The sequence below is a fragment of the Lynx rufus genome, unplaced genomic scaffold, assembly GCF_022079265.1.
Source record: "Lynx rufus isolate CCGP_SWC_20201006 ecotype Redwood Valley unplaced genomic scaffold, mLynRuf1.p SCAF_4, whole genome shotgun sequence".
Classification (NCBI taxonomy): domain Eukaryota; kingdom Metazoa; phylum Chordata; class Mammalia; order Carnivora; family Felidae; genus Lynx; species Lynx rufus.
The window spans coordinates 156,542,144-156,830,501 of NW_025814856.1; the positions used below are offsets into that span (position 1 = coordinate 156,542,144).

The following is a 288,358-nucleotide window of genomic DNA, read 5'->3' on the forward strand; positions in this document are numbered from 1 at the left end:
CCGGGGCCCTTCTTACTAAGGCAGTGTTTGGTGGTCACTCAGCCCTTGGTGGACACCTCTGACCCACCCCTGAGTCACCAAACTCCCAGTCTCCATTTTCTCCTCTGTAAAACTGAAACAGAGCTGCCTACCCTCTATGGTTTTTGTGTGGATGAAATGAAATAGTATACAGGAAAAGCAATCTAGCAGAGGAAAAGTATCGCATAGATGTTTATCTCTTCTACTTGCCACTTAATTCAACTTTTACACCACTCTGCCTTTCTAAAAATACACCTTGTGGGGCATCCGGGTGGCTCAGTTGGTTGAGTGTCCGGTTTGGGACTCAGGTGAGCTCAAGCCCCACATTGGGCTCTGTGCTGTCAGCATAGAGCCCGCTTCAGATCCTCTGTCCCCCTCTCTCTTTGCCCCTCCCCCACTCGTGCTTTCTCAAAAATAAACATTTAAAAACATAGATAAAATAAAAACATGCCTCCTGCTACGTCACTGCTCTGGTGAAAACATTCTGTGGCTCCATGTCTGTTGGCAGCACCAGCCGGGAGTTGAACGTTGACCACAGTCTTGCCTCAGACTCCATTTCAGCCACATATCCTGGGCTTCCTCCAGACCACTTGCCGTTGCCCACCTCCAAGCCACCTTGCTAGGCCTGCCGATGGCCTCCACTTCCTCGAGGCTCAGTGTGCACTCAGCATCTTCTAGAAACTTTTTTTTTAATATGAAATTTATTGTCAAATTGGTTTCCATACAACACCCAGTGCTCATGCCAACAGGTGCCCTCCTCAGTACCCCTCACCCACCCTCCCCTCCCTCCCACCCCCCATCAACCCTCAGTTCTCAGTTTTTAAGAGTCTCCTATGTTTTGGCTCCCTCCCTCTCTAACCTTTTTCTTTTTTTCCCTTCCCCTCCCCACGGTCTTCTGTTAAGTTTCTCAGGATCCACATAGGAGTGAAAACATATGGAATCTGTCTTTCTCTGTATGACTTATTTCACTAAGCATAACACTCTCCAGTTCCATCTACGTTGCTACAAAAGGCCACATTTCATTCTTTCTCATTGCCACGTAGTATTCCATTGTGTATATAAACCACAATTTCTTTATCCATTCATCAGTTGATGGACACTTAGGCTCTTTCCATAATTTGGCTATTGTTGAAAGTGCTGCTATAAACATTGGGGTACAAGTGCCCCTATGCATCAGCACTCCTGTATCCCTTGGGTAAATTCCTAGCAGTGCTATTGCTGGGTCATAGGGTAAAACTTTCTGAATCAGCTTCACTAAAACCAGACTCTGCCTCTGAACTCAGACATCACTTTGTACCATTTTGATGGCACTCACCTCATTATGAGTATCCTGGGAGCCGAAATCTAGATAATTTCCTGTCTCCCCTCTGGGTCAAAGTCTCCATGGTAGCAGGGGGCCGCTTCCTTATTGGCTCTCCTGTTGTCATTTTGCTCTTATTTCATTTAAAAGAGAGCATGCGTGCAAGTGGGGGTGGGGCAGAGAGAGAATCTTTAGCAAGCTCAGCCCAATCTCACGACCTTGAGATCATGACCTGAGTCAAAATCGAGAGTCAGATGTTCAGCCAACAGAGCCACCCAGACACCCCAGCTCTTCCTTATTTTAAACCTTAGGGGCACTTGGCTGGTTCAGTCCGTTGAACATCCAACTCCTGATTTCAGTTCATGTCATGATCCCAGGGTCATGGGATCGAGTCCCACATCAGGCTTCACACTGAGCATGGAGTCTGCTTAAGATTCTGTCTCTCCCTCTGTTCCTATTCCCTGTTTATGCGGTCTCTCTCTCTAAAGTAAAACAAAACAAAACAAAACAAAAACACCTTAATATGTTTTCTCCAAACTTTGACTTTTCGGACTTGGGTCCTTTCTGCTAAAGTAACGTAAGTTAAAGTCAGGACCATCTTCCTCCAAAGGTCCTTCAAATATTTGAAGACAGCTCTATTGCACTTCTTAATTATTTGCTTTACAAACTAAATTCAACTCACTAAACATTAATTGAGTGCCTACTGAATGCTAGTCATGTGGTACTACCCAGGACATACATACAAAAACATGGATGGCTCCTGTCCTTAATGGCCACCCAGGCCGTGGTGGAGGCAGATGACCAGTGCCATAGCAGAGGGCCGGTGGGTGCACAGAGAAAGAGGATTTTTCTGTGCTGAACACTCAGGAGCAGCCTCAAGGGGAGGTAGTGATTGAGGCCGAAGGAAGAATCAAGTCAACTTGCCCTTAACTGTTGTCCTCAAAGGGCTTTCATGCCATCGATCACCTGAGCCTGCACAGAGACTAAGAGTTGGCCACTTTCCAGAAGCAGTATGCCAAGTTTTTATCCCTTCTCGTTTAGGATTTCACATGTCATTAATACATTTCCGTTTTTTATATATCTCTGTGTGACTAAACTCGGTCGTGAATGAAGCAAAAAGAAAAAAATCCCTTTATCTAAAAATGCTTAAGCTGCTTTATGTGAAGGTAAAATATAAGTCTAGTATGATATTTGATCCCCTAATTTTGGCCGTGGCTAGAGAGGAATGCCAATAGCTGTGTCCTTCCCACTTCCCCCGCTAACAAAACCTAGGAGCTTCTTAAAGATTCGGCCACTTTTCCAGGCTACACTTCATTTAATGAAACTACCCCTTCGGGCTCAGCTCTTAACATTTTCAGACAAGTTCCATTGCAGTCACGTTTCCCAGAACCCTCTGGGTCATAGCTGCTTCTGGTCCCTAAGTTAGTATGGCCAAGGGGAGGTTGGACAGTGTTCTTTCCTTTGATCTCAGCATTCCCATCAGGGTCCATAAAGTAGGAAGCTTCTCTCTTCAGGAGGACAAGCTACCTTTCAAAGCTCTCTTCAAGTCCCAAGAGAAGAGGGGACTGACTTCTCTGGTGTGGTTGGGTCAAGAGGCTGAGCTTGTGGGACCTTAGCACCACCTGGGTCCTCTGCCCCTGCTTGCTCCTCCATATGGGCAGAATTCCTGGGTTGAGGCCCCAGGCCCAGGCTGGCATCAGGAGGCTCACCAGTGTGAGTCAACACTTCTAGGTGAGTGTATCTGCTTTGTAAACCTCCATGTTCCTCTAGGAAAATCATCCTAAAATGTCAGCCTGAGGGAAGGTACAGGTGCACTTGAATGTGGCCACGGTTGCCATGCTAGCCTTATAAAGCCGACATGTTTTTGCCCTGTCAATCTCCTTCCTGTGACTCTTTCCTCACTAGAGTATGGATTCATCAAGCAAAGATGAGTAATTATCACTCTCCAAATCTCCAAGAGAAAAGAGGAAAAAGAGGTGCCCAGGCTGAGACCCGTTCATGAGCCAGGAGATGCTGGTGGGAGGGAAGACCCCTTTGACGGGCTGGGATCCACACTGAGCTCCTGCAGGTCCTGTTCTGGCCACCAGCTTCCTCTGTCCACTGGGTTTAGTTTCTGGCCAACTGGGAAGTTACAAAGAGTCTTACTGAAAGAAAGTTAATGCTGTGATCTTGATTCGTTGCCTTTCTCGAGCTGCCCACCCTACACCTCATAGAAAACTTCTGTTCCTCCACAGAAGCTCACCCCTCTAAGTGGCCCAGATAAGGAGCAAAGCCATGTTATGACAGGTTATGATAGGTTTTCCAAGTTCTCTGAAGAATTCAGCAACAAGAGTTTATTACCTGAGCCGTGAGTCTGTGTGGTACCCAGAACCTCCTTGGGGCTGCACTTAGTCATGACAGGGGCTCCTCTCCCAATCTCATCATCTAGTCAATAAGTCTGATTGAATGAATCACCACCGAGTAGAGAGCCCTACTGGGGAAGAAGCTTCTGTGCTTACAGTCCAGCTCCAGAGACAATCCACATGCACGAGAAATGAGAGACAACATAACAAGCGTCAGAAGCGTGGATTTGAAAGTACTGGCTCCCGTACTTGCTGTGTGACCTTACACAATCTACTTAACTTCTCTATGCCTCACTTCCCTTATCCAAACCTCATAAAGTTGCGTTGAGGATTAAAAGAGCTAACATTAAACGCATTTGAAACAATGCCTGCCACATTATAAATATTACATATCAGTGTTTGATCCATGTGAAACTATATATGTGTTCAGTGACCCAGCGATGAGGTGACATCATCTCAAAGAAAGGCCGGGGCCAGCTGACAAATGTGCCAGGCATATGGAAACATAAACCACACCATGTGGCAGGCTCGCCTGATCTTCTGACTCCCACCCTAAGCCTCTTCCTCTCCTAATTAACATGGCATTGGCTTGGATCAGATAGGGCAGAAGCCTGAGAGATTTCTTTCAGGAGCCAATTTCTTCCAGGCACTTAAACAGCTGGGTCCCAATCCTTCCACATTTGCAATCATGGCAATTTAGAGCAGAGCCTCATATGCACATCGATGTCGAGTAATGACATCTAATGGTCTCATCCACCAGCCCTTCTGTGCATGTCAGGAGGTGAGAAGCAGTAACTTCTCTCCAAGTGGCTCACATGTGACAAAATAACCGATAACCGGTCCTAGAGCAGTTCAGAGAGAAGGGTACCTTCTTACCCCAATACCAAGAGTCAGGGAATCACTTAACTGGAAGGACTGTAGAGATCTGGTTCCATCCTCTGTATTGTGTGGTTGAGGGATCGTGGCCCAGAGAGGTGAAGTGATTTGCCCACTTCATGTGCAGAGAGGAGACCAGAACTCAGATGTTCTGATTCTTGGTGGAGTTCTCTTTCCACCTTGCATAACCCCCTGTTGGCTGCAGTTCTCCTACTGGGAAGCTGGTGCAGGCTGCCTTGGTGGACCTCTGGGCCAGGAGAGCCTTAGACCACCAAGACAGGAGTTCGTAGGTAATGATACATCTACTTGTGCCGGCTTTATGCTGGCCCTGGGGGGTGATGTGGCTTTTTCTGCAAATGCCTCATGTACTACTTTGGAAGACCAATGAGTAGAGCAACCAGGAATCAGAGATGATCTTCAGGAGGTTTTGAATTCCTTCAAGCATTGTCCCGAGCAAGAAACTCAGGACAAGATTGCCCTCCATCCTAGAGGTTCTCCAAGTTTGCTCTGTGGACCATTGTCATTCATCAGAAAGAGTTGGCCTAGAAAGAGAAGGAAAGAAAAGAGAAGCAGCGGCAGGAAGATGGCATGCGCTAAGTGGCTTTACTCTTGGAAGCTCACTGTTCACAGCTTGAGAATGTTCCTTTCTGCACAGCTGTAGATGCCACTCTCAGTTTAGTCAGGAAGCCAGTTGGATCCCACCAACTCTCAGCTCTGAACCAAGACCCAGATGGATAGGAAGCTCCAAAGATTCACATTGAGAAAGATGTGATGTTGCACTCTTGATTCATTGTCTTCCTAGGACTTTTCTCACCCGTAGATATGTGCCTGCCATATAGAAAGCTCATAGCTCTCCACGGACCACCCACCTCAGATCTTCCCAACTTTTTGCTCCATGAAGCATGAAATATCCAAGGGCAGGTGGGCAAAATATAGATAGATGTATAATTCACATCTATATGCGCATGTCTGTAATCACAACCTCAAGAGGAGTAGAAGATACAACACCCAAGATTTGGCTTATATCAGGTGCTTATGTCTGAATGAATCATGGCTTTCCCATGAGAACAAATGGTGGTGGATTTTAACAGAAGGAAGAAAGGAAATTGTCATGCAGACTAAAAATAATAAAAATATAGCTCTCACAGTCCACTATATAGTAGATGTTTAATGAATAAGTGTGGGATAACTGTAGATGCCACCTCTGTGTTCCAGAGGAACCAGATCAGAAGCTTTGTGGCACCTGTAAAAGGTCCCTGACTCCTGTTAAATAGTGATCCCAACACTGCTATCAGGGTTGCTCCCTTTTACCCATCCTGGTTGAGCCACAGGCTTACAAGCTGCTTTGCAAACCCACCAAGGTTGTCACGTGACCTCTGCTGGCTGCCGTAACCTCTCTGAGCCCCCTCTGAAGATGGTCCTTCTCAGAAATGTATTCTGAGATCTTCCAAATGCCATGTTTCTGGTTTAACCAAGTCCATAGAATGAAGAGTCCTGAGTGAGCTCTTCTTCTGGTTTCTGTCAAGGGCCGTTTATTCCTGGTGTAGTATTTACCCTGGAGCAGGGCTGGGGGGAAATGGAGTGGGTGATGGAGATTGAAACAGCAGTCACATTTTTTTTCTCGTCCTCCAGGACGATTTTTCTTCACCCTTACTTAAAGCCTTCCATTTCTAATATTATACCTTACATATAGAAAGCAATTTTAACTTCTGTAAGCCTTTTCACATTTATTATTATCGCTTTTCAAAATAATCCTGCAGAGAGTGTATTATTCCAATGCTGAATTTCTGTGAATACAAAAACGCTTCCTGAAACCCAAGGTGCCCACTGAAACAGGGGTAGGTGAGCACATGCGTGGGTGCACAAACCCCTCAGCCATCGCAGAACGGTGTGGGAGGATGAAGGGTGGGAGGACCGGGCATGGTGTCGCCTTCCTTCCCCTCTAGGTTTCAAAGCCCATATTTTCACTGGAAAGCCCTATAGCCTGGAAGTCCATTTCTCCCAGTGACATGGAGTTTCATGCTTGGTGCTGTGTGTAATGCAAGAGACATCACTACCCACCACTTCTGGAGAAAATGACAATCTAGCTGAACACAAACTAGAACGAAGAACAAGAGGGGGGACCCTATAATTGTCAGGTTGCCTGTTCCAGACCAGAAAAAATGTGAATAATCTTAATGCTAGGCATGTTCAGGGAAGGCTTCTTGGGAGACGGGACTTGGCTTGGACCATCAGGGGTGGCTATGTGGACTCTGGGTAGACCGGGAGAACAGCGGAAATGTCTGTGTCTCCAGTCAAGGTCAATGGACAGAGGTTCTTTGATCTCAGTAAATTCCCACCACAAAAAGCATGTGGACATCCACCAACGGCCTCTTCCATTTGTTCAGCCCTTTAGATATTTGCCCAAGTTTGCAAAGGCTCCGTCCTTGGCGTAGAGGCCGCAAGAGCCACTGCTCTTAAGATCAAATCTAAATCTACACCCAAAAGAATAAATGGATTGGTGGGTATTGAGTGAGAGTAAGCACAGATAACATAGGTGAGGAAGACGAGGTGGGGGCAAAAAACCAGAAGATGCCCAGCACCTGTTGTTTTATAGGGCTATGTTGAGATGCCTGTTTTAGCTACAGGGTGGCTATAAAGTCTGGAAACGTAGATGATCTTATTTTATTATGGATTGTAATGATATGGTAATAAGCCACGTATTATGTATTCACCTGTTGCATTAGATTGCTAGGGCCACCAAGATAAAATTCCACAGACTGGGGGGGCTTAAACAAGAGAAATTTATCTTCCCACAGTCCTGGAGGCTGAAAGTCCAAGATCAGGGCATCAGTGGTGTTGTCTCCTCTGAGGCCTCTTTCTCGCACATGGCCACCCTCTTGCTTGCCCCTTCACGTGGCCTTCCCCCTGTGCACACAGCTGGCTGGTGTCTCTTTGTATGTCCTAATCTTTTCTTGTAAGGACACTAGTCAGTTGGCATTAGGGGCCACCCTAACAGCCTCATTTTACCTTTATTAGCTCTTTAACAGCCCTGTCTCAGATATAGTCACATCCTGAGGCACAGGGGTCAGGTCTTTAATGTACAAAGTTTGCAAGGACACAATTCGGTCCGTGACACCAGCGCTTCCGGATTTGGAGGCCACCCTGTGGATATACAAAAACCAAAGCATAAGACTCCAGGTTCTATGTTAGGAACCTGGAAGCATTGTCTTTAGAACCGATGCCAACCTGTATGCACGGGCCAGTCCCTTTCAGTGCTTGAGCTGGGGATGTTGCATTACTGTGGCATGATTATGCCCAGAGAACAGCCTTGTAGCACGTAGGCACGACCCCAGGAACACACACGGTGCTTGCCCGGGAGGGTGGGGGTGTGGCGGCACGCCTGCAGTGTCTATGGCCTGGAGCGTTTGCAGAGCTTCCAGAATGATGGATGGTTGTGTCCGAACTCAGGGCGCCATGCCTCACAGTGTGTTCTCGGGGGCCTGTCACCACTCCATGCCTCATCCCAACGAACCCCTAAGGCACCCTGGATGGAAAACCCCACGTGACCTGCCTGTTGGCTGCTGCTGATGCTATGGTGTATAATTCAACCGTAATTTATATTCCGTGCAGGTCTGAGCAAAGCTATAAAGAGCTCTTGAGAGCTCAATGCTGCCGAGGCATTTAATCTCCGCAAAGGAAGGGTTTAGTGGACACCAGCTTCCTAGGGTGCATTCGCTGCTGCTGGAGGAGGAGGGATCCTTTTTCTGTTTGCTGATTTTGCTTCTTTATGGTTTTAAAGATCAGAGAGGGGCTCACGGGGGAGTGTCTGAGGGAGGACTTGGGCTGCTCCCCAGATGTCCCTGACCTGCACGCCCATGAGGGCACCTCTGCAGTCACCACTTTGCAGCAAGCTAGTGGGCTCAGGTCAGACCAGGGGCTCTTTGGCCACGAAGCAACACGGGAACGTGGGAGGGCTGGGGATACACAGACGTCATTCCTCATTCCCAGGAGCAGAAAATGTCACACAGATGGATCTCCTGCCCCAGAAAGCTGCAGAAATTATGTCCAGTGAAGTTTTGGGTACCACTTGGCCCCATAAGGAATAGACATTTGGGAAGGTGCCTGTGCACCGAATATGTAACTGCCCTGGATTCCTGGGAGAACCTTCTCGAGGCCCTCAGTTTCCTGGCTCGTGGCCTCTTGAATTAATAAGAGCTTTGCTGCTGCCTAATCTGAGGCCTCAGTTTTGATGCTATTTCTACACAGGTCCATTGCTGTGGCATTACTACCGTGACATCTCTGACGGTCCCTACAGGGAGGCAGAGACACACGTCCTCCCCTCCCTGCCCGTGTGTGCTAACACAGCAGCCGCCACACAGGGAGGCCCAGGTCACACCCTACACACCTGCAATCCGTGCTCCAGGGTGTGCTGAGCAGGAAGCTTCCACCAGAACTCTGAAGAGCTGCTTAAAAATAATTGAACTTTAAGGTGGTGCTGGGATGGGACCATTATTGGGCTGCTGATTAAGTGTTCCTGGGCAACATTTCAGGGTGGCAGACTTAGCTGCCAGCCCCCAACCCCAAACAATGCAATCCCAGCATGGTGTTTCTTAACATTAGCAACACATTCCAGGCATCGGAGTCTCCGTCCTTGCGCTGGGTGAAGGCATTATGTCTAATTGAATTGACAAGCAAGGATTACTTTGTGTCATTGCTGCAGTATCACTGATTGGCACCCGAGTGGGGAGGACTGTGAGGGAGCCTGTAGGAAGGGTGACTGATGTGTCCCACTGAGCCCAGGACTTTCTGGTTTGAGAATAAAAATCCCACGTTCCAGGGACACACCCCCGTCCCCGCCGACTCCCAGGCAAACTAGGATGGGTGGTCACCCTACTAGGGAAGCAAGGCTTCCAAAGAATAAAGAAGTCAGGAGCTTACGGGAACTTGGGCTGGAAACCTGTAGCCAGGGAATACCTTGACCATCCATACTGTGTCCCTGGGGTTGGGGACACATAATGACATAGTACAGGGTGTCACATAATATCACATAATCCTATGAATCAGTCGTGTCCTGGTGGTAGCTGAAGTTGGAGAAAAGGGTGAATTTGCCAGAAGGAGGGACTTGGCAGAAGAGGGGAGCTGGGAACCTTGAGTGTACAAAGACTAGAGGAGGAGAAGTCCCTCTGAGGGACAGACAGGTGGCACGGAGCTGGGATCAAGAGGCAGCTCGGAGACCCAGGGAAGAGACGTCAAGCAAGGGGAAGTTGTCCAACAGAGAAACTGAAGCTCAGGGTTGGGGGGCGGGGTGCAGGGAGACTGGAATCTAATATCTGGCAATGCAGGGAGTGCTAATTAGAGATGGCAGCCATGTGGAGGAGGTGGATGGGGAAGCTGTGTTTGGTGTTGGCAGGCCGGGCGGAAGCCGTCTCCTCCCTCGCCCCCACTCGAGTCTCAGCTGCGCCTGGAGCCAAGGGGACTGGGGACGGGGCGGGCAGCAGGCCCTGTCCTCGGCCTGCCGGGGGCTGACAGGACACAGGCAGGTGCGACCAGGGCGGGGCCGGGGGTTACAAGGTGGTCGTGAGTCCTGAAGGGGCTTCAGGTGGGAACGGTCATCAAGAGAAACAGGTGGTGTGTTTGTACAATCAGAAGGAAACATGATGTTTACGTAGTTCCTCCCACCTGTTGGCCCTCCTTTCCAGGTGGGGTTTGCAAATAGGGACACGAGAGGGGACTGGAGAGTGTTCCCTCCACGCCAGGGGGTCTTCAAGTGCGGGCTCTCAGGGTTCCAGGGGGTGGTGGCTTCTCTTCTAGCTGGACTTCCTGAACTCCGGGTCCTTGCGAATGAGGGTCCTGGCACAGAGAGGGGTAATTAGAGTTCGTTTCTCTTCCAACCAGCTGGCGAGTCGGGGCTGGCTGCCTGGAGGGCGGGGCTGAGTAGGAGTTGGAGGCCCCTTCCAGGGCCAGCAGCGATGAGAGCGGAGACCTATTAGCTTCTGCCGCCAAAGGCATAGACTTGCAACTACGGGGGCAGCCATCGGACTTTGCTGTCCAAAGCTTAGTCCCTGTAATGACATACCTTGAGGCCCCCTTGTGAATGGATAAGCCCAGTGCTTTTCAGAAATGCTGAAATCACTGGACTCCTTTCTTCAAATGGAATTTCACATGGACTCACATCAAAGCAGGGCTATTCTGGCCAAAGAGAGGACAGGGGGCTGGATCCTCTTCTACTCCCTCTCCCTCTCCTGAGAACCTCCATGGGGCACAGCTGGAAAACCACTGGGGAGGCACAATTTTAGAAGGAGGCCAGGGAGGATCTCTCTGAGGGGATGACATTTGAGATCTGAGAAGAGCTAGAAAAAGGGCATCCCAGATGAGAGAACAGCAAGTGCAAAGTCCCTGGGGTGGGTAGACGGTTAGCTAGTTTGAGACACAGAATGCTCTTTTCTGTGGCTAGAGTGTGGGGGTCAAGGTGAGAAATGAGGCCAGATGGGGAGGCAGGGTCTACTGAGATAAGGTTCTATGGTCAGGGTAAGGAGTTGGGTTTGTATTCTGAGTGTGATAGGAAGCTATTGGAGGGTTTTAAGCAGGGGAGAGAATTATGATTTGATTACATTTTTAAAATATCACTGGCTGCTCTACGGGGGCAAGAACAGAAGGCAAGATAGCAGTGACTTGTTACGGCCGCTCACGTGAGAAATGATGAAGGCTGGACAAGGCTAGAGCAGTGAGCATTTGGGAAGTGAGAAGCTCTGTGACAGGGGCACACAGGCTTGCCTTGTCATCTCTGCATAGAGACCCGGGGCAAGGAGGGCACTGAGGGCAAAGGAGGGACACTCTCCAGACCAGGTGAGGCCCCCCACTTCTGTGTACTGCCTGCAGGAATTCTGTTCTTTGCCTGGGAAACCTTCCCTGGCCCAGCTTGATTGTCTCTGTCAGAGATTGACCCTAACCACCCACTACTGGGTATTCCTCCTCTTCCTAAAGACGGCTGGATGTGGGGGGGGGGACCTCACAGTCATCTGCTCTGCTCCCCATCTTCCTGCTGGAAGCGGGGGCAGGTAGAGGCCCAGAGCTGGCTCTAAACTGCAGCCTCTGGGTCCGGTTCTGTGGTCACAGCATCCTCAATTCTATCGCCGACTAGATGAGAAGCTTGTTTAAAAAATCTCTTTTAGTTTAGATTTAAAGATTCTTAAGAACAGGGATCATATCTTATTCTCCTTTTTATCATCTAGCATAAACACAGTTCAACAAATACTTGCTGATGAGCTGTGTTGCATCACAGAGCCCACAGCCACAGGGATGTCCCCCTCCCGCTCCCACACCAGGCCTGCCGTCACCGAGACGTGACAATCATATGGGCACTGTCCCTGCCTCCCTGGCCTGCTTTCCACCTGATGTTTCTTACAGCCGGGTCTGGAGCACACAGCAGAGCCTGGCTCCAGAGGGAAGAGCTTGGGGCAAAGTTCTTTTCATTTAACTGCTCCGTTCTGACTGCAGTTAGTCTAGGAATCTGACTGGAATTAGGCCCAAACCACGGGCGGTGGGGGGGGGGGGTTACTAAGAAGATGTGACGCTGCATTATTTCTTGGGTCCTCGCCTATCTCTCAATAAGTGCTCATGAGGAACAAAATGACACGTTCAAGAGACCTAGCCCCAGAGGCTCCAGTCTACTGCTGTGGGGGACGGGAGGACCTCACACTGTACTTCGGGTAAATGAGGGGAGGCCGTCCTATCCACTGCCATCCATGGTTTCCAGCAGGAGCCTTCAGAATCTGTCTTCACTCTGCAGAGAACCCCAGAGAGCTGTGGGGATGGCGGGGGTGGGGTGGGGTCTGCACCCTACACTCACCAGTTAGTCGCCAGTTTACAGGTCTGAGAGTTTAGTTCATCATCTGAGAAAACTGGGACAGTTAGGGTGCTCGGCCACCTTTGTCCCCATCTCCTCTGCTCTCTGGGACTCAAGGGACTCAGTGGGTGTTTGTCAAAGTCTGTTGTTAGGCTGAGGAACAAGGGCAGCACATCATTCATTCAGTCCATTGATGGAGGACCTGCCATATACATGTGAATATCCATTCGTAATTACTAATGCGCATTTTCAGATTTGAATTTACAAGTCCAGAGATATGTAAAAACGATAAGTCCTTGATTGTAACAGAAAACGGTAGCCTTATGTGGAAACAGAACCTGTTTCCAGTCTTCTCTCTTTTTCACACACAGTTTCCTAACAAGTCGCTTAGATGTTTGGCTCAAAGGGCCCTCTTTCGTGAGTCTCCTAGAAGTTTTCTCCTGTCAAAGGCAATATGGACAAGCACTAATAGAAATTTCAAAAGGTTCCAAAGTCACAGAAGAGCGGATAGGAAGTTAAGGCTAGAAGATCCCCTATTAACTCCATTAACGTAACCCAACAAGATGTATGCTATCCACAGGCTGGGCCATTTCCAATTGGTAATTAGCTCCACACAGACCTAAGCTCTTTACTCTCAACGTATCAACCACATCCTTTGTGTCCTGTCCACTGTACTTGCAGAATATACCATTAAAACAGCGCGTATCAACATTTTTCAGCTACTGGCAACTCAGGAAGATCAAAACTACTCGAGGTCAACCTTCTCCCCCAGAACAAATCACTGGATTTAATCGGGAGGATAGTGTACCTTTTGATGATAAGGAGTGTCTCCATTTTTTTACAGCATCTTGTAGATTTATATAAAATCAGTGGGTGACCTCCTCACACACAGAGCTTCAGTTTATAAGATGATTCAATCCACATCTCTAGCTCAGAACTTTCTATCACGCTCCAGATCCATGGTTCCAAGTGCCTCGCCATCTCAACGGCAGCTCAGATTTGAACTGAGCATGCATGCATGCACGTGCGCGCGCGCACACACACACACACACACACACACTTTTCCTGTCCTTAATCTAAGTTTTAGCAAATTGTATCCGTGCACACTCAGGTTCGCAAGCCAGGCAGTAAAAGAAGCCTTCTTTTTTTTTTTTTTTTTTTTTTTTTAAATTTTTTTTTTCAACGTTTATTTATTTTTGGGACAGAGAGAGACAGAGCATGAACGGGGGAGGGGCAGAGAGAGGGAGACACAGAATCGGAAACAGGCTCCAGGCTCTGAGCCATCAGCCCAGAGCCTGACGCGGGGCTCGAACTCACGGACCGCGAGATCGTGACCTGGCTGAAGTCGGACGCTTAACCGACTGCGCCACCCAGGCGCCCCAAAGAAGCCTTCTTGAGGCACAGAAGGCCAGCTCTGGTTTGTTGGCATTTGGAATATTTGAAACTGGTGTCACACGCAGCTTTTCTTTAGTTCTTGCATTTCCAGGTTGTCACCCTCTCGTTGGCCCTGCCCCATAGGCTGCCCCCTTCCTTCTGGACCACCTTTCCTCTTCCCCTCACCTGGCTCTGTCTCAAGGTTACACAAAGGCCCTCTGCCCTAACCCAAGGGTCCCACCAGCCTGGTCATCGGAAGTCACCTGATGAACCAAAAGTTTCCCATCCTCTTCCCCAAGACATGCCGACTCAGCAGGACCGAGGTGAGACCTAGTCCGTGTAGATATTATCATAGAATTCCATCTGAGCCCCAGTGCACAGCAGGAGAGACTGGGTTGCTTTGTCAACTCCCTGAAGTTTGGGACCCCTCCTCTACCAGGTAATGATGCTGCCACACGTGTTTGTACATAGTGGCTGTCACTACACATGCACACGTGTGCACAATCCCATACACACACTGTGCACAAATGCATGCACGTGCATGCACATATACATACACAGAAACACTGCACAGGCACATATGCACGCATTTTATTTCTGGGGCTCTTGAGCCCAGGTCCCCCCTGACACATCACTTTACGTGGCCTCTAGAAGGAGTGTTCACTGAACAGGTATTCACTGCGCCCTCCTCCCTCCACGCCAGCCCCCATCTCCCTTCTTCCAGGTCCTTGTAGCAGGCTCCTTCGCGGTCTTTGGGAATGCAGATCGGAGCCACCAAAGTGCCTCAACACCTTCTTTCACTCGGCCTAATGTTCAGACCTCTCTGCCCAAAAAGCAGTGTTCACCGCGGATCTGAGGCTCACTTTGGCCCCTCCAACTGCCACGTCTCAGCTCCACCCTTCGCCACGTGCACATCTTTGTATTTAAATCTTTGTTCCCAGGTGGGATTCCTTTCTTAATCTAGAAGGAAGTCACTAGGTCAAATGTATGAATATTTTGAGGATCACTTTCCTGTAAGGAAACACCAGCTTACATCTCCCCCAGAGTCTATGGGATGGTCCATTTTGCTGCTTCCTCACTAGGTTTGGAAATAATCATTAAAAAACAAGACGAAAACCCAAACGCCACCGATTCGATTATCTTCTGTTACTATGTCTTTATTTTCCAAGTCTCTGATTATTGGCACAATTGGGCATTTTTCACATTTATTGCCTGTTTGTCTTTTTTTCTCTGTTCTCTGAATGTTGGACTATTAAGTTTCGTCTTTCTCTACTAAAACCTTTTTCTAACTCAGTGGTCCCAAAGTGTAGTCACTGGACCGGCAGCATCAGCATCACCCAAGAGCTTGTTAAAAGTCTAAATTCTCAGGTGCTACCCAGACCTACTCACCAGAAGCTCTGGGGTAGGGCCCAGCAGTCTGCTTTAATAAGCCACCCAAGACTCCAAACTGCCCTATCCCAGACTGAGTGATAGAGAATTCATCTTGAACCCACGTGCACAACAGGAGGGACCCACCTTGTACGGCACCCATCTAAGCATGAAGGATAAGACCACAGACTCAGGAACTAGCCTGCCTGAGCTTATAGCCCAGCTCCACCAGTTACTAGCTGTGTGATTTTAGACAGATGGCTTAACCTCTCTGAGCCTCGATTTCTTCCATCAAATAGGGACAGAGACAAAATAAGGATAATAATGTGACCTGCATAGATTTATTTAGAGAATTAAAGTTTCCATACGTGTTTAAGCACTCAACACAGTTCCTAGCACACACACTTAATAAATGTTAGGTACAGCGACTGTCGCTATGACTGCTGAAATTATCATAAGCTCATGGGCCTGAGGCCTGGAAGAAAAAAGTTGGATCTTAAGGAAACTTGGCCATCAGGAAGCAAGAGGTCTCATAATAAATATAAATATAATGCCCCTCCTCTTGCCCCCGCCCCCTAAAAAATATGCTTCTCCCTTTTCTTTCTTCTACTGACCCAACCCAGCCTTCTCAAACTTCACAGGCCATTGCCGTCATATCAGTTGCTGACAGAAGAAATGTGAGACGCAGCCAATATCGAGAAAACCTTTTTTTTTTAAGTTTATTTATTTTGAGAGTGAGAAAGAGAGAGAATGGGGGAGGGCCCGGGGGAGAGAATCCCAAGCAGGCTCTGCACTGGCAGCTCAGAGCCTGACGCAGGGACTGAACTCACAAACCATGACCTGAGCCGAAACCAAGAGTCAGACGCTTAACCATTTAACCACCCGAGCCCCCCAGGTGCTCCAAGAAAAGCTCTTGAACTCATTTTGGGTTTGCCACATATCTCCAATGGTTAAAAATTTTTTAATTTTGATAACATTTTTATAACATTTTCTCTCTTATAGCAGCCTTCTCATTGAAGGTTAGTAGGAGTAATTTTTTATTTTTTAAATTTTTTTAAACATTTATATATTTTTGAGACAGAGAGAGACAGAGCATGAACGGGGGAGGGTCAGAGAGAGGGAGACACAGAATCTGAAACAGGCTCCAGGCTCTGAGCTGTCAGCACAGAGCCCGACGTGGGGCTCGAACTCACAGACCGTGAGATCATGACCTGAGCTAAAGTCAGCCGCTTAACTGACTGAGCCACCCAGGCACCCCAGGAGTAATTTTTTAAAAAGAGGAGTTCCCATCATTAAGTCTGTCAAATACTCATAAGACTCATAGATGCATGAGCTTATGCTACTGTGGGTTATACATCTTCGTGGTGAGAAGTCACGTACAGAGTTTCCCAGAGGTTTTGACTCTGCTGCCCCTTTGTAAAGGAATATCTCAGAGGGCCGGTGTTCCAACTTTGGGAGATGCTGTCTTACAGGAAAAGGAAAAGGGCTCCCAGGATTGGGGTGACTTGTTGGTGAATGGGTTAAAGGAAAACCCAATGTCGTATAGGAATGTTTTATATAGGAAAGAATAGACGTTGTTTTTCTCTGTAAATAAGTAGCAGGTGGGAGGGTGGGGTGTGTTTTCTGTGTCTCCCAAGAAAGACGGTGAATTTTCAATGCTTTAGAAAAATGAGTTGAATACTCTTTTGCCTCACCATACCCCACATGAGACTCTACTGCGAAGCTTATTTAGTATTTTCCCACAGGCAAGACTTCCCAAGTCGTTCCAAGACCGGGCAATTATTGCAGAGTGAGGAAGCCATGATCTCTTGACACTTTTCTCCTCTCCGTGAATATTTCCAGCTACGGATCTTGGTGGCTTATATCTGCGTCTTTTCACCTTGCCTACTCAAGAAAATTGAAAAATGCTGTCAACCTCACTTCTCTCTTTCTCTCTCCCTCTCTCTCCCCTTTCCCTCTTCCCTTTCCCTCTCCCTCACCCCACCCCACCCCATGTTCCTTGCCTTGCCCTCCAGGAACTTTCTGCATCATATCACTGTGCACCTGTGTGGCTGGAATCAACTTTGAGCTGTCACGCTACCCACGCTACCTGTATGGACTCCCCGACGACATCAGCCATGGATACGGATGGTCCATGTTCTGTGCATGGGGGGGCCTGGGCCTCACACTAATCTCGGGATTCTTCTGTACCTTGGCCCCTTCTGTCCAACCTGTCCCGAGGACCAACTGCCCTAAATCCAGACCCGAGAATGGGACAGTGTGCTAAAAAAACAAACCCATACATATATATATATATATAAATATATATATAATATACATATATAAAACAAAACTAACTCAAGATGATGCCAGTGCCAAGGTAGAGTTGAGTTGGCTCAGGCACCCGCATCTCGTCGGACTTTGTGTTGCCTCATCACTGAGATGGGGAAAGTGTCCCCGTCACGTGGCTCTTCCATCATTTCTTAACTTTTGGCTCCACGGTTTTTTGAAGACAGAGCAAACATCACCACTTGTGATAGCGTCCTGATCCCATCACTCACGAGGATGGGGTGGTGGGCTGGGAAGGGACAGTGCCAGTGGTCTGAAGCGGCACGGATGTAGAGAAGGAGGTACCATCCATTGGGCCAGCCGTGAGGACACCACCCCAACGCCGATCGTGTTGCAGAGAAACAAAGCCCTTAGTTCATAGAATGTAACCACATCTTTGACGTCATTTGCAGATCACTTCTCCTGATCGTTCTGTTCTGATTCCCTTCCTGGCCCACCAGCAACACACAAGAAGTGGAAGAGAAAACAGACTGAGAAGGAAGTTTTCTCTTTGTTGCCAAACTTTTGGACAAAGTTACAGAGGTGGGAAGGGGGAGAGAACAACGTGCTGAGGGGCAAGATCCACGTCAATAAAAGGACACTTCAGTGGATGCTCAGAAAACCCAGTCTTACCTTCCAGCTGCCTTACATCCAGTTAAACAAGAGGCCGCCCTACCCCCGACCCCACCTGCACTCCCTGGGCAGATTGGAGCCTTGGAGTAATGCTGTGATGTGTGCGTGCGTGTGCGTGCGTGTGTGTGTGTGTGTGTGTGTGTGTGTGTGAGAGAGAGACTACTTTTGGTGGTTTCCTTTTTTCCTTTTCACCTTTTAAAATGGAAAGACTTCATTATGACTGTTGTCTCTATCGTTTGTGGTGGTTTCATGGGCCAGGGCGGAGTCCCGAGACCTAGGAGGAATAATGAGGGGCAGGCCAGTGTGGGTGCCCATTCTGTAGTTTCAGATCCCTGGAGTGTGTACGTGTGGTGGGTGTTTTCTGAGTGTGGGGTTTTATTGTTTGTGTTGCATTTTTCTATTATTTGTAGTGCAGCTGAAATTCCCAGAGGGCAGAACTGAGAACAAAATCACTGGGCAGAGGGCCCGGTGGTCCTTCACATCACAGTTCTGGGATGCCACGGGATTTAGTCTTCTAAATCTGGAAGTTCAAGACAAAGCTGGGCACAAAGCCGTGAGAGAAGAGGGGGAACATGGTTCAGGAGGGAGAAGGAACATTGCCTCTGTTGCTGTTGTACAAGTACGTACCAAACCAGATCTTCACTCCCCATCATGGAAGCTGTCCTTTGTCACTGGACATCCACCCCTCTCCTGGGGGCGACCTCTGTACAGATGAAAGAAAATGGGTCACGTGCAGAGAGAGCATCTCCATGCTCCGTGGGCTCAAGTTTGTATGATATCGTGTAAATTAATGGCGAACTCCGGACTCTTTCCATCTTCTTCCTTTCCCTCTTGGTATTCAAGGCCATGCATCCCCAAATAGCCATCTTAGTGGCTAGCCCCCAAACAGAGGTGGCATAAATCCAGCCCGACGTCTCAGGCTCGTTCGAGCACACTGGCCCTGCAGGTGTCGGCGAACTACCATGTCAGCCAGAGTCGTGGGAGCTGTAGGGACAAGAGTCTGCCGGGAAGAGTGGGCAGGAGCAGCTGACAGTCACCTCAGTGACCCTGCTGGGGCTGAGCAGCCCCAGGGAGGCAAGGAGTGAATCCCCGAGCTGTACAGCCATGGGTCAACCATGTAGCTGAGAATTCAGTTGCTTCATAAATAGATATGCTTTGGGCGCTTTGCCAACAGCTCAACAGCCTTCTTTCCCACCCATGTACCTGTTTCATCAACCTGTCTCCTGATCTGTCTTCCTACCAGTCCCCACTTCTCATCTACTAACCACCTCTCCCTCTTCCACCCGCCAGGCTACGAGTCCTGCCTGTCCCCTCATCTGCTCTTTTTGACTGTGTGTGTGTGATTCACATCCAGTTAAGACATCCCATGTGCATGAATGGGCCTGAATGTGGGTCTCTGTATACGTGTAGCTCCCTGGTGCATTTTCTGTGTGTTTTTGTCAGTATGTAACTGGACACGGTTGTGGGTGTGCTACTCAAGGCTTCCTTCCCAGCGACACTGGTCAGCTTCTGCAAAAGGTCTCATGTGTGCGTGCCCCTTGTATGGGTGTGCTGAGAGATGAGAGGTAAGGTGTGGAGCAGGAAATGCCATTCTCTTCCAATTGGGCTTCAAAGGATTTTTTTTTTTAAATAAAGGATTAATTCTATGAGAAGAGAAATCATTTTTGGGAAACCCTAACTTTTCTATTGTATACAGAATTAAAAATTTCTTTTTCTTGGAAAGCTAGATTTCCCCCTTAAAGGAAAGGCATGCTAGGGCTTGAGGGAAAAGTGAGAAGCATCCCAGATTGAGAGGCTTCGTGTCTTCCTTCTAAGCATCTTGAGTGGGCTCTGCTGAGCAGGGAGAGGCAGGTGTCCACGAGCGTCTGTTTGGAGCAGAGGGCCTGTCTGTGACCAGCTATTTCCCAGGTGCAGGAAAATGGAGAAAGAAATTCTACAAGGGGCCACTTGCTATCAGTCATTTAAACTTTTCTTGAGTAACTGTGTTTGAGGACACTGCCTCGCTGACCTGTGACTATTTATACCTTCTTTTTTTTTTTAATCCCATGCTTGCCATAAATGGATCATCCACTCTTTCCAGCTACTAATCTTTGTGATCGACCCTTAATACAGCTTATTGTGTCCCTTTGAAGCCTTCCTGAAATGTTAAGAGACTCCTAAGAAAGAAGTAAACCATCTGGGCTTAACTTGCCATCAGTAGAACAGAAGCTTTGAGCTACTTCTTTGGTAGCGGGGCCAGATAGGAGCAGATACACTCTGAGGTCTGATCCTGCTTGGGGCCAATAAAGCCCCATACAGATGGCAAATCCTTGCCCAGGGGTGGGGGACCGGGGAGGCGGAGGCCGGGGAGGGGCTCAATCCCTCCAGTGTAGGGATCCAAGTTGAGACCCGCCGTCCCCACGCTATTAGTGAGGCTCTGGTGTGGCTGAAGAAGAAGGGAAGGGGGGTGGGGGAAGGAAAAGAGAGCCTCTGCTAAGTCCAAATCAAAGTAGAACCCAACCTACTGATGGGATTTAGGGTCGGCAGCTTCATAAAAGTCCCAGCCCCGACCCCAGGTGAAGTTCAGATTCCTTACCGGTGTGCATGCAAGGTCTATGACCATGTATGTGTTTTGAGCTCCATGTGAATTAGCCTTAAGCATGGGGCTTTCAGCTTTCATTTCCTTCCTTACCCTATGAGATTGGGGATTCAGACAAGTGAGGTGTCTGCCTGGAAAGAGGTCCTATTTCTTTCTCTCCCCATTTTGGGAGCTTTGGTTTCTTTATGTTTCATTTTCCTCTTTGCTCCCTTCCTCTTTCCTTCTGCATCAACTTAAAATAGTCAATCAATTAAAATAGTTAAGGAATTTGTCTCTGGAGAGGCTCATACTCTCCAAGCAAACCCCTTCCTCATTTGTTGTGGCTGTGGGCTTCAGAAGGAGGTCCGTGGCTTCCCGGCATTGAAATATAAAACATTTTTAAATGTGCCTATTCCAGCTTCAATCCTCCTGAAACCCTCTGCCTTTCAACAATTTACATCCTTTCAGCTTCATGGATCACAAAGTCAAGAAGACTCAGCATCACCCAGCCAAGACAAAGCCTTCCTTGTTCACATGTCCGTATGCCGCCCTCGGAGCCCATTCTGGCATATTCTCTTGTTGGGGTGTGTGGTTCCACCTAACAGTGCTTGCCTTTCCTTTGGTCAGGGAAGGCGATATCCTGAAATTCTTGAGTGTAGGCCCTACCTCTTAACAGTCCTCCACAGTCATGATAAGAGGTGTGAAATGAACCACGTGTGGTTGTTCTGATTCAACGGGGGATGTGCTGCTTAGGTCCCTAAAGCTGCCTACCTGAGTCAGACTCAAAGTAATGAAATCAAGCCCATCACCCAGAGGCATGGACTCTGTCTTCTCCTGGCTTATTCTGAGAGTGTTAATTGTTTTTTAAGTATCTGAGGGGAAGGAGCGGGAAGAAAATACACTCCGGTCATCTTTGGTGTGGTTTGTGTGGGTTATTTGGTTGATTCTTGCAACTAAAGGGAAGCTGCTTTTCTGAAAGTGTTCCTCCTCCCCCAGGCGCCAACCATCCCAGTGGACAAATCCAGCCCTTTCCAGGGCAATATGATGAATCAAGAGGTGATTTCATCATATTTAGAAGTCATTGGTGCATACCAGCCAGGTTGGCTTCTGTGCTATCTTCTAGCTGGTATCTGGCAGAGTAAGGGGGCAGGTTTTTAAACAAGTCCCCTTGAGCTGATGGACATAAAAGATTCTGGTGTCTCAAAGCAGTCAACTTGGCGGGCTGCGTTTGGACTCTTTCCGTTGGTGCTTCCATGGTGCAAAATGTTTCTTAAACATTATTGTTAGTTCTCAGACTACTTTATTATTGGCTATTGGATTATTTTTTCTGAATAATAGAAAATCGTAGAGAATTAGAAAAATAAAGTACCAAAAAAGACGAAAGGATTGTTTATAATTTCATCACTCAGAGGCATCATGATGTCCCCAGTACCTACACGGTGAGTAGTTGTCTTGGGTTGGCACTTGGGGCTAGGAGTGTAGTCTAAGGCTGCAGAACCACACTGGTCTGCGTGGAGTTAACCCGGTGATCATAGCAGGAGAAGAGCAGGGCTCTGAGCCCCTAAAGATGGCAAAGGGACTTTTGTAAAAGGTCAGTGCCAGAGCTTAGGGATGGGTGGAACAGAGGGAAAAGATTCCTACGTTCTTTCCTTTTTTCTTTTTCTCTTCTTCTTCTTCTTCTTCTTCTTCTTCTTCTTCTTCTTCTTTTTAAGTGCTATCTCAATCTAATTGTAGGTGTAAGAGCACGGAAGCCAGAGTAACTCACTAATTAAGCTACACTTCTCTAACACAGTTACTGTAAAGTTTCTTTCAGCTCTGCCCTCCAATGATTTGTGACTCTGGGCACTGTGTCTTCTCCATACTTGAACTTCCTCATCCACAAAATGAGGATAGTGATAACACTTTACCTCATGGTATATTAAGGGCAGCAAAGAAATTGCCAAGTGATTTGCAGACATGATGTATCATATAAGTTATGTGCTGTTCAAATGATCCTGGAGCAGCAGAACCCTGACTACACGGAGTTCTTCAACGTATGTGGTGCTTGGGCCTTGTTGCTGAAAGGACAATCGCAAGTGGGAGGTCATCTTGGCCACCAAACAGGACCGTCCCTATCCAGCTTCAGCACGTGGGATTCTCCTCTTCTATCATTCGGGTCCCTCACAGAGGTTGGCTCCTTAACTTACCCATTCTCAGGCTTCCTTCCTTTTGTCCAAAGCCAGTTTTGCAAAAGGCACTCTTAATCCCTCTCGATTATTCCCAGAGGTGATGGAATGAGCAAACCATGTGGAGCAAAGAGCATATAACCATTAACCAAGGCACAGGGTCAATGCTTTTCTTTCTTTCTTTTTTTTCTTTCCTGCAAACATCATTTGTAGCCATGCATGCACTGGTGGTGGGAGCAGATCAGGTTCTGAAATGTTTTAATGGTCGTTTAAGATGGGAACAAGTTTCAGAGAACTGGAATCTTCTTTCTCTTGTCAGTTGGTGAAGCAGATGGCTTCATCAAAAGCATATGGGTTTTCATGGGATTGAGAATGGATGGCGCATTCACTGGGAGATGTTCTGGGTGCAATCCTGTTTGGGAAGGACTGAATCCTAGATTCTAAACAAGACTGCACTTCCAAAAGGGTTTGCACGCTTTCTGCTTTGCAGGGGAACTGGCTTCGGTGCTGTAGGGAAGCCTTCTCTAAGGGAAGTCCACAACCTTGCTCACTATAGGGGTAGAGCCCAACCAGAAATAGGGGGACTACCCAACCATAGGGGGTGTTTGTTCACTATTGAGAGGCAGAAAACCATAAGCATGGGGGCTGGCCTCACTTTGACGGATGCCAGCTTCAGCAATGACGGCCCTGCCTTTCATTTCCAAGGACTGGGTGTTGGAACTCTGTGTCCGTCTCTCCTGTCTCCCATTACTCCCTCTGGCCAAGCCTTTCCCTTCTTTCCCTGGTTACCTGGAGACCCTTTCGAGCTTGAATGTATCGGTGTGCCTGTGTTGTTGTGGATGTAATGATGCCTTTCACTCACTCATTCTCAGATTCCTTTCCCACTTCCGTCCGTGGTTGTGACTGTTTTAGATCCAAGACTTTCTGTAAAAATGTACAAATAAAAGTGGAAACTGAAAATAAGGGGGAGGGAATTGAGATGAAACAAATGCGTTGACGTAGCCCTCAGTTTTTGGAGGACTTTATGTAGAGACTGCCCCAAAATCCTGACTCTGGGTGGGATTTGAAGGGAGGAAAGCCGTTGGCACAGAAGGTTTTGTTTTGTTTTGTTTCGTTTTCTGGTTGTTTCTCTGACAGTCACTAGTGTCTGCTTGGGACCCTCTGTTCTAAAAGCTTTTTGCCTTTAAAGTAAAATCTGTTTTCCAGAAAGTAGAAAACAAGTTATCAAAGTCTAAAGGGTGAAGGTCATCGTGAAGGTCAACACAAAGACCTGATCCTGGGTTTGCCTTCATAGCTTTGTCACTGGCTCACCTGGGGCCTCGGGCAAGTCTCGTTACCTCACTGTCTCTGTGTCCTCTCAAGCAAACCGGGAGCAGAGGCTCCTGGGGCACCGGGTCTCCTTGGCCATGCCATCGCTATTCTCAGAGGCTTCGAGCCCACGTGGGTGTCTGCTTCCTGTGTGAAGGCACATTTGGAGAGTTTTCCTCCCCCCTGCTCTCGCCCCCCTCACTCCTCCGAAAGTGACCTCAAGCTAACAGCTAGTGTGTGCTCCAGTCCAAAGCCTTCGATCTACCTTTTTGTTCTCAGATGCCTTTTCCCACCCCACTTTGCCTATCTCATTTGACTGTCCTTACTGACAGAGTTTTGGTAGGAGAAGGACATCAGAGGAGATGGTGACTGAAATGGCTTTGCAATCTCTGACTCACTATACAAACATGGCTTGTGATGTCAGAAGCGGAGAGGCTGTCTATGGGATGCCGCCAGCGTGAAGAAAGTACCGGTGGGAGGGTGGGGTAAGGGCAGTGGGCGGCAGATGGGAGTTGGCCGTGCAGGGAAGATAAAACTTTTGGAAGGGAAAACGGCAGAATCACCAGAGCATCCTCAGCATGGCAGCGGAGAAGGATCCCCCAAAGGCAGGGCACCCTGAAGTAAGGGGAAGTAGGAAAGAAGGGCGGGAGTGGGTGATACTATAGCACAAGGGACTGCCTCCCCTAAGACTGAGAAGATGAGGTGCCCTGGGGGGAGGGGGTTCCACCATGCTTACCCTAACCCTCCATCCATGGCTCCTTCTGTCCAAACCCTCCTCCTTTCTGACCGTCCATAGTGGTCATCACTCTGGCACCGGCTTCAGGAAGGCCATTTAGACCAGTGCTGTCCAACCAGCGTAAGCCACGTATGCAATTTTAAATATCCTACTAGCCGCCCCCTTCTTAAAAGTCCAAACAAACAGGTGAAGTTAATTTTAACACATTTCAACCCAATATATCAAAAATATTATTTTAATGTGGAATCAATATCAAAAAGTTACTGAAATACTTTGCCACCTTTGTTTTTTAATGAAGTCTTTGAAATCCAATGTGAATTTTATTCTTAGAACACGTCTCAGTTTGGACCAGCCACATGTCCAGTGCTCGACAGCCACGTGAGGCAAATGGCTCCCGTATAGGACAGCAAAGATTTAGACTCTTTGTTAAGAGACCGAATAGGACCCCCTCCCCCATGAGTCACTCGGGTCTCCCGGCGGACAGAAGCCAGAAGTTGGCGTTGGCCCCGAGTAGAGAGCACAGCAGTGATGGCCAAGCTGCCCTCCTGGCCCCTGAAATTCTACTTCACCTGCTTAGTTGGAGGAGAGGACTATTGCCTGTCAAATACATGCCACGTCTCCACAGGGTGTCAGTGCTGCCCCTGGACACGGTGCCGGTGACCCGTCAACGTTCTCCTGTCAGAGCAGGTCACTTTCTTCAGCTATAGGACCATCCACTTATCCCTCGTCCACAGGCCCTTTATCTTACAGAGGAGAGGGGGCCAGACAGGCCTCCCTGTCTCGGTCAAGAATAATGGTCTCCACACCATTTTGTCATCGAGTCCAGTCACCTGCTCATAACATCTCACTAATATCTGGCGCTGTGTTTTGTTTTGTTTTGTTTTCCCCCAATCCCTTCATTTCTTTACATTTGTATCTTAAAGTCAGACGCTAAAAGGGGATATGTTAGAGCAGTGACCATAGAGAGGCAAGACCGGCTTTTCTAGGAGGTGACAGGTTCTGTCCTTTGCCCTGGGACTCAGTCCACCATCGCCTCCCTGTCCTTCCTGACTAGAGACCTTCCTTAGAGGTGAAGAAACCTCTTTTGTTTGGGGTGGAGGTGGTTGGGGAGGAAGACAAGTTGCCAGATCTCAGCACAGAGAACAGAATCAAATGCACGCCAGCAACCCCTGGGCATTCTCAAAGCATTTCAAAGAGCCAGTATGACACGATTTAACTCATTTAAAATATAACATTCTGAGCCCTTTGATACCAAGTGAAAGAAAATGAGCTGATTTGGTGAGTATGTTTTATATATGGTCATTAGACGGGGACCATAGCCGACAAAACTCTCAAACGAATCTTGGAGGGTTTATGGTCCCAGATTATTGCTTGGTCAATATAAATTTACATAAATTTACCTTTCATTTGCATAGTGCTTTCTGATTGGTTAGACAAGGAGCAGTATGTACTGCAGGATTCCAACATCGCCTCTGCCCTCGGAGGTAGCCATTCCTGCGGTTATTGGTGCTAAAATAAGAATAAATATTATGTTAATTTGTTCTGATACGATGTGAATAACTGTGTTGTTTAATCTTAACAAGAATGCGACATCTTATCAGATCTATTGTACTGTCCGGTCCTTCTCATAATTAACTAATTAACTACAGGAAAGGTGATCCAAACCAGATCTTGAAACCATTGTGCTCTCCGGAGAGGTGAACTTAACAGGGAAGTGGGAGGGGGGGGATGAAAAGGGAAATTGCCAGGTTCCTGTGACTTTGCAAGGACTGAGGAAGCAGAGAGCATTTGGGGACCTCGCGGACACTGACTGCATCTTGCAATTTTCTTTTTCAAATTGGCAGAAATCTCGTATTTCCATCGATTGAAGAAAAAAAGTGTCTGGTAATTAATTAAATGACTTGTTCATGGAAAAAAAATAAAAATAAATAACCTGTCAGTTGTGGAATGTAAACTGATTAAACAATTAAATAAAGAAGATCATGTTGTGTGTTTTAAGTAATTGTGTCTGCTGGGGGAGGGGAGGAAGACGTCGCAGTATTTGGTGGAGAGCCATGTTTCATCCCTCAGGTTTCGGATAGAAAAAAAATTAGGACAACTCTTCTATAGATAACAGACAGAAGACTAATCCTGGAGGAAATAGATAATAAACATTTCAAGCATGTGCAAGCCAAATGTCCCTGCTTTTACAGTTGGGTGAGAGCGGGGAAATGGAGAGCAACTCAGAAGAGAACAAGAAGGAATCAATGGTTCTTTTTTCCCTATTGCTAGCATTGAGTAACTTTTTGGAAAAAAAAAAAAAAGCTTTATGAGATGCTACAATTAGTGGTTACATTCTAACCCCTAAGCCTACTTCCTGGCTCTCAGTGAGGAGAGAAATTTCTCATTCAGTCTCTATTACCTCTGTCCCTCCCATAGAATCACAGTTGCCAGCCACCCATACCTTTTAAAAGTTTCTGGGGCGCCTGGGTGGCGCAGTCGGTTAAGCGTCCGACTTCAGCCAGGTCACGATCTCGCGGTCCGTGAGTTCGAGCCCCGCGTCGGGCTCTGGGCTGATGGCTCAGAGCCTGGAGCCTGTTTCCGATTCTGTGTCTCCCTCTCTGTCTGCCCCTCCCCCGTTCATGCTCTGTCTCTCTCTGTCCCAAAAATAAAAATAAACGTTGAACAAAAAATTTAAAAAAAAAAAATAAAAGTTTCTGGCTCAGATGGGACAGCCCGGATAGGACAGCTACGAAAGAAAGACGGTGGGAGGCACATGCTTGTTAAAGGGCATTATGTGTCCGTCAACATCGCCAGTGTTAAGCAAAGGAAACTGGCTCCATCTGGTGCAAGTGGAAAAGGAATTTCCTGAGAAGCTTGGGTTGCTGGAAGCCCATGGCACAGGCAGGAGGAAGCCACGAGATAGCCAGAATCACACCCCAGGCAAATCCGGACCCTCGCCCATGCTGCTGTTGGACTCTGGAGACCAGACAGTCCTGCCTTTACCACCACCTTCACCAGGATGAATTCCCAGGTCTCTCCTCCTTTCAGGCGGTAGCCCCAGAGTCCAAATCCCAGGCAAGCGCACCATCCGAGGGGTCAGGAAAACAAGCCTAGAGCCTCTTATTTCTCTCTGTGGTGGCGAGCTCTGCCTCCCACCAAGATCTGACAATTCCCCAAACATACGAGGAGGCATAGAACGCTGGGAAGACAAAAAGGGGGAAATGCCCATTAGAGGAGGGCTCCCTGAATGAGAGGTATAATGCTCCATCTTTGTGGTGCATCTGAGCAGTGGCCAAGGGCGTATGTGTATAATCTTCACGATAGCGATTAGCAGCACGGCTGACAGCTCTGTAGAAAGAGGGGCACGATGCTGGCCGTCGTACAGAAGACCTGCATAGATTGGATCTGAAAAAAAGAACACTAATATTAAGGCAGTGGAATTTTAAAAGGAGAAAAAGACCAAGAATCACCACCATCGTCTTGGAGGTAATGAAACGAAGCCGTAAAACGTTTCAAAAGTAGGTAGAGGTCAAAGGTAAGTGCCTTGCAGAATGGGTAGGGGAAGGGCTCTAAGTAGAGAAAATCTCGGAAGAAATGGGAGACTAGAATCCCAAGGGGCCCCTCCCCTCCTTGGTAGTCATGTCCCTTGGGAGAGAGAGAATGGAAACCCCACTGGGATTAAGAAGTGAGGAAAGCCTTTCAGTCCTTGTGCCTTCAAGGGAAAGCGGGTGGACTTAAAGAGCTTCTGCCGCACCCAAGATGGAGTGGAGTTGGGGAGGATGACGCTGCCTCCAGGGCCTGTGGATGTGTGGATGTGTGTTGCAGCGTTCTGACCTGAGGGCTGGGTGAGGGCACCAGCAGGTCTCAGGCGTGATGCCCGGATGCCCCGCCGACAGCCTGGGGTAGGCCACGAAGAGATAAACAGCCTGGCTCTCCTTTTTCCAATGAAGCACAACTTTGATTTCAGTGTCTGATGAATTATGCAGTCCCCTGGGTGTGTGAGAAGCACACCTACTCCCTCTCGCCCCAGCACCTGTGCCTCCGGGCACACAGGCCCCCACAGGGAGAGCTGTTACGTAATTGGAGAAAGGCAGCTCCGGGAACTGTGACCAAGTCCGCCAAATATCCAGGGTGGTCCACGTAGGGATACCGTCCTCCAGGAAGCCTTCCTTTCCTGAATGTCCAGCTCGCCTAGTGCCCTCCCCCGAACCCCCACGGCGCCATGCCGTGTCTCTCTCATGGCACCTAGCACTTCAGGATGGAATTGGTGTTTTCTCCAATCTCCTCAGGAACTGGGTTGTCTTGAAGAGCAGGGATCCTGACTTAATTCGCCTTCGTATCCCGGTGACTAGTAGTGCCTCGTATGAGGTAAATGCTCAGTAAATACTGACTGACCTGAACCACACTAAAGTCTTCCCCCATCCGCTCACTCAAGTTGGCCCTCAATACTGGTGTCCAATTCTTCTGTAAGTAAGTGTTCTTGGGGGTCCCCACGTCCACCCTCAGATTCAACGATTCGCTAGATGGGCTCTCAGAAAAGCTGCTACACTCAGCGTTATTGTCTATAACACTGAAAGGAAACAAAAAGGGAAAAGGCTCATGGGGCAGAGTTCAGGAGAGAGTGGACACAAGCTCCAGTTGTCCTCTCCCAGGGGGTTTATACAGATGGCACTTAATTCTCCCAGCAATGCTGTGTGACAGAAGAATTGCCAACCAGGGAGCTCACCCAAGCCTTCGTGTTCAGGGAGCTGGGGGAGGTCGGCCATGTAGGCTCAAGCATTCATACAGCTGGCCTCACGTGAGCAGCTTCCGACCCCTCCTGAAGTCAAGCTGACACCCCACGGACAAAGCCTCCGCCGTAAATCACAATGGTAGCATAGACTTCCCAGCACGGCCCAAGGTAAACCAGGTAAGGCAAGACACAGTCATCAAGCTGGATATTCCTTCTTTGGAAAGCGCGGGGTTTGGGCAACCCAGACCTGCTGTGTCAGCCCTTTATCGTACGTACGCTAAGCTGTGTGATACGTTCCATCGAGCAGAACACGGTTCCTCTCCATGTGAACACAGCTCCTCTCCACGTCTTCTAGATCCCTTCCCTTGCCCCTTGACCATCTACAGACAAGCCCGGTCCTGCCCTTGGCGGGTCACTTACTGAAGCTCTTTGGCCTTGGTCCCCTTCCCATCCAGCCTCTGCAGACAGCTCTATGCACCCTTCACAAGGGGCTGGGGTGAGGGGCAGGGGAGGTTAACACAGGAGCTCAAGTCTTTGAGCCGATCTGAATTCAAGTGCTTCTACATACAAGTTGTGTCATTGCCCCCCTTAGCCTGTGTCCCCGTAGGTACGTAACTGAGCCCTGCAACACCTACCTCCCATACCACTCCACAAAGTGAGGGACCCGTAGGAGATGCCTGGCCCAGACGGTCACTCAGTGCCTTTCGGTCACCCCGTACGCCTGCACTTTGCCCTCTCATTCTTAAGCAGGCCCCACATCTTCCCTTTCTAGGAAGGCTTTCTAAACGGAGATTTGTGTGATGTGAGAGTCCCACAGGAGTCACCACCCCACAATCCCACAGAGGGCGAACATTGATCCTTTAGGTGCAAACTCACACTTACCGAATTCAACCACTGTTTAGTCCATACAACTCCTACGTAGGCACACGGCTAGTGCAATAAAATCATCCTTTGAAATATTTTATCTCAGGGGAGGAGGAAAATCTGGTATTAGAAAGGCTCTTTTCCTTTGCGGAGGCCTCTTCCTTTTCTAGGACCGACAGAAACGCTCTACAACCTTGTCACTCTACCGGCATCGCCCGAGATCTTGCTAGACATGCCGAATCTTCAGTCTAACTCCACATCCTCGGAATCAGAATCTGCAGTTTAACATGACCTCCAGGTGATTCGGACACACTGGTCTGGAGCATTCAGCGAACCTCGCTACGTGATGGGAAAGTTGTTTTCAACATTTCTGTTAATATCTTTTATCTAGGATAGAGATCACAGGAGGATTTCAAAGGACAACGAAAAAAAAAATTAGTCCCAGGGTGAGGTTTCAAGCCACATCGGAGCAGGTATTATGTCTTTTAACCTACATCCCAAGAAAGATCCTTCCTTCTGGACTTCACCCTGCTTTGGGGGGTAAGCACTGGGGGAACGGGGCCAAGTAATTAGGTTTTGTGTGTCCCCATGAGCAGGTGTCGGGCTACCCTGACACCATAGCAGCTATGTCCGAGCAGGTGTGTATCACACCACGTGGTTTTCGGCCACCATGGAGGGCAGGCTTGGGGTGGCCCGAAGGGGAGGCGTTTGTGTGCCCTTGCCTCATCCTAAGAAAGCCCGGGCTGTGAAACCAAATAGATCTGAAGAACGGGGATTAGAAGCCCATTGCCCTGATGTCCCTTCTTTCGTGCTCTTTGTGAACTAGATGGCACAAAGTCCTCCCTGCCTTCAACTTTGGTAGCACCTGCCAGTGATATAGCCTCAGGCAGGATATTTAGCATCAGTTTTCCCCTCAACAGATGAGGGTGGTACCAATACCTACCTTGTACCTTTTTGTGTGAGGGTAAAATGGGTTAATACTTGCCATGTGCTTAAAACGGTGCTTGACACACAGCAGGTACTATGTATGTGCTTATTACTAAACAGTTCAAATTTTAAGTAGCCTGGCGAAGTCGCCCTGGCTAATGAGACCTGAGCAGAAGGTGGGACTGTGGGGCTACACGTGAGGACAGAGCCATGGGGAAGAGGGTAATGGAGAGTTTTCTGCAGAACGTCGCTGTGAAGCTGATGGGGCCTCCTGATGTGTGGAGGAGGTGGGGAGGCCCATCTCCATGAGCAGCCGTTGGCGTCACTGGCTGGGGCCTGACCCTTCCTGTGCCAGGCTGCAGCCCCTAGAGCCGTGGGATCCCCAGTTCTACCTCCTGGCCAGTGGCTAGGACCGCAATGACCCCTCTCGGTTTTCTCTGTGCCCTGCCTCAGGAACCCCTCCCCTCAAGGTGAGTTTTCGGTGTATGTCTTCAGAGCCCTTCTTATCATGGAGGTTTGGAACAAGGGTGTTATTATTATTATTTTTTTAATTGTTCCTTCTCGCTAAACAAATACATGTTCTTCTGACTACCAACACGTTTGCCACTCCAGGCCTGTGAGACCCATTTGTAAGGCACGGAAGGAAGAGACAGTGTAATGTATGTGCCTCTCTTGGAACCAGCCAATGGTTGTATGCTCCACTTGTCTGATGTTTTGTTGTTTGGCTTTTGGGTTTTTTTTGGAGAGAGAGACTGCGCAAGCAGGAGAGGGACAGAGAGAGAAGGAGACACAGAATCTGAAGCAGGCTCTAGGCTCTGAGCCATCGGCACAGAGCCTGACACGGGACTTGAACCCGTGAACTGTGAGATCATGACCTGAGCTGAAGTCGGACGCTTAATTGAAGGAGCCACCCAGGCATCCCCTCATATGCTCCACTCGTTAAGAATTTACTTTTGGGGCACCTAGGTGGGTCAGTTGGTTCAATGTTTGACTCTTGATTTCTGTTCAGGTCATGATCTCATGGTCATGTGATCGAGCCCCACGTCGGGCTCTGGACTGACCTTGGAGCCCGCTTAAGGTTCTCCCCTTTCTTTCTGCCCCTCCCCTGGTTTCTCTTTCTCAAAATAAATGGGGAGGGGGAGAATTTACTTTCTGCCGGACACTTTCTTGTGTTCTCTCATTTAATCTTTAATTCTATTAGATTGGTACAATTTCCCCCACTCCACAGCTGACCGGAGTGGCCCGTCTATGCCTGGTTGAGCCCTGAGATCCCACTCCCCTGGTGTTCCGTGTGGAGCAAAGACAGCAACTGTCCTTCCCGGGGTCCAGGGTCCCCACCTGTGGGGTGTGAGGAACCCGAATGATAATGCCCATCCTGGCCCTCAGCTTCTCCCTGGGCAGGGACGGGTGCAGAAGGGTTGAAGGATAAGCTACAGTTGGGGACAGAGCTCCTGCGTCTTGACATCAGTCTTATCTGTGTTCTCTGAGTCTACCTCGAACGAGGGGTTTTACCTTGGCAGGGAAGGGGTGGTTCTCCTTAGCTTCTCCTCCCTTATTTCCCTACACTATTCCTTAAATTTTGGCAATGTGCCATATAAGACAGAAGAACTAATTTCCCCCGGGGCCTCTGATCTACGGGAAAAACAAAAACAAGCAAGAAACAAAGCGAAACAAAAACCACAAGCAAAAACAAACAAAAATACTGCTACTTACAAGGTAAAGCAATTCATAAATACGGTAAATAAAAATGAAAAATCACTTCAGAAGCACAGCAGATCCGTTCTGAAAGAGGCGGTAACCATTGTCCTCAAATTCGAAAGTGCGTCAGGATCACTGGGGAGCGGTAGACTGTTTTTCACGTGCAAATTTCGTGTCAGGCACTGTCCTGGGTCACGATGATTGAGCAGTGAATGAAACAGACGGAAAGGGTTGCCCTCACGGAGCCCGCTCATGGTATAGCGTGGGCAGGGGGGAGACAGATGGTATGATATAGTAAATATAGTGATATAGATGATGAACTAGGTAAATGTCAATATGGTAAGTTCTTTGGGGAAAAATCAGGGAAGGGGGATGGAGGTGATGGGGGTGTGCCTTTAATGAAGCCACCTGCCTTGCAGGGACATACGTGCACCGTTGTCCTTGTGTCAGATTTCAGAAACATACAGTAGAGGGAGGAACGATGTGGGGGGGGGTGGGGGGCAACAGAATCTGTGCCAAGTTGAAGCCACGCGGCTTTATTCCATCACGCTGTGACCATTCCCACAACCATGGGACCCAAGTAAGACCTTTCACCCGCTGTGATATTGACGACTCACTCTTCATGCTTCATCTCCCCGGAAGCCCAACCTCTTAGGAGCTGGACCTACCTTTGGCTCTGTTTTTGCTTGTGTTTGCTTTTCCTATAGATCAGAGGCCCGGGGAAAATTAGTTCTTCATCCGTCTCCTCCTACCCACACTATACTGAGAATAGACCACCGAGATGGGCGTTCAAAAGTATTTTTTTTAAATGTTTATTTATTTTTGAGACAGAGAGACACAGAGCATGAATGGGGGAGGGGCAGAGAGAGAGGGAGACACAGAATTGGAAGCAGGCTCCAGGCTCTGAGCCATCAGCCCAGAGCCTGACGCGGGGCTCGAACTCATGAACCGTGAGATCGTGACCTGAGCCGAAGTCGGACACTCAACCGACTGAGCCACCCAGGCGCCCCTCAAAAGTATTTTTAAATGGAGTCAGCACACCTGACACTGAGGATCCCAGGCCAACAAAGGTCTTCACTATCCATCCCAGACCACACGGCCCTCCGCCGAAGACAGTGCGATTCCAATTCCAGTATTGTGTCCTCGGAGATCACAAATCATTTTCGTGGCTTAAAACCACATGGGGACATCAAGACCTGTCTAAAATTTTATACGTAGTCATCAGTCGCCTTCTCAGCATCTCGTTCACAAGGAGGGTCCTCTCTATTTGAGACGAAACAAGAAACATTTCAAAAGACGTAAAAATATAAGGGTTCAATGAGGACACAGAGCTCTCTCTGTTCTGTGTATCCCTTCCCTCCAAAGGAATCACTGCAGTTGGTTTTCTTAATCTTTCCAACAGTCTCCAAATTCCTTGGGTGTTTACCATGATAATTGGTGGTTTTAATAACCTGATAAGTGTTCTAAAATTGTAGGCCTGAAAAGATAATTATCTCTGAGGTTCATAGACTAGAACAGGAATGTGTTGGGAACAACAACAAAAAAAAAAAAAAAAAAAAACAACAAAAAACCCAGCTTTGATCATCTATATCTACAAGGTGAGTGGAAGAATCCCCAAAAGGTATTGCTTTAGAATATAAATGATGTCTATGCAAAGTAGTTCTCATTAATTCTGCACCAAATGGTCATAAAAACAAAATGGCCTTCAGAAAGTACTCTAGTTATCCAAGCTTAAGAATTTGGTTTCTAGCCCCTAGAGGTCTGCCTTTTAATATAACTTTTAAATGTTGAAGGAATGAGCTTCATATAGGACTAAGCAAAAATAAAATCTATCCTTAGCTAGTTTGAAGGCCAAGTGTGGATTCATCTTGTTGAATATTGCATATCCTGGCATCTGCATTTTCTTCTAGAATAACGCAGTTCCTCTGATACTGAAGGATATTCTGAAACTAAAATACACAATGGCTTTTTGCCATCTTAGAGGAAAAAATGTGATATGCCATCTTAGCCACACTAAAACTTTAATTAAAAGAACCAAATGATTCTTACCTTAAAAAAATAGTTTCATTGGGGAAAATAAGGAAAATGCATACACACACACACACACACACACACACACACACACACAAAGGAATGGGAGGAGAGGAGGGAAGGGGGAGGAAGGAGGAGGAGGAGGAGACAAGAAGCAGGAGGGGATCTGCTGAGTTCCACAACCCAAAGAAGATAATCACCAGTAACATATTGACATACTTTCTTTCTAGCTGTTATTTTTTAAGATCACAGCAAATATGCTGGTTATGCAGCACAAATGATATTCCAGCTTATAAAAATCAGAAACATGCTCTTCCTTGCACTAAAGCTCCGACCTTCAGTCCTTCATCGTATCAACTTCCTCCTGCAACATCACAGTGCTTTGGCTTGAAATGAGGCCAGACTCCAAGCACCCGCGCCAGACTCGATCTGGAAGTCGACCTCAGTTTTCAGTCCTTCATATTTGCCTTCAAGTGCATGACAGTGAAGCTTCGCTTTAAATTTTGCCTCCTTTTATCCCCTAATAATCAGCACAGATGTTCTGCCAATCGCTAGGCTGCTTGTTCTTCTTCTCCATAATTTAACGGATTTTCTTACTAGAACTATCAGAACTTAAAATGTTGCTTTGCCCGTTGTTAGCCTTTTGAAGGATTATATACAGGATATTCTATCTTGCCCTGTTATGTCCCTCATTTCTCCTCCCTTCTTCCCTCCAATACCTCTCTCTCTCTCTCTCTCTCTCTCTCTCTCCCTCCCCTTCCTTCTCGCTCTCTCCACGCACACACACCACTGAGCCCTACCAGTAGACCAGAAGTAAGTCTGAATACGTAGCTAGGAGATGGGAAAAAGCAGCTGAGAAGAACAACTAGGGTGTAGGAGGTTGAATGTGGATTCAGGGTTTCTGCATATTTTTGTACAAAATAAACCCTAACGCAAATAGCACCCTCTAGATTTGTGCAGTGTACAACCTGGACAACATTTACAGTGGCCCTGTGTGTGGTACAATACCAAGGCTTCAGATCTTGGCCTAAATGACAGAAAGGCCTTCTTCCCTTGGCTCCTAATCAAAAAAGTCCTTTCTTCTTAGTCTTGCTCCTGCCACATCTGCTAAGTTGTAGCATCTGCGCCCCCATGCTCATTGCAGCACCGTTCGCGGTAGCCAAGACACGGAAACAACCCAAGTGTCCAAAGATGGATGAGTGGATGAAAAAATATGAAGGAATATTATTCTGTCTTATAAAGAAGGAAATCCTGCCATTTGCAATCACAGGGATGAACCTGAAGGACATGATGCTGTACTGGACCATCACTGCATGATTCCACTCTTGTGATGTTTCTGAAGGATCAGACCCCTAGAAGCAGAGAACACGGGGGTGGCTGCAGGGGCTGGAGGGTGGAGGAAATGGAGCTGCTATCCAATGGCTACAAAGTTGCAGTCCTACAAGATGGGTAAGTGGGCAAAACCTGTTATACCATAAAGTGCCTGTAGTTAACAGTGTGAAATTGTACACTCCAAAACCCATTTGTTAAGAGAGTAGATCTCACGTTAAGTGTTCTTACACACACACACACACACACACACACACACACACACACACGAACGACACAATGAAATTCTGGGAGGTACTGATGTGCCCGCTCCCTTTGTTGTGGTAAAGGTATGACGGGGAGTTTGCCTGTGTCCAAACCCATGAAATCGTGAGTTAAATGTGTGCCGTTCTCCATCAGTTATAGTTCAATAAAATTGTTAAGAACGTTACAGGAAGCTTGGGGAGGTGTGGATAAGAACTCAACTCTTCTGCCTAAGAATATTCCAGAATGGAAAGTTTAAAGAATCAAAGCAAGTAATAAAAGCAATGATGAATGAATTAAGAGACTAAATATACAAACAGGGGTGCCTGGGTGCCTCAGTCAGTTAAGCATCTGACTCTTGGTTTTGGCTCAGGTCACCATGTCGCAGTTGGTGAGTTCGAGCCCCGCATCGGGCTCTGTGCTGAGAGCCTGGAGCCTGCTTGGTATTCTCTCTCTCTCTCTCTCTCTCTCTCTCCCTCTCTCCCCCTCTCTCCCTCTCTCCCTCTCTCCCTGTCCCTCCCCCACTCCCACTTTCACGAGCTTCCTCTCTCTCTCTCTCTCTCTCAAAATAAATAAACTTAAAAAAAAAAAACCCAAGGAAACCAAAAGTAAGCCCTTTCCTGTTAGTTTTGCACTCAAGCCCTTGCTCTGTGCCCAGTCCTTGTTGGGTTGGCACCACTGTTGTTCTAATTTCCAGTGATTTTGTGTGTCTGCCCACTTGGACTTTGGCATCCCCACTGCAGGCTCCAAGGGAGCAGAGACTGGTCTGTCTGAACTGCACGCGGCAGGCCCGTGAGTCCAAAGCCAGCAGCCACCGGGCAGGACCCAGGTGGGCACAGACCGCTGAAGGCGGGTTTCCATAATAGGACTTCCAGAAAGAAGGGAGGGACGGAGGGAATCGAACAGGGGAGCAAATGCATTCTGCTCCCCCCCCTGCCTTTGTTCCATTTTCGTGATTTCTGGAAACAATGAACAAACGAACCGCCTGTTATTCCAGCTTTTCTGCTAACCACCCCCTCTTCCTTTTCCCTCTGTCCCCCATTCGTCTGTGTCCTGTCACCAGTGGGAGGAGGTCATTCAAACCAGGACCTCCCACCTGGGCTTAGAAAATGGTCTCTCTTTGCCCACGTCTGTCTCGGATCTGTCTTCCCCTTCCCCCTTCGCATCCTCACACACAGTCTTGTGATCTTAGAGACGCGTTCAAGGGGGAAAGTGTTGTATGCGCTGCCGTGGGAGACGATGGGTGTGGGGGGAAGGGACAGGGAGTCTATGGAAATTGCCAAGTGACAGTTTTGCCTGCTATCTGGTTGCCAAGGTAATTGTGAATCTTCATCTTTGCTGCTCTGACCAGTCATGGCCAGTGAGGACGGGGGTTCTGTGCCCACCCACAGCATCTGGCTGAGTTCTCAGGGTCGGACCCGTGAAGACCCCCACCCCTGCTCCCTCCCTCTCTCTCTCTCTCTCTCTCCCGTCCCCTGACATGTCAGGAAGCAGCTGACTGTCACCGTTGCTCTTTGAACAGAGGGGCGGCTTGTTAGAGTCTTCTGTATATTTGGGGGGAGAAAGTATCACATCTGCATGTGTGAGCACTTGCGTTCAGATAAAGGTCAGGGATTGTGCCCTGCAGATGTTCAAACAGCAGAAATCCAGTCTGTTCAGGGGCGCCTGGGCGGCTCAGTCATGATCTCGTGGTTCGTGGGTTCGAGCCCCCTGTCGGGTTCTGCACTGACAGCCTGCTTGGGACTCTCTCTCCCTCTCTCTCTGCCCCTCCCCTGCTTGTGCGCTCCCCCCCCCCTTTCTCTCTCTCTCTCTCAAAATAAATAAACTTAACAAAACTCAGTCTCTTCAAACCCTGAGCACTCTTGTCTTCAAAAGAAAGAAAAAGTGGGGCACCTGGGTGACTCAGTCGGTTAAGCATCTGACTTCGGCTCAGGTTATGATCTTGCGGTTTGTGGGTTCGAGCCCCACGTCGAGCTCTGTGCTGACATCTCAGAGCCTGCAGCCTGCTTCCGATTCTGTGTGTGTGTGTGTGTGTGTGTGTGTGTGTGTGTGTGTCTGCCTCTCCCCTGCTCACATTCTGTCTCTCTCAAAAATGAATAAACATTTTAAAGAGAGAGAGAGAGAGTGAAGGTGCCTACCCCTCATGGTTTCCTAGCTGTTTTTCTGCTAAAGGATCCCATTCGTTGAGAAGATAGAGACGCACACCTCTTCTGCCACCTCTCCCGGGAAGGCGTTCTCCATTCTGTCTTCGCCAACCACCCCGAGAAACGAAGATTCTTCTTTTGTTCATTTTCCCCTCCCTCCCTTTACACTCCTAGCTCACCGCCTGCCGTGCTCCCACCTACACACAGAACAAGGAAAAGGTATTTGCAATGGTCTTTTTTTTAAAAAAGTCTTTCAAGAGTTTTTGGCAGTGTTTTCAATTTCCTGCCAATATGTCTTTATTTGGCTATTTCCGCTTCCTTCTCCTTGTCTTCTAGATTTTCTAGGGAATACGTGTTTTTTTTTCTTTAGAAGAGAAATCTGCTGCTACTAGAAATTCAATGGGGAAAACCGTAAGCATGATTTAGGATCATCTGGAGATCCTCATTTGTCTAATAACAATTTTATGGCACTTTATAATTTATGCATGCATACATTATCTCATGTGACAACGGAGCCACCAATGGCATTGCCTGACTTCCAGAATCATTGACAAGTCTTTCTTCTTTCTTCCTTTCCCCCAGCCCTCTTTCCAGTCTCCTAACTAACATGAGGATATGCTAACAGAGTATCTGTGGGTTTTAAACAAATACTATATTAAGACGATGTGTTTTAAAATGAAAGCAGCTCATAGTATATCTACTACAAAGTATATCTACTTCATTTTGAAAAGCAGTTATCTGCCAAGAGGAGAAGATAAGGGTCCCTTGACCCTAACATCTCTCTTTCACAGGGAGAAGGGTAGACAGATTTTGTAACTTGTATTGACTTTCGGAGACATTTATTGATCTGGTCACCATTATATAGAAGTTAGAACTTGACTTTACTTTCAGCTAGTAGCTGAAAGTGGGTTTTTTCCTGATCTTTTCCTTTCTTCATTAGCATCATCTGAGAGTGTTTAGATTCATGGGTCTTTTCCAATGCCCATATTCAAAAAAAAAAAAAAAATGAGGCAAAGGGGACTCGGGAATTAACGAGAGTCCCTCAAAGAGAGAGGGGCAAACCTGGGACTCAAACTCAGTTCTCCTGGCCCTGAACATTGCTTTTCTAGCATTTAAAAAAATCATGTTTAAATCATTTTAGGAGACAATTGGAACAAATTTGAACACTGGCCGGATTATTTGTGTATGTTCAAAAATCACTGTGAACTATCTTAGGTGTGTTCATGGTAATGTGACTGTGTCTTTCTAAAAAGACCTGAAATTTGTAGGCAGACCTTGAAACAGTTATGGCTGAAATGACAAGATGTCTGGAATCTGCTACAAAACAATACAGGAGGTGAGGAATTAGCAGGGGTGCAGATAAACAAGATAGATCATGAGTGGATCATTGAAGCTAGGTTCTGGGTATATAGGGATTCCTCACACTGTTTTTTTCTATTTTTATATATGTCTGCCATTTCCCATAATAAAAAAATTTAAGTAAATAATAAAAATTGAAAACATGTTTAAACCAGGTACTACCTTCCCAGACAAATCACAGAGCGGAAGATCCTGACTTCGGGGTTTGCATCCAGTGTCTGCTGGGAACCAACCCATCAAATCTCAAAATAATTTGCAGGACAGACATCAGGATTGAGAGAGCAGCTAAATATTCAGCCACAAATGGGTCATTGGTGAGGGAAGCCAAGAATCCCCTGGAAAGGCAGGGAGCATGTCACTGAGTTGCCAAAAATAAGCCCAGCTTCTGACAGATGTCCCCTTTGAGAAAAGCACAACTGTGCTCTCCTTGTCTGTGGAGTCAGCACCAAGGACCCCCCAAAATAGCACCAACAATGCTCTGTTGGAGAGCCAAAGAATAACAAAAGACGTTTTTAGTTCCTTCCTCCACATGCCGGTCGGACCCTCCTTCACAGAGCCTTCTCAGAAAGAAGCGTTCTTGGGCACCATTAGTGGGTGGGTAAATCAGTGGAGGCTCTTTAGAGACCAACTTAACAGTGTCAAAATTTTGGAGACACAGCAATTCTGTTTCTTGTAATTTTCCTGCAGCTGCATTCATGTACAGATATTTACATGAGGACATCCACTGCAACATTGTTCGCTACAGCAAAAACCGTAAACAAGTTCACATTCTTTCTTGGGTAATGGCAAGAGTGAATATGGCCATATTCATGCATGGTGTTCCATGCAGCCATTAAAACCACCAAGGTCAATCTGAGTGCTGCTACAGAGAGATGTGCAAGATAATGCACTGAGTAAAAACACTAGACATGTGCTTTGGTCCTGTAGGAGACCAGCTGTTTCTGGAAGGTGTGTAGGATTATCTTTGGATGCAGTTGAGGCTCACCCTGGGCTGAGGGAGGGGAGCTGACAGAGATGATGTTCCATCCCAGGTCTGCCTCATTGCAAAGCTTGTGCCTCCAAATTTTTTTTTTAATTTTTTTAAATGTTTATTTATTTTTGAGACAAAGAGAGACAGAGCATGAACGGGGGAGGGGCAGAGAGAGAGGGAGACACAGAATCGGAAGCAGGCTCCAGGCTCTGAGCCATCAGCCCAGAGCCCGACGCGGGGCTCAAACTCACGAACCGTGAGATCGTGACCTGAGCTGAAGTCGGACGCTCAACCGACTGAGCCACCCAGGCGCCCCATTGTGCCTCCAAATTTTAATGGCCTCTTCGTGTCGACACAGTTGGTCTTCTGAAATTCTGGTGGCAGATGCTTGAAGATTCAGCTACTCTTCTGCTATGCTCCCCACTTTGTTGGCCCCTTGTGCCCCAGAGCTCTCGCTAAAGGAGTCCCTAAGTTCTGGGACCAGAAAGAGCAAGCAGAGTTCACGCTCCTCCGGAGAAATGAGGACCATCTGGCTACCGCCAGCCACTAGGGACTTGGCTTCCTGAATTCTCACTCTGCAGGAGGGATGCAGTGTCCTCTTACTGTTTCCCCCCCAGGGATTTCTTTGGAGGCAAGATAGAAAAAGCCTGCCCCAGGACTTGTCCACTTACAGTCTTTGGTCTGCGAGAACCTGTGCATGACCCCTACAAGGCTCTTTATGCTTTGGTGTCTTTTTTCTTTTCCGTCTTTCTTTTTTTCAGGAGAGATTAAATGAAGCTTAAAACCTCCGTAGAAGAAGGTCAAAGAAGACATGACAGAGAAGAACTGTTTTAAAGTCATTACCGCCTTTCTTCAAAATATGGAATTACTGCGTCCGACTTGTCTAAAATCAGAAGGATCCTCAGTTTTTACCTTCTGGAAGTCAGCCTTGGGTCTCTGAGGTTGATCTGTCTCTACCATCAGACTCAACGTACAATTATGTAAGCCATTCAAGAGCCATTCAAGAATGGAGGTAAGGTGGTAGTGGTGTGGACTCCTACAGCGATCTACTAAAGACAGAATGAGAAAATCTTTCACGTACAGGCTGAAAACAAGTTCAGACATCATGTGGAGAACCAGTGCTGCTGTGGTCAGTGTGGGGGTCCAGCCATGAGCCCGAGTCTGCCCAGCTGCTTTGCTCTTGAAGCCCCTGTAACCAGCATGTGCAGGTGGTAACTTAGTAAGAGCCCTGCACAGGTAGAGAAGCCATCCTTAATTGATAAGAATTGATTATGCAGGGCTTTCAAGTCTTTGCAGAAAGAGACCTCAGGCAGGGGATCTTAACCTTGACTGGGAAGAGAGGAGAGAGACGTGATATCGAAAATTCTGTGCTGAGAGGACAGCAGGGTGAAGGGAAATTTCCAGCTGGAATTCCTCCTCTGTGTCCCCCACCCCCCATCATTCTTCCTGGCTGCTCAAGCAATCAGACAATGGGTGGAATCAGTGAAAAGGTTCCCTTCAGCAATCCAGATTCTTTAATTTTACTCTAAGTAATGATTTCCTGTCACTTTGTTCCCCGCTCCGGGCTCTTGCGTTTCAAAGTGTGGCAAACTGGGCATCATTTTCGATAGAGAGCTGACTAATGTAGATCGTAGCCTAATGATTGCTTCCTGGACTTTGCATGCCATCCTTCTATAAATACAGCCTGGTATCATTTTGGCTTTTCAGCAATGGCACTCCCTTGCTGCACCCCTCCCGCTGTGGTCAGCCATGACCTCTGTCGTCTCTTTGTGTTGCACCTGTGCCTAATCTGTCCCCCCCATCCCCCAGCCCTGTTTTTCCATTACTGGCTTCTCTGTCTCTAAATTTACCACCTTCCATATTCCCGCTCATAGACAATACAACATGAGATTAGCAGAAGCCAGAACTCTTCAAACTATGTTCTCTTTCACTATGGTCTAGGAAGAAAGAAACATCTTCAAGTTGGAAAGAGTAGAAGTAAATAAAGGGTGGTGGAGAAACTACCACCATGTACAAAAGGGGCAGCACCTGTTGCGGTGAAGGGGCCCACACTACAAAGCCCTGGGATCAGGGGCCGGCTCCATTTTTCAATAACCGCATGACCTTGGACAAGCCATTGAACCCCTTTGAACTTCAGTTTCCCTTCCTATAAAAGGATGCACTTTGACTCCTTCATCTCTAAGCTACCTTTTAAAGACTCAAACTTCAATACTCTCCCGTAAAATAAGCTTGTTACTGGGCCCCTTTTTGAACATATAAGGCTTTTTGGAGTTCAAGAGTCAGGTGGAAAAGACAAAGCCTGGCTTCATGCTCTAAATCTTAGGATATTTTGTTGATCTCATTATGTCTGACACATTATGGAAACAAAAGCATGGGTGTATCCCACCTACTTCCAAAGCTTACATTCTGAAAGAAAAAAAGAAAGAAAAAAAAAAAGGAGTGAGAGGAAAGCTTCTCCCATCAGGACATTTTAGTTATCTCTCAGTTCTGGCACTTTCTACTCATGAGAGCAACCAGAGGTATTATTAGGGAAAAGTGAGCCTGCCCTGTGGCTTTCATCTCAAATTCTAACATAGCTGACTGGACGGTCTTCTTCTCAGTTCTTGGCATCTTTTGACAATCAGCTTGGCCTCTTGGTACTACAGGTATCATTCAGGCCCTTCATACGTTCAGCATCAAAAGATCAGAAGAATACTAACATGTGTAGATTCTTCATATCCACAAGGGAGAAGATTTAAAACACCCTGGGATGAAGATTCTCAGCAGGTAGCTGTGTTTAATAGTGGTAGATGTTCAGGGTCACAAAGGCCTATTCCATTGCCTCATCCTACAGAATTTGGTAAAAATCAGAACAAACAATAATTGATGTGAGTGCAGACCCTTGCCACTTAAGAGTCAAGAATAGCTTTCTTGTGCTTATGAAGACCACTCTCCACAAATATTGTTTAAAGTTCAAACAACTTTGTCTTGGGATGTGTCAAGAAGTTGTACTATGATCTGACAGTCACAGTGGGTAATTTTTGAGGAATCATGAAAGAGATAAATAAGATTGGATAAACCATCATATGGGATCCCAACCATGGAAAATCAGCTCAATGTCAATGCCAGGCTATAATCAGTAAGTTAGATTTATTTAAAGGGGGAGAAGCCTGTGAAGTTTAGAAGAGTGCCAGGGGCATCAGGTCTAGCATCCGCATGCTGAGAAGTTGTACCATACAAGCTGTGTGTGTGTGTGTGTGTGTGTGTGTGTGTGTGTGTGTGTGTTTCTTTAATGGGTAACTTGGCTGGCAAATTTCAGGGGCTATTGTAGATGAAGTGTGTGTGTACTTCAGAAAATCTTTTTGAAATGTCATCCATAAGAGCTTTGTGGGTAGGATGGAGAAATAAGGGATGCAGAATTTTCCAGTGTATTTTCAGTGTGTGGTTGATTACCTGTAAGTTTTTTTAAATATATTTTTAGAGAGATAGGGATAGAGACCATGCAAGCAGGGGAGGGGAAGAGAGAGAGGAAGAGAGAGAGAGAGAGAGAGAGAGAATCCCAAGCAGGCTCCGAGCTGCCAACACAGCCCGATGTGGGGCTCAAACTCATGAAACTGTGAGATCATGACCAGAGCTGAAACCAAGAGTCAAACGCTTAACCAACTGAGCCACTCAGGTGCCCCTGATTACCCATAAGTTTTATGAATGGCTCTGGGTCGACATGGAGTGGTGGGTAGTTACTACTGGAGCTTCTTAGTCTCAATTCTTCTAACATCGTTGTTGGGAAGAACAAAAAAGATATGCGTGTCAAATTTGCCAGTGACCTGAAGCCAGGAAGGATTGCTAATGTAGTCATTGACAGCATCAAATTCAAAGTGATTTTGATAGGATTTAACCTTGAGCTGAAATGAAAAATACAAAGTCCTACATTTTGGGTTCAAGATCAGTTGCACACACGCAGAATGGAGGCGATGAAGCTTGGCAGATATCCACATGAAAACATCTTAGTATTTCAGTTGGCCACAAGCTTAGTGTGATGTAGGGTTAAAACTAAGCCAATGCAGTTTTCAGATTCTTTTACCAGAAGTAAAATGTCCAGGCACGAAGGATTTTTTCACCCTACATTTTATGTTGGTCAAAGATCTGGTGAACCATGTTAAATATTTGACCTTTGCAGTTTTTTTTTTTGTTTTTTTTTTTAAATTTTTTTTTAACGTTTTATTTATTTTTGAGACAGAGAGACACAGAGCATGAACGGGGGAGGGGCAGAGAGAGAGGGAGACACAGAATTAGAAGCAGGCTCCAGGCTCTGAGCCATCAGCCCAGAGCCCGACGCGGGGCTCGAACTCACAGACCTCGAGATCGTGACCTGAGCCGAAGTCGGCCACCCAACCGACCACCCAGGCGCCCCTGACCTTTGCAGTTTTAAGAGAGTCACTGAATTAGGCTGTGCATAGACGAGAGTGTCTTGGATGAGAATAACCACAACACATGAAAAAAAATGGGATTTCTTTTTATTACTATTTAGCCAAAATTTATTGATCATTAATTATGTGCCAGGCACAATAATAATCCTCAGAAATCCTCGTAAACAGACACACACAGTGTGGTCCTATTGTCAAGGTGCTGACAATCTCGAAGAGAATCAAAGGCATATGAAGGAAACACTACAGAGTGGTGAGCATCGGAGGGGCACATGTGAGTAATTCTGGTTAAAAGGATCAGGAAGAGGATCACAAAAGCTCAGAGGAAGTGAACTTTGAGAACCATAACTTTTTGAAGCTGTGTTGTTGTTGTTGTTGTTTTGTTGTTTCTAATGCTTATAAAGCAAGGAGATGGCTTCTCCTCAAGGGTCACTTTGGCTCCAAGACTCTTTGATGTGACACAGCCCCCTCTTAGATCTGAGGATTGGGCCCTGTGCTACAAGGCCCACATAGCTAGCTGCAGTCTTAGAGTTAGAATTCTATGGCCATGAAGTCCTGCTGAATTTTATCCAATTGTCTTTTCCTGTGGGCCAATTTTTTCCTAATTGCTAAACCTTATTTTGCATGATTTTCTGGTAGAATTCAGCTGGCCTGCCAAATTTAGTATTGCCTTACAATTCGACAGGCACACACTCAATTCCTTTGTCCAGATCACAAAGCCTATGACCAGAATAGATCCACCCTCAACCCAGAGCAGGTGGCTTTACCACTAGGTATGTCCCAGGCCACTCTCCAAGGATTCTTGCCAAGGACATGATGGATGTGAAAAGACCTCAGGCTCGTGAGTGAAGGAAAAATAGGCTGGGCCGGAAATTCTATGACACTGAGAAAAGGTGGCCTTGAAAATAAATAATCATACTGATCTCAGTGAGGTAAGTGTATATGGCTTTGACCCTGTTAAAAATAGAGGAAGGAAGGACACCTGGGTGGCTCAGTTGTTGAATGTCTGACTCTTGATTTTGGGTCAGGTCATGATCTCATGGTTGTGGGATCCAGCCCTGTGTCAGCCTCCCCCCCTTCCCCCCGCCCCCCCAGCATGAAGCCTGTTTGGGATTCCCTCTCTCCCTCTCTCTCTGACCCTCCCCCACTCCCTCTGTGTGTGTGTGTGTGTGTGTGTGTGTGTGTGTGTGTGTGTGTTTCTAACAAAGGAGAGGAGGGGAGGGGAGGGGAGGGGAGGGAAGAGGAGAGGAGAGGACAGGACAGGAGAGGACAGGAGAGGAGAAAAGATAGCTTCTATAGTGTGTTATCTTGAAAATACCTGTGCCCTGCTGTTTGCATGGTGGGAGGGTCCCCAGAAGTTATTGACTGGGGCTTCAGAATCAAAATTTGCATCTAGAAACTTCTTTTTCATTGGATCTATCTTTCTATGCTGAGATGATAACTCTCCATAGTGGATCGTCCCCCACAGCTCTTTCCTTCTGTCTTCATTTGCTCTGGCTTCATTAGAATCCCTGTGGTCCAAAGAGCTCCTAATTCCACTTGGAATTTCGTAGAATCCGGATGATTCTTTCCACATTCTATAGTCTTCTCTTTATCTACATCATGTCTTGTTTTGCTATTGATATAAACCAGGTCATTAATACTCTTTACCATGGTTAATTTTATGCATCAGCGTGATTTGGCCACCCAGATATTTGGTCAAACATCCAGTCTGGAGATTGTTGTGAAGGTATTTTTTCTCCTGAGTAAAGCAGATTATCCTCCATCATGGGTGAGCCTCATCCAATCAGTTAAAGACCTAAATAGAAAGCAGAGTGAGGTCCCCAGAAGGAAGATGGAATTCTGCCTTAGACTGCCTTGGAATTGAGCTGCAAGGTTAACATTTCCGTGGGTCTCCAGCCTGCAGGTCTATCCTGCAGATTTTGGACTTGCCAGCCTCCACAAACTTGTGAGTGAATTCCTTACAATCTCTCCCGCTCTCACTAGCTCTCTCTTTCTCTCTCAGAAGGATAGAGATACACCTTATTGGTTCTGGTTCTCTATAGAACCCTCATACACTCTTTAAACTGGAGGATGAGTAGTTCAAGCCTGCACTCAGTTTTTCCTTAGCCCCCAGAAATAATCTCAGCCCCTGCTTGACAGGAAAATCATGTTCCAGACATGAACTTCCTCACTTTCCACTCTTACAACATGCAAGCAATTACCTGGGCTTGCACGTGCCCTTACCTCTTACCCTCAAACTAAGAAAAGATGATCCTTCTCCTATTGTGAGTTAGTCCCTATTGTGAGTTGATCTGAATGAACCCTTCTCTTCTTCCCCCAAACCAGAACCTAGCTCCATCTATCACCACCTCTCTCCAGCACCCACAGACTTGCATCCATCTCCTTCCCAAGGACCTAAAAGTGGGTTCAGATTATTTCCCATATTTTACAAAAGGAAGCAAAACAACATCTCCTTGAACCCCAAGTGGCACCTTATCTCTTTCCTTCCCTTCACAGCCAAGTGATTCCTCCCCCTCACTCTCTAGCTGCTGTATTCTGACCCCTGCCTCCCACTGTGCCATGAAATCCACTCCACCAAAGACATGGTGGCCCCTGGCTGCCAAGTTCAGAGAGCCTTTCGGTCCTGACTTGGGCCTCTCTGAAGCTGCTGACACTGACCACTCCCCTTCCTGGGCCTCCCCACCCCCATATCCCATGACTTCATTCCCAAAGTGAAGGAGTCAAACCACTGGTGGCAGAAGCGGTAATTTTAGATGCTGTAAGACCACAACCAGGGTTGGGGACACTGTGTAAAATCTTTCCCTTTGGATTTCAGCCCTGCCTCAGCACAAAATAAAATGTGAGTTGCATAGTGAGAAAATAAATTCTCTCTTAATCCTCTTTCATTTCTTCTGACTGAAGCAAAGAAAAGGTCTCTGTTCGGAATTAGTGTGTCTTTAACACTTTTTTAAGGCTTGCTCATTTTCCTTTTCTAAAATTAAAAAAGAGCAGTCTCAGACCTGGAGCCTTCTCTGGCCAACAGTCACCAACTAGAATGTAGAAATAGGGTTTTCTTGATTTCCTTTTGTAGTTATTTTTAGGAGTACTAACTTAAAAAAAAAAGGAGTACTATCTTTTGGTGGCAAGGGATATTACTTTATCATTTATTATATAAATGATATATATATCATTTAAATATATATCATTTATAATATTATATTATGCGTTTTCTTTCAAATAATCTCATAAAAAATTAATCAAAGTTGAGGTGAATTGAGAAAAAGCCTGAGAAAACCAATAGTCCAGGTGAGAAAGGACTAGGATATACAAATGCCTGGGGTCTGGGAAACGTTGCTTTCCATGCCGGTGTTTCTCAGGACTCTGACGTAGGCTCTCATCTCCTCCTTTGTGATTTCTCATCTAGTCACATAGATTGGATATAATGTTGACTCCATTATCTCTGTCTGTAGCTGTCTCCTGAGCTGTTAATGCAGATTTAACCATCTATGGGATATCCTCACTAGATAGCTCACAGCCCTGCAAGATTCATCATTTTCTAAACTATACAAGCCACCATCATCCTTTCCTTCCCATATTTACTACCCCCAAAGAATGGCACCAGTTTGTTATCTAAGCTGGAAAACTGGGAGTCATCCTTAGACCCTCCTTCTCCCTCGTCACTGCTCAGCCACTGGGGTGAGTGATGGAATCTTCTTTTATTATTCAACCTGAGTGGGCTCCCTCCTTTCCCTCCTCTCTGCCTGAAATCAGATTCATCATCTGTTGGAAGGGTCTAATTGGCCTCCCTGCCTCCAATGTCATGCCCATCATGGGCAGTGCCACAAGGCCTTGGATCTGATGGTACCATTCTCGTCCCGAGCCTCAGGTTGCTGTTTTCAGCCACATAAGGAAACAAATAGGCCATATGAGGGCTATGTCTTAACCTGAGGTCCACAAATGGGTCATAGGGGTATCTTGAGCCCACTGAAATTGATTGCAAACCTTTGTGCATATGGCTATAAATGCATTTTTCTAGGACAAGAGACCATGACATCATCAGCTCCTCAGAGGGGTCTTTAAGTCTAAGAGGAGAACCTCTTCTTGCCAAATTGAACCATCATGAGGATTAACAAATAGATGGAGTGAGACTGGATGGCATTTAAGAGTCTCTCCTCCAGGGGCACCTGGGTGGCTCAGTCAGTTAAGCGTCTGGCCTTGGTTTAAGCTTAGGTCATGATCTTGTGGCTAGTGAGTTCAAGCCCCGCATTAGTGTCTCTGCTGACAGTGTGGAGCCTGCTTGGGATTCTGTCTGTCTCTCTCTCTCTTTCTGCCCATCCCCTGGTCATTCTCTCTCTCTCTCTCTCTCTCTTTCTCTCTCTCTCTTTCTCTCTCTCTCTCAGAAGTAAGTTTAAAAACATTTTAAAAAAAGATTCTCTCCTCCAGCTTCAACCGGTCTTTCCCTGGGAACCTCCCCACCATCAGTACCCCTTACCCCATAAACACTTATCTTCTGAAGCCCTCAGCTTCTACCAAACTGTTTAGATAATAACATTAGCTGTTTTGGGTACCTCCATCTTAAATGTGCAAAGAAGATCACTTGGATAGATAGATGCCTCCCTAAAGGAAAAATGCAGAACTAGGATGCCAGAGACAACTTGCAAGTAATATTCTTCAAAACTCCAGGTAGGTAGGGTACTTGTGGCTTTGGTGGGGGAGGGGGAGGAACACGTGTGCCTCTCCCTCAATGGTACAGAGGAGGAATTATGGGAAGTTCTGGAGATCATTATTATAACAAAAATAAGTGCCATTTACTGAGTTCACTGTTGCCAAGTGCTGCGCAAAGCCCTTCTATGACGTAAGTAGTAGTGTTGTCCTTTACCAGATGAAGACGCTGAGGCTTGAGTAATTAAGTATCTTACCCACAGTCGCAAGGCAGGAAAGACGCAGGGCTAGAATTCAAATACAGATCTGTTTGGCCCTGACCATGCTGTTATGCTCACAAGAGCACGATTGATTTTTCAAAGTTTCTTATATCTGCTACGTAAACCGTAAAACAAACGTCACAGTTCACCTTGTGCTGTGGTATGAAAATTCCAAATATCTCATCAAGCTAGAAAATAAAACTCTACACTTCTTTTTATGTTATTTTTTAAGTGTTTTACTTCTGATTATTTATTTATTTATTTTCTGAGAAACAGAAGAGTGCAAGCAGGGGAGGGGCAGAGAGAGGGAGAATCCCAAGCAAGCTCTTCGCTGTTTGCATAGAGCCCAACGTGGGGCTTGAACTCATGAAACTGGGAGATCATGACCTGAACCGAAATCAAGAGTCAGACGCTTAACCAACTAAGCCACCTTGAAGCTCTACACTTCTATATTCAAAAACTCTGTACTCCATCCGCCCCCCCCATCCTCAAACATTTCATTCAGACTATGTTTATGGGTGTTTTGAGGGTAGCAGGTGGAGAGATCAAGTTGCTTGCTCAATTAATGATTAGATGATGGCACAGGGACAAACTCTGAATCACAGGCTTTCATGCAAAGGTTTCTGCAGCGGCCTCCTTAGCCCTCAGGAATAGCATACAGGAATGTAGGAGGAGGTCGGCCATGCAGGCCTGCACGAGGCAGTCCGGACCCAGTTGACCTCTCCCTCACATCCCCCTGGGGTTGCAGGGACCTTTGGGTTCAGAGAAAATGCTGGGTTTGTTGTCCACAAAACAGCAGCCCTAATGCCCAAAGGTTGCCAAGATTTTCAGGGAGAACCCCCAAGCATCACAAAGGTCAGGCTAAACCTGGGGAAGCTCTGGGGTGAAAGGTTAAGATATCGGGACACAGGCATTCTGGAAAGACAACGTGAGGAAAACAGCCAGAGCTAGGGCGACAGAAGTGGTAATGATCACCCATCATTTGTTGAGCACTTACTACATGACTGGTACCGATCCAAGGGATTTAGATTTAATCATCACAACCATGGAAGACACCAAATTCATTCTGTTTCCTCCTGGACACACGGACCCCATTTCCCAGCCTGCCTTGCAGTCGGAGTAGCCGCGTGATTAGGTCTGGGTACCGTGGAATGTGCCTCACTTCCGGGTCTGGTCCATAAGTCTCGTGTCTCCCATTCGGCCCATTCCCCTAATCCTATCTCTCCACCTAGCCGCTAGCAGAATCATAAAGTAGAGGGGACACGGACCCTTAGATGTCCACGTGGAAGGCTGCCCATTGATCCCCGCATTGACCATTACATGTGTGAAGTAAACCTTCATTATGTTAAGCCATTCAGATTTGAGGGCTTATCTGTTTTAGCAGTGGAGTCCCCAAGCCCATGAGCCACAAGCCCATGAGTAGGGCTATTACTCTCATCACTTGCAAATGAGAATCTTCCAGCAGAAAACGCTCCCGAGGCCACAACTAGTAAGTGCCAGTGTCAGGATTCAAACCCAAGCCGTTCGCCCCCAGAGCCCATGCTGCCAGCTACTGGTTCTTTCCTATAACGGGTTATGGGAATTAAATGAGATCATGCATGTACAGGGCTAGCACAGTGACGCTAAATAAACGTTGGTGGGGGCGGGGGGGAGGAATAGCTAATGTGATTAGAAGACAAAGCCGACAGGCTGGAATGATGGGCCAAAGCCAGGAAGAAATTTAATAGAGAAAAACAAAGGGCAGATTCTTAGAGGAAAAGGACCCAAAGGTCATTGACTGGAGCTTCTGATTAAATCCTTGACTAGATGGATTCCCTCCCTCCCGATTTTTGCTATTCTAGTCACACCTGTTTCTATCTGATTATCTCCAGGCGTGTGAAGAAATTACTGTATCTGTTTTAAAATCTTGTTAAATTCCAATTAGGTGGACAGGGCGGGCTTAGATTTTTTTAAACCCCAAGCTTTGAAAGCAAATGTCTCCGAAGCAGACTGGTATGTAATCCCAAGCGTGTGATCTTTGCTCGGGAAAGCGTTTCGTGAGTAAACGTCAGCGCTGTTCGGTATTGATCAGAACAGTCGTTCTGAACGGGGTACCACTGTGAGCCCACAGGTGAGCTGGCCATTCCGTTCATTCCGTCGCCTGAAGAAACAGGCTCACTCAAGGGGCAAGTACGTATTCTTCTAGTCAACCAGAAGGCAGGTAATTAGGACTAATTTACTAGTTTTCCACCAGAGGAATGTTAGCGGGTTGGATACCTGGCAATGTTGCTAAAACCTCAGGCCGTACCAAACCTTCAAGCTTTAAAAGACTCGGAGTAAACTATTTCCATCCCGTCCAGGAGAAAGCAAAGGGGAAGACTGAGTGAGTCGCCCTGTGATCACTACTAATTTTTTTTTTAAATTTTTTTTTCAACGTTTATTTATTTTTGGGACAGAGAGAGACAGAGCATGAACGGGGGAGGGGCAGAGAGAGAGGGAGACACAGAATCAGAAACAGGCTCCAGGCTCTGAGCCATCAGCCCAGAGCCTGACGCGGGGCTCGAACTCACGGACCGCGAGATCGTGACCTGGCTGAAGTCGGACGCTTAACCGACTGCGCCACCCAGGCGCCCCAAGATCACTACTAATTAAGACAATCTTTCGTTTAAAAAAATTTTTTTCTGTAAGTTTATTTCTTTATTTTGAGAGAGAGTGAGCACAAGTCTGGGAGGAGCAGAGAGGAGAGACAGAATCCAAGCTGGCCCGATGCAGGGCTCGAACTCACAAACCATGAGATCAAGATGACCATGATGAGACTGAGTCTGAGGCTTAACTGACTGTGCCACCCAGGTGCCCTGATACAATCTCTCTTCAACTGAGATAGGGATCAGAGCCCCTAGGAATGCTTCCTCTGGTGTTGCCCCAGGCCTCCTAAACTGCGGTCTCTGAGGACGCAGCCTGGGAACCTGCTTAGCAAGGTCCTAAGATAGTTCTTATGCACATGTGAGCCTCTGGCTTAGAAAGAAAATACCCCTAAAGAAAATTCACCATTTAGGGGCACCTGGGTGGCTCAGTCGACTAGGCTTCTGACTTTGGCTCAGGTCATGATCTCATGATTGGTGAAGTTGAGCCCAGCGTCCGGCTCGGAGCCTGGAGCCTGCTTCAGATTCTGTGTCTCCCTCTCTCTCTCTGCCCCTCCCCCGCTCATGTTCTGTCTCTCTTTCTCTCTCTCAAAAATAAAATAAACATTAAAAAAATTTTTTTAAAGAAAATTCACCATTTGAAGCAATAACTTATGTTCTGCTAACACGCTGATCTGGGTTTTTTTTTTTTTTAATGTTTTTAGTTTTTGAGAGAAAGAGCGTAAGCGGGGCAGGGGTGGGAGGAGGGGGACAGAGGATCCAAAGCGGGCTCTGCACTGACAGGCTGACAGCAGTGAGCCCGATGTGGGGCTCACACTCAGCAGCCGCAAGATCATGACCTGAGCTAAAGTCAGACTCAGCCGACCGAGCCACCCGGGCGCCCCATGCCGATCTGGTTTTATTAAAGTTTTCTATTTTTTATACAAAAAGTATAACTGAGCAGAAAAGAGCGTGTTGTTCAATACTCTATAGAAAGCCTCGTGGTTTGGATTATGAACACATGGCCAAGTCACCTTCCCACCACCCTGCTTCACTGGATGGCGGAGTGCCTAACAGAAAATTTACTTGGGAGGAAACAAGGATTCCACAACGGCTGATGGGTGTGTGAGCCCACCCTCTAGTCCTAAGACACACCGCAGTGGGAATGACCAAGTCAAAATACAAAGTCCACATTCCTCCCCATCGCTTTTACTGCGGGTCAATTAATGTCTTGCTATATACTTACCTGCTCAGCTGCCATCACCTGTGTGCACGAATATGTGTGCTCATTATATTGAACGAGAGGGACTCCTTCCTCGTGTGCCCCTTTGCTCTGTGGCCTAGTTTTTGCCTTGGGGGAAATTGTGGGCCGGTCTTAAGATTTTCCTGGTCCTTGCAATCACAAGAACTGATTTCTTTTCATAGTCAATATGTCCAGTCCATATAATAAGGCACTCCACCTTGAGCTCGGTTCCTCCTCCAGCTCTCCTGCCTGCAGTACAGGACCGGGGCAGGATGGCGGAAGGCTGCTGCTCTCTTTTCTCCACTCTCTCTGCCCCATTAGCCAGCTGCTGTTTCCGGCCCTGGTGAGGGTGGGGAAAGGGATTAGGGAAAAGGTATAGTCTCTGGCCTTGGTAGAATTTCAAAGCTGATTACCTCACTCCAGGCTTTCTACTGTGGTTCCTCTTGAGATTCCCCAACAGAACCTCCCGGTGCCCTTCCAATGAGCCAGGCGATGGCTCCTCCCAAAAGCCACTGAAGCCTCCAACGCTCGGGCTCTCATCTTCAGGAGCCCACCCTTCTGCTCGGTCAGTCTATCCTCCCAGGCAGTGCTCCTGGGCCAGGTCCCTTTGAAGATGGCTCCAGGCCATCTCCTTCTAGCATGTCACATACTTCTTCCACCAGGAAACATCAGTGCTCTATAGTTATTCGTGCAAGTGCACAGTGCTTCCGGGGTAGTTCTCTCTCACCCTCTCCCCTCTCTTTGTCTCCCTCTCCCCCTCTCCCTGTCTTCCTTTCCTTCTCTCCCTCTCTCCCCCTCCTCCCCCCTCTTCCTTCCCCTCCTCCTCTCCCCTTCCCCCTCCCCCTCCTCCTCTCCCCTTCCCCTCTTCTGCCATCTCAAGCCTTTTGCTTTTACATTCTTCAGCCATGTATTATATACTAGTTCCCAATATACTAGCCCCAGAAACACACCAGGCTGCCTGGGCAGTCCCTAGCAACCCCTGCTGACTTGAGAGGAGGACAAAGCATCAACATTCTCTCCAAAGGAATGGTCTCCTCCTTGGTTCTCCAAGGCCTTCTCTTTCATAGGATGGACTAACTCTGGAAACACTCGTTTTCTTAATCTCGTAAGGTGTCCTACGTGTGAACTAACACCCACTAGGACTTGTGGGATATGACATCTATTATATTGCTCTCTACCTTTGGGGATTCAGTGCAAACAAGTAGACCTCAGGAAAGACAGGATTAAACATTCTGTTATGTGTGTATAAGTATAGACGTGTCTGTGTGTGCCACGTGGGCACAGGATAGAAGGGAAACTGATCAAGATGTTTTCTTGAGGAGACAGCATGAATGAGAATGGAATGAAGGCGTGTGGCAAATATAAAGGGATGAAAATGTCCATGCTATTTTCTGGCATTTGTGTGGGACTCAAATCGGTGGGTGGAAAAGCAGAGAATCTTTGAAAATAGAGAACGCAAACGGGAGAAAACCGCTGAGGGAGTGGTAGAGGGGATAGAGAATTTCACAAAAACAAGTGGACAAAGAATTCCAAGAAATTAAATGAGCACTTTAGAGAAAGCCAGTAGAGAAGGGAAGCTTGCGCCCCGCGGCAGCCTCTGTGGTCCTGGTGATCAGCCTGGCTTGGGGCCATTCTCCAGATGACCTGCCCAGTACATTACAGATGCTTGGGCACACTGTCTCTTATCGCTGGTATGATCCATCTCTGTCAGTCTTCCCCATCTCTGCTGGAAACCACTGGACTAGGTGATCTCAAAGGTCCAGTACAGCTCTGAGAGTCCAGAAGCTGCTTTATGATTCAAAGACATCCCAGTTATGGACCCTAGCTCCACAACCTTCTCTCACAATGGCTGTATCCCGAGTAGAATCTGAGATTGCACTTGGAAATGGAGCAGTGTCCCCTGTAAAGCAAAAAGGCTTTAACTTCTTATGAATGGTTATCTGTAAGGCAGAACCCAGCTCCCAGATCCTGGGAACCTGGCTAAAGGGACCAAAGACGGAACGATAACTGGGGGTGCCTGGAAAGGGCATTCAACCCCCAAGGAGATAGTTGAGTGAAAGGAACATACCACGGTTCAGGTGTAACTGAAGCGATAACGTGGTTTCCCTATGTGGCTCCTAGTGCCAAATGTATTACTTTAAAAGTGCACTATGGACATCAGCTGTTCCTTTCCATTACTTTAAACAGCTGTAAAGTAAATTAAGCATTTTAACTGACTGGCTTGGGTGGAGTTTGGCGGCGAGGAGGCTTGATGGTAAGAGAAGAAAGTTCCCCAAGGTGCCTGGAGAAAAGAGCCTTCATCTGGGACGGCCTTGGGGATAACCTATTACTAAATGCCCCGTAGACTTAGGAACTTCCGGAAGTTTCAGGTGTGGCCCAGACTGATGAAAAAAACAAGGGAGAAGACACACAAAAGATCCAACAAAAGAAAGACAAAGTAAAATCGAGGCAGACCTGATGGAGTGGAAGAGTGAAAGGTCGCCGGAGGTTGGAGGCCCTTAGGGTGCCCCGCTGTGGGAAGCTGCCCCGAAGGGAGTGACCTTCAGTACCGGTCGCGCCCCACCTGCGCCTGGACTTGATTCCTCAACCCTCGAGCGCTTCCCCTAAGCGGCTCTACCTCTTCCGCACATGCTCCGTCTGCTAACAGCCAGCGATCTGAAAAATGCTGCCAAGCACACGACGGAGGCTAACGTTCAGAGCAGAAAGCCAGAAAGAGGGTTTGATCCTTTGTGGCCGATTCCTTGGCCATCGCTGCTCCTTGGGAGCTCTCTCCCGAGCACCCAAATTACTGCCCCCACCCCCGCCAGCTCCACCCCACCTCGCACTTCTTGGCCTCCTGTTCCCAGACCGGGATTCCCCAGCGCCGCGGAACAAAATCCAGGACAAAGTCCAGGAGGCAGCCAGCGCTGCGGGAGGACAGCGGCAGGTGCGGCCAGGTGTGCCCAGGTAGGTCCAGTCGCTGCCTGCGGGGCGTGGGAGCAGCTCTCATGGGAACGAGGCACACCAGCCTCGCTCCCGTCCTCTTTTGGTGGGCCAGTGTATTTATTCCCAACCGAGACTGAAAAGTGGGAGCTTAGAGTGTCTTCAGGGGCTAAAAACCTCACGTGCCCAGCACAAAGGGGCTTGCTTGATCTTTCCTGCACGGGCAGTTTGCCCGGCCCTCGCAGGAGTCTCTGCTCCCCCTCCTTCCCAGCCTGTCCAGCCTCCCCACCCCTGCTCTGCCCGCTCCCGGCTGGTGGACCAGGCCGTTCGGCTCCCCCAGTGGGGGGCGCTCGGGCACCAGGGCGCCCAATGAGCTGCACGCGTCTGAGTAGTAACAGCTCCGCGCCTTTCCCAGGCTGCGCCCCGAGTCTCCTAAAAGCACGCTGGCACCTTGGCACCTTTCTACGCAGCCAGCTCTCCTCCCCATCCCACCCCACCCCCTCACCTTAGTTTCACCTCTCCCAAGCTCTCGCCCTTTGGCTGTTTTGCTGTCCCACCCCTTTCTCTCCTGTGTGACTTTCACCTTTGGCGCCTCTTCTTTTCTGTCATTCACAGGCTTTTCTGTCATTTATCTTCCCTGCATAGCCTTCCCCTCTCTTTCTTTTCTTTGTGCTTTCTTGAATCACTCCCTCTGCTACCTCCCTAGCCACGCGGGTAGCACGTGACAGCAATGAAACCTAGCTCAACTGGGGAATTAGGATGAGATGCTAGAAATAAGGAAATTTAGGACACACTTCATTGGCATATTAAACAGAGCACAGGTAATGTACTTGGTCCTTCCCTGATGACTCCGGTAGGCAGTGTTCCAGATGAGATGTGGTTGGAGGAACTTCGTGGGTTGACTGCACTTTGGGGTCAGCATGGTTTGGTCCTCAACTTTGCAGATTCAGGAACTTGATCTTTTTGGTTCCCTGGGAGCTATCACTCATTGCAAAGTAGATTCACCCATACCAGTGGCAAGAGAATAAGGACAAAACCAGAGTGGCAATGTATTAATTTACTGGAAGGGATAAGCCTTTTGTGTCAGGGACGGGCTAGATGCTCGCCAATCCTGCAACTTCTCCGTGGACACGTAGGGAGACTGTATGACTCAGCCTCACCTGCCCATAGATGGAACCATGTGATTTAATGCTAGCTAACAGAATGTCGGCAGAAGTGACATATGCCACTTCCAGACCTGGCCGTAAAATGTCCCAAGTGCTGGAAGTGAAGGACTCTGCAACAGGAGACATACAATGAAGGATCCTGGATCTTTGAGTCACCACCAGGAGAGATGCCTGACCAAAAATGGACTGTGATGTGGGCAAGAAGTAAACTTGTATTATGTTAAAACATTGAGCTTTAAAGATTGTTTATTTCCTAAGACAGCATGAGTGTATCTTTCCAGGGAAAAATAACTTGTTTCCACTGTTCTGAACGCTCTCTTCCCATACGAAGATGCTCGTACAGGTACTTGTACGTGAGAAACCTTGTCCTCAGAGACTTGTTGGGTTAGCTGGAAGTGGACCAAAGCCATGAGAGGTATTTATTTAAGCTGTGGTACGTCTTAGGGCTAGCATTTCTGTTGTAGCTTAGGAGATACTGGAAAGGAACTAATGGAAGTAAGGGGGAGGGAGGCATTAAAATGGTCATTCTCCAAGCATAGGCTACTTACTTCCTAGTCACCTGTTCATCTTTTGTTTAGGGGTAGAGAAAGGAGTATGAGAACGGAGAAAAAATAATGGTACAAATTCAGAAGTGTAGGTGAGGATGGAAGGGCCCAGACAAAAAAAAAAAAAAAAAACTGGGGGTGGGGAGGGGCTAAGGGAGAAAGAATCCCAGGCAGGTTCCATGCCTACCACGGAGCCCAATGTGGGGCTCAATCATATGACCCTGGGGCCATGACCTGAGCCAAAATCAAGAGTTGGACACTTAACCAACTGAGCCCCCTTCATGCAGTTTCATGCCAAGAATGAGAAGACTCTGGGCTGGCCAGGAGGGAATTAATTGGCCCACGCTGTGGGTCAGGTAGGCATGGGTTAAGTTCCAAGTGCACATCTTGCCTAATCCACATCTTCGCTCGGATATCTTCCACTTGGAGGCATTCCAAACATAGCAGGGCCAAAGTTCTTCCCCAAGCCCACCCCATCTCTATCAGAGTCTGTTCTCTTTTCCCCATTTCTCAGGCCAGAAGCCGTAGTCTTAACTCTCCTCTTTCTCTCATGCTCCACTATTTTTTTTTTCAACGTTTATTTATTTTTGGGACAGAGAGAGACAGAGCATGAATGGGGGAGGGGCAGAGAGAGAGGGAGACACAGAATCAGAAACAGGCTCCAGGCTCCGAGCCATCAGCCCAGAGCCCGACGCGGGGCTCGAACTCACGGACCGCGAGATCGTGACCTGGCTGAAGTCGGACGCTTAACCGACTGCGCCACCCAGGCGCCCTCATGCTCCACTATTAATCCGTTAGCAGATTCTGTGTGCTTCACCTTCGACATCCACGGAGAGATCGGCGACCTCTTACCATCAGGCTGTTACCACCCTGTATCCAACTGTCACCACATCTTGCCTACATTATTGCAAAGGCCTTCTAACTGGTCTCCTTGCATCCACCCTTGCTCCCCTCATGTTTGTTTTTCCTACATTCGTCAGGTTTTTCTTTAAAAATGGAAAGGAAAGCAGATAATGTTGCTTGAACTCTCCAAATGCTTGCCATCTTGATGAAAATAAAATTTAAAGTTCTTATCGTGGTCTACCAGGCCTATGCGATCTGGGCCCCCACCTCCTCTCTGATCTCATCATGCCGTTCCCTCTAGCAGATACTGCCAGTGCCCTGCCCACATCCCCAGGGTGGCCCAGAGGTTACTGCAGACACCGTCTTATGCTCCAGTGGCCTTCTTACATCTGCCTGGAGGTACCGTATGGCCTCAGGAGCAGGTTCCAAAAGCCACCTTCGTCAGTGAGACAGGAATTGGATACATACCCAGCTTGCTGACTGCTCACTGGGGTAGTTCTGAAGCATATTCCTTACAGTCCCAGAGGTCCCTAGCAGGGGTGAATCTCAGTAGCCCACAGTGGTAACCCACTCATTCATGTCCTGTTTATTGGCTTGCCTTTCTTCCCTCATTCACTTCCCCATTCTCTCTTAGTGCTTCATCAGATCACCTCCAGAATAAACCACTTGACCCATATTTTTGTCTCAGGGAGTTTGCAGACTAAGGCACCTCTCAGCCTATTCCGGGCATGCCAGCTTCCTGTTTGTACAACACAGCAAACACCCCACCACCTCAGAGCCTTAATGTCTTCCGTTCCCTCTGCCTGAAATACTCTTCCTCTTCTGTCCTTCAGGTCTCTATTCAAATATAATCTTCATCTGTTTATAATGTAGGAACCCTGACCCCCATGAGTTGGTCTCTGTCCCCTCTCTCTGCCTTATTTCTCTTCTTTATTTCTTTATCACCGAAGGCAAACAGACCCATTGCCTATTGATGTGTTCATTGACTGTCTCACTCAGGCCACAGATAATCTTCATGAGAAGAGGGACTTAGTCTGTTTTGTTCTGTTCTTTTCCCTGAAAACGAGGAAGAGAGTTACTTTCACAAGTATCTGTGCTTTCTGACTTTTGTTTTAAGAAGTATTTTAGATCCTAATTATAGCACCGTTCACGATTTTTTTTAATTTAGAAAGTTCAATTTTTTTTCCCCAAAAAATAGCAGACTTGAACAGATTGACGCTAATGAATAAGCATGACAGAAAATGTACAAGTCACTCCCCAACCTGTTCTGTTGGGTTTGAGGAGTCCACCTGAGCTCTTTTCGTCATGATCTCTTGCCTTCCTTGGCGGCCTGTTCCTGTGGGGGTGATCTGGGTCTCGCCTCCATTTCACGCCATCCTCCGGCCCCCATTTAAGCGTCACCTCTCAGAGAATCTGTCCCTGACTCCCGTCTAAAGTCAGAAGCCCCTGCCCGGTGATTCTCTTTCATGGCGTGGTGTCATTTTCCTTTGTGGCACTTTTCATTACCTGTTGTCACATCATATTTATTTCTTGCCATTCTCTCGCTTGCTGCCTTCCTCGAGTGTAAGCTCTCTGAGGGCAGGGCCCATGTCCGCTCTGTCCCAGCTGGATGCAGAGTGCCTGGTACACAGTAGCCCTTCCTGAAAGATTCAATGGATGCAGCAATGAAAGAGCACGTGGAGGAAGGAAGAGCAGAACCGAGGAGCTGGGCAGTGACCGGCTCAAGGTGGGATAACCGGTCAAATGCAGGACCCACGACTCCCGACTCCCGCTCTGAGCCCTCCCCCAAACCCTCCCTCTCCTCTCCTTTCACCAAAGCTGTTAGTCACCTCACTGACAGGCAGGGTCATCTAAGAAAGTAGAAAGAGGAAAAGAAAAATGAGGCACGGGAGGGTAGAGTGGAGAATCTAGGCTCTTTTAACAGCCACTATTCCTTATTTCTTGCTAAAGTATTGGCACCTTTAAAAGCTTTGGCTGTCCTCCCCAACCTCCCCACTCAATCACAAACCACAGTGCCGAGAGAAAATAAAGGGGGGAAAATCAATGTGTTAAATCTTCACTGGGCTCAGTAGCAACTCCCCCTGTGCTTTCCTCTGCTGCCCATACAGCTAAACATTCTGTGCCTCTCTCTGCACGTGACTCCAAGTTCAAGTGGGGGTGAGGTGGGGAACTTGCACGTTAAAAATGTTTAAAAATCGTGTCTGAGTGGTAGATGGTTGAGTTGAGACTGGAATCATATTTTGAAAATATTAAAAATGACTTATTTTTGTTTCTCCTTTAAACCTTATTACTTTCAGATTTATTTCTGACCCCAAGTCTGAAAGTGTTTACTGCCCCGGGGAGGGAGAAGGTGGGAAGAAATAAGGGGCAACTGATACCTTTGGGCATTAAATCTCTCTTAATCAAGAGCTTGGACTTGGAAGCTAGCACTGCAGAAAGACAATGGGGATTTCTAAATTCTCAAACTCCTCCTCTGATATATGGAGAGCCGTGCCTAGTTGGTAGATGGGTAGGTTTTGGAAAAGGAAGGTCCACATCAGAAAGAAGACCTATCCAGTGGATGCTTAAAAGGAGGGTATGGAGGGCCAGAAGAGATTGAGCTAGGACCTGAGGTCATATAGGTTCTTGTCACCCCTTCTTAGGGACAGGACCCTGATGTGTGTGTGTGCATGCATATGCGCTTTTGTGCGTGTATATATATGTGTGTAGGTGGAGGACGGGGAGAGAAACAGTAGAGAAACAGGTAGTTATGGGGGAACCTGAGAATATTAAAGTGAAGGGCTTTAGTCACCAGGGCCTGTGGCACAGGTGCCTGGGCACATCTTAGAGGACACTGTCAGTTCCCAGCTGAAATCCCATCTATGCAAGATGACAAAAGAGCAGTTGCCATGCATTGGCTGAGAAGGTAGCCAGATGAAGGGGTCAGAGGCAGTACTCTGGCCCCCCATGGCCAGACCAGGAAAAGCACAGCATCTGGGGTTCTCACCTGGCTGAGAATAAGGAAGGGAGAGTGCTGGGGGCACACAGAGCTGGGGGTTGGCGGAGGACATGGCCATGGCAGGACATTAGACTAGGCAAATGGCTGTCACTGGACTCTTTCTAAGCCCCCTTTGCAGATTCCTCTTTATCTCTAAACTCTGGCATTCTTTCTGTTCTCAACTCCCTCAGTGATACTGTCCAATGTCATGGCTTTAAGCATTTTTGTACACTACAGACCTCAACTATGTGTGTCCAGTCCTAGCTCTTCCTTGAGCCATTGGTAAGTCCCGCTGGTGCTACTATTCTGCTCTCCAGCACCCTCAACCCTCCTCACCAGGGGTTTTGCAGGCACCCCCTAACTCACCCACCTTACCCACTCTTGCTTCCCGTCTGCTCTGCACATGACAGCCGCGGGTGCAGCTCTAAACATGTAAGCTGCTTCCCTGTTCCAGATCCTCCGAAGTCTTCTCATCTCATTCAGGGTAAAAGCAAAACTCTTTACCACTGTCCACCAGATGCACCACGATCGGGCTGCCTGTGCATTTAGTCCAGCCATCCAGGATGCCCTACACTTCTCCAACACATGATGCCCACCCTTGCCTTCCCAGAATTGGTCCCTCGCTGTCTCCAGGACTCTGCTTCTAAAGTCATCTTATTAATAAGGCCTTCCCTTTATGGGATAACAACTGCCCCGCCTGCACGATTTCCTTTCGCCTGCCTCCGACCCTCCATATCCCTATCTTCCTGACACAGCACATATTATGTCCATTTATTATCTGCCACATATCCGGCAGAATGTAAGATCCAGAAGGCCAGTGGGCAAAAAGCTTTCTTTTGTTCATTGCTGTATATCCAGCACCTGGAACACCGCCTGGAACATAGTAGGTGCTTGATCAATATTTTTTGAGTGAAATGACTCAACTGAAGGTTCCAGTTTCCTGCCCCCCCCCCAATTTGTTACTATAAGGCTCTGAATACTGGCTACCTTCCCACACACCATCCTTTAAGGGAACTGGGTTTGAAGGACATCTGAACAACTGAGCTTTATACCACAAAGAGGCTAGGTGATATATTTTAAAAGGTCACTTAAAGCAAAGTAGTTTGTGAAATACACACTGATAATGTTTTAGTTTTGTTTCTCTTCATAGTTACCCATTGGGATGAGGGACTGATAACATAGAGCAGATCAGTTACAGGAAAGGGAAAATCACATCTGAGTGAACTGTAGAAACAAGCTTCCTTCTGCACATATATGCATCTCTGTGGCTCCTGATGTGAGTTCAGGGGTGCATGTGACCAACCTGCTGTTGTGTGTGATGCTACAGAGGGTGCATGAGGCAAAATACCCATCTTAGAAAGCTAGCCAGCTTGGTCTGGCTGTGGTACATATGATGTGGTTAGAGACATCCTCATGAAAGCATGTGACTGGGTTCAATGACATATACCCACAACATCTTTGAACAAGTTGGCCTGGAGGAGGTTTCATGCCCCCTTGGAGATGGGTTGTAGGGGGTGCAGCTGGGAAGACGTGGCAGCCAATGGCAGATCTCAGTTACTTGACCGAATGGGCCAGACTTGGAGCAGGTGAGGAGAGGTGTGACTTCCCAGAACTCACTTGTTTCCCTCACTTGGGAGGCGTTCCTCAAGACAACTGTTCCAAGAAAGTCTTCAGTATCCATCATAGGGGTTGAATCGGGAACCACTGGTTGCTGTAATAGAAGGAGAAGAAGAGTTCATTTGAAGTGTCCCGGGAAAGGAATCCATGCCCTGGCATGCATATCTGGGTCATGTAGGAATCTTAGCCAACAGAAACTTTATCGCTGCTACCAATGTTTGTGACAGGATGTCTAGACATGGCTGTTGTGACACGTGGTGGCTGTCTTCTGTCTGCTTTTGTCACTAAGGTATTGTTGCTCTTTGACCAACAAATGTGGTTTGCACACTAAACCTGTCCCTTACACCCCATGGTGGGCACTGCCTTCAAGGAGCTGACTTTCCACTCAGCACTGCACTTGCTCTCACGAGGGGGTGTGAACTGTACAAGCCTGGCCTCTCCCACAGATCTCTGCTAAGGGGGAATATTACCGCGTGGTTCCTTATTGGGGATCCATAGCCGACTAACCAATTATCCCCAACACTTAGTGATTTAAAACAGCAAACATCTATTATGTCATGATTCTTGCTGGTCAGCGCTCTGGGAGTGGTTTAGCTGATGCCTCTGGCACAATGGCCCCTGAAGGCTGCAGTCTTACCTGAAAGCTCAGAGGGCCACTTGGAAACTCACTGGTGTAGCCATTCCTAGGCACCATAGATCACATGCTTCTAAGCTCCACCATATGGACTTTTCCACAGGGCTGCCCCATGACAGATGAGAACAATAGATAAAAAATATTTAATAAGGAGTGGAACCATTTTCTTAAACCTTTTTATCGACACAGATGTGAACAGCGTGCAAATCTTACCTGTATAGCTCAAGGAATTTTCATAAAATGAACACACTCATGTAATCACCCAGATCAAGAATGAGAACATGACCTAGAAGCATCCAGAAGTGTCCAGAAGCATCCAGAAGGCCCAGTCCTTCACTGTCATTACCTTTCCTCTTCTTTCTTAAATCTAATCACTACCTTGACTTCTAGCACGGTTTGCCTATTGTTGGTTTTTTTCTTTTCCAGCTTTATTGAGGTATAATTGGCAAGTTTGCCTGTTTTTAAACTGCATAAATGGAATCCTGCCATATGCTTTATTTTGTGTCTGGCTTCTTGATTAACATTATGTGAGGTCCATTTAAGCTGTAGCATGAAGTTGTGACTCATTTATTTCATTGCTGTAAAGGATTCTGTTTTATGAACATACCGCAATATACAATATATAACAATCCATTCTACTGTGGATGTACATTTGGGGTATTTCCAGCTTTTGGCCAATAAAGACAACATCCTTATATGTGTCTTTTGATGTACACATGCATGCATGGCTGTTGGCCTTTATGGTAGGCAGAATAATAGTCCCCCAAAGATGTCTACATCTGGATCCCCAGAACCTATGAATATGTTACATTTCATGGCAAAGGGGAAGTAAGGTGGCAAATGAAAGTAAATTTGCTAATCAGCTTGAGACAGGAAGATGATAATCCTCGAAGACCTGGCTGGGCCCAGTGTAATCACAACAGTCCTTAAATGGGGAAGTGGGGGCAGAAGGGAAGGTCAGAGTGATACATGTGAGAATTCACCCACTGTTGCTGGATTTGGGACCGTCCACCAAGGACTATGGGCAGCCTCCAGATGCTGACATGATCAAGGATTCTTCCCTAGAGTCTCCAGAAAGAACACAGCCTTGCTGAAACCTTGATTTTAGCCCAGGGGAGCCTTTTCAAACTTCTGAACTGCAGAACTATAAGATAAGCTATTTTTAAAAAAGTATTTAAAGGGTTTTTTTTGCACTTCAAAGGGAATAGGTTGACGACCATTCCCTCAACCACAGCCTTGGAAACAAGAGGCATTGAATACTATGATTCTCATCTGATCTCTTGCTCCTACAGATTAATTAGCATTGGGGAGGGGAAAATCCCTCCCAGTTGCTGAGAAACAAGCCCCGCCTCTCTGGTGCAGGTCACTGCTACCTAGTGGCTCTCACCTCTACGACATCATACATCTGTCAGACAGTTAGCAAGCAGCGTATGCCTCCCACTTGCACATCAACTAAAATTCACCAGGAATTCTCTTCTGCTCCACCATGGGTTAGCTAACTGCAATGACACATTGTGAGCAGAGCAAATGCAACCCACAGACAGGCAGCGACACTGAATGCAAAAGACAGAAGCCGACCGTAATATCATGGCCACTCCCCCATTACTATTATTTTCTGTGGTTTCAAATCACGTGATGGCATTTTTTTTTCATGTGATGGAATTTTTAGATCTCATTCGATTGAAAGAGAAAAAAAAAAACACCACTGCTAGGATTTGCTAAGTATCTCCTCGTTGGGGGGAGAAGGTGAGAACTTCTGACCTGATGGACTTCATGAGAACGTGTGGCCCCAAGAGAAATTAGGAAGGGGTTGGCCCCTGATGCTGGGAGAGTTTAGTCATGTGCTCAGCCTATCTCCTGCTGAGTGTCTCTCAAGCAACAGACAGTCCCTTGCGGGCTCTGGAATATTGGTGCAGACCCGGCAGAGGGAGGTGGGAGAGGGTCATTGCTTTTTATTATTAAAATCGTAATAATATGGGATTAGCCCATATATTGGCTAATAATAATGTTGTATGGGAATAGCCCTGTGCTTAACTCACTGAAACTATGCTGTGTGTAATCACTGTTTCAGGTAACATCTTCTTTCATTAGGATATAAGTGTCTGTAAACTTACATGTAGAAGCATATGGAAATTGCCGTATGCTTAACTCATTGAAATGATACTATGTATGACCCATCTTTCCAGTAAAATCTTGTTTCATTCAAAAAGTACTTAAAGGCTTTACTTTTTAAAAATAACACAACATAAGAATTCATAGTAATAGGGAGAGCAACAAAGACCACTCCTTCCCCTAGGGAATGGAAAGAGACACTTAGCAAAGACGCTCAGTATCTGGAAACTTGCCCCCGATCCTTCAGAGAGATGTCACATGCGATCCACAGGAAAATGTCTTTCGGAATATCATTTTCTGAAGTTCCCCTTTGAGACCCATTCTTTACGGCCTTTGTCATAGCCAAGGGCAGATATGGGTGTAATAGGTAATTTTTGATGTACTTATTCACTCAGGAGATTTTCTATGACAGTGAAATTTTCTTTGAAGTTCTTAAGATGATAAACTTGTTGTTTCAAGCCCCTAAGTTCACGGTAATTTGTCACGGCAGCAATAGAAAATTAATACAATGAAAATTAATACAATATAGTATATTCCCATACTACCTATAGGAATATACGTAGACACTGGGTATGTCTATGTTCACCTTTTATAGGTATTTCCAAGAGTTTTCTAGTGTGGTTGGACCAGTTATACCTCTACCCGGTATGCAGGAGGGTTCCCCTTGCTCTACGTCATCATCATCGCCTGGCATCATCAGTCTGTTTAATTATAGCCATTCTGTCATGGTATCTCATTTGTATTTCAACATGCGTGTCTTTGATTCTTAAGGGGGTCGAGTAACTTTTCATATGATTATGGGCCATTTGATCTCCTCTTTTGTAAAGTGCCTGATCAACTCTCTAGCCAAGTGGTTCCTTTTTGCTGCTGCGGTAAAGGAGGAATGGAATTTAGAACATAACTTTCTAGTTCTATTCGTAAAACCATCCTGCATTCTCAAGTCACAAAATTGAGATTTTTCTTTAATGTTCTATAAGACTTTTTTCTTTTCCTATTCTTCTTTAAAATTAAGAAAGAGAAGCAGATTCTAGCCTGTGTATCACAGTATGACTATTTTAGTGAGCGCACCACACACACACACACACACACACACACACATGTGCACAGAGTTACAAACATGTATGGGTATGGGGCAGTGCAAAGCAATACTCAACAACTATGAAAGTCCCTAGTAACTATTTTTAAAAACAGTAGTCATAAATACCAACAGACTATTAGGATGTTATTTATAGGCTGATAATCTTGCATGAGGCTATTTCATTCAGAGGCTTTGTGATGAGTGTATTAGGCCTGGGTATTGAATGTTAAGATCAAAATACGCTTTTCTTTAGCTGATATAACTTCCAAAATAAATCATTCATACAATCGGTGACTCATACAATCCATTCCAGCATGCTCTGCTACTTGTTAGGAGATTTTTATTTAATTTAAGCATTTTTATTATTGTGGATTTTTATTGTGCACTGTTCAGTTCTGAGTCTTGGGCAATTGTTATAATAAGGTTACTAGTCGAAGACTGCAGATAAAGAACAGCGATTCAATAATTAAAAGGCAACCAAGAGTGCAATCTGTCAAACAGAAAAAAAAAAATCAGATCCGAAAGTGCATGAAGATGAGCTGAAAGCCAAAACTATTAATGCAAAATATGATTATTTCCAGTGGCGAACCAATATGTGTTGTGGCTCAGTGTTACCAAGGGGATTTTGTAAAATAATCAAACCAGCAGTGTTAGCAGGACGATCCTGGTTTTCATCTTCCCCCAAGTCTTAGATTACCTCCTCTCAGAAATCCCTTTCTAACACTTTCAGGTTTTATTAGACCAGATTCTCCTTCTTTGTCTTCCTATTTATTCCTTCCCTTCCCTACTACCACTCCTACCTTCCCCATGGCTTTCCGTGCTCAGGAAAAGTAAGGTTTCTGAGGGTAAGGATCCAGCTGTTTTCTTTTTTGCATATCTTTCTAAATATCTTTTGGAGTTACCCATTCACCTCTGCTTCCATCACCCTAGTTCAAGCCACAGTGTCCTACTTTGCCTCCTGTGGACTCCTGGTCTCTCCACATCCAGCCTTGCTCCACCCCTTTCCACCCCACCCCACCCTGCAGTCTCCACACAGCAGCCAGAGGAATCTTGTTGCCACACAAATATGTTCCTGTCACTCCCGTAATTAAAATGGATTGCCATGACTCCATACTCCTTGACATGGCCTGAAAGGCCCTATCTGGTCAGGCTCTGAGCTGCCTCACCAGCCTCTTCCAGAACCTCTCTCCCTCTTCTTCTCTCTGTACTGCCTTCCAAATCCAAAACCACACTGTGTTCCTTTCCACCTCAGGGCCTTTGCACATGCTACTTCCTTCTGCGTGTGGAAGGCTTTTTCCTGACCTTTAACACCTTCTTCCTGACCTCGACCTAAATATCACTTCTTTGGATCAGCCCTCCCCATTGTCCCAGAGTAGGTCAGGTCACGTTATTATTTGTTCCCAGCAACATTTATTTATCCTTCCTAGTATTTACCAATTGTGAGTTTTTAATTGCAGAATTCATTTATCCCTTTAACTTTACTGAGTGCCTACTATATGCCTGTATTGGATTGTTAGGGCTGTTGTAACAAAATATCATACACTGGGTGGCTTAAGCAACAGAAATTATCTTCTCACAGTTCTGGAGGCTGGAAGTCGGAATTAAGGTGCTGGCAGGTTTGGTTTCTCCTGAGGCCTCTCTCCTGGGTTTGTAGATTACCACCTTCTCTCTCTGCCCCTCCATAGGTCTTCCCTCTTTTGTTTTTCTAATTTATTGCTCAAACGTCTAAATGATTACTTAGCTGAAAACAGATGCCTCTCTTGGAAATTTTTACTCCCCTCCCCCCAACCATGTCAAGGAATTCTGGAGGAGGTTTGCACAGTCTCAAGAGAAGTCAGTCTGATCTCCACACCCAAGAGAGCAAATTAGTCTCCTCTTTTACTGCTATTAATTCTCATTACCACAAGGTGTCGCTGTCAAAGGCTCTCTCTGTGCAGTTGGACAGCTGGTGCTGATTTGCTCTGGGACAATGATGCCCCCTAGAAGGCTCCCCTTTCATCCCAAGCTGCTGTGGCTCTTTAAGGGTAAAAATCCCACGTTCTCAGTGCTATATTCTGTAAAAATGTCCCCAGATTCTTGTCGCTCATCTCTGCTTTCATTCTTGTTCCACGGAGTATCCTGAAAGTGGAGAGGAAGCAAAGATTTCAAAAGACACTGGAGGAAATAATTGGTAGGAAAAAAAGTTAAAGTTGCTGTTTTACACGTGAAATCCTTGTACTACATTGTATCGAATAGCCACAGACCGAAATCTTGAACTGTAATTTACAGTGTATATCTCTATTGAGTTTGACTCCAAAACCCTGGGAGAAAGAAAGGAAAGTCACTGGAGAGTACAGAGGACCTGGTATCATTTTCCTTGCTTGTAAGTACTTAGAATAGAGAGAAAAGTGCTCTGGATCTGCAGCAGGAAGACATGGGGTCAAGTCCTTGCCTTGCTGTTTAATTAGCTTCATGAACTTGAGAAGTCACTTGATTTCCTTGCCCTCCATGTCCATATATCTGCAAACGTGGTACATGACCAATCCTTTACATCTTACAGTGCTCTTGTGAGAATCAAGTGGATTGATCTGAAAATTACAAAGTGTCATATAAATATGAGGTCTTTCCAAACAGACTTAAAAAATTAATAGACTATTTTGGGGGTGCAGTTTTAGGTTTACAGCGAAATTGCATAGAAAGTGCAAGACGTTCCCATAAACCCTTACTCCCTCTGCAGTTCCCCCTCCTGATAACTTCTTGAATCAATTAGTTACAATTGATATGCCAATATTGATGTATAACTATTAACTAAAGTCTCTGGTTGACATTAGAGTTTATTCTTTGTATTGTACATTATATGGGCTTCGACAAACGTGTTATGACATGTATCCACTGTTAGAGGATCATACAGAATGGTTCCACTGCCCTAAAAATCCCCTTTGCTGTATGTGTTGATCTCGTCCTCCCTCTCCCCCAACCCCTGACAATCATTGATCTTTTTATAGTCTCCATCACTTTGTCTTTTCCAGATGTCGTATGGTTGGAATCATATAGTGTGTATCCTTTTCAGATTGGCTTGTTTCCCTTAGTAATATGCATATAAAATTCTTCCATGTATTTTCATCGATAGCGGGATAACTCATTTCTTTTTATTGCTGAATACTATTCCATTATAAATGAATTCCCGATAGACTTTTTAAAAAAGGTTTTATTTTTTAGAGCAGTTTTATTAAGTTTGCAACAAAATTGAGAGAAGGTAGAGATTTCCAATATACTCTCTGTCCTGACACATGCAGAGCGTTCCCCACTATCGATACCACTCACCAGGATGGTACATTTGTTACGATTGATAAACCTGTATTGATACACTGTAATCACTCAATGTCCGTAGTTTACATTAGGGTTCACTCTTGGTGTGGGTTTGGACAAATGTATGATGGTATATTGCCATCATTCTGCTATCATACAGAGTATTTTCACTTCCCCAGATTTTTTACTTAAAAAAAAAAAACAACCCAAGACTACATTGTAATAGAGTTAAAGTAAATATCAATAGCTCCATTAATGAGAAAAAGAATGTGCTAAGGTCAGCTTGACATGCAGATTGTCGGGCAGAGAGGCTACACTGCCTTCATACAGGTAAGTGTGCTGGAGGAGGAAGGTGTTATGGGCTGGTTGTAAATGCAAGAACCACGATACTTCCTCCTCTGCTCCCTCCTGGGAACACAGCTCAGCTGCCAGCAACTTGGCCCCCTCAGTGCACGGCCTGAGCAGTCACTCTGAGGCACCATACCTGGGTTTGGTGCTGTTGGCCGACTAAGAAAAAAAATTCTAATGTTCTGGATCTCTCAAACCACATTACTCCCGGCTGTATGCCTGATATGTAAGAGCGTGCAATAAATGTTTTAATGAATGAATGAATGAATGAATCGCTGAAGAAGCAGAATAGGTCCCAGATCTGGGAACTGAGGGAAGGTTCTGGGAGGAGGCAGAAAGATCTGGTCATTAGTGATTTTGTAAATAACCCGTGGAGATACTATTGCCAAGCCCAAGACCCCCTTTACCAACTGCTGAGCACTGCAGAGGGACTGTTTGCATTAGATTCAAGCCAAGACATCCCCAAGATCCCTGACAATAAAGGAAATAACAGCCCCGTGCCAGCCAATAGACCCAGTGGAAATTAACGCTGGTGCGGGGTTTATCCCGATTTTCCTTCTACAGCCGGATCTTCAGCGCCACCCAGTGGTGCTCCCTTCGGGTTCACTGCATTGCCAAAGCGCCCACCAGGGCTTCCTGCCCTGGTTTAAAGCTGGGAGGATTAAAGCCTTCCTCTTAAGGTTCAAGATAAGACACTATGTGGAAATAAGGAATAAATTGAGAGCTTTAGAATTAATGTCAGAGAATTTTAAGTCACAGGACTTAATCTCAGCAATTACATACACAATTAGGAGCAGGATCTTGTATGTGTGCTTACCATTTTGCTGTTTTGAATACTGAGCAATTTCGGACAATGGGGCCAAGATCAAAAATTAAAGTTGTGTAAAGAGAATACAGAACTAAGAAGTGGAGAAAGAGAATCTGATCCAGCCCCTGACTCCAGACAGGGGACGTGTCGTTTCCATTTCACAATTAAAGCAAGTCAGTCTTCGTTCACTGCCCAAGGTCAAGTGTCCAGTAAATGAGGCAAGAACCCTGACTGGGTGGAATGTCTTTTCCCTTTGCTATGCTGCTTCAAAGTGCCCTCTTTCTTTTGATATTTTCTGTTTTGCTACGATTTCTCTGATATTCTCCCACGAATGGGTCAGTCTTTATTCTATTTTATACTCACAACCTGTTTTCTTAAGGGCTTGGGTTACTCTGTCCCTCACACAGGAACTAGAATTCCTGACAATTTTGATAATGTGGATGGCAGTTTATTACATTTGTTGTATACATTAAGTACCTTCTATATAATGCCAACTTATATCCCTTTATTGGTTATAACATTTTAGGTCCATCGCTATATGTAACATTTAAAATCTAATTAACACAATTCACAATGGATTTTTAAATCTGTATTTTCTTTAAGAGGATGCAGTTTGGAATTGAAAGACCACATGTGTACTTGGCATGAGATACTGAGCAGGTGATAGCACATCCAATAACTAATTTAATCTTTATGACTAGCCCTATAGGTAAGTTAGAGGATTATCTTTATATTGATGAAGAAACAGAGATTCAGACATGTTTTTTTTTAATTTTTTAATGTTTATTTTTGAGAGAGAGAGAGAACAGAGACAGAGACAGAGCGTGAGCCGGGGAGGGGCAGAGAGAGAGGGAGACACAGAATCCGAAGCAGGCTCCAGGCTCTGAGCTGTCAGCACAGAGCCTGACGCGGGGCTCAAACTCACGAACTCTGAGATCATGACCTGAGCTGAAGTCGGATGCTTAACTGACTGAGCCACCGAGGCGCCCCTCAGACATGTTTTTCTAATGCTTATTTATTTATTTTGAGAGAGAGAGAGAGAGAGAGGCAGAGAGAATCCCAAACAGGTTCTGTGCTGTCAGCACGGAGCCCGACATAGGGCTTGAACTCACGAACAGTAACCTGAGCCAAAATCAAGAGTCAGCACTTAACCAACTGAGCCACCCAGGCGCCCCTCAGACATTTTAATACAGCACCCCCAGTGACGTAGCAACTACTCAGAAGAACTAGACATTGAGCCAAGTTTCCTGGTTTGAAGTCTAGCACTATCTCTGCCACACCACTTGACTCCACCAGAATTGAAGCCAAGAAGTGAAGTTTTATTCCCAGCTTAAATACTACAGAAAACACCATATGCTGTATTATTCCTTTGGAAATTTGTATGCTCATTTGTATAGCAGAGGTTCTATTGAATTCTAATATAAAGACACGTTTGGCCTAGTGATCCCCAAGCTTATGGCATTGTTGTTTGGGGTGTGTGTGTGTGTGTGTGTGTGTGTAACTATTAACCTTCCTCTGAAATAGTGCTCTATAAACACACCATGAGAAATGCTGGTTGGACAGTCTGACTGGGGAGAGGTGGGCTTGAGAGATAGTTGTGAACTGAATGAAGATTCAGTCTTTCAAGGTAGTTACTGGGTCTACTTGCCCAAAACAGCTTAGAGGATGATTTTATTTTAAAATTCTTGTTTGTAACCGTCCTTGTTCAAGAAAGAATTAATGTAGGAGAGCAGGACTTTGACGGCATGGTGATCATCTCCAGGCTTCTCCATGAAAATTTAAAATGAATCTATGCTATGGTATCATCTCACTTCCTTTTTGTGACATCTCTCAACTTTTCTTGTATTGCTACTCTAGTGGCCGATCTTAATCTGCTCATCTCCACACGCACTAGGTTTCAAAGTTACCTTTGACACCTATTCCCATTTCCTCAGTGTTTTGTCAGTTTAAGGTTAGGAAAAAAATCTGATCAAGTTCATATTGATTATATTATCAGTCCTTAGTGCTTCAGGAGTATTTGCAATTGATATAAATAATTCTCTAACTGGAAAACTTCAGTTAGCTTTGGAGAGATTTGGGGGAAAGAGTACCAAAGATTGTCTGCCTCTTACCCTAAACTTGTGTGTTCTATTTTCCCATGTCATTCAGTGTCGGCCAGTAGATGCAGTGGCTGTCCAAACTGGGACTCTCATCCCAGTCCTAAATCTAGAGGTACAGATAAATAGATGCAGAAAAAGCATTTTAAAAAATGCAACAACTGGGGCGCCTGGGTGGCGCAGTCGGTTAAGCGTCCGACTTCAGCCAGGTCACGATCTCGCGGTCCGTGAGTTCGAGCCCCGCGTCAGGCTCTGGGCTGATGGCTCGGAGCCTGGAGCCTGTTTCCGATTCTGTGTCTCCCTCTCTCTCTGCCCCTCCCCCGTTCATGCTCTGTGTCTCTCTGTCTCAAAAATAAATAAACGTTGAAAAAAAAATTAAAAAAAAATGCAACAACTATTCATGACAAAAACTCTCATAAAACTAGGAAATGCAGAGAATGTCTTTGAAGTGATGAAGGCCATCTATGATCAACTTAGAGCTACGATCATTTCTTTCTTTTTTAAACCTTTTTCTTTTTAAGTAAAGTCTACCCACAACATGGGGCTCAAACCCAACAGCCCCAAGATCAAAGGTCACATGCTTTACTGACTGAGCCAGCCAGGTGCCCTATGATCATTCTTAATGGTGGAATTTTGAATGCTTTTCTCCTTAGATCAAGAATTAGACAAGAATGCCCACTCTCACCAATCCTATTTAATATCACCTTATTAATTAATTAGTAAAATAAGAAAATAAAAAGAAATACAACACATTCAGATAAAAAGGAAGTAAAGCTGTCTTTATTGATAATTGACTTGATTGTATACATAGAAAATCCTTAGGCCTCTACAAAAAAAAAAAATACCATAATTAATAGTGGAGTTTAGCAAAGTTACAGGATCCAAACTGTATTGCTACATTCTAGAAACAAATAATTGGATATTAGAATTTGAACAGTACAATTTACAGAAATACTAAAAACATGAAACACATAGATGTATTAAATAAAATATGTACAAGACATGTACACTTAAAACCTAAGAAACATTACTGAGATAAATTAAAGATGCCTAAATAAATGGAGAGAAATACTATGTTCATGGATTGAAATAATATTGTAAAAAGTTTGTCTGCTCTCCATCACAATCACAGTAGACTTTTTTTGGGTAGAAATCGACAGAATGATTTTAAGCTCCATATAGAAATTCAAAAAACCTAGAATAGCCAGAGTATTTTGGAAAAGAAGAACAAAATTGGAACATTTACACTATCTAATTTCAAGACTTCCTACAAAGCCTTATTAATCAAGATAGTATTGGCATAAGGTTAAACACATAGACCAACAAAACAGAATAAAAAGTCCATAAATAGATCCATGTATCTGTGGTCAAATAATTTGCAAAGTATTTTAGTGGTAGAAAAGATAGTATTTTGAAAAATAATGCTGAAACAACTGTATAATCATATGTAAAAAAGAAACCTCAACCCTTACATCATACCACTCACAAAAAATTAACTTAAAATAGATCATAGACCTAAATATAAAGGAAAACTATAGAACTTCCTAAAAGAAACATGGGAGAAAATCTTAATGATCTTGGGTTAAGCAAAAAATTTCTTAAATAGGTCACATAAGTTTGAACCATAAAAGAAAAAAATAAATTGTATTTCACCAAAATCTAAATCTTTTGCTCTTCAAAAGACTCTGTTATGAAAATGAAAAGGCACATCACAGACTGGGAGAAAATATTTATAAAAAAAAATCTGAAAAAGGACTTGTATCTAAAGTATGTAAATAACTCAAAATTCAATTAAGACCTATCACCTAAGTTTTCAAAATGAGCAAAATATTTGAATAGATGCTCAACCCAAGAAGGTATATAATAGACAATTAGACCCATTAGGATTCCTCCAATTTAGAAACTGACATACCAAGTGTTGGTGAGGATTTGGAGCCACTGGACCTCTCATAAAGTGCTGGTGGGAATGTGAAATGGTACAACCACTTCGGAAAATAGTTTGGTAGTTGATTAAAAAGTTAAAAATACACTTAATCATATAACCCAGCCATTACATTTCTATGTATTTACCCTAAAGTGGTGAAGACATAAGCATATGTTCACACAAAGACTTGTATACAAATGTTAACTGTAGCTTGATTTATAATACCCTAAACCTTAAAACAACCTAAACATCCATCAATGGGTGAGTGGATAAACAAATTGCAATAGACCCGAGAGTAGGCTACCACTGGCAGTAAGAAGAGCAAACTGCTCATACACCCAACAACATGGATGCATCTTAGACACTACGTTGAGAGAAAGAAGTCAGGGACAAAAGGCAACTACAGGGTGATTCCATTTATATGAAACTCTGAAAGAGAGAGATGTAACGTACAGTGGCAGAAAGCAGAGTCATGGCTGCTTGGTGCTGGGGCCGATTGAGGGCATGAGAAAGTTGGCCAGGAAGGGCAGAAAGACACTGGGGCAGTGATGGAAATGTTCTGTATTTCCATTGTGGCCACTCTAGGAACATATACAGTCATCAAAAGTCACCAATTTGTACACTTAGAATGGGTGCATTTTGTCATATGTAAATCGTATGGTAATAAAATTGATTTTTAAAATTGTGGCAGGGAATGAAAGATCAGAAGGGACAGGTTTTGGTATATTTGTGTGTTGAAGTGTATGGTTTTTGAGTAGGTGTTATACGCTAAGAGGGAAGGACAGTGGAGATGGAGGGAGAGAATACTTCAGGGAGAAGATTACTGGTGAGGCCGATTTCTCAGAGAGGAAGAAGGGGGTGCTGTACAAAACACAGGTGGATGCGTTAGCCTTGGGTGGGAGGAGGGAACATTCTCTCCCAGACGTACAGTGGAGGAAGGTGCTGTGTGGTATTGTTTGAGTAAATATGTGTGTAACTTAGTATGTGGGAGGGCAGAGAGTGGAGGAAGTTCGTGGTTCACTTAAACTTTAATATTTATTTTAAATTCTCTCTCTCTTTCTATATATATATATATTCCTATATATATTATTATATATTATATTGTTATTATTATATTATATATTATTATATTATATATTAATATTATATTATATATTATATACATAGAAATATATATAGTATATACTATATATATACAGTGTGTGTATATATATGTGTACATATATATATATATATACACACACACATATACATATATAGTATCTGGCATTATATATATATTAGGATGTGGCTACTCTGCAGGAAAAAGAATAATGTTGTCACTGCCTTTACAGAATTTAGAACACTGTGGTGGGGAGAGGGGTCAGGCGTTAAATAACCACACAACGGAATATGTAAATGCAGGTTATTATGAATTCCATAAAGGACATGGGAGCTTTGGTCAAGTGTAGCAGTAGGAACCTGATTTAGATGGATGATGCAGGAGGAGTCTGTTGGGTGAACAGGTTGTGGGGAGGAGAATGAGTGGGAGCAAGGTGATCAGGGGCCTCAGTGAAGACCTTGAAGTTGGAAAGATTTTGGTACATTTTGATACAGAAACATAGTCATGGGTGATTTTTTTTCATTTTATAAGAAAATGAAACCACAGAAAAATAGATATGTGAATTTCTAATCATTAGAGGGTTCTCCAAGAGTATGATTAAGATTCATCCACCTACAAGGCACCTGGCTGGCTCAGTTGGTAGAACATGCAATTCTTGATCTTGGTGTTGTGAGTTCAAGCCCCACGTTGGGCATAGAGATTACTTAATTAAACTTGGGGGTGCCTGGGTGGCTCAGTCAGTTTAGCATCCGACTTTGGCTCAGGTCATGATCTCATGGTCTGAGTTCAAGCCTCATGTCTGGCTCTGTGCCGACAGCTCAGAGCCTGGAACTTGCTTCTGTTTCTGTGTCTCCCTCTCTCTCTGCCCCTCCCCTGCTCATGCTGTGTCTCCCCCTCTCTCAAAAATAAATAAACAGTAAAAAAAATTTTTTTAAAGATTCATCTACATACAATTCAAGGTTTTTGTTTTGTTTTTCACATAGAATGTATCACAAGCCAAGTACAAAGGCAAATAAACCAGGAAAATATTAGCAACAAACAAATCAAAGGATTACTGTCCTAAATCTATAAAGAGCATGTATCAAATTGATGAGAAAGGCATCAAACTATCAGTAGAATCCAGTTACTATAATATTGTCTTTCTAAAATGTGATACTTTGGTCATAAAGTTAGAGAATTTTAAAAAGAAAAATAAGTGTAGGAGGCAAGTTGGGAAAATATAATAAAAATGCAAGTAAAAGACATTGCAAATATTTTATGGAAGAGAAAATGAAAATGGCTAGATGGACATAAAAAGCATTTTAACTCATAATAAAAAATATAAATTGCAAAAAATGAAATGGCATTTTCCTAACAATTAAATAAATAGAAATTGGGAGAAAAATTAATGACGGTGAAGGTGCTATCCCATATAGATAATGGGAATGGAAAATGGTTACAAGTTTTTAATAAAACAGTTTGGGAATATGCATCTAGAACCTCAAATATATTTCCTCTGATTCCAGTTTTTAAAATTAACCCTAGGAATGTAACCATAAAAGACTTCAAAGATCTTGTTTTTTAGTTAAAATCTCAAAGCCCTACCTTTTAACAACGACGGGATGTATCCAAACGTTGCAGTATCATACATTAATTAAAAAGGATTTAAAAAATATCGTGATCTATGTGATCCTGGGACTATGCAATGACAGAGGGCAAGAGACTTTCTCTGCTACTGTACCCCAAAGACATCATATTGGCTGGCCCACTCCATTAATGCCATCATAGTGAAGGAAGGGTGTTGGGCACTGTATCCTCTACCACAAGAAGGCATATATTCTTGAGGCAACAAATATGAGATTTTGTTTCCTTCAGTGGCGCATTTCACAGATGAAGAAAAGCTATCAGATTTGAGTGGGTTCAGAGCATGAGAAGGCTCCTTTGTTCATCTGGTACATCAACTTTGTCCTTCAGCCCTTAAGACCTAGCAGATTTAATACCCCTGGAATCTAGGAGCAGATCAGGATGTTGAATGGAGCTCACAGCAAGACACCATGAAGGATGCACAGATTGGCTTTTATTGTCTCCGCCTGCCATGCCATGCCAGAACCACTGTCTGAGGACTTATCAGAGGCCTTAAAAATGGCCATGGTATCTTGTACAACAAGGAGTTGTAACCAAGGAGTCCAAGTTAGATAATGGGCTGTAGCCCATTAGAATCACTGGTCTTATCACGTACCCAACCCCCAGAAGCAGCTGGTCTCACAGAATAGTGGAATAGTCTATTAAAATTCACTTGTGCCTCCAGCTGGTTAAGTAAGCACTTTCAATAAGGATTGTTGCCTGAAAGATAGAGAATATTCTTTGAACCAGCACAATATATGATGTTATTCTTCCTTTAACTAGAATACGTAAGCCAGGGAATCAAGTAGTAGAATTGGGAGTAGCACATCTCATGAATGCCCAGTGACCTCCTTCTAAAATGTTTACTCCCTGTCCCCATTGTATGAAAAGCTTAATATCTAAAATAGAAATGCTGGTACCAAGAGAACAATATTTTTACTGTACTTGAAGCTTAGACTACCAACTGGGTATTATAGCTCATGAGGTCACTGGGCACACAGGCAAAAATCAGGGTTATGCTTTTAAGTCAGTGTATCTGACACATCCCACGCGTCAGTTCATGTCTAAGGACCCGTCTCTTGTTCCAGCTGTCACTGTGGCAACCAGATTTGCATGTGCTCTGACTTTGGAGGGGCACAGCCAGATCACACCCATCTTGAGTGTGTGGCTCAGGGCACTTGTCTCGTATCCCTGGCATCCTTCTTGATACTGCTGTGAGATCCTGCTCAGCACCCATGCCTGCACTTGAAGGCAAGAGCTGGTGAATAGATCCTTCCCCTACTTCTCCTTCCAGGGATAGTTCTGAGACTTAGTTGATGTGGGTATTCGGAGGACAGTCCCCGCGGATGAAGCAATGGTTCACACTTACAGGTGGCCAGCTTGATAACACATCCTCATTTGGGAGACCACTTTTGCTGCCTCACCTCTTTGTTCCTCCTTCTTTTGCTCCTCCCTGGGATTGCATGTCTTAAAAAATAACAATACATTATAGCTTTCAGCCTCTGCATTCATAGATTGTAGGCTAAGATAGCTGGCAATGTGTGAAGGGTGTGGATGGCCATGCATACACATGTACACACATGGGCAAACACACACTGTCACATACAAATAGTATTGAAGGTGTATAGGAAGGTTTATAGAGAAAAACAGCAGCAGTAAGAGAAGAGAAGGAGGAGGAGGAGAAGGAGGAGGAGGAGAAGGAGAAGGAGAAGAAGGAGGAGAAGGAGAAGGAGAAGGAGAAGGAGGAGGAGAAGGAGAAGGAGAAGGAGAAGGAGAAGGAGAAGGAGAAGGAGAAGGAGGAGTGTGTATAATTGATCCTGCAAACTCTCATTCCATATTGAGATGTGCTTAAATTAGGCACAGCTGGAAATGCCATGGAAAGTCTTCCAGTAATGAAATCCTGTCCCTGCTAGTTTCCATATTTCCAGGGAAATTGGGAGAAAGACAGGAACACTTGGTCTAGTATGTGACAAAGGGAGCATCTTTACTAGGGAAATAACTAGGGTCTGAAGCTCAACTAACAGAATCTACACCTGAGGCCAGATCTTGCATTCTTTGTTGAGTTGGCTCAGTCCTACTGACTCAGCTTGTAACCAAACCTGCATAAAGTGAAGACAGAAAAGAGTCATCAGGGACCTTAAGCTAAAGATCTGGCTCTCCCAGTGAGGGACTTTTACCCAATTTTTAAGGGCAAATGAAGTTGTCGCTATACAATGAAAGCAGGGAGTTATATGCATGAAACCCAGGGGATCACCGGGCACTTCTTTATTTTGCCAAGTCTAAGGGCAAATGTTCATTAGGGACTACTGTGTTTCTGTCCAGGCAGGACCTCAAACTCAGTCCCCTGAGAATGAAGATTTGATCTCCTACCTCAAATTTTAGCCGGCTACAACCTGGCGTAAGGTGAGGAAGTATGGAATGGGTAGTGGAGGGGCAGGTTATAATCACTGTTACAGGTCAGAGACTAGTGGCAGAACAAGAACTGAAACCCCCACCTGTGTTTCCTTTCCCACATATGTTTATACATTTTCAGTTAATTCCTTTGCCTTCCTCTTCCTATGGCCGCTTTTAGGGTTTTGCTTTTAGTGTTCTGCAGGTTCAGTATGGAATATCTGCCAGTATTTTTGAATACTGCTTCTTCCTATTCTCTATTCTTTCCTTCTGGAGATACCACTAGATGGTGGTGGGATCTTCTCATGCTCTCTTCCATGCCTGTTAACTCTCTTTTACATTTTGATTCTCTGGTAAATGAAATAAAAGAAGAATTAAATAAATGGAGAGATAGTTCACGTTCATGGATAGAAAGACTCAATATTGTCAAGATGTCAGTTCCTTTTATTTTATCCATAGATTCATTATGATCCCAATCAAAGTCCCAGCAAGTCAGCTTATGGATATTGACAAACTCCCTCTAAAGTTTATATAGAGAGGCTAATGACCCCCAAATAGACAACACAACATTGAAGGAAAAGAACAAAGTTGGAGGACAGATGCTACCCAACTTCAAGACTTACTATCAAGCTACAGTAATCAAGGCATTGTGGTATTGATGAAAAAATAGATAGACAAATGGAACAAAATAGAGAGCCCAGAAATAGAGCCACATAAGTATAATGAACTGATCTTTGGAAAAGAGCAAGGGCAGTACATTGAAGCAAAGATAGTCGCTTCAACAAATGGAGCTGGAAAAACGGGACATCTACATGCAAAAAAAAACAAAAACAAAAACAAAACTGAATCTAAACACAGACCTTGTACTCTTCACAAAAGTTAATTCAAACTTTTGGATCATAGACCTAAATGTAAGGTACAAATCTATAAAACTCCTAGAAGATAGGAGAAAACCTAGATGACCTTGGGTGTGGTGATGCTTTTTCAGATACAACACTAAACATGATCCCTGAAAGAAAAAAAACTGATAAGCTGGCCTTTATTAAAATGAAAAAATTATTTTGTGCAAGAGGCAATATCAAGAGAATTAGAAGACAAGCCACAGAGGTGTCTGGGTGGCTCAGTTGGTTAAGCATCTGACTCTTGATTTCAGCTTAGGTCATGATCTCACAGTCATGAATTTGAGCCCCGCATCAGGCTCTGCACTGGTAGCACAGAGCCTGCTTGGGATTCTCTCTCTTTCTCTCTCTCTCTCTCTCTCTGCACCCCTCCCCCAGTTCATGCTCTCTATCTCTCCCAAAATAAAATAAAATGAACTTCAAAAAAAAAATAAGATAAGCCACAAACCGGGAGAAGACATTTGTAAAAGACACATCTGGTAACGGACAACTATTCAAAATATGCAATGAACTCTTAAGACTCAACAATAAGAAAACAACTCAATTTTTAAAATAGGCCAAAAACCTTTACAGACCCCTCACCAAAAAAAATATACAGACGGCAAACGAGCATGTGAAAAGATGTTCCACATCACGTATCATCCGGGAAATGCGAATGAAAACAACGAGGTACTACCACACACCTATTCACATGTCCCAAATCTGGAACACTGGACACGACCAAATGCTGGTGACGGTGTGGAGCAACAGGAACTCTCATTCATCGCTGGTGGGAATGCAACATGGTGCGCCCACTCTGGAAGACGGTTCGGTGGTTTTGTACAAAACTAAACATACGCTTGTCATATGAGCCAGCCATCATGCTTCTTGGTATCGATCCAAAGAAGTTGAAGACATGTCTACACAAAACCTCCACACATATGTTTATGGCAGACTTACTTATAATTGCCTTAACTCAGAAGCAACCAAGGTGTCCTTTGGTAGGTGAATAGATAAATAAACTGTGGTCCATCTAATGAAGTGTTATTTGGTGCTAAAAAGAAATGAGCTATCAGGCCATGAAAAGACACGAAGGAAATTTAAATGCTTATTATGAAGCGAAAGAAGCCTATTTGAAAAGCCTGCATAATGTATGACTCCAATTATATGACATTCTGGTAAAGGTAAAACTATTGATACAAAAAAAAAAAAATCAGGGGCGCCTGGGGTGGCTCAGTCGGTTAAGCGTCCAACTTCGGCTCAGGTCATGATCTCGCGGTCCAAGAGTTTGAGCCCCACGTCAGGCTCTGTGCTGACAGCTCAGAGCCTGGAGCCTGTTCCAGAATCTGTGTCTCCCTCTCTCTCTGACCCTCCCCCATTCATGCTCTGTCTCTCTCTGTCTCAAAAATAAGTAAGTGTTAAAAAAAATTAAAAAAACAAAAACAAAACGTCAGTGGTTGCCAGGGTGGGGGTGGGGAAAGGTAAAGAGGCAGAACACAGAGGATTTTTAGGGCATGGAAAATTACTCTGTATGATATTATAAGGATGGATATATGTCATTATGCTTTCTTTAAATCCATGAGATGTACAGCACCAAGAGTTAACGGTAGGGTAAACCATGGACTTTGGCTGATTATGATGTGTCAATATAGATTCATCAGTTGTAACAAATGTGCCACTCTGGTGAGAGAAGTTGATAATGTAGGAGGCTATGCAAGTGTAGGCGTAGGGACATGTATAGGAAAATCTCTGTACCTTCCTCTGAATTTTGTTATAAACCTAAAACTGCTCTAAAAAATAAAGTCTTAAAAAATTTACTCCAGATTCATTATTGATGGAATCACCCCCTTCTTGTTCCAGAATACTTAGAATTGAATTACCCTGGGAGACTGGGTTTTGCAAAACAAAATTGGAGACCTTGTTTGATGCAATCAACGAGGACCCCACCTTTGTCATTTTTCACTCCCATATTAAACAGGCAGCTAGAAAGTGTCAGCCAGAGCTAGATGTCACCAGGAGGAGTAGGTGGCAAAGGATGACAAGGAGACACATTAATAAGAGAAGTCCTGTTCAGAAAAAGGCAGGCCCATACAGAGCATGGGTGAGAATGGGCATTACAGAGGGTCTGATAAAATCCCATGTTACATTGTGGAAGATATTCTCTCTCCTAAGAATCTGCTGGTTTCTTAAAAGGCCTCATTTACATGTTTCCAATCTGGCAGTAGTAGATGCAGTGGATATTAAAGGTCACAATAAGGAAGAGATTTTAAGCATAAATACCACAAGAACACCATTTTATACTTTTTCTCAGGGGAAACTAAGTAGTCTAAAGAAGAATCTGTATGCATAAAGTAAGTAAACCAAGAATGAATGTTAAAAGAATTCATACATAGTTTTCCACGGTAGAAGTTCTAACTCCTATCAGAATAGGGGGCACCTGTTCCCACAGGCAGATTTCATCTGAGATGCTACGTAGAAGGCTGTTGGTGATGATTAGCACTATCTCAGGTTGTTCGAACCTCTGTCTTTTATTGTTAGTGGATCTGTAGACAGCGAGCGTGGCACAGGCCCAGGGGCCAGGGGGATGGCTGGAGAATGATTTTAGGAACAATAAACGTTGAGGCATATCATCGATATCAATGGTATCTGCCATCTACTTTCACCCATATTCCTCACAAAAACTTATCATCTTTTTACAAGCATTGTCCTTACCATGCCTTCTGCCCACCAATAGCCTGTGGCTTGCAGTTTATCAGTTCAGTGCTCTTGGCTTCAAGAAACAGAAAACCCTGACTCTAACCAGCTTATGCAATAAGGGGATTCATTATTTCACGCAATAGGACATCCAGCCTTTGAGCAAGCTCCAGGCACAGGACAACCATTTGGCTCCATGATGTTATCAACGACCCAGGTTCTTTCTGCCTTTCCCCTCCCGTCCCCTGTGAGTTAGCATTGGCCCAGACTGGTTCCCTTCGTGGCTGAACAGTGGTTGTGGCTGTGACGCAGGCAGGCTGGGCTTGAGGACCCAGAGGAGGGTCCTGCAGGAGCAGCCAAGATGGTCCTTGGATTCACGCGGGAGAGAAATCAAACACCCGTTGGAGAAAGTGATAACTGAGTTTACTGAACAGTGTGGGTGATAAGTGAAGAGGAGCAGGCAGAGTGTCTGGGAGACTCAGAAAGGGGAGGAGAAGGAGGCTCATTGCCACTTGGGGTCCGGGGTTTAGATTGGAGAGGGGTCTGGGGTACGTGTTCCTTTAGGAATCCAGGGCAGGGTCTGATTAGAGGCAAATGCCAGGTGAATGACAGGTGTCACAAATTACCGAAGGGGGGTGGGGGGGGTATCTAGGCCCGAGGCGGCCAAGCTTTGTTTGAAGCTAACGTCCTGGAACGTGTTCGGGATCTGCCTCTCTTCTTACGTGTTATCAGGTGTGGGGGGGCCTGGGCCAAAACTCAGAGCGTGATTAGCTTTCTTGTTTCTCCTTTGAAGTGGGAACATAGCTTCTTTGGTTTATTCAGAGGCAAAATATAGAACATGAGTAAATGGGGCCCAGCAGAAAAACAGCAGAGACAGAGCCTTTCTAAAATAGAGTCTGTTCCGCTTCTCTCCCTCAGCAGTTTCAGGTATCATGTACACAGATGATCCCATCGGAGGGAAAAGGCGGGACCATCTCTGCCATTTTCATCTCAGCCGTATTGGGATGCGACTCCTATACCATGCAATGTCCCCCTTTGTATTCCTACACGTATGCAGCTATCACCGCAGTCAACCATAGCGCATTTCATTACTTCCCAAAGGAAATCTCACATCCATTAGCAACCATTTTCCATTTCCCCCCCACCCAGCCCCGAACCCAGCCCTGGGCAGCCTCTGCTCTGCTTGCCATCTCTGTGTACTTGCTAATTCTGGATGTTTCGTGTAAACGGAATCACGTAATATGCAGTCTTTGTGACCGGTTTATTTCACCAAGCATGAGCACAACGGTTTTAAGGCCTGTTGCCATCGCTTTCTTAAATCTCACCCTTTAAGGAGAATGAACCTTTCCTGAGATCTCTCAGCGGACTCATCCTTAGGACTCTTTGGTCTAAATTGAGCTACGCGCTCAATTTTTTTTTAATGTTTATTTATTTTTGAGACAGGGAGAGACAGCGCATGAACGGGGGAGGGTCAGAGAGACAGGGAGACACAGAATCAGAAGCAGGCTTCAGGCTCTGAGCTGTCGGCACAGAGCCCGATGCGGGGCTCGAACTCGCGGACCATGAGACCATGACCTGAGCCGAAGTCGGACGCTCAACCGACCGAGCCACCCAGGCGCCCCTACGTGCTCAATTTTTAATCCAATCGCTGGTGCTGGAGGATGAACCACTGTATGTGTCTTAAACTATGCAGACCACCTCCTGGCAGTATATTCTTCACCCAGATCTCTCAAATGTTACCTTTAACTTATAAATTATTTACCATTTTCACATTTATTGCCCCTTTCTCTCTGATTTCTGGTCTCCTTCTTATAGTGACCCTTACCTTTGTGATTACATCGGACCCACCTGGATGATTCAGGATAATCTTCCCAGCTCAGGAGCCGTAACTTAACCAGCCATGCAAAGGAACAATAGGTTCCAGGGGTTAAGGGCATCTTTAGGGGGTCATTATTCTCTCTACCATAGTGTTTCTCATTCAGCACTAATGCTTTTGAAGAAGGGAGAGAAGGACACAATATTGGGCAGAGGGAGAAGAGCTGTGATGTATCCGGACAGCCTCAGCTGACCCCGTGAGGAGCTGTGGGGCTCTCAGAGGTGTTTTACTTTGGGCCAAATGACCAAGCTTTTGAATTCCCTCCTAGATCAGTCACTGCATGTGGGCCATCCGCAGAAAGGCGTGACCTTGGTTAAGAAGGCTCACTGCATTGGAGGCTGTCCCTGAAGGGGCCGACAGCTGAAGGCTGTCTGCCCAAACTACCCCCAGCAGCTGGGACAGCAGGTGGTACATCTCTATGTCCAACACTCAATGCTGGTAATGATGCCTGAAAAGAGAATTTGGGAAGTTTCCATGTTTTAGCGTCATTTGTGTCCTTACGCATGTGCAAGCTACATGTTTTAAGATGTGGCTTTCCCTATAATCCCTCCTAGGGTGGGAGGTTAAGTTTTATAAAGCATGGACAATCCTTAATTTATAACTGTGTCCCTCTGGAAGCAATCTGAGGGGACAATAGTTAACTTAACCAACGGGCCAATGGTAGCCAAAAAGTACTTACTACAGGGAAAATATTAATAGTACGAGTTATATAACTTCAAAACTAAATGGGGTATTACAACAACGCATTAAAATGTCAGTAAATACGTGTCATGTAATGGGTCCCGTTAACTCCTTGAAGATGAATTTCTGACTAATTTCTGACTTAGTCCTATTTTGATGCAGATATTTCCCATTTGCAGGTGACATATCTGAGTCATAGGACCCACTGTTTCTATCTATACAAGCGTGCAATTTAAGGAGGGAACACAAAATGTCTTTCAGAGACCTGCCATGCCCCTCCCATCCCCATCACGTTCCTCTTTTGCACATGGAATTCTGAGATTTGTATTGTGTGGAGATGTCTCATCTTTTCTAGTTTCATAATCCATATAGAAGCCTGGGAGTTGTTTCCAGATTTCTCTGCTGGGAACACAACAGAGTGACATCGACGTCCCCATTTGCCACCATGCTGGCCACAGTGAATTAAAGCCTGCCTATTAAAGGAAGAATGTGAACTCACAAATACCACCCCCCCCCCCCCATGGCCTGATGAGCACTTTTCAATTAGAGATGGTCCTGAGTGAGGCCTGCTATGCTGTGTATGTCTGTGTTCGCCCTCCCAGGGAGCGGCTGCCTCTCTTCTGGGGTGTGGCTTTCTCCCAGGTCGCAGACACCCGCCAGCCCACCCTTCTTCACCGGCACTCTGGGCATCTGCCTTGTGATGCCTGATCTTTCCAACAGGACATGGCTCCCACTCAACTAAAATCAAGTTTTCCTCTCCTAAGTTTTAAGAAAGAACTTCCTTCTCGATTTTCTGATGGGAAAATTATGGTAATTTCACCCATGCAGAACTTCTCTTATTTTTGGGAACTACTGTTTTGCTGAAGCCTTAAAGCTTAGTCTGCCCATTGGACCATCCAGCATCTAGACCCAGACTTTTCTAGCCTGCAGGGATGCAGTTCAGCAACTCATTTTCTTTTCTTTTCTTTCTTTTTTTTTTAAAGTTTATTTATTTATTTATTTACAGAGAGAGAGAGAAAGAGAGAGAGTGGCGAGGGGCAGAGAGAGAGGGAGAGAGAGAATCTCAAGCTCAATGCGGAGCCTCAACCCAGGAACCGCAAGATCATGATCTGAGCTGAAATCAAGAGTTGGAGGCCCAACTGACTGAGCCACCCAGGCGCCCCCAGGAACTCATTTTCAAATGCAAATATTCTAAATAGTTGGGACAGGAGAAGTGAAAATAACTGTCTCCCATGCCTTCAATATCACAACATTTTATAGCTAGAAGGTATGTTTTAGGATGATCTTCTCCCTCCCCTAATATACAGACAGAACCTCAGGAGAAAGGGCTAGCAAGTTCACGTTATCTAGTGCGGCCCAGCGAGGATTCGAACCTGGCAGAAAACGCTTTACTGCCCCATAACCTCACAGGATGTTCTCATTTTTCTTAAAATATACATCCAGGGGAAGATAGGAAGGATGCATGTCTGCATGTACCAAATGGGGAATTTAGAATGCAAGCTCTATGAATGCAGGCACCATGCGGGGTGCTGTGCATGAGTGCATCCCCAGTCTACACGCAGCAAGGTTGGTTGAGGGAATGATGGAAAGAAGGTAAGAAAGAAATCTGGATTGACTAGTTTGGTTCTAACACCAACGTTGGGGGTGGGGGTGGGGGTGAGGAAGGGAGAGGTACTGGTGGGAAGAGGACAGAATTAAAACTGCCATCTGGTGGTCAGCATTGGCCCTGGCTTCTTTGTAGCTCTCTTGCTCTCTGGAATTTACTCAATACGTGGTGGTGGAGAGATGTTTAAAACGTAAACCACGTCATATCGCCCCTCTGGCTGAACTCCTCATGGGTAGGTGCTGTCTATGCATATCTAGCCAACAGAACCTAGTAAAGCACCTGGAATGAATGAGACAACCAATCCACCAATCGATCAGGAACTATTGGCCCCATTTTGCAAATGAGTAAGCCAAAACCCAAAGGGAAAAAGTGAGTAAGGGTCACACAGGGTAGCGACAGCTCTGGCACCAGAACCCAGGCCAGGTGACGTCCCATACGGCGGTATAACGTCCAAACTCCTTACCACCACGGCCTGTGGGGCCCACCTCCCCAGCTTACTCCTTTGCCTCCTCGCCTGCCCTGACCGCCACCTGCCAAACTGCCTCAGGCCTTAGAGCTTTTGCACCGGCTGTTCCCTCCCCCAGGCGCTCCCTTCCTCCCGATCCTTGGGGACCTGCTCCCTCTCCTTCAGATCGGTTGCCCCTTACTCGGAAGGGCTGAGACTGCCTCCTCCTCACTCTCTTGATTCCACGCATTTCGGGTTCTTTTTTTTTTTTCTTTCTTTTTCGTACTTCTGATCTCAATTTACTCTGTTCGTTTATTTTCCGATTTAGTACCAGGTCCCAAAACAGCGTTTGCCTTGGTAGGCTTCCCATAAAATACTGTGGAGCGACAAACGGAGGGGTTAAGGGACGAACGGACGAAAAAACGAGCGAAGCAGAAACGAAGGCGGCCCCCAGGCTGCGGCCCCCGCACGCCGCACGGTCCCGGCGCGTCGGGAAGGCGCAGCGGAACCCGAGGGCGGAGGCGCGGTTTCCCTTAAAAGCGCGGGGGAAGCTTGAGGGAGCACACAGGAAGGCAGGGCGCGGAGCGGGAGCGGCCCGGGTGAGCGGCGCGGGGCCCGGGAGGGGAGCGGAGCCCGGGGCGCTGGGACGGGCCCGGGCCGGGGGTTCCGGGGCGCGGGGGCGCAGCCGCGGGAGCCTGCCTGGGCCGGGGGTCCGGGCGGCGGGTGCGGGCGGGGGGATGGCGGGGTCCCGGTTGTCACGCTGGAGTCAGCTGGCCTGGGTTCTGGTACTGGAGCTGTCGCTGGCCTGTGCGACCCTTACTCCCTTTTTCCCTTTGGGCTTCGGCTTACTCACTTGCAAGATGGGGCGAGTAGTTGCTGATCGATGGATGGGTTCATTCATTCCAGATGCTTTACTAGGTTCTGTTTGCTAGAGATGCATAGACAGCACCTACCCACGAGGGGTTCACAGCCTAATGAGAAAATCCCCACCTGACAGGTGAGGAGGGTTGAATACAATTAGAATTGGGGAGTTCTTAAACAAAACACCACCACCAACCAACCAACCTGCCGATCTGCTTTTTCAGAGGAGAGATGTTGATTTGAACGTATAACATTGAGACTTTCACAGAGATCGAGGAGTAAGAATTCTTTTGGGTACTTAGAAGGAATATGCATTGTTAGCTAATACATTGCACATTGCCATGACAACTTACATACTTACAGAGAAATTTACAAAGTGCATTCACAGTTCTTTGGGGTGTGATCTTTTGAGCCAAAGGAGCCGGTGGTGTATTCTGATTTTACTGACAAGGGGAGAGAGGTAGAGGTTAAATGACTTACCTAGGCTCTCACTGTCTGGAAGTAATTAAGCGACTCTAGAATCTAGGCCTCAGGACCCTTGCACCAGTGCTTTTTCCACTACACTAGAGTGCTTGCGTGTTTGCACGTTTTTATAATGTACGAATCACTGTTTTGTGACAAAAAGGGAGTTCCACTGGATCTTTAAACAGACTTTTATTGACTCTTAAATTGTTCTCTAATACTGTTGACATTTCTACCCATGCCTTGGGGGATTTTTTAAAAATTATTTTTTTTAATGTTTTATTCCTTTTTGAGAGACAGGGAGAGACAGTGTGAGCGGTGGAGGCGCAGAGAGAGAGGAGGGAGACACAGATTCCGAAGCAGGCTCCGGGCTCTGAGCTGTCAGCACAGAGCCCGACGTGGGGCTCGAACCCAAAGACCACAAGATCATGACCTGAGCCGAAGTCAGACGCTTCATGGACTGAGACACCCACGTGCCCCGGCCTTGGGTGATTTTTTATCTGTAGTCAAACTTGACCTCCTTCACACTGAGGAGTCCCAAATCTGTATCTTCTACCCAACTTCTCCTAACTCCAAACTGCTAAATCCAGACATCCACTGATCATTTGGATATCCACTTGGATGTTCTGCAGGCATCTCAAACTCACTGTCTCAACTGCACACATTACATTTCTCCACGAACCTACGTTCCAGATCTAATGATGGAAATCCTTATTCAGTTGGTCGCCCAAGCACAAACCTGGCTTGGTTTCTGCTCTCCCTTCCTAAAAGTGGGCAAGTGAGGTTTCTAGGCCAGGAGCGGGCGTGGGGGGGGGGGGTGGTCAGTGGATAGAAAATTAGGTTTGATGAAGAGTGGACAGTCACAGAGGAATATGGTAAGTTGGGTTCCAGGAAATTGAAGTTAATGGGAAACTTAGCAAGGCATGTTTGTTAGGATTCTTCTTGGCATCCTTTTTTCTTTGCAGGTGATACTCCTTCTGGGTTTAGGGAGGGTACCTCATATATGAGGATTTTATGACCTATTTCAGGGAAGACGAGATAGGTGGTGAGGCTAAAGTGACCTTCCTGCTTTTGACAGTTTCTCAGACTCCTTTAGCTTAAAATATCCACCATGCTAAGTTGCTATATTTTGGGGGTAGTGCGTCCTGAACCCTGTCACATTCAGCAGTTAGCTAGCTATCGATTGACTGTTATGTGCCCGATCTTATTTTAGGCCCTGGGGGTACAGCAGGGACCAGAACCAAGTCCTTGCTCTCGTGGAGTTAATGTTCCTTTGGGGTGAGCTACTAAAGAAATCAAATAAAGATCATCCAGTGATAAGTGCTGTGAAGAAAACAAACAGAATAAGGATCTATACGGTTACTTGGTTTTTTAGTAAAGTTGTATTAATTTACCTTGCTCACAGGAGTGCACGAGAGGGTCGATTCTCATTTTGTCATCTGTGAATACGATCATTCAAAAGTTTGTTACTTTGAGAGGTGAACAGTGATAGTTCCTTGTAGTTTGCATGTCTTTGATTACTCAGGAAGTTGGAAACTGCACACAGCCATTTGTATTAGTGCTTCATGGAATTTTCTGTGTGTGTGTGTGTGTGTGTGTGTGTGTGTGTTCTCTGCTCTGTTTATTTTCCTGTTGAGTGGCTAGTGTTTTCCTCTATTTTGAATAAGCTCTTTATATTACTTATCTATTATTGAGTTGTTTGTGTGTAAAAATTTTAATGTTTATTTTTGAGAGAGAGTGCAGGGAAGGGGCAGCGAGGAAGGGGACAGAGAATCTGAAAGGGGCTCTGTGCTGCCAGCAGTGAGCCAGACACGGGGCTTGAACTCACAAACCAAGAGATCATGACCTGAGCCAAAGTCAGTCGCTCAACCAACTGAGCCACCTAGGTACCCCTTTTATTAGTTTTTATTTTCTTTTAATTTTTAAAACTGTTTATTTAGACACTCTTAAACAGTGGTATAGTGACCGTAGGAAGAAAGAAAAAGCAGGAGGCCTGGAATTGCCTTCTTCTCTGCCCTTCCCCCCCTTGCTTCTAATACAGTGAGGCATAAGGGAGCAGAGAGGGGAAGAATTGAGTTCAGGTAGAAGGAAGGAAGGAAAGAAAGAAAGAAGAGGCAGGTGGGCAGTGAGAAGATTTGGTGAGACCGGAAGGGAGCAGGTGGGAAGAGGCCAGAGGAATGGTAATAAGGAACAGGAGTGAGGGAAGGAAACAGGCAGGATGGTCAGATGGAAGGCGTCATGGGGCCTCTACACAATTACCTTGGGTACTGACCTTTTTCTTTTTCTGCTTCTATTAACCTAGCAAATCCCTAGGAGAAGATGACTGTGTTCTTTAAAACACTTAGAAATCATTGGAAGAAAACTACAGCTGGGATCTGTCTGCTGACATGGGGAAGCCATTGGCTGTATGGAAAACACTGGTAAATATCGGACAGCCCCCACCCACCCCACCTTCAACCTCCAACAGTATAAAAGGGCCCAAGGTCAAAATCTTGCTCAGCTGTGCTCCTCTCTAGAACACATTGTGGTGTAAACGAAAAATAAATGTTAAAACCACAAAGACCAAGGCTTCTTGTTGTAATCAGTTCTGGAAAATTGTAACTATAACGGTGCCATCAACACTGGATAACAGCGGGTATAGATTGTAGTAGTGAGATCAGAAGCTGAACAAATTGAGGCCCAGCCTAGGGAGAGAGGAGTCGCTTCCCAAGTTCTTATTAGACAGGGATTGAACTCCTATGTCTCCTCGGGATTTCATTCCTTCTGTTTCTTACTACAGCCTCTTGATCTGTTATCACTGCTGTTGTAGGACCCTGAGTGAATCTGCTTCCTCCAACCCCTGTGACTTTCCACATTTATACAGTTAGCCCGGGTTAATTTAAATGAGACAAAGACTTTCAAACCTTTTGATTGAATAAGGAGTTCAACAGTCGTGGGTTTTATTAGCCTCTAGGCATGAAGGGAGAAGAAGGTGCCAGAGCTCCCTCTGATTTAGCATGATAATAAGATTTCAGTAACATTTTTATATGAAAATTATCCAAACAATTAAGAGAGCCAATCAAGTTACAGTATTTTGGGGATTAAGCTTTTGTAATCCACATTGGAAGTCTCCACATTTGAAAGGAGATTCATACTGATATTTTTGTAAACCATCTCAGTTCACCACTGTCAGAGATAATCTGGGGATGCTGCATGGTGTCTAGATTTTCACAGCTGTAGATTGAATGGGACATATCCCCTTTCCCCCCAAGTATTCTCAAGGCTCAGCACTTGAATTCCATTAGCTAGCATGTAAAGAACAGACCTGAGAAGCTTATTTAAAATGTTTTTTGATGTTTATTTACTTTTGAGAGAGACAGACAGAATGTGAGTGGGTTGGGGCAGAGAGACGGGGAGGCACAAAATCCGAAGCGGGCTGCAGGCTCCGAGCTGTCAGCACAGCCCGACGCGGGGCTCGAACTCAAGAGCTGTGAGATCATGACCTGAGCTGAAGTCGGACGCTCAACCGACTGAGCCACCCAGGCGCCCCGTGTATACTACCAATTTTAAGTTTCTCAGGTCTGGGGGCGCCTGGGTGGCTCAGTCGGTTGAGCGTCTGACTTTGGCTCAGGTCATGATCTTGTGGTTTGTGGGTTCGGGCCCCACGTCGGGCTCTGTGCTGACAGCTTGGAGCCTGGAGCCTGCTTAGGATTCTGTGTCTCCCTCTCTCTGACCCTCCCCCGTTCACTCTGTCTTTCTCTGTCTCAAAAATAAATAAACATTAAAAAAAAAATTGGTAGTGTGTTAAAAAAAGTGGAGGAAATGTTATCACAAATGGAATGTGAAACCTATAATGTGTGCTTTTTCTCCCTTTTCTAACTACCCTTGAGTCCTTATACCATCTACCTGGGTGGGAACTAGGACGCCCTTTGCAGGAGCACCTGCTCCAGGCGACAGGGAAGTCCATTCGGGACAACTCCCCATCCCACACCCTAAGGATCACTGCTATTTCTGCTACCAGGTGAAGATTTGAGGAAATAACCATGTTCAAGATGTCTTGTAGGCACCCTAATAATTTTTTGCTAGTGTTATCTTGAGACTTTAAAAGAGGCCCGCTCCTTCTGAATTAGATCAGAAACAGCTTGATCTTGTAGTAGGAGCCTGCCTTTGACTTCTTTTGGCTCTGCCCCGTCCTTGACATTCAAGGGTGCATTCAAAATGCAAACCCCTATTGTCCTGTTGCTCTTCCTTTCTTCTGACTTTTCTCCTCCATTCTTTCATGCCATGTGGTCTTTCTGTTTTTAAATTGTAGTAGAAAACACCTAAAATTTGTCACCTTAGCCGTTTTTAAGTGTACCAGCAGTAGAGTTAAGTATGTTCCCATTGTTGTGCAAGTGAGCTCTAGAGTTTTTTCTTCTTACAAAACTGAAACTCTGTACCCATCAAACACAACTCTCCATTTCCTCTCCCCACCCAGCCCCTGGCAACCACCAGTCTGCTTTCTATTTCTGTCAGTTTGACTACTTTAGGGACCTTGCATGAGTGTTGTCATATAGTATTTGTGTTCTGTGACTGGCTTATTTCACTTAGCGTAACGTTCTTAAGGTTCATCAATGTCGTAGCAGATGGCAGGATTTCATTCTTTTAAAAAGCTGAATAATATTCCATCATACGCATGTACCTAACACATTTTCTGTATCCAGTCGTTGTTGATGGACATTTGGGTTGCTTCTCCCTCTCAGCTATTGTGAATAATGCTACTACAATGAACTTGAGTGAGCAGATAGTCCTTCCAGATCCTGTTTTCAATGCTTTTGGGTGTACACCCAGAAGTGGGATTGCTAGATCATAGGGTAGTTCCAGTTTTAAGTTTTTGAGGAAGCACTATTCTGTTTTCCATACTGGTTGTACCATTTCACAGACACGAGGTTTCCCATCTTGCCACATCCTCACCAACGCTTGTTATTTGTGTTTTGTTTTGCTTTGCTTTTGATAGTGGCCATCGTAATGCGTATGATATGGGTATCTTGTGGTTTTGATTTGCATTTCCCTAATAATTAGTGATGTTGAGCATCCTCTCACATACTGTTTGGCCATTTGTTTATGTTTGGAGAAATGTCTGTTCAAATTCTTGGCCCGTTTTTAAAAATCAGGTTCCTGGGTGCCTGGGTGGCTACGTCCGTTGAGGGTCCGACTTCAACTCAGGTCATGATCTCACAGTTTGGGAGTTTGAGCCCTGCGTTGGGCTCTGTACTGACAGCTCAGAGCCTGGAGCCTGCTTCGGATTCTGTGTCTCCCTCTCTCTCTGCTCCTCCCCTGTTCACACACACTCTCTCTCTCTCTCAAAAATAAAGATTAAAAAAAAATTAAAAAAAAATCAGGTTCCTTGGGGTTTTTTTTGTTGGTGGTGAGTTGTAGGAATTCTTTAATCCCTTAGGAGATAGATGATTTGCAAATGTTTCCTTTCATTTCATAGGCTGCCTTTTCCTTCTTTTGATGGTGTCCTTTGATGCCCAGAAGTTTTAAAGTTTGGTGTAATCCCATTTGTCTATTTTTGTTGCCTCTCTTATTGGTGTCATATCTAAGAATTCACTGCCAAATTCAGTGTTAGGAAGCTTTCCTCCCTGTGTTTTCCTCTAGGAGCTTTATAACTTTAGGTCATATAGTTAGGTCTTTAATCCATTTTGAGTCCTTTCCCCATTGTGTGGTCTTGGCATCCTTGTCGAACATCCATCGATCATATATGCCAGCCCGTTTTTTAAAATTTTTACTTCTGGGTGCTCTGTTCTGTTCTGCTGGTCTTTATATTCATGCCCATACCATTGGCTTTAGTAGCTTTGTAATATGTTTTGAAATTAGGACGTGTGAGGCCTCCAACTTTGTTCAAGATTCTTTTGGCTATTCAAGGTCCCTTGTGTTACATATGAATTTAAGATTTTTTTTTTCTATTTCTGCAAAACATGCCACTGAAATTTTTATAGGGATTGCATTGAATCTGCAGCTTATTTGGGTGGTACGCACATTTTTACGATATTAGGTCTTCCAGTGCATGAACACGGATGTCTTTCCACTTACTTGTATCTTTCTTTCAGCAGTGTTTTGTAGTTTTTAGTGTACAAGTCTTTCACCTGCTTGGGTTATATTTATTCCTAAATATTCTTTTTTTTTTTTTTTTTTTGATGCTATTGTAAATGGGATTATTTTCTTAATTTCCTTTTTGGGTTGTTCATTGTTAGTATATAAAAACTGGATTTTTATGTGCTGATTTTGTATTCTGCAATGTTGCTAAATTTGTATTTTCTAACAGTTTTTTTTTGTTGTGTGGAATCTTTAGGGTTTTCTATGTAAAAGATCATGTCCTCTGCAAGCAGATAATTTTTTATCCTTTCCAATTTGGATGCCTTTTATTTCTTTTTCTTGCCTAATTACTCTGTCTAGGACTTCCAATACCACACCAAATACAATGGCAAATCCTTGCCTTGTTCCTGATCTTTGAGAAAAAGCTTTCAGTTTCTCACTGTTGAGTATGGTGTCAGCTGTGGGCTTTACACATGGGTTCTTTGGTTATGTTCAGATTATTTCTTGTTATTGTCTTTTTCCTTTTATCTATATATCCTTACCCTTAAAAAAATTTTTTTTAACGTTTGTTTATTTTTGAGAGAGAGAGAGCACCTGTGTGCATGAGTGGGGGAGGGGCAGGGAGTGGGAGACACAGAATCTGAAACAGGCTCCAGGCTCTGAGCTGTCAGCACAGAGCCTGATGTGAGGCTCGATCTCTGAACAGCAAGATAATGACCTGAGCCGAAGTCGGGCACTTAACTGACTGAGCCACCCAGGCACCCCTATATATCCTCAGCCTTTTCATATAGCAATCTTCACATTCGTCCTTTATATTAATCTACTTTTTTCCTGAGAAAATCTTCTCTGCGGCTCTCTTGAGTAGGAGCTGCCTTGCCCCTTCAAATGGGTTGTAAGGTGGGGTTGACATCTCTTAGCTCCTCAGTACCTGTTCCAAACAGTTCGTCTTCCATCTTCTTATACAAGTCTCTTTTCCTTTGAGGCTCAGAATATCTGGTTATATCCTACAACTGTAAACCTTCTGGCTTTCTGGGATCTCACTTATGTTAGTTGTAGGCTTCAGTGCCTGGTTGACCAGTGTCCTTTTCCCACCGAGTCTTGTTACCTTCTCGTGTACCCCGAGTATACGTGCGCGTGACCCGTGTACCAGCCTGGCCTTCCTTTCCTGACTTTGTCTACTTCCAGGACTTTCACTGCTGCTCCGCCTTCTTCTGGGTCCCCCCGACCCTCCGTGGCTGAGACCTTCTCACTGCTTGCCCATGTTCTTCTGAAATCTGGAACTTCAGTATCGCAGTCTCTCAGTCTTCTATTATTCCACGTTTCCCAACCTTACTCGTATTTTTTAATATTACCAAGACTTCTTGTCCCCGAGAGCCTCCAGTTTCTTCCAAATCCATCACTCTTTGCTGCTTTCTTCACTTTTTCCCTCGATTTCTTGATGCGCCTGTCACACACTTCTCAGCTGCACTTTTCACGAGTCCTCCTGGCTTTTTCTTTTTTTCTTTGAGAGAGAGCGAGAGCATGTGCATGCAGGGGCTGGGCAGAAGGAGAGGGAGAATCTCAAGCAGACTCCATGCTCAGCACAGAGCCTGACGAGGCTCTGTCCCATCACCCTGGGATCCTGAGCTGACATCTGACAGCCCCAGCTGCCCCTCTCTGAGAGGATGTTTCACCTAGGACGGTGCTCAGAGCTGGTCTTGTCTCCAGCCTGCTCCTGCCTGGCTCAGGGGTGCTTGTGTCTGGGGAACGCCCTCTTCTTTTCCCTGTCCCTCGCTCATGGCTTGGCTGGCACTCCACCCACGGCCTTGTTGCCATGTACCCACCTGGGAGCCCCTACGGACACCCTGAGGGCCCTCTTTTGACTCCATTCAGCCAGAGGCAGGCAGCCCTCCCTCCCTTATTCACAGCATGGAGCCCGACTCAGGACTAAATCCCATGACCCTGGGATCGTGACCGGAGCTGAAATCAAGAGGCGGACGCCCAACCGACTGAGCCACCCAGGTGCCCTCCCTGGCCTTTTCTATCCCTCGTTCCTCCTCCTTTTCACAGTTAAGCTGTTTGAGTAGATTCTGTCTTCTTCCCTACCTCCTACTCATTGTATATCCCATGCAGTCTTTGTTAGAATTATTCTCACCAGTTTTACTTCTCATTCTTATTGACAGCTCAGCTTTAGACACAGTTACTGTCCTTGAAATAATTTTTTCATTGCTTTCTGTTTTTGCTCGTCTATGTCTGGCTGTTCCACCTCCTCCTCGTTGGCTCCTCCTCTCCACTCATATATTAGGGAAGCGGTTCCTTCGGGTCCTGCCACGTTACGTCCTCTCTCTACGTAATCTCCTCTACTCAATCTCATCTACTCAATGCCTGCAGTTTCCAGCTGTTTGTAGACCAGTCCCAGGTTTGTTGCCCTAAAGACCTTTTCGCGGCTCCAGACCTGTATGTGCACTCACCTGCTTCCTTAACGCGTCTGCTTGCATGCTTCACAGATGGATGCCTCAAGCTCGGCTGGCTGAAGAGCAAAAGCTCGCTGGCCGCACCTGCCCTTCTCAGTGATTGGTACCACTCACCATCTCTCTAACCTCCCAAACTAGAGATGTGAACCTCCTCCCCCATCTGTCCTTCATTCTCCTTTCCTACATTCAGGCTGTACATTCTAAGCGATTTTGCCTTTTCTAAATCTCGGAACGTATTTGATTTCTTTTGCCAGCTCTGCTGTCGCCACCACAGTACCATCATCTCTTGCCTGGATTCTGTTTAGTTTTTGAGAGAGAGAGAGAGAGAGAGAGAGAGAGACAGGCAGGGTGTAAGCAGGGGAGGAACAGAGAGAGGGAGACACAGAAGCTGAAGCAGGCTCCAGGCTATCAGCTGTCAGCACAGAGCCTGATGTGGGGCTTGAACTCACGAGCCGAGCTGTGAGATCATGACCTGAGCCGAAGTGAGACACTCAACTGACTGAGCCACCCAGATGCCCCTCTTGCCTGGATTTTTATTAAATACATCCTAACTGTTCTTGCCTCTACTCCTGCCTGGTTTGTATCTAATTTGCACTCCACTGCCAGAGTGATGTTTAAAGAAGTGTGGGTTGCTATTGCTTTTGGATTCGACTCGACCTGACTTGGTGTTGTGTGTGCACATCTCCAGCCCTGCCACATCTACACCTTAGTCTATAGAACTCTCAGGTCACTTTGGAAGAAGTTCACTTTCCTTGAGGTTCTGTCTCAGGGCTCCTGGGAGGGCCTTCACACATCTTGTTCCCTCCTGGAGCACTCTCCCCTCCCTCCTTCCCCAGCCAGCTACCTTTCCTCCAAGTCTTGAACATTATTTCTTCCCTGCCCACTGCACACACACTTATGTTCTTCCTTTCTGTCTCCTTGGGTGAGGTCTCTATCATCGTGTCCAAGGCCAGTCCCTCCAACGCTGATCTAAATTCTGTTCTTTCTCATGGGTTATCCTCTCTCTCACTTCATCTTTAAATCTCATCCTTCCTGCTTTTTCCTCCTCCTTGTTGAACCCCTGTGGCTTAAACATATTGTCTCTCAACTGTGTACTTCCATTTATTTACTGCTCTGTCTTCTTTCATTTATGCCATTCTTTTTTTAAGTTTATTTTTTTATGTTAGAGAGAGAGAGAACGTGTGAGCACTTGGGGGAGGGGCAGAATGAGAGGGAGAGAGACAATCCCAAGCAGGCTCCACACTGTCAGCACTGAGCCTGACACAGGGCTCGATCCCATGAACTATGAGACCGTGACCTGAGCCAAAACCAAGCATCAGATGCTTAACCAACTGAGCCACCTAGGTGCCCCCCATTGATGCCATCCTGAAAGCATATCCCACATCTTCAGTCTCTACCTTCACTTTAGAGTAAGCCTAGTAAAATTGATTTCTATTTCATCTTTTGATTGAACCTGCTCTTGACAAGGTCATTAATAGCCCCATAGTTGTCAAGTTCAATGGATACTTTTCAGTCCGTATCGACCACATTTGTTTCTCTTTGTCTCTCTTTTAGTTACCTGTAGGGTGTCTTTCTCTGCTCATCCCTTAAATGCTGGACTCTCCTGGGTTCCTCTTTTTATTCCACACACTGGTTAGATGGTCATAACCACACTACTGTTTGTAAGTATGATGTATCGATTTTGGAGTCCTATTTTTCTAGTCTTTACCTTGATTCTCTTGACGTTGTCTGCACATAAGTGGTCCTGGAGTTCTACCCTGGGATCAGCCATCAGAACATCCTTTCCAAAAGAGAACTCCGATCATGGCCCTCCTCAGCAGACAGCCTGTAAATGGCTCTCCAGTGCTTAGAGTGCAGAGACCCACTTCTTTAATCCGGCACAGAAGGCCCTTGGTGACCCTGCCCTTGTCTTCCTCTCCAGTCTTTTTCCTGGTCCCTTCTCGTCCCACCTCCATGGCCCCTCAGCTTGACCTGTGTTCCAGCGGTCCCTAAAAGAAGGCCTGTTTTCTGCTACCCTTCTCTTTGTGTGTGTTCTTTTCCCTCTCCCCACAAACACTGGACTTTTATTCACCTGGTCATTAACTCAAAAATGTCACAGAGGTGGCATTCTCAGATTAAGAGGAAAGAAAAACAACAGTTACTCAATTATTCATTATTCAAAACAATGTGTTGAGGAATTACTTTTAACCCCGTGCCAGGCTAGTCATTTCCGTGTGTGTGGTCTCATCGAATCCTCAGAATTGCCTTGTGAGAGGGGTAAGAAGATTTCCATACCCGAGATTAGGAAGTTGAGGCTCAGGTAGATTAGTAGCTGGTGGGATTTGGACCCAGGTAAATCCTACCCGAAATCCCATGTCCTTTCTTTGCTGATGACGACTTTGGAGAGCAATGCTCACTTCTGTGTATAAGTACCACTCTATTTATTAATGACACTACCTTTTCACTGCCTTTCGTGTAACTTTATCAGAACTCTTCCGTAATGTTCCTGTTGTAGTTTTAACTGCTCCAATGGAATAAAACCCTTAGAACACCTTTATTAGCATGCACTATACATCCGTGGTGAAAACCGGACACACTGCCAGGGACCAAGACACCTATTTCGAAACCTCCAGAGTGTCATTGGTTCCTCTGTGCTCCGTAGCTGTCTTTGTTGATACCTTTGTCTGACTCCCCTTTTGCTCACTGTTCTTGCCCTTGCCTCTGCCTTTCCCTTTTTAGCTTCCTTAATAAGTAGATGAGTTGATTTTCCTAAATTCTCTGAACATGTTCAAACATACCACAAAATTGAAAGCATTTTACAATAAACACCTGCCTATTACTTGGAGTCTAGATTTTACTGTATTTGCCTTATCACGTATCTCTCCATTTGTCCATCCCTCTCTGTCTCACTTTTTGATGCATTTCAAAATAATTTGTAGGGGTCTGTACTACCACCTAAATACCTGAAGATGCTTATCAGTAATTCGGTTATAGGCAAATTAGTATTTGCTTATGGTGGTTTTTTAGTTATAGAATTTGTGTAAAAGGGAATGTACAGATCTTTTTTTTAAATTTTCTTTAATGTTTGTTTATTTTTGAGAGAGACAGAGCATGCACAGGGGAGGGGCAGAGAGAGACACAGAATCTGAAGTAGGCTCCAGGCTCTGAGCTGTCAGCACAGAGCCGGATGCGGGACTTGAACCCAAGAACCTTGGGATCATGACCTGAGCTGAAGTCAGACACTTAACCAACTGAGCCACCCAGGTGCCCCTGGAATGTACGGATCTTAGATGTACGTGCACTGAGTTTTTGTCAGGTGCATATACGTGTATCACTGAGATTCCTAGCACAATACAAAGTGTTGCCGTCACTCTGCGTGTTTTCCTCATGTCCCTTCGTGGTCAATCTCTGTCCCCTGCCCCCAGAGGTAACTGTCCTGCTGATTTTTTCCCCCCCACCATAGATTGATTCTTTTCTCCCCCACCATAGATTGATTTTTCCCCCCTGTTCCAAACTTTATGTACATGGAATAAGATGTATTCTTTTTTTGAAAGGCTTCTTCCTCTCAGCACAGTGGTTTTGAGATTCATCTGTGCTATTGCATTTATCTATAGTTCACTCCTTTATATTGCTCCATAGAAGGTAAGCATATTATAATGGTTAATATTTTATACTTAGAGAATTGTAAATTCCTTGATTTTGATTTCTGAGACTGGTGAACATAATATTTTGCATTACTCATTTTAGAAAATACAAATTGTGGTCCACCTGCGTGGATTAGTCGTTTAGGTGTCTCTTAATTTGGGCTCAGGTCATGATCTCAAAATCCGTGGGATTTAGCCCCGTGTTGGGCTGTGGGCTGACACAGTAGAACCTTGGGAATCTCTCTCTCCCTCTGTCTGCCCCTCCCCTGCTTGCGCATGTATGCATGTTCTTTCTTTGTCTCTCAAAAATAAACATTAAAAAAACCCCAGACAAATAGTTTGATTGTATGTATTTGACTTTTTTCTTCCCTTTGAAAGAAAAACAATTTCCTGATAAAGGATTCACGTGCCAGTAATAACAGTTGCCTGTATTTTAATGTTGATTTTGAGATTTTAATAATGGTCATGGTTTTTCTAAGGAAAAGTTTTTTCTGCAACAGATTTGGAAGAAGTTGCATATGTTCCTCTTGATCTGTTCCATTTTTGGTTGCTGCCCTTAATTTGCCTTTTGACCCAGGTATCGTTTTTTTGCAGGCTCTTTTCCATTGTTAATGTGCTTGTAAGTTTTCCTCCTCGGGAGTGCCTTCCCCTCTTAGTCTCCCTTCCTCTCAGTTTCAAGGAAGAAAACCTGTGATATTTTTCCCTCTGCATAATTTCCCCACAGCCGGTTGCTGGAGTCCACCGGAGCAGGAGCAGCGGGGGCTGCTCTCAGGACTCAGCAAGAGCAATTGAAGAGGAGGAAATGACCCTGTTTGCTGAAAGTAAAGCGAATTTAAGTGTTGCTCATTCCTCTTCAACTGCTCTTTCTAGGCTTTCTGGGCTCCCTGGGGGCGATTATGCTCCAGGTTCTTCAGTTCATCCTGTCGGTAGTTCCCTGCAACAGTCCCTCTCTTGTTCCTCACCCTTCACTAGCACAGAATCTAATAAAAAGTGCGGGGGAGAGGAGGCAGTGTAGTCTTAAAGTTGTCTCCGGAGTCAGACAGAACTGACGCTTCCTAGCAGTGTGACCTCGGGCTCCCTAAACCTTAGGTCCCCCTGTACAGTGGGATGATAAGAGTGCCTCCCTGGGTCATTGAAGGATTGAGTGAGGAACCATAAAGCTGTTAGCGTAGTGCCTGATAGACATGGGGTTCAACAAATGCTAGTAACTGTGAGTAAATTTGATGTTCAGTACGTTGGGAGTTAAAATGAATTACTTCTGGTAACTGGCAGTGAATGATTTGAGAGACAACCGGTGGGGAAGGAAGACCAGGATCTGCCAGATGGTCTAATAAGATCTCAGCCTTATTCTTTGACTTTACGTGGAACAGGACAGCTTGGAAAGTGTGGTTTTACGACAGAACATAACCCCAGACGAGGCGGGGCGTAAGCAGTTACAGTTGGCTTGGTCTGGACCATCATGCATCTGATTTCAGCTCCCATTGTTGCTTTCATCTCTGGGGATCTCGTGCTTGCTCGTCCCGGGTCTGGTTTCTCTCCCGGGGATTTTGGTTGGTGAGCCTTGGCACAGGTTCTGAACTTCCTTTCCTGGCTCCGCAGTCAACAGTAGCCCTGCTCTTCTTCTCTTCTGGCTCCTCGTGCTCAGCTCCGTCCTTTGGCTCCGTGCTCCGGCACTCGTTCAGTCACCCACCTTGGCCTGTGACCCAGGGCTCCCGCCATTCATTTCTGTGGGGCGTCTAGTCTCTCTGCCAGAACTCTTGATACTTTCTTGGGGATTTTAAAGTCCCATTGACACTATGAATCCCTGAACGTGAAACTTGCAAAGCAAATGCGAAGCTAAGTGATGGTCCTGGGCCGTGTGTCCCTAGGTTTTTATTAATATTGGAGTTTTTTCCCTCCGAATATAGAAAGGTTAATCTTGATTACTGTATCATCAGCTTTCACCAGCACGGGTGGGAGCTCACCTTTCAAATTCTGTGGCCAAAAAACAATTGCTTAGAAGAAGTAAAAATAAGTGGTTTTAAGTTGGCACGAGGGGTGTGTTGAGTGTCATTCAGTTTTATCGAGAACTTGGTAATAGTAATGATGATAATCACTCACACTCGATCAGGGCTTGTCATATACCAGACGTGATTCTAAGCACTTTATGTGTATTAACTCATTTTATCCTCCGAACAACTTGGAGATGGTTATTCATCTCCTACTAGTGTGAGATTAATAACCCTAGAAGGAGGCAGAAACCAAGGGAGAGCAAGATTAAGGAATTTGCCCAAGGTCACACAGTAAAAAGTGGGAGAGCCCTGATTCCAAACCACGTAGTCCTTACCTTAACCTCCGGAAATGGCTCCTGTATCTAAGGGAGCCGGGGAGAAATGAAGAGCCATAAACTGAAGATTGTCTTCTGTCATAGACCCCATAGGACATAAGACAGATACTTTAACGTAGTGCTTCAAGTTTGGGCTTCTGAGCTAGTTGGGTCTGGGTCCAAGCCTTGGATGTGCCACTTGCTGGGTGAGTGACTTTGGGCAGATTATTCAACCTTGTTAAACTTCACCTTATTCCTCCGTATAACATCTGACAACCTTATTGTGACACTTAGGAGATATAATCACAGCTGCTGGCACAAATTAAAAGAGCAGTTACTTTTATTATGAATGCATGAGGCGCTCTGTGCTGGGTCCTGTTTGAAGGTACAAAGTAAATGTCAGGGGTGCCTAAGAAAAGATTAAAGTTTTTTTATTATGGAGATTTTAGTCATATAAAAATCAGAATAGTATAATCCCCATGTGTTCTCACCCTGCCTCAATAAATACCAACATTTTACTGATCTCATTTCATTTCTCTACTTTTTTTTCCCCCCTCTGGAATATTTTGATGCAGATTTTCAGAAATTCTAGCTTCTATCATTTATACTTCGGTACCTTGTCTTTAATAAGTAAGAACTTAAAAAATCACAATGGCATTATTATGAACCTAACAATACTGAAATTCTTTTATGTCTTCTCATATCCAGCCTGTTTATATTTTCCCTCCTACCCCCCCATTCTTTGTATTATGGTTTGTTCAAATCAATATCAAAACAAGTTTTGACACATTGCATTTAGCATCTATTTCTAAAGCCTCTCGAACTATAACCCCCTCCTTCTTTTAAAGTATTTATTTATTTTCAAAACCAGGCAGGTCTGTCTTTTCCCTGGAGAGTTTTTCATAATCGAGATTTGGTGGATAAGTTATACCATTCAGTGCTGCGCAGAGTCCTGTGGGGGCCTGAGGCAAGGAGAAAAATCGGTGATATTGGTTCTGTGTTTATTTCAAACCGTGATACTGTGTTCATCATGGGTCTTTTGCATTCATTTTGATTTTTAGAATTATTGTCTCCATTGTGGTTTTTTTGGCGTGAATTTTGCACCTGAGGTGAATGCCTTACTCTCCTCATTGTAGTCTCAGCCCTGAGTCATTTAATCTGTTCCCCTGTCTCTCCTGTGTCTTATAAACTGGCGATCAGACCCAGGTGCTAGAGCTTTGCTGCTGTCCAAAGCATGGGCCGTGCTCCTGCAGCGCAGTTCCTCCTGGGAATGGATTAGAAACGCAGAGTCTCAGGACCCAACCCAGACCTGCTGAGTCAGAATGTGCATTTAACCAGGTCCCCAGGGGATTTGTGTGTATCCTGAGATTGAGGATCACGGCTCCCGAGGCAGAATTCGATTCAGGTTTAATTTTTAGGGCAAGCATGCTTCATACACGTGTTGTGGATTTCTTCGCGTATCGTGTCAGGAAGTACGTGGTGTGGGGTTGTCCTGCTTTGGCGGATATTAAGATCAGTCAGTGGATTGGGAGGCAGTCAACTTAGTCCACCCGTTAGAAAGTGAAGACCGTGGCTTCTTAGAGTTACTAGAGCCACGTGGTTAAGAGGAGGAGTGACCATACGTGTTCGAATGTCGGCTTTCCATCTGCCCAGCTGTGAAACCTCGCTGTGCTTCAATTCTCTCTAAACTCTAACTTCAATTCTCTGTCTAGTGGAACCCATTTCTTTGGGTTGTCATGCCGATTGTCTTAGAATAGGGCCAGGCACAAAAAAGCTCTCCATCAGAAATAGCACTTCGTCTTCTGGCTTTTCCATCCTTATCAGAGAAAGCCTCATAACAAAGATGTGTTTGGAGTTGGGCCTTGCGGTGAGTGGGACGGTGTGCTAGGTGATGTTAATGCCTTGAGCATAGGCAGAAACTGGAAATGCAGTGTATTTTTGGAGATTAGCAAAGAATTTGACTTCACTATAGACTAGTTACTTCTTTTTTTTTTTTTTTTTTTGGTAGAATAGGAGAAAAAGTTCAATTATGGAAGTCTTTGTAGGCAGTTTGTAGTGTTTGGTGAGCAGCGGAGATACAGTGAAGATGTTTAAGGAGAGGAGCATGTCATGAGCAAAGTGGCACTCAGGAAGCTCAGTCCAGCACCCTTGGGCAAGATACGTTGGAGGGGGAGGGCGTGTGGTTTGGGAGGGCATTTCATCATAGAAGCTAAGAGAAGCCAGACCACAGTGATGGCATTGGGAGGGGGAAAATGGTGGAATAAGACTGTGATAGCGTAATATCTGAGCATGAGCACTGTAGGCAGGTAGACTGCTGGTTGGTTTGCGTTCTGCTATTTACCAGCTGCGACCTTTATCAAGTACTTAATCCCTTCAACTTCTGCACCCCAGTCACCTTCTGGGGTAATGGCGCCAATGAGATCTGCTTTGCAGGTTAGTTGTAAGCATTAAGTGAGATGATGCATTTCCTAGTACCTGCTACTGTGCCCGTCTCCTAGCTTCCCCTTGGTAAATGCTCATTCTTATTATCATTCGATGATGGACTGGCTGTTTGGTTGAAGGAGAGGAAGGTAAGTCATTTTTTGGTTTCAAGACTAGGATAATTGGTGATACAGAAAGAGGCAAGTCGCCAGGGAGAATTGGTTTAAGGAGGAGGTATTATTCTCTTCCCTTTAAGCTATGTTGAGTTAGAGACTCTGACAGCAGATCCAGGGGGAAATGTGTTAGATTCCAGGGGTAAATTATGCATGCGCCACACTTGACTAGACCTGTATTATTTCTTTGGGTACACATTATGGTTTTAGTAATGTCTTGGGCTTCATTTTGTTCCGGATCTCTGGGGTTCTGACAAAGCAGATGTTTTACCTTGACATCCGTTGAGATTAGCCTCTGCCTTTGCAGTCGGTGGTCCCAGGCCTGGCTGGTCCGGCAGGGGCCGAAGGTAGCGAGGGATTTTTCCCCTCCTGGCTTTTCCTCATTTCACATTTTGTTGTGGTTTTAAGAAAGCAGTTTGTTTTGCTTTTCAGCCATTTCAGGGTTCTCTCTCTCTCTCTCTGTGCAGGCTGATGCTGAAGTTTGGGGTATTAATAGGTGCTATTTAAAGAAGCTCATTTATGGGCAATTAAATAACATGCCTGTCAGCCCAGATTTGATAGGGAATAGGGAACTTTTTTAAGTGCAATGAAGTTTAATTATATTCCCTCTCCTTTTAGCTCTTTTCTCATTTTATTTAGAAAACAGATTTGTTCTTTTCTAAAAAAAATCTGTATTATTCTTTCCCATATGTTTATTGGTGGGGGGGTCGGGTGGGGTGGAGAGGACTGAGATGGAAGGGCAGGAGATATATTTAAGTTATGTTTTGTTTTATTGATTTCACATCATTTTTAGTGATATTTCTATCAGTGGTATTAGCTGCTCCAAGCACTGCAGAGAGAACAGTCGAAGCTCAGGCTAAACTAACCCCTCTGTAGGTGGTAACTGACATCTCCAATATCGTATGTGACGAAACAGCACAAATACTGACAATAGTTGATGAGTTTATAGGTCAGAAGGTCTGTCCTGTATTCCGGAGCCCAGGGTGAATACCCCTTTATGCATGTGGTTTATAGAGCACAACTCGGAGGGTAGGAGGAAGGGAAGAAGGGACTCGGCCTACGGTATCTTTTCGAATAGCTGACATAACCTCTCTGTAACGTTTTCTCTCTTGCCTTTTAGTACAGGAGTAGATAAGAGTACCTTGTGTAAAACTGACAAGAGTAGCTGTTTCCGCTAGCTTTTTAATTTCAGTGCTGCGTTATCCATTCTTGTTCACTTGTGGACTTGAGTGACTGGGGCTCTCCCCACTCCCCCTTCCTGTTTTAGTAAATACAGTCTGGGGAAAATGCCCTTGGCTTTCATTATAGTGTTACTGGAAATGTTGATCCTTGCGTTGTTAAATATACCACCAGGGAAAGAAGTCCAAATATACCACCATTTGACTTCAGAACTCCTGAACCCAAGTTCGGTGTATCCTTGTCACTAGCCCAGAACCCTTGTCCTTTACAGTTGATGGTAGACTTTAGCTTCCTTCCTCCTTTGCTAAACCTCACCGACAGCACCAGGGGTGACAGAATTTCAATGCCAGCGATTGCCTGCCTGCCTCCTTATTTTCTTTCTTCTTTTGTGCATTCTAAGGGTCATTAAAATGAAGACAGTCACCACTCAACGTATGCTTATCAGTAGTAATTCTTCTTGAGGCTTGATACTTTCACGACATTAGGGAGCTTCTTTATCTCATTGTGGTTGGGAGAGGTAAGAAGATACAAATTTCTGAAGTCGCAGGTAGCACATCATGCGGAGGCCTGGAGAACCAGAAGGGACATCATTCTCTGGTTAAACGGGAAGACCAGACCAGAAGGCCCTAAAATCCTTCTCAAAGTCATAAATGTTTTTATCGTTCTCCTAGAGTTTGTAACCCATCACGTTCCCCATTTACGTCTCTCCGAGTGAGCCTTCTTTAGGCCCAGAATAGATCTTCGAGCGTTCTTCTCAAACACACTGCATGTCTTCCCGCTTGGTGACCAGTCTTTCCCTTGGGCAGAGATGATCACCATTTTCTCACGGTGACACTGATCACTGCCGCTGCCACTATCTGTTCGGGTGGGGGCGATGTGTGCTTGACAAAGCTCCCTGCTGTGCACATAAGAGAATCCCTTCTCTATGGTTTTTTCTGTCTCTCCTTCCATCTCCATTCCATCCAGGCTGTTCCATGGACAACCAGTGCTCACCGCCCCTGGCAATATCATGCTTAATTACTCGAGTAGGCTTGGGTGAGTTGAAGTAGTTGCTGTAAACATCTAAACTTGAAATCTGTTTTGTGTAAAACAGAAACTGGATTGCATGCACCAGGGGAAAAGCTGGTGGTAGAAATTGCTATACAGTTTGCTTCTAGACTGTAGTGGGAAATGTCTGTTTTTGGGAAACTGGATAGATCAATATGATTTTTTTGTTAACATGCAGAGTTGTTATTGAAATTACAACTTATCTTACTTTGCAGTCCTAAAGTAATAAATAAAACATTTATGGCTCAGAATAAATTGTGAACATCCCATTTCCTGTGGTAGCAGGCATGTTTGTATTCTTTTAAAGCCTCAGGCAGAGTGACATCAGCAGGTTTTTTTCATTTCCTAATCCAGAAGCTTCTGATTTCTGTCAAAGGACCTGCATTTTAGTACTGAGCAGATAGATCTTCAGGGACCTTTTAAAAAATGATTTCTTTTTAACGTTTATTTCTTTTTGAGAGAGAGAACGAGCGAGCAAGCACAAGCTGGGGAGGTTCAGAGAGAGAGAGAGGGAGACGCAGAATCTGAAACAGGGTCCAGGCTCTGAGCTGTCTAGCACAGAGCCCGACCTGGGGCTTGAACTCACGAACCGCAAGATCATGACCCGAGCTGAAATCGGCTGCTTGGTTAACTGACTGAGCCATCCAGGCATCCCTTCAGGGACCCCTTTTTGATGTGACTACATGTTAAATTGTGCTAAACTTCAGTTCTCTTGGGAGACCGCATGATGTAGTAGAAAGAACATGGACTTGGAATTTATATACGGTACTTTTGTGTGTGTGTGTGTGTGTGTGTGTGTGTGTGTGTGTGTGTGTGACACAGGGTTTCAGCTTCACCTTCAGATTTTTGATCCACGAGCAATCTAGAATTTCTCTGATAACAGACTCAGCCACTGGGACAGTTCTTAGGATGCTTCTTAGTATACCAGAAGGAGTTCTTCATTTAGCTTTCTAGTTCCTCATTTAACTAGTTCTTTTACCCACTCCCCCAAGCACGCACGCACACACACGGTTCTTTATCTGGTCAGGTTTCCATGACTGTTCTAACTTTTCATCCTCAACTGTACCACGGTGATTTCTTCTCTTGCCCTTTGGTGGTAATTACAGAGAAGAGCTATCGCAGGTGGGTCTGTGGCTTCAAGAATGCCAAACACTCATACAAAGAATCACCTTCAGTTTTTCCTGCGGGACAAAGTCTGCCTGTGAGCACAGTGAGTCAGTCTCTCCTGATCAAACATTTGCCACTTATTTATTGAACAGTTATTTATTGAGTACCTTTTATCTACAAGAGGTGCTGTGTGCAGAAGAGAAAATGAGAAAATGGTGAATTATCCATGAATTCAAGGCAGTTACAGTGAAGGAAGAAAGGGGAGACCAGCAGTTTTGTGTGTGGTGGGCTAAGGGTGTGGGTGGCATCGGGTGTGGCCTTTCTAGTTTTTAAAAGGGATGGGGGATAGAGGGATCAGATCCTTGCAGGGGGAATGTTCACTGTTTGTTTTAGGAAAAGCAAAAGCGTGTGGTTTTTACAGCATCAAGAGCACGACGGGAGATAAGGAAGTGGTTCTTAACCTCTTTCCTCAGTTATCCACTGCGTTTTTCCTTTGGCTTTCAAATGAGGTACAGTCTGTGTACATGAGATTCATCCGGCATTCTCTGTCATCTGTCCCAGGGCATCTCTTCGGCTGCTTCTGCTTCTCACCTTCTCACGTAGACCATCCGATCCGCTCTCATCCCTCCATTACCACATGTATCTTTAGTCAAGATTACTGTTGGAATTCCACACGTGTATTTCCAGCTGTCCCTTGGACACCTCCACCTGGACTCACCCCTATCTCCGATCGACAAATCCAGAACTAAGCCCATCTTCCGCCCTCCTAAACCCGTGTCCCCTACCACAGCCCACTTCTGAGTGGTACCGCCTTCCACCGATGGCCCAGTGCAACAATGTGGACACTGCCTTGGACCCCTGCCTTCCCTTTCTTCCCCACAGGCCAGCCCTTGGGTTTGCTTCCAAAACATCTGCTGCCTCTGTCCTCTCCTGGATCCTGGTTCCCGTGGTCATCCTGTCGTCCTGGCTGTCTTGCATTCCTGGAGAACCCTCCCTGGTCTCCCTGGCTCCAGTCTTTCCTTCAACCATGGCTGGCTGACTTCACACTGCAGCTGGAATGGTCCTCCTAACACGTCACTCTGGCCACATCCTGTATCTTCCTAACACCTTTTAAAAGTTTTGGGGCGCCTGGGTGGCTCAGTCGGTTAAGCGTCCGACTTCGGCTCAGGTCATGATCTCATGGTCCGTGAGTTCAAGCCCCGCGTCAGGCTCTGTGCTGACAGCTCAGAGCCTGGAGCCTGTTTCAGATTCTGTGTCTCGCTCTCTCTCTCTGACCCTCCCCCGTTCATGCTCTGTCTCTCTCTGTCTCAAAAATAAATAAACATTAAAAAATAAATTTAAAAAAAAAAGTTTCTTATGACCTAAGGGTAAAGCCCTGATTCCTTAATAGCTTAAAAGGACCGTGGCAGTCTGGACTGTGCCTCCCCTCCTCTTCCATGGCTCCTCCCATCACAGGCTGGCCTCCAGCTGTCCTGAACTTTCACTTTCCCATATTGGCCCTGCCTCACGCTCTCAGGCTTGTACATGCTGTTTCCTTTGCATTCTCCTCCCTATTTTTGCCTTGCTACTTTTTATTTCTCCCCTAAATGTACACTTGAGGGCCACTTCCTATAAAAAGCCTTCTCTAATTCCCCCAAGACTCGATTAGGTATTCCTAAATGCGCCCCTTTTACAGAGCACATAAAAGTCACGTCACCTTACGATTGCCTGTCAAATTGTCTTTCTTCCCTTCTAATCTGTAAACTTCATGAGGGGAGGGCTGGGTTTATTCACTAGTATATCCAGGACATCTGCACAACGCCTGGCATATCATTTATCAAGAAACCCGTCTTTTACTTTATCACTAATACTTGCCAAGAGCTATTTCAGGTCAGGACCAAATCTGGTTCGTTGTACCGTACCAAACACTTTGTGTTCAATGAATATTTCACCTGCTGCTTTTGGGAACTTTATTGTACTTGAACTTACTAAAAACATTATATGAATGTAAATTTTAAAAGTTAAGTGAGATTAGGAGGTAATGTGGTTAATTGAATGAATGTGCTATAAAGTAGATAGATGAATGAGTATTGCCCATTCACGATTCTCTGAGGGTAAGAGAAAGTATTAAAGCATGCATTTTAGGGTCAAGTTGGCATGGGTTGGAATGCCAGCTCTACCATTTAGTCACATGGTGGTCTCGGGCAAGTCAGTTTCTGCACTGAGCCTCAACTTCTTCATACATAAAATGAGAATATAATGCCTGTCTTGCAAGGTTGTTACAAAGATTAAAGGTTTGTGAGAACAGCTGCTATAATATCTGACACATGGAAGTCGCTCTATGAATTTTAAGTTATTTTCTCTTTTATTCCAACAAAGCTGCCTTTCCTGAAACATTTTTGGAATTTCTTTTTTGAAATAGTTTTCGGAGCTGGTTATAGATCATCAGAATATATCAATGGGAGAAATCATTTTTTCTTTGAGGATGTGTGATTTTTAGAAACAGCTTGGTTCAGAGAGCAAGATCAAGATAGTTAATACCATTTTTGATATTAAAAAATTGTGATTATAATGAGATTTTCTTTTGTAGCATCTAAATTGGTACATATTCTAGCTTTCTCACAGGTGGCATTGACAGCATATTCCATCTGGCACATTAAAATCCAGGGAATTAATTATAAAAAAGTCTTTTGATTTTGAATAGTGCTCTGATAAATCAAGTAGTATTAGCAAGCTCAAGAGAACTGAGGTCTTTAATCATATACTTAATCACAAGTTAACATTCAAAATTTTACTTCTAGTGAAAAAGAATTTGGGGGAAAAAAATGATCCAAGGTGCTACCCATATTCTTGTCTGTATTTGGGGTCATTCTCTTTTTACCTAGGTCTGCAGGAATCCATGTGGCTGAAATACAGTAAGGCAGATGGTATCTAGTAATGACCCAGAGGAGCCTGGCACGTTCAAGGGCCTGCCCCTGCTAGGAGGGGAGCCAGCTGGGGGAAAGGGATGCGGACATACAGGCAGGTGCGCAGCTTTTATAGCAGTACAGAGGCCTCGTAGAGAGTAATCCGTAGGATGTATCTGTCGTATAAAAGACTGGAGGCACAGGTAATTCTACAGGAAAAATACATTAAAGTGGGTGTTGGGAGGAGCATAGTTCTGCGTGGTGGTAGTGGTCCCCCCAGGGCTGTGTGGAAGCTGGATTGAGGATTAGCCCAGTCCAGGGGATCCAGTGACAAATGCTCAGGTTGCTGCAAGGAACCCAGTTTTCTTTGGTGATCTATTGGTTACCAAGGGTTTAGTATTTTTACCTTGTCATGGTAGAGAAGTCGTGGGTGTGAGGTGTCAAGTCAACTATAAAGTGGTGTTGTCATGTTAATCACTTTTAAATATTTTACTACTTTGTGTCTTGAATTTCCCTGATCGCACGCGCGTGTGTTTAAATTACATATATAATTGTTGCTGTTAGGACGATTCACTGAGAGCAGTTGATGGAGAGCTTTTGGGTAGAAGAGCAAAACATGAATATTTATGAATCTCTGGTGGGGGAGAGGAGGGAAGCTTATGCAGCAACCTTTTGCCACAGGGTAGGAGGGAATGGTCACTCAAGCAAGTGGGGACTGAGCCTGGCAGTAAAAGGTGCCTGTCGTCTAGATTTCACAAAGGGTTAGCCCCCCTAAAATGTTTGTTGTAGAGCAGCCTGCACTTTTGAGTGTCATTTTAATTTTAATAGCACATTGTTCTTAGGTTTCAGATGGGGAGCACTTTTAAAATTAAATGAAAATTCCAGTATTGTTAACATATGGTGTTATATTAGTTTCAGGTGCACAATACAGTGATGCAGCAATTCCAGACATGACCCGGTGCTCACCATCATATACTTGATCTTAGCCAAAAGGCCAAGAAGCGATCTCATCAGGATAAATGTACTCTTTATTCCCCATCACCTCTTTTACCCGCCCCGCACCTCCCCTCTCATAACCACCACTCTAACCCCCTCTAACCACTCTTTAGTTAGAGTCTCTTTTTTGGTGTGTCTTTTTTTTTTTCCCCTTTGTTTCTTTCTTTCTTAAGTTCTACATATGAGTGAAATCATGTTATTTGTCTTTCTCTGACTTATTTTGCTTAGCATTATACTCTCTAGCTCCATCCATGTCCTCGCAAATGGCAGGATTTCATTCTTTTTATGGCTGAATAATATTCCATTGTATTTATATACCACATTTTCTGTATCCATTCATCTGTCGATGCACACTGGGTTGCTTTCCCGTCTTGGCTGTTGTAAATAATGCTGCAGTAAACACAGGGGGACACATATCCCTTCAAATTAAGTGTTGTTGTGCTTTGGTAAAAACCCACAGATGGGCGGCATGGGTGCTTCCCTCAAACAGTGCTTTCTTCTGAAAGTTGACCGCTCTGTGAAATCGGGGGTGGTTCTCCAGCCTGGCTGTGGAAGAAAAATCATTGAGTAGCCTTTGACCGCAGCTATGGCAAAAAGCGAAAGGTTGTTTAATTTCTTTTAGTTTAACCTTAACTCAAAATTAGGTTTTGAATGACTGTAAAAATGCAAAATTCGGGGTGCCTGGGTGGCTCGGTCAGTTAAGCGTCCGACTTCGGCTCAGGTCATGATCTCACGGTCCGTGAGTTCGAGCCCCGCGTCGGGCTCTGTGCTGACAGCTCAGAGCCTGGAGCCCGTTTCAGATTCTGTGTCTCCCTCTCTCTCTGCCCCTCCCCTGTTCATGCTCTGTCTCTCTCTGTCTCAAAAATAAATAAACGTTAAAAAAAATTTTTTTTTAAAAAATGCAAAATTAGGGGCGCCTGGGTGGCGCAGTCGGTTAAGCGTCCGACTTCAGCCAGGTCACGATCTCGCGGTCCGTGAGTTCGAGCCCCGCGTCGGGCTCTGGGCTGATGGCTCAGAGCCTGGAGCCTGTTTCCGATTCTGTGTCTCCCTCTCTCTCTGCCCCTCCCCCGTTTATGCTCTGTCTCTCTCTGTCCCAAAAATAAATGTTGAAAAAAAATTAAAAAAAAAATGCAAAATTCAAAGTCTCCAATGTTATGAGAATGGTCTAAAAAGAGTATTTTTTTTATTTTTTTAGAAATAATTTAAGTGAAAGAACCCTTTTCTCCTTTCAGTTCTTTCCTATAAATTGTTTATTAGTGTTTTTAACTGTGGTTAACCAGGTTCAAATTACTATCTTCGCGCCATCAACATGTATTAGGATAGATTCTTACAAGGAGAAGACCTGGGGTCTGGTAGGCAATCAGCCATTTAAAATGCTCTTATAGTATAAATGGCATAGACACATTTTAGGAACGTTTTATGTTAAATAGACAAACATTTTTCTGACAGAATGTTTTCATTTTTGCAAGCCAAAATTTCACCTCATGCCAGAATTTTCCACTTGTGATATAATTGAGTGTCTGACAGGGATATAAAAAATAAGAGATTCAGATAAAACAGTAGCAGAAGCAACTAAACATCAGATTTATTTCTGGAGAATGACCTCTGAGTAATTTCCACTGGATAATAAAAGTACAGGATAGGTGCGTTAATCTTCTAATGCCGGGCTAACAAACCACTGCAAACCTAGTGACTTAACATGGCAAGAATTTATCATCTTCCAGTTCTTGGGGTTGGAAGTCCAACACGGGTCTCACTGGGCTAAAATCAAGGTGTCCACAAGAACTGCACTCCTTCTGGAGGCTCTAGGGGAGAAGCCATTTCCTCGCCTTTCCAGCTTCTAGAAGGTACCTACATTCGCTGACTGGCGGCCTCCCGTCCTCAGGGCCAGCAAACTTGCACCTTTCTGACAATTTTTCCATAGTCCCCTTTGGTGCTGATCACAGGCAGGAACTTTTAGGGACCCCTGTGATTAGATTAGGTTCCCCTGCATAAAACCAGGATCATCTTCCCATCTCTAGATCCTAAACTTAATCACGTCTGTTAAAGCCCCTTTGCCACCTAAGTAAGGTGACATATTTTCAGGTTCTGGGGATTAGGATGTGGGCGTCCTGGAGGGAGTGGTATTTTGTCTACCATTATGTAAATACTTAACACAGGATTTCATTCAGGGAAAGTACTTTTCACGAGTGCCTGTGCTTTGTTACAGGTCTTTCAGAAACTTTCACTTGGGTATTTTATAGGGAAGCGTTGTACTTTCTTTTTTTAAATACTTGAAAACGCCAGTCTTACTTGTTTGGATCTTAACTTGCTTGCTAAAGCTAATGTTCATTCTCTTTGTTTGCTTTGATAGTGATAACCTGCTAAGGAGAGCCGCCTGCCAAGAAGCTCAGGTAATGTCACTTAATGTGCTAAAGTGAAAACCTGCTTTATCTCCACTGCGCAGAGCACCCCGGCTCTTCCAGGGGACCTGCGCGGTGCCTTGCCTCGGTGTGGTTTGGAGAGATTTTTCCTGCTCTCCGGATGAGTCAGGCTGAGAGCCAGCTCTGAAGAGAGCTGGAGGAAGGTAGCCATCTGGTGAAGAGCAGTTCTAACGCCCACCCCTTTAGACGTGCTTACTTCTGGATTCGACCTAAGAGTGCATAAAGTGGGCCGGTTGGAGCTCGGGGAGTTTGTTCATGTCTTTGGTTGTCCTTGAAGATCAGACTAAGCCCTGAATCTCCCCTGCTCCAAATAACCCCCAAGGATGTCCGTTCAGAGCAGGTATTGCCCCTCGAAGTCAAATCTTCTTAAAACTGTTGATTCATGGGGCGCCTGGGTGGCGCAGTCGGTTAAGCGTCCGTCTTCAGCCAGGTCACGATCTCGTGGTCCGTGAGTTCGCGCCCCTCGTCGGGCTCTGGGCTGATGGCTCAGAGCCTGGAGCCTGTTTCCGATTCTGTGTCTCCCTCTCTCTCTGCCCCTCCCCCGTTCATGCTCTGTCTCTCTCTGTCCCAAAAATAAATAAAAAAAAACAAAAAACAAAAAAAAAACTGTTGATTCATATTTTTAAAGCCTGTTTAGCACAGTTGATTCATACCATGTGTGTGGTGTTCTCCCAGGCCTGTGATACTTAAAAAAGGCCTGTGGCACTTAAATATTCCTCTATCTGGCTGCATTAGTTATGGTTGAATTAGAAATCCTTTCAAGTTGAATGGGGCGCCTGGGTGGCTTAGTCGGTTAAGCATCCGACTTCGGCTCAGGTGTGATCTCAGCGTTCGAGAGTTCAAGCCCTACATCAGGCTCTGTGCTGCCAGCTCAGACCCTGGAGCCTGCTTCGGATTCTGTGTCTCCCTCTCCCTCTCTGACCCTCCCCACTCGTACTCTGTGTCTCTCTCTCTTTCTCTCAAAAATAAAAAACATTAAAAAAAAAATCCTTTCAAGTTCAAGACCATGTTTTTGTTCTTCCATCCCCTCCAAGTTTGTACATTATACCTTGCAGGTGAAATTCCATGAGTTCCTGAGTTGCCTTTTTGTTGTATGTCATTTAAGCTTATGATATCAGAAATACCAAAAAGGAAACATGAAGTAAAAAACGGCAAAGGTATGATGTATTTAGTAGAAGATGTGGTGGCAAGCCTCATATTTGTTACTGAAATGTTTTCATAGATGACAATGACAATAGATACTATTAATAAATTCTTCTCTTTGGTGATTATCTAACTGTTCTAAATCTGTGGTTAAGAATTTGATTACTTATGTTGTTTGTTTTTATCTCCTATGGCTCTGCTGTTTTGAAAATCGATTCAAGGGACGCCTGGGTGGCATAGTCGGTTGAGCGTCTGACTCTTGATTTTGGCTCAGGTCATGATCCCAGGGTCGTGGGGTCAAGCCCCATGTTGGGCTCCGTGATGAGTGTGAACCCTGCTTGAGATTCTCCCTCCCCCTCCCTCCCTCTCCCTCTTCTCCCTCCCTCTCCCTCTTCTCCCTCCCTCTCCCTCTTCTCCCTCCCTCCCCTCCCTCTGCCCCTCCCCCACTCACACACACTCTGTCTCTAAAAAAAAAATATATATATATATATATATATATAATTTCAAATAAATTTCAGTATTAAATTCGAGATGTTTCCCACCCCAAGCTAATTTTCCATTAGCAACTGGAAAATCTTCTTGGGAGGGGATGCTCTTCTTTGTTTCTCCCTAAGGAAGAGTGGTTACAGGGTCCTCTCTTTCTTGTTTAAGGAAAATGGGTCCACCTCTGTTCTGAGTGCCGTCTCTTCCTTTCTCAGAGACTGCTCCTCTAGCCATTTGCTCCCTCATATTTACCTCTTCCCACGGCTCTAATTCTTTACTTCTCAGCACCCATGGACCTCCTTCCATCTGGCAGACAGAAGTGAATTCATCCTTAGAGCCTACTCTCATTACTCTTTGTGTTTATGTCCTTCCTTTTACGGTCTAAATTCTTGAAAGAATTTTTTTTTTAATCTCCCGTAAACTCAACTCACTGTAGCTTCACATAAGCTCCTTAGCCCACTGTAAACCTGAGACTGGAGGTAGGTAAGAATTGGAGAGACTAGGAAACCGGGACACGGGAGAATCATCTGGAACTGTAGATCTGGAATCTGGTAGGCCAGAGAAACTAGTTAATTAAATGACTTCTGGCCACATTCCAGAAAAGATATGGCTAGAGAAAGAACACATTACAATGTTTGGAGATTTGGCAGTGAAATTTTAAGGTTGAATTCAACAAAACTGAAAACCGTAGAAATTAGAACACACCAGAAACTTTTTACAAACACATGGTAGGTCTTTCAGAGGCATTCAGAAAGTGTTTTGTTTTGCTTTGTTTTGTTTTAAAAGACTGTGCGTGGTGAGAACAGCTCTCCCCAGGACTGTCAGGGATGCAGTGGATTTAGAGTCACTTAATAAAACTCTTGGTGTAACTTTCATTTTTCTCCTGACTTTACTTTGTGCTTGTACACTTGATGTCTGCCTCCTTGGCCCAGACCTGCTCTCCACAATCAAAGACCTGAAAGGTTGGCTCTGGAGCTTTCCTACTCACTCCTTCTGGTGATGGTCTTTTCCAGCCCAGGTGGGAGAGCGCCAGCTCACCTCTGTTCCCAGCTTGGTTCTGCGCATCCAGTTCTGCGTGCTTCTGAGTGCCGCCACCATTATCTGCTTTTTAGAGCTGACAGATAGAAGAAGTTTGGGCTTTGGAGTCGCATGTAAATTCTAGGCTTGTGATTTATTAACTATATGACTTAATCTTTCTGAATTGTGGTTTTCTCAACTATTAAAATGGGAACATTTAATACCTCCTTAGTTTCTGAGAACTAAGAATGATGTGTAGGACAGAGGCAAATACTGGGTGCTTAGTAAGTGTTGTCGTTCTTTTCCTTGCTAGTTAATGCTATTTGGCTATCAAGTTATACAAGGTCGCAAAGAGGAGGAGGCAATAGACTATTAGGTTTATTTTCTATATGTATGAAAATCTGAAGATGAAAAATTTTAATGTTTGTTTTTGAGAGAGAGAGAGAGACAGAGCATGAGCAGGGGAGGCGCAGAGAGAGAGGAAGACACAGAATCTGAAGCAGGCTCCAGGCTCTGAGTGGTCAGCACAGTGCCTGATGCGGGGCTTGAACCCATGAACCGCGAGGTCATGACCTGAGCTGAAGTCAGATGCTTAACCAACTCAGCCACCCAGGCGCTTTGAAAATATGAAGATTAATTGGTAACACATAGGTTCTTTATGAGTATGCTTTAGTAATAAATTGAAGGAGAAAAAGATTATACTCTGAAAACTGAGGACAAATGGGTTAAACTTCCCTTCTGATCGACTGTGGCCTTGCTGATTATGTGTTTATAATAAACCTGGCCGTAGCCTATGGAGAACAGAAAAGTTACTTACCTCTAGTAGATGAAGCAGGGTTTTTTTTTCTTATAGAATTTAGGTGATTGTCATTAAATAATGGTAGACTTTGTTATTGCCCACAGTGTTTTGTCAGTATGAAATCCTGAAAGAACATTTTTTCCCCCAGAGTGGATACTGTGTCTCCTTGAACTAAATGCCTTTGGAATGAAAGAATATATGTCATCGCTAACTGAATAAAAAGACATTTGCTTAAAACTTTTCTTCTTTCCTTTTTAGGTGTTTGGCAACCAACTCATTCCTCCCAATGCGCAAGTGAAGAAGGCCACGGTTTTTCTCAATCCCGCAGCTTGCAAAGGGTAGCTCAGTTTGCGATTTGTCACATCCTCCCTTTTCCTAAGGGGTGGGGGGAATCCTGGACCATCAGGCAGCTAGTTGGATTGTGTGGAATTGGAAGAAGAAGGCTCAGTACTCATCTAGCAATAGGATCAATTTGTAATGGAGAAACAGCAGTTAATGAGCTGTAACTTGTAAAGCTGTCCGATGCTTAGCCAACGTGTCTAGCTGCAGTTTAATGAAAATCCCAGAATTCCCACTCTCACGTAAGTCTTCCCTGTGTGGGGACAGCCCCTGCTGTTGCGATGGCAATGATCGAGCCTTCTCTGTCACAGGATGTTCCACGATGGCCAAGAGCACTGTGGGCTTGTGAAGTCAGAAATGACCTTTCCAGAAGGAGGGAACCTTGAGCTAGGTCTTTGGAGGTTGGCAGACTGAGAGCACTCAGTCTTCCTGATGGAGGAGATGGGCCAGGGGGCGGGGGTTGTGCTAGGGACAGGAATGACTAGTTAGGTCCCTCCTGTGTCCCATGACAGTCTGTGACCTGGTCTGGCTGGCCTGGAAGAGTTGTGTGAAGACATGGTGGGCATTCAGGTGTGAGGAATCCATGGGACTTTGGTTAATAATCACATGTTTGTGTTCATTTATCATAACAAGGGTCCTGTGCTGGTGCAGGACGTTGAGAGTGGGGGAGGCTGTGTGTGCATTTAGCAGGGCAAAGCGTCCATGGAAATTCTCTGTGTTTTGTGCTCATTTTTACTCTGGACTTGAAAACTGCTCTAAATAATAAGGTGTATAAATTTTAAAAAACTAGAAGGGAAAAAATTTTTTTTTCATTCTTAGGTGCTGCTCTCATTTAGTTGCAAAGGTGAATTTAAAAAGATTTTGAAGGCTTTTAGAAAAAATCATTTAAAACTTAATTATTCTGAGAGAGAGAGAGAGAGCGTGCACGAGCGCGTCTGAGATTCAGAGAGAGAGAGAGAGGAAGAATCCCCAAGCAGGCTCTGAACTGTCAGCACAGAGCCTGATGAAGGCTTGAACCCACAAACTGTGAGTTCATGACCTGAGCCAAAATCAAGAGCCAAGCGCTTACCCGACTGGGCGCCCCTAAGATGCAAAATTATTCTTAAAATATAGTAAGGATTAAAAGGTTGTGTGTGTGTATGTTGGGCGGAATAATATTTTTTATTCTCCCTAACGACCAGAACAATTCTTTTTGTCTTCTCTGAGGATCAGAAAATTAATAAATACGTATTAGGTTGGATCGTATAAGATCTAAGTCAAATGATATTAAGAACAACAAGAACAAAAAGAGTAGTTGGGACCAGCTTCTAAGTAGTCTTGTGTAAGACGCAGGGTCTCTGAAATAAGTTTCTTGAGTAAGAAAGAAGTAATTTCTTGAGAATAGTGAGTGTGGCTTTACAGATAGAAGGAGGAGTCAGGCCTTATTTTTAGTTCTGCAGTTTCTGACACTTAACTACAGATCGTCTGAACTGACTCTACCTGCTTGAATCCTGTCAGACTGGCTTGGTCAGAGCCACCTCCCTCCCCCACGAACATACCAGTCTTCACGCCTGTTGATCATTCGTCCTCACACCACACAATCAAAATACCCAAGATAACTAAACAGTGGTGGCCTGTGGCAGAAGCTGGCAGAGAACTCTGTGGGCTTCAGAGTCGGAAGGACCAGACTTGTATACTCTTCGGTTCTGTGTACTACGGGAGTTACATAACTTAAATCCTCAGTGTACTCATCTGTGAAATGGGAAAGTAATAGCTCCTACCTTATACAATTGCCATATAGAATAGACGCTTTAGGATTAGATGAGATAATGCCTATAATGTGTTGGGCGTTTCTGTTTCCTGTAAGCACTGGATAAAAGGGGACTATAAGCCACTGTGATTACTTTTGACTTGTTGGCGACATTCAAAACGCTCTCTACTTGCTCTCGAAAGTGCTTGTAACTCCCCCCCTGCCTACTGTAGTATAACTGTTGTAGGTCCTATTCCTTTAGAGACCTAGTAAGTTAGCAACTTGCTAATTCTGATGAAGAAAAATATGACACATTAAATTCCTACTTAGATATTTACATTAAAAAATTAAGAAACTTTTTTAGAGCAGTTTAGGTTCTGTGTACATTTTTACATGTGAAGGTATTGGCATTTCTAAAGGTGGATTATTGTCTAAGAGTATAAAATCTTTATCTTTAAAGGTGAGGCAAGGGAAAGTCTTCTAAAGTTAGTGTCCCTTTTAGCAAGGTGAACCCTTGTATGCTTCTGGCCAGCCGCCACCCTGCAGCTCTCCAGCATCTTTTTTTTCCCCTAAGCTTTCACTATTTAATTGCACTATTTTTGTCATCTTGGCTCTGCTCTGACGCATAATTCATAATTCATCGTGTAGCTATTTCATTATGTAGTGCTGGTTTAAAACTACATGGGCGCTTTAAGAAATAAGATAACTGTGTGTTAGCATTAATAAATAATACATTAAGAAGTAATTGTTTTTTTGGTGTGTATGTGAACCTGGAAATTGCTGTAGGTACATAAAGTTTTCCTTTAGCTCTGGTGCTATCTCACCTATAATTATGTAATAAATAATGCATTTCTCCCTGGTAACACTTTCAATTTTTTATATCGAACATGAGAAGGGAAAAAAAATCACTTTCATTTTAGAGATTGTCTGTAGCCATCGTATCACGTAAAGACGTGAATAAAAGCCCAAATGTTCAAATCCTGTTTCTTCAACTTGGAGGAGTTTACCGATTTGTTGTAAATGATTAATGTAGCAGATTGAGATTGGTCCATAGTTGTGCTTCTCAGTGAGAGCTGATCCACTTCTAGCTGATCTTTTCTTACCAATCTAGTAATGAAAACAACCCTGGAAGGAGAAGCATTTGTAGTATTACTAGCTCAGCCCTTTGCTGTTGGGTGAAGCCCCAGAAATGGTGAGCTGGAAAAGGGAGGTCTTCATGTAGCCTTCCCTGCTTGTTCTAAGAAGCGTTCAGGGCACTAGACGGGGCAGGGGATATTTGTGCCCTTTGCTTCTGACGTGCTCGTGTAAATCACGAGTTGGAGACACACTTTTTGAGTGGTTCTCGTGAAAATTTGTCCAACCTTCTCCGTTTCTATTTTAATTCAGAATCAGAAATGTTACGTGTTTCTCTCTGCCCTTTGGTGCTTATTTCTTTTTAAAGAATGTTGAATTTGGTCTGTGCCTCACTGCACGTGTGGCCCATGAGCTACCTGTGCGTCTCTTCCTAGTATAAAATGCCTGTGAGAAAGTCAAAGCATGCATAACTGCTTTAAAAAAAATCTTTTTTTTTTTTTAACATTTATTTATTTTTGGGAGACAGAGACAGAGCACATGTGGGGGAGGGGCAGAGAGAGAAGGAGACACAGAACCCCAAGCAGGCTCCAGGCTCCAAGCTGTCAGCACAGAGCCCAACGCGGTGCTTGAACTCACAAACCGTGAGATCATGACCTGAGCCGAAGTCGGACACTTAACCGACTGAGCCACCCAAGCACCCCCCCCCAAAAAAAACGTCTTTGAAAGAGGACTGAGTAAATGTGGATGTGAAAGTTAGAGGTTCGGCGTTTTGAAAGTTCTAGCTTTTGTTCTTCTTCGACGTGATAGTTGAAAATGTTTGGGCAGAAAACAGGTCAACTGATTGGTATGCTTAACATTTATTCAACTCTGAGACTATGCCATTGGGGACTCTTTGCAAGTTGTGCAACCCTTGATTCTTGGGCTGTGTTTCTGACTCCTCACCTGCACTGGACAAGAGTCACTGTCAGAATGATGTATTTGATGCTTTTAAAACACAGACATTCTTCAAAGGACTCTGTTTCTGTTCTTAGATCACCTCACAATTGTGTCGTTTCCTTTTCCACAGAATTTACATGTCTACATTTGGGGCAGGTTTATTCATTCATGCATTAGTGCATTCATTCATCAGATACTTATTAAATATCTTCTGAGTGTGCCAGACGTAATCCTAGAGGCCGGGGGATGCAAGGATTATAAGATTCGGTGTCTGTTTTTGGAAGGCTTTCAGTCTTGTCCCAAAGACTGTCTTGCCAGATCACTGATCGTCATGCAATAGGAAAATTCCTAAGAGAGGTGTATACAAAGTGATAGGGCAATAAAGAGAAGGATGTGACTATGCCTGGGAGCTTCAGACAAGCTGTTGGTTATCCTAAAGTTACATTAATTTCAAACTTACCCTTTCTTAGCAGAAATTCTGCCTTCATCGAAAAGAATTTTGCTCCTTCTCCTGGGATTTCACTACAGGTTTGAAACTCAAGAAATGGAGATATCTCTAGTATTTGAAACTGTTAAAAATGGTGTATTTCTTCATCAAAAATTGTGTCCACTGAGTTAGAATTAATCAGTATTCTGTGGGGTTCAGTTTATTCCCTCGGGCCATATGAAAAATGTTAAATACACTCTCCTTCTACCCCTGGAATATAAATCAGTTCCATGAGGACTTACTACATTATACTTAAGTTCTAGTTGTTTTTGTCTGCTTTGTTGTGCTGTGTCCCTAGCCCCTATACCTGTGTCTAGCACATAGTAGGTCCTCAGTAAATACTTGCTGAATGAATCAAATGTTGTTTCCTGAGGGGAGCCATATGCAGTGAACATTCTTCCTCTAGAGGAACTAGACTCTGAACTGTAAGCATCCCAGATGGGTAAGAGCTGATTGCGTTAGAAGGTAAACTCCTGGAGGCCCCAGAGTGGTAGCATCTACATTTCTATCCATAGAAGCTCATCACTCATTGTCCGACTTCCTGTACTTGCACAAATAGAGGAAATCTGCTTCTTGTTCTACTCCAGCGAGGATGGCTGGGCTTTTTATTCTCCCTCTTGAGAACTTGTGTTAAAATTTTTGTATTTTTCCTTTGTCTACAGCAAAGCCAGGACTCTATTTGAAAAAAATGCTGCCCCGATTTTACACTTATCTGGCATGGATGTGACTGTCGTTAAGGTAAGAACGCTCCAGAGTGTTGATTTTTTCCGAGCTACTTATAACTTCTTACAACTTCTTATAACTTCTTATAACTTACCTTCTTCTCTTGACTCCATAGCAGAAATCACTTAACACACAAGAAGCTGGGAACAGAGGAATCAATGTTGTGTCTTTGTTCTGATCATTAATAAAAGTGGTTTTATTTTTATTTTTTTCAAAGCACTGCCAGCTTTTCATTTTCAGAGTAAGATTAGATGGAAGCATGAACTTGATTCCTTTCATCTGCAAGATAGGACGTGGAATTACTGTCTCTTAGAAGATGAAAGTAGGAATAGCTGTAAGAATTCTTTTCCTGAAAATAAAAAAATCTCCACTTTGAGTAATTAATTACTTGGTAGTGCCACAGACAGGTAAACATTTTCTCTCTGGTGAGGAATTTTAAGTGGTAAAGCTGTAGAATTTGTGACATTTGGCTAAGACAAGGAGACAAAAGTAAGTTAGAAGGATTGTGCTATAGAGAAGACGCTCCAAGACTCCACTCAAAGCCCCAAAACTTTGAAGCGATATGTATATGGGGGGTACTGAGGCGTGTGCATTTGGTGAAAATCACTCTTCTCATGTTTGTAAGTCTGTAGTTTATTTTTAATATTACACACTTTCATGAAATCAGAGATTAAAAGGTAATTGAATCCAATTTACCGTGACGTGTTGACCTATCATGTCCAGCTGGTCGGAGACGTGGTCTTCAGTTGTCCACCTCCAGGGACGGGAGAAGGGGGAAGAGAGCGAACATTCATCTGAGTGCTTGTAATGCACGTTTCAGACTCCACGTATGAGAGATCCTAGAATTGTTATGTAGGACTGACATTTCTTCTTTGAATGTTCGATTGAACTCAAAACCATCTGGACCTGGAGCTTTCTCTGAGGGGAGATTGTTTTGTATGGTTCTAGAAGTAGTGAGGTTCTATTCTTGAATTAATTTTGGCAAGGCACGATTTTCAAGCAATTTGTTCATTGCATTGAAGTTTTCAAATTAATTGATACCAAGTTGTTCCTAATTTCCTCCTTTTGACTTTAAGTTTCTGTAATACTTGTAGTATCTCATTTTAATTCTTCATATTGTTTATATGTGCCCCCATTTTTTCTCTCATTAGTCTTGTGAGAGATATGTCAATTTAATCCTTGCCAAGAATCAGTTTTTGGCATGTTGATCCTCTCGTTTATGTTTGTTTCATTAATTTCTAGTCTGTGTTTATTGTTTCCTTTATTCTACTTACTTAGGGTTTTTCCCGCTGTTCTGACATTTTAACTTGGATGTTTATTTATGTTTTACCGTTTTTCATTGTATTTATTTCAAGCTATAAATTTTGCTTTACTTCTTCAACTGCATCTTCTAAGTTATGATATATGATATTTTCATTAACATTCATTAAAAAATATTTTCTAACTTCCATCATGATTTTTGTTTGGCCAGTGAGTTCTTTAGACCCGTTTTTAAATTTCCAAATATAAAGTTTTTCTAGTTATCTTTTTTTCTAGTTAGCATTTTGTTAATGATTTCTTATTTGATTGCATTATGGGTCAGTGAATGTAGTCTATACAATTCCAGCATTTGGAAGTTTATCAAGTCTTGTTTTGTGGCCTAGCGTGTGTTTTGTTTTCATCAATGTTCCCCGTATGCATAGAAGAGTATCAGTCATCGGGTACCACGTTCTGCTTGTGCCCAATGAGTTAAGTCTGTTCGTTGTGTGGTTCTAGTCTTCTGTGTCCTTACTGAGTTTTTTCCTTCTGCTTTAACTATAGAGAGAGGGGTATTAGAACGCTCTCACCGTTAGTGCAGATTTTTCTATTTCTCTATGTGGTTTTGCTCATTTTTGGTTTTTACATTTTGAGATATATATATATATTTATATATATTTATATATATATTTTTTATATATTTGATAGATTTGATAGATTGCTCTCCTGTTTCAAGTCACCTCATTTGTCTTGCACTTTGACCCTGTCGAGAGCAATTCTCTTTAGTCCCAGTACTACCTCTGCCACAGTCTGTCTTCTCTAGTATTAGTGACTCTAGCTTGCTTTGGTTGGTTTTTGCTTGGTGTAATATTTTTTTATCCCTTTACTTTCAGCCTTTTTGTATCTTTATATTTTAGATGTACTGCTGGTAAAGGCTTGAAAACAGGGTATTTTAAGGATCCAACTTTTTTTTTTTTTTTTGGTCTTTTTACTGGACCATTGAATCCATTAACATTTATTATAATTACTGCCGTATTTCTTTCTACACTAGATATCTATTGCTACATAAGAAACACCTTGACAACTGCTTCTCTGCTTCTGATTCTGTTGGTCAGTGGTCTGTTCAGAGCTGCCCTTGTGCTGGTCTCACTGGGCTCAACCCATGGCCTGGCTGAGGAGGGATGGCCTAAGATGGCCTGACTCATGTATCTGTGGGTCAGTTCTGCTGCTGTCTGGCTCATGTGGTCCCCAGCACACATCTTCACCTGGCAGCTGGGTTCTCTGAAGTAAATTACAGACATCATGTCATTTTAATCCCTAGATTCTTCAGTATGCACTTAAAAAAAAAAATCAGACTACCTTTCTTTGTAACTGCGGTGTCCTTATTATACCCAGCACAAGTAACAGTTCTCTAATATCATGTCATGCTAGCTAGTGTCTTGATTCACTTTTCTTTATTTAATATCATTAGGCCACTTTTTTTTTTTTAATCCTTCCTTTGTTGGTGCATTTGGAATTTTCATCTTCAAGTATGTTATCCTTATAAATGTAATCTTTTAAATAACTGTCTATTAAATCTGTCAAAAATTTTTAGAATTTTGGTGCATTCATGTACATATTCATATTTATTAATTTTTTTGCAAGTATTTATTGACTGTCTACTGTGAGCTAAGTCCTGTTCTAGGTATTGGGGATACAGGCTGAACAAAATAAACTTTCCATGTCTGTCCCCAAAGAGCTTCAAAGTGGGAAAGGGAAGGATCAGATAGGAAACAGATACACAAACATATGGTTTGTCGGATGGTGATGAGTGCCAAGAAGAAATATCAAGTAGAGTAAGAGGACCAGGAGGAATAGGGGTGTCATTTACATATTCAGTAAATTACCTTTTGCCTCTATTGTTGATAGTGTTGTATAGAGAAAGGCTCAAGGGAGAGTCCTAAAGAAATGTCACTGGGAATCTGCCTACAATTTGATGTCACTTCACTGAGCTGCTCCCTTGGAGCACAGACCTTCAGTTGGTAGCTAACTAACCTACTTAAATTCTAGCGTATCGTTCCCACATTTCTCTATTTTGTCCCCGAGGACCTCATCACCTAGCTTGCCAGGTGCCTTGCTAAAGAGCAGATACAATGTCTGTCTAGTTTCCCATATCTACGGATCTAGTAATGTCAAGGAAGATGAGGATAGTCCAAAATGCCTCGTTCTTAGCGAATCCATACTGATTCCTGACGATCGCCTATTTTGGGATACTCACAACCTATCCTCTTAATCAGGATTGACAGATATTCTTTTTAAAAAAAATTAACTATTTGCAAACGTGTGTTTAACTATAAAGCCAGCCATTTCATTTTTAAAATAAAAGTGGGATAATTCATCATAAGATTAATGGTGTTAGTTCAGGGGCTTCTTTTTTCCTCTGTGTTAACTGCGCTCAGGTACTTTGCCTATTAGTGTGTCTTGTACAGTGTCAATAGGAAGGGCTGTTTCCTATTTTAGTATTAGTTGCATTATGTGTTTTAAAATTTAATGTTTGGTTTTAGAGGTAGTGGCTTAGATGATTCATTGAAGTCTGCATACGTATCTGAGGAAATACTTTCAGTAAAAATGGTGAGGTTTAGGTACTGTGTTGTAACTACTCTGAATCATACCTGTACATCTTTAACATGTAGTCATAGCAAAACCTAACCTTTCATTTAAGTACAGTACAAGTTATGAACAGTTACCTTGCTAGTTTAGTAGTTTTATACACTGCTTTACAACAGTACTAAGGGGAAGCTATTATTACCCCATCCCCCAACACACATAATCTCATTGATAAGGAAATTAAGCTCCTGAGAGTTTAAGGCCTCTCAGCTAAAAAGTAGCAGGGTTGGCTTTTAATCTGGGTTTCTTGGGTTCCCAAATCTGTGCTCTTTTCATTACATCTGTTACTCTGTATTTGCATATACACATGACTTCCTGCTTTCAGATGAAAGGCACCCGGTAAATAGTGTAATTGAATCTGCACTGGACTGGAAATGAGTCCTTTGACTAGCTAACTGTATAACTGGAGACAGATCACTGGGTTTGAGTTTTATATATATGTATATATGTATATATATATAAACATATATAAATTTATATAATATAAATATATATATCAATATATATATCAATATATATTTTAACATTTTTTTAAGTGTTTATTTCTGAGAGAGACAGAGTACAACTGGGGGAGGGGCAGAGAGAGGGGGAGACACAGAATCTGAAACAGGCTCCAGGCTCTGTGCTGACATCTGACAGCAGGGCTCGAACTCACGAACCGCGAGATCATGACCTGAGCCGAAGTTTGATGCTGAACCGACTGAGCCACCCAGGCGCCCCGAGTTTTATATTTTTAAGAAGCTTAAAGATGGTTTCTGAGGTCCCTTCCAGCTCTAAACAGTACAAAAGTATATATATATAATTGCTTTGATAGCTGCTTAGTTTTTCATGCCTATCAATTATGCAGACTTTGAGGAAAGACTTGTGTAAAACTTTAAAGAAAATATCCCAGATGTTTACATCTTTGATCTTAGGGCCCTAGGATGATAAATTTACCAAAGTCTTCTTTTGTATTTCAGACTGATTATGAGGGCCAAGCCAAGAAACTTCTGGAACTGTTGGAAAACACAGATGTGATCATTGTTGCAGGGGGAGATGGGACACTGCAGGAGGTATGGCTATTGTTCTGTTTGAAACCATTTTGAAGGTGAGAAAAATGGAAACTAGATGGTTGAGCAATGGCATAAAGTGGTTACAACTTAAGGAAATGATTTATTTTTAGTTTATTTTTTTAGGATTGTTACTTTCTGAAACAGGCATAGCATTACGTTTTCCTCATGTGCTTTTATTTCATTGCTTTGTATAAACTTTATACCCAGCATATAGAAGGATTTTTGTTTTATCAAATTGAAGTTGGATAAAAATGAATACAGAGAAGAAATGGTGTTGAGTACAATAAGATTTTTATACGTTAGAGACTCTGATGGAGAAGCCCTGTTGGTTAGGGAGTTAGGGAATCAGTTTTAATTAGGAAGAATTTTATTCTTCTGAAATAAGCTTAAAGATCCCCTTTTGAACAAAATGCATTTGCCTGTCCTCACATCTTTTCCATCACATGGAATGTTATCTCCTAATAGTACAGTTAGAGGCCGGCGTCTATATATTTAGGTGTATGTATCTGCCTCTCCTTTAAAACTTCATGTCCTTAATGCTTACTTTGGTCCAATGAGGACAGGAAGTATGTTGCCTAGAAGTGCTCTTCTTTTGGAGGGCAGCAGACTGAAACCTTCATTATGTATTAGAAACCCCTGAAGAGCCAGGTCAGGTGCCCCTCCTCCGGCTCAGTGTTTCCATCCCATGGGCCATAATTCACATTTGTGCCTCATTTCTGATTGCCCTTTGCCTCCATTTGGTGGTTTCCTCAGTGTTGAGGGATCCGGAGCTAACAGCAGACAGAGCAGTGTCCTATGTTTGACTTAGCAATTATGTGAGCCTTAGTAAGCTTCTTTTAGAAAGGCTGTGCTAATGATCTTGTAATTGTTTTTATGGCTTTTTAATGAAGTGTGAAGAATACTGGTAGCATGCCAACAAGGAATGAAGTAGACCTCACGACAGCCCCCTTTAATCCTGAAATTCAGTGAGGCAGGAGGTGAAGGGGGAAGATTGGCATCAGGCTTTACTTCACAAAACGTTTTTAAGAAATATACCAAATCGCGTATCTGGGATCATCACAGTCATATAAAAATAGGCACTGAATATGCCAAAACGTAAAAAACTGATTAATGATGGTTGTTCTGCATGGTGGGACTTTGAGAAAGAATTTTCTTCTTCGGGTATTTTTCACCACTTTTACAAGACCTGTGTATTATATTTTAAAAATAAAACATGTACAAATTCAAATTAAAAATACCTTTTAAAAGCGGGGCCGCTCTTCCCCTTGTCTTCATTTTCATCAATAAGAAACATTTATTGAGCAGAGACTTTCCCGCGTGTAGCAAAGAGTTAGTTTTTTCTTGTATGTGCACTTATAGTACAACCTCAGCTCTTCCATATGATTGATGGGTGCCTCACACTTGTATCCATTTTATAGAACTTAAAACAATTTTGCTAATATGATGTGGAGGTTTTATAATTATTTTGTCTTAGCCTCTATTGGACTATTGATTTTAGGTCAAGAATAAAATCTAATTTAGCTCTGATCCCTTTGCAGAATACTGTGGTTGAAGAGCTAGTACATCTTTTCACATAGTTTCTGGGAAGAAAATAGGAACACATTTGTGATGAAAATTGAGTCTAATTCTTGTATGATAAGGGGAATACATGTTGTTTATAATTTTTTTTTAACATTTGTAGGTTATTACTGGAGTTCTTCAAAGAGCAGATGAGGTGAGCTTTAAAGAAAGAGCGATTGCATTTTAACCTCTGCATTTCTGTTCTTTTTCTCTTCTTTTACCTTTTTTTTTTTTTTTTTTTTTTTTTTTTACCATTTTATATGTTAAGGTGCTTCCTTGGGTTTTAGTAAATACTGCTGCCTGTGTCCTAGAACACTTTTATTATTAATCTGTGGCAGACTTCTCTGCTGTAGTATTCCAGAGTACCCAACAGCTTTTTACTGGAAAAGCTATTGTTTGGAATATAAAATTTTCCCATGGAAACTCTTGTTCACAGAATTCCTTCATAAATGAATGGTGGTATATCCATATACTGGAAGCCATGGAGCAGTAAAAATGAATGAATTACATCTATAAGTATTTATAGATCTTTCTCTCTATGTATGTATGTATACACATATATATTTATGTGTACATATAAAATTTTTAAAATATTGAATGAAAAAGGCAGGTTGCCAAAGTATGTTAGGCATTACTACTAGGTTTTGGAATTCAGAAAACAATACTGTATACTATCGGTGAATGCCTAAATATGTTGTAAAAGAATAACAATGTGGCTGGAAAGGAATCCCATCAACGGCAGGATAATGGTTGCCTCTCAGAAGGGAGAGAGGGAAACGGATGAAGGACTTCTCCTTGAATGTGCTTATTCTCTTTGCCTTCTTTATACTGGAGATTGTTTATAAAGCCTTGTCATTAGTTACTCTACAAAGGTTAGATATTTTTAGTTGAATTTTATTCACAATTTTTTCAAATAATACTGTGACAACATAATACAATTTCTGTCACAATAGCACATTTATCTAATATCTTTAAGACCCTCATTTTTGTAACCAAATTTCTTTGAACCAATTGCCGTTAATGAGTACCCAAATATTTCTTCCAGATTCAGAGTCCTGTTTTTAAGGGCTTTCTCATTCTAGAAACTGCTCACAATGTTACCCGATTGCTGGTCTAGGGAAGGGAGAGACAGGGTAGTGGACTTAGGGTCAGTTACTTTGTCATAGTGGACGCGTCTGTGTCTCTGTTCAGCCTGACTTTTTTTGACCATAACCATAAAACTTTTCTTTTTTTCCCCTAGGCTTCCTTCAGTAAAATCCCCATTGGATTTATCCCACTGGGACAGACCAGTAGTTTGAGTCATACTCTCTTTGCCGAAAGTGGAAACAAAGTCCAGTAGGTTGTCAATGTGGGGCGGTAGCATTTGTGGGAGACTGAGCCTGGGAATGGACAGTTCACATGTGGGTGATATGAATTTTTTGGTTTTGTTTCTAGCTTTGATAGCCTGAAACCTCAAATCATTAAGCGCAAGACCTAGATCAAATTTCAACCTTTCTGTTCACTGGGAAGTTTCCTTTTTTGGGTTCTGGGACCCTGGTGATCTGATATCAAGTGCCCAGGTCAGGTGTAGAGATGAATATTGATGTCCTTTTGTCAGTTTTGAAGATTGCATGCCTGACCCAAACTGTCTTTATGCCTTTATGTTGTAAGATTGTCTAGTGAAGACAGGTTTGCATTGATCATTTGTTTGCTTTAAAAATGCATGATCACAAACAGCATGTCCCTTGTGAAAACTGAACTGGTAGCCGCGGCTTCTTTATTCTGATAATATATGTAGCTAGAATAGCTAAGTAATAGTGGCATCCTTTGGGAAATGCCTAAAGTGGAAGGCAGTGTGGATAAAGCAGCTGGGGAAGTAACATCGAAATGAAATTGCTGTGAATCTGTCTTCAGGAGTCGGGCAGATTGTTGTTGTTGTTGTTCTTTTCTCTCAAAAGCCTTATGTAAACAAAGCTGTAGTCCTTCGAGAAGATGGAAATCTTGAATATGAGTCCTGGCTTTGAACAGTGACAAATAGTATAACTGAGAAAATCCTTTGCAGGCTCTTGTTGTCAGTTGCTTGATCTTTAATGTCAGCTTTGTGACACAGTTAGGGGAGATCAATAAATAAATACTTGTTGAATGTGTTAACTAAAATCTTCTCGTGATATTTCTGGTTATATAAGGTTCTAGAATCATAACAATAATAGTATTCAGGTGATTTACTGTTTGGGTTTTTTTTTTTTTTTCTTTCTGCTTTTGGGATTTTGATTAAATTGGTTTCTGTGGATTTATTTTTGCTGTTACAATTTTAGGAGTTATTTTATATCTTTTTACCAATTCTCTCTCTCCTCTCTCTGTGTATATATATCTACACACACACACACACACACACACACATAACACATATGTATACACCTACATATATATTATAAAAGTCTTGGTCCGTATGTCAAACACGAGGCATAAACATAGACATATATCAGGCCTTCATCTAACGTCTCTTGCTTCAATCCTTAATCTGTGTGGGATGTCCAGTCCTTCATTAGTCATCCTAAAGCCTGACATGGCATTTCAGTTTGCCAGACTTGTTATTCCCAATTTAGAATTTCTGAGGAGCAGTAGATATAACAAAAAATGAATTATTCAAACATTTTTGTTTATCTGAGATAAATTCTATGTGGTTTGGGCCTTGGCTACTTTAGAGAGTCTTTCTTTCTGTGTCAATACAGATTATTTGAATTGCTTAGCCAATGTTCCCAAATATGTCAGTGATCCAGAGGGAGACCATGTTCCTTGGAGAACACCTTGCCTATCCAAAAAGCCAGCTTATGCGCGTCGTAGCTGCCCTCCAGGTCTTAGTTTGTTGAAGGTCTTCAGTTTTTTGGGAGCTGATTTTCCCTGTGGTTAAACTAATGTTGTTGCTGCTTCTATTTATAATTTAAAGATTTATAAAACTTAATTTATAAGCATGCCCAAGGGCTCTTAGGTAATTAAGTAAATTTGCCCTGGGTTTGGAATTTTGTAGACCTCTCAACATGGCAGATGCCTAAGGCCATTTAAGAGAACAAGGCTTTGTTTTTTGCACTGCTCTCAAGATGTGTTGTACCACAATTACTACAGGAGAAAAAAGAGTCTTGCCTCTGGAATGTTGCAGGTAAATAATCCTAAAAAATAGCTGTTCCATGCTACAGTGCTGCTTTATTTAGAACTTTCCATTACTGCCAGAGAATGATAAATTTGGAGTTGTGTCTTAGCTGTTCTCTGCCACATAATTTTTGGGGAAAAAATAATATTAAAAGGCTTTTTCATGGGGCACCTAGATGGTCAGTTGGTTAAATATCTGACTTAAAAAAAATTTTTTTTTAACATTTATTTATTTTTGAGACAGAGAGAGAGACAGAGCATGAACAGGGGAGGGGCAGAGAGAGAGGGAGACACAGAATCTGAAACAGGCTCCAGGCTCTGAGCTGTCAGCACAGAGCCCGACGCGGGGCTCGAACTCACGGACCGTGAGATCATGACCTGAGCCGAAGTCGGACACTTAACCGACCGAGCCACCCAGGCGCCCCAAATATCTGACTTTTGATCTCAGCTCAAGTCTTGATCTCATGGTCATGTGCTCAAGCCCTGCACTGGGCTCTGCTGGGTGTGGAGCCTACTTTAAAAAAAAAAAAAAAAAGGGGCGCCTGGGTGGCGCAGTCGGTTAAGCGTCCGACTTCAGCCAGGTCACGATCTTGCGGTCCGTGAGTTCGAGCCCCGCGTCGGGCTCTGGGCTGATGGCTCAGAGCCTGGAGCCTGTTTCCGATTCTGTGTCTCCCTCTCTCTCTGCCCCTCGCCCGTTCATGCTCTGTCTCTCTCTGTCCCAAAAAAAAATAAATAAACGTTGAAAAAAAAAAAAAAAAAAAGATTTTTTCAGCCACAACATTGTATTTTAAGGTCAGTCTCTCAAAAGCTCTTCCTAAACCCCTCAGTGTGCTAGGTGTTACTCAGAGCAAGTCCAGAGCTTCTGGATCTTTTCTAAGAGCTTCCTTCAGAATTAATATATTTATAGGATCTAAACCTGTGATCATGCTGCTTGCTTTCTCCTAAATTGAACCTCATTTTCTAAACTGCTGCCTCCTTCCTGGATAGCATCTGTACTGGAGGGGGAAAAATGGGGTAAAGACGCGTCGATAGAGAAATACGGAAAAGTAAAGTAGGCCATCTTTTCACTTTGATTTTGCTTACTGGGGAACCCAGAATGTACTCTGAGTGAGTTCATGTGTATATTTTGGGGAAAGTGTCTTAAACTGTATGTAACTTTGCTAGAAGTGCCGATTCAAGTGGATGTGATTCCTGACTTAGCTGTTTACATTTTAAGTCTGATCACACTGATGAGGAGGCCTATAAGTCATGGGCTTGCCCTTTGGGAACCATAGGTACTCCTTTGGTACGTCCACAGTAATCTCAGAAGGTCAGAGAGTGCACCCTTGGAGTTAGACCTAGTTGAACCTTGTTTTGCCACCAGCTTGCCCTGTCATCTTGAGAATATGATTAAATCTCCCTCTTGAGTCAGTTTCTTTACCTGCATTTATCAGATGCCCAACAATAGTACCTCAGAAGATTAACAAGTTAAAATAAGGACTAGTTAGGTAGACAAGCAATTATGCTTGGTAAACCATGCGATAAGACTTTATGCATATTTATTGGTGATTTAGGATGGAAAATAGTAAATAAGAAATAGGATGACTGTACAATTAATGAGTTTAGATTCTGTAATTAAAACAACATAAATCAAAAAAGACAACCCTCTATTCTCTCGCTGTTTCACCTAAGGAAAAACATTTATTGTTATTAGAAAAAAATTTTTAATGTTTATATATTTTTGAGAGAGAGAAACAGAGTGAAAGCTGGGGAGAGGCAGGGAAAGAGGGAGACACAGAATCTGAAGCAGGCTCCAGGCTCTGAGCTGTCATCACAGAGCCCGACATGGGGCCTGAACTCTCAAACTGCGAAATCATGACCTGAGCCGAAGTAGGCCACTTAACTGACTGAGCCAGGCGCCCCAGGAAAAGCATTTATTTTTAAAGGAAAGAACATTTTACTATGGAAAGGTTTTTTTTTCCTACCAGTGGGGTACAGAGCAGAACGGATTAGGAGGAGCCATATTAGGAGAGAAACGACACTTTTTTGAACAGAGATTATAGTAATTTCTAAATGTCTCCTTTTTTATAGTTGTACTTAAAGGCTAGACACACTAAATCTTTTACTTTATTAGTAATTACTGTGTTTTTCTAAAATATAACAATAAAGGTAATAGAATACTAACATTGCTGAGCCTTTACAAAAAAACATGAAACACTTAGGGATAAATCCAACAAAATATGTGTAAGATGTATATGCTAAAAACTACAAAACCTTGAAGAGAGAAATCAAGAAAACATAAATAAATGGAGAGACCTGTGTTCATGGACTTCAAGACTAATATTTTGATGTTTGTTTTCCAAATTGATCTCTTTTTCAAGATTTTTTATAGAAATGGACTTGTAGATCCTAAAATTTATATGGAAAAATAAAGGAACTAGAATACCCAGAATAACTTTGAAAAAGAATAACTAAGTTTGAGGACTTACCCTATCTGATTCTAAGACTAACTCTGTAACAGACAGTCCAAGACTCTTTCAACAGTTGGTGCTGAAACAGTGAGCTAACCACATGCAAGAAAATGAACCATAACACGTACTTCATAGTACATATAAAAATTAACATGAAATCGATCATAGGCTTATATGTAAAGCCTAAAACTGTAACATTTCTAGAGGAAAATCTTTGTGATCTTGGTTAGGCAATGATTTCTTAGGACACAAAAAGCAGAAACCTTTAAAAAAAGATAAATTGGGCTTCAGTAAAATTTAAAACATCTGTCCCTTGAAAATAATTGTTAAGAAAATGAAAAATCAAGCCACAGATTGGGAAAAAAATTTTGCAAGATACATATCTGGTAAAGGACCAGTATCCAGAGTATACAAATAACTCTCACAATTCACTAATAAGAAAACAAACTCCCTTATAGAAAGAAGGGCAGGGGCGCCTGGGTGGCGCAGTCGGTTAAGCGTCCGACTTCAGCCAGGTCACGATCTCGCGGTCCGTGAGTTCGAGCCCCGCGTCGGGCTCTGGGCTGATGGCTCAGAGCCTGGAACCTGTTTCCGATTCTGTGTCTCCCTCTCTCTCTGCCCCTCCCCCGTTCATGCTCTGTCTCTCTCTGTCCCAAAAATAAATAAACGTTGAAAAAAAAAATTTAAAAAAAAAAGAAAGAAGGGCAAACCATTTGAACAGACACTTCACCAAAGACATAGATGGCATTTGTCATTAGAGAAGTGCAAGTTAAATCCACTTTGAGACGCATCTATTAGAATGGCTTAAACAAGCCAAACAGAAACCTGTCATCAAGTGCTGACATATACATGAGGCAACTGAAACGCTCATATTTCTGATGGAAATGCCAAGTGGTATAGCTACTATGGAAAACAGTCTGGCAGTTGCTTATAAAATTAAACCTGTGAGCCATAATTATAGGTGCTTACCCAAAAGAAATGAAGACATCTGTCAATACAAAAACCTATAGAGGAATGTTTATGGTAGCTTCATTGGTAACTGCCAAAAACTGGGAACAGTCCCAGCATCCGTCAATTGGTGAATGGGTAAACTGTGTACTTCCATACAACGGAATGCAACTCTGCAATAAAAGGAAATAGTCTTTAAATTCATCCAACAGCATGAGCCTCATACTCGTGCTAGGAGTTTTAAAAAGCTAGTGAAAAGGCTTCACACTTCTTATTTCAATTTGTAGGACATTCTGGAAAACAGAAAGCAGCCAGTAGTTGCCAGAAGCAGATGGTGGGGTGAGTGGGTTGGCCACAAAGGGCCATGAAGGAACTTTCTGAGATGCTGTAAATGTTCTGTATCTTGGTCATGGTGATGAATACATGACTGAAGGCATTTGTCAAAATTTGTAGAACCGTATAACTAAAAGCATGAAATTTGCTGTGTATAAATTATGTCTCAATAAATCTAACTTCAAAAAAGAAGTTAAAATATTAAACTAATTCTTTTAAACTTAGATAATTCTACTTGTGTGAGTAAGTGCTTGGGTGGAAGTGTTAGTCGCTTCTCAGTTTGGTTGACATTGACCTGGACCTTCCTTGGCTCCTGTTTCTCATTGTTCTTTGTGATTATCTATTGACCCTTGTACCCCACCCTTGCAGGTCATTCATTTGGGACAATCTGAGTATCAGGCTAATAACTGTAATGTATTGAAACATATCAAATATATTTACAGCTATGCATTCATAATGATACTAGGAAATAAAAATGAAAAAGTTACTGGTCCTTTTTAGAGGATACTAAGGATATCAACTTATTTTGAAAATTGGTGAAGTTAACAAAAAAAAAAAAGCATTTATCGATTTTTCTCATATGACCTCAATTTTATGGTACCAAATTTTGGATGAGGGAAAGTTTCTCTTTGTGGACCAGATAATAAATAAGAAGGAATAATAGAATTAAAAGGTCACCATTTTGCAACTCTCTGTTAACTAGCAAATTTAGCCATTGATTGTCAATCGTTGCTACTATCACACAAAAAAGAGGCAAACAGATTTCATGTACTTACTGATAGAAGTACACACCACTACCTCTGGAGTATTTTTGCCAAAAACTCCATGCTCAGAGTTTTAGGAAATACAGGGAATTGGGACATGTGTTAATATCATGGGAATGCAATCAGTAAAATCCAGATCCTCAGCAACACAGTAAGACAACCCATTTCTTTAATGAGTAGGGAAAAGGAGAGAGACTCCGTAGATTTGAAAAGACTTGACATATAAGCCAATTGCAATGTATAGATCTTATCTATTAGGCCCAGATTTGAACAAAGAAGCTGAAAAGAATATGAGTTAATTGGGGAAATTTTGACGTTGACTAAATGTATGTTGATATAAAGGAATTATTTAAGTGTTTTAGATATAATAGCAATTTATGTTGTTTTTTTTTTTAAAGTTTTTTTTTTTTCAACGTTTATTTATTTTTGGGACAGAGAGAGACAGAGCATGAACGGGGGAGGGGCAGAGAGAGAGGGAGACACAGAATCGGAAACAGGCTCCAGGCTCTGAGCCATCAGCCCAGAGCCTGACGCGGGGCTCGAACTCACGGACCGCAAGATCGTGACCTGGCTGAAGTCGGACGCTTAACCGACTGCGCCACCCAGGCGCCCCAATTTATGTTTTTTTTAAAGAACCTTTTTATCTTTTAGAGATACATAAAGAAATATCTGTGGATAAAGTGTTAAGATATCTGGGATTTGCTCTGATACAGATGGGGAGAAGTGGGTGGGAGGTGTATAAGGAAATAAGATTGGCTGTGCATTGATAATTGTTGAGGCTGGATGAGGAATACACAGGAATCATGATACTATTCTCTGTACTTTTTTTATATGCTTGGAATTTTATAGAATAAAATCATCCATCTAATATTGATTGCCTAGTATGCACCATGCACTAGGCTAGGTGTTAGGTTTTATATTGGTCAATAAGGGATGTAAATTATCGCCAACCTTGTGGAACTTTTAGTCTCCAGGTGGAGGCAGATGATAAAGATGTAAATAAAAAATATGTATTATAAATTGTGATCTGCTGTGAAGGAAAATGAACACAGTTCAGTGATAGAGAATTATAGGGAAGGGCCTAGAGGCTGCTTAGGGGAAGTGGTGACACCTCAGCCAAGATCTGAAGGGTGAGACTAGTGAGCCATGCAAAGGGATAGCGGGTAAGTGACAGGAGGGGTGGACAGGCCGGGCTGGGAAAGTATTCAGTGTGGGTTTGCTTGTTCTTTCTGCTGCAAGAGAAAATATCTTATTGTCTGGCCACTTGTTGATTTAATATTTCTTTTGCTGACTGTCTTTTGTATCCTGATGTGTGTCTGACCTGGGATCTAATTAGAGTATGAACCTAGAACTACTTTCAAGCCTGGCATAGTTTCACATGCCCTGAACGGTTGCTGATAGTACAAGCTTTTTTTTACCTATAGACTTTTCAACTGACAATCAGAATGTAGATAGGGACAGTCTCGTGTCCTTGAACAAAAGAATCAGCAATTAAAATTGCATCCTTGTAATCCTGGAAAGTCAGAGGAATAGGTCTTGGGTTCTGGATTATATTTTGCTTAGATAACTCAAACCTGTCCTTTAGTTACCCTTTGGGTTAATAGAGTAAAAAGAAATAATGTTTTTTCAAGTGCTTGAGTTTCTTAGAATGAGTGAAAGATGCAGTTAATATTAACTATCCTATTTTCCAGTGATAGGAGTCAGACACATAGTAGAGAGTCAAACGTGAAATAAACAAATGACTGGCACTTTGTATAAACTTCTCTTGGCCAAAGCCTTCTCTTTTGAGTCTGTATCAGAGCCTTTCACTATGTTTGTATCAGTAATTCTTTTATATTCACTTGTTCTGCTATCTTGGAGTATTTTGAAGGAATTTGTCTTTTCCCCAAACCTGTTAGTACTCTGGACAGGAGAGAGTGAGTGAGTGTGTGTGTGTGTGTGTGTGTGTGTGTGTGAGTGATGGGGGAAGTGCTGCTTGTTTTCCGCACGTGATCGTTTCCTCCCTTTGTCTTTTAGACATATTACAGATGCTACACTTGCCATTGTGAAAGGAGAGACCATTCCACTCGATGTCTTGCAGATCAAGGTAAAGTCTGTTTTTCCCAGAGTTTGAAAAATTAACAAAATAGTACACACATACATTTTATAGAAATGAGCTGTAGCAGTTCAAATGAGGTTACAATGAAAACAATATTGTTTCCGTCCCAGGCATAACTCCCAGAGAAAAATAACTTTACCTGTTTATTCTAGTTGTTATCACTAGTTAACATGCTCATGATACTCCTTTTTAAAATTGTGGTAAAAAACCCACAAAAGAAAAGTTACCATCATAACCTTTTTTACGTGTACACTTGATCATTAGTGTTCAGTATATAACATTGCCTTTGACTTACCGGTGTCAGACTTTCTCTCTTGACCTCTCCGTACCCTGTAAGAATTCCTCTATATCTCCTCTCAATATAGTTGTTACTATTTGTACTTCCTCCACTGATTACCTTTGGACCATATAATTTCTCTATCTCATGTGGTTGTTTGGAATATTAGAAGAGCTAATTATACAAAGCATTGAGGACAGTGACTGGTTTCATCTGAACCTGTTTGCATGGTGGCCATCCCTCAGGCTTTGCTAAAGGTGAAACCTTTCTCATGTCACATCCGTCCTTTGGAATTCAGGTTACTTCGATGTCTTGCAGCCTCTGCTCTCTCTCTCTCTCTGATGAGCTCAAGAAAAATGATAGTTTGTAAATTATCTGGCTTTTTTTTTTTTAGGGTGGAAACAATGTTCCACCCTAATGTTCAGTGGGAGCAGGACTTCCCATTTTTCTGTTGGGTTGTCTAACATTTTATCGATTTGTAGATGAACTTGTGAATTGTTTAAAAAAAAAAAGAAACTTCTGCTGGATTTGCACACTCAAAGGGCTTAGAAGCAGTGACACTAAACAACAAAGAATGTACCTGGCCTTCAGATTTTGGTCTCTAGATAGTATTCCATAATAAACATGACCAGGGCTCTGTGAAAAGATGGCTTCCAGAGGCAAGGCAAGAACAAAGCAAAGAGTTACTCAGACACTGATGGAGACAACAGGAAAAGACATAGGAGGCTAGTCTGATGGTATCCTCCTGGCCAGTTTTGGGATAGTTTGAACATCAAAAAGAATAATAACGCTGATGGATTATAATGCAATAAGTAAAAATGAAGAATCTATAAGCCTACAGTTTAATATTAGAGAATTTCCAGCTCGTAAACGTAGAAGACATGATAGTTATTATTTTGCAATTACTAATGAAATAATTGATTCAAGTAGAGATCATTAGTGGATGCTCAAACCGCTGGATAAAAGGGTTGTTGGGGAACATACATCAACACAGTCTTAAAGCATCACAGGCTACTTAATGATTACAGAGGGAAAAGTGTACCTTTACAGTAGAGAGATCTAGCATATACCACCTAGTGATCAAACTTAGCATCATCAGTTATGGGACAGATGGGCATTATCTGCCTTCTGATGTGATCTATCAAGAAGGATAAATCATCATGTATATAGTTTCTTGCTCAAAATGTTAAATTATCTGAATCTAACTGAAAATAATAATGAGAAAAAAGTCCGTCAAATTGTGGGACCTTCTAAAAACAACAGTTGGTCTGGCCTCTTCAAAAATTTCAGTGTCATGAAACCCAAAAGAAGATGGTCTATTCAGGATTACAGAAGCTAAAGTAATAGAATTAAATCTGGCACAAAATCCTGGATTAGAAGAATGAAAAACAAGACCATAAAAGATACTATTGGAACGATCAGAGCTATTTAATAGGGACTGTATATCAGATATTCTATGTCAATTTAGATTTCTTGAGGGTGACAGCATTATGTTTATGTCTGTCCTTGTTCTTAGGAGACGTGCTGAAATTTGAGGGGTGAGGGTCATGAAGACTTCAGCGTATTTGAAAATGATTTAACAAAACTACAAAACACGTAGACAGATAAAGCTAATAGGGGACAATGTTTTGCCTGGTGAATGTAGGTGAAAGACGTAAATGGTGTTCATTGTACATTAAAGGATTTCTTGGTTTGACATTTTCCCGAAAGAAAAATTTTGGAGGGAAGAAGACCCAGTAGCCGTTCCCGATTCCTGTTTGGAATCCTCTCTTTAAGAAGAATTTAATTCCCAGGCACCTGGGTGGTTCGGTCGGCTAAGCATCTGACTTAGGCTCAGGTCATGATCTCACAATTAGTGGGTTCGAGCCCCACGTTGGGCTCTGTGCTGTCCATGCAGAGCCCAGTTCAGATCTTCTGTCGCCCTCTCTCTCTCTCTGCCCCTCTCCAACACTTGCACTGTCTGAAAAATAAACATTTAAAAAGAAAAGAATTTAATTCCTGGAACGAAGGATATTCTCACTGGGCAGTAGTTAAGTAACCATTCCTTCTTCATCAGATCTTCTCCCCTCTTTCCCCACAACAAAAGGACAGATTCCCAAGAAGGCTAAGCCATAAAGCCGAACAATTGTATGAACAGTGAGCCCTGTGTCCTTTACTGAGATTTGGTCTTAAAATGCACTGGCTACATTCCGGTTGTCCTTCAGAGGCTCTGAACATTTTATATTCATTCAAGTTTCCTGATATCGCTGAAAGAATGTTCCACACTATGTCACAATTCCAAACTTGAGTCCTAAAATATTGGTGTTAATTATATAGCATTGGCCATATGCATATTTATGACTGGTGAACCCATGTACTTGCAGCCTGTTTTCCTTTCCTTTTCCTTTGTTCTTCTGCACTGATGTCTGGACTCCCCAACATGATGCCATTGATCGTGATAAAAGTGACTTAAGTTGTATTTTATTCTTTAGCGATAATAAATCTAAGTCATTCTCAACAAAATGCAAGAGCTGGGTGAAAGTCTAGCCTAGGAACGCACCACAGATTGGCATCTATGAAGATATTATCTTAAAATGTTGTTATTACCGAAGGAGATGAGTCAGGCTGTATCTTATAATAACTAGGTAATTAACTGCTGCTTATAAATGTGTGAGGAGTAATACATTCCGGAGTAATCAGGATTTAATTGGAAATTGTTGACTGTGCTTGTATTTAAAAGTCTTCTCTCTGATTTTTTTCTTTTCTCCCAAATGTACTGATTTTGTGAATTGATGAAACCAGCATCAAATTTGCCACAGGCTCCGTGTATTGATGACACAGCCCAGGAAGCAGAAAACTTTGAAAATTAATTCCTAGAAAACATAGTACAGCAGCCTCCTCTGTGGCTTCTGAGGCACTCAGCTAGAGCTGAATTTGTCTTCTCTTTCTTCCTTATTCCTAGAAATTGCTTTCAGAATATGGGGGCAGCATGATAGGTAAAGCCTGATACTGGATTCCTCTTCTCTAAAAAAAACCAAACCCAAACCCAATTAAACCTGTATAACTGAAGAGTCCCCAAAAATAGTCCTTGGAAGCTATAATAATGCTTTATATTTAGCTTTTTACAGTGTCTACTGAATGCTCACATCTCATTTGGACCTCCAGCTTAAGAAGACAAGATGTGTATTATTATCTTCGTTTGATACAGTGAAAACAAAAAGTCAGCTGGTCATCTGACTAGTCACGCTGAAGACAGAAGTAGAGTCTAGATTTTCTGTTTTATAGTCCATTGCTTTTCAACTTGACTGCTTTGTCTAGGTGGTATCACTCTTGGCACGATCCTGTGATTTCCAAATGGCATTTTCCCATATAGACATCTACAAAGCCTGGTACTTAACTTCAAAGGCTTTAAAGACCTACAGAAGTCTTTCTAGTTCTTTCTTTTTGCTACTTCAGTTGGCTCATAGAATCTGCCAACCCAGAACCCAAAGAGGAGGATAGGGTTGCTGGTCGAAGTTAGAATCTGCCCCTTTCCCCTGTCATTCCTGGTTTCCTTTTTTTTTTTTTTTTTTTTTTTTTAACCCTGTCTGATCATTCTCTCAAGATGACGCTTAGGGCTGCAGAACTTCAGAATTCCTATTTTCTTCCTCTTCATCTAGAGTTCCTAAAATTCCTAGATTAGGTACCTATCTAGTTGACCAGAATTGTTTTCTTTTCACTGTTCCTTAAGCTTTTATTCCAGCCAGGTTTCTGAGTTATTTTTCTTTAGCAAACCAGTAGGCCCTTTTCCCTTTGCAGAGGGTCTGTGACTTGGGACAGCATATGTCCTTTGCTGTTAAGACCTGGTTGTGTGCCTGCTTTTATCTGTTTTTGTTTACTGACCCTTCCATCTGATCCTCAATTACCCAGACCTTCATCGGGTTAACATTCCAGTGGTAGTTTGTCTGTTGGCTTCTCCTCTGTCCACCTACCCTTATTTTTCTTGTGTACCCCAACAAGGACTAGTCCCTTCATTACCGACCCTCTGTCCTCTCCTGAATCCTGAGGGCCCTATGACCATCTGGCTGTTAGCTGGGCTTCTCTAGATCTTTCCACACTCATTTCCTAGTGTCCAGAGTCATCCCTACCCCTTGCTAGGACATAGCACCCCAAATCAGTAGCACCTTGAAGTTACAAGGCTTTTTAGTTAATCTTCCCAGAATATTCCTAAAATCTTCCTCAATGAAGACAGAGAAAACATTTTTAGAGCACCAGTTGGGAAGTCTTCAATACTAAAACCAGGACATCGTGTTAGACTATGTGCTTTTGATCAGCCTTTCCCCAGGAGTATTAGTTACACAAAGTGCCTCCCAGGGAAGGGTTGCACAGTTAACAATTCAGGAAAACTATTCGTATTTCTCCTCCTGGAAGTTTATAATATAGATTAACATATTAAAGACCCCAAGAAGAATTGTAGTGAACATAACTTGTTTCAAACCAACGAATTTTGGTATTTCTCAACTCCTTTCATCATGGAATCTTCTACAGTTATCATTATTATTAGTTGTGACACTTCCAAACCCCTTATGGAACAGTTGAGGGAAATAGTCCACTGCAGACTCACAGTGTTGCTTCTCTTCCTCAGGTTAGACCTTTCTTCTCCCTTTTCTTTCTCTCCGTGCTTCTCTCTAACCTCCCTCAATCTAGACACCTTATTCTTTAAGATTTGTTTTGTTTTAAAATTTATGTTGTGTTTCCCTGACCATGTGTGTCCTTTGATCCCCTCACACACCATGTCCAGTCGCACCTGCTGTGCTTTCATAGCACTCGATGCATTTCTTGGTGGTGGGAACCTCCCGCATTGGATTGTTGTTGTCTGTGTCTGTCTACCCTCATTGTACCTTGAGCTCTTTGAGGGCAGGTTTTTGTTTTTTTTTAATATAATTTATTGTCAAGTTGGCTAACATACAGTGTATACAGTGCGCTCTTGGTTTTGGGTTATGTTCCCATGATTCATTGCTTACAGTCAACACCTAGTGCTCATCCCAGCAAGTGCCCTCCTCAATGGAGAGCAGGTATTTTTATTACTACTCCCTAATGTATCATATTGTCAATGATAATTCCATGCGGAAAAAAAAAAGATGAGCTTTCCATCATCAGGATGGCTCAAAGTCCTGCTGTTTTCCACAATACCCACTTGGCACCTAGGGGACTAACATACCCCTCCTGTGCCAGGGGCCAAGGTGCTTCACCATGACCTCTGTGCTCCGCCATCTCTGTCTAGTTCCCTTTTCCTTGCTTAACTGGTGCAGAGGGCGGAAAAGCAAATCTGCTGGAACAGACACACAAGCAAGGAATGGGAGGCCAGTATCTTTATTTCCAAGCTGCCCCTGTGAGTGTGTGATTTTCCTGGAAATCCCTCACTGGGTTTCGGTATCGTGGGATTGAGGGGGAAGCACGCCCTCCCCGAGGAGAACACTTGATATACTTGAGCTAGACCAGCAATTTATGGTGTCCAGGATTCTCCTCCAGCTCCTAATCTTTGCTTGTACTGATGGCCTGGTGGAAATCGAGCTGGCTCTGCCCCCATTTAGCAAGTTCTATGGAGTTATGTCTAGCGTGTGGCTGCTCTGTTTAGAATGTGGGCATACTCTTGGGCTTTAGCTCTAATTCTGAGCTGTGGGAAAAGTCCCTTTTAGGATCTGGATCTTGTGTATATTACATAGATAGATATAGATAGATCCTGATCTATCTATATCTATATATTTATATATTTTTATATTCTAAGGAAGGTCCATTATAAAGTATAAACTCTTAAAGACAGTGACTCTATTGTGTGTGTTTTCTATATAATGCTTAACTGGCAGATTAATTAGTAACTCACTGATGGTAATTGCAGTATTTTGCCATAAAGCATTGGGCTAAATCTGAATCACTTTCTTTTTTCTTAATTTGTTTTTGAGAGACAGAGACGGAGACAGAGCATGAGTGGGGGAGGGACAGAGACAGGGGGAGACACAGAATCCAAAGCAGGCTCCAGGCTCTGAGCTGTCCGCACAGAGCCCAACGTGGGGCTCGAACCCACGCGAACTGTGAGATCATGACCTGAGCTGAAGGTGGGACACTTAACCGACTGAGCCACCCAGGTGCCCCAATCCGAATCACTTTTTATTCTGACTTGTTGTGACAGATATCTGGCTGTATTGTTAGATGCTCAGGTGAAACTTTCTAGAGTACCAGGATTCTGATCTTACTTGAGAACACTTGGACCTCTAAAGAGAATGCAGGCTGAAATGATCTTTGCCTTGGGCAAGTCTGAGAGAGAAGTACTTCTGGCTGACCCGACTTCTGATTGGTCAAAAAGCCAGCATAGTTAGGTACTTCTTTTACAGTCTGAAGTATGATAATATGTTCCCTTGCCAGCAGATTCATGAGGCCTAATATATAAAAATTAATTTCATTTTACAGGATGGTTTATTCAGGTCCTTTTACTGAGTACTCAGTTAATTTCTGAGATTTTGAACACCCTTTTTATTTTTATTTATTTATTTATTTTTAACGTTTATTTATTTTTGAGACAGAGAGAGACAGAGCATGAACGGGGGAGGGTCAGAGAGAGAGGGAGACCAGAATCTGAAACAGGCTCCAGGCTCTGAGCAGTCAGCACAGAGCCCGACGCGGGGCTCGAACTCACGGACAGCGAGATTGTGACCTGAGCCGAAGTCGGACGCTTAACCGACTGAGCCACCCAGGCACCCCTTGAACACCCGTTTTAGAATTTGGTTTGAGGAAAACTAGGCTGTGAGCATTTGCTGGGTACTTAACTATAGAGAGTTCCAAGTTAACTGTAATCATTAATTTAAAATGAATGTATTTAACTTCCAGGGTGAAAAGGAAAAGCCCGTGTTTGCAGTGACCGGCCTTCGATGGGGATCCTTCAGAGACGCTGGCGTCAAAGTTAGCAAGTAAAGGATTACTATACTGCTGTGGGATGATTTTTTAAAAATCTTGTTTTGCTCCTGTCCTTGACATTTTGATCTACAGTGATCTTCTAGGAAGAAATCCGGTGGGCCTGCCGGTTGAATTATGTGTGACTAATACAGGTAGAGGTTTGTATCTTCCACACAGAGCAGTTAGGGAAGGTTCAGTTCCCCGTCCCCCCCCCCCCACCCCCCAGCTTGGTATTGGAGTGGAGGAGATGCATCTCTGTCCCTGGAGGTCATATTTGAGGGCAGGTTAGGCTCATGCTACACAGAAGTTGCCTATCATCCTGCAGCCTGCCCAGCTGGGCACCAAGTGAAAGACAGTGCTGGAGCCCCAGCCTTATGGAGCTTTTACCGCCCTGGTCTCAAGACTGCCTGAGAGGGGTTTTGGGGTTTTTTTCCCCCTTTTAAAAAAAACTTTAATTGTTGTTAGTTAAAATGCAGTGCAGTATTGGTTTCAGCAATAGAATTCAGTGATTCATCACTTACATGCAACACCCAGTGCTCATCCCAACAGGTGCCCTCCTTAGTATCCATCACCCATCTAGCCCATCCCCCACCCACCTCCCTCCATCAACCCTCCGTTCTCTGTATTTAAGAGTCTCTTAAGGTTTGCCTTCCTCTATTCTCTTTCGGCACCCCCTTCCCATATGTTCATCTGTTTTGTTTCTTAAATTCCATATATGAGTGAAATCATAGGGTATGTGTCTTTCTCAGATTGACTTATTTTGCTTAGCTTAATACACTCTAGCTCCACCCATGTCATTGCAAATGGCAAGATTTCATTCTTTTTGATTGCCAAGTAACATTCAATTGTATATATATATCACATCTTTTTTTTTTTTTTATTACTTTATTTTTTGAAGGCAGAGAGAGACAGAATGCCAGTAGGGGAGGGGCAGAGAGAGAGGGAGACACAGAATCTGAAGCAGGCTCCAGGCTCTGAGCTGTCAGCACAGAGCCCGATGTGGGGCCCAAACTCACAGACTGTGAGATCATGACCTGAGCTGAAGTCGGACGCTCAACTGACTGAGCCACCCAGGCTCCCCTATACCACATCTTCTTTATCCATTCATCAGTCAATGGATATTTGGACTCTTTACATAGTTTGGCTATTGTTGATAATGCCGCTATAAACATTGGGGTGCCTGTGCCCCTTTGAATAAGCATTTTTGTATCCTTTGGGTAAATAACAGTGCAATTGCTGCATCATAGGAATAGTTCTATTTTTAGTTTCTTGAGGAACCTCCATACTGTTTTCCAGTGTGGCTGCACCAGTTTGCATTCCCACAACAGTGCAAGAGGGATCCCCTTTCTCCACATCCTCACCAACACCTGTTGTTTCTTGGGTTGTTAATTTTAGCCATTCTGACAGGTGTGAGGTGGTATCTCATTGTGGTTTTGATTTGTATTTCCCTGATGATGAGTGATGTTGAGCATCTTTTCACGTGTCTTTTAGCCATCTGGATGTCGTCTTTGAAAAGTGTCTATTCATGTCTTCTGCCCATATTTGTTTTTTTGGTGTTAAGTTTGATAAGTTCTGTATAGATTTTGGATACTAACCCTTTATCTGATATGTCATTTGCAATTATCTTAGCCCATTCCATCAGTTTCCTTTTAGTTTTCTTGATTCTTTCCTTCACTGTGCAGAAGTTTTTTATCTTGATGAAGTCCCAATAGACCTGTTTGCTTTTCTTTCCCTTGCCTTCAGCCTTGTGTCTAGTAAGAAGAACCTTACACCTAAAGGACTAGAAAAGGAGCAGCAAATAAAGCCTAAAGCCAACAGAAAAAGGGAAATTATAAAGATTAGAGCAGAAATAATATAGAAACAACAACAACAACAACAACAAAAAACAGTAGAAGAGATCAATGAAACTAAGAGTTAGTCCTTTGAAAGAGTAAAAAAAATTGATTAGTTTATCAAAAAGAAGAGAGAGGATTCAAATAGATAAAATCACAAATGAAAGAGGAGAGATCACAACCAACACCACAGAAATACAATTATAAGAGAATGCGATGAAACATTACGTGCCAACAAATTGGGCAATCTGGAAGAAATGGGCAAATTCCTAGAAGCTCACAACCTACCAAAACGGAAACAGGAAGAAATAGACAATTTGAACAGACCCATAACCAGAATCAGTAATCAAAAATCTCCCAACAAACAAGAGTCCTGGGCCAGATGGCTTCCCAGGGAAATTCTACCAGACTTTTAAAGAAGAGTTAATACCTATTCCTCTCAAACTGTTCCAAAAAATAGAAATGGAAGGAACACTTCCAAACTCACTCTATGAAGCCAGAAGCCAGCATTACCTTGATTCCAAAATCAGACAAAGACCCCTAAAAAGGAGAATTGTAGGCCAATATCCCTAACATGGATACAGATATTCTCAATAATATATTAGCACATTGAATTCAATAGTACATTAAAAGAATTATCCACCATGACCAAGTGGAATTTATTCCTGGGCTGCAGGGCTGGTTCAATATTGGCAAATCAATCAACATGATACACCACATTAATAAAAGAAAGGATAAGAACCATATGATCCTGTTGATAGATGCAGAAAAAGCATTTGAGAAAATATAGCATCCATTCCTAATGAAAAGCCTCAACAAAGTAGGGATAGACGTAACATACCTCAACATCATAAAGGCCATATACGAAAGACCCACAGCTAATGTCATCCTCAATGGGGAAGAACTAAGAGCCTTTTCCCTACAGTCAGGAACAGGACAAGGATGTCCACTTTCACCATGACTATTTAACATGGTACTGGAAGTCTTAGCCTCAGCAATCAGACAACAAAAAGAAATGAAAGGCATCCAAATCAGCAAGGAAGAAGTCAGACTTTCACTATCTGCAGATGACATGATAGTCTATGTAGAAAACCTGAAAGACTAGCAAAAAATTGCTAGAACTAATACATGAGTTCAGCAAAGTCTCAGGATACAAAATCGATGTGCAGAAATCTGTTGCATTTCTGTACACCAATAACAAAGCAGGAGAAAAATCAAGGAATTGATCTCATTTGCAATGGCAGCAAAAACAGTAAGATACCTGGGAATAAACCTAACTAAAGAGGTAAAAGTTCTGTACTCTGAAAACTATAGAACACTGATGAAAGAAATTGAAGAGGACACAAAGAAATGGAAAAGCTTTCCGTGCTCATGGATTGGAAGAACAAACATTGTTAAAATATCTATACTATGCAAAGCAATCTACACATGTAATGCAGCCCCTGTCAAAATACCACCAGCATTTTTGTGTAGAGCCAGAACAAATGTAAGATTTGTCAGGAACCACAAAAGGGATAGCCAAAGCAATCCTGAAAAAAACAAAACTGGAGGCATCGCAATTCTGGATTTGAAGCTATATCACAAAGCTGTAGTCATCAAGACAATATGGTACTGGCACAAAAATGGGTACATAGATCAGTGGAACAGAATAGAAGACCCAGAAATGGACCTACATCTGTATGGCCAACTAATCTTTGACAAAGCAAGAAAGAGTATCTGAGGGAAAATAGTCTCTTCAACAAATGGTGTTGGGAAAACCGGACCACTTTCTGAACACCATGCACAAAAATAAATGCAAAATGGATGGAAGACCTAAATGTGAGACAGGAAACCATCAAAATCCTAGAAGAGAACCCAGGCAGAAACCTCTTTGACCTCGGCCAGAGCAACTTCTTGAGATGTGTTCTTTTTGAAAGCCTAGCTACACGAAGTGATACTTGGAAATTGAGAGAGTCAGGCGGATGCTGACTATGTATTTCTTGTATATTCTTGTAAATCTATCCACTGTATAACTCAAGCCTAGCAGACTGAGAGACCGCAGGCTGCCTATCTGAGAGGGAAGAAAGGTGGACGCCTGGTGGTGTTTGGAGCCGGAAGAAACAGACCCGTGGAGTAAGGGATGAGCAGCTGTCGCTGGCTTCCACAGAAATGGACTTATTTTTGCAAAGTTCATTGTGCTAAATGAAACTATTGGCTTGGAGAGAGGGTGTGCCGTGTTCTGTTAGAAGTGGAGGGTGGTGGTGCAGGCAAAGGCTTCCTGAGGTGGGACCAAGGAGACACTGCATGAGGTTTGGTCCATATCTGGTGGGTGGTGCCTTTTTTTTTTTTTTTTTTAAACTTTCCTTAACATCGGACTTACAGGTTTAGTGCAGTTTAAATGAGTTATGATCGATCTGACACATAGCTTTCATCAAGAAAACTCTTTCCTCATAGGCTTTCCCACCACACTTTCTTTACGGAAATTTCTCGTACTTGTCTCACTTTTGTATCCTGCCGATGAAGTTCCTGAGAGTGGAATGTCAGGGATGGGTTGTATTACACTACGCCCTGCAGTTGTTTAGCGTTTCACATTGTTTTTATTTGCAAGATTGCCATGATTACCTTGACTGCACCAATCACCCTAGGTTTTATCTGTGATCTCGAATACCAGCAACTCCATCAAGAGGAATTGCTTAGTTTTCCCTGAAAGAGTCTGATGAGAACAAATGGCTTCCTGAAATGTGTTCATTGACAACTGAACACTAGCATAGGTCATAGGGATATCTCACACATTGGTTGGTTTTGGAACAGTGACTTTAAAATTTTGGGTGGTGGTTTCTAACACCTCGAGTAGGACTCGAGTTGCTCCGTGTGCTGTGGGAGAAACAGTAGGCTTGCAAACCATGGTTTCCTAGCTGGCCATCAGGCTACGAGTGCATCTCAAGTTCTGCTATTGGTAGAGATGAGTGGAACTATGGATAGTGAGAAATAAACCGCCTTTCTCTCTGGCTAGCTGGGAAGAGAAGTCAATTATTACGTAAGCTTAAATCAGATGATCAAGGCCCTCATTAGTAGCATCACAGTATTAACCTGGATAATAATTAGGATGGCTCCACATGGCTCATTGGAGCCTATCAAACCTCCTTATTCTGGCATTCAAGGCCCAACTTAATCTGTCATCAACTCTAATTCCATAGTTACGTATCTTTACTTTTAAGTTTTTGCTGTGGGTGTTATTCTCAGTGGTTCCTGTGCCTTTGCTTCTCTTCTCGCCTAGAATGATTCCTTTCCCTCTTCCATGTATCTAAATCCAAACAATCCTCCTAAATCCCACACCTTTACTTTGCTCCGGAGCCATTCGTTATATAGGCGTGGCTGCTCTGACGATTTTCGGCCCTCAGTGATTTCTTATCCCTTCTTGACTCTCCTTACCAATAAACGGCGATCGGTTTATACCAATATATATATATACATGGTCATTTATCATTTTCTGCTACTTTTTTGGGTTTTCTCAAATTATAAGCCTTCAAAGGCAGGGATTTTATACTCTGTATTTCTTCTGTTTGCTTCATATACATAGTAAGTGCTAAATAAATGCATATTGATCAGAATCAAATAGGGAGCACTTCAGATGTGCTGGTAGGGGCCGGAGCGGAAGAGGAATCGATTTTATGCCACTTTTCTAGTTTCCAGTAGTCATCTTTCTCTTTACGCCAGGCTCTTATGTATTTAGCAACATGAAGACCCTCTTCATTCCTAGATTTAACACTTGCCATTTTAAAGCTGTATAACACGAGTAATGTGAAGCTATGCTGATTTACAGATTTTAATTGAGTGTGTTTGTGTGAGTGAGTGAGAGAGAGAGAGAGAGACAGAACATGGTATACAGGATACAGTCACTTAGCTTGTGAGTCACACACCAGATCACCTGGCATCTGCCTCTCATTGTGGCTTCATTGTCCTCCACTCATTGCACTTTTGAATGTAGACTCCACTACGTTCTCTGGTTGAAAGTGTACATTACAGTGATACCTGGGAATTGAGAGAGTCAGGGAGTTGCTGATTATGTATTTCTTACAAATTGCAAGGATCTATATCCAGTGTATAACTAATTACATGCTGTTCGACACAGCATTGAAATGCAGATTAAAAACTTAACTGCCTTACTTTTTTCTGCTAAAGCACAATCCCTAAGCCTCCAGAGCTCAGAGTAGAGTGTAATTCTTAGTACACCGCTCACACTAGGGGGCTTATGACTAGTGCTCCCAGTAGAGGCAGAAATCGAATGTAGTGTCCTTCATGAATGGTCTCTATCATGTTGATAGTTCCCTTAATTTTCTTTAAAAAATTTTAAAAAAATCTTTATTTGTGAGCGACAGAGTGTGAGTAGGGGAGGAGCAGAGAGAGAGGGAGACACAGAATCCGAAGCAGGCTCCAGGCTCTGAGATGTCAGCACAGAGCCCGACTTGGGGCCCGAACCGTGAAATCATGACCTGAGCTGAAGTTGGATGCTCAACCAACTGAGCCACCCAGGTACCCCAGTTCTCTTAATTTTCTAATTAGATTTTTATCTTGATCTTTCTCAGGTACTGGTACCTTGGTCCCCTAAAAACCAAAGCGGCTCACTTCTTCAGTACTCTTAAGGTAAATGCAATTTAAAGCGTAGAAATTTGCCCTGTGTTATTGTGTTGTTAGTCTGTGATGTGTGTATTTGGATTTTGAAAAATCCCTTGCTACAGATACATATGACATGCTCCAATGCTGTAAAATGGGGGATATTTACATAGGTATGAATGCAGAAAGCATTCCTGTTAACTAAGCAGTCACCCCTCCTCTACCAGCTCATTCCCTCCATTACCAAACCCATACTTAATTTGTTGTTGATATTCCATTTCTTTTTGCCTATTTATTCACTCACTCTTGTCAGACAAACCTGAAACAGAATGACCTAGATCTCATCAGTGATTTGTAAGGGTATCTGTATTAGTATCTGGAAATGAATTGGAGATTTGTATCTGAATGTATGATTGTACAGACTTGTGTATAATGAAGTCTGCTTCAGACAGTGCTAGCGAAATATGTGTAGTAGTTACTGTCTTGGACGGTACAAATAAAGAATATTTCCAACATTGGAGAATGTTCTATCGGGCAGTGCTGCTGCTATAGATTATACACTGAAAAATGTTCGCATAGAGAAAAGCTGAACAATGTGTATTAATGGAAATGCTAATAGAAAAGTCATCCTTATCTGCGGGTGATCTATTGTATTCAGCTTTTATGCAAATCAAAGCTCTAAACACAAAATTTGGCAGGTCAATCTGAAAATTGGCAGATGAAGTTTGTAGTGAAAACCTTGGTTCTAATGTTAATATTCAGAGTATCAAGTGTTTTTCTAACTATAAAAGTGATGTATGTCCATTGCAAAACATTTGGAAAACAAAGCTCCCTTTACCTTCTAAATAAATTCCCACTATGTTAAAGAAATGTAAAAACATGAAATCCCTAAAGTACTAGGGGTAACCAATTTACATGATCATGAAAATGAACTTGGAGGGCAATGCGTTTCTACACCGAAAGCAGACTAAAACGCAAAAGGCATTGTTACTCTTGCTTAAGAGAATAATTTCAGTGGTGGAGTAGTAGGTGCATTTAGGAAGAATAGAGTACCTATTTAAGTTGTAGAGTAGGGAGAATGTGAACTGTTTCCACCATTTCTTTAGTGAACAGTTATTTTTTTTTTAAGTTTATTTTTGAGAGAGAGAGTGAGAGCGGGGAAGGGACAGAGAGAGAGGGAGACACAGAATCCGAAGCAGGCTCCAGGCTCTGAGCTGTCAGCACAGAGCCTGATGTGGGGCTTGAACTCACGAACTGCGAGATCACGACCTGAGCTAAAGGCAGATGCTTAACCTACTGAGCCACCCAGGTGCCCATTGAACGGTTTTTAATATCTTTTGTGGCGAGCCCTGCTAATGCTTGGAATACAAAGTCAAATAAGGCCGGTTTCCTGCCCCCAAGAAGGAGAATGTGAAGGACAAGTAAATCCGTGGTTTGGCAAGTGCTGGGAGAGCATGGAAGGATGAGGTGGGAGCGGAGAGGAGGGGCACTCATATCTGACTCAGGGACAGCAGTCTTTTCAGAGCAGGGAACAGTTTTACTAAAGTTTGAAATCTGTACAAGACTAGATCAAGGGAATTCTGAGTGGAGGAGCCACTGTGGGATGGCCCTGTGCTGTCACGTGGCCAGTGCAATAGAATGGCAGGAAGGGGGTTTTGGGGGGTTGGGGAGGGCCGGTCACGGCAGGTCTGAATGTGGGATCTAACTTATACCATTAAAGTGTTGGGGAGTTACTGAGTCTTAAGCAGGGGAGAGACATGAGCAGGTATGCATTTTAGAAAAGTTACCTGTCAGCAGTGTAGACAAGAGATGGCAATGGGCGGTTAAGGCGAGGGCACCAGATCGAAGATTGTGGAAGTAAGTCAGGTGGGAGGGGATGAGGCCCACATAGGGTAGGAACAGTGCGTGTCGACAAGGAGGATAGATTACAGAGATACTGAGGTTGACCCCTCACAAGTGGGAAGGAGAGTATGGGACCCCCAGATTTCTGGTCTCAGGGACTAGTTGGCTACCTAGAGTTTTCCATCAACATTGCCAATATTAGAGTAGGATCAAGTTTGTAAAGAGAAATGAAATGTTTAGTTTGGCATATACGGAGTGTAACCTCCCTGGGGTACAGGCCAGTGGAGACATAATTGAGACTTTGGTCTGAAGAGACCGGCGTAGACATCGTAAGTGTCGGAGTGCCATTGTGACTGTGGGTTGGATGAGGATGTGTGCAGGACAGATGGTCAGGGATACAGGGATGGCCCCAAGCAATGTAAGCATTTAAAGAGCCTCAAAGCTGCCTCCGGAGCCGGAGCCCGGGGGGAGGGAAGTCCCCGGGAGGGGACACACGCACACTAGTGGGAGCCAGAGCCTCGTGAGGCAGCGGCACAGAGGCTAAATAAGGGCAGGAAAGTGTCCCCTGAGCTCGGCGGCCTCTGAAGGTCTGGTCGCCTCCTGAGTGGAGCTGCTGAGCCACATTGAAGCAAGTTAGGGAATAAGTGGGAGGGGAAGAAGTGGACACAGGATTGGGCCGCTCCTTCAGGAAGCCTGACTTTGACGGGAAGGAGATAGAAAAGGCAAAAACTAGTGAGAAATATGGGGCCAGTGGAGTGTTGTTCTTATTGATTGGAGAGAGAGCCGTGTCTTTATACCCTGAAACAAGAGAAAGGGAGACTAGGGACAGGTGAGGGGAGACACAAAGCGTGACTGAGGTGGCAAAATGCACGCGCGGGAAGGAGGGCGTGGGGCCCACGGACGGGCCTTGAACAGAGGAAGGGGAGCCCTTTCCCTTGAGACAGAAGAGAAATAAAGCAGAGGTCCAGGTGGAAACAGGTTTACAGAGTGTTCAGGCAGTTCTCACTGATGTCTCGATAGTCTCGCTGAAGTGTAGGGAGCAAAGTGATCTGTTGAAAACGAGGTGGGTGGTAGTGGGAGGGGAGATTTGAAGAAAGATGAAAACAGGGAGGTCGAGAAGGATTATCAAATGGCATTGAGAACCTGAGAGCAAGAATTGTGACACTCATGTGCCCCTTTCCCTGTATCAGTTCTTAGCTGGAGTGTTGTTTGCCCTTCTAATAACACTGAGCCATGATGTGCAAGTACAGAAACCTAGTGATAAGACTGATCCAGAATAGGGGCTTTTCAGGGCCCCTACTATGGAACACCAAAGACATAAGAGAGCCAACAGTGATGGGAAAGGAGCGATTTGAAGTAATCAACTGTTAATTAGGTACTGAAGGAAATGGGGTCAGGGACAGGATTTCTCAATGTGATTAGAAATGTGGTGTGGTTAGGATCTTCAGGGCTCTAAAACTAACACCCCTGTCTTCCTCTTCTGAGTCTGAACCAGGTTATGAAAGCAAATGCAGGAACCAGGCAGAGGGAGATCAAAATACCAGCCTTATAAATGTCAGCAGGAGTAAAGGACACAGCTTAGATAATACGGTCACAATCAGATTTCCGAGTACTCCAAATTGAATTCATCCCCTTAAAACGTCTCCTTCAGGGCAGACTGCTGTAGGAAGCAGAGTCCCCAGGACGGCCGCTTTCAGAGAGAGAGAGAGAGAGAGAGAAACCAAAATTGTTACTCCTTTGTAATTCACTGCATGGAACTCTGAGAACAGGGAGGAGTGGTTCACCCTAAGAGGTATATTGAGCACAAAAGAATCAGTCAAAAGAAGAATATGGGGTGTGGTTAGAGAGTAGGATATCAAGGTTTTAGACTTCCATGGTGGAATAGTTCTGGGTAACAGGAACGACCAGGATGTGGCCATGGAAATGGGTGGCTTGGGGCGGGGATTAGAGATAATGTCAAGGACTGAGAGGCTAGGGTGTTGTTTTAATTATTCCTGTAGTCACTGATGAGGTGGGCTTGGGTGTCAGGAAGTAGAAGACAAAAAAATCTAGAGTGTGAGAATGATGGACTTTGAAGCCTTGGGCTGGATCACGAGGCTGGCCGAAGCCACTCTGGCCTCTGTGTGGAGTACGATTCCAGAAGTGAAGAAGGTATTCGATGCAGCGGGACTGCATGCGTGTCATTTTTGTGTCATTTTCTGTAAACCGAAGATAAACTCTTAGGGGATGATTGTATGCTCATTCAAATGGTTGTTTTTGGAGAAGCGTAAGCAGTGGAGGTTAGTCCACGCGGACCTTCTGCTCTGTGAGAGCCGTGGAGGCAGCAGTCACGGAGTTCATGGTTCTCAAGATAGAAGACAGGCCTTTGGTAGGAAAAGAAAGCTTGGGGACTCCATGCTGCAAAGTAGAGATGATTCCAGTCAGCGAGAGATTATTAATTAGCGTCCAGGCAGGTGCAGGTAGAGATACTCCCAGAGTTGGGACCGGTGTGTGCCTGACAAGCTTCTCTCTTCACATTAAAAGGAGTGGCCTCAGACTCATCAAGCCTCTATCTCGTACACGGGACCCACAGAGAGACTTCCCAGTGGAGCAGAAGAGACCCCTCCCCGGCCCTCTTTGTACAGGAGAATCCTGCGAAGGCTCGCGTCCTACTGGGCCCAACCGCAGGACGGTGAGCCGTGTGGTGGTGCCGCGGCCCGTTCGGGACCGCCTGGCGTGGGCCCCAGGTCAGCGCGAGAGACTTCTCTCGCGCAGGGGGAGCCTTTCAAGGATCCTTGAATTAGCCGTGTGTGCGCCACAGAGCAGGACCCGAGTCAGCACAGCGTCCCGGATGTGGCAGCAGCCCGTGCCTTTGCTGACCAACTGCGGCTCCCCCGTTCTGTCACCAAGCTTGATGTTATTGTGGCTGCTTGCGTAGGGGTGTCGCAGGCGTAGAGATGCCACTGGCGCGTGGCTCTTTATCCTGTGTGTAAGAGCTGGGGAAGGAAACGGGGGGAGAGTCAGCACCCAGGCTTAGGAGGCCAAGCGGAGCAGCCGGCAGCTGGCCCTTGGTGGGGCAGTGGTGGAACGCTAACGGGAGCACTTGACCTGAGTCTCATGCACCCACGCAGCCCTGTCCCAGGAGCTGAGCCCCGAGGTCTGGAAAGAAGTGCAGCTGTCCACCATTGAACTGTCCATCACCACACGGAACAGCCAGCTGGACCTGACGGTGAGTGTGGCTCTTTATTAGAAGAGCATTTGGTATCTGGGAAAAGTGACCGAGAGAGAGGAAAGGATCGGGAAGAAGAGGGTGTGGTGTGCTTTTAAGGAATAATAGCAATGAAAAGAAACAGCAAGTGAACAGCCCGCTTAACGGGCTCTGAGCAAGGATTCTGGCCACTGCTTAGTAGACACGAAAAGTTGACCTGTTCCCTTTTGTCGTGGGAATAGAAAATTGTGGAACTTTACCTGAGCAACTCTCCAGTATTTTTGTGACTACATTAAATGTATGGACTTAGGTCCCCAGGAGAAAAAAAGATATATATACATACATAGAATCCAGTCTGTTGACATCCACTGTCCAGTGCAGTGGCCTCTAGACCCGTGGCTCTTTGGGTTAAATAACTCTAGCACTCATTTCTTTAGTCACAATAGCCACATTTCAAGTGCCCGTTAGCCATAGTGGCAAGTAGCTACCACACTGGAAAGCACAGATACAAAATGTTTCCGTTAGTGCAGAAAGTTCTGGATTGTGCCCCTATTGACAATGCACCAAAAAATGTTGACATAATACAGAGGTCGGCACACTGGTCTGCCACCTGTTTTTGTATAACCCACAAACTAAGAATCGATGTTACATTTTTAAATGGGTGTAAGAAAATCAAAAAGAATATTTTGTGATGTGCAGAAAGAATAGGAAATTCGAATTTCAATGTCCATAAGTAAAGTTTAATTGGAAGAACCACGTTCATTCACATACATGCTGTCTGGCTGCTTTCGTGCCATGACGGCAGAGTCGAGTAGTTGCCACAGACTCTCTGGCCCCAAAGCCTAGAATATTGACTCTCGGGCCATTTGGAGTTTTCTGACCCCTGCTACAGAGAAAACCTTAGTAGTTTATGTTAGTGAGAATGCTAATAGAAAAGTTGTCCTAACCTGTGGACCAATTACTAAGATCGGGTTTTATGTAGATCCAAGTAGTATGTTTACACTTGACCCAGTCAGTCTGGAGACTGAACGTGGGGATTGAACGTATGAGTACAGTGGGGAGTTCGCCTCTAATGTTAACAGAGTACTGATTTGTTTTCCAACTATAAGAGTAATATGTGTCCGTTCTATAAGATTTGGATAACACAGCTTCCTTCCCCTAGATTAATTCAAGTTGGATTAAAGAGTTAAATTAGAAAGATATAAAACCATGAAAGCACTCGACTGAAAGCTAAGTGATTATTGATGTAAACTTGGGGAGGACCAGGTCTTTCTAAGCATGGCATCTAAAGCAAAAATCCTATTGATGCATTTGCCTACTCATAATGAAAGAAACTATAAACAAACTTTTAATGACAAATTGGGAAAAAGAAGTGATAGAGCAGGAGTTAATAGCTTTCTTTTATAACAAATTCTTAAGAAATAGGCAGAGTACTAATATAAATAATAGGCACAGGACAAGAATAGAAATTCACAAAGGACATAAACCTGAAAAAATAGCTTACATTTGCTGAATGTAAGCGAGGCACTGTCCTAAGAATTTTACATAGTGTCAACTCAAGGGATCCTTAGAACTACCTTATCAGGTAGATGTAACTTTTATAAACATGTAATGGGTAAGGAAACAGAAAAAACTCTCAACACCGAAGAAGTGCAAATTAAAATAATAACTATTGAAATGTCCTAAATTAAGCATGCTAGTGTGCCCTGTTGGGGTCGGTGGGTCGGTGGGCGAGTGGGCACTCTCGTGCATTTCTGCTGGAACGGTAAATCAGAACACCCTTTCTTGATGGCATCTTGGTGATCTCTATGAGGCATCTAAAACATAAGCACACCGTTGGCCCTGTTAAGTATGTTTCCAGAATTTATGGTACAGGAACAGTCAGATGCATACGTGGTGTAGACATGCCCTTCTTACATGATGGGATTCTGAACACACTGGTGGGAGTGAATGTAGTAAGGTTGAAAAAATAGTTTTTGTTCCGGAGGATTTCAAGAAGAAAGATAAAATTTCTAATTACGCATTGCTTTTATACCCAGTCTCTGATAATGTGTGTTTCTAGTATTTTGTTCATGTTCCTCATCGTCGTTCTTTTCTCTGATGATGGAATACCAGTGAATGGATGGAGTTCAGTCGAGGATGTGATTGTGGCTCAAGATTAGCCACATGCAATTAGGAGAGTGTAGGGTACTGTGCTGCTTATCACCCGCAGCAGCGCATTCATTTCCTTTTTCCACACCTCTTTGTAGAAGTAGAAGCAAATGCAATAAAATAATTCAAAGACAATGATGCCGCCATGTAATAGCTCAAAATTCATTTATCATTTAAAAAAGTACATTCAGAGTCAAAGAGGCTTTAAGGGGTGTGGAGTGTGTGCAAATTAGGATCTCTTGTTCCGCTCTGTTCACTGTATTTATAATAGCAAAGTGTATGAAACAAATGAACCAAGGGACTGGTTAAATACATTCTGGTGCATTTATTTAAAATGTTCTCTGTTTACGGACATGGAAAGATAGTTATCATATATTGTTAAGTGAAAAACCAGGCTAGTGTGGTATGCATCACATGATTCTATTTTTATTTTAAAAAGAAACACTTTTACTCTCTCTAAAAAAAAGAAAAAAAGAAAGAATCACTTTCACCTATAATTGAGTTTGGTGAGTGATGGAGGCAGGGCTTCAGTTTTATAATCTTTTCTGATAGAAAGCCAGTTGTCCAAGCAGCATTTACTGAATTTCCTCACCCTCGTCTCCCCCATCTGCTGTAAACCCCCGTTGTATTGTAGGTGTAGGCATACATGGACGTGTTCGCAGTTTCTCTCTTCAATTGATCTGATTTTCTAGGCCTGGATTAGTACTATACTGCTTTTAATTATTATCGTTTTATAAGTCCTTCAGTGTTTTTCTTCTTAAAGAGTCTCTTGGCTGTTCTTGGCTCTTTGACCTCTATAAATTTCTTAAAAGGTTTATTAGGTTTCACATAAAAATCTGTCATATTGATCAGGATTATGCTGAATCTGTAGATCAGTTTGAGGACAAATGACATTTCTATAATATTGACTCTGCTATCATATGAAGTGGCATAGCTCTTCATTAGGTTTTTAATGCCTTTCAATGAAGTTTCATAGTTTTCTCTAACATGTTGTCTTTTGTTGGATATATTCCTGGTTATCTTAATTTTTGATGCTATTGTAGATAGTATCCCCTAAAAATTCATTTTCAAATATTTTAGGTGGACATGTAATTGATTTTTTATAGATATGTGATCAACAATCTTATGACCAAGTTCTGATTTATCATTTATGGATTCCTTTGGATTTCCTAGGGATTCATCCATATCAGCTGCAAGTGGTGCAAGTTTTGTGTTTCCTTTCAACTACTTGGCCTTCTAATCTTTTCTCTTACCGCCGTGGCTGGGACCTCAGTTGAGTGTTAAGTAGAAGCAGGGCTAGCAGACGTCATTGTCTTACTCCGATGTAGACAGAAAGGTTTCGCGGCTTCATTCTTGAGTTTGATGGGACTTTTTAAAAATGTTTATTTACTTTTCTGAGAGAGAGAGAGAGACAGAGTGTGAGTGAAGGGAGGCGCGGAGAGAGAGGGAGACACAGAATCTGAAGCAGGCTTCAGGCTGAGCTGTCAGCACAGAGCCCGACGCGAGGCCCAAACTCATGAACCATGAGATCATGATCTGAGCCAAAGTCGGACGTTTCACTGACTGAGTCACCCAGGTGCCCCTTGATGGGATTTTTTTTGTAGACACCTTTTGGAAGATGAAGGAAGTTCCCTTCTGTTCCTAATTTGCTAAGGGTTTTTTTTTTTTTTTAATCATGAATGGATATTTAATTTTATCACGTCCCTTTCCAGCATCTACTGAGCGAGTCTTCTCATGTAATTCTGTGTGTCTACGATGTTGATTTTTGCACATGCACTATTTGTAAAAAACAAATCCTAGTCTTCTGTGTATAACTGTCTACTTCTCCCCTTAGATGGCTAATATGCTTTTCAATCTCAGTGTGTCCACAACAGCTCCTGTTCTTTTCTTCCACCCCTGGATGCTGGTGCTCCATCCAGACTCCCCATTGCTGTTGACTGTAATTCCATTCTGTCTGTTGTTCAGGCCAAACATCTTGAAGCCACCCTCTTTCCCCTCCACATCTTTGTGGAAGTGCTGGTGGCTTCACCTTCTAATTACTGCCAGTGCTTAACACGATCTCCCCGAGTCACTGCTCTAAGCCACCATCATCTGCCTCGGTGATTCCAGTGGGTTCCTAAGTGGTTGCCCTGCTCCCCCCACCTTCCTCCTATTCTAACTACAGCAGCCAGAGAGGTCCTATTAAAATGAAGCCAGATCATATTTCTCTGCTTAGAACCTTCCAGTGACTCCTCATTTCACTCAACCTAACAGCTAAATTCCTTGGAATGGTCTATAGGCCCTAGGGCTCTGGCCTCCCTTCTTCTCTGACTTCCTATTTTCCCCTTCTCTCGCTCTACTCCAGCTACACTGGCTTCCTCACTGCTCTTGGACTTGTCGAGCATGCTTCCATCTTCGGCGCCCGCCCTGGTGGTTCTCTTTGTGTGGATTGCTCTTCCCTAGGCCAGTGGTTCTGAGTACAGTCCTTGGGAAGTTGTTAGAAATGGACTTTCTCGGGGCTTACCCCAGGTCTACTGAGCCATAATCTGAGAATGGGGCCAGAGTCTGAGTTTTAAGAAGACTTGCAGGTGATACTTGCTGAAGTCTGAGAACCACAGTCCTGGATATCCACGTTGTTAATTCCCTCACCTCCTTGAGGTGTCTGCTCAGAGATCACCCTCTCCCCACACCCCTGCCACCTGAGTAAGGCTCACCTGGACCCCTACCACCCGTACCATCTGGTGTTTCTTGTGCTAGTTTTTATCTCACGTTCCTAATAAAGTCTCCTATACTTCTAATATACTTGTTTTCTAATATATGCTGTAATTTACCATGTATGTTTCTATGTAATTTGCTATTTTTGCACTGATACACTCTCACATGCTTCTAGTATATTCTATAACTTATTATGGTTAGGGTTTATTTTTATTTTTTATTTTTTTGGTTATCTCCACTCCCCAGTCAAATATAAACTCTTCGTAAGCAGAAATAATTGGGTTTTTTTAGTTCACTGATGTAACTCACACACCTAGAAGAGTTTATGGTAGTTGACACTCAGCAAGTTGTTGAATAAAAGGTGAACCTAGAGCACAGTCATCCCCTCTATGATCTGTAATTCCTGGGAGAGAGAGAAAGTTGTGCTTTGGTAGCGCTCTTTAGTCTTAGGCAAAGGCTGTCTGCTCTCAGCAGATATCCTTGGGCGACAGATTCTGAACCTGTCCAAAAAAACAAAACCTCTACCCGAAGCAGACACAGACCAGATTTGTATCGCTAGCCAAGGCCTGGTAGTAAACGGGGGCGGAGGGGTATAAGAGCCCAGTCTGGTTTTATAGCCATTTCCTCATAGCTCCGTTCTTCCAGAGCTCTCTGTGGTCCGTAATGAAGTTTTAAAAACATTACCGTGGCAGAAACGAGGCTGTGGATCTTCAACTCTGGTCGCATATCAAAACTGCACGTAGAACATTAAAAAACACAGGTAGTGGGGCCCCGCACACCGAGCAGCGGCTCCAGCCGGTGTGGGGTGATGCTGGCGGACGGTGAGGATCTGGGCTTTGCCGGTGGCGGGGCTGAAACCTGGCCCGCAAGGGAGGGAACCGTACACACCAGAACAGCCCCGATGATGAGTGAAAGCCTCACAAATGTCCCGCTCGGAGTTCCGACAAACCTGAGTTTTCGTTTCGCTGTCTGGGGAGTAGGAACCAACCGAACGAGCAAGCAGTGATTAGCTTCATGCTACGTAAATTGTACCTCAACCAGAGTCTTAATGTAAAAGAAAGAAAGGGAGTGCATTCAGGATGGAGTTACTGCAAGTAAAGGCCTCTGTATAATAAAGAGCTTCAAAGTATAAAACTCTGGGGCAAAGGAGGACAACAGGCCGCGTTCGCCAAAATGTAGAGTGCTAATGTTCGTCTTCCTGACCTTGTAGAGCAAAGAAGACTTCATGAACATCTGCATTGAACCCGACACTGTCAGCAAAGGAGACTTCATAACCATAGGGTAAGTGGACTGGGCTCCTAGGAAGTGCAGGCTCAGTGTTTGTATCCTCAGAAACACTCTTCAGAGCGCGTGCCCAGGAAGCCTCAGATGGAGACCCGGCAGAGGACTCATCTGCTTTGGGGACCGAGACGCCTTCTTTCTTTCAAATAGCTGGGCTGACGGGTAGAGCACAGCTCTCCTGCTTTGGCCTTCCCTGTTCATTTTGGGAAAATCACGTCGTGGGAGCACGCGCTGCCTTTCCAACGAAGTGAAGGGTTCTGTGTAGCATTACAGTGTCCAGGATTTTGGCTTCAGGGTCAGAGTTACTGGATACAAACCTGGATCTGCCACGTCCTGGCCTCGTGACTTGGGCAAACGCTTTAACTTCTCTGGCTCCTTTCCTCTGTGTATAGAAAGGAATACTGTAATCCCATCTCACTACCTCAGGGTTGTCTTTGAGTCTCACATGAGAGTATGTGTGGGAAAGTCCTTGCTGTGAAGCACTTCAGAGGGTGGGTTACCATGGACGTCGGTCCACCTTGTCCTATTCCCAGGGCAGTAATGAAAAACCTGAAAAGGTATTGAGTACCTTGGACATTCTCCAGGCTTTTCCCCTTTTCCGCTAGCAAATATTCTCCAGTCCTGATTTGTTAAGGCCGACCTCTGCCAGAGTTTTATTGGTTAAGAACGGCTTAAACCCTCCCCCCACCAGTCTTCCACCCCTCCGAGGAGCCTGCGTGTTGCCATGCCAACTCGTAATCTGCTCAGCTATGTTATTTTGTGCTTTGTCCCAGAGCTCCCTCTTGTGCCCGTCTAAGGATTAGACATTGCTGCTGCCGCAGCCCTGTCTCCATGGCTACTCCATTGTCTGCACCAGAACCCGCAGCAGAATGGCTTTCATTGGTTTGTGTTGTTCTTGCCTTTGCTACAGTCTTCAAATGCTGAATAGCTGATTCTGCAGCCTTTGATTTCCTTGCTGTATCTGTCGTAGAAGGAAGAAGGGAAAAGCCTTTCCCTTCTCCTAGAGGTTGTTCAGAAGCCACACACTGTCTTGATTGAGAGCCTGGCCCACGGGGCCAGCTGTGCTCAAATTTCCTTCATAATACTGATGTCCAAAACTGAGACCAAAAACTGCTTATGTTTATGTTGCTTCGTGTAGGTGAAGTCATGATGCTCTGCATCGTTGCCGTCGACATTTTCATCGGCAGCAGTAACACGGTTTCCTTTGGTCTCTATAGGAAGCGAGATTCAGTCATGTCCGTTTCCTCTGGGTCTCTGAATAGAACATCGTGAAGCTGCTTTAGAAACCTCTGAAGTTCCGTATACTAACGAATTGGTTATCAATTAATGATAACGGACTAACTTGGATTAGCTTTTGCTCTCTCCACTGACCGTGACAAGCTCTCCAGGGTGTATGTGCATGAGGCGGCGTGTGTGGTCTGCTCGCTGTGCTCCCAGGTAGATAGCGGTATATGCCAAGTGGTCTGTTAACGTGAATATAGAGCGTCCCCAGAACTGGTTGTTCATATACATCTATAACAGAAATGTCTCCTTTAAATTAGAATAAAGATATTTTCTCCTTAAGTAATGATGGACTCACAAGTATCAGATAGCAAAAGTTTAGTAAGTTCCCTACAAAAATTTCGATCCGTTCTTTTAAATTTTTTTTTCAACGTTTTTTTATTTACTTTTGGGACAGAGAGAGACAGAGCATGAACGGGGGAGGGGCAGAGAGAGAGGGAGACACAGAATCGGAAACAGGCTCCAGGCTCCGAGCCATCAGCCCAGAGCCTGACGCGGGGCTCGAACTCACGGACCGCGAGATCGTGACCTGAGCTGAAGTCGGACGCTTAACCGACTGCGCCACCCAGGCGCCCCCGTTCTAACTTTTAAATGGAGGATTTTTAATAGCCCAAGAATTAGGTACAAAATCACTCCATCCTAACTTGCAGCACCATTCTTTTCAGCAAATTAACCTTCTCAATCTAGAATGTATCACACGGCTAAGCAAGAATCAGTGTGGGAAAATTCTTCGCTGAACCCCACGGTTCATCCTGTCACGAGCCCGTCTGTTCACTCTCAGCAAAAGAACTTGCTGTGCTCCGGCAGTCAAACGCAGTTGCCGGTGCCCAAGTGTGCTTTTTCTTGTACCGACAGAAGCAAAAAGGTGAGGGACCCCAGGCTGCGGGCGGCTGGCACCGAGTGTCTCCAGGCCAGCCAGTGCACCCTGCTGCTTCCTGAGGTGAGCGGGGGTGGGGGGCTCCACTCCCACAGCTCTGGGTTGTCTTGGTCCATTTGCCTTTCCAGTGCCAGACCCGCACGTGGGCGCCTAGCATGGGCCGAGAGCACTTTGCCAGGCTCTGGGAGACCTGGGGAGCCGAGAGCACCCCCTGCCTGCGACGGGGACCGGGACCGAGGTGCGGGCTTCCCGCAGACTTCCGGTGTTTTCAAGCCAGGGTTGTGTAAAGCGACCTTTGTGGCTCCTCAGCCTTTATTCTTCCGAGTGTAAAGTAGGCACAGGCTGCCATCACAGAATTTTCTAGCTGGCAGACACTCCTCGTGGATTCTACCTTCGCATTTTTTATAAAGGATCAGGAAACCACGTTGGGGATGGCAGTAAGTTTTTCTGTATTACAAAATGCCAAGCTTAGAATAACCCATCGAAGTGGGGAAAATGTTAGGAATATAATCCAAATTACGTAGTTACTCTGTGAGTAATACCTCAGGAAAAAGAGTTGCTGCAGATGGCTTTGGCAGGCTTCATCGTCCCACGGCATTCAAAAAGGATTGTAGGTAAAACAGAAGCTGTCCCCACCGTGGGTGGCACCACAGTTTCAACATAGCAAATGTGGAACTAAATGCACAAATTATGGAAGGTTTTGTAGCACCTGTAATATTAATATTGCTGTGCTTTAGCTATAAGGCTAAGCAAGTCCTCCAGAAGAACCATGCAAACCATCAGGTGGACAGAGTGGTTTTCCTAGGTCCTAGAACGTTGTTAAGTTTAGGAAGTCCTGTAAGATGTGGCAGGACCCCCGTATTTTAGTAAGTATTTTAAAATCCTAACCTTGTTTCTGGACTCCCAAAAAAAATACCCTGGGAAGAGAGGGAAGCCAAACAAGGGGAGGGGGAGAGACAAAAGAGCCGGTGGCAGAATGGAGACATCTCCGGAACCAGCACGTCAGAGGCAGTGACACGGGGTTGTTTTTTTTTTTTTTAAAGAACGGGAGGGTAATTCTCTGCGCGAGGGTGACGTTGTCCGGGGGCTGCGGGGGTGAGAGCCGTTGCGAATACTCTTCTCCGTAGGGCACGGGGGGCTCTTTCAGCATCGACAGCGAGGAGTACGAGGCGATGCCCGTGGAGGTGAAGCTGCTGCCCCGGAAGCTGCAGTTCTTCTGCGACCCCAGGAAGCGGGAGCAGCTGCTGCCGCGCTCGGCCCAGTGAGCGCCCAGGGAGCGGCGGCACCCCCGGTGGGACCAAAAGGGAGCAGAGGCCTCGGCAAGTACCCGCCCCTCCCCGCGGCCCAGGTCCGCCCCCCCCCCCCCTCGCCGCGCATGCTCCTCCTTCCGTGTGACCACTGTCCCCCTCCGTGGCGCCGTCCCCGCCGGGGGCCCGCGTGCGGTGGAGGGAAAGGGGCCCGACCTCGCGCCGGCCCCCAGGTGCAACCGGGCTTCTCCATGGGTGCTGCTGCTTTCTGAGCTCAGATTCGAATCTCGCTGGTCTCCGTCCTCCCCTCAGTCCAGAAACCTGTGAGGTGTTTCCCCCTCAGCCGCGATGCTGTAAGATACTAGTTTGTATTATTTTTTCCAGTAGCCCTTAAGTATTGGTTTGCATGAGAACCACCCGGGGGTGCATGCCGAAAACCTAGCAACTCAAGCTGGGGGTGGAGCCCCGGGATCTGCATTTCTAATTAAAAGCCCAGGTGCTTCTACTCCATGCGGTCCCCCAGCCTTGCTGGTCAGTGCGGCAAAGCACACCAGCCACCGTTCACGCACCCCTACGAGTATTTTGGAAGATCGTGTATCCCTCACACTTTCTAGATATCAACTTAAGAGTTGCCAGTATGTGTATTTCCTGGTGTCATGTAAATATTGGTTATTTTAAAATAAAGCTGTTATATCACTCTTTTAAACATATTTGGTGCAATTTAAATATACAGCAATTTGACTCTCATCCTCCATTTACAAAAATACACGAATAGGTTCTTTGGTTATTTCTATACACTTTCAGCAAAGAATGCTATCGTGATCTATTTTCATGCTTGAAATTTTATCACTTGCCCTATTTTCTTGCCAACAAAAAATATAAATGGAAATTCTTTAGTGTTAACCCAGAACTAATATTGTTTTCATCCATTTTATTTCAGTAATTTTTAATTACCAAAAATGGATACTATAAACACTTTATGAGAATGCTCTTTATCCTAACGAGTTCAAGAACCCATGTTACAGCTTAGAACAGGACTCAACATCCTTGATATTCCTTGTTCTTTATAGATCTAAGCACATAAGCAGAAGAGATGATTCTAATGTCATACATTCAGTTCTTCGAATTCCTCTGGAATTACATGTCAAAAATTATTAATGATCTTCCTTTAGTTTGTTGAAAGCAGAAACCAGAAACTGGCTGATTTGAGAAGGATTTGCTAACCAGGCTTTATAGCCCTTTACTTTCAATACTACCATCGGGATTTACCCTTTGGTGCCCCTGAGGTTTTCAGACTCCAGAAGGTGATGCCCAGGTTGGAGGAGATGTGAGCCTTCCTCTTTGTAAAGAGGAAACAGGAGTGTAAAAGGGCAGATGGGCAGGCCTTGGCTACAGGCGCATCCTTGGGCAGATCAGTTTTAGGACCGTATGTATGCCTGTGCCCATGAGTCCCTTGGAGAGTGAAGACTAATGCTTCAAAGGATTACAAAGCAGCTACAAAAAGCTCATGAATGAAGATCACAAAAAAAACCAAGTCTTACCTGTTCAGCTCTGTATCCTTCAGAGTGGTGGTAAAAGCCGTGCTGTGGCCTCCAAAACCCTGCAGTGGAAGGAGGACCCACACCCTGGTGCCCACAGAGGGGAGCAGAGATGCTGTGGGAGGAGGAAAAGTTTGTAAGGGAGCGAGGAGCATCTTACACCGTCTTGGTTTTCTGATAAGACTGTAAAGGACGAGCCCAGAAGCCGGCTCGCTCCCTCCCCGATCGGCCACCCGCATGTGTATTTATTTAGTGAATCGGGTCCTTGCGGTGAAATAGTGGGATTTCAACTGGGGAAGGATATCGAATAGATTAATATCTGTATTCGTTCTGAAATCTAGGCTCCCTGGTGTGAATTTTGCCTTCTTGATTCAGGCTCTTTCCTGTGAGAACGTGGTTTCTTATCGTTCATGCTCTTGTTCTTTCCATGGTCCTGGCGCAGAACATCCAGGTGAAGGACACTCCTGTTAGGCACAAACCTTTTGAAAGACGAATTTTACTCAAAAGCCAGATTATTTCTAATACAAATCCAGATGCTTCCTAGCACGCAAGTCTTTTGCTTGGTGCCGTGGCTGGTCTGGGCACATGGCTGTCGTGACTGCGTGCAGTGCTTTGTTTACACACGCGACAGATTCGCCGTGTTCTCACCCCATCCCTGGGAAGTCGGTAACATCATACGGTCATGTGCCTTGGAAAGCAGGAACCTGGCGTCGAATACAGCGTCAGTGATGTTAGGAATCTTACCCTTACACTCACTCCCCCAAAGGTTAAAAATGAAAGAAAACTTCAGTGTGTGGGTGTGTATATGTACGCCCAGTCCTGGCTCTTCCGGACGGCACGATTCTTCCCAGCTTTGGTCCCCATTACCTGGAGGATGTTCATGCAGACCGTGGCCTCTAGGAGAACAGGTACCAGGCGCCCCGGTTGCTCTGTCACTGTGACGTCCGCATTCAGGTTCTGCTCATACACTGGGCCATCCCTCCTTCCTACCACAAACCACATTTCTCGGGCCAGGGAAGGACTGAAACGCACACGTTCATGTTAAAATGTGAATTTTAATTGTAAAAATTGTTTTCTGTAAATATAGTTATATCAACCTCTCTGCACACAACTTGGTTCCCATATATACAGATATGATATACACAGATGTTATTTGTACCACAAAACAATCATTAAAGAAACATTCACTCCTCGTAGCTTCAGGATTAACACCAGCTTTCTTTAGGGCATTAAAATCATTACCATCAAAACAGAAGAACGTACCTATGCGACTAGTATTCAGGGTGAAATTTATCAACTGTCTTACTAACTTCATACTATGAGGTCAAGAATTTAAACAAAAATAGATTCAGTGTCTCATTGCTAGAACTCTTACTCTGGGGTATTAAAATAGGGGTTTGACATTTAAGGCGACAGGGAGGCTATGTTAATCCTAACTTGGGAGAAATAGGAAAACCATTTTTCCAAGGCTACAACCATTCCTTTTGCAGAAAAGGTTGACTTCCCAGACCTATAAAAAAAAAAAAAAAAATTCAGCCAACAAGCTTGGGTAAATAAGGAGGTTGATTTTCTTTTCCTCTACTCTGTACCCCTGAAGTGTCCTAGCTGGTCTGCTCAACAGCACAGAATTCATACCTTTCCTCATTATGGTTTTTTTTTTTTTAATTTTTTTTCAACGTTTATTTATTTTTGGGACAGAGAGAGACAGAGCATGAATGGGGGAGGGGCAGAGAGAGAGGGAGACACAGAATCGGAAACAGGCTCCAGGCTCTGAGCCATCAGCCCAGAGCCTGACGCGGGGCTCGAACTCACGGACCGCGAGATCGTGACCTGGCCGAAGTCGGACGCTCAACCGACTGCGCCACCCAGGCGCCCCCCTCATTATGGTCTTTGTGGGCACTCAAGTCAAACTACTCCTGAGGCCGCCTTCCAAATCTTCGCTTCATTTGGCCGAAGGAGGTTTTCACTCCAACGTCAATGAAATCTATTTGCAACCAGCTAACTCTATGACCTCTCTGGGGATTTTTCATTTTGTGGATCCTCCCTGGCTAATTTCTAAGGCCCTGCCCTACTCTACCCCTGCGTTCCCCAGCTGTCTTTAGAAAGCAGACTAAATGTATCGTTAGTCTAAACACGCCTTCTAAAGCCAACGTAAGTAATTCACACCTATCCTTCCTTACACTACGGTAAGTAAATAAATTTTCTGAATTTAGATTACGTTACTGCTAAAAGCCCATCCTATGCTGAGCTTCTGGAATAACTCTAAAGAGGGCTTCCCCTCCCCCCCATCATTGTTTGTAATCACTAGAAAATTCTTCCTTTCTAAATGTGCAGTTTTACCCAACTGCCCCCGTCTTCCGGCTCCAGAGAGAAAGTGCCAGGCAGAAGACCACGCGGCTCCAGGAAGAGGCCTGCTCATCGGCCTCCTCACGTGAAACAAGAGTTTCCCTTGAGGTCGCTGCCCGTGCCATCCTCGCGAAGACCCTCCCGTTCACCTCCCAGAGAGCGTGGCTAAGTCTCCCAGCACAGTGTCCTTATTCAAGCTCAAAGACGAATAATGACACTTCTATGGGGTTTCAGTTGCTTCCAAGTTACAAAACTTCTGTTTCTTCCAGGATTCTAGTTTTGAGATTTTCTTCTGTTTCCACATCTGCACACTTAATTCATCACATAATAATATCGACATAAAAATAAACTCCCATTTCTCATAAGAAAAACAGTAACTTAATTCACAGTTAGCCTTTTTACCAACACTCAGTGCCCTAGCAGCTCCTGGGAACAGAGGTATATTAGTCATCAGATGGAATCTTCGAAACCCACGGACTCAGGGGTAAGAGGAGCCCTTGACCCCTTCTCTTCCCCTACCTGAAATCAGAGAAGGGTCTTCCTGAAACAAGAAGGGGCAGGTGGGGGCCAGCGGAGGTAAGCCCCCCGGCTCTGGAGGAGCCTCACCGCAGGGCAAGAAGTGCGGGAAGACCCTGGGGCTGGACCTCAGATCCTGAGCCCACTAGTGAGGAACCGGACAGGGAGGTGAAAGCCCCCGCATGACGTGTTGGTCCCCATGTTGACTTTCCTGACTATTTCAGAACTGGCATCCTACGAAGGAAAGTTCACTGTCAAGCTGAACGTTGTCTTACAATTTTATTCGATGCCCTCCTGCTCCTTTGCCTTTCCAAGTATGATCTATCTGTACGGGGACTGGGGAAAACATCTCAATCCATTCCCTGGGCTATGCAGTTTCAGGGGGAAAAAAAAAAAGGTCCCTGAGGTCCCTGCCTCTTCTCAGAGGGTTGCTGTCCTACCATTAAAACGTTAATTCATGACTGCCCTTTACAAAAGCTTCCCTGAAGGCCTCGGTTTAAAGGTGAATCATCTCATCTTTTTACTGTATTGGAAGGGCTCTCAGTGGATCAAGACGAATAGCAAGTTCGTCCTCGTAGCCACCGGAATGAAAAACAGCGATTCAGCTCGGATTTCTCTTTACTTTTATCTTCCGGTTAAAATATCAGGGAGTTACACTGATAAATGAGTCTTCACAGGTGGTATTTAGAATGATCTGTGCCCTGTGCTACACTTCAATTTCCCATCTTGATTTTCACGAGGAGCAAAACAAGGGAAGCTATAGGTGCAAATTCTGGGCCAAGTTATTTCTATCATTACCAATGAATTCGGCACCCCTCCCCGGCCGAGTGGAAGAGGTGCCACGCTGGATGGCGGCTGTGGGAGGCGAGAGCCTTCTGACTCGCGGCCGTCCTGGCTGCCGGAGGACCGTGCAAGGCCCCAGGTGGCACAATGATACTGGAACAGACACCGGGCCTAAGGAGTGCTTCGTGCTTGTCTAAAGCCATAGTTAATTCTACACAAATTGGCCCACCCTTTTTGCTCTCGTAGGAGATAAATCCTACCGTTTCTGACTCCTGAAGAAAGAAGCCTAAGCCAGAGGGCAACCAGACATTTTCTCCAAGGCTGACTATTACCATCTGCCGAGCCTGCAGAATTGGAAAAATCCACCTAAATGGGCCTTTGTCACATTTGGCGGGACGGCAGTAAACCCCAGGCCTGGGTTCTTGGTCCCACAAGAAGCCCTGCCACCTGGTTTTTTCTGCCTTGATGCAACGGCAGCAGCAGCAGCCCAGGTGTCTCAGGTCAGCTTCCAGGTGACCACATGGCTCATAGCATGGCACTAGACCAGGCTCAAAGTTCTCAGAAGGACCCAGCCAGCTGAGATGAGGCAGGGGAGGGGGTGAGGTTCAACAGCACAGAAGGGCAGAAGGCTACCACGGGTCCAGCCACCCCACCTAGGCTTCCAGCTCTGCCCCAAGAGTCGGTGGTAACCATCCCCGCCCTCCAGAGCTTATCGATCTACGAGGCGGTGAAGAAGAACGTTGACCAATGTCTTCTGACCGAAAGCAGAAGGGTTTTAAGGAAATAGGTCAACAGTGACAGAAAAGCTGGTCCAGGTGGCTTCTAGCTTCTGTAACTGCAGGGAGTCCTGCCGGGTACCTCACTCTCCGGTTCCCCTTCTAGAGAAGGGGCAGCCGCTAACTGGAGACACTGGGGCGAGGACAGGGGGATGGAAGCAGAGGGAGGGGGACAGAGCAAGTCTTCCAAAGGGGACCTCCGTATGACTGACTACAGAGCGACGGGGCATGCTGCTCAGTCAGCCAGAGGTGCTGTGCTGAGTTTCTGGCTGATAACGACGCTGGCAAGGGAAGGACGGCTGGGTCTCCTCACAGAGGGAATACGGGGCAGGAGGGGGAGAAGTTCTGTTCTGGGGTCAGCCGAGCCCAGGCTCACTCGTATTATTCCCCTCCGTGCCCATCCCCCAGCCCCCTGCCCGAGGGTGAGGGGGCGGCCCACAGCCGCCAGACAACCGCCTGGAAGAGTCTGCAGCTAAAGGGAACCCAGAACCCCGACCCGCCACGCAAAGGAAAGAACAGAAAACTTATTTTCACCTTACGACCTTTACATGAGCACTTATGAGCTTGGAGTTACAATTCCACAGAAACACAAGTGTTTGCATGCAGAAGGGCGCGGGGACGGACGTGCTTAAAGATAGTCCTTTCCAACAAACCCCTCAATTCCAGAGGAAGGGGGCCTGCGTCCACCAAGAGAATCCGACCTTTCCTGCTTCCGATCGACCATCCCCCTAACTTAGAAAACCTTGAGCCTTCAGATAGCACTAAAAGTCACCAGGACTTGACCCAAGTCCGAAAGGCTGCTCCTTCCCCAGAGACAAGAGAAGGTTGCTCTTCAAGGAAAGAGGCGGCGAGGCTTTTTTTGTAAACATCTATATTACTGAAATGGCTAAATCCACACTGCAGAGGAGAAAAGTGTATTAGTTGTACAGTTTACATTTCAATGCCCAACTTATTTATATATTTACATAAAAGAATCTACTTTGATTAATCAATATGTATTTGCATTTTTACATGTGAATTTCTTTAGTCGTGAATCCCCTATCTTGGAACTACAGTGAAAATATTTTTGAATAAAGCAGTGAGCCCTGAAAAGCTGTAAGACTTGTGTGCCATCCACTTGAAAGTCATTTCTCTGCTGTGTGTAGTAGCCTGGCTGGAACCTGGTCACAGACACGGATACACGGATGGCTATTCCAACAACAGAGCGAGGCAAGAAGATCGAGAGGGAAGAAATGGTCACCAACAACCCAGGAGCCCAAGTCAGAATCCTAAACTATGGCCAAAAAAAAGCCCTAACCTCTACTCACAGGAGCTGGCTTCAAATATCTACGGTCTCACCTAAGTTGGCATTCCTGGAATGCACAGCCAAAGAGAACAGGCAGGGACCCACAGGAGCCGTCCCAGACCAAAACATGTCACGGGGACACAGGTAAACTCATCACTGATGCTCGGGGGTTCCAACCACTTCTCTAGGTGAAGGCACTATCAAATTCGCTCTCCAACAAACGTGTTCTGTCTCTGGCCCCAACTGCTTAGCTCAAGGCGTGTCAACTCTGCTGACAAGAAATCTGTTTGTGAGGGCTCCAGACTGGTACACGGTCTTGTTCCATGCTTCAAACTCCGAGTAACCAGCTCCGGATCCTTGCTGGAATGTGGAATCCAGTGAATCTCTGTTTTGATCCCGAGGCTCTGCTGGTGATATGTCCAGAGAACTCTCAGAGAAACGTCTTCTGCTCTATCCTCTTTGAACCCCAACTGCTCTACCTTTGGTGGGAACGAACATTGCTCTAAGAGCATAGTTAGCCCTTAAAGGAAGCTCAATTGTAAAATGAATTTGCTTGCAAGCTCCAGGGCCATCCCTGAAGGAGTGGGATTCAGAGAAAGGAGGAGTTTTACATTGAGTGGCCACCGTTAATGTACTCTGAGGAAAGTTTCAACGCTTCAGGCTACAATTTTAGTTTCCAGCTGGCTGGTAAGAAACCTCTTCTTGTCATTCTGTCCTTAGAGAAGCTCATGCTTTGTGACGGAAACATCCTCTTGTTCCTCTTTGAGGTCTCCACTCACGTGAACAGAGAAGACAGATTTGCCCCAGCGAACAGGAAAAGGGATCTGATCCCAACACTGGACTCCCAGAACTGATGAAACACCTCGAAAAGTCATGAGCTCTAGCTTCCACCTTGAGGAGATGCACGTACAAGGCCACCCTGGACAGAATACCGCAAGGGACGAACTCCTGGAGACTTTCTGAACAGCCCACCCCAGTGTTTCCGAGCTCAGCCCGCTCCCAGTGACACATGGCCTTCACCACATCCCCTCAAGTCACTCGACCAGGACGCAAGAGAAGCCACTCGGATAACGCCTATGACAAAACCCAGGCAGTAGCTCTGGGAGAAAGTGGTCCATTCCAACATGGCACCAGGGCAGGGCACAAAACCAAGGTGGTCTCATCTTACCACTAGGAAGGAAGGGAGAAAGGAGATTGCAAAAAAATCACATTTGTTGGGAAGTATAAACCATATTCCTTCGTGTCAACTTAATAAAAAAGGAGGTCCTTGGGGGCCCAGTGTGAACTCCCCACATGAGGAGCGGCTCACCGGTCTGGGCTCACTCTTCCTATGGGCAGCAGGGGTTGTCAATGACCAACATGACGTCGATGCCATAGGCCTCCAGCAGGTCCATCAGAAAGCTCCGGTCCCCTTGGGGGTCTAGACCCATGCCCCGGGCGTGCTCAGCGGTCAGGGTTTTGTCTTGACTGGCGGACACCTCCAACAGAGTCTGAAATATCCGGTTGTTCTGCTCTAGGAAAAACCTGTGTTCACAAGATAAGACACACGGAAGGGAAGGCAGAAAAAAAAAAAAAGGGTCACCAAATAATCCACACATGGGGAACCAAAACTACATTGCTTTAATATGCTTTTAAATGGTTTCAAAAATCAGAATGATCTCTAAAAAATAAGAAAATTAGGACCAAAGTTCAAGGGTTACTAAAGTGACACCAACTTTTAGCAAAGAAACCGCTGGCATTAATCATGGTATGAACTGCAAAGTCCCCAAACTTGGGGACTTTTGGCCTGCCTGCCAAAAACACACTTTCCTATGGAAGGTTACTACATACACTGTGTTCTTTGTTCTGCTTAGTCAGAAGGGGAAGAGAAAGAAAAGACAAAACCCTAAAAAAATCCTGATGATCCAGCTCTGAGGTCAAGACTTAACGTGAGAAACTAAAATTCACCTTCAAAGCCCAGGACAGGTCACTGGGGCCAGCAGCACAGACGAGCCTTAGCGGGGACAGAGCAGGGCCCTGAGAGGCTCTCCAGCCTGAGAGCCACCGCAGAGCACGCCAGGCTGTGGCTGGCCGTCCACGAAGAGGTGGGGCTCGGGGCTGGGGCAGGCACGGGGATGTCTTGTAGCCACCACGGCTGGGAGTGAAAGGCCAAGGGGCCATGGAGCCCCACTGTAGGCACCAATACTGCCCTAGCTCCCCACCATCCTCGGGTATTTCTTTCCCTTTGGTTACTTTTTTTGTGTGTCGGGGGGGGGGTATTATACACAGAGTGTGACTTACGTGTCACCGATTTATGGTGCCACGTAAATTTGAGCCATGTTCAGAAAAGGCGTGAACTGTCTAGACTTTTCAGATGTATTCCAAGGGGCTCTCCGGTTCCACCAAGGCACCTAAGTGCCCAAAGAAGTTCTAACTGCTCGTGAATTTCAGGTGCAGTGGAACGCATCAGACCCTGACGAGCCTCCTGGCTCGCCGCTCATTTCCGGAAACTTGCACCTCTCAGCATCGTGCATGGGTGGGGAGGTACGCTTTAGTAGAATCCAAGAACTACACCTCTGTTGAAATGTCCACATTAAGTTCTCAACATCCAAGCCAGAGATGGTTCTCGCTGCAAGTGCCATGTTCCTCACCCCGACCCCAGGGCCTGGGGAAGGAAGGCCAGACAGGAAGCCAGGAGAATTGGTTTCCGTTCCAATCACAGCTCTGTCCGCCCTGCCGAGCGCTGTTTCACAAGCTGCTCAGAAGTTACATAAATGCTGTAAGGTATGAAGACTATGGCTCCTGCCCCCGAACACGAACCGACACATCTGGAGGCAGGGGATTTCATTAGGTTCAAAAGTTAACATTTCTGATCGTCCCGTAACACTGAGCGCAAGGAACTCTTTATTCGAGCGAAGCAACGGATGAGAAGCCCCCGCGCCCTGCAGGGCAGACGCTTCTGGGCAGTGGACATCTGGATGCACACGCTCAATGGAAAGATAAAACATCAGGACTTGCGTTTTTCTCTTCCCTGTCCGCTGGGTGTCCCCCAGTGGCATTTAGGGCTCACGGTGGACTCCACACGGAGCCCAGCTCTCAGTGTACCCGGCAGCGATAAAGGCCATCCCTGGCCTGCCAAGCGTGACACGGGAGGGGTCGAGGCCCAAGGCGGCGAGCGCTCAGGGATCCCCGGGGAAGCCCCACGACCGCTGCCCGGGCTGACTTACAGCACAAAGAGGTCCTCCTCACAGGGGGTGTAGTCGTCTTCCAGCTCCTGGGAGTACAGCAGCATCTGCCTGTGGTGAAGGAGGCCCCCGTCACGCTCCGGTGCCGTCACAGGACCCCGGACATCGGCCAGGTCGTGGGTCAGGCACCTGCACGGGGCGGGCGGCCCCTGCCTCCGGCCCGAAAGCAGGGAGACCGGAAGGGAATCAACGGGCCTTGGAGCCAAAGCCCCCAGGGTCCAGGGCCAGCTCTGCCCCTGGGTGACCTCAGGCAAGTGGCAATCTTTCATAACTGCCCCTAAAACAGGGATAGGGATGGTGATGGTATTTATTTCGCCACCGGTACCAGGGGGTGCCGTTTACTTTACGGGGTAACCAAACTCCTGAGAACCGCGGGAGATGATGCAGAGGCAAGCTGCCAACACTGTGCTCGCCAGGTGCTCGCGCTCTTCCCTGGGCCTCCCCGGTTCCGAGCCCATCAGCCAGAGGTCACCTCCACACGCTCGCCGCCCGCGTATCAGGCCAACACGCCGGGAGCCCGGCTTCGTCCGCCCCGGGCTCCCCTTCGTCCCCCACCTCCCGGGCAGTCGGCCGGCCCGGCTGAACTGAGAAGGGCAGTGCCCCGGGGCCGTCTCTCTCAGGGTGTGCTGGCCTTGGCCGCGCCCGCCACCCCGCGTGGGCACGCACGTGCCGGGACCGGCTCCCGCTACCTCTGCTCGTTGAGCCGCCGGTACTTCTCCCGGTCGGCGCTGTTGATCCTCAGCAAGGGCTGCAGGTGGCCGTGGTGCGTCTTCACATTCTGGTTATCCACGTAGACGTCATACAGTTCCCGCTTCTCCTCGAAAATCTTCTCCGTGGTGCCTGTGACAGCCAAGCTCAGGGTATGGGAACCCGGAGGCCATCGCTGAGAGGCAGCAGCCCGACCCCGCCGGGGAAACAAGGGGTCCGGGAGCCCCGCACTGCGAGGAGAGGAGAAGGGGACCCTGGGAGCGAGCGGGAGCCCCGCACTGCGAGGAGAGGAGACGGGGCCCCCGGGAGCGAGCGGGAAGGCCAGAGCCTGGCTTCTGGCAGAGCCGGCCCGGGGACCTGGGGCAAGGATGTGCGGGCGGGGTGCAGGGAGGGCCCCGTACTCACAGGCCACATAGGACACCTCTACCTCCAGGCTCTCGATGTCGGCCACGTTCACGTAGAAGAAAGGCTTGGACTCAGGAATGGCGCCCCCGATGCCAGGCAGGGAGACATTGGCCAGGCAGCAGCAGCAGTACACTGTGGGACAGGGGAGGTGAGAGAGGAGTGTGGCCCGCCCCCCTCGGAGCAGTCAGCCTCCGAGGACGACGCCGTGGAGGGCTTGGCTCTGCGCTGTCCCGGCACCGGAGTCACAGGAGGCTCTGGCATTCTGAGGGGTGCGGCGGGGGCACGAGCCTCTCAGGCCCCACAGCGGAACCGGACCTCCAGTCGCGCCAACGGTGCCTCACCCCCTCCAGCTTCGCGTCCCGCTTAGGCTCTGGCACTGCTGACCTTCCCCCGTCTCTGAACCCCCGCCTGCGATAACCCCTGTTTCTCCCGGCTCCCTCCCTGCTTCTGATGGCCCCACCGCAGTCTCCTCTGTCCTCCACCATTACTGCTCCACCTCCTGTGCCCGCATCACCTCCCTGCACTCGCGCTCTTCCCGGGTGACGCCATCGGTCCCGCGGTCACTGGCACTCCACAACGCCGGCCTCGCTTTCCCCCCAAGTCCTGACCCACCCGCACCAGCGCCTGTGTCCACCTCACGGAGGCCTCACAGCAGACACGCACCGTATTCAAAGCCAGTGCTGTCATTCCACCCCCTACTCCTCCTGGACCCTCATCTGGTGGCCCCCCCATCCTCGTCATCCTGGACCCCTCCTCCATTACCTCACACACATCAGAACCTTCCAACCCAATCACACACCAACTCCTGCCAAGTTTTCCTCTTTACTGTATCAGAATCCCCATCTCCTCTCGCCACCTACCTCTTACTAGACCACGGATGCGTCCCCCAACCAACCTTCTTCACAGCCGCCAGAACCCACATTCTAGAATGCAAGTCCGGCCCTGGCATTCCCAGGCTGAAAACCTGGGACCCTCCTGGGACAGCCCCAACATTTCTGAACTCGGTCAACAATGCAATGACTCGAGCAGTTTCTGCCCCGAGAAACTCACGACACAACACCCGACCTTGGTGTTTAGTTACCTCTATAACATACAACACCCACAGGAGGGGGAGAAAATATCAAAATGCGCTTTCGAAGTAAGGCAAATTTCCAAAGGATGAGGATCTGTTCTCCAAAGAACTTGATAAACTGAGACATGCAGCCGGCTGGGTGAGTGATCTGAAAAAATAAAGGAGAGGAGAAGAGCTTGTTAAAAAATGTGAAAAACGTTCCGTGCAGATGTGTGCTAACCACTCCCCACACCCCTGCACCACAGACATCACAAAGTACAACCAACAGATGCATTAAGGGATGGTTACTTCCACACAAGATGGTATTTTTCACTCTAAAGTCTCACCTTTATGCCGGGTTTCGATACTGCAACAGCTCCCCTGATACAGTGAGGTCTGAGTTTAGGGATCATTAAGTACTCAGGAGAGAGAGGCACAGAGGACACAAGGCTGAACCTAACTTTTGAAGAGTCAGAAAAGTCTCTGAAATGACAGTACCTCTCAATGAGAACATCCAACTCGAAACCGTGATTGAGCCCTGGAAGGAGTACAGTGACGAGCCAACGGTCTCATATCAGCTCCCCAAGTACTCAGGGACCCGCTGCCGTGTGAAATGAGGGGTTGTGCAGGCAGGAAGACCCCACGCCCCCTGCCCCCTCCCCGGCCTGACCACCACTGCACGTCGGGTCCAGCCTCTTCCTTCTCGATAAATGCAAGAGCCTATCGGCCCCTGCAGACTGCTTCTAGGAGCCCTGAGCCAGGAATACCCCAGAAGCTCTGACCTCAGAAAAGCTGAATTCCAACCCGGCTCTGCCATTTAGTAAGGAAAGGCCTTGAGAAAGAAGCCAACCTTTCCGGTTCACTTTCCGCATGCGAAACGGGGAGGCCATCCCATCCCTCACATGGCTCTCCAGGATTATGAGAGAAAACACATGGATTATGAGAGAAAACACAGGAGCTGATGCAACAAATAAATGCGCAGCGTCACTTCCAAGCACAAGTGTCAGAAGCAGTATCGTTCACCACCCCTGGGGGGCGCCGGTGAGAGCACTTCAGAGGAGCGGTACCCACACCAAGGCAGAGTGCTGGGCCTGCTGGCTAGGAGACCTTGAGACACGCAGCACCAGAGCCTCCCTTTCCCAGGCAGCACTCCAGCACCACTGCCTCTCAGTTGTCCCGAGTGGGCAGAAAGGCTGCCCTCCGCTGAGGGTCCCTGTCCTGCTCCTGTGCCTACCCCTCTCCCAGATCTCCAGGGGCAGAGGCGCTGAGCCACCGCATCTGGTCAGATTCCTACAATCACAATCTTTCACAAAAGTCCAAAGGTAACGACCTAACATTCACTACTAGGTATTTATCCAAAGGATACCAAAATGCTGATTCAAAGGGGCACATGCACCTCAATACTTACAGCAGTGTGCTATCAACGATAGCTGAACTACGTAAAGAGCCCATATGTCCATCAACTGATAAATGGATAAAGAAGATGTAATACACACACACACACACACACACACACACACACACACACACACTGAATACTACTCCACAATCAAAAAGAATGAAATCTTGCCATTTGGTATGACATGCATGAAGCTAGAGCGTATTATGCTAAGTGAAATAAGTCAGAGAAAGACAAATATCATATGATTTCACTCATACATGGAATTTAAGAAACAAAGCAAATGAACATAGGGAAAGGGAAGCAAAAATAAGACGACAGAGAGGGAGGCAAACCACGAGACTCTTAACTACAGAGAACAAACTGAGGGTTGCTGGAGGGGAGGTGGGTGGGGGGATGGGCTAGATGGGGATGGGTGTTAAGGAGGGCACTTGTTCTGATGAGCACTGGGTATTATGTGTAAGTGATGAATCACTGAGTTCTACCCCTGAAACCAAAACTACACTGTACGTTAACTAACTTGAATTTAAATAAGAAAGAAACAAAGGCAACTATAGAGGAAAGGGAGCCCAGGCCTGTTCAGGTCCCTCCCAGTTCCCCTCCACTGATCCTCAGGCCCCAAGCCCCAAGCACCGGGAAGGCCTGCCAGCATTTTGTCCAAACGTGTCCTGGCCCCAGGATCCCAGAATAAATGACCAATCCTTAATTCTGATCTTATTCATTCATTCATGAATGCATGGACGCACACACACAAGAAATAGTTCTCACATACTTTGCACAAACACTGTTTAGTCTCAGCCCAACAATGAATGGCAAGGCCCAGCCCCTGCCCCCATATAGCATGGAGACTACTAGAAGAAGCAGGTGCACACGTGAGCCAATCCCAGCCTGAGAGCCAAAATGGGAGAGGGCAGGGCTGCAGGAGGGCACAGGAGAGACTGATTCTAGAGAGACAGGGAAGACTTCCTGGAGGCAGCGTGTCTCATCTTTGACACGAAGGGTAACTGGAGGGAGGGCGTTCTTGGTGGCGGGACCAGCGCGTGCCGAGACCCGGAGATAGGACACAACTGCCAGTAGCTGAGGCGCTGGGCCTGGGCTGCGCCAGGGCGATGATGAAAGTGGCCACGATGAGGAAGAGCCACCCTCTTCTGGAGGCCGCAGCAGAGAACACGCACCCCTCTCGACCTGACCCTGTCCGACCACACGACACAACAGACATTTCTCCTCTTAAAATCCACCTCTCCCTTCTGGGCCTCGTTCTGCTGCAGGTTTTACAAGGAACTCTTTCCCTGGCTTGTGCCGGCAACGCCTGGGCTCTCTCTGTCCCTCGCCTCTCCTGTGCCCCCGCCCTGGGACTCCGTCTGCTCCTTTCTCTCTCTCCCCACTTGTCCACTTCCCAAGGAGGGGCCTCTACCAGCCGCTGCTGGACCCCTCCGAGCGGCCTCTGGCCGTCCTTCCTCCCTTGCCAGTTAGTGTTGACTCTGCAACAGCCTTAGATCTGACCCCGACTTTACATGTTCTTCATACATGTGTTCACTCTGTAAAAATTCACTTAACTATATATGTATGGTGTTCTTTTAACTTGTGGGGACGAAATACGGTGTTTCAATAGACAGCTTACAGACAAATTTCTTTATATGTACCTATATGTGATAGTCCATAAACAGCCAGTGGAATCATATCATATATTCATTGTTTCAGTGCTGCCATTTTTTCTCTGGTCCTTTCCTGTTTTATATATATAAGCACCATCCCTCCATACCTTATCTCATCCCCAGGTAATACATACATTAATAACCTAGTATATACACCCAAACACTGCCTCATGTTTATATATGCACGTATGTATATATATCATCTCTGCACCTGAGGCTGTCATTATTTTACAAAAGCGTATGATCGTATCACAAACGGTTTTCTGTACTTTGCTATTCTCACACAAAAACACTTGCTGGTAAACCTTGCACGTCAACTATGTATGCTCTAATGCGTTATTTATAATGGCTGTATGATATATGGGGCATTCTAATTTTCCACCGCTCTACACGATGCTGACTTAAACATTCTTATACAGACATCATTATATTCTGTTGGGTTATAAATATAGGGCAGATCCTAAGGGGTGGGATTGCTAACACAAAGGGTACTTGTATTTTCAATAGGTACTAACAAATTGATTTTGATTTTTTTTAATGTTTTTATGTATTTATGTTTGAGAGACAGAGAGAGAGAGAGCGAGAGCGAGCAGGGAAAGGGCAGAGAGAGAGGGAGACAGAATCCCAAGCAGGCTCCATACTGTCAGCAGAGAGCCCGATGTGGGGCTCAAACCCACGAACTGTGAGATCATGACCTGAGCCGAAACCAAGAGCTGGACGCTTAACCAAATGAGCCACCCAGGCACCCCCTAACAAATTTGGAAGACCAGTCACATCTCCATCTGCAACCAACAAAGTACACTTCTTCCCACATCACATCAACTAGAGTTTGGTAGGCATGTTAATGAGCAGCCCTCACTAGAGAAAAGCAGATGGCGATTTTACTTTCTCTCCTCTGTCCCTCCTTTGTGGCCTGTTAGGGAGAGGAATCTGGGGACACCCAGGTCAGATGCTGGTGACCCAGGTCACCTTGCTTAGGGTTCAAGATAGCCCAGCAGCAATGGACTCAGAGCAAAAGCTGGGTCAGAGTTTGGAGTGGTGAGAAAAGGAGCAGGGTTCAGTCAATACAGACCCAGAATCGCCCTAATGACCCTCTGACCGTTTCTTGATTATTGCCTCTCAGGGCATGCCATGGGGTGGGGAAATCCTTAAACTATGTTCCCTGGACTCCCATGGCAGCTGGCTTCCAGTTAAGTTCGTCCGCGGGAGGCAATGACTGGGGACTGGAAGGCAGAAGGCAGGGAGAGGGAGCTCTCCGCTTTCTCACTCATGCTGGTATTTTGCCAGCAGCAGAGGACGCGTCTGATTCTAACCTCCAGTTTCTCCCAGCAGCCGCAGCTCCAGCTGAGCCAGAACCCCAGAGGGTCCGGCAACAGCAGGTGCGCAGTGCCGAAGACACCTGAGCACAGGCTGTGTAGGACTCCTCCTCAGGATGCCACGGTTTTGATAACATCACCTCTCCAGTTACCCCAGCCCCGTGAGGGTGTGACAGGAGTCTGGAAGAGGGCCCTGAGTAATCCCCACCTCTTGGTATTTACAGCCGTACGTAATCCCCTCTTCCTCTTGAGTAACTTGCTTTGACCAACAGAATATGGCAACATTGCAGGGCTGTCACTTCTATAATTAGGTTACAAAGGATTCTGATTTCCCTTTTGTTTTCACTTGCTGCCTTTGACGAAGCAAGCCACCATGTTGGAGAGACCCACCTGGCTATGGACTGAGGACAACAAAGAGGCGGAGGTACCGAGGGCCTTGGTCCACTAGCCTTCAAGGAAACCAATCCTCCAACAGTCACATGAGCCCAGAAGTGGATACTGCCCCCGCCCCAGTCAAGCCTTCGGACAAGCCCCCAACCCTGGCCGATACCCTGCCCGTGGTGTCATGGGAGACCATGAAGCAGAGGACCCAGCCAAAACATGCCTGAATTCCTAGTTCACAGACCCTGTGAGATAACACCTTTGTGCTATTTCAAACAGTGAATTTGGGGATAATTTTTAATGCGGCGATAACTAATACAAGGTGGTAGCCGTCTCCAATTAGAAGTATCTGTATTACCTTGCTCCCTTTTTGCTCCTTCAGTCTTCCAGTGCCTAGATCACGGATTCCCGGTATGGAAGTAGCCTGGAATATCTAACATAGTTTGTGTTTTCCTGACGAGACCCTAACTGGTACTTATTAGGGTCCACATTCCACGGTCTAGTGTTTAAGGTTCTCTACCATTTGATTCCAATCTATTTTTCCACTCTCTTCTCTCCTGCTCAGTGGACACAGGAATTCCGTCCCAGTCCAGGTACAGGAAGACCTCGTTTTATTGCACTTCACTTTATCAGGCTGTGCAGACTGCTTTTTTTTTTTTTTTTATAAAATCAAAGTCTGTCTGTCTGGCAACCTTGCATCGAGCCAGCCTATTGGTGCCATTTTCCAATGGCAATTGCTCATGTCACATCTCTGTGTCACATTTTAGTAATTCTCACCATATTTCAAGTTTTTCATTATTATTTTTTTTGTGATGGTCAACTGTGATCAGTGATTATGACTCATTGAAAGCACAGATGATGGTTAGCATTTTTTAGCAATAAAGTATGGTTTAATTAAGGGATGTGCATTGTTTTTCAGGCATGGTGCTATTGCATACTTAATAAACTACAGCACAGTATAAACATAACTTGTGAATGCACTGGGCAACCAGAAATTTCATCTGACTCACTTTACTGCGGCTTTTGCTTTCCTGCATGGCCTGGAGCGGAACCCGCGGGATCTCAGGCATGCCTGTGGCCTGCTCATGCTCCATGAACCTGCCTGTGCCTTTGCACGCCTACCCCTCCACAAAGGTGGTGGGCTAAGCAGCTGGCACTGACTCTGGCACCAGTCCTGTGTTTAAGTCCTGGCTCTATCTCCTACTAGCTGTAAGGCCCTAGGTAAGTCACTGGACCTTTACAGACCACAGTTGGCTGATCTGGAAACAGAGAGTAAACAATCATTTACTTTAAAATATGCCGCAATCGAGGCGCCTGGGCAGCCCGGTCGGTTAAGCGTCTGACTTTGGCTCAGGTCACGATCTCACCGTTTTGTGAGTTCGTGCCTCGCGTTGGGCTCTGTGCTGACAACTCAGAGCCTGGAGCCTGCTTCAGGTTCTGTGTCACCCCCTTTCTCTCTCTGCCCCTCCCCTGCTCATATTCTCTTTCAAAAATAAACAAACATTAAAATTAAAATTAAGACAAAATATGCTGCAACAGGTATAGATAAATAGCTGGCAGAAAGCCAGCCTCACAGGAGGGGCTGAGAAGGTGACGGCCCCCACTGGCCTGTTCCCTCAGTCTGGAACCAGCCTCCCTCACTTCTCACCTGGCCAAATACTTCGGGGACTAACCCTTCTTCCAAGAAGCCTTTCCAGAGTTTACCCTTAAAGCCCTGGCATAATTTCTCTCCGGGGAGCCCTAGGTTTCTCCTGAAGTACCTTGTGGCCACCTACAGGGGAGGGAGAAGGAGGAGCTTCGTGTTCACAGTCATCTCTGTACCCTACCAATGCCTCACGCTTGTCAACTGTAAGCGAACATATTCTAGTACACAAGCTAAGTGCTTCAGAAAAAGTGCATCGCAAAGTCATATCAAGAATACGGTAACTACAGGGAGCCTGGCTGGCTCAGCTGGTAGAACACGCGACTCTTGATATTGGGTTGTAAATTTGAGCCCCATGGAGGGTGTAGAGAGTACTAAAAAATAAAATCTTTTTTTAAAAAAATATTTATTTACTTTTGAGAGAGAGAGAGAGAGAGAGAGAGAGAGAGAGAGAGAGCAGGGGGAGGGGCACAGAGAGAGGGAGACACAGAATCCAAAGCAGCTCCAGGCTCTGAGCTGTCAACGCAGAGCCTGATGTGGGGCCTGAACCCATGACTGGTGAGATCATGACCTGAGCCAACGTCGAATGCCTAACCGACTGAGCCGCTCAGGTGTCCCAAAAATAAAATCTTAAAATAATAATAATATGGTAACTACGAAATACAACATGTGTTCATCAAATTCTCCATCTTTCGTCTTTTCGACTCCAACGTCTGGCTTTAAATATCTAAAGCAAACAGCAGAAACAAATCCACTTCTTCTCTGCTAGGAATCTACCACAACTGGCCTGCCCTATCATCCTATATGGCTTTGCACCATGGTTCTAGAAAGGTCTGGAAAGCATATGTGTTTTCAAAGAACCCAAATGCTTACATCAGAAACCTATTCCATCAAAATCAGACTCTGGGCATAAGCCCAAGACGTCAATTCCTTATGAATCAAAAAACTAATCAACAACCATTGTAGCAGACACGAGCCCAGGCCCACGCGAGCGCCTGGCCAGCCTCACCTTCATCTCAGGGTACATGTATCGGTGGATGGAAGGCAGCCAGTAGACAGGGGGCAGGCTGCCGCCTCTCCCCGGACCGGCATGGAGCACCCCTTTCTTGTCCTCATAGAACGCAGCCAGATGAGAGTAATGTCCTGGCGTCTCCAGCTGGTGTCTGCAAACACACACGCACACACAGTGAGAACAGCTCTGGCCCCGGCTCTGCCCCTCGGTCGCCCTGTCCCAAGGGCTGGAACCCTTGGGGACGAAGTGATAAACCAAAAAGACCCTCATTTCGAGGTTGCCCAGAACGCCCCCTTGGGGGTTACAGAAGATCCTCACGTGGGGTCTGGTTCTCCCTGACACCATGGGACACACGCCTCCTCGAGGGAAACCGCCAGAAAGTACAGACCGTGACTAATGTTTATTGTTCTCCAGCAAGGTGTGCTGAAGAGGGTGTGGCGCCTCCCAGGGAAGGCTGAGCCAAGGGACAACGTGGAAGGCCACAAATCCCCTGCTTACAGCTGCTCTCTGCTGAGAAACCATGCTTGTTTGCTTCGTTATAGAAGACTCAGAGGGAACTTACCCCTCAACGTCTCAAATGAGGGAAAACAATTATTGGATGTCACCAGGCCTCAGACTTTCTGCATCAAGTAATAAAATTATTAAAAAAGGAAGGAAGGAAGGAAGGAAGGAAGGAAGGAAGGAAGGAAGGAAGGACGGACTGACTCAGAATCTCTTATTTTCCCACCCACCTGCTCGGGCCCACAGAGACTGGGCTGTGAGGAACCCTGTCAACCGACCGCAAGACCAAGAAAGCCTCAGTGAAGCCCTGGGCCATTTGGACAATGGAGAATCCTGCCTTCGAGTCAAGCGCAGGAGTGCTGTGGGCGCTATGTTTGATAGGGGTGTTATGGGTCCAACTGTCCCCCTCCAACCCCACCAGAAACAAGATCAGCTGGAGTCCTAACTTCCCAGTACCTAAGAATGTGACCCTCTCTAGAGACAAGTGTCTTTACAGAGTCAAGTTGAAGTGAAGTAATTGTGGTGGGTCCCAAGCCAATATGACTGCTGATCTTACCAAAACGAAGAAGTTTGGACACGGTTGACATACACAAGGAGAACGCCACATGAAGATAAAGGCAGACATTGGGAGAGACGCATCTAGAAGCCCAGGAAGACCAAAGATCACCAGCAAACCACCAGAAGCTAGGAGAGAGGCAAGGAGCAGATTCTCCCTCGTGGCCCCAGAAGGAATTGACCCTGCGGACACCTGACCTCAGACTGCCGGCCTCCAGAGCTGTGGGAGGGTTTGTCTTGTTCTCAGTCCCCTAGATTTGGGTTCTTTGCTATGACCACCTTAGGAAACAAATATAGGCAGGAATAAAAGGCAGTAAAGCCGTTTTAGTCTTATCTTCTTGGCGCCCTACAATCTCCATCATACTGCGGTGAGAGAGACTCAGCATACAAACTATGGTTGGCCCCCAGAGCAACAATGACTAAAACAGGGAACCCCCCACCGCCCCAGTCCATCGTTGTTGGCCTCCTCCAAGCTCAGACCTCAGACCTCCTCAAACCGCTCAGAGTCAGGATCTTCCTACTCCAACTGGGAGCCAGCTGCCCTCAAACGGTCTCTTCTGCAGAATGACTTTCAGCTCCTGATGCCAAGGTGCCACCCAGCTGTCACTCTGCACTGGGTGATCTCCGGGAAGTTACTACACTTTTTAAAATCCGCTGTTTGCCCCCTCTCCCTCGAAAAGAGGTACTAGTGCCAACTTAATACTATTTTGAGGGCTAAATGAAATAAAGCAGGAAGAGAGCCTCATATGCCTTGTGCCACATTTCAGTCATTCACAAACATTAGGTTCCTTCCTCCCCAGCGACCCGGCAGCATCTAGGCAGGTGCACAGTGAGGGCTCAAAACACTGGGTAAATGGGGCAAATTCAGACCCAGCCCTGGAAGAGATCTACAGGAAAATTCACCTTTTAAGAAGAAAAAAAAAATCAACATCAAGTAGGGGTGCCTGGGTGGCTCAGTTTGGTTAAGCATCCGACATCATAATCTCGCTGTTCGTGAGTTCAAGCCCCACACTGGGCTCTGTGCTCACAGCTCAGGGCTTGGAGCCAGCTTCAGATTCTGTGTCTCCCTCTCTCTTTGCCCCTTCCCCTCCCTCCCTCTCTCTCTCAAAAAAATAAACATTAAAGAAAATCAACTACATTTAAAAAAATTATTACAGGGGCTCCTGGGTGGTTCAGTCTGTTGAGCATCCGACTCCTGATTTCGGCTCAGATCACGATCCCAGGGTTGTGGGATTGAGCCCTGCACTGGACTCCATGCTGAGCTTGGAGCCTGCTCAGGATTCTCTCTGCCCCTCCCCTACTCTCTCTAAAATTAAACACACACACACACACACACACACACACACACACACACACTACTAAGATAAGTTCCTCTTAGAGTGGAGGCTAATTTGGGGGTTCCTATACCTTGTTTTAAGCTTTGCACAAGAAGGAAGTCATGTGATATAACAATAAATGACCATGAGGAGTGGGTGCCTATAATCCTTTTTTCACTCCTACTCATGTGCTTGATGGGAACCCCGTGGTGGCTAAATTGTGTTTAATTCTAAGAAGATGGCAGATTCCAGATACTCTTCAAGGACATGTGTCAAACTGATGAAAATTTGCTTAATACAAAATAACTCAAAAATGATTAAGTTCAAAAGTGTTTTCACTGGGACGTAATTTCCCTGAAAGAACAATGAGAATCAGTTTACTGTATTCTCAGTACTCTGTTTTCTGCACTAAAGGGGGCTGGGGGTAACTGCTAGGATAATTTTTCATTTTCTAGGTTCTTGGTTTGCTGCTCAGTGTCTTTTCTGTTTGACTGCCTTGAATGCTATATTTGAACCGAGTTTCTAAAGAAAAAGCTCACTAAGCTAGAGTCCCTTGACAAAAAGCTAGTTTCAGGACCCTGTCCTCTGACAGCCTAAGATATCACTGACTGATGGAACGGAACAAGGCACTAATATGGAAGACAGAATACGAGGACGGATGGGAATATAAATTGGCAGTTCTGTATAAATGTTGAACAAGTGTTGTATGAAAGCGTCAAAATTTGAACACACTGGAGATTTTGCAATAAACAACACTGATTATCAAGCCTCAGTATCAAGATAACCCCAAAGGTACTGTAGCAAGGTTGAGAGCTGGAAGGGATGGTGAGCTTCAAAGACGTGCAAGGGGTGAGTTTCTGGGTGATCTTGCCTCTCAGGACGCATAGTACCACACTGAAAGGCAGGCCAAGTCATCTAGGGAAAGTGTCCAAAACATAGGACATTGTAAAAACTAGAGAATGACGGCACAATAGATACTACTGATCTGAAGCCTCAGGCTTCTAGGCTAAGTCGAGGGCTCCCCTGCAGGACCAGAGACGCTGGGGTTCTCCTTAAGCCCAAGCCCCTTCACGGACATAACATAAGCTCATGTGACCACAAAGATGCCCACTGCAGCTAATCCTGGCTTCCCCTACATACCCAGCAATGAAGTGGCCAGCGTCAGAGTCCGAGATGCCTCTGCGGGATAGGTACCCTTCCTCACTCTGGTGTATTCACTGCTGGTCTGACCCAGTCTGGCTTCTGGCTTTCAAGTACAGAAAAACAGGCATTTTTTTTTTTTTTTTTTTTTTTTTTTTTTTTTTACTGCTGGTGTGGGTATAGAATGGTACCAGCCTTCTGAGGGGTCACTTGCAATCTGTATCAAATTGTACACTGCATATACTGTCTAACCCAGCGATTCCGTTTCTGGGAAGGTGACCTAAACAACCATATCTGGATACAAACGATCATTTACCTACAATGCTGCTCATGTTTACAGTGGCAAAAAATAAGAAACAACTCAAAAGCCTAATAACAGGGATATAGTTAAATAAACCATGATACGTCTACATACTGAGAGACTTTGAAATCACCATGATGTTGAGAACTATTATGAGCGACATTCACAGAAAGGTTAACATATGAAGTTAGAAATTTTAGATGCTGAATGACTTAGATATATATATTTTTAAATTGTGTATGTATATATTTATACAGGGAAAAGACCAGAAGGCTATGTTCACAGCAGATAGGGCTGGCTAGTGGGATCATGGTTGGGTTTTTTTTTTGGGGGGGGGGGGGTTTGTCTATTTTTCAGTCTTCTACAATAAGTATGTGATAATTTTATGTTTAGTCCTTTCAAACTTTTCATTATGGAAAATTTTAAACTTCTACAAAAAGTAGAAAAAAGAATAATAAGCCCCATTATCCAACATTTAGCTTCAACAATGATCAATATTTTATCAGTATGGTTACATCTACACCGTATCCCTGCCCCCACACCACTTCTTCCTCGAATGCTTTAAAGAAAATCCCTTATCATAATATTTTACCCATAAACACTTTGGTGTGCATCTCTAATTGATAAAGTGTATTTAAAACAGAGCTTAAACACCATGCCATTATCTTGCCTAACAAAATCAGTAACAAAGCCTGAATGCAAAATAATAGCCAGTCCGCATTCAAATTATACCAAGTGTCCCCAAAATATTTTACAGTTGGTTGTTTGAATCATGATCGAAGGAGGGTCCAGAGATATGGTAACTAACGTTTATAAGCCTGTTTTATGCTAGAACACTCCCCTTTTTCTAATTTAGTTTTTAAATTATAAGACAGTTCTCCAGTATCTTCTGATTAATAAGAACTAGTCACAGAAAGGACTAGCTAGAGAGATACGGAAGCCCAGGTCTATGGAGGAAATCTAATAAATAAGTTTGGGTACAAGAAGTAAGAATGGACAGAAAACACAGATTCGGTATTTTCAGAAATCAAGTCTAGTTAATTTAGACTAACAGCCCCGTGCCCAGACCTGCACGTGCCTCACATGCTCCTCTCCCCCTCACACTGTCATGCAAGTCCCTCCCTCTCGTGTCACCTCAAGCCCTCTGTAATTAGCAAGCTGGAAAACCTTCCTAGCTGTGACTCAAAATCTAGAAGCCATGAAAAGATTAATGAATTCAATCAAGAAAGATATCTGCATGACAAAAGGTAATGCTAAAAGATAAATGACAAAGTGGAAAAATAATTTATAGTGCAAAGAACAAATGCCCCTACTATACAAAGATCTCCTGGAAATTAATAAGGTCAACAACCGAAAAAAACAAAAAACAGAACTGAGCAAAGGCTAGAAATGGTTCACAGAAGAGGGAAAACAAGTGACTCAAATAAATATAAAGGTGCTCAATCTCATTCCTAAGAAAAATGCAAATTAAAACCATGCTCACGCATGATGTTTTACCCTACAGAATGCCAAAAACCTCAAAGTTTTATTTTTGTGTTGGCAATGTTGTGAGGAAACTGCATTCTCCTGCATTACTGCTGGGTGGGCAAAATTGTACAACCTTTATGGAAAACAACTGGACAGAATCTATTAAAATTACAAATACCTCTACCCCTTGAACCACCAATTTCATTTCTGGAAATTTACTGTACACATATTCTGTTCATATGTGAAATGATATTTGCACATAGGTATTCAGTGCAGCATCATTTGTAATAACAAAAGAGTGGAAATGACCAAATGTCCATCAATAAAAGACTTGATAAAGCATGGTTCTTCTAGACAAGGCATATAATACAATGGTGAGAAACGATAAACTTTCTGTACTGATATCTCCTTGGATATATTGTTCGTTGAAAAAGGTAAGGTGTAAAACAACATGTACAACCTGATACTTTTTGCATGAAAAGGAGGGGAAAAAAGAACATACATTTGTATTGGTGCACACACACACATTTTGGAAAGATAGAAGAGAAATTAACAGTAATTGCTGGGATTATTGGATGCATATTGGAACTGGGATAAGACTTTTCATTTTATGCCAGTAGTAGAGACTGCCACTCTCTTCTTCCCTGAATAATAGAACTTTCTGATTGTAGCGCATTACAGAGTCACCTAGTCAAGGACCACATTTCCCAGACTTTCTTGCTGTTAGGTGTGGCTAGGAATGAACTGGCCAATGGCACGTAAGCAGAAGTGATGTGTTTAACTTGGGGGATTCCTGAGTTCTTCCTCTTCTTGGAGGCTTGACCATGACCTGGTAATGGTGAGTCCTCTTCTATCATGCAGATGAGGACAATACTCTAGGAGACAGGAGCATAGGACACAGAAAGACTTGGGTCCCAGGATGACCCAGCGGAACAGAGCCATCTAGTACACGGGACTGCCTCTCCCCCTCCAGGACTGCTGTGCTAGAAAAGCTATCTCCTTTGAGTCACTAGATTTTGTGTCTCTTTGTTATAGCAATGTAGCCTGTGCTCTAGCTAAAGCAGAAAGTGGTGCCCAAAAATGAGTTGCTGCGCTATCAGACAAGACACTGTGGCATTTGAATTCGCAGCTGGCACGGGAAGGTGGTAAGGAAGTAGGTGTTGTAGACTAGAAAGCTGGTAACCCTTGTCCCCCTGTAGCAAAAACCTGCCAGAACTTCAGTAACTTGGACAGGCCCTGTGTCATGTGAACTTGTACCTCCAGGGGAAGCACTTAGAAATCAAACGTTGATTGCTTCTCATTTGCCGTGAGCTGCTACAAGAGTGAGATGAAGACAGGCAAGAACTGGCCACTTTGCAGGCCAAAATGGGAAGAAATACGGCCTAAGGGACAGTGTGTTCTGAGTTCTGCAATAAAAGTTAGTTGAGGCTCCAACTCTTTGAGATCCCATGGGACTAGAAAAGCCAACCGCTTTTGTACCCCAAAACCAGGAGATAAGAATTTCCTTCAAAGCTTTTATGAAACTCTCCAGTTAAGAGTAGAGTCATGGGAGACAGACCCATTTGCAAAGATCAGATTTAGGGTACGGCCTCAAGGTAGCATCATATTTTACTTTATATATATATATGTGTGTGTGTGTGTGTGTATGTGTGTGTGTATATATATATATAAACATATATGTATATATATGTATATGTATATAAATATATATATGTATATGTATATAAATATATATATGTATATGTATATAAATATATATATATAAATATATATATATGTATGTATTTATGTATGTATTTATGGTAGTTGCCATTTAAATGAGAAAAAGATGGATAGGCCAAGAACAGACAACAGTAACCAGTCTACAGTCCACTAAAAACTAAGACCCAAAAGAATCTTTCGCAACAGATACTTTAATTTGGGACCGACTAGAAGCAAACAGACCAGAAGCCTATTCGGTTTTTGAGGGATCTGTACTGTCATGTGGCTGGCCTATAAAAGCCTGTGACTACTCCACCGTTAGAGAAACCACTACACCCACCAACCTACACCAGCAAGAAATGTGCTCTCTAGGTGTGCAGCCTCAGGGAGATCACGTTCCCCCATGCCTGCTTCAGAAGTGGTTGTGGTGGAAAATGGGTACAAAATCTCCTAGAAGGCAAAGCCAGGAGCCACGGAGGAAAACGGGCAAGGGGATTCTCAATAACAGAACCACGGTTTCACCAGTGAACTTACTACTCCACCAGGACAAGGAGGCTTTGCAGCCCCTGCAGCAGAATTTCATGAGCATGATGGACTAATGGCTACTTGTATTTCTTATCCTTCCTTTTTCCAAATAGGAGCTTGTACTGGGGTTCCCACTTCACCTTCGATGTTGCATTTAGGAAGTGCAGAGTGAATGAACTTGTCTGTTCTTCTGCAGGTTTTCAGGATATGAAGAACCATGGGCTGATCTATCGAAAAGGACTGCCTCATATCACCCAGAAATCCTGGACCGTAGACTAGAAGCATCAACTCAATGAGCCTCTCTGAGGTCTCCCTCAGAGAGGGAGGGTGGGAGGAATGTTCTCTCCATGTGGGAAGAAGAGTGCACATGGATACCAGGATCGCAAGAGGGGCGTACTGAAACAGGGGCTGTTGATTTTGCCCCCAGATCCTTCTGTCCCTTTTTTCCTGTTTGCAACAGAACCACCAGATTTTTAACTGGTCACAGGGTCACCTAGCTAGAGACTACCTCTCCCAATCTCCCTTGCTGTTAGGTGTCTCCTTGTGTTGGAGAACTTGACAATGGTATGTAACAAGTGATGTATGCAGCTTCTGGGGCTTTCCCTCTTCCCTAGGGGCTAGATGCAGACAGTAGTAGTGAGCAGCTCAGAACACTGGAGAAGGACATCTTAGAATACAAAAATCACTCTTAGGATATTGTAGAATCATAAGAGAGAAGTGGTCTGGGTCCCTAAACAACTGTATAGAACAGCAGGCTACCCACCTGGACCACCGGCCCACCTCTAGACTATTACATGAGAAAGAATCTTCTGTGTTATTTCAATCATTGTATTTTGGGGCCTCTGTTACTGCCATGTAGCAGGATGCTAATAGAATACCTCCTTATCACTTTTAACTTTTGAGCCATGAGAAAATACTGTCTACTTGGGAAAATTAATTTTGTCAAAAGGAGTAATTTTTTTCAAAGTGTCAGTATCCCAATCAAAAAAATGTTTAACTCCGTAATACTACTTCTGGGGCACAAAACTGAGGAAATACTTCAAATACAGAAAAAGAGATCTGTGTGAGGTGTTTACCACAGCTCCAAAATGTAGAGGAGCAATAAAAAAAAAAAAACAACAACACGCTAAATGCTCAACCACAGTGAATAATAAATATTTTATCTATTTTTTTAAGTTTAATTTTTTTGAGAGAGAGAGCGAGCGAGTGAGCACAGGTCACACTGTCAGCGCAGAGCCTGACGCGGGGCTCGAACTCACGAACCGTGAGATCATGACCTGAGCCGAAGTCAGGACTCAGACAACCATAGTGAATAATGAAGACAACTTAATGAAGACAGCTGAAGAACAGCTCTAGCATTACAGAATTATTAAAATAATCATCAAAATGATAAAATGATACATACGGAGGACAATGCAGAGAAAACATATGCCTAACCAGTGCATAAAGAAGGAAAAAAATGGAATGGAAAAGTGGAATATTTTCTTACAGGAGGAAACGTTCCTGAAATTAAAAATAAAAGATGTATCTATAGATCAAAAGGGACACGCACACACTTGGCCTCTCTCAAAAATAGATAAACATTAAAAAAACAAACAAAAAAAGAATCGGGGATGCCTGGGTGGCTCAGTCAGTTAAGCGTCTGACTTTGGCTCAGGTCATGATCTCACAGGCCATGGGTTCGAGCCCTACAATAGCTCAGAGCCTAGAGCCTGCAGCCTGCTTCGGATTCTGTGTCTCCCTCTCTCTGCCCCTAGCCCACTTGCACTCTGTCTGTCTGTCCCCACCCCCCTCAAAACTAAACATTAAAAAAATAAAAAGTGGGGCACCTGGGTGGCTCAGTCGGTTAAGTGTCTGACTTCGGTTCAGGTCATGATCTCATAGTTCATGGGTTTGAGCCCCACATGGGGCTCTGTGCTGACAGCTCAGAGCCTGGAGCCTGCTTCAGATTCTGTCTCCCTGTCTCTCTGCCCCTCCCCTGCTTGTGTGCTTGCTCGCTCTCTCTCTCAAAAATAAACAAACATTAAAACAAAATAAAAAAAGAATCAGATGCTTAACTGACTGAACCACCCAGATGCCCCTCTTTGTACTTTTATATACATTTTAAATAATAAACTTTTTTTCCCACAAGCAACAAATTTCATGTTCTTTCAAAGATCATCATCAAGAATGACTGTTATGTTAAAAAATTCAAATAAATTCTAAAAGTATAAAAGTGTATACATAGTATGATGCCAAGTATATATATTTTTAAAAAAGTATACACATGTGTGTACCAGAAAAGAGGCAAAGGTGCTAAGATTTTAATAGTGCTTCAGGGGTTAGGGATAGATTTCTCTCAAAATCTGAAATGAGAGTAATGAAAAACTATAGAAGATAACGAATAGTTTCGCTGCTTCTGTTAAAGATTCCCTTCCTATTACCACAAGCAGTAATAATGACCCCGAATAATGAATGATGAGGCTTAAAAAGAGTTTAGAGTCTATTTGCCTACCTGGGGTGAAGGAGGTAATTGCTGTGGCTTAGGGTAAACAAAGATCACGTACTTATTAATAGATTATGTCATTCAACAAAACTGAGGACAGTATTGACACAGACCGAAGGCAAATCCGCCCCAGCATGAAGAGTCTTTAGGCCATGAGTTGGGTTGACAGAGAAAAGACCACCACCTGAGGCGCGAAATGTGGCCATGGATGTTCGAGCAAGGGCATCTGCTGTTCTGACACACAACCTATGTCTCTGAGGGCTCATCACTCACACACACACACACACACACACACCTGGCTGGCAGATTCCCACGGCCACCCCGCACATGTATGCGAGCCACATACCGAACCTGGTTCTCCAAGAAGTGCATGTACCGGTAAAGCAGGGTGTAGGACGGAGACAGGATGCCCACAGACTTCATACGTGCACCACGCTCCAGCTCACTTTCCACAGGCATGTTGGCGAAGCAGGCCAGGCCGAAGAAGGGTCCCTTTCGGAAATAGCTAAAACGGACCAAATGCGTCGTGGGGCTCAAAATCAGAGAAGAGAAATTTTGTTTGGCTTCGGTTTTTGTTTTGTTTAAAAAAAATTTTTTTTAATGTTTATTTTTTTTATTTTTGAGAGAGAGAGAGAGAGAGAGTATGTGAGCAAGGGGAAGGGCAGACGGAGAGGGAGACATAGAATCCAAAGCCGGCTCCAGGCTCTGAGCTGTGAGCACAGAGCCCGATGCGGGGCTCGAACTCACAGACCGCGAGATCATGACTTGAGCTGAAGTCGGACACTGAACTGACTGAGCCACCCAGGCGCCCCTGGCTTCGGTTTTTAATGTGAGATACAGCCCCGAGGAAGACAGAGAGCTGTGTCCAGGGGTCTGCATGACAAAGCTCTCAGTCTGAAGACCAATGTTTTAGAACCAAAGGGGAATGTCAGTCCAGGCCACTCAACCCCACAGAGGAGACAACCCAGGTATAAAGAGATTACCCAACTCACCAAGGGTCACCCAGCAGGAGCTAGGACTTGACCTCTGGCAAGTCTGCTGCTGCACTGCGCATGACCATGGACAGATCCCTTCGCTCCTGCATAACTACTGATGCCATAAGGAACCAAAACAAAGATTCATCTTCAGGCCCCTCTGGAAGGGCGCTCTGTTTTAGTAGCATAAGCCACGTCGATTCTTTCCTCACTTCCTGAGTCTCTGATATTTTTAACAGGGCGGATGACCACAGCTGTCACTTTATCTCCTCCCCTTTTCTTACACTTCTGTCATGGTTTCAGCCCAGTGAGAAGATTAAAGCTACTCTGGTTACCCTCGTGTTCTATTCGTTTGCTCCTCACACGAATCTTAATTACACAGGACTATAACTTGGCCTTACTGAAAGCTGGACTTTCAAGTTTTAGCCCACAAATGGCTTAAGTTAACCCAAACTGTACTGAAAGTCCATTCTTTCAACAAAGCCAAACCTCAAGTAAGACCTAGCGTTTTCTTAAAAGGGAGAGAGAACCTCTGACAGTTCTTAACTTTTGGGGGTCATGAAACCCATTGGGAACCTAATGAAAGCTGGGGGCCTTCTTGCTGGAAAACGGATATAAACACAAATCTATCTATATATATTTTCAGGGCATTTCTACACACCTTTGGAAGACCCCCTGATGAGAGCCCTTACGCTGTGGGGAAAGTCTGTGAGAAGAGAGAAATGGTACAGGGATTTACATTCTGAAATACTTACATGAAGTCAGACTGAATTTTATGGGACCCACTGGCCATAGACTTGAACTCAACACCTTCAAGGTCAATATCTTGAGGTAAGCACCATTCCACCATGTTCCCTGTGGGAAAGGGAGGTGACAAGTTAAAAGAAACAAAGTCATTCAAAGAAAAGGACGTAGTACAAGGGCTGAGGGCATACGGCTGCCCAATGCATGCACTGCTGGCTCAGCCACCAAGACGCTTAAGTGGGTCATCTCATCCACCACCCACACGCTGGCAGAGTTCCCCAGTTACTCCAGAGGGCCAGGAGACAGGCCTTAAAGGAGCCTTGCCCTCTGCCGAGAGAGGAGCACATTCTTTCTAGTGACGATATGGTCTTTGGTGCTCCATTCTGCATAGCTACTTTCAAACGTCCTTCCTTTCATGGCTTTACTTCCGAGGGCATGATTCTTACCCCCGTCTCCTTTCCCTAACCCCCTGAGATCTTGTTCCAACTTGTCCTTCTACAGCTACTGATGACTCTGACAACCCTGAACTCTTTTTAATTCACGTTGTCATTGACCTCTTTGTGGAATTTGAGAATTCCTCAAAAGTGTATTCCTCTTTTGCCTTGATTCCCATGAGAAAATACTATTTTGGTTTTTTCCCTACTTCTCTGTCTAGGTAGCTCTGCTTCCTTCCCAAAGTCTTTCTCTTCTCTCCCTAGGTGAGGCCCATATCCAAGGCTTAGCCTTCAGTTCTTTGCTTCCAGAACCTCGGGGCTCATTCACTCATCATCAGTTACTGACTTTTTACCGAGCTGGACGCTGGAGCTACAAAGTCAAATAAGACATAGTCCCTGACTGCAAAGAGATTAGAATCCAGAGATAAACAAGGAGACCACAGATTACAGTTCCAGGGGATAAACGCTATGAGAGAGGAGAATGTGAGCAGTGATGAGCATCTATCAGATTGAGGGAATCGGAGATCTGCACAACAGCACTGTTACCCAGAACACGGACAGAACACATACTGACAGAACACTATGGAATATTCCCTACTGTTTTCTTGTGTGTTCAAATTTTTTCAAAATAACAGTATCGAGCTATGCGTGAGTTTATTTTATTTTTTCTAACAGCTTGAGATACAATTCGCACACCGTGCCATCCACTCACTTACGGCAAACAATTCAACGGCTTTTAGTATAGTCAGCTGTGCAACCAACTACCACATTTTCAACGTTCTCCCATTTTTACATCCGAGGAAACAATGAGACAAATAGAACACTTGCTCAGAGTCACCCCTAACCAGCTGAGCTGGTGTGCTGCAGGGGCTGCCAGGAACTAGGGTCCTGGGGGCACCTGAAGGGTTCAGTGGGTTAAGTGTCTGACTTTGGCTCAGGTCATTATCTCATGGTTCTCGAGTTCAAGCCCTGCATTGGACTGTATGCTGATAGCACAGAGCCTGCTTCCGATCCTTTGTGCCCCAATCTCTCTGCCCCTCTCCTGCTCATTCTCTCTCTCTCTCTCTCTCTCTCTCTCTCTCTCAAAATAAATAAATAAACTTAAAAAAAAAAAAAAAAAAAAAAGAGCTGGTTTCCAGACCGGGCCTGGACTCCCTGCATGAAGCTAGACCAGTCACCCGACAGCGGTGTGGGGGGAGCAGTTAAATACGCACTTAGCCCAGGCTAGACTTGGCTCCAAAGCTTGGTTTTGTCACAAGCTGTGTGGCCTCTGGTAAAAGCTCTTGGATCCTCGGTTTCTTTATTGTAAAATGAAGACAATTCAATACGTGAGGAGGCTGACTCACCTGTAAGACTGCTTCTAGCTTTTAATTCCCAACTACAATGAGGGGGAGAAAATTAAACATAAATTCCCAAGTATCCAGTACAAGAGGAATACATATTTCTTGAAGACAGAGGCTCGCCCACTTCCCTTGTGCTCTGAGCACCTGGTACAGGCCTCAGCCAAGTGGGAAAGAAACGTGTGAAATGACCCTTTCAAGGGCAGAGAAAGGTGGGAAGAGTTGGGGGGTGAGGGCAGCAGATGCGGCAGGCCTTGGGTGACCTGCCCAGGAGTAGGCAATGGCCCTGTGAGTATAAACAGGGGTGGGAAGGATTATGACACTTGATTTTAGAACAAACTTCTTATCACTACTCCAAACCCTACTTTCCTAGGCATGAGAAATGCCGTGAATAATCCAGCCAACAGTGCTTTCAGATCGCACTCCAAGCATCAGAGAAGCTGCATATCCGTCTACCTACATAAGGGTCCAGTCTCCAAACATGGCAGGCACCACGGAGGGTTATCCGGCCTCGCCTTCAGAGCCTAAGGTGCTTTCAAATAGTTTACTCTCAAGAGAGGAATCATGGCTCTAACAAAGAGCTAAACCCAAAAGCGTGTAAAGGGGAATTAGGATTTTATAAAACAGAAAGGATAGAATGATGTTGTGCGTGTCTGGGTTAAAGACAGGAAAAGCATACTGCACACTGAAAGAGGGGTGAACTTGGGGATAAAGGGATTTCCATCTTTCCCCTTCCGTGCATGTCTACTATCTCTGTGGTTCAGTGGCTTTCGGCCTGTGGAGTGTATGAGGACACCCGGGGAACTTATAAGGGTGCTGGGGCCTATCCCCAATATACAGGATCTTGGTCCCTGCCTCGTAGCACATGGGGATTCTGCTGGCGAGCTCCTGCTTCAGCTTGTGTACACGGCCCTAACCCTCTGCGATGGGAACAGGTGGCCGGCCTAGAAGGGACAGCCTGGGACAGGGCTGCTGCAGTGTCCCTCAGGTAGACGCCGTCCTCCTCGCCTACCCAACCTGCCTCTTCTCTTATCCGCTGCCTTCTTCCCTCGCTGCCGCTCCATAATGGGTTCAGAGAGCCCTAACACTGTTTCTTTCCTCCAACCCAGCCGATCCATGACTTCTGACAAAAAAAAACTTGTTAAAACACCACCAGGGTGCCTGGGTGGCTCAGTCGGTTGAGCATCTAATTCTTGATTTTGAGCTCAGGCATCATCTCACGGCCTGGGGATCAAGCCCCCCATCATGCTCTGCACTGACAGCATGGAGCCTGCTTGGGATTCTCTCTCTCCCTCTCTGCCCCTCCCCTGCTCACACATTCTCAAAATAAACATTTAAAACAAAGAAACAAAACTTGAATTTACCTAAATTTTTTTTCCTGACAGCTAAGTACAGAAGAGCACACAAATCCTAACTATTGCTCAGTGAATTTCCCCAACATGCACATCCCTGCATAACCAGCACCCAGACCAAGAAGGAGAAGCCTTCTGTACACCAGAAGCCCCGCTGTCCCCCTCGTGACCCTCTCTCAGCGGGAACTATTATCTTGACCTCTAACGCTGTAAATCCGCTTGGCTGTTTTGAAATTTGTATCGATGCAATCGTAGTTTACATTCTTTTAGGTCTTCTTTTGCTCACTATTCTTTGCAAGATTCATTCATGCGGATCCACGAAGCTACTTCCACCCTATGCATGTAACAGATTATCTATTTCACTGTTGATGTGCGTTTAGCCTATTTCCAATTTGAGGCTGTTACAAACAGACCGCTACAAAACGTCTTATACTTAAGTCGTCTGGTGAACACGTGTGGGGTGGCTTTGTCATAGGTCAGCCTGGCTAGGCCGAACTATGTCTCTCAGAATTGCCTTCCTTGTGAATTCCAGGTGAGACGGGTGGAATGTGGGATGTGGGATGTGGGAGTGATGTGGCAGGGCAGCCGTCGGCATATCGTATGCACATCAGGAGGCTGGGGAAGGAGCACCAGGCAGCTCGTGTGCATTACTGCTCGTCTGCGGACCACCTCGGGGGTCTGGGGGTGGCAGCCAGGCCCGTGAATGCTGGACCCACCCTCCCCCGGATCTTCTTTCACCTTCTCGGACTCCTAAGCCAGGTGTGTGTTTCGTTCCACAATGAAGGGCATCAACTTCATCAGGACACCCACATCCTGAAAGCTGGAGGCGGACTGACCCGGGTTCCTGTACATGAGCTCCAGCTTCTCTCCACGTTCCCAACTATACTCTCTTCTTCCATAGCTGCCGGCCCAATAGAGTTCCAGCTCCCTCATCAGGCAGAAAGACAACAGCCTTATACAGCCTGCCTACCTAGCTCCCACAACTGCGTAAGATCAAATTCTTGCAATAAATTCCTTTAGACATCTCCTAGCGGTTCTGTTTCTTCGATTAAACTTTGACACAATGTGTACACATTTCTGTTGACAACATCCCTAGGAATAGAACTACCGTAAAAATGTCTTCATCGGGGCTAAGAGATCTTTAACAATTCCCAAAGCAGTGTTTCCCAAAGCTTTTGTTGACAGAGCTTCTGCAAAAAAACAAAAACAAAAACAAAACAAAATACATTTTTCAAAAGGGATTTTAGCCAAATTATCTTAGGGTAAACAAGGATAGACACATTTCTTTACTGCAGAACTTCTCAGAGCCTTTAGTATGTTACTCTGCTTTGTGGCCCTCTCTACGAGACCTTAATGTTTCCAAAATTTGGGGGCTAATAAACCTATTCTTAACAAGCATCCTCTGTACAGCCCACCAAAGTGGGGGGAAGAAGCATCTTAAGGGACCAATTTTACTGAAGACATTTTTTTTTTTTAAGAAATGCCAGCACACAAGGAGTTGCAAGTTGACCCTCAATATCCACTCTTACAGGGAACAAAACCTCCTATATTTAGCCAAATCACAACTACGTTCCTCAGTATCTTCTTGCCTGTAGGTATGGCTACATGAGTCAATTCTGGCCAATGGGAAATGGACAGAAGTGAGGTGTATGGTTGCCAAAAAGTACCTTAAAGGGCAGGTGTACGTGCTGCCCCTTCCTCCATCCTGCTGTCTAGAATGGGGATGTGGTGACAAGCCGTCATGAATCTAGGTCCCTGGATGGCCGCTTGGACTGAGCCAGCATGCCAGCCCTAGGCCAGCTATCTCCTGTTGCATGAAAGAGAAATAAACTCCTATCTTGATTAAGCCACTGTTACTTTGGGTCCCTGGTATTCATGGCCAAACCCACGTGTTACCCGACACCGCTGACCTGTAGAAGAAAGCCCCCATTCCTCAGCCTGGCTCTCAAAGCCGCCACCCTCGTCCCTCTGTGCGTGTCCGGTCCTCGCGCTACAGAAACTGACAGACTCAGATGGAGGGAGTGACATCTGGTAGTTACAGTCTTGACTTCTAGATGGATGTAAGTCCCTCAGGGGAAGGTTCCATCAGAGTCAGGCTGGCGAGTCACGGAACGAGCACGGGTTCCAGAGCACTGCTCCAGAGGACTAGTTACCCTCACCTTTACCTACTGACACGCTCCTTGAATGAAAGGAAAGTAAATGAAGTAGACGAAGCTACTTCAGTCCTCATGCCAGCCTATGTAATCACTGTCTTAGAGGTCTATTTCCACAGGAGACGGGACTTCTTAAAGACAGGAACTTCGTTGATTGTCGCATCCCAACACGGCACACCGCTTAGCACGGTACAGGATGGGTGTTACGTAGTAATAACAATAATGAAAGAAAAACAGCTTTATTGCAGGCAGGCATTTTTTAAAGAGCCAACTGATGAATTAATGTTAATTATCCTAGGGGTAATGATACTGTGGTTATGTAAGAAAATGTCCTTCTTCTTAGAAGGTTTATACTCAAGAATTTAGAAGGATCATCATGTCTGCATTTACTATCAAAAGGCTCAGGAAAAAAAAAGTATATCTTTATATAGTCAGTTTTGACACATTGCTTGCTGAACTAGAGTCGACACAACTGAAGTATTTTTCTTTTTTAAGATTATTTATCTTTGAGAGAAAGAGTGAGCAGGGGAGGGGCAGAGAGAGGGGGACAGAAGATCTGAAGTGGGTTCTATGCTGACAGCAGACAGCCCGATACAGAGCTTGAACCCATAAATCGCGAGATCATGACCCGAGCGGAAGTCAGATGCTCAACTGACTGACCCACCCGGGCGCCCCAACACAATTGAAGTATTAAAGAACAATCTGAGCATAGGGATTTCACATTTCCTTATGCTGGAGATCCAATGCAATCTCAATCCAAATGCCAGCAAATTATTTGTGGATATTGAAAAGTTAATTCTAAAGTTTATATGGAAAGGCAAAGGCCCCAGACAGCCAACACAAGACTGAAGAAAAAGTGAGGATTGACACTACCCAATTCTAAGACTTACCATGAAAACTACAGTAATCAAGACAGTGATTAGACAAGATTAGACACATCGACGGAACAGGACACAGAGCCCAGAAACAGACCCACACAAATACAGTCAGCTGATCTTTGCCAACAAAGCAAAGGCCATACAATGGATAAAGGATTATCTCTTCAACAATGGATAACCACAGGCAAAAAAAAAAAAAAAAAAAAAAAAAAGAAAAGAAAAAAAGAATCTAGACACAGAACTTACACCTTTCACAAAAATTAATTCAGTATGAATAGTATACTAAAATGCAAAATTATAAAACTTCTGGAAGGTAACAAAGGAGAAAAATCTAGGTGACCCTGAGTTTAGCAATGAGTTTTTAGATACAACACCAGGAGCACGATCCATGAAGAAAAAAATTGGTATGTTGTACTTCATTAAAATTAAAAACTTCTGATCTGTGGAAGATACTATGAAGAAAATAAAGACAAGTCATACACAGAGAAAATATTTGTAAAAACATACCTGATAAAGGCTCAAATCCAAAATATACAAAGAACTAAAACACAACATTAAGAAAAATATAAACACCCAATTTAAAAAATGAACAAGGGGCACCTGGGTGGCTCAGTCGGTTAAGCATCTGACTCGATTTCAGCTCAGGTACTGATCTCAGGGTCGTGAGTTCAAGCCCCATGTTGGGCTCCATGCCGGGCATGGAGTGTACTTAAAAAAATAATAAAAATGGACAAAAGATCAGTGATCTCACCGAAGTGATCTCACCGAAGAAGATATACAGATGGCAAATGAGATTATGAAAAACATGCTCAAAATTACATGTCATTGGGGAATTCCAAATCCAAACAAGATTCTTCTCATGCCTATTATAATGGTCAAAATCCCGAACATGGAAAACACTAAATGCTAATTGCAAGAGCACGCAGCAACAGGAAGTCTCATTCGTTGCTGGTAGGAATGCAAAATGGTACAAACACTTTGGAAGACAGTTTGGCATTTCCTTACAACTAAACATACTCTCACCGTATGATCAGGCAATCATGCTCCTTCACATCTATCCCAAGAGTGAGAACTTAGGTCCACACAAAAGGCTGCCCACGGTTTACAGCAGCTTTATTTCTGATTGTCCCAAACTGGAAGCAACCAAGGTGTCCTTCAGTTGGTGAATGGATAAACAAACTGCGGAACATCCAGACAATAAAATACTGTTCAGAAATAATGAGCTATCAAGCCACAAAGACATAAAGGAACCTTAAATGCATGCTGCTAAGAGAAAGAAGCCAATCTGAAAAGGCTACATACTATATAATTCCAACTCTGTCACATCCATGAAAAGAAAAAATTAAGAGATAGTAAAAAGATCAGCAAATAAGGAAGGATTAGTAGGGGGAGCACTGAGGATTTTTAGGGCAATAAAACCCTTTCTGTAGGATACTCTTACAGCGCATATGTAACATCGCGCATTTTTCATTTTTTTAAAATTAATGTTTCTTTATTTTTGATAGAGAGACAGAGTATGAGTGGGAAGGGGCAGAGAGAGAGGGAGACACAGAATCCGAAGCAGGCTCCAGGCTCTGAGCTGTCAACACAGAGCCTGATGTGGGTCTTGAACTCACGAACCACGAGATCATGACCTGAGCCAAAGTTGGACACTTAACCAACTGAGCTACCCAGACACCCCAAGGATAAAACTTTTATATTTCTTTCACAGTTGGTATGCTTTGTTAAACAATGTTAAAACTCCTTTTATCAAATCATCATGAAATATTTATACGTACTTAAAGCAATCATTTTTATTTTTTTTGATGATTATTCCCGGTGCGGGGGGGGGGGGGGCATGGGAACGGGCAGAGAGAGAGGGAGACACAGAATCCGAAGCAGGTTCCAGGCTCTGAGCTGTCAGCACAGACCCTGATGCGGGGCTCGAACTCGGGAACCATGAGATCACGAGCTGAGCCGAAGTCGGACACTTAACCGACTGAGCCACCCAGGCGCCCCACATCGTGCATTTTTCAAACCCAGAGAATGTACAACGCAAAGAGTAGACCCTAATGTAAACTATGGGCTTTAGTTAATAATTATTTATCAATATTGGTTCATCAATTGTAACAAACATGCCACACTAATGCTAGATGTGAATAAAACGGAAAACTGGGTGCGAAGGTGGGATATGGGACCCTCTGCACTTTCTTCTCAGTTTTTCTGTAAATCTGAAACTGACGTAAAAAAAATGTTTATTAACTAAAAAAAGAAGGTAACAGATCAATTAATGTAGGTGAACTACCCTGGGATTGGTAATGATATTGTGGTCATGTAGGAAAACGGCCTTATTCTTAGGAGATTTGTACTGAAGTATTCAGAAAAGAAATGTTATGATGTCTGCAACTTACTGTCAAATAGTTCAGCAGAAAAAGATAAGCACACCTCTATATATAGTCAGTTCCGCTAGAACGCCAGCTGAATTCGATCCAAAGCAACTGATACATTAGGGAGCCGTTTGATCGTAGGGGATTTCCTGTTTGCTGATAGGTGATTTTGATCACAAGGATCACAATGTGAATGCAGAAAACTGCACCCAGTTGAAATGAGACGCACGGAAATACACAAAACACCCCCCCGCCCCAACCTCAAACACTCACGCATTCCCTTCTTCAGAGTTAAGAGCCCTGACTATCACTCCCAGGCCTACTGTTGTCCATCAAATGTCACACAGCTCCGCTTCCATTCATTTCACCATAAATCACAGGCTACACCTCCCCAGGTGTCTTAAGGTAAAGTGCCAAACTTTGAGTATTTATGCATCTCCTAACTAGTTATCACATGTAAGGTTGTCCTACCATTTTTATTTGGTTCCCTTTTTTTTTTTAAAAAAAATGTGTCACTGACAGTTTTTGAGCGCCGTGCCCTGACCCCATCTTCCCCATAAACCTTGTGACTTTTACCACAAGTCTTTCACAGCACAGTGACTTTTAGGAATGCATGTTCCACATTAGAGCTGAGCTGTGTACGCATAAAGCAAATATGGCAAAATGTCCACAAATGGGGACGGGCTCGAAGTATTCACTGTACTATTCCTCCAACTTTTCTGAGGTTTAAAAAATTTCAACAAATTGGAGAACATAATTTAAATGATAGGGATGTGAAAAAAACATAAGGTAAGCAGAAAGGACTTTGCAAAAGGAAAATAAATGGGGGCAATCTACACTAAGTAGGGTAATAACGAGGTATCATGGCTAAAGGTCATCCTTTCCAGAAATATTACACCATTCACAAAAATTGGAAGCCAGTTTACATATAAAATTTGTAGAGACTTAAAGACAAGTGATTCTGTAAAAATAAAACCCATTGAATGCCACAAAAACTTCCCACTGAATGCTAACTACCCCGGTCTTGGTCTTCGGACTATTATTGGCTTCCCAAATACCCTCACCATATTTAAGGAACTCAGCCAGGAAACTGGGGCCCAAAAGGATTCTACAGAAGGGCTCATCCGAGGGGTAATCGATCAAAAAGAGACGAGTTGACAATGACAAGTGCTTTTCCGCCTCACTTTCTCTCCTTCGCAACCGTGGGCCCACCTGGAGGCCCAGCCTCATCTCTAGCTGCAAAGACAACCTATGGGGAAGGGCCACATGAGCGCACGAGGGTCACATGTGGCAATCTGCATCATGTACGTCCAGCCGGCCATTCAATAAATATTGGCAGAACATAACTTGGCAGCCAGTGCCAGGGGCTGGGCTCATGCAAAGGCAAATATGTATGTCCCCGTGGAACTTGGACTCCCAGTTTATTGCGCAGGCAGCCCAGTCATCCAAGGGAAGCCAGAGGGCGAGGCTGAGCCTGGTGCAGATGGACAGATGGTCTGAACCTGCCTCTCCACAGTTCGGAAGGTCAGCCTGGCAGCTGTGTCCACAGCAGAGCCTCCCAGGGCTGATGTTTGATGAACTCCTGCACTGGGCGAGATCTGCTCTGTCCCATCTACCGCAAACGGGACTGCCTCTGTCTTCTGTTTCCGTGTACACTGAGGTGATTCGGCACCACCACTGCTCTGGGAGAACAGACGTGGGCTGTTGTTACTGCTGCTGCCCGTTACAAAGTTCATCTCAAAGTATTTAAAGTAGACAGAGCAAGGATCTTCACCGAAATAATCTCTAACGGGAAACGCGTGACTTTCCTTCCCCCTCCTCCCTCCTGTTGGGTGGTTTCCAATCAAGGATTTCCTCCTGAGGTCTTGCTATCGGTGGCTGCATCAGCACACATCCTACAGCTCCTTCTGACCTCAGGAGCAGAGCTTTGTGCCCCCTTTTCCCTCCCCAACATATGCCTTGATTTTTCACCCATTCCATCTTCTCATCAGCATAGACACGAGCCCTAGTTCTAGCTGGGAAGTAAAAAGGAACTTTGTCTCGGGAAGAAAGGCAAGAATCCAGGGGTACGTGGCGCCTCCCCTCCCCACCTTCCCTCTACAGAACCATTTCCTTGGCGGGGGAAGGGGGGGGCACCAAATGCCAGAGAGGGAAGAAACCTCAGAAGATTATTTGGTTCAGCCTCCAAACACCAGAAAAGGAAATAGCTTCTATTGATTTTTGGTCTTAAATGGTCTTAAATAATTTTAAAACCACCTAGGGTGAGAGTATGCGCGAAGCAAAAGGAGAGTCAGGGTAAAGAAACCTGGGGCAGGAAGAAATCAATCCTGGTGATTTCAAGTCAGCCCTCAACCAATCCATGGCTGAATTCCGATGCATTAATTTCAAGTGGAAAAACCCTTCCAGTTCACAGACTCTGTATCGTATTACCCTGGGCAGCAGTGTGAGGAGGGAGCACTGGCCCTGGAGACTTGGCTGGCCTCTGGGCTCTGACCTCTCTGCTCCGTGAATTCAGGGCATCTTCTCCTGACCCCCCACCCCCGCCCCGCCCCGAGCCATTACAGTGATGAGCAGCGTCAGAAGGATTAGAGACCAGGTCCCTGAAACCCCCCGCGTAGTGGGGACCCAGTAAGTGGTGGGTGTTATGGTTCCTATTCCTGCTTGACTCTCTTAAGAAACAGAATTCACAGCAGATGGCCACAGACTGACTTTTCCCTGAAAACCACAAGCAGGTGAATCACCAACAGCCGGGGAAGATTCTGCCAACGTGAGATTAATGAAATTAACCACAACTGCATTCCACTGACATCTGAGGGAACTCTGGGAAAGGATGTGGCAGTTAATCATTCTAAGGACCTCCTGGTTGGTTGGCAGAAAGCGCCCTCTCTTTGCCCTCTGAGCTGGCCGTGCTTAGGACTGCTCTTTGCATCTCAAAATTATGTCCCATATCTTCCGTTCTCACTCTACTTTGTCACCGCCCCTGTCACGGCTGGAGCCACTTACTATTTGCACAAGTCAGGGGATGTGGGCCGTGCTCCAAGCTGGGTCTCAGACACCACACCTAACCTTAATCCCGCCGTGCCCCCTCATGTCTGCTGTGGAAAAGAACGTGCTTGTAAGGTGTGGACTTTTGGAGACCGTATGGAGATTAAAATTGGTGTGTAAGTGATCTTAAATACATAAACTTATGGGCATTTAGACTCACTAAATGAAACAGGTGTTTAGATGTACTTTAGGTGGTGGCTAGCGGCTGAGGGAGGAACGGGTAGTAATTCATTCCTCATCAGGAAGAACAAAAAGAAAAAGAGGTTATCTCAAAAACTTCAGCTCTCCTCCCCTCAGTCTTCCCCTGTGCCCTCCTCAGCAGTCCAAAGCAAGCATACGCCACACAGGAATTATCTGCAGACCCCCCCACGAAATAACTCAGGCTGGGGGCAATGTAGCAGTTTAAAGCAAATCTCTTACAGGGGCGCCTGGGTGGCTCAGTGGGTTAAGCCTCCGACTTGGGCTCAGGTCATGATCTCACGGTTTGTGAGTTCCAGCCCCACACCGGGCTCACTGCTGTCAGGGCAGACCCGCTTCAGATCCTCTGTCTCCCTCTCTCTCTCCGCTCCTCCCCTGCCTGTGCTCTAAAATAAATAAACATTAAATAAAAATAAGGTGAACCTCTTATAAAGAAACAGCCCCAACGATTGTGTCCAAAGCTTTACCTGCTGCAGGCTCACACACAAGTGGGCAGAAAAAAAAAAAAAATTAAGAATCGAAGGCTTGAATAATGGGTTGATCACAATGAAAAAGCAAGATTCTGGCTGCCAAACCCTCCCACCTGGCTTGCATAGTAAGCATCTGGGCCTGCTGTCAATAGCAGCTTTGTAGCCCAGATGGCCAGAACTGCCATCCCAGGGCTCCCTGCTCCAGAGAGAGACTGAGTGTGTGAGAGTGAGTGAGTGAGTAAAGAGAGAGAGAGAGTGCACGCGCCTCTGCTGCACTTGAACCTGAGGACCCGGTCCTCACGTCATTTGTAGATACGACCACCGTAATTTTCAAACCATGAATCCAATGAAAATCGCATGCATTACGCCTCTACCCTCTTCTCTGATCCTTCCTACAGATGCCCAACCCAAAACTTGTATCCACAAGTATTAAAGGACTGCTCTCTGCCATTGTTATACACCAGCCTGAGAATCCCTAAGTGTATTCCCGCTGGAAGCATGTGCTTATGCGCACGTCCTCCCACACCCTCACCAGGACCCACTCCTCCCTCACACCCTCTTACATCCGCTTTCACCACAGGCCACTCACAACCTTCTCCGCCCCCCTCCCCCCACCCTTGTGTGCCGCAAGGTGCACCACAGCCGTGGATTTCTCTCCTCCCACGTCTTCTCTCTCGCCCTCTCATGTGCACGCGTGCCAACAGTTACTTCCACCAGATGGGAAGCTGAATGAAATAGCCATGGGCTGGGCAGCAAATGACTGGGTAGGTCAGGGTAAAAGGGAGGGGCTCCTAGGGAACGAAACAGGACACAGGTGGAAGAAACACGGGGGAGTGGGTAGGTAGGCAGGCAAGAGAAAAAACTCCAATCTCTCCCACGTGAGAAGCTCTGTGATATGTTCTGATTTTTATAAAGAAGCCAGTAATTGCTTTACTATTTTTGGTATCAAAGGCTAAGGAAGGCAAAAGTCTTGGTGGACCAAGGTTACTAGCATTGTGCTCTAACCCAACTGAACCACATGGACCAAGATTAAAGAGTAACACATAGCAGATCAGCCTCAGTAGCAGAGTGAAGAGGACACGGAACTGAACCAGGAAACATGGTCTGGTCCTGTGATGTCTCCAGGTCACTGGGGAACTGAGAACTGGCATCTCACCTCTCCGGACAGTGACTGCCTAGACCACCAGATAAGGGACACAGCAGGAGCTCTGAGCCCTAGTGCTAACCTTTGAGGATCCAGGAACCTCAGCATTCATTCATTCCAACTTCTACATTAGGAGATGCACCATATTACTTTCACTTTATAGAGGTACTACCAGAGTATTTTTTTTTTCCAGAGTACTTTTACAAGATGCAAAGAGACTTGTTGGACTGGGATAGGTGACAAAGGAGAGGTAGGTTTATGGGCAGGGAACAGCAGCTTTCAGAAAAAACAAAAACCAAAAGCAGCCAAAGCTAAACACACATTCTCTCTCTCTTCCCCTGTCCTCTCTCCCACTCCTTCCCTTCCTCTCCACCCTCTGGACACAGTAAGGATGAAAAGTTGGGGGGCAGAGGTTCACACAGTGTGGGATACATTAGACAACTGAACTTAAGAGTCAAGTATGTGTTGGCTAGTTAATGTCTCTAAATTACTTAATCACCCTTGGTCTGCTTGTTCATGTATAAACTGGGTACGAACGATGATCAAAATAGAGGATTACAACTACATGAAACACCATCATAGTAAAACGCCTGCACAAAGAGTCCAAGGACCAGTTACAATCCCTTCTGTCCACACTAACCTTAATTTGAAAACATTACATACATACCCCCTTGTATGTATACTCCATATACATATACCCATCCAAATGATGTCACAGCTGGGACTGACAAGGCAGGGGGAGGGTCCCAGCTCTGCAGTGCTTTTTAATGTCATCAACTGCATCTGTGGTTAGTGTAGGGCTTTCCTTTTCTCTTTCCCCTCCCTAGACTCTACTGCCAGTGCTATACCACTGCGGAATCGGACCCTGTCAGTGCTCTCTTGCCGTTTCTTCTAGCTAGCCTTCAGCGTTTCCCACAGTCCCATGCCTGCGTCCATTTACCTGTAGGTGATGGGATAGGGGATAAGGAATATTATTAGTTACAAAGTATCCGTTTTTATTTACCAATAAAGACTGCTTTTGGTCAGAAACAGCAGCTTCTGAAATTACTGGTATCTAGGAGTCCCAACCATACGAGTCAGCCAGCAGGTGTTAAACAAGAAAAAGGAGAATACCAGTATGCACCACACGTAGAAGGGGTTAGTACTATTTCATGAAACTTGTTTCAGTTTCATTTGTATACCTGTGAGTGTAGTGGTCGTGAAGTCAAATTGACTTCCAACAGTGGGTCACACACAATCAAAAAAGTTTGAACGCCACTGGGATAAGGGCCAAGGAATAGACAGGAGGCTGAAAGGCCTAGTCCCTCCACCAACTATTTTTCTATTCTGTGCCATTTCTTCCTGCATCTTGCTGCTTTATCATCCCGGACCCTAGGTCAGTTACCCGGCCTGGACGCTATGTTCTGCCACCTGAAGATCCCAGGCCTTTCTCCTCCCACCCCACGGCCACCCATCAGGTTCTTGTGAATGAGTTCTACAGCTCCTCCCTGGAGGATCACGAAGTTCTTTCCATTCACTACCAGGCACTCTTCATTCCAGGACTCCCCTCGGGGAGTTAGGGTCAGAAATATCTGGGTTTCCTAAAACCCCAGAACCAGGAATACGGCACTCCTGAGAGCTGATGAGCTCCGGCTTGAGGCCCCCGCAGCAACCACCTGAGGCTTTCCCAGAGAGTGTATTTACTCACTTCTGAACCCCCACGAAGTCTTTCACCACTCACTTGGACACTTCCTTCCTGGTTAATTAGGCTCAAGATTATTTTAGATAACCCTTTAATTCTCCACACAAACCACCAAGAGTCTACCTGAGGAGGCTTCTCCTTTAATCCGCCTCCAGTTTAATCCCTCCGTCCTATCCCTTAATGCTCCCGGCACTAAATTCCTCAAAATGATGCTGCCTGAGCAAGTGAACTTGGCCGCTCGGAAAGTTACCGTGCCGGGAGTGACGGGGAGCGAGGGCGGGGAAGTAGAAAACCTGGAAGTTCAGTACAATCTGTTTCAGGAGTTCACCTGGGGGGCGTTTCTCCTCTTGATGGGGAAAAAATTAAAAAAAAAAAAAAAAAAAAAACACCTTCCAGCAGAGCCAGAAAACAAAAGGCAGCGCGCCGCGGCCGCCGACAGGATCCTGCAGCACTGGAGAAGTGCAAACACGGCTGTGGGGACCCGGGCGCGGACCGCGGATCTGCCGGGAGGCCGCGCGGGACGGGAAGGAGAAGGGGGTCGGGGGGACTCCGCGAACAAAGCCCCGCGTCCCGCGCCCGGACCTCGCGGGGGCACCCTGGCCGCTCCGAGCGGGCGGGGGCGGCGGGGTGGGGGGTGCAGGTGTGTGGGTGAGGGTGCGCGCGCAGCGAGCCCCTCCCCCGCCGCCCCCAAAGCCCCGGGGTGCGCGACCCTCTCCCGGCCCCCGGAGCGGCGGCTCTCACCCGAGCGGGGGTCGAAGGTGACCACGAACACGGCCACCACCTGGTCCTCCTCCACGTCGCCCAGCTCCAGGCGCCCGGGCTGCAGCAGCACCTCGGAGGCGCCCAGCTCCTCGGGCCCCCGCCTCCTGGCCGGCTCCGCGGCCGGCCGGCCGCCCCCGCCGCTGCCCCAGCCCCGGCCTCCGGCCTGCGGCTCCGGGGCCTGCGGCGGGGAGACGGCGGGGCCCTCGGCCCAGCGCAGCAGCGGCGCCGCGTCTCCCCGCTCCACCATGGCGAAGCGAGGAGGAGCCGCGGGCGGCGAGGGGCGGGCGCAGGGGCGGGCTGCGGGAACTCCCCTCGCCGGGCCGGGCCGGGCCGCCGCACCGCCCGAGGCCGCACCTGCCCCGCGCCGCCCCGCCCGCCGCTGCCGCCGCCGCCGCCCTCCCGCCGGGGCCGGCGCTCCGATCCAGCCGGAGGCGGCGTCCTCCCCACCGGCTTCGCCCAACTGCGTGCCTGGCTGGGATTCGCGGGTGCATGTGTGTGCCGGTGCACGGGAAACGTCTGGCGGCATGGACGCGCACCCACCTGGATCCGTCCACCTGTGCTGGGGTGAGGTGCCTTCTCACCTAGGAGTCCGTCGGATAACTGTACCACCCTGAATTTTTATACGCCATCATTCTTTTTGTAATCTCCCTGGTCATATGGACCATGACAGAAATGTGTTACATAATCCTGGAAGTGTGGCTGAAGCCTGCGCTGGGCTGGGAGGTGAAGTGGGAGAGGGAGCCTTGGCCGCCCCGGGGTTGTTTGGGCTTTGGATGTGGCCTGGCCTCCTGGAGCTGTGGGCTTGGGTGTGCTGCCTGAGGTAGTTTTGCGTGCAGAACCCAGTCGGCTGTTGCCTGGCCCCGGCCTTCCCTGGACCCTGCCTGGGGCTCATCCATTTCAGAGACTAAACCTCCAGAGAAGGTGGTGGATGGTCATTTACTTGCCCTTGGGCCCGGGAAGGGGAGGTTGAGCCAAATATACAAACGATGTAAGCAGTCCCCCTCCTGTAGGCTAAATGCCGCATAAATAGATTATGGTTATGTCATAGATTTTGGCTTGGAAACAGCAGCCCCGGGCAGTCATTTATTATCTCCTTAGGAAGAGGGGTTAAATCGTGTCTTCATTGTATCTCTGGCACATAGGATAGGCTTCTTCTTCAGCACTGCCTGAGTGACACCCAGTGCACAAACTGCTGGGGCTCCTCCATTATTTTAATGGCTATTTCTTATTCCCACCTCCCCTGATTACTTAGCCACCAGATATACCCAAGGGTTAGGGCATTCAAAATATAATTTCTAAATATAAAACGGGGGATTCATAGAAAGTCCTCGATTTCCAAAGCCATCAGCTTTTCTCTTTCTCCCCTAAGGGACTTCTTTTTCCTGATCTTTTGTGTGAACCCCACCCAGAACGCCCTAGTCTAGTACCTTCAAGTTGTGTAGGTACCAAAAGTTGTGAATGTGCCAGGAAATAAACTCATAATCTCCATCCTATATATATTCAGATATATATATGGCTATATATAATTTGCTATATGAACAAAAGACTAAAATGTCCAAACCTTAAACCTATAGAGCCTTTCCCACACTTATTAACGTAGGTGTCCTAGCTCACCAGCCACCACGTCTATCTGCAGATTCCTAGTGCCCTGCATAACAGGTGCACAAGAAGCATTTGTCAACTAAGCAGATGAATAAAAGTAGAGACTTAACACCTCCGTACAACTGGCTCCTCCTGCCAGGCTTAACCTAGCATCTTGCGCTTAACACGTGCTCAAAAATGTTAATGATGGTGATGACAGACCTCTTAACACATTCACAGTCTGAAAGGGCTCTACATCTGACCATCAGATTTATTTCTCTGTATCTACTGAATTTCACGAAATGATAGGAAAAGAAACTAATTAAATTTAGCTATTAGAATAGCTCTGGTGGGAAAGGAGTGTGAAGGGCAAGAAGAAATGAAGGGCAGTCAGATTCAGGGACCCTAGGATGATGTTATATTTTAAAAAGATTTTTTTTTACATTTATTTATTTTTGAGAGACAGAGCTCGCGAGCAAGCAGAGGAGGGGCAGAGAGAGAAAGAGACACACAATCCGAAGCAGACTGCAGGTTCTGAGCAAGCTGTCAGTGCAGAGCCCGACTTGGGGCTCGAATTCAGGAACCGCGAGATCATGACCTGAGCCAAAGTGGGAAGTTCAACCAACTGAGCCACCCAGGCGCCCTGGATGATATTATATTTTAAAATGAGTTCCCCTAGAATGCCATAGATCTCAATTTTAAAATAAAATTATTTTATTTTCCCAAATACTGAACATATCTACATTATATATCTATAAGATATAAAACATGTAATGTATATAAAATGTAGTATATAAAAGTGATTTTGATCTATAATCTCACCATTGGGTTGGCCACTGTTAAGATTTTGCTTATCTTTTTCGCTAGTTCTCGGGTGCAGCTTCTCACTTGCTAGCATTGCTATGGTGACTCCTAATTGCTGCCAGCCCCACTGAGATCGAGTTCTCACCGAGGAGATTTGTGTTTACTTTTGCCGGCCTTCTGCAGGCACAGCCAACCAGAGACTACTTTGAGTTAAGTCCTGTGCTTGAGGTTCTTTGGACCGTGCTGGTAGTGTGAATTCAAAACGCAAGCTAGTGCAAACACTGGCTGATAGTGCAAATTCTTGGGCGACATGTTTTTCTTCCCTCCAGCCAATGACAAAGTAGAGACAAGTTTCCCTACCTGGCCCTGTCCATGTGGAAGGTTTATTTGCCACAGGTGTATATGGGGTATCGTGCTCGACTCCTCACCTGGGCCATTTTAAAATTCTTAGTGGCATGTAAAAATAATGCTGTATCTTAAAATACATGATATAATGAAAAGTTTTCCATGTTTATGTTGAAATCATACCATACCTAAATTTTGTATTTTTTTTCCTTAACATCAGACCGGGAACATTTTCCTATCCTTTTAGCAACTTTTTGTATGCATCATTTTAATGGTTCCCATTGTATGTATGTTTGAAAATTTATTTAACCATTTTCTCCTTGTTGGACACTCAAGCCCTTCCCCCTTTCATTGTGCCTAAAGTGTTGGCCGAATTTCACTGAAGTAACACTACCTATTATATGCCGAGCCCTGCACACAGTGATGGGGCAGCCAGGAAGAAGGCAGATATCGCTTCTCATCAGGCTTATAGCCTGGCAGGGAAAGCAGCTATCAGGCAAGAAATGAAATATAGAAGGAGGGGTGACAGGGCAGATACAATCAGCTTTTCGGGTTGTTGACTTATGTATGACAGATTTCCAGAGGCAGCAATATTGGGTTAAAATGTATTTGTGTTTTTAAGGTTCTCGATAATACTGCCAAATTGTTGATTCATGGGTATGTAAGGGTATTCATTTCATTTTGTCATAATTAGATATTACCGTTTAAAGTACTTTTTGCCAATTTGTCAGATGAACATGGCATTTTAAAACGTTTATTTATTTTGAGAGGGTGGGGGGCAAAGAGAGAGGGCGAGAGAGAATCCCAAGCAGGCTCTATACTGTCAGTGCAGAGCCTAATGTGGGGTTCGAACTCACAAACCATGAGATCATTGCCTGAGCGCCCAAGGTGTCCCATGGCATTTTGTTTTTAAGTTAGCATTTATTGACTGAATCTAATCATGTTTTCAAAATATATGTTGGTGATTTGTGTTTCAGTGTATTGTCTGTTCATGATGCCTTTTCCTCACTTTTGGGGTCTTTATGCTCTTGTTATCATTTTATGTGAGGTTTTTATATAGTAAGAATAGTGAGAATATTAGTCTTTTGGCACAATTTTTGTTAATATTACAAATATTAACAAATTGTAACAAATAAATGTTACAAGTTACTGTATGATTTCAATGCTGCTTAATTGCTTTATGAAATTTAGAGGTTCTAAATCTTGTGTTGTCAAGTTTATCACTTCTTTTGTGATTTCTTTTTTTTTTAACTTTTTAAAAATGTTTTTATTTTTTTTGAAGGAGAGAGAGAGAGAGAGAGAGACAGAGCATGAGCGGGGGAGGAGCAGAGAGAGAGGGAGACACAGAATCCGAAGCAGGCTCCAGGCTCTGAGCTGTCAGCACAGAGCCCGATGCGGGGTTCAAACTCACAAGCCGTGAGATCATGACCCGAGCCGAAGTCGGACGCTCAACCAACTGAGCCACCCGGGCGCCCCCACTTCTTTTGTGATTTCTTATGTTGCTTTAACATTTAGAAAGTTGGTCCCCGCCCAGAAGTTTTTTCAATATTCACTTTTATTCTTTTAGTTATTTATATGTTGATTTCTTATGTTGACTTTTGATTTCTTAATCTAATCCATGTTTATATTGATACGTGATATGAAGTGAGAGTCTAAAATTTTTATTGACTAGTTAATAATTGCTACACCACTTATTGAATCATTCTTTCAATTCCTATGATTAATAATTCCCCTTGAAATTACAATATTAAATTCCTGATATTTACTAATTTATGTATTCTTCACCACTGATGTGACTATTCTTACAAGTTTTATAAGTTTTAATTTTTTTTTGAGAGGTAGTGTTCTCTACCCTTTAAAAAAATCTTCAGCTATTTCTTTGACAGTTATTTTCCCAGGTAAGGAACAGGTTACACTACCTCTGTGACCAGACTGCATAGTTAGTTGACTAGGGTGAATACTAGTGGTCCATACAAGAGTCCAGACTGTGGGACAAGCTGAGGTGTAAGAGGGTAAAATTAAGACTGTGAATAAAGGGCTTGAAAAAAAATAATCTTCCTGTGGCCTAAGGAATATCTGTACCCTTCTCTGTCCTGTGAACTTAAGTCCCATCTGTCCTGAGGACGCAGAGCTCGGGGCATCCAGAGGCATCCTGGGGAACCTGGTCTGTTCCAGACTTCTGCCTTCTTAATATCTACTGTATACATTAGACCATATTAGCTATACGTCAGACCCGCCTGCACTGTTTCCTTCCAGATCGCCTGTGCTACAGGCATTTGTTGGTTTGACCCAAGCTGAAAGCACAATAAATCATGTACCACACAGGCTGAGCTCAGGTGGAGGCAGAAATGGTTATAGGGATTAATAAAATGAATAGATAGTCAAAATTACTAAGTTATTTAAAATCAACACATTCCTCCCTTTTAGGCCCCTGGAATTTGCAATGGAGTAGGAAACTTAAAATCTGAACTCTTAAAAGGTATTCATTCTGCAGTAGCGCCCACACGAGGATACATCGGATGCATGCAGGGCCCGCACCTTGATTCCGAGCATCTGCTGTGCGCCACACCCTCTTCCCGGTAATGAAAACAGAGCATCAAGGGGGAGTTAAGCCCCTGTCCTGATGGAATTTAGATTCTATTGGGGGTCGGATGGGGAGACACAAGGTTTAAAATGAACCGTTAAAAAAAAATAAAGTAAAATGCACCATTAAATGTATAAATATGATGTAGTGGTAAGTGTGAGGAAGCGTGAGACAGGTTAAGAAGTCAGAGAATAGATGGTGGGAACTCTGTGGGTTGTCAAGGAAGCCTCTCTGACAAATGACCTTTGAGCAGACCCCCAGAGGAAGCCAGGGGCTGAGTGAGACACGCAGGGAAAGATTGTGGTGTCTGGAGGAACAGTGAGGAGTCTGGAGCCAGACAGGTTGTGGGGAGGGTGCTCTGGCCCCGTGGGCCACGGAGCAGGGGCTGACTGTATTCTCAGTGAAATGGGAGGCCCTGGAGGATGTGAGTGCAGGACCGACCCTTTCAGGAGGACCCCTTGGCTACTGTTGCAGAACAGACTAAAGTGAGGCCAGCGGGAAAGCAGGGGGTGCCAGTAGGAGGCCAGGGGAACTGCAGGGATTTCTCCTAGACTGGAGGCAGGGGTGCGGAGAGAGCATGCTCAGCGTGTTTCCACTTATGGAGGAAGGAGAAAACTGTGGGAGGAGCAGGTTTGGTTGGAGAGGTCGGGGAGTGTGGGTTTGGCCATGTTAAGACGGAGATGCCCTATTGGACATCCAGAGGGAAGCTGGATTAGGGAACTGCAGAGCGGAGGTTCAGGAGAGAGGTCGTGATGCAGATATACATTGGGGGTCACTGGCTTGTGGAGGGTTCAGGGCCGCGGGCTGCACGCTATTCCGACAAGTGAATGTGCACAGAGAAAAAAGCAGGGGAGACTGAGCCAAGGGACCTGCAGAGTTCAGAGGTCAGGAGGTGCACAGGAGTGGGCAGAGCGATTGAAGCACTTTATCGACCAGTTTGAAATATATATATAATTTTCATTTAAATTTTATTTATGTATTTATGTATTTATGTATGTATGTATGTATTTATTTATTTATTTATTTATTTATTTATTTTAGAGAGAGTACACGAATGAGGGAAGGGCAGAGAGGGAGGGAGAGAGGGAATTCCAAGTGGGCCCCACGCCCAGCGTTGGAGCCTGATGCAGGGCTCAATCCCAAGACCCTGGGACCATGACCTGAGCCGAAATCAAGAGTGGGACGCTTCATTGACTGAGCCACCCAGGTGCCCATTTAAATTTTTAGATATTATTTTAACATTCTAATAAGCAGGTCTCCATTTGATTAAACAATCAAATTGCACACGGCACATACAGTGAGCAGCAATTTCCTTGTCCCCCAACCTTCCCGCACCCCTTCTCCCCGACTCAGAGGCTGCCACTTCTGACAGTTTCCGTCTTTACAACTTCTGGGGGTTACCCTCTGTGGAAGAGGTTTAATTCTTCCCAATCACACTTCCCCCCAAATCACTAAACGTTTGCTTTGTTTTAAGAAGGTAAAACTTCAGTGTGGGGATCTTGTAATTGGATCAGAAGCATGAAGAGGGGCTGGGAATGTTTGACCAAGTTACTAGCAACTTCTTGAGCCCAGTCCTGGCAGCAGAGAGATATTAAGTCAAGACCCGGACACAGCAGATCCTGCTCTCTTTCGTTCCTATAAATTCCTTCCCGTAAAGCAGTGAGTGAGTGTGTATGTGTGAGAGAGAAACAGAGAGACACAGATATCTAACCTCTGTGGTGGCAGGGATGGCCTTGGACTAGGTCACAAAGACAACCCATCTGGTCTAACTTTGGAGAATCTGGGAATGGCCAAGGGCCACATAAATTCTCCCAACTGTGGGTAATAGGGAAGAGATCAGACTAATGAGTCTATACCGTAGTTTCAAAATATCTGCCCCTTAAAATATGGGTAGCACACCGACGGTCTCTGAGTTGTTGGGATGTCAGGTTAGCAATCTGTGCTTGTTCTAAGGAGAATCCCGTGTCTTGTGAGTCATGTGTCTCTAACAGTTATTTTGATGGACATCTTCCATTTACCAAATGGGAAGTTCTGGTGAGAGAAGCGGTTTGTTAGAATCTGATTTATTCATCAGGTAGATTTATAGTCGATTTGAAGAGAATAGATTAATCTGAGGATTTTACTAATGGCACGAAAGTCTTCATGAGTGAAAGGACATGGTATCAGTGATTTGCTTTAAAATACTCCCACCCACCACCCCAAGACAATTGCAGATATAAATGAAGCAAGACTGTGTGAGTGCCCATAATTTTTGAAGCTACATTACTGGTAAAACAAGGCTCCTGATACTGTATTTTCTCTACTCTCGGCATGCTTGGACATTTCTGCAAGGAAAAGCTAAGCAAGAAGAAAAGTATTAATGAGGCTTTAAAATGAGCTCCAGGATGGGCCACCTGGGTGGCTCAGTCAGTTGAGCATCTGACTCTTGATTTTAGCTCAGGTCATGATCTTGCGGTTCATGAGTTCAAGCCCCGCATCAGGCACCGTGCTGACAGCATGGAGCCTGCTTGGGACTCTCTCCCTCTATCTCTGCCTCTCTCTCTCCCTCTCTCCCTCTCTCTCAAAATAAATAAATAAACATAAAAAAATAAAATAGAACGACCTCTAGGCTTTATCTTAGCCCACAATCTTTCCTTGGAATTCTGTTCTGCAGTCAAGGCTACTTAGTATAGTTGTATATGCACTTTGAAATGCAAAATTTGGTGGTGGCGAAATATAAAGTATTGTTAATGATTTATGATTTATATAATTATCACTAGATTTACTGCGAGGTCAAGATAAGGTCCCCCTTCAAGGCTCCTGGCCTTGCTGACTGCCCTGGGCTGCTAGAGGAGTCAGGAGCATCTGAAACCTCATGCTGCAATGGGCCCACACCCAGGGCAGCTGCTCCAGTCTGCACCTCCTGTCACTGCTGCCGATAGATTTGTCCTGGGAGCTGGTGACATATGATATACGACATACGATGAACTGATTCTGCTTTTCTCTAAGTTACTGCAAACTTTCCCCTTCAGGGACGAAGCAACACTTCTGGTTGTGATGAGAGACTGAGCAAGATAAGGACAAAGAAGACCATGGGGCTGGAGTGGGCAGGGACCTTAGAGATACCGTTTAGTCTGCTGGTGTCCTCAGCGAGTGGGAGAGCAATCCTCCCTGAGTCGACAGGCCCACAGGCCCTAGTCTGAGCATGCTGATGGCGACACTGTTGCCTCACAGGGTCTGTTCTGGTGATGAAGGCCAACTTTCCCCTCTATCACCCTGGAGTTCCCTCAGATTTGCTTCCAGTCTTCAGAGTCCAGGCCCAACAGGCTGGAGCCCCGGAAAGTTGCTTTCAGCCTTAGCCCTCCTCAGGTGTTCACTTCCTGTCCTGGAGCCTGCCAGCTTCCCAGAAAGCCTCAGGGCAAAAATGTCCCTTTCTTGCTTGGGAAACCAGACCTCCCAAGGGTTCCCAATGGGGCAGTCTCATTAAATATACCATAACCCAACACCGGTTCAGAGTCTGGAATGACTCAGTCTTAATTCAGTCTTCAATAAATGATGTGCTAGAGAGCTTCGCTTTGGCTTGTTCACGCATTATTTGCAATTCTCCCTCCTGAGGGAACAATGAGGCCAGCATGTCCTTTCTTGAAGCCATAGACTCCCAAATATCTCATTTTCCATGGGCTTAGCTTTACTTTTGCAAAGGAACAGGCTACCCCGAAGGTGAATACAATCTTCCACCTCTTCTAAACTGATCTCAATGGACAGACTTTCCTGCTTCTGTTCTTACCAGTGGTGTTTCAAAGGCCTCAGCACCAAGGTTTGGTCAGAGTGGGGCTCTGGGTCGAGACACTTTCTTGTCACTCAGCAGTGGGAGAGAGAACTTCTTCCAAGCACAGGGTTTAGGGATCTTAGCCCTGGGATGCAAAGCTGGCTCCTTCCTTTTACATCTCATTCCTGGGAACACTGCTTTCCTCTAGCGCAGCAACCCCTGGTACGGTAAGAAAAATATTCAAACTTCTAAAAAGTAAAACACTGAGTTATTTATTTATTTATTTACTTATTAATAGTTTTCTCCTTTTTAAAAAAAAATGTTTATTCATTTTTGAGAGAGAGAGGGAGAGAGCAAGTGCAAGCTGGGGGATGGCAGAGAGAGACAGAGAGGGACAGAGGATCTGAACCGGGCTCTGTGCTGACAGCAGAGAGCCCAATACGCTCAATGAGCTCTAGCTCACAAACCGCAAGATCATGACCTGAGCCAACATAGGACACTTAACTGACTGAGCCACCCAGGAGTCCCTATTTATTTATTTAAGTTTATACATTTATTTTTAGAGACAGACAGAAAGTGTGCGTGCAAGAGATTGCAGGGGAGGGGCAGAGAGAGAGAATTCAAAGCAGGCCCTGCACCATCAGCACAGAGCCCCTCATGGGGTTTGAACTCACGAATCCTGAGATTGTGACCTGAGCTGAAATTGAGAGTCAGACACTCAACCAACTGAGCCACCTAGGCACCCCAAACACTGAGTACTTTAAAGAAAGCTGAGATACATTAATTTATTTTCCCAAGTACAAAGTCTACTCAAAAACAATTTAAGGAACACCCACCATGTGTCAGGCATTCCCTTCTTGCCACAGATTACCTGGGTTCCCCTTTTGACACGTCATCTCATGATGTGAAGTTCTTTGCCCGGGATAGCTGCCTAGGGTATCAGCATGCAGTGAGGCAAAGATGGGATTTTTTTATAAAGTGCAGAAACTGAGAACAAAGAGTAAAACACCCCAAATAGTGAGGCTGTGGGCCACCAAGGTCATCAACTGCCCAGTTCTCATTGTTCTACTTTCCAAATTGGGAGCATCTTTTTTGTACTTGTTATTATGCCTTTCTTGTTCTGAAGACTTAGCACGATCATTTGCCCGAGGGACAATACGTGACAGTGACAGGTGAATGGCACAAGTTTCTAACAAAGTCGCCGCTGATGACATGGGGCCCAAAGCATCACGAAGGCACAGCTCCCTCCCCAGGTAAACAGTGTGGTCAGAAATAAGGGTGAGAACTCTAGCAAGGCCAAGAGGAAAGGGGGAGGTGGTGATGGTAAAGTACAACTTGGTCTGTCTAGTTAGCACCCCATAAAACAGCCGCCCGGTGACCTGCCTACAGGCCTGTGATACGCTCAGAGTGCTTTGGGCAAGTCCTATCCTGCTTCAGAGCAGAGCCAGCCTCCAGCTGGCCTGGACAGGCAAGAATGACCGGCCGAGGCCTGAGATGGGAATACTGGTCAACATCAAGACCGTAGGGAAGGAATAGTATCACACGACCTGCCGATTTGTGAACAAGAAACTTGCTCCTCAACCCAGAATCTAAGTTAATAGCTATTTATTTCCTTATAACCTGAGTCCTCCTTCCCCTGTTGATGACTTCAATGTCTCTGACCCCTCTGAGATGGTGAAAACCTGAGAAAGGGCAGCCGTGAGCTTCTGTATGCTATGGGCAATACTATTTCCCCTGTGGAATGATTTGGGAAGGTTTGCATGGGTGGTTGTGAGCTAGGGAAGGGCAAAGGATCGGACGGTGTGCCCACCTATAAAAAGCTGGAGCAGAAGAAAGCTTTTAGCTGGAAAAATACTTTCACATCCTCCCAGTTAGTTTCACTTGGATTAACACCCCTCATGGGTTCAGGTCAGAAATGGGAAAGACCCAGAGAGGAGAAAGGTGTGGAGGGATTGATAGAGAGGAAATGGAAGAGAGGTGATGGGCAATGAGAAGCCAAAGACTGTAAGAGAAGAGAAATTAAATTTGTTTTGGTCGAGATCAAACTACCCCCAGCACCTCTCTCTTTGGGCCCACGTTTATCATGTAGATAATTCCACGTGTCCAGGACTTTCAGAGTGTCTCCCGAAGTCACAGGAGGGCTCATGTATATCATTTTCTTTTTTCATGGATTGCCTTTCACACAGTTTCTCCTTTAAAGTGATATCGGTGGCTTTTTTTTTTCTTCAGAGAGTTTTTTTACTTTTCCCATGGGGGCCTCTCTGAGGAAGAAATTAAATGATATAGGTTAAAGAGTAAAAAAAAAAAATTTTTTTTTTTTTTTTTTTTTTTTTTTTTTTACAAAATAAGGTATTTGGGGGCAAAGTAATTGCCATTTTCAAGCGATACATGCCTGCTTCTATGTGTCACTGATCTTTCTAGGCTTTCTTTTGTCAGTTTAAAAATTTGTCTTATTCCCTGAAAGTTTTAACTGCTGATACCTGGGGGCAGGTGGAGGATGTGAGATGCCTGAATTAGGGCAGGTGTGCCTGGCAAAAATCTAAGGCATCTCTCTGGTAGGGAGATGAACTCCAGCCAAGATAAGTTAGGAGACCATTTAAGGATGATTATGATATCCTGGTGATGCTGAGTTCTAATTAACTGCTGTTAGCCACTGGGTGGGAGGTGGGGGACAGAGGAGAGCATGATGTTTCTAAACGGTAGGTGGAAAAGAGTGAAAATCATTTCTTTCCGATAATGAGCTTGTTCCCGAATTGGCTAATGGGTATTTTTAAAGCCGTGCTAAATTAAAGGGATCCAACTATCTCACTAGTGTTTTGTAGCACACGGGTTCAGGGAGACTATGTGGGATATCCAAAGGGGTTCTATACATAAATTGGACTTAATTGCTCTAAGAGACACTGGCACTTTCTTTAATCAGAATGGAAATAAGGATAAGCTGAGGCCTTACACATATGTGGTACTTAAGGGAGCAAACTAATGGTGTGCCTTTGTGTAGCTGTTAGTGGGCAGAAGGAAAGGCAGGCTAAAATTGGGAGGTTTGCCAGCTTACATTTTTTTCTCCTCCTTGCTTCTGCAGCTCCCAGTGCTCCTTTCTGATAGGCCTCCCCGCCTGTGCCGTAGAGCTCTCGTGCTGAGATGGATGACGGAGGTATTAACAAGGAACTGAAGCAGAAGTTAAACTTTTCCTACTGTGAAGAAGAGGGTGAGCATGAAGGGCAGGAGGAAGCACGAGAGAACAGCGAGGCCCAGAGCCAAACCCCAGACAAGTCTCAAGTTCAGGAGACAGAGGCAAAGTGCACCCCCCCCAGACCTTCCCTCAGTAGCACTCATGAAGTCGGTACATTTCAGGAAACAGACACGATGAGTCCCAATCAGGGTCTGAGGACTCCGGTGTCACACTGTCGCAAATGTCCTGAGACACCAGCCCAGCCAGATAGCAGGAGCAAGCTGCTGCATTGTGAGAGCCCCTTCACTCCCAAAGTAAGTAAGTTGTGGAGGAAAGGGGACCCAAGCCCCCAAGATCTGTGCTCCTTTGGTTCCGCTGATGGGGAAGGAGGATGCGTTCGTTTATGTGTATCTGGCAGATTTGCCTCACAGGCTATGTATCTCAATTACATATTAATTGGTGAAAAATGAAGACGAGTTCAAAGTTCCCAGAAAACAGAACTAAATGCCTTGCTAGCTGTCTTCTCAAAACCATTGATATCAGCAACTATTTGGTGTAGGCCACAAATAAATCTTGGTGGGGAAAAAATTCCTGGTTGAGGAATATTGGAACTGGAAGGAATATTTTTATTTATTAAAAAAATTTTTTTTAATGTTTATTAAAAAAAAATTTTTTTATGTTTATTTATTTTTGAGACAGAGAGAGACAGAGCATGAATGGGGGAGGGGCAGAGAGAGAGGGAGACACAGAATTGAAAGCAGGCTCCAGGCTCCGAGCCATCAGCCCAGAGCCCGACGCGGGGCTCAAACTCACTGACCGTGAGATCGTGACCTGAGCTGAAGTCAGTCCCTTAACCGACTGAGCCACCCAGGCGCCCCAATGTTTGTGTATTTTTAAGACAGAGACAGAATGCAAGTGGGTTGGGGCAGAGAGAGAGGGAGGCACAGAATCTGAAGCAGGCTCCAGGCTCTGAGCTGTCAGCACAGAGCACGACACGGGGCTTGAACTCACGAACCACAAGATCGTGACCTGAGCTGAAGTCGGTCCGACGCTCAACTGACTGAGCCATCGGAAGGAATATTTTTAAAAATGTTTATTTATTTTGAGAAAGAGAGGGTGGGGCATTCGCGCATGAGCGTGTGAGCACGAAGGAGGGGCAGAGAGAGAATCCCAAGCATGAACTGGAAGTAATATTAAGATCTAGAGCCCTAGTGCATTCTGCAAACGAGAAGATCAACGTTTTAAGAGTTGAAGTGGCTTTTGGCTCGGCCAATGGCAGAGGCAGGACTAGAAACCTGATCTTTTGGTCTCAGTCTACTACTGTTCTTTCCATTACACCAACCGGCTCTCCTTTTATGTAATTATTTACTAATATTTTGTAATAAAAGAGTGTTCACATTCATTGTTGGAACACATTCACATATCTTTGCTGCTGCTCTTCCCAGAAGGAAATCCTCCCCTCTCCTCGGACCTGTGAGAGACCAGCTCTTCTATGTGAGCAAAGAGGTAACTTGTTGATACTTCTCTATAAGCTGCGGAGGGCAAATAGGCAAAGGTCCCAGGTGGTTGGCTTCGTCCTTTATTCTTGCTGTGATTATTCTCCTGTTATATCTACACGTCATTAAAATCAGGGTTGGGGCAGGGTTACCTCTGACAGACTAGTGCCATGGTGTGTGAGCCTCAGCACTGGTATTAATTCCGCTTTCTGCTGGCTCAGCTTGAGGTACTTAAGGCCATCAGAACAACATCCGCGCTTCTGTTTGTAGCACAGTTACTGTCAGCAGGTCTCTGCAGTTCCTACTGAGCGTGCACACCACGACTACCAGGGAGGACTAAGCTTCTTGACTGTATTGTGGACAAACTGCTTTCATACGCTTAGGTGTCCATTGTGGGTTTTTCAATGGTCCCAACACCAATAATCCTTTTATTTTTTCCAGAAGCCAGTGTGGGCAAGGGGTACAAGACAGTCTCTGCCCTCAAAGTGCTTACAATCAGCAGAAAGACTGGGTGATATAGACACTGTATGACAGGTGCTTCCAGACTGGTTTTGACGTATGTAAATTAGGTGGAGAGTGGGCTGAAAGAACATGGCTCTGAGCAAGACTACACAGGAAAGGAAATGGGACACGGTGTGTATGTTTCATTTCATTCACTCACTTAAAATGGAGCACATTGATATTGGACCTTCTGCTGGAAAACCTTATTCACCGCATCAAAAAGCGCCCAGAAAATGAATACAGATAAACAACGGAAACAATAAAGTTCGGATCAGGCATGCTGAGAAAGGATTGGGAATTGAGTCTCAAGATCAGGAATGCCCTTCCTGAGAGCAGCCTTCAAGGATGAGTTGGAATGAACTAGGTAAAGACAGAAACGAGAACTGAAAGCCAAGGGAAAAGCATCTACCGAGTTAAGAGGGAAAAGATCATGTCCCACCTAGAAATTGCATGTTGCTCAGTGACAGGGGCCTGTATGTGAGAGGGTGCAGGCAGTGAGGCCAGAGTAGATATCCAGGAGCTAGATCTACTTAAAAAAAATTTTTTTTAATGTTTATTTATTTTTGAAAGAGAGAGAGAGAGTGCAAGTGTGGGAGGGACTGAGAGAATCCGAAGCAGGCTCCAAGCTCTGACCTGTCAGATGGAGCTTGATGTGGAGCTTGAACTCCCAAATCGTCAGATCATTACCTGAGCTGAAGTCAAGACGCTTAACTGACTGAGCCACCCAGAAACCCCCAAGATTTTATCTTGAAAACTTAGAGACAGTCATCAAATGGTTTTGATCAGAGGTCTTTTTGAGGAACTGACCGTCAGGTGAAGGCTGGCATGTTGTGGGAGAGACCTCGAGGCACAGCAGTATTTACGACAGATCGGCTAACAAAGGAGAAAGGCCTGAATTAGGTCAGTGGTGGACAGTGAGAAAGTGAGAGATGCTTAGGATTTGGTAAGTGACTTTGATGTGGGATTGTCGAGCTCAATGGTCAAGAAAGAATTTGAGACCTTTTATGCTGCGAAAAGGTGTTTTTTATTACAGCTTGGGGCCAGGACCTGTGGACAGAAAGAGCTGCATTGTGATTGTGAGGAGTGACTGATTATATAGGGTTTTCCATCCTATGGAGGTGAAGGTGATGTTAGGGCTCCAGGAAAGGCCTATAGGAGTCAATAGGTTCCTGGAGATTTCTTATTGTGTTATTCTTGTAAATCATTAAGACAGTTACAAACTGTAGTGGAGTTTCATGTCCTACATGCCTGTGATCTTTATCAACTGCCCATTTGTTTTTCCCTTGCCTTTGTTCTTAGGCAGTTCCTAGTGCCTGAGGAATGTTACATATCCCACCTTAAGTGCGGAGAAGGTGGGAATTGCAGGGTGTCAGCTCGTGTTTTTCTGTCAGCTTGCTTTTTGTTTTCTCCTCGTATCTTACCCTTAAGTCTTTAAGATTGTTGAAAGCAGAAGGTCTCTTTCTAGCTTCTTCCTGCTGAATAGGGGCGTATAGATGTCCCTACCTATGGGCCAACACCGTTCAGTTGGGGAACGTACAGGGGAGTTACAAGGCAGAGGCAGCTGGGTCCAGTGTAGACAGCGAAGAAGTATCTCCATGGTTGGTAAAGAAGATCATCATTGTTTGAAGAGCAGTTTGGGATCTTGTACAGGTTCACAAGAGTAAGAAGGCATGTCAGTTTGTTCATTGGTTTTTCTGTGAAGGAGGTACAGGTTTTATTCTTGATTATGAGCCCAGGAAGAGTATCCCTCTAATTTGACTACAGTGGGAGTATATAATATGACCCAATAAAGAACTTTCTATTTTTTAAAATAAGTTCATTTATTTATTTTGAGAGAGAGAGAGAGAGAGGGAGAGAGAACAAGCACATGTGTGCACGCATGAACAGGGGAAGGGGAAGGGCAGAGAGAGAGGGAGACAGAGAATCCCAATCAGGCTCTGCACTGTCAGCACAGAGCCTGACGCAAGGCTCAATCTCATAAACTGAGATCATGACCTAAGCTGAAATCAGGTGGACACTTAACCAAGTCTCCCGGGGGTGGGGGGATGGAGGGGGGCGGGGCCTGGATCTTTCCATTTTGGATATAAGGCCCTGCTGTATTAGACTCCCAATCTTTTAAATAAATCACATCTCTGGGGCTTACATGAGATGGACTTCCAGTTATAGTTAAATCAGGTTTTAGGAGCATGTGATCAGTATATTCATTAAGTAACTTATGAATTAAACCAGCCTTGAGTGAATAATTTAATAAAGTATTAGAATCTTCACCCAATAACTGGTCAACTGTAAGGAATGGTCTTCTATACCATTCAAAGGGCTGAGTCCTAGAGGTTGTTTTGGTGCAGCCCTAATCCTGAGAAGTTCTACTCGTAAAAGAATATCCCAGTTTCCCTGGGTCTCTAGACTAAGTTTAGCAAGGTGTTGTTTCAAAGTATGATGAGCTTTCTCCACCTTTCCAGAGGGTTGTAGATGCCAGGCTGAATGTAGAAAACATTTAATTTTTAAAGTTCATGCTATTTGTTTGGTTATTTATGCAGTAAAAGGACTATTGTCACTTTGGAGGGATTGTGGGAGGGCAAATCTAGGAATAATCTCTTGCAACAAAACTTTGGTCACTTTTGTGGCTCTTTCCATTGGACATGGAAAGGCCTCGATCCACCCAGTGACAATCTCAACAAACACTAGTAGGAACTTCTAGCCTTTGCAAGGAGGCATTTGTGTGACCTCAAGCTGCCAGTCCTCTCCTGGATATGTTCCATGCCTTTCTACTGATTTTGAAAGGGAGGGGGGTGTGGACGGTACCTTCCAGATTTACTTGCATATAAATAGTACAATATTGGCAGACTTATTTTATTGTAGCTGTTAAATTCACTCCGTCAAATGTATTTTTAATTCAATGTTTTAAAGCATTTTCGCCCAAATAAGTAGCCTGGTATAAACCCTATATTACCTTCCGTTGGTTATTTTTGGATATAAAGATTTTCCCCTCATTATTAACAAGTCAGTCCTTTGCATTTTTTTCAATATCCTCATTCCTGGGCTATATGAATTTCTTGGTCTGAATAGACCTTAGCTTGCCTTTTGTTCTCTCATCAACTTGATGGAGAGGTTGAGGGGAAAATGAGGGATCTAGGGTCCTGTGAGGCTTCTGTCTTGTTTGAGTAGATGATATCTTGAATCAAGATAGTTGATGCTAGAGGACGTACAGGTCTGGAGAAAGCAGAGATGTCCTGTAAATCATTGGATAAATGAGTCTGGAGTGCAGGAAAACACACTAAATTGGAGATCTAAATTTGGATGTCATTAGCATTTTGGAAGTTGTTGAAGCCTTGGGTGCAGATAAGCTCAAGTAGCCTGTGTGCCAGAGTAAGAAGAGAAGTGGTCCAAGTTAGGAATTCTGGAAACGCCATGATTTGAGGGGCAGAAAAAGAACAGAGCTTGAAAGGGAAACTGGAAATGCTACTGAAGAATGCACACTTTGTGAAGAATATAGTTTGGATCAGAAGAGAGAGAGGGGACACTGATCAGCAGTGGTGTTATGCCAAAGACAAGAATGCCCAGGAAAGGAGCATTGGCCTAGTTCAGGCTTGCCCGAGAGACAGGACTAGAAATCATGTGAAGTGACTTCAGGTCACCATAAAGACTTCCTAGCGGAACTACCTGGAAATAGAAGAGCATCCCAAGGAGGCTGTATGTCCCTGTGGCTAAATGCACTGAACACTAGTTGATGATCACTTGGTAGGAACACTGTAGGGGGGATTCAAGCATCAGGGGACTAATTGTACCAACTGGGCCTTTAAAGTCTTTCCAAGTCCTGAGACACTATGATGTTGTGTCTTGAAGGTGGGAGGTATTCCTCAATTTTTCTTCCCCTCTATCCTCTGTACCAGAGCTGTTACTTCTAGAATTAGTTATACTCCCTGGAACACATTTATACTCTCAATCTGGACATCTTTCTCCAGAAACTTTCAATCTGCTCTACTTTTAGGCAGAACTTCCTTTCATAAACCTTGTTCCAAACTAAGTTCTTTTGAATTTCCAAAAGAATTACTCATTATTCTATTATTCTGGCAATAAAAATCCATGTTAATATAATTCATATATTTTCCTGTGTCATAAGCAGAGCTCACAAAATCTATCGGCCTTCATATTTCCAGATTAGGAATTCTGATATTGTCTGCCTTGATGTGGATACTTCTTCCTTTTGTCAGAAAATGTCTAGGCTCTTTTTGTTGTCCTTTAAGTGTGGTCACCAGGATGTGCATCATTTCAGGTGTGGATGCCCCACTGTTTCATATGTGATAGATACGTTTTACTTTCCATATAATCATCAGTATCACAAAAAACTGTTTCTCAGGAACTGATTTACTCTAATTCTATGTTCATTGCCTGAGTCACAGACAATTGAGAAATATTATATAGTACAGTTGTACTTTGAGCAAGTACTCAGTCCTATAATACACTTACAGGAAAATTGTGAGTTTATCATTGATAGCTTTGTCTGACAATAGCCTCAGGATTGTTCATCCTATAAACTCTAAGACCTGTAAAACCCTTGTAAAAACTTGACTCCAGCAAGGCCTTTTTCTTCATATAAAAAAAATGGTTAGGTTACTGGGTGTACTCTGTATTTTCCTTCATTTCTGCTTTTATCATTTTGGATTTCTAATTTCAATATTCATTCTTTGTATCCTTACATTTTTGAATTACATTTTTATAGAGTGAATCACGTTATAGTCTAGCTTCTGCTTCTACTCTGAAAGCCATGGACAGAGTGTGTCAAATAGTGGCATTCTTTTAGAAAGAGCCCCACAGTAAATGATTATGAGGTTATATCATGGCCCTGTGTCTACTGCTATGCCCATAACACAACTATTCCTCTGGCCCCTGACTTAGGTCATAATGACATTCTGCTGTCTCCTCAGAATTCTTTGTCTTTGGCCTGTCACCTCTGTCCTTTTGTTTAGTTCTGATAAGTTTGTAGGCCTGATGTTCTCTTACTGTACCCCACTTGGAGTGGGAAGTACAGCACATTTCCTACTTATTGGTATGTTGGCTATAGCCACTACAAAGCTCAGACGATTATTTTTCAATTTCTTTATCCCATTTTATGGAAATTTTCTCCTTTGGTGTTGTATTATAAGTGGAACTGGAAACTTCTCCCGTGATTAGATAGTCTATGAAATCCTTCCTGTACAAAGTGAATACTTCTACAAGACTGATGGGCTGTTGACTAACAGACTGTGCATTCCTTAAGAGATGGAATTCACCTATGTATGCCTCAGCATCTAGCCCAGTATCCACTAATTAGTAGGCACCAAACAAATGTTTGGATGAATGATTGAGGGGGAGTTAAAGCATACATTGAGAACATAAGGACCAGGTCTTTTAGAGTCCTTTTTGTTTGTCTAAGCTTCAGCCTATCGTCTTTAAAAAGTTAGTGGTAAAAGTAGAGTTGGTATTTTTCTGGTCATCAGAATTGCCCAGGGGAAGGCAGTGGAGCTTAACAAAAGTACAGACTCCTGTGTTGATTCCTTGAGTTGGAATATCTAGAGGAAGACCAGGAATCTTTATTTTTCATAACAGGACCAGTTACAATGCAGCTAGTTTGCACTGAACCAGATAACCTCTAATTCCTTTTCAGCAATAACATTCTTTGGTTCAAATATTAACTAGCTGATAATGGATTTTGTTTTTTTTTTTACTAAACTCCTTCTGTCTTCCCTTTTTGTCATCCTCATTCAGTGTCTGCTGAGCCAGTCAGTGATTTCTTCAACAGAGAAGCTCCCCTCCCGAGGTTCTAGGCACTTGAGGCTCACACCTATTCCCCTTGTGGATGAGATGACCTCATCGGCTCTGGTCAATATTAATCCCTTTACGCCAGAGTCCTATAGAAAACAATTCCTTCAATCCAATGGCAAGAGGAAAGCCCGAAGAGATCTGTAAGTGTACTGTTGCCTCTAACTTTTGAGAACTGATCTTACTATGGTCAAGTAGAAGGAAGAGTGTGAAAGTAAGATTAGGAACAAGAACTCTATTTGAATGCAGTTCACACATCCCCTCCTTCCTAAATGTTAATGTGGGTTTGTGACCTGCTTTTGGCACAGAGATTCCAGCATATCCCCATTCTGAAGTGTACTGTGAGGGGCCTTCTCTATAAAAGAATAGGGCAGAGTAAGCCATAGACCGCTGACTTCCATTAGCCAAGTTGAATGAGCTACAGAATTGCATTTAGGAGGTCTCCTCTGGTTAACAGAAGGCTAGCCCCGGGGAAGGTGTAGCTCACCCTTTAAGGTGTAGCTCACCCTTTACTACTGCTTCAAGTCTAGCTTGTGTGACTCGGGGCTATAGAGCAAGGATTTGAACTTTTCCACAGGTGATGGCGGATCGGCTACTGAGAAAAAAGATAGTGTTGCTTTTGGAGGTGCTAAGAATGGAAAGCCAAATTGCATGCTCCACAAAGCCGCTGAATGGTAGAAATTGTCCAGATGAGGATTGTGCAGATTACTCAGGGACATTTCTTGACCATGTCTCTTCAAGGCTTCCTTTTTACAGAATGGAAGTGCGTCTAAAATGGGTCAGTCATTTGTGTTCATGTGTACTCAGCTAAATAAATGCACAGCTAACCATGTGAAGTACGCAGAGCATTTAATGTTAGGTTGAGATATTTCTTTTGGAATCAGTGACTCTGTATTAACCAGCTTTGTGGCCAGAATAGGTTGTCTCCGTACTATCTCCTAGATCTTAAGTAAATGGAACTTTAGCACAAGTACACAGGCCCACTTTTGTTACCCAGAATTGGTTTTAGCTCTTGAGGATTCTTTACAAACCATCAGAGTTAATGGACTCACCTCTCACTGCAGCTAGCCAGAAAACACCATTAATTTGAATTTCCTGCAATGAAAGTGGGGATACTCGAGTAACATCTCTCAGTGCTTCTGTGAGAGTACTTTTCTCCCTTCCTTATTGTGGTGTTGTTATTTTATGAAGTATTAGAATGTAATATTAAACTTAAGTGACAAAGGTCCAGCATCAGTTTGTTTCCATGAGTGTTATGTCATCCTCCATTTGCCATTTCTACCCTGTACTTCTGCAGAAGAAAAATCTAGAGCTGGCTGATGTAATTGAAATCTTGCTTAGAGATCCTGAATGCAAGTGCTCAGGCCAAAGAGAGGGTCTGTCAGAGACTTCAGCTGATTTGCAAAGTCACTGAAAATCTCTTAGCCAGTGTGAGAGCTTATTCTGCTACACTGATGGTCTGCCTGCGAACCTAGTGCAAGGCCAGGTTCAGGGGAGGTGGGTGTTGGAGGGGAAGTGAGGCAGGGAAGAGTGCTTAGTGTCACATGTTCTGTGCACTCTCCCCTCCACTCTTCAGCACTGCTCTGTTTGCCTAGAACCCCACTCCTGCCCCTTAGCTGATTCCTACTCATTCTTGGAAACTTAGCTTGGAAACTCATTCTCTTTTGGGAAAGACTTTTATTCGTGACATCATGATTTGGGTGCTGCCTATAGTATCCCTTGATATCTTGTTCATTTCCTAGTGTCTTACGTTGAAATTTTCTATTTATCCCTGTCCCCAAATAAAAACTGAAGGGGAAAAGGAATGGTCTTATTCACTCTTAGAGCCCCAGAACCTAGTATAGTATCAAGCTCTATACTGCTAATCCTACATCGATATCATTTCTTTTTGTTATTCTTTTTTTAAGTGGGGAAGCTGGTCCAGGGGAAAGCGATGTAGAACCAGGGCTGCCTGCCAAGGTGAGCACAGTTCTCTGTTCCAGCTGTCATGACTCGGTCACTTCGTCCTATCACCTCTCTCTCTCTCTCCCCCCCCCACCCCTAACTTCATAGATTTACAAATGTGCCTTGCAACTGAATTTATCTGGACTCTCATCAGGGTCTACATTCTTTGCTTAGTTCTTACTTTATCAGACAGTGTCTGACCTGCATATTGCTGAATCATTACCTTGGAGTGTTTTTAAATTAATGGCTACTGCTTCTATCTTTGATTTCGGGAAGAATTCTATATTCATGGAGGTACAGAAGTGAAGGGAAAATTCAAGATATTTAAGGCCCCCCAAAATGGAAAAACAGGACAGAGAAAAATGGCATAAAGCTGGAAGTTTAAATGTAAAATTTTAGCTTTTAAATGTGTCCGTACCTATTGATTTTTAAATAGTGTTCACAACTTTTGATGTAGCATCCCTCATTTTATAACCTAGCCTAAGAAAATAATACTATAAATGTTATCAGCAGAGATGTGTACTGCAGCCTTAACTGTAATAGCCAAAAAAAAAAAAAACCCAAAAAGCAAAAAACCACACCCTCCTAAATGTCCAATAAAAAAATGGCCAAATAAATTATATTTTAAAGTGGAATTTTAAATTGCCATTAAGATGTTTATAATATGAAAACGTGCCTATGTTCAATATTCAGTATACAAGAGGGGGAGGGCTTGAGGTTGGGGACTGATGTGGATGGTAAGCTGGCTTATTTGGTGTCTGAGATGGGGCTGGGAAGATATAGTGGGTGAGCAATTGGTAGAAGGCCTTGAAGCCTCTGACCAGAAGTTTGGCTTCCTTGCAGGAGATAATTAGGTGTGTCTGATTCTATGGTATCATTTTGCAAAAACGATTACTGTTTTAAAAAAATTTTTTTAATGCTTATTCATTTTTGAGAGACAGAGATAGAACGTGAGTGGGGGAGGGGCAGAGAGAGAGGGAGACACAGAACCCGAAGCAGGCTCCAGGCTTCTGAGCAGTCAGCACAGAGCCTGACGTGGGGCTCGAACCTATGGACCGTGAGATCATGACCTGAGCTGAAGTCAGAACGCTCAACCGACTGGGCCACCCAGGCGCCCCAACGATTACTATTTTTGATTACAAAATTTGTTACCATTTGAAGAGATGGAGAGAGGGCTGGTAGCTGTAGAAACTCCAGGTATGGAGAAAAGAGAACTTGAGATTGGCCAAAGGCAATGAAAATTCTAGATCTTGCTAATGGAGACTGATTGGCATTGTTGGTTGAAATGAAGAGGTAGTAGGAGTCAAGATGGTTTAAACTCAAAGCTAGATGAAAAAATTTTTGCTAATGGGGACATTGAAAAATGAGGACTTCATGGAGATAAATCAGTTCGGATTGAGATTCATATAAATTTGTGGAGATTTTCTGTCATCTCAGCTATCATTTACTGAGAATTTACTGTGTGCTTGGCCTTGAACTAAGTTACACACACAGGCACACATGCAAACGTCTTCTCACGTGATACTTAAAAGAACCCAGAAGAGTAGTTGCTATCATCCTCACTTTACTTTAGATGAGAAACCTAATAAAGGAGTTCAGTGATGTGTCTAGGGTTACTTACTAGCTGGGCAACGGGTGATAGTGCTAGTGAGCCAGGAAGCTGAGATCCTAAGCTATACCTGAGCTATACCTGAGCTTATAAACTGAGGTAATCGATCTGATAATTTTGTTCTCCAGACTAAGATTTTTGAGGAGGCAAATTGAACACAAATAAGTTTACTCAACTTGAGATGAAAGTATTAGCAGCCAGAGTGTGAGACAAGTAGACAGGAGTCAGAGGGTGGTGTCCTTCCCCCCGCTACCCCTTAACATGTTCCACCCAGATCCCAGCCATTCTCTCAGCTGAGGACAGTAGCTCTTCTGTGAGCAGGTGTGTCCCCTCTAAAAACATAAAGAGGGGCGCCTGGGTGGCGCAGTCGGTTAAGCGTCCGACTTCAGCCAGGTCACGATCTCACGGTCCGTGAGTTCGAGCCCCGCGTCGGGCTCTGGGCTGATGGCTCAGAGCCTGGAGCCTGTTTCCGATTCTGTGTCTCCCTCTCTCTCTGCCCCTCCCCCGTTCATGCTCTGTCTCTCTCTGTCCCAAAAATAAATAAACGTTGAAAAAAAAATTAAAAAAAAAATAAAAACATAAAGAGAAGAATATTCCAGACAACAGAAATAACCTAGAAAAAGACCTAACCTATTAAAAGATGCCAGTACATCACTCACAGGTGGAATTTAAGATACAAAACAGATGAACATAAGGGAAGGGAAGCAAAAATAATATAAAAACAGGGAGGGGGACAAAATATAAGAGACTCTTAAATACAGACAGCAAACTGAGAGTTGCTGTAGTGGTTGTAGGTGAAGAGATGGGCTAAATGGGCAAGGGGCATTAAGGAGGACACTTGATGGGGTGAGCACTGGGTGTTATACATAGGGGATGAATCACTGGAATCTACTCCTGAAATCATTATTGTACTATATGCTGACTAACTTGGATGTAAATTAAAAGATAAAATAAAAATTTAAAAACCCCCAAAGAAATTTAAAAAACATTAAACAATGCAAGTACAGAGTTGTATAGATGGTTATAAAGAGTACAAAGAAGGTAGTCGGCAATTGGGAGGTTCTTGCTACTGTGAATACTGACACAGAGAGGTACTTGGGTGGCTCAGTCGGTTGAGCATCCGACTTCAGCTCAGGTCATGATCTCACAGTTTGTGAGTTCGAACTGTGTGATGCAGGCTCTGTGCTGACCGCTTGCTCAGAGCCTCGAGCCTGCTTCAGATTCTATGTCTCCTCCTCTCTCTGTCCCTCCCATGCTTGAGCTCTGCCTCTCAAAAATAAATAAATTAAAAAAAATACACAGACAAAATCCAATAGATTTGCTTTGAAAGTCTTTTTGAAAACTTAGAGAAATTTAGGAATATGCCTTAAATTTATTGCTCATAATATGTTAGAATTATTTTAATTTTTTAATAAAATATTTCAGAGATGTGTTCTACGAGAAACCAACATGGCTTCCCGCTACGAGAAAGAATTCTTGGAGGTAGAAAAAATTGGAGTTGGTGAATTTGGTACAGTCTACAAGTGTATTAAGAGGCTGGATGGATGTGTTTATGCAATAAAACGTTCCATGAAACCTTTTGCAGGATCATCAAATGAGTAAGTACCTTTGAAATGTACTAGAAGTATAAACTTGGATTTGGAAAGTTGTTTCTTGTTAAAACATTTCATTTTGTTTGTTTGTTTGTTTATTTATAGACAGAGACAGCATGAATTGGGGAGGGGATGAGAGGGGGTAGAGAAAGAATCCCAAGCAGGCTCCAGGCTGCCAGCACAGAGCCTCATGAGATCATGACCTGAGCTGAAACCAAGAATTGAACACTTTGGGGCGCCTGGGTGGCGCAGTCGGTTAAGCGTCCGACTTCAGCCAGGTCACGATCTCGCGGTCTGTGAGTTCGAGCCCCGCGTCGGGCTCTGGGCTGATGGCTCAGAGCCTGGAGACTGTTTCCGATTCTGTGTCTCCCTCTCTCTCTGCCCCTCCCCCGTTCATGCTCTGTCTCTCTCTGTCGCAAAAATAAATAAACGTTGAAAAAAAAATTTTAAAAAGAATTGAACACTTAACTGACTGAGCCATCCAGGCACCCCAAAACATTTTAAATAATGGCACTGATGTCATTAAAAACATACCCATTGCTACCCCCTCCATTGTATGTGGTCTCACATTTATAACTTTTCTGAATTCTCGAAGTCAGAGATAAGTTATTTCCTAAAATGTACCATGATCATTTGGGAACAATCATGTTGCGTTTTTTCATGGTTCTTGAGGCTTTTACTACTGGTCTTAACTGCTTTTTCTTTAATGAATAGATTTAGGGATTTTCTTCCTGTTTCATTCATTAGAAATATTGCCAAGTAGGAAGTTAATGTTAACTCATTGGTTATCTCCACTTTGTATTAACAATGAATTCATTACTAAATTCATTATGACTATTGAAATCAATGTTTTGAAGACTACAAGTGAGAAATTAAGAAAAATTTAAATTTCCTTCTCCGAACTAATTGTTCAAAAGTTCTTCCTTTTACAAGGAAAACAAATATTTCCAGATTCAGCCAATGTATTTTGTGAACTGTGGGGATGTAATGCTTAATTTGCTGAATCTGAAATTATGGGCCTTAGAATTCTTCATTTTTATACTGAAATTCATCTAGTACCACATGCTACTTTTTTGTGTTGGATTTTCTATTCAATAATGAATCATGAATACTGGCAGTCCCCAAGACTGTCCCTATGACTATATCATATTGGCTGAGTGCAATATTGTGACTTTCTAGCCTTCACAGAGAAGACAGAGGACCCATCACAATATCCTTCATCAAGTCTATGGTGGGCCTCTTGTTAAGCCCATCAATATATTTTTTTAAATTGTGATACAGTGAAATTAAGACTCAAAGCATGTCTGCCATTGATATAATAGCAACCCAAGATTCCTCTTTACATATGCCATGTTCAATGAAAACAAACAAACACCATGGATTTTGGCACCAGGATGACCAAGGTTCTGGTCTTAGGTCTACTATCACCAGCTTGACTTTGGGCTAGTCACTGAGCTTTCTAAAGCCTTCATCCTTGCCACTATATCTTACTGAGTAGTTATGACAATTAAATGAGGTAAAATAGTAAGCAAGCAATGAGCACTCAACGTTCTGCCACTGTTAATAATGCCTCATATCATGGAGCACTTGGGTGGCTCATCGGTTAAGCGTCTGACTTTGGCTCCGGTCATGATCTCACAGTCTGTGGGTTCAAGCCCCACGTTGGCCTCTGTGTTGACAGTGCAGAGCCTGGATGGAGCCTGCTTCCAATTCTGTGTTTCCTTCTCTCTCTGCCCCTTCCCTGCTTGCACTCTCTTTCTCAAAAAGAAATAAACATTGAAAAAAAAATAATGCCTCATATCTTGTCTTTGAGAAACATTTGTGTGTATATTGATTCATTTTTCTTGATGCTTGTCTGTCTGTTAGGAGTTTGGCTTTGCATGAAGTTTACGCTCATGCAGTGCTTGGGCATCACCCCCATGTGGTACGTTACTACTCCGCATGGGCAGAAGATGACCACATGATCATTCAGAATGAATACTGCAACGGTAAGTATGTGGACTATCAGTGGTGGAGAGGGAGATGAACTTTTAGTCCCCAGGAAGAAAATCTTTGCCTCCCCCTTGTAGTTTATGCCATGTGTAGCAGAATCCTACCTAAAAGGTCTGTACTACAGTTTGGCTTGGAAGCAGAGAGCAGGAGACATGAAATTGCATTGAAAAGGAATTTCAGGTTTATACTATTTCATATTTTTTTCAGAGCTGATGTGTGGCTGACACCCAGAAGCTAATCCCCTCACACTTTACTCAATACTTAGAAACCTTTACCCCAGTGGTTTGAATGGTAAATCATCCTCCTCTTACCATTTGCTAGACATTCTTAGAGAAGCAAGTCATACTCTGTACCATTTTTGGGGAGCAGGTGGTAAACTTACACGGGCAATTTTTGATTAATTTTCAAGCAGATTCCTGAATTTGAGGATTGTTGTTACCTTTGAGGCTTAGTGTTCTCACCAGAGGAAGGGCATGGGGTGAGCGCTGGGAATGAAATGCAGTGACTTCAGATTATTCTCGCAGGTCTTTCAGGACCATACATACACAAATAACTGGTCAAACTTTTTTTCTGGGCTACTTACATCGCAAAATGTAGTCCTTTGGCCTAACGTATTTCTACTCTGTGATTAAGGGGGTGACCTAGCGGTATCTTTACATATTATTATTCTCAGATATTTTTCATCAAAATGTTCAGTGGTAAAATAGGAAAATGCTCCCAAATTAAATAGAAGCTTGCCATCCTTTTACGAGTGGTGATCTATATTCTGGCCATGGCAATATTGGATAATGGCACCCCTCTCAAACCTGCTCCCCTCCCCCACAACATGTACACCTACGCTGAAGTTTCTCTAATAGCACAGTCTTTGAGTAATTTTAGTAGCCACCAGATAGCCCTGAGTATGTAAGCATAGCCTGACTTTTGAGGACAGTTGACAAAGCTTTATCATTATATCTACAAGTAGGTTAAGTAAACAATATTATAAAACACTAGAAACACAGAAAATGGCACACATATGATGCACATTAATGGCATTTCTCTTACTGTTTCCTTAGAGCCTGATTTCCTTGTAGTCTTAACTGTGAACTTTTTTTTTTCTAAAAAGGGAAAAATCCCTTTTTCTAATAGTCTCTTCAGGATAAAAAATGGACCCTTTCCTTGTGATTGAGATGTTGAGACTTTTCTTCCTAATTCCTCCTTACTGTAACCTGAGATTCCCTATTCTTGCCCCTCCCATCCCCCAAGATTGGTTTTATTTTCATGACTTTCAACTACTAACTAACAAAGATAATGGCAAGTCATAAAAATTAACCAAGAAAGTCAAACAAAACAAATTTAACCTGATTTAGGGCATTGTAAAGATTTCAAATGTTCAAAAAAGAATAAGGTGGAGTGATGGTTCCTGTTACAAGTCCTCTTCTAGTTCTTTGCAACATTTGAATACCTTCTACAGGCATGCCATTCTGTTAAGTTCTAGGGTGAGCTGTACCAGAGAGTGAGAAAAGTCTTTTGAGGAGCTTTACTCCACTTGCTCGCTTACAGTGAATCCACATGAGACCATTTGGTGCAAAACCAGGTGGTACAGCTATGGATAAAAAGCATTCAGAGAAGACGAATTTGAGCAAGAGGCAGCACAGTGTGGTGGGATGGGCCTGGGCTTTAAAGTCAGGCAGGAGTGGGTCTAAAACCCAGCTATACTGCATACCAGTTATGTGATCTCTGGAATGTCAATCCCACTGAGTAAAGAGATAGTAATATCTACTTAGGAGATAGTAATACTTCTTATTTTGAAAAATCGGAACCTACATCAAATGCTAGCACACCGTCAAAACCTGATACAGATTGAGAACTCAGAAACAGTTGTCACTAGAGTAGCCCAAGAAAATCTCAAAAAGGAGGTAAGACTTGAAAGAGACTTTGCAGAAGGATTACCAGAGTTTAAGGAAGAGCAAAGAAGACATCTATTAGAGGAACAGCAAGCAGGCATAAGGGCATGACATTGGGGATGGGTCTGACCTAGCAGATGGTAAGGAGACTGATGGGACTAAGGTGACCCTATAACAGGAAATAAGATCAGCAGAGTCAAGTGTGGGAGGAATACAGAGGGCTTTTGGATGTTTCCAGGCAGCAGATTTTCAAGAAGATGTGATAGATGAAGAGGAATCATTGTCTGTTTGCCATGGTGGTCCACTAACTTCACTGTGTCCTTGCCAATTAAAATGTAGTTCTGATTTATCAAAATGTAATTCACATACATTGCTTTCAAATGTGAACTGATCACGGAAAATAAAGCACACCCTTATACTTGTCTTGTTTGTAGTTATGGATAATCCATGTTGAGACTCTGCCCTGTGGCTCTAAATAAAGGAGAGTTAAGTCCAAAGTATTTGTAAGGTAGCAGAGTAGCTAGTGCCTGATTCCTTCTACTCCTTTCTCCTTCTATCCTCTGTCTCTCCCTCTTTCTCACCTCTTCCTCCTCATGCCTGCCACCCTTAGCTCTGTACCCCCAGCCTGTCAAAGCAGTCAGGCTAGAACATGTAGAGTTATGGTTTACTCAGATTATAAATTGGATGTTTTAGATAATGTACATCATAACTAGTAGAGACCAGCAGTTAACTGATTTCCCCTACTGTCCCTCCTAAACTCTAAACCAATCAAATGTTCCTTCTTCCACCCTCACCCTTGCCAAGATCCCCTACCCGTCACCTGTGGGTCAGCCTCTGAAATCTGAAGGCTTTCCAGCAGTAGATCGATTGTGCAAGCACCAGGATTCCAAACTATTCAGGATGGAACGATTAACCTCTCGCTAGAGGCAGTATTTTCCTGTGACGTCTTCTGTCACTGAAGTTTTACAGAGCGTGCTCCCCTTGTTCTAGTGATGTGGTACCCAGAAGTCTGCACCATCTGTGGAACACCATATATTGGTTATATTTTCCCACCAAACAAGGAATAACTTTACCAGCAGGAAAATATGCTTGTGTTGTAGAGAGCAACATAAAATCAAGATTTTGAGAATACAAATGTACGAACAGAATATCCTGTTGGTCTGCTGTTTACGTTTTAGTGTTGGAAGGCATTTGCTATTTGTTTTAGTGTCTGTCAGGTTTCATAAGCAGACAGAAAAACATAGATCTGTTTTTCTTAAGTTTCCTTTTTCCCTCAGCCAAGTGGGGGAAATATCTTTATTTTATCTAAAGAAAAGAATTTGGCAACTCATCTCACCAAGATGGTTTGAGAAGAGCTGTCCAGGAGCTGGCTGTTTCCTCCTAGGGCACAATCCTGTCAGTTACAGTATTATCTCCAGATGGCATCTTGGGTTATGGAGTTAAGGCTCCGGTATAGCTGAGATTAGGAGGGATGAGGTTTATCGTTCATTCAGTATTGCTCTGTCTATACACACAGACTTCCTTAATACTGTTTGGCAAAGAACAGTTAATTATGCTCCTCAATAAGAGGGAGACCGTCGGCTTTAGCTGTAGCAAAATAAAGATAGCCTAATACCTTTGCATAAATGCTCTCCAGTAACTTTTACTGTTGTTAATTATTACTTGGCTAACCTGAATATTACCTGCAGGGCTTCTATGTAATTAAAAGTGCTGCTGGCACTGGTCTAGTTACCCTTACTAAACACCCGTAGCTCTTCAGGAATCGGCAATATCTCTTATAATCTAGAAGACCACATTAAAAGGTTGCTAAGTGCCGCTAGGGTGCTTCTTTCTTCGCATACCTTTTATGGGCTCCTTGTCTTTGTCTTTCCTTTGCCTCTGTTGCCAGGATAGACCTTCAGTCCAGAATATGTGCAGAGTGCATGCGAGACCTTGAGAAAGTGAGGATGGATAAGATGGGGGTCTCGGATGAACACCCAGTCTAGCGGGAAATGAATTCCAGTAGACATGGGGGCCTTGGATACAGGCTTCCTTCTCCTTGGCACACCTCACAACTTCATCTGCAAACAGACTTGAGGTGGCTTTGGTCTTAATAAGCTTCAACATACTCTTCCTTTCTAGCTAAGGTCATCTATAGAACATAGAATCTTTTTTTAAGAAGATTCCCAGGAAAAAGACACACCCTTTACTTTAGCCCTCTTTGTGTTTCTGGAAAGGGCTGAAACTCTTCTTCTTTATTAACTGAATTATTTTAACATGAAAGATCAATCTTTAAACTGAATACTACATAGGATACTTTGAAATATGGATTTCCTAAAAACCATTAGTATCTTAGATCCTGTTGTTCTGACACATACTTGAGGGCTGGAGTTCTAACTGCCAGGGAGACCCAGGACTCTACAATTTGACTGAAGAGGCTGCCAATGAATGCAGATTAACAACATAGAGGGTTCAGAAGCATTCGAGATCCTTAGGATGGGGCACCCAAGATCGGCAGTGGCAGGGGAGGGGGGGTCACATGAGTCCAGGCCTTATCTTTTACTGATAACACTGATAAACTAAGAGTCTATAGTGGATGTGCAAATACTGTGGCTCAAAAAGGATTTAGGTGTATATTAAAGTTAAACTTCGAACTCATTACATTAAAGTTACTAGTGGCCTATAATTACTAGCTGGACTCTGAACTAATCATCAATGCTAATAGCAGCCATCTGTCCAGGCTTGATTGGCCTTCTGCTTAACAATCAGGTAACACTTTTAAAATGTTAGTTGGGGCAGGGCATACTCAAGACAATGTCACCACATATTGGATACCTGCGCTACGGCACTTTATTTTTTCTTTCAAAGTCCTGTAATTCTTTCCAATATGTCTGTGGTATAGACAGACGGGGGCAGATATTGCTGTTATCTAGACAATAATCTAGATTTGTTGGACTGAACTCATTCATGAGGAATTTACTGAATGTTTACTATGCTTCCACCTATTAAGATTCATACCTTTTCTCCATTCTGTGGGGCTGCTCTCTGTTGTTCTTTCCTAGGTGGGAGTTTGCAGGCTGCTATATCTGAAAACACAAAGTCTGGCGATCATTTCCAAGAGCCGAAACTCAAGGACATCCTTCTGCAGATTTCCCTTGGGCTTAAGTACATCCACAACTCTGGCATGGTGCATCTGGACATCAAACCTAGTCAGTATGGCTCCCCTCTGCTCTTTTGGCCAGATTTAGTTCTTTCCCCACTGTGTCAGAATTGTTGTCTGTGTACCTACTAAGTGTTGAAGATGCTGTTTGCTGGCAAAATTTCTTTATTTCACGTGTTTCCCTGAAAATCTTAGTCAAACAGCTTTATCCATTCCCCCCGTCCAGGGCCAGGGGACAGAGAAAAGACTTTTTCCCAGGTAGTAAAGCCAAAGTATGAAAATATTGGCTACATCCTGAATGTGTTTGACTACTGTTGTATATACTCTTTCTAATTCAGCACCGACTAAAGTGAACAGAAATTAATGGTTTTGACACTCAATAATGTGAAACTCAGAGAAATGTTACCATCTTCAGGGGCTTCTTTCTTTGTTTTGAAGCCACCAGCCTCTTCAGAGGATGGGGTGTGTCTGAGGTCGGTTTCACTTAAAATAGGTATTCTTAACCACTGAGTTGTTCAGAGATTCCATGGAAGATAAGAAACCTTGGTAGTCTTGTTACACGAACTCAGAAGAAGAGGAAAGGAGGGTGGCCAAAATGTCAAATACAGAAAAGACTCTTTGGGGCTAAAAAAGCTTAGGAGTCATTATTTACGTTAATTCTGTATTTATTTAGGTAACATCTTCATTTGTCATAAGATGCAAAGTGATTCTCCTGTAGCCCCAGAAGAGATTGAAAATGAAGCTGATTGGTTTCTCTCTGCCAATGTGATATATAAAATTGGTGAGTCTGCCTTAAATCCTGACCTGTATATTATCATCCTATAAAATTTATACTGATGAATCCCATTTATTCCAGTTTTAAAGACATGCTTGTAAAGGGCTCTGTTTCTTTTTCTTCTTCTTCTTTTCTTTTCTTTTTTTTAGGTGACTTGGGTCATGTGACATCAATAAACGAACCAAAGGTAGAGGAGGGAGATAGTCGCTTCCTGGCTAATGAGATTTTACACGAGGTAAAGATCAGGCAAACAGAGGGCATTTTATAATTCACTGAATCCTTTGACTCTCAAATGAAGGTTCACAGAACAAGAAATGAAAAGTATATATTTATAATTAAACTTTACATTATCTCTTTTCCTATTCAGAATTGAGACTGAGGATAAGAAAGAAACTTGAAAAAAGCATGAGCAAAGCTGGTTCAATCATGGATTAATCACTGGTTTTACTGTTCTTTATAAAGTTCCTTTACTGTTTCTAGTCTTTCTTAGACTTCCTAAACTCATGAATTCCCTAGTAGAAAGGAAGCCTTTATTGGTTCAACCCATCTTTATCAGGCTATCATCCTTTTGATAGCACCACCAGCTCTGATGAAATGAGCTTTGGTTATTGTCTACCTTCCAGGATGTCTGCAGAGTCAGGGCTAGGAAGGATTTAACTCCTTCCAGGATGATCATATCTGCGACCAGTTAATCTATGCTTGGAGTCTCTTTGAGCCTGACAGAACAAAATGACGCTAAGATTCTGCCTTAAACTCTTCAGGGCACAGCAGTGTGAATCAGGTGGATTTGCACCGTATCCTTTGTCTTCTCTAGAAATAAACCACTAGCCACAGCAGATGTGACCTTGCCCATTGTGTCTGTTTAAGCTCCTACGTACTCAGTCATCTCTCTCACCTGTTGTCCTGATCTAGACTCAATTCACTTAGCAAACTAACTGGCTTTCCCGTCTTCTGTTTTGAAGGATTATCGGCACCTTCCCAAGGCAGACATATTTGCCTTGGGATTAACAATTGCAGTGGCTGCCGGAGCAGAGTCGTTACCCAGCAATGGTGCCATGTGGCATCATATCCGTGAGGGTAACCTTCCAGACCTTCCTCAGGAACTCTCAGAAGAATTTTGCATTCTACTCAAGGTGGTATCTCTTATGAGATCAAGAGAAGATAGAAATGTCTATTTTTAAAAAATGTAATGGCCAGGAGGTGGGGAAAGAGGAAAGCAGATGCTGGTAGTGCCACTGACAGAGGAAAAAAGGAATCATGATCCCGAAGACCAGGCAAGACATAGATAGGACAGACCGAAAGTTTCTCAAGAAAACTTAGAAGATATCATAAAGCCTTTTATATTCCAGTTTAAAATCCTGTTACATTTTTTTTCTCTGCCCTTCCCAACAACCCTGTTAAGGTGGGAAATTCAGGAAACCAAGGCTCAGAGCAGTTCCTGGACTTGTATTCTCATCTTTGATAATTGATTCACTCTAAAATCAAACTTAGGTCTTTTTGCTCTTATTTTAGGGTTTTAACTGTTGTCATTGAAGTGGTGAGACTACAAAAAAATTTTGAATTTTGAGTGTATAGAAGAAAACATAAGCTACTTTATTGATGAATAACGGACACCACCACCAATCACATGCACTATTAGAAAAAGGCATAATGTCAGTTCAGGAATTTATGTGTTACTTGAACTCCATGGTATCTGAGTATGTGGAGGGACAAGGAAAGGAAGCTGTTATGTTGAAACAGAGGTACAAAAAAATACACTGTTGAGAAGTTTAGAATTATACTAAGGAAAAAAAATGTGTACATAAGACTTCATGGCTTAAAGAACAGGATTGGTTAGAATTCCTAAAACAGCTTTAGAGACATCTACTCTTGGGGATTAAATGTGAGTTTCATAGTTCACCTGAAAACTTGAAATTTAGTTACAAACTTGTCTTCTTCCGAATAGGCAAACCTTGCTCACAGTGGACTTTAGTGCAAGCCTAATCATCTATTTCTATGTGTGAATTGCTCTTAGACTTAGTTGATACATACTGAGTACTTCAGTGCTGGCCCAGTGTGCTAATAATACATGTATGTTAATTCATGTAATTCTCACAATACTCCAGTAGGTGGATGTTGTTCTCCCAAATATCAAAAAAGGGGAAGTGAGTTTCAGCAAAGTTAAGTGACTTGCTCAAGGCTATTTAGTAAATGGTGGAGCTGCCTCTGAACATTGGTTCCCAAATGGAAGGTTCAGTGTTTCCTCCATTATACAACATTGCTAATTGCTGTAAACAATTAGCTATTTTCTACTGTATTCAAGCCATTTTAGGTTACAGACACCCTCTACCTGAAGATGAATGCTGTAGGAATACGGCCATGGTGGGGTAGCCTTAGTTTTAAGTGAAAAGGAGCATGTTGTGGTAGAAAGCAAACTGAACTAGGAGTTGGGTGACCTCGGTTTTAGTCTTGGTCCCATCAATAACTTGAACAAGCCACTTTTTATCTCAGGACCTCAGTGTCTTCCCATTTAAAATTAAGGCATTAGACTGGTTAATCACCCAACCAGCTCCAAAATAGGATACTTAAAGGCAGGCCAAAGGTGTGGATGACTGATGCAGAGTGTAGAGAAGATGCTCCCATCTTCGGTGGAGCTCAGTTCTCACTTATTTCTTCCCCCGCAAAGTTAAAAGCAGTTTCACAAAACTCCCCAGCAGAGGTTGGGCGCAGCTGGCTTGGGTAGGGAGATTCTCCCAGCAGTGAAGAAGCTTCTATTTCCTTCCTTTTGGTCTAACACCAACAGAACATGATCCACCCTGACCCAAGGGAGAGACCTTCTGCAGCAGCTCTGGCCAGAAGTCGAGTTCTCCGGCCCTCCCTTGGGAAAGCAGAAGAGCTCCAGCATCAGCTTAACTTGGAAAAGTTCAAGACAGCCACACTGGAAAGGTAGAGGTTTTTTTGAGTAAGCTCTAGGCCCAATGTGGACTTGAACTCACAACCTTGAGATCGAGACTTGCATGGGCACCTCTGGAAAGGTAGATATTGGATGCTGGAGTTTAGAAAGAATCTCTTTGTGTACTATGTACAGTGATATGACTGCTCTGGTGTGTCTTCTCTGGACTCAAGTGGAACCCAACATTAAAATACATAGGCCCCTCTTCACAAAGATATGAGCAGCATGAGGCCCTTTGTAGCATGGGGCTGGGAGACTCTGTGATTAGACTCCTTGAGAGAGAAAATTCCCATTAATGCAAAGGAAGCAAAGTGAGGAATACAAGGAAATACAACCAGCAAAGAACTCTTAGTGGGATGCTGTGTGACAATAGGGGTTCAAGTAACTGGTGAATGATCACCCAGTGAAGATACCTATAGTTAAGGTCAGAAGAGACCCATTTAACAAATCCATTACATTTCAAGGGCAGGCAGACACACTGTCTTGGTACATGTTAAGAAGTATTTCTCCAATCCAAAGGAAGCAGTCTGATCACATATTCACGTAAGCTTGTATTCACGCATGCATTCATTAATCTATTCTTTCATTAAACAAATGGGAATTCATTAATTAGGATGGGGTTAGTATAAAGGTCAGGCACTGATGTTTGAGCAGAGTTCTGAAGGCATTTTTAAGTGATTATTGCATACCCTATGCACTGCTGGAAATATAAAAGATGAAAAATGGTCCTTGTTTGAAATAAACTTAGAAATCCAACTTGTTTTGGATATACAATCCGTCTTGAAATGATAAACTTTAAAAGTCCCCCAAGTGATTTTTTGGCAATGTTGTGGAGACACCAAGCCTTTAGTCAGGGATTCTTCCGAATAAGCAACTTGATATTTTTTTGCTCTAGTTTTGGATTCCATTTTCCTAGCTAATAAACAAAATAAAAATACTTATATTCTTATATATACATATACATATTCACATATATGTTTGTATTATGTATATAAGTGTAGTGTGCACCTTCTGTGAAAACCAGCTATGGAGGCACAGGTGACTGTCGTTAGACATCACAGTAATGGGGGCCTACCACAGAGATGGGGCAGATGCCTTCTTGAAATTATCTAGACCAAGGATCGGAAACTTTTCTGGAAGGAGCTAGAGAGTAAATATTTTATGCTTTGTGGGGCATACTATCTTTGCTGCAGTGACTCAGCTCTGTTGTAGTAATGTGAAAGCAGCCACAGACAATATATAAACAAATGGGTATGGCTGAGTTCCAACGAACAGGTGGTGGGCCAGACTCGACCCATGCGTTGTGCTTCACAGACCCCTGCAGTTTTCATATATAGCCAGTAGGGTTGTTTCCTTATTTAAATTTTTTTCATGTTTTCTTTCTTTCTTTCCTTTTAAAATGTTTTGGTTAATTCCAGTTAGTTAACAGTGTCAGATATTAGTTTCAGGTGCACAAATAAGTAATTTAACACTTCCATACATCACCCTGTGCTCATTGAGACAAGTGTACTATTTAACCCCCATCATCTTTTTGACCCATTCTCCTACCATCTGATAACCATCAGTTTATTCTCTATAATTAAGAGTCTTTTTCTCGGTTTGTTTCTCTCTTATTTTTTCCCTTTGCTGCTTTGTTATGTATCTTAAATTTCACATGAGTGAAATCATATGGTATTTATCTTTCTCTGACTGACTTATTTCACTTAGCATTATACCATCTAGCTCCATCCAAATTGTCGCAAATGGCAAGATTTCATTCATTTTTATGGTTGAATAATATTCCAATATATATATACCACATCTTCTTTATTCATTCATTTATCAATGGATACTTGGACTGCTCCCATAATTTGGCTATTGTAGATAGTGCTGCTACAAATATAGGGGGCATGTACCCCTTTGAATTAGTGTTCTTGTATTCTTTGGGTAAATACCTAGTAATGCAATTGCTGAGTCATAAGGTAGTTCTATTTTTAACTTTTTGAGGAACCTCCATACTGTATTCTAGAGTGGCTGCACCAATTTGCATTCCCACCAACAGTGCAAGAAAGTTCCTTTTTCTCCACACCCTCACCAACACTTATTTCCTGTATTTTTGATTTTAGCCATTCTGACTGGTGTGAGGTGATGTCTTATTGTAGGTTTGATTTGCATTTCCTTGATAAGTGATGATGAGCATGTTTTCATGAGTCTGTTGCCCATCTGGATGTCTTCTTTGGAGAAATGTCTGTTCACATCTTCTGCCCATTTTTAAGTGGAATATTTGTTTTTTGGGTGTTGACTCCTATTCTTTATATATTTTTGAAATATACAAATCCTTTATCAGATATGTAATTTGCAAATACCTTCTCCTATTCAGTAGGTTGCCTTTCAGTTTTGTTGATCGTTTCCTTCATTGTGCAGATGCTTTTTATTTTGATGAAGTCCCAATAGTTTATTTTTGCTTTTGTTTCCGTTGCCCCAGGAGACCTATCTAGTAAGAAGTTGCTATGGTTGATGTCAAAGAAGTTACTGCCTGTGTTCTCTTCTAGGATTGTTATGGTTTCAGGTCTCAAATTTAGGTCCTTAATCCATTTTGAATTTGTTTTTGTGTGTGGTGTAATAGGTGGTCCAGTTTCATTCTTTTGAATGTTCTGTCCAGTTTTCCCATTACCATTTGTTGGAGAGACTGTCTTTTTCCCATTGGATATTCTCTCCTGCTTTGTTGAACATTAATTGACCATATAATTATTTCTGGATTTTCCATTCTGTTCCATTGACTTGTGTGTCTACTTTTACGCTGGTATCATACTGTTTTAATTACTACAGTTTTGTGATATAACTTGAAATCTGGAATTGTGATGCCTCCAGATTTTCTTTTCTTTTTCAGGGTTGCTTTGGCTATTTGGGGTCTTCTGTGGTTCCATACAAATCTTAGGATTCTCTATTATAGTTCTGTGAAAAATGAAAAAATGTGAAAAATGTGAAATATTAACAGTATTTGTTCTTCCAATCCATGGGCATGGAATGTGTTTCCATTTCTTTGTGTTGTCTTCAATTTCTTTCATCAGTGTTTTATAGTTTTCAGAGTAAAGATCTTTTACCTCTTTGGTTAGGTTTATTCCTAGGTATCTTATGGTTTTTGATGCAATTGTAAATGGGATCAATTCCTTGATTTCTCTTTCTGTTGCTTCATTGTTGGTGTATAGAAATGCAACAAATTTCTGCATATTGATTTTGTATCCTGTGACTTTCCTGACTTTGTTTATCAGTTCTGGTGGGTTTTTTTGTTTTGTTTTGTTTTGTTTTGTTTTTGGTGGCATCCTTCAGGTTTTCTATATAGAGTATCATGGTATCATGTCATATGCAAATAGTACAAGTTTTACTTCTTCCTTACTGATTTGGATTCCTTTTATTTCTTTTTGTTGTCTGATTGCTGTGGCTAGGACTTCTTGTACTATGTTAAATAAAGATGGTGAGAGTGGACATCCTTGTTTTGTTTCTGATCTTAGGGGGAGAGCTTTCAGTTTTTTCCCATCAAAGATGATGTTAACGGTGGTTTTTCACTGATGGCCTTTATTATGTTGAGATATGTTGCCTTTAAACTTTGTTGAGGGTTTTTATCATGAATCGATGTTGTACTCTGTCAAGTGCTTTTTCTGCATTTACTGAAAGGATCATATGGTACTTATCCTTTCTCTTACTGATGTGATATATCTCATTGATTGATTTGCAAATACTGAACCACCCTCACAACCCAGGAATAAATCTCACTTGATTGTGGTGAATGATTTTTTTAATGTATTGTTGAATTTGTTTTGCTAGTATTTAACTGGGAATTTTTGCCTCTATGTTAGAGATACTGGCTTACAGTCCTTTTTAGTGGTGTCTTTATCTGGTTTTTATTTTTAAAACTTTTAAACATCCTTTATACCCCAATCAGTAGGATTTAAGAAACCTAATCTGCCACGTGTCGTGGCATGTGTGTACCAGCTATTTTTAAAGATAATCACAGGAGCTAAGTTTCTCTTCCGTGTATAGCTCAGGCTTGCTTCTATAAATACTGAAATAAAAAGAAAAATCTATATGTTGGTTTTGATCATAAATATTCTCTTTAATTTAGGATCAAGTAATATGTTTTTCCCCCTTTTAATTGCCAGGGAACTGAGAGAAGCTCAGCAGGCCTGTTCCCCCCAGGAAGAACATGGTGACCCTAGGGTCTCTGGGACCCCCACAGGACCAAGAAGCACCAAACGCCTGGTGGGAGGAAAAAGTGCAAAGTCTTCCAGCTTCACCTGTGGGAAGTCTTCCCCATAAGAACTCCTTTCACACCAACCCTCCTTCTGACTTATAGCTTCCAGAAATAGATATTGACTGTGTCCATCTTCCTCTTACAAATGGGGAGATTAACCAACTTGAATGCCCAAAGATTTCAAAAGCTACTCATAATTTAGCATTCACTGCCAAGATCCTAAAGCTAGTAGCCTCGTATTAGTGGTGGTGCCAGGTACAATCTTGGGCAGCCATTTCTCTTCTCGGTTATATTCCCAAGGCCACGTCACCACGGTCACGTTTCACATTCATGCCTAATGGGAAAGCACGTGTCTCTGAACTAAACAAGAGGGAGCAAGGCCCTCGGCACAGCCTGTGGACTGCGGGGCTGTGGTAGCTGACTGCCTCCCAAGGAACAGGACATTCCCTGCACGTAGAAAGGGGTATAATTTTGTTTTGAGTTGAGGTAACAGCTTATAATAAAATGTGCATGTATTTCAACAACGCTTCTCAGGGTAAATTATGGCATTCCTAAAAGAATTCTCAGCCACTTTGAGCAAGTGATTTTCCTGCTCTATTCTTTTAGTGAAGACCGTCCCTTATTCTGGTATTATATTTATTAAAAAAGTGACTTCACCATTCTGTGAGGTGGGTAGAAATAAGAATAGAGAACTTGTAATTTCTGAACTGGCTATTAACTTATGGTACAAACCGCTGGGTAAAGGGTTTGAGGAAAATGTAGTGTGGCTGTTCTCCTTCAAACTGTTTGCCCTGATCCAGTTATGACTGGTTTTGATTTTCTGGGGGTCACCAATTTCTTCTTGGTTTTTATCAGAATTTGGCTTTGTTTCCTATGATTTTATCATATTTTAATCGAAATTCTTTTCTCTGTATATATTTTTAAAGGAATGGAACATTTGTAAATAAAGGTTTTTATCTTGTCCAAAGCCAAATATGGGTGAAGCACTCTTCTTTGTGACATGTAATTAACAAAGAGTGAAATTTCTGTTGGAAATCATTTCATGAGTAGATAGGTGAGAGAATCAGTAGGTTGGTAGTAACAGGTCTTGGCTGCAAGGCCCAGATTTGTGGACCCCAAAGCTAATAATGGTCAAGCTCTGATATATAAAATAATGTTGGTCATAAAGGCACTGATAACTTCTAGTGTGTCCTACTAATAAAGGTAGCTTGTTAATGGTTTGTAGGCTTTTTTTTTTTGCTGCCTTACATCCTTCTTTCCCTTGCATTTTAAAAAGCAAATTAAGAAATTTTTAAAAACTGAATAAACCATCATACCATTATTTCTTCTGTCTTGGAGTTGCAATTATTTCCATGCAGTTAAGTGGGGTAAATTGCTGTGTATTGCCCATTGCCATTTAAAGAAATCTAATCTTTATTCAAGGTTTTAAAATGGAGTTAATGTATCTCTTGCTTCTCTGACCCTGGCCATATCCCTTGCAGTATAGTGTGGGGTCAACTACAATTTGTGATTTAGAAAAAGGTATATTATTATGAATATGCAATGCATAGACCAGAGTTCTTCTCAGCACTGATAAGTAGTACTATCAAGGTCTATAACCCCTCCTCTACCCTGTTCCTCAGAGCCCCTGTTAGCACCTGAATGGCCTGGTTGGGGGGAGGAGGACAAGGGGGGTGGTTTCCACAGCACCACAAAGCTACTAAATCAGCAGGTAGCTGCATAGACACTGCTGAGTGTGAGTGGGACTGGGTCTTCACTGGGCTAGCGATTTAATCCCTTCCAGTTCAGTTGGAGGTTTAAGTTTACCCCTTGCCTCAGTAAGAAGCTGCATTCTCAGTCCTGAAGTTCTGTTTCCGCACAGAGATCACAAGATAACCCAGGGAACTAATGATCAAGTATTAACATCATTGCACTGCCAATATTAAAGTTAAATATTTTAGGATATAAATATGGTGCTTTACTATAGATATTCTTTTATTTTATTTTTATTTTTATTTATTTATTTATTATTTATTTATTTATTTATTTATTTATTTATTTATTTTCAATATATGAAGTTTATTGTCAAATTGGTTTCCATACAACACCGAGTGCTCATCCCAAAAGGTGCCCTCCTCAATACCCATCACCCATCCTCCCCTCCCTCCCACCCCCCATCAACCCTCAATTTATTCTCGGTTTTTAAGAGTCTCTTATGCTTTGGCTCTCTCCCACTCTAACCTCTTTTTTTTTTCCTTCCCCTCCCCCATGGGTTTCTGTTAAGTTTCTCAGGATCCACATAAGAGTGAAACCATACGGTATCTGTCTTTCTCTGTATGGCTTATTTCACTTAGCATCACACTCTCCAGTTCCATCCATGTTGCTACAAAGGGCCATATTTCATTCTTTCTCATTGCCACGTAGTACTCCATTGTGCACATAAACCACAATTTCTTTATCCATTCATCAGTTGATGGACATTTAGGCTTTTTCCATAATTTGGCTATTGCTGAGAACTATAGATATTCTTAAACACACACTGACATTAAGCTGCCAACAGATAATCTTGAGACTTAAAGGAATACTATTATACTTCACTAAGCTCTAACATACGTATCAGTTTATAGAAGCCATTCATCTAAAGCTCTACAAAGATGAACATTGAAAGATAAAGGTCAGCATTTCAGCCTGAATGGTTAACTTTTTTATCTCTATATGAACCATAATTTCGATCCTGATTTACATAAAAATTGTCAGGTTGATTTTTTAAAAATGATTTAACAACAAAACATAGCCATAATAACTAATAACTGAAGTATTGCTAAAATTGCTTTTGAGCCACTTTAAAATAGATGCTAGTAATCCATTTAGATAGGAAGTGCTGTAATTTTCCAACCATTATCATGAGGCTAGAGAAAAACTGATTTAGAAGCAAAGTGAAAACCTGATTAAAAATTCCAAAAAATGTTTTTCTACAGCAATAATATTGTCCAAAGCTTCCTATCTGTGATAAAGCATTACCAGCCCTAATCTCTACCACTCATAGCTGCTCATAGCTGAGACTTTTTCTAATTTAGAGGGGGAAAAAAGGCATGGCCAAAGATAACTTTGTGGCCATGGGCATCTATGAGATACTTTTCTTTCTCAGCTAGCTCTGCAAAGGATGAGAGCCCTTGATTATTCCACTACTGCTGGGGGTAATGGGAGCTGATTAAAGCTGCAATGTTATCTGTCAATACTTTTCAGCACTGAGAAGGCCCTTTCTGGGTCCATGGATGAATGACAAAGTCTCCAATTATGCAAACTGGAGATTCTTGAAGGGGTATCTCTATTATGAAAATGCATTCAGCCATTCTTCCAGGTCCCTGATTTTTTTGTTGTTTGTTTTTAGTTTTCTAATTTCAGGCTTATTTGAACATCCTTCTACATTCTTTCTATTTTTTCTTCCTATTTCTTTGTTCTGGCCTGTGACCAGACCCTTTTAAAGCCTCTCCTTGATTTAAAGCATGATTTTTGACAAGATATTCACAAGGTCCCCGTCCTCTAATAACTCGCAGTCACTGGGGAAGAGGAGGCACCTTCATGGTCATTTAAATTATAACACAAGATGAGCTGTGTGTAAAGAAAGTGAACTGCGAGAACAAAGTAAGGACTTTATTTGAGTAGAGAATTTTGAAAGTGTGGAGAAGGGCATTTCAGACCCTGAGGACAGTGAGAGCAAAGCAATGCTGGAGGATTTGTTGTGGGGAAGGAAGATCGAGTAGAAAACAGGAAAATGCTTTATCTCCATTTGTCCATGAAATTGTATATTTTATACATTTTAATGTTTTTGCTTATCAAGAAAAAGGAAAGTAGCAGCACTTGCAACTGTTCCAACAGTCTAAGGAGCATGTGTATTGGTAAATCCTGTGTGAGAACTGAGATTAGCTTAACATGCTATTTATGTAGATTAAGATGTTATTTATAAAGTTATGAGTTTGCCCAAGGCTGTCTGTTTTTAACTGGTGTGACCCTTTCTTAAAATTATTTATTTTGAGAGAAAGAGAACATGCAAGTGCCCACAGGGGAGGGGCAGAGAGAGAAAGGAGAGAAAGGGAGAGAGAATCCCAAGCAGGCTCCACACTGCCAGCACAGAGCTCAATGTAGGGCTCGAACTCATGAAATATGAGACCATGACAGGAGCCCAAATCAAGAATTGGATGCTTAACTGACTGAGCCACCCAGGCACCCTTTCTGCTTTTTAATTTGAAACAACCTTTTTCATACTCCTCACTCAAAAGTATGTGCAAATAGAAAGAGGGAGATGTCAGTGGAATAATGAAATAACTTATAGGGCTAAGTGAGTGGATATAGACAAATGCATGTAGGTGATCAGGGAGACGTTTTTTAAAGATGATTCCAAAGTTCAAGTCTGGGAGAATGTTGGTACCATTAAAATAAACAAATAGCTTAGAAGGGAAAAATTGGCTTTGGAGGAAAGGATGAATTTAGTTTTTCATTTGACTCAACCGTTCAAGTAGAAGTTGAGATTTTTAAATAGGAAATCATTGGAAGGCACTGGCAGTAGTAACATAGGTGGTGGGGTGTAGGATGATCAATGTCTGTGCAAGGCCTGAAGGCAGTATAACATGCTGTTTCAGGAGCTAAACATTGAAATAAAATGGTAAAAAAGGTAACATGGGAGATAAACATCTAGGATATGCCGACTATTATTTTCTCCTTTAAGGGCATATTTTCTCCTTTAAGGCCAAAAATGGGCCAATGGAGGATTCAAGTAGGATCCCAAGAAGGTGATTTGCTTGTTAGAATGATCTGGAGGGGGGTGCCTGGGTGGCTTAGTCGGTTGAGCGTCTGACTTCGGCTCAGGTCATGATTTCACGGTTTCTGAGTTCGAGCCCCACATCGGGCTCTGTGCTGACAGCTCAGAGCCTGGAGCCTGCTTCTGCTTCTGTGTCTCCCTCTCTCTCTGTCCCTAACCCAGTTGCATTCTGTCTCTGTCTCTATCAAAAATAAATAAACATTAAGAAAAAAAAAAAGAATGATCTGGAGGATACCTTCATTTTCTAGAAGTTGGACAGTACCAGGACCAGCAGAGGAGAGGCCTGTATCCTGCAATCTGTGGGGCCCCCATAACTTCTTCCTAAGCAGGGCCAAGATTAGAGTGAAGGAGGCAAAATTTAAGGGTGCTAAGAAACACAGCAATCAAGATCAAGGACACTTTAATGCAATATTTAAAAAATATTAAAATTAATGAAAAAAATCCACAATGAACAAAATATCAGAATTAAAAAAAAAAAACCCACAAGATCAGTAAGCTGAAGTTAACTAAAACTAAGTTTGCAACTTGGTCAAGAAAAATCATCAGACATGGCAATTCCTGCAATTGGAAGTCAGATAAGCAAAGAAGTAGATTTTGTAAATACTATTGATCAATTTACTTCTATTAAGGTCAGTAAAGCTACTGTAACTTCTGTTTTTGGTATAAATAGAATATTTAAAGTTAAAATAGTGTTGTGAGTTTTAATATATCTACTCTTCAAATTTTCCGTATTTCTTCAAGTACTTTAATGCTCTGGGATTTTTTTTTTTAATATGTAAAAACGTGTATCGGTGCACCCATTTTTTCTCGTGCCTCAGATCCAACGTGGCTCAGATCTTGTGCTTAATTAAAATTTTGGCTTTTTTGTTCACCACTGATTTTTTGCATTAATTTTGTCTTCTTGAAATATTATTTTGATTGCCAATTTTTTGTCACCCCCTTAAGTTTTCGCTCTCAGTTCCTGCTCTACTTCTTTTTCTGGTTTCCTTACTGCTTTAGCAGGCCTGGACCTTTCCAGTCTTTCCCAGGAACCAGCCATCCTTTGTTTCGTCTAACTCGCCCCCTCCTGGTCCAAGCTGGGAAGCTTGTCAAGTTCATTTCATTAGAAACTTCAAATCACCTCCACTCACCACCCAGCGGCGTTGCTTCTCTGCTCCCGCCGGAAAAGAAAAATCTCCCGGAACTACCGCATTAAGGAGGCTTGCTTTCCGCGGCGCTAGCCGGAGCATTTCTACAGAAGCACACCACAGACGTTCCGTTTTCTTAACCCTATCGCGTTGCTTGCGTCGCCTCTGTATCCGGAAGTGGTCACCTAGCTCGAGGTTAGTTCGGGCTAGAGCGTCCGGTGAGGGTGGAGGGAGCCACGAGTTCTTTGCTAGGTGTGCGTGCAGCTCTTTGTGGTTCGGGTGGTGGTGCCTTGGCTTTTCTCTTCGCACCCATGCGGAGGACTTCAGGGTTTTCTGTCACCTCCCTGTCCCTTTACGTTGTTGGTTGGGAGCGCCACCATTGAGAAAGGGCGCCCTCCCATCCCCGGCGGTGAGGCCGGGGAGTCCAGGGCTCTCCTTGGTCTTTGCTAACGGGTTTGGAGGCAGTAATTTTTGGAGCAACAAGTTTCGGATTTAAGTCCCTTGGTGACATTCTAATACTGAGCCCTTACCATGTGTTAGGAACTAACTTAGAAATGTTGGTTGTGGCAGTGAATAAGTCAGACAAAAATCCCTGCCCTAAGGGGCTTGCAATTTAAAGAAATTTGGAAAGTCGGTGGAATGCAAATGGGAATAAATCAGAAAGTATTTTCTGTATGGTTTGGAGGAAGAGGAAGCCAAGGGGAATAAAAAAAAAAAGACAGTAAAGCGTTTTGGGGGGTTGGGGGAGTCCTAAAATGTGCAGGGATGTTGATGTTTATGTTCGCAAGACCCACCGCATGAAAATTACGAACGCAGTTAGGCATTTAGGATTAGTGAATTTGTGCTCTTTGTGTAAGATGCGTTTATTTTCTCTCTCTCTCTCTCTCTCTCTCTCTCTCTCTCTCTCTCTCTCTTTTTCAGAGGAAGACCAAAGACTAGGTTGTAGGAAAAGCAAATAGAAGCCATGTTTCGGAGACCTGTATTACAGGTAATCACTTTTCCTTCTTAGTGTTGAGATGCCTTATTATCAACCATAGTGATCAGATTTCTACAGGCTTTTGACTGCAGAGGGAAAAGACCTTTGAGCCCACCTACTTTATGTGTACTCCTTTGATAGAGAGGATTGGGGGTAGATTTTACTTGTGTCAATAATGTTTACTAAAACAAAACAAAAATTTCCCACCAGTATATAATGGGAGTCATGATATTTTATTTTATTTTATTTAAAAAATTTTTAACGTTTTATTTATTTTTGAGACAGGGAGAGACAGAGCATGAACAGGGGAGGGTCGGAGAGAGGGAGACACAGAATCCAAAACGGGCTCCAGGCTCCGAGCTGTCAGCACAGAGCCCGACGCGGGGCTCGAACTCATCGACCGTGAGATCATGACATGAGCCGAAGTCGGCCGCTTAACTGACTGAGCCACCCAGGCACCCCAGTCATGATTTTTTAAAATGTACTGCTTGTATTTTGATCAGTTATGGAGCATTTAGTGTCCTTAGTGATCTAGAGACTATGAGGATCATTTCCAGCATTTTTCTATAAGGCATGTGGTTCCTTTTTGACTACCTACCTCTTGTTGTCAGCCTTCCACCCCTCATCTCCCTGTACTGAGGAGTGTAGCTGACGTCACCCCATCATGACAAATGTACAATGTCCACAGTTCCTTCTCATTCTACCAGTCTGACTCCTCATTTCTTCAGACACTCTAGCCAGCCTTCAGCCCACCTAGACTACCCATTTTCCCGACTTAACCACGTTTGGGCTGCCACTTTGTAGATTCTTTTTTTTTTTTTTTTTTTTTTTTTAACGTTTATTTATTTTTGAGACAGAGAGAGACAGAGCATGAACGGGGGAGGGTCAGAGAGAGGGACACACAGAATCTGAAACAGGCTCCAGGCTCCGAGCTGGCTGTCAGCACAGAGCCCGACACGGGGCTCGAACTCAGGACCACGAGATCATGACCTGAGCCGAAGTCGGCCGCTTAACTGAGCCACCCGGGCGCCCCTGTAGATTCTTTATAACACCTCTTACTCCCCATCCTGTTAAGACTAATGAAGAAGCTGTTCCTCTGTGAAACCTGTTCTCATCTCCCTTCCTCTACTATAGAATTAACTCTGTATTCTTGGATCCTCACTTTAACCTATCCAGACTTTTAACGTTTTGCGTGTGTGTGTGTGTGTGTGTGTGTGTGTGTGTGTGTGGAAACGTGAAACAGAAAAGTTAACAACTGTCTTAATGCTTTAAGAAATCTTTAAAGCTAGATGTAAAAGTTAAGAATTTAATTTTAAAAATTATCCCAGTTAATTCTTTACCTATTTCTGTTTTTCTAGTAGGTCTTAATTTTCGTTTGCCCAAAATGAGACATATCCTATAAGACTTAGGAGCTCTGGCTCACCTCAGTACTTAAATTGGTACATTTCTAGAAGTATGACACAAGTACTAGTTTGCTTGAGTCTTTGCCGTGTTATAACTCCATCTTTATTTCTTAACCACCTGCTGCCCCAAAACACAGTGGTAGGATTCCATAGTCAACAGTATTCCAGGAATGGCTGTTCATTTGGTTGGTGGATGTTTGCTTTTTATATTAACAGTGCTACCATATGATACCTGTTTCTCTGATGTGATGGTTAGCTCTCTGAACGTTGAAATCAGCAATGTGCCTGGTGACCTGTGCTCCTACCATGGCAGTAGCCCTTAAACAGAATGTCCTTAAGGAGGCAGCAGAGGGCGGCGGGAACAGTGGCAGCCTTGGTGTTGGGTGGCCCTGGGTTCCAGGCATGACTTGCCAGTTACTTCCTGTAGGATTTTGGGCACATTACTTAATCTCCCTAAGTTTCATTTTTTTCATCTCCAAAGTAGGGATAATTTTACACAGTGTATACATTTATTCTGAGGATTAATTTGTAAGAGGTAAAGCACTTAGCTGGTCTTCAGTAGTGATAGCTGCAAGATCATTGAATGCCGCCACCAGTTTGTGTCAGTTACTGCCTTCCTCTGACAGACTGACTTGAATAGTCCTATTTTTGTACCTTATCAGAGAATCAGATTTGTCTTAGACTTTTCTCTTTGGTCTATCAAAAGCATGAATTTTTCCAGCATATATATGATTTGACCTTTTTTTGCACAACTATGGAAGCACCATAATCAGGAGGGTTACCACGAAAGAACCAGGAGAGGATTCTAAATTAGCTTTCCTGGGCATGCCGTCTGGCTCTGTGTACCTTTGGGCTTCTGTAGTAGATGGCCCTCAAGCATTTGCATGGTCCTCCTGGCACTGTGGTGGGGGGACACGTGAAGGGCACTGCTTGTGTTCTGGGCGTGAATGCTGTAGGACCTGCCAATCAAATGGTGACTGAGTGTGAGCAGGTCTTCTGTTTGGGTTTACCTTTCCCCCCAAATTAAAGCCATTTCACTGATTTATTCCCCTTTAGGTGTTTCATCAGTTTGTAAGACGTGAGTCTGAAATAGCCAGCAGCTTGGTTCTTGAAAGATGTAAGTAGTGGCTAATTTCCAAGTTTAAAGTATGTTGTTTGTTCTTAAATGTGTGGTAGAAGAGGTGCACTGGTTGCATTATATGCAGGTAATCGTCATTGCCTTTGGCTCCTTTTGGGCTTTCCACTCTTGGCCTTGCCCCATCAGGCTGCAGGGGCCTTCTAGAATCTCCTTGAGTCCTATCTGGTTATCTAATTCTTCCAAGGTCATGTGCTATTTGGCTGAGAGAGTGAAGCTTTGTGAAAGCTGTTCTTTCATGGAGTAGTCCTGTGTATTTATAAAGATTTTCATATCTCAGATTTGTTTTTTTAACCTTATGGTTTTTTTTTTTTTAAAAGGGATTTCAAAGAATTTAAGGTAAAGAACTTAGTGTTTGTTTGTGGGCTACTTTCTCAAAGAATATTTTCTCCTTTCTTGCCAATCCTCTTTTCTCTCCCATATGGCCTTTATTTGTCCCTTCAACTTACCTTCTGAACGTGTAGAACTTGGGTTTTCCTCAATGCTGAGATTGAAATTGAAGTAATATTTGTAGCTGTTCCTCTTCTGTACCTTTCTCTCAAGCTCCTTTTATTTACACGTTGTTTCAGCTCTGAACCGTGTGCAGCTCCTTGGGCGAGTGGGTCAGGACCCCGTCATGAGACAGGTGGAAGGGAAGAACCCGGTCACAATATTTTCTCTAGCAACGAATGAGATGTGGCGGTCAGGGGAGAGTGAAGTATACCAAATGGGTGAGTATACAGACTGGGGTTTTAATTGTATCAGCAATAAATAGACATTATTCTCAGCTAATTAGATATGAGGTGCTTTTAGAAAGAATCTTCTCTGATTCTGTGCTTTTCTCTTCGAAATTGTGACGTTGGTTTTGCTGGGCATGTTGTCTTTTGCCATTGGTTTGGTCTGCTGGTGTTTATAACCACATTTTCTATTCTTGAGATTTAGGTGATGTCAGTCAAAAGACGACATGGCACAGAATATCAGTATTCCGACCAGGCCTCAGAGATGTGGCGTATCAGTATGTGAAAAAGGGGTAAGTTGAGAAAGAAGGATCTTACAGATTGAATGGTTTAAAAAAACTGGTAACAGGTGTTCTCAGGAATGCCTACCTCCTTTATTCTAATAACTCTGTGTTAACTCGATACTTATTCAGAGCTTAGTGTTATATGCACGGTGTGTCGCCGTGTGTCTAATTCACAGATGTATAGAACATGGTTTCGCTTGCTAAGAATTTATAATTTAGGCCAAATAACAGGTATACATAAACAGACGCAGATGAGACAAGAGAGAAGGCAAAGTGTACTGAGCACCGTATGAGCAGGTGCAACCCATGCTGTTAGGAGTTCCTATGCCGCCGCAGCCAGGGATCCCCATGGCGGGTGTCTTGCCTCTTGGCATCTGCATGGAGTCCTTACTACAGGATCTGGAATGTGTGTAGCCTGGCACAGGTGAGGTATTATGGCAGTGTTCACAGCTGTTGTTTTATATTTGGTAATTTTAGTTCGGCTCCCTTTTGGAATGCTTAGTGTATAGATAAAAAGTGTCATTTCCAAACCTGTGGAAAGACAAAAGCGTATGTTGAACAGCAGTTGTATTCATAGTTAATATATTTAGAAATGTGCTAGTTTTATAGAAGTAAAATAGATTTCACGGAAAACAATTTCAGGAATAACTAAAATTTGTTTCTTTTCAATAAACTGTGTTCCTTTTTTTTTCTATTTACTTTCTTAGTCCTTTATGTATGTACGTATAAATTTGTGCATCTACACATACGTATAAATACAGGAAATTTCAAGGAAAATATCTGTTTGCGGTTTATGTGTATATTCGACACCCGATCATTTTACCAGTTTTGTCTCCTATATTCTGCTTTTTTGGTAAGGATAGACGGAAAATAAATGCTAGCATGCATTTTCTATCCTTTAAAATCAGAGTTATAGTTGTCTTCTAGTTCAGCCTTCTAAACAATGCAGAAATGGTCTTAGTGATTAAGTCTAAGTGAAATACTACGCCAAAACCTCTGTTTTGAATTTTAATAATCTAAGTCCCTGGAAAATAAATTCATGAACGTGACTATGGAAAGGAATTGAAAAATAAGTGAAAATCAACAAATCTGTTAGGGGGTCAAAAATAAAAGGTGAAGAAAAATGGCAGATTGGAAGTCAGTCCCAGAGATTTAAAGGATGCCACTATGTTGCTCTTCCATTTCATGGTCTTTAAAAAAAAATTTTTTTTAAGAGGGGGAGAGAGAGAGCATGTGTGCACATGCACGCTCAAGCAGGGGAGGGGCAGAAGGAGAGAGAATCTCAAGTAGGCTTGCATGCTCAACGAGGAGCCCAACGTGGGGCTTGATCCCACAATCCTGGGATCATGACCTGAGCCAAAATCAAGAGTCAAGATGCTCAACAAACTGAGCCATTTAGGTGCCCTCCCCCCCATTTCATGGTCTTAAAGTCACTTTAGTTTTTACAACTTGAAGAACCACAGTCAGCTCAAGGCTGAGAACGTTGTCCTTCTTACCTAAATGTGTCAGGTCTGTGTGGACTTTGTTTTAGTACTCTTAATATTCCTAATTTTGAACGTGGAGATGCGGTGGCAAAAATGAGGTTATACTTGGTTCTGTATTCATCCTCAGTGTGTACTTGTTCCTGCTCTCACCTGACTCTCTTTTCAAACAGATTAGAATCTCCGGACTGAAAAGTGAATTTTATTTTTATCAGGTCCCGTATCTATGTGGAAGGGAAAGTCGACTATGGTGAATACACAGATAAAAACAATGTGAGGCGACAGGCAACAACAATCATAGCTGGTAAGAAGCTTGTAGTAACAGCTGTTCCCTCCTCCCTCTTCCCTTTTAAAAAGCTTGGCTTCTTATAAGTAACTTTAACAGGGACTTTGGGTACAGATGCTGAAATGGTCAGGCAACTCACCGTGAGAATTGCGAGTGTGGCTCAGGGATTTGCTATGGTTTCTACAGTTCCTTCAGAAAATTCTCTCTGTGCTCACTTTCATTTCACAAGTAACTTTTGAGTAGAGTGTCTGTTGGTCCTTACTGTTTGAAGTAAAAAAAAACTTCAGTGTCTGAGGACATGGCCTAAACAGGCAGAAGCCTGTGCCAAGGTAAAGTTACACCGCCGTGAGGGGCATTAGACATTTGTGCAGATTTATTGAGAACCTGCTCGGTGCTGAACATGATGATTTAAAAAAAAATTTTTTTTTAATGTTTATTTTTGAAAGAGAGACGGAGAGACAAAATGTGAATGGGGGAGGGACAGAGAGAGGAAGGGAGACACAGAATCCAAAGCAGGCTCTAGGCTCTGAGCTGTCAGCGCAGAGCCCAATGCGGGGCTCGAACTCGTGAACCGTGAATCATGACCTGAGCTGAAGTCGGATGCTTCAGTGACTGAGCCACCCCGGCACCCCAGAACATGATGATTTTTAAGTTCCTAAGAAAATGCAAACAATGTAGGAAACATGGACACACAATGCTTAAAGATTAAGAAGATACGTCCTAGGGGTGCCTGGGTGGCTCAGTCGGTTGGGTGTCCAACTTTGGCTTGGGTCATGATCTCATGGTTCATGAGTTCTAGCCCTGCATTCTTGCAGGGATCTCAGGGTTCCTGTCAGCGGAACCCACTTCCGATCCTCTGTCCTCATCTCTCCATGCCCGTCCCCTGCTCATGCTCTTGTGCTCTGTCTCTCTCAAAAATAAATCAAAACATTAAAAAGAAAAAAAAAAGAAGATATCTCCTAGAGCAGAGTTTTCAAACTGTTTTGAAAATTCTACAAGAAGTTTGAAAAGATATACTTCTTTTGGACATACTTAAGTTGACGTAAAAATCTTTTTTTCAATAAGAAGTTGTTACCCTGAAATGTATCAGTGGCTGTAAATACCATAGCAGTTTGATACTCATCATTTTTTTAAAAAAATTGAACAAGCTCTTAAGCATTTGGAAATTTTGTTATTTCTTGTTCTCCGAACTTGTTTTTCCATTTTCTCCTAAGAAAGGTATTTTAACATATATTGTACAATTCAGAACTTTTTATTATTCATTGTATTATGTAACAAAAATGCATACCTAAGGGGCACCTGGGTGGCGCAGTCGGTTAAGCGTCCGACTTCAGCCAGGTCACGATCTCGCAGTCCGTGAGTTCGAGCCCCGCGTCAGGCTCTGGGCTGATGGCTCAGAGCCTGGAGCCTGTTTCTCATTCTGTGTCTCCCTCTCTCTCTGCCCCTCCCCCGTTCATGCTGTGTCTCTCTCTGTCCCAAAAATAAATAAACGTTGAAAAAAAAAATCCTTTAAAAAAAAAAAAAAATGCATACCTAAATAGAAATTTTAAAACATTAAAAAAATTATGTGATATTAAGGCTCTAAATGTTACATATTTTTTGATTGGGTTATCATTATAGTTGTTTTTAGAACATATGTGACCAAAACAATTTTAATATATAAATATGAAAACTGAAATTTTATTAAAAATACATTTTTTAATGAGGAAGATGGTTCTTTTTTTTTTAACCTCTTGGAAAAATTAATAAGACAGTTGTTAAATGTTAATTTTGTTCCTTTGTTTTTATGGACGTAAATACTGAGAAACCTAATTTTTTTTTTTTAATAAGTAGATGGGAATGAAAGAAAGTAATGTCTCAGTGTTTATGAACTTTTGAGATACGCCAATGTTAGATATCATTTTAAATTATGGAAAACGTCAAACATACACAAATATAGAAAAGTAAAAAAAAGGAAATGTATCATTTGGCTTCAACAGTTACCAACTGATGGCAAGTGTGATTTCTTCTATAGCCCCAACCCACTTTTCCTCCACTTGGATTATTTTTTTTTTTTTATTAATTTTTTTTTTTAACATTTATTTATTTTTGAGACAGAGAGCGAGCACGAACAGGGGAGGGTCAGAGAAAGAGGGAGACACAGAATCTGAAACAGGCTCCAGGCTCTGAGTTGTCAGCACAGAGCCCGATGCGGGGCTCGAACCCACAGACCGCGAGATCATGACCTGAGCCAAAGTCGGACGCTTAACCGACTGAGCCACCCAGGCGCCCCTACACTTGGATTATTTTGAAGTGAATCTCAGACATTATATTATTTCATCCATAAGTGTTTTCAATAGGTATATCTGAAAGATATGGATTCCTATTTAAGGCATAACTACTATGCTGTTATCACACCTAATATTAAGAAATTATTTAAATATTTTTACCAGACATCACAATGTTTAAATTTTTTTGATTGATTAATAAATACGAGTCCATACACTATATTACATGGCTTATATCTTGAGTCTCTTTCTTATTTTTTTTAAGCAGCAAATTTATTTTCTCAGAATTCTGGAGGCGAGAACTCTTGAGAACTTAAGTCTCTTTTAATCGACAGATTTTCCTTTTATCGTTCTCTTTTACTTTGCTCCAGAGTTCATGTCTTAACCATATTGATAAGTTCTAATTTGTTGTAAATAATAGTTAAAAAATATATTCTCTTACTGGTTTCTTTGAATGTGTATTGACCTTGAAAACCAATATAATTATCTTTGTACCCTCATCAGACCTTAGATGAGGTCCTTTGTGACCATTTTGCTTCCATAATTTCTTGAGTGTCTTGACAGTATTTCATTTCTGGATGCCCTAGTCTTCCTTGAGCCATATCTCCAGAGATACCTACCTGTTCAAAATTTTTTTCTGGGGGTACCTGGGGGGCTTAGTTAAGTGTCCGACTCTTGGTTTTGGCTCAGGTCATGATCTTAAGGTTGCGAGATTGAAACCCGTGTTGGGCTTCCCGCTAAGCTTCGAGTCTGCTAAAGATTCTCTCCCTCCTTCTCCCTCTGCACCTCCCCTGCTTGCACACGCATGTGCATTCTCTCTCTCTCAAAAAATAACAGTAAAAAAAGTAATAGACTTTTATGTGGAAACGTGGAAAACCAAACTTTCTTTCCTTCCTTCCTTCCTTGTTCCTTCCTTCCTTCCTTTTTTCTTTCTTTCTCTCTCATTCTTTTTCTTTTCTTTCTTTTTTTTTCTTTCTTTTCTTTTCTTTCCTTCTTTCCTTTCTTCCTTCGTTCTCCACACTGGGCATGGAGGCTTGTACTCACAGGTTTGAACTCACAATCCTGAGTTCAAGACCTTGAGATGGGATCAAGACTCAGATGCTTAATTAACCAGCTGAGCCACCCAGGATCCCCCAAACCAAACTTTCTAGTAAAATAATTGAATTTCTAAGTCTTTATCAATTTTGTGTTTATTTTATCAATTATGTGTTTATTTAATACTTTCATACTCTGTTGTAAACCAAAAGTGTGGGTAAACTTTGGACTGTGTGAATTATTCTGAACCAAACCAGCTACTCAGTAGACAGTTCAGATTATCTGCCATTTTGTTTTCTTCTTGTAACTAGTATTCACCGCATAGGTGAGTTGATTGAGCTTTTAAAGTGGATTTATGGCTAGTAGTAAAAATGAATAGATGTTTAGTAACATTTGAATTGAAAGAAATAGAGTTTAAATTTGGTTGCTTGGTTTTGTAGGTCATGTTTTTTCCTCCTAGGGATCCATGTCTAGAACTTAATCACCAGTGGATGGCACTCTTGCCATTTTACGCTGTGGTGTCTGTTCTAATCTCTTCTGAAATAACCGTTCTTTACCAAAATATTCTATTTTTAGAAGACTAGTCATAAATACTGTCATGTAATAGCCACTTTTTAAGTAATCTTAAAGTTACGAGTATCTAGATCTTTTCAAGTTATACAGGAAGTACTACTACTTTTCCTTTGCCTGTCCTGAACTAAACTCTGTCTGGGACAACGTTTTAAGTGCAGTGTCTGATGTTCTTGTATGAGAATGCTCTCTCTGTGATATGGAGTAGTAAAAGTTTTCCCAAGAATGAGTATATAAAAATCAGGGTGTTTTAAAATTTAAAACTAGAATGTCTTCTGTGTGAGTGTTGCAGCCTACTTAAAAAAATCAATAAATCTGTGTTTGCTAACAGACCATACGTTGGACCTTGTCCTCTCTCTACCTCCAGCACGTGTAACATTGTGCCTTGGCCCTCTTGTGTGTGTGGATGTGCCGCCTGGTATCATGGCATCGATCAGAGCATTGCAAACTTTGAAATCTGTTACTAGTTCTTTTGTAGCAAGTTACTGCCAGGCGGTTATAACTGTGTTCAGGGAAGACAGGAACTATCACACGTCTCCCGACAAGGGCTGAGTTGTTGAAAAATAGCTGAGGCCCAGCTTTTAGCTCCATTTTTGCCTGTTGTTTATGCCACTAATGAACACAGTAGGAACTACTTCACATTTTGGGAATTTTTCTCAAGTCCTTTAGTTAACAGCATTTAAGTTTGTGTGTATTATAGAGGAGTGATTAATTGAGATGGAGAAAGAGTTCTGAAAATAATACTTATGCTTTGGCTTCTTTACAGATAATATTATATTTCTGAGTGACCAGACCAAAGAAAAGGCATAGAGTGGACGATTCTTCTTTGGCCATTGTTTGGTACGGTCTCATTTCCAAATCACGTATAGTCTTTATAGTTCCTAAGGACAAGAATTAAAATATTCTTTTATATAAAATGAGTAATAATACTTTTGACTGTTCCTCCCCCTTGTCTCATAAACCTTGGTAGCTAATTGTTTATTCTTTTAGGGATGGTTTCTGTGTACAAGAGTATAAAACAGATCAACTCGGGTTCATCTATGTTATGGCAAAAGGATAGGTGTCCTTTGGGATGGCCTCTTGCTTTTTATACACGCTTGTATTATAGTACTGATCCAGCCACTAAATATTCTATGTCAGGCCTTTATCCCATGGTTGTGAATAATGATTTTCTTACTGTTTATAAACTAAATGGCGAGGACTGTATGTTTTTTGTTTCCTGCACCTTAACCAGTGCTTGGCACAGAATAGGTACTCGATAAATGTTGACAGATGAATGATCCCAATGGGATATTAAGCTTCAGCCCAAACTGAAGGGGGTTGCTGAACAGGGGTTGGTATCTAACCTAAACCTAGCTTTAAGACTAACCTACTTTCTTCACATCTTTTGTTTTTGGACAGATTTCACTAGTAGCACTTATGAAATAGAGTTTATCAATAGTAGAGACCCAAAATATAAGTAGGGATGAACTAGTTCATTTCCAGGTGATGCCACAGGGGCTCTGGTTCCACTAGTTTCTGTCTTTCTAAGCCCCATTCTCTATCCTTTTAGTCTCACCCAGAACTTGGGGGAGTCCCCTAAACAACCTTTGACATTGCCTCTGTAGGTTAGAACCTGAGGTGTGACATTTTCCTTTTATTTTTCCACCTGGTCTCTTGATGCACATACAAAGATCACTGTGTACACATGATTACTTTCATTATGAGATTCTGGAAATTAGAGTACTAGTAATTTCCTAATAAGTATTACATAAAGTAAAGTCTGTTTTTCAGTGCCTCTTGTACTTTTTAGGTTTGCATCAGACCTCCACAGGTCTGCTAGCTGGCTGTGCCTGTTTAGAATTGGCCACTGTCGAGCTGGTTGTCCAGTTCAAGTTGTAGCAGTCCCTCATTCTGTCTCGGCCACTCAGGCTCCAGCTTTGCCTCCAGCCCAGCCTGTTTTTTGGTGCCCTAGACTGCATGTCTTGTCCCCTGTGCCCCTGCCCGAGAGCAGGGTGCTGACTGTGGTTTAGGTCATGCTAGACTGTCACGGGTTCCCGGTTTACATGCTGCCTTATGGACCCACACCTGAGCCCCTTTTTGCACTTATGGTACAGTTGGGTCAGGGTAAAGATGGAATTCTTCAGCTTTTCTCTCTTCTTGTCCAGGAACAGTAGAAAAGGAATTGCCGTTTCCTCATATCAGCCGTCTTTTTTCCTGCAGCTGGGACCATTAATCAGTACATGAACTCTGCTTTGTGAGTTTATACGTTAAAACTGTCTGGTGATGTAGCCCTCACTTCTTTATGCCACATTCCTTAAGGAAAATGTAGATAAAATTGATCTTTGGGCAACTCTTCGTTAGCAAAAGCTGCTTTTATACTCCTTAAAAGTTGTGAGAAGTTCTGCAGATTAGTATACCTGTTTAAATAGTGTGATGAATCTGTGCTTTGGGAAGGTAATAGGTGAACAGACCAATTCAGTGACCAGCCCAGAGCAGCTCTGACCCAGGGCGCAGGGGCAGAAAGCTGCGCCCCGCCAGATCCCTGTGAGCCGAAGGCGTCGCCGCCCTCCCGCTGCAGGTTGCCTGGAAGGCTCTGAGGTTGGGCAGCAGGGCCTGCAGAGGCGGGCGTTCGGTGCAGAGGCCTCGGCATGAGGCTGATGGTGCAGATGTGAGGTCCGCAACTGGGCAGCTCCCAGAGCATGGACTCTGCCCTTCCCTTCCTCGGGCAGCCCTGGGTGCTGAGAACTCTGCACCTCTCCCAAGCTGGTCTCGGAGTAGATGTGTGGAACCTGGTAGCTTTAACAGTCGGTCAGGGTCTTGTAGCCCCATGTTTTGTGTCTTGCATTCCCTTTGTCATCTTTTCACGGTGTCAGGGAATATTCCTGTGGAAAACTGCCGTGTGACTTTGATTTTGGGATTCCACGTCGGGTGGGAAGATGAGTAGGATACACGGAGGTGTGGGAGAGAAGGTAGCAGCACGTGTGGTACTCTCCCATTTTTGAAAAAGAAGTAATAGGTATGAATATATGTTTAGTAAAAGTCTGGGAGGAGAAACATCAAAAGGTTGTGATGATCTCTGGATGGGGGGATTATGTGTGAGTTTCCTTATTATTCTTACTGTTTTTTAGCCTTGAGCTTCTATTACTTTTGACAATAAAAACCAAATAAACTGTTTTCACTTTTGGAAAACAAAAATCTTTCCGTTATTTCCAAGCCAGGCTGGCACTGCTGATTGACCTTCATTTAGTACTTACTGCTTCCTTTCCCAGAGGCGAACAAGATATCTTTCATGTATTTCCCTCCATTGTCTGCATCTTTGTAGTGCATGCTCAGATACTTCGCTTACCTTTTTTTCCCTTCTTTTTCTTTTCTTTTCCTCTTAATACGTGTATATAACCTACAACAATTGACTTTAAAGACCAACCCGTATGAGATCCACTGTTTGCTGTCAGTAGTTTTCAAAGAGTCATTCATTTCTTAAAAACGACTGGGCAGTTAATCCAGAGACATCCAAAAATACCAAAGACATGTTTTTGTGGCTGTTTTGGGGATTTCTTGTCATTGCCAACTGGGTTGCAGCCTAACCTTTGCAGCTCAGGAGGAATTATTGGTGGTTTCCCTTTGTTCCCCAAAGAGATTGTGCAGTTCTTGAAGGTGGGGTTATCTTTTACTCAGACTACCCGTTTGTCCCTGTCCAGCTTAGCCTAGCAAAGTGACATTATAGGGCTTTCAAAATGTTTGGTTGGATTGCACTGAAACATTGACATGAAAATGAAGGCAGGCTTACTTTACTTATTTTTCTGTCAGGGTTTGCATTAAGTGCTGTGAAGCTTGGTGGGAGTAATAGCAAGCAAATCGTTGTAGAAAACTTGGTGAGTTACAGAGAAATCTCTTAGGGAAAACAATTACCGTATTGAAGGCTGACCTTTTTGTGTACGTACTAGGTACCAGGCCCTGAGCTCAGTGCTTTTTATCATTGTCTCATTTCACTATTACCCTAAGAAGGTGGTATTATCCTGATTTTGCAGGTGAGGAAACCTGAAACTGCGTGGTTAAGTAACATGTCAAAGTCATGCAGCTTGTAAGAGGCACAGCTGGAGTTTGAGTTTAGGTATGTGAAGTTTGCATTTTGTTCTCTGCCTACAGTCTGCTTCCCACTGCGTCCCACCTCCACTGGCCCAACTATCCAGAACCCCCACTGCTAACTTTTAGCCCTGCAGGGTGTGTCTAAGTCACCCTGGGAGTTCCACTACATCATAGGTTTTGGCTGGGGGTAGAATTAGGGAGAAATACCACCACCTCATTATTCTTTCTCCTTATCAGTCTGATGATCCTATAGGAAAATAGATCACAGTTAATTTTTCTGCTAGGTTATCTTTACTGATTCCTCTTGATCCCTTGTTATCAAGCCATGTTTCTTTACTGGTTAAAATAGGTTATGGCGTCTCCTCCTTTCATTTTTCCTTTCCTTCCTACTGAGAGTTGAAACTGTCAGCAAGATTGTGCAAGAATTTGACAGGCTCACTTTTTAGAGAATGAGACTGTTGGCAGGCGTCAACGGCGTTATACCCCCCCCCTCACTACTGTATATGTCCCTGTGCTGTTCCCACAGTCTGTGATAGGATGGTGTGTAGCTTTTTAGGTTGTCCCAAGTCCTGCAGACACAATAATGAAATTTCTCTTTTTTGTCTGTACTCTTCATCCATTTGCCTTGGACCTCAGGGTGGTGTTTGTCCATACAGGTCTACACCTTAACATTTTGCAGTTTTCCTGCCGCACCTCTCCTTTGAAAAGGTGGTTTAACTTAATAGTCGTGTTAGTCGCACAGCCTGGATTTGCTTCACTTACCACCTGAGTGACCTCTGCTGAGTTTCTTAACTTTCCCTGCCTCGGATTTTTTGTCGTTTTGTTTTCCTGTGAATAAAACAGGGATGATAGTCCTACTTCATAAGCCTGCTGGGAGGAACACAATGAATAATACATATAACTTACTTGGCACATACTAACTGAACCCAGTGCTCAGTGCCTACTGGCCATTATTACTGTTGTTTGTAGTTACTTTAAACAAGGCATATCCCTTTCAGTCACCATGCCCATCTCCCCAGTCTCACGGGACACTTCTGGGAGCCTGTAAACTTTAGATTAGTTTATTGTACTTGACCTTTCTTGTTGTTAATGTCTGTGGATTACTGAGAATGTAGTCCACTTTAGTAGTGTTTTTTGGTTTGCTTTTAATCTTCCGTGGCTATTTACAGTTAATCTGAGCATCTTTTTAAACTTGAAAGTCACTTGGGCACCTGCTTTAAACCTTGCAAGCATACAGGCCTGGATATAGGGATAAATATAACAGGATTACTGCATTGAAGGGGCTCACAATCTAGGATGATGGGGGCTGGATGGGGAGGACAGAGGCAGGAGCCTGTGTACAAAGCGTGCTGTGGTGTGAGGAGTAGTCTAGTGATGGTAGAAATAAAGTCCTGTGGACACAGATGAGAATAGTTACTAGATTAGTTTTCAGCAGAGGAAACAGCATGAACAAAGGTCCAGAAACATAAAAGCATATGGATCCGTGAAAGATAAAACATGAAAAAGGGGTTGGGGCTGGATCGTAAAGAGCCTTGAAAGCTTACAGAGGACTTTGGCAGTGGGGAGCTGCTGTTTTGAAATGGACGTATCAGAACTGTGCTTGAGAAAGAAGTGAAGGCCTGTGAAGAGTTAGAAGTGGGGAAAGCTTGCAGGCCGTCAGGAAGCTCCTGCAAGAGCCTCAAAAGGTTAGCAGAGTGTGCATTACAGGGGACATGTGGGGAGTTTGGGGTTCATGTTGGTTCGTTCACTGTGCAACAGTTATGTGCCAGACCCCGTGCTGCACTCCAGGTTAGGGATACTGAGAGCATGGAACTCCTGTCCAGGACACCCTGGGGACAGTAGGTGCTGGTGGGAAGAGAAGGGCCACGAAGAGATCATTCTGAAGCTGCTCGGGCAGTTTGTGTGGATAGTGACGTTTTGTTTCTGAGACTAAGAAACGTGAACGTGGGAACAGGTGTGAGAAGAGGGAAGATCAGGAGTAGTTCTGAACATAATTGAGTTGTAGACTTCCTGGCTTCTATTTGATGATTAACGAGCGGAGCTCAGAAGAGAAGTTGAGACGAGGGACTCTTTTCCTTCTGCCAAACACACTGTAAGCATATTTTGTGAGATAACAAATGTTGCCAGGATTCCAGCTTTCTGCTGTGGAAAACCATATCGTGGGAGAGGTTTCCAGGGCTTACCTATTTTACAATGTAGGTGGGATTTGTGTTAATCCGGTGTGGTAAGATGACAGACATAAAGAAACTGTCTTGAAAGAGGAGTTTATTCTGGTTGCCAAGAGGAGGGCACATGCCACACCACTAGAGCCACCGGGGGAGCCCCAGGGCAGGCCTAAAGCTTTTATTGTGATTTTTGTGGGACGAATGATTTTCACCAGGCTCCGGGCCGAAGGGGGGGGTCTCTAGTTGTCTGGTACCTTTGAGCAGAGAAACAGTGTTCTGGACTGCAGGAGCCTGATAAAAGGAGGCTGATGGCAGGTATGGAATCAGGATTGGTTGGTTTGCATATGAAAGACATGCTCTTGGGCAAGTGTTTACTATTTCCAGGAATTAGCTAATGTTGGGAAGGAGTTAGTTCCTCCCAAGGTCTGCCAGACTCCAGGATGTCAAAGCATCATAAAATACAGAAAATAAGAAACATGATGAATACACTGCCCAATATCCATTATTATCCTTTCTACAGAACCCATTAATTTACAGAGCCCATGTTTTATTGGGGGTGACAGTGTGCACGGCTGAAATACTGCATTCCTGTTCTCCTTTGCAGTTAACTGTTGCTAAGGGGGTAGAAGCAGACGCCATTTGGTGGTGCTTCCAGGAAAGCTCCTTAAATGATTAGCTCTGTTGGGAGGCTCATCCTTTGTGCTTCTCCAGACCCTCACCTGGCTTTTTCTGGTCTGAAATGTGGACATGATGGCTGAGAGTCTCCAGTAGCCATTTTAGACCACAAGACTATCTGCAGGATGGAAGATCGAAGAGGCTGGAGTCCGTGATGACCATGGAACCACCATCGCGGTCCTGGACAGTCTACCTCTGGACTTCTTTGGGAGACACAAATAAATCTCTACCTTGTTTAAGCCACTTATTTGTGATTTGCATTTAAACCTAATTCTTACCAATTCACACATTCTTTATCTCCATATACACAATTCATTACTTCAGTTCTTTCTCTTCTGAGACCGTTCACTACTGGTAGAAGTAAAATATCACCTCTACTGCCACAGTCTCTCAGACTTTTAACCTAGGTCTCATTCTTAATTTTGGGAGGGACTGGGACATAAAATGTACATGGATCCTTAGCAAATACCTTAAAAAAGGTAAATACAAACTTTTTTTTATCAAATAGTTTAATTTTGCCTGAAGCCTGAAATGAGGACCCTTAGTTAACAGCCCCTTGTTTACTAAAGTAGCACGTAAATAAGAACAGAAGTACTGACCTTCTGCTTCTCCTGGCAGTATAGCAGACTAGCTAATCTGGAGTGAGGAGGTGTCCCACTGCAAAATAAGTATGACATAGTTTTTATTGCATTCTAGAGAATCTAAGTTCGGGCCGCCATAACAAAATACCATAGAGTAGGTGATTTAAACAACAGACGTTTTGCGATTCTGGAGGCTAGAAGTCTCAGAACGGGGTGCAGGATGGTTGGTTTCCTGGGAGGCCCATGTTGCTGGCTTATAAGTGGCTACCATCTCACCGTGTCCTCACATGGCCTCCTATTTGTGCTGGCAGAGCGTGAACTCTCTGGTGTCTATAAGGACACTAATGCAGTTGTGTCAGGGCCCCACCCTTAGGGCCTGGGTTCACTTTATCTTCTTACTGGCCCAATCTCAAAATGTAGTTACACTGGGGATTAGACTTCTATATGTGAATGTTGAGTGGGCACAGTTCAATCTGTAGCATTGGGCTTGCAGGAAGAAAGGGACTTTTTCAAGTGACAGGTTCTAAACTAAACGGAAACGAGCAATAAGTAGGTGACACACTGAAAAAAGGGAGTTCCCTGATGACATGCTAATACTGACATCATGGTTTGGAGATAAAAACAAAGGATATGTGTCAAAGGTGTGCCTCAAACAGACTTGAAATTAGAAGAGCATTTTTCGTAAAATGAAAAAGGCAAGGATGTCTTATCACTACTTCTGTTTGACAGGTTGTTTGTACTGAGGCTTTAGCAAGCATAGTTGGGAAGGAAAGAAAACGTATTAAGATGGAAAGGAAGAGGGGCGCCTGGGTGGCGCAGTCGGTTTAGCGTCCGACTTCAGCCAGGTCACGATCTCGCGGTCCGTGAGTTCGAGCCCCGCGTCGGGCTCTGGGCTGATGATGGCCCAGAGCCTGGAGCCTGCTTCCGATTCTGTGTCTCCCTCTCTCTTTGCCCCTCCCCCATTCATGCTCTGTCTCTCTCTGTCCCAAAAATAAATAAACGTTGAAAAAAAAAATTAAAAAAAAAAAAGATGGAAAGGAAGAAAGTCACAAATGCTGTGATTACACAGAAACCATGAAAGAAAAGAATCTGTAGATGAATAATTAAAAGTTGCTGGAAATAAGATCAGTTTACAAAAAACTGCAAACAGCAGTGAAGATGCCATGTACAAGAGCATCAGAAAATGAGTCTTCCAAGAGTGTGGTCTCTGTGGAGCACATTATGAAACTTGATTGAAATACATTAAAAGAAGACTAAACACATTGGTAAATCATGTTTATTGTAAGCATCAATCATGTAAAGATCTCAACCCTCCCCACATTGATGTTACAGATCAAAACAAAAATTCCCAGTTTCTTGGGGGCAACTGGACAAGTTGACTCTAAAGATGCGTTGATAATGCAAAGGTCCACGATCACACAACATACTTCTGAAGAAGAGTGAGATGGGGGACTTGCTCTGCCAGTTGGCAAGCCTTTTTAAAACGAAAGCTATAGTGATAAAAAACTGTTCTATGGATACAGGAATAAACAGGGCAGTGGCGTAGCAAAGAGAACCCAGAAACAGACCATGCATATGTAGAAAATGATAAAAGTGGCATAGATCAGTGGGTCTAGATTGTTTCAATTATGCCAGGGAGATTTGTTATCCATGCAGAAGAAAATGAAATCAGGTATCTACACCTTATGCAAAGATAAATTCTTGGTGATTTAAAGACATTTGTGAAAGGCAAAATTAAAAATTTTGGAAGAAACTATAATACAATATCTATGATCTGGTGGCATAGAAATGTTCTCTTTTAAACAAAAATGTAAATACAGAGAAGAGGGATACATTTAACTGTTAAAAATAACTTGTTTATAGAAAGCCACTGGAAAGAAAGCAAAATGACAAGTCACAAACTGGAGAGAAGATATTTGCAATCATATAACTGAAATATAACTTAGAATATATAAGGGTTGCAAAGCAAAAAAAAATACGATCTAGAATATAGGAAGGCCTACAAAGCAACAAGGAGACAACCGGTTAGAAAAATGGGCAAAGACACAGAGGCTGTGAAATATAAATAATCCATTCATATGTGAAAAAGTGGTCAACTTCATTAATAAGGAAAACCACTTGCAATGTTGTGGATGGGGCTAGAGTGTATTATGCTAAGTGAAATAAGTCAGTCAGAGAAAGACAAATACCATATGATCTCACTCATATGTAGGAAGGGGGGAAAGAAAAAAAAGAGGGAAACAAGCCGTAAGAAACAAACGGTTGCTGGAGGGAGGTGGGTGCAGGATGGGCTGGATGGGTGATGGGGATTCAAGAGGGCACTTGTGATGAACATTGGTTGTTGTATGTAAGTGATGAATCACTGAATTCTACTCGAGAAACCGCTATTGCACTGTATGTTAACTAAAACTGAAACAAAATGTTTACACATATATTGTATATTAAATGCACTTATTGTATTCTCAATTGTTTACTTTCCACTTGACTCTCCATATGGCTTGTCAGGCCTGTAGTTTCTTGTTCTTTCCACCTTGTTTTGATTTCCTACGTTCCCAATATGTTAACTTAAACATTAAATGTACTTCCAATATTTGAAAAAATAAATAAAAATAATCAAGGAAATGCAAACCAGAAGCTGCAATGAGATTTCATTTTAAGCCCTCCACACTCGCAAATTAAAACACATTTGATAGAACAGGGTGTGAGGGAGGATATTGTATACCAATGGAAACTTACGTGCTGGTGGGGAGAGGGTAAATCGGCACCTCCTTTTCAGAAAACATTTTGGCATTAATTTGTGTTGAAATTTCATGTAGTTATTTCATCTTTAAAAAATTTTTTTTAACATTTATTTTTGAGAGACAGAGTGAGACAGAGCATGAGTGAGGCAGACAGAGGGGGGACACAGAATCGGAAGCAGGCTCCAGGCTCTGAGCGGTCAGCACAGAGCCCGACATGGGGCTCAAACTTACAGACCGTGAGATCATGACCTGAGCCGATGATGGACACCCAACCGACTGAGCCGAGGCGCCCCTGTAGTTATTACATCTTTAAGGTACACCTGTAGGAAGCTCTTGCCCCTGTGGCCCAAGAAACCTGTCCAAAGGTGTTCTTAGCAATAATGTACATAATAGCACAACCACCAAGCCAGAGAATGGGTAAATAAATGCTCACAGGATGGAATACAGCTGTGTAAATGAGTTAACAGCTATTCCAGTAACAAAAATAACTTTTAGAAACAATGTTGAGTCAGTGGCAGTTAAAAAATTAATCTAAAACTTGAGCTAAAAAAATAAGCTAGCTTTAGAAAACTTATTTTTTCAATATATATTTACCGAAGTTTTGCTGTGTGTCAGGGTCTGCGCCTAGGGCCTGACGGTTCAGTGAGTAAAGCACTGATATGGGGGAATTGTTAATAGTTACTTGGAGTGACAGGCATGTGCCAGGATTGTCCTAGACAACCTGGGAAATACCATTCTTCTTGTAGGAGTTTTATATAGCAATGAGAAAAGTCCAAAAAATAACTCTAGGACTTCAATCTAGGTTGTCTGGACCACAAGCTAGCTGGGAAAAGGCTTTCTTTCACTTCTCCCACCCGAAAGTGCTTCGCATAAGCTCAGTTGCCACAGAACTGTTGACTCTAACACCAGCGGGAGCTATAACGTCCTGTGGGCTCCGAGTCTGCGTGTGTCGGCCCGCTGTTTTCTCAGACAACTCTTGTAAATAGCTGGCTTCCCAAATCCAGATTTTCTGGCACTAAGACTGTTTGTTTTCCTACTGACAAAGTTGTTTTCACACTGTTGTTACAAGAATTGTGAGAACAGCAGGGAGGGTGAGACACCTCCATTGGCATACGAAAGTACGCTGCTAACCGAACTGTGCTCCGTGTAATCATAGGAGGATGAAGAGGAGCCATGCTTTTATTTCTGGTGTTGATAGGAGTTTTCTCTTACTCCAGTAAAGCCTGTTCTTTAACTCAGACCATATGATATGGCAGAAATTATTGTGAGTCCTGATGTATGCAAGAGGACATGCAGAAGAGATTCTCAGTGTGCGATATGAGGAGTTTATATTTTGGGATAGTTGCACTGGAAAACCATTGAAGTGTTTCAAGTAGTGGAGTGCAATGATCTGATTTACATTTTAAAGTCATTCTTGTGGCTCTATGGAGAAGCTGTTACAGAGGAAAAGATGAGAAGTGGAGAATGAGTTAGAGAGAGAGACTGTGAGTGGGGAAAGGCCAGAGAGAGAAGGAGGAAGACACAGAATCCGAAGTAGGCTCCAGGCTCTGAGCTGTCAACACAGAGCCCGACATGGGCTCGAATTCACGGGCTGTGAGATCATGACCTGATCTGAAGTCGGGAGCTCAACGGATTGAGCCACTCAGGCGCCCCCAGGATACGTTTTGTGATTACAATGGAGACATCATTGATAGATTGATGTGGGAAAGAATCAAGTTAATCCTTAGGCGGTGCCTGATTTGAGCAATTGGGTGGATGATGTTGCCATTTGCTGAAATAGGGAGGATTGAGGGTAAGAGCTAGTTTTGTTTTTTTAATGAGAGTAAATTGAGAGTTTTATTTTGGGCATGTTAAATTTGAGATGTCTGTGATAGTGTCAAGTAAAGTTATATAGGTGGATATGGGAGTATATAGCTCAGAAGAGTGTATGGCATGAAGATGTACATTTTGGACTTAACAATTTAGGATTTTTTTAAAAGCTTATGTCTATTTATAGTGAGAGAGGGAAAGAGAGAGAGTGGGAGAGCACAAGTGGGGTAAGAGCAGAGAAAGAGGGAGACAGCACAAATCCCAAGTAGGCCCCATGCTGTCAGTATGGGACCTCATCAAGATAAAAAGCTTCTGCACAGCAAAGGAAACAATCAGCAAAACTAAAAGGCAACCAGCGGAATGGGAGAAGATATTTGCAAATGACATATCAGATAAGGGGTTAGTATCCAAAACCTATAAAGAACTTATCAAACTCAACACCCAAAAAACAAATAATCCAGTGAAGAAATGGGCAAAAGACATGAATAGACACTTCTCCAAAGAAGACATCCAGATGGCCAACAGACAAATGAAAAAATGTTCAATGTCACTCATCATCAGGGAAATAAAAAAACCACAATGAGATACCACCTCACACCTGTCAGAATGGCTAACATTAACAATGCAGATAATAATAGATGTTGGCAAGGTTGCGGAAACAGAGGATCTCTTTTGCACTGCTGGTTATAATGCAAAATGATGTAGCCACTCTGGAAAACAGTATGGAGGTTCCTCAAAGAATTAAAAATAGAACTACCCTACGACCCAGCAATTGCACTACTAGGTATTTATCCAAGGGATACAGGTGTGCTGTTTTGAAGGGGCACATGTACCCCCATGTTTATAGCAGCTCTATCAATAATAGCCAAAGTATGGAAAGAGCCCAAATGTCATTGACAGATGAATGGATAAGGAAGATGTGGTTTATATATACAATGAAGTATTATTCGGCAATCAAAAAAAATGAAATCTTGCCTTTTGCACTACGTGGATGGAACTAGAGGGTATTATGCTAAGTGAAATTAGAGAAAGACAAATATATGATTTCAGTCATGTGGAATTTAAGATACAAAACAGATAAACATAAGGGAAGGGAAGCAAAAATAATATAAAAACAGGGAGGGGGACAAACCATAAGAGACTCTTAAATACAGAGAACAAACTGTGGGTTGCTGGAGGGATTGTGGTTGGGGGGATGGGCTAAATGGGGCATTAAGGAAGGGCATTAAGGGGCATTAAGGAAGACACTTGTTGGCATGAGCACTGGGTGTTATAGATAGGTGATGAATCACTGGAATCTACTGAAATCATTGCACTATATGCTAACTAACTTGGATGCAAAATAAACAAACTAACAAACAAATAAATAAATAAAATATCAGAGTGCCACACATGTTGAAAGGGGAAACATCATTTTGTGACCCCTTTGTGTTCTGAGTATAATATGTATATATATATATAATATACGTATATATGTATGTATATAGATAGGTAGATATTTATAAAGCCATATAGAAAGTACTAATGCTGGCCACGGTCAAAATTTGTAAGGCATTGCTTTACAT

At 44.1% G+C, this 288,358-nt stretch overlaps 5 protein-coding genes and 1 long non-coding RNA gene across 15 annotated transcripts in view; 4 read left to right on the forward strand and 2 right to left on the reverse strand.

The window, feature by feature from the left end:
• TMEM178B (transmembrane protein 178B) overlaps positions 1 to 26,358 on the forward strand; it is a 366,236-nt gene extending 339,878 nt beyond the window's left edge. Inside the window, exons 4-6 of the mRNA XM_047095478.1 lie at positions 17,122 to 18,147; positions 18,457 to 18,665; positions 25,143 to 26,358. Coding sequence (XP_046951434.1) covers positions 17,122 to 17,372 — 251 coding nt within the window. The 3' untranslated portion in view covers positions 17,373 to 18,147; positions 18,457 to 18,665; positions 25,143 to 26,358. The remainder of the gene's footprint in view (positions 1 to 17,121; positions 18,148 to 18,456; positions 18,666 to 25,142) is intronic.
• A 64,044-nt stretch (positions 26,359 to 90,402) lies between these two features.
• On the forward strand, positions 90,403 to 171,690 carry AGK (acylglycerol kinase). 3 transcript variants are annotated; one of them, XM_047095068.1, is made up of 16 exons: positions 90,403 to 90,473; positions 93,500 to 93,617; positions 117,797 to 117,836; positions 121,567 to 121,646; positions 126,536 to 126,611; positions 131,438 to 131,530; positions 133,212 to 133,244; positions 134,331 to 134,425; positions 142,728 to 142,797; positions 149,930 to 150,009; positions 156,393 to 156,450; positions 160,786 to 160,933; positions 161,373 to 161,470; positions 167,505 to 167,575; positions 169,712 to 169,796; positions 170,861 to 171,690. In XM_047095068.1, the coding sequence occupies exons 2-16, from the start codon at positions 93,517 to 93,519 to the stop codon at positions 170,996 to 170,998; spliced, it is 1,266 nt and encodes a 421-aa protein (XP_046951024.1). In that variant the 5' UTR covers positions 90,403 to 90,473; positions 93,500 to 93,516; the 3' UTR covers positions 170,999 to 171,690. The 3 variants fall into 3 exon arrangements, with proteins under 3 accessions (XP_046951024.1, XP_046951023.1, XP_046951022.1); XM_047095067.1 differs by lacking the exon at positions 90,403 to 90,473 and adding an exon at positions 90,650 to 90,871; XM_047095066.1 differs by lacking the exon at positions 90,403 to 90,473 and having other exon boundaries at positions 93,067 to 93,617.
• On the reverse strand, positions 171,352 to 174,233 carry LOC124523227 (uncharacterized). The gene is made up of 2 exons (XR_006964959.1): positions 173,386 to 174,233; positions 171,352 to 172,982 (listed from the first exon to the last, which is right to left on the reverse strand). It is a non-coding gene; the product is annotated as an uncharacterized LOC124523227 (long non-coding RNA).
• Positions 174,234 to 174,339: 106 nt separating this feature from the next.
• DENND11 (DENN domain containing 11) lies at positions 174,340 to 218,796 on the reverse strand. The gene is made up of 9 exons (XM_047095065.1): positions 218,529 to 218,796; positions 202,738 to 202,837; positions 201,355 to 201,513; positions 191,015 to 191,168; positions 183,643 to 183,781; positions 182,562 to 182,693; positions 182,138 to 182,288; positions 181,431 to 181,499; positions 174,340 to 179,748 (listed from the first exon to the last, which is right to left on the reverse strand). Exons 1-9 carry the CDS (start codon positions 218,794 to 218,796, stop codon positions 179,553 to 179,555), a joined length of 1,368 nt encoding a protein of 455 aa, XP_046951021.1. The 3' UTR covers positions 174,340 to 179,552.
• An 11,953-nt stretch (positions 218,797 to 230,749) lies between these two features.
• WEE2 (WEE2 oocyte meiosis inhibiting kinase) lies at positions 230,750 to 259,110 on the forward strand. Its single transcript, XM_047094543.1, has 11 exons — positions 230,750 to 231,094; positions 238,523 to 238,719; positions 240,484 to 240,535; positions 243,555 to 243,727; positions 245,588 to 245,709; positions 250,641 to 250,787; positions 251,412 to 251,519; positions 251,663 to 251,748; positions 252,476 to 252,646; positions 254,296 to 254,438; positions 258,585 to 259,110. Exons 1-11 carry the CDS (start codon positions 230,750 to 230,752, stop codon positions 258,739 to 258,741), a joined length of 1,701 nt encoding a protein of 566 aa, XP_046950499.1. The 3' UTR covers positions 258,742 to 259,110.
• Positions 259,111 to 264,801: 5,691 nt separating this feature from the next.
• Positions 264,802 to 283,041, forward strand: SSBP1 (single stranded DNA binding protein 1). Of its 8 annotated transcripts, none has more exons than XR_006965249.1 (9): positions 264,802 to 264,853; positions 265,523 to 265,589; positions 268,037 to 268,097; positions 268,685 to 268,825; positions 269,031 to 269,124; positions 270,812 to 270,900; positions 275,521 to 275,594; positions 276,902 to 278,847; positions 281,699 to 283,041. XR_006965249.1 is itself a non-coding variant. In XM_047096797.1 (8 exons), exons 2-7 carry the CDS (start codon positions 265,566 to 265,568, stop codon positions 275,562 to 275,564), a joined length of 453 nt encoding a protein of 150 aa, XP_046952753.1. In that variant the 5' UTR covers positions 264,802 to 264,853; positions 265,523 to 265,565; the 3' UTR covers positions 275,565 to 275,594; positions 281,592 to 283,041. The 8 variants fall into 8 exon arrangements, 5 of the variants coding, with proteins under 5 accessions (XP_046952753.1, XP_046952756.1, XP_046952757.1 ...); XR_006965248.1 differs by lacking the exon at positions 281,699 to 283,041 and adding an exon at positions 281,592 to 281,610; XR_006965250.1 differs by lacking the exon at positions 281,699 to 283,041 and having other exon boundaries at positions 276,902 to 276,990; positions 278,765 to 281,585.
• Positions 283,042 to 288,358: the final 5,317 nt, after the last annotated feature.

Excerpts from the sequence above, each read along its gene's own strand:
- DENND11 (XM_047095065.1), bottom strand. The coding sequence starts at position 218,796 with ATGGTGGAGCGGGGAGACGCGGCGCCGCTGCTGCGCTGGGCCGAGGGC. Across the intron at positions 182,289-182,561 it reads AGAGGTGTCCTATGTGGCCT|GCACCACGGAGAAGATTTTC; the intron begins GTGAGTACGGGG and ends TGGCTGTCACAG. Across the intron at positions 179,749-181,430 it reads GAGGAGGACCTCTTTGTGCT|GTTTTTCCTAGAGCAGAACA; the intron begins GTAAGTCAGCCC and ends TTGTGAACACAG.
- AGK (XM_047095068.1), top strand. The coding sequence starts at position 93,517 with ATGACTGTGTTCTTTAAAACACTTAGAAATCATTGGAAGAAAACTACA. Across the intron at positions 142,798-149,929 it reads TCGATGTCTTGCAGATCAAG|GGTGAAAAGGAAAAGCCCGT; the intron begins GTAAAGTCTGTT and ends TTTAACTTCCAG. Across the intron at positions 160,934-161,372 it reads CTGGGCCCAACCGCAGGACG|CCCTGTCCCAGGAGCTGAGC; the intron begins GTGAGCCGTGTG and ends GCACCCACGCAG.
- WEE2 (XM_047094543.1), top strand. The coding sequence starts at position 230,750 with ATGGATGACGGAGGTATTAACAAGGAACTGAAGCAGAAGTTAAACTTT. Across the intron at positions 240,536-243,554 it reads AACCAGGGCTGCCTGCCAAG|AGATGTGTTCTACGAGAAAC; the intron begins GTGAGCACAGTT and ends AAAATATTTCAG. Across the intron at positions 243,728-245,587 it reads TTTGCAGGATCATCAAATGA|GAGTTTGGCTTTGCATGAAG; the intron begins GTAAGTACCTTT and ends TCTGTCTGTTAG.
- SSBP1 (XM_047096797.1), top strand. The coding sequence starts at position 265,566 with ATGTTTCGGAGACCTGTATTACAG. Across the intron at positions 269,125-270,811 it reads TATCAGTATGTGAAAAAGGG|GTCCCGTATCTATGTGGAAG; the intron begins GTAAGTTGAGAA and ends TATTTTTATCAG. Across the intron at positions 270,901-275,520 it reads GGCAACAACAATCATAGCTG|ATAATATTATATTTCTGAGT; the intron begins GTAAGAAGCTTG and ends GCTTCTTTACAG.